Source organism: Salvia miltiorrhiza, chromosome 5 (genome assembly GCF_028751815.1).
Source record: "Salvia miltiorrhiza cultivar Shanhuang (shh) chromosome 5, IMPLAD_Smil_shh, whole genome shotgun sequence".
Classification (NCBI taxonomy): Eukaryota; Viridiplantae; Streptophyta; class Magnoliopsida; order Lamiales; family Lamiaceae; genus Salvia; species Salvia miltiorrhiza.
Genome location: NC_080391.1, coordinates 10,848,594 through 11,095,561, shown reverse-complemented (window position 1 = coordinate 11,095,561; position 246,968 = coordinate 10,848,594). Strand labels below are relative to the sequence as shown.

Sequence of the window (246,968 nt, the reverse complement as noted above, 5' to 3'; positions counted from 1 at the left end):
CCGTCGCCCACGACGAGGCCAGCAGCAGCGCCACTGACCCCGGCGGCGGCGCATCCGCCGTCTCTGTTTCTCCGATCTCAGCCGGCGCTGATTTCTCTCTCTTTCTCTCTCTCTTCGCCAAAATTCACAACTGCACATCTCTCTCTCTCCTTTCTTTTTCCGATCTCTCTCCATCTCCCTTCCTTCATCTCTACCGGCGGCGAATCGGAATACGACGGTGGCAGGAGGTGAGGGCGGCGGACGACGTAAGTGCTGGAGTCGACAACAAGGAGGTGAAGGTGCAGGTGTAGGCACCGCCGGCCAGGAGCAGTTCCGCGCCGTCACCTCTGCCTCGCTCTGCCTTCACCTCGCTCCGCCTCTGTCAATTGCTCTACTTCTAATTCAATTTGTCGATGCTCAAGGATATGTTTGGACAACCATCGCTGGAATTCAAGCTTTTTGCTTGAAATTGATGGATTGGTGTTAATAATTGCCTAGTAAATATGTTTCGAAATTCAGATGTTCATTGAATTTGAGATTTGATTGTGAGAGCATCTAAAATTGATTTGGTCAACAATTTAAATTTGGAGAATGTTTTTTATCTGATTTAGTGAATTTTTAAGATGAGGATTGCGTATTTGAGGATTTTTGTAATTGAGCATAGATGATCAGTAAAATTAGAGGAATTTTCAAAAATGTTAAGAGGTGAGATTTTGTTGTTAATGTTCTTGAATTCACAACTAGATTTATGAATTCACAACTTAATGTTTCTTGAATTCACAACTAGATTTATAAATTTACAACTAGATTTACCGACTTTGGTTTGAATTCACAACTTAAAATAATGTTGGTTGTGAATTCAAGTTTTGTTGTTGTGAATTCATAACTAGAAATAGTGTTGGTTGTGAATTCAAGTTTTGTTTGTTGTGAATTCATAACTAGAAATAGTGTTGGTTGTGAATTTACGTTAATTCACAACTATACTATTTATAGTTGTGAATTCAAACTTTAAAACTTGAATTCATAACCAATATTTATTATTCAGTTGTGAATTCGAGTTTTAAAGCTTGAATTCACAACCAAAATAAATTTTGGTTGTGAATTCACTGGTTGTGAATTCGTGGGTATTTGTAAAAAAATTATATGCAAGGGTAAAATGGTAAATGTGGGTATTTTTTTAAGTTTTTATATTAGTGGGTAAATTTATTTTTACTATAAAAGTGGCTATTTTCAAAATCCACTCTATTTTCTATGTGTTGTGTATGAATATAAATAAAATTTATTGATCAGTGGAATACTAATAAAAGATTTTTAGGTATTATTAATAGTTTTTAGATATATAATGATTTTTAGATATTTAATGGTTTTTGGATATGGAAATTGATTAAAAATAAAAAATAAAAAATAAAAAGTAAAAAATAAAATGAATGAGAATTGAGGAAAATTAGAATTGAAGTGATTGCACGACGCCACGTAGGAGAGAATATTTTGTTGGAATATTTATATAATGATTTGTTAGATATTTTGTTTTTATATATCATTATTTTTTTAAATTTTTAATGGCTTTTAGATATAGAAATTGCATTTAAAATTTAGAAAAAAATAAGAATGAATGAGAATGGAGGAAAATTAGAATTGAGTGATTTAATATAATATATATCTATATATATATATAGATATATATATAGTATATATATATATATATATAGATCTTTTGCCCCTTAATTATTTCTCTTCCATTAAGTTCAATCGTTCGTATACCTTTTAGGTAGGGATACCGCTTTTCATTATCTGAATTGCAGATGATAAAGATATGATTGCCAGCATTGCAAACTACTAGTATCAAACATATCGTCAAGTCATATCCCTATATCCAGTTTTCCCTTAACATGGTTTTAATTAGTTTTTAATTACCACCACCAAAATTAGCACAAGAATATTAAATATTAAAGTTTTTATTTTATATGTATTTCTCTATTTTTAATAGTACACTTTGATCAATGTCGTATAAAATTAAATGTTTAAAAATTTATACCTATTTTTTGTGTCATACTTAATTTTATTTTTTAATTTAGCTATGTCTATCAATATTTATTTACTTGAGCTATAATTATTATAGTGCATCGCACGGGCACGGGAACAAGTCTAGTTGCAATTTAAAAGAAACTTAGATTTGTAACCATATGATTTTCTACAAAACTTACAAACACAATCGAAATTATAGTCATAATAATAATTAGAATTTCATTAAATTCAACTAATTACAAATAATTAAGCTTAAAAAATCAAATCGTATAAAATAGAAAATTACTCCCCAACGTCAAAGTTTTTGAACCCTTAAAACAATTAGTATACATATAAATCATATTAAAGATTTTTGTTTTAATTTAGAAAATTAAGGAAATGGAATGTTTGAATTCTAAATCTCTTTAGTTACAGAGAAGGGTCTTCATTGCTTGGATGTGATCGATTGATTTGAAAAATTTATGTTTAGTTATTTAGACGTATACAAAATTTATGTTTAGTTATTTAGACGTTTACTTTGTATGATTGATAAAATATATAATTGAGTATTTTTATCTTTTAGATTATGATTTTCTCAATCTCATTCTTTTAATGAGATATGAAGCAAACAAAACTGACTGCGTTTACTTTGATGGATAAATTTATCTATGGAAAAAGATGGATAACAAAAATTTATGCATTTAAATGTCTACCTTCTCTTTCAATATTTGACACAAAAATATTTTTCCTTCCTTAGTTTCACTTCAAGGATGAATAATATTAAAAAAAAAATAGATATTTAAAGGCATAAATTTTTGTTATCCATTCTTTTCCATGGATAAATTTATCCATAAAAGTAAATGCAGCCTTAATTTAAATGATAGTAAAAATTATCAAAGACCTTGGACATCCTAAAATTTCAATTCATTTTAATAACTAAATTAGAAATTAACCTTATTATTTATATCTATTTAAATTAAGGGTAAGTATCATGAAAACCCCTAAACTATACCACTCTATCAAAAATACCCTAAAACTTTTGAAATGTTCTCTAAACCCTCAAACTATCAGGTTTTTATCAAATATATCCCGCATCTATTTTTCGGTTACCAGAAATGTGATGTGACTCGCCGAATGTCACAATGTAACTTATATTCTATTTTTTTAAAATGACATGGAAAAAACGACTTCATTTCGTACCATATTCTATCGTGTTTATCCCTAATTCTAAAATATTAGGGTGAATTTCAAACACGATAGGAGTGAATTTTAAATTTCAAAATGATTTTTTTTAAAATGATATGGTACAAAACGACGTCGTTTTTGTCATTGCATTTTTAAAAAATAAAATATAAATTACATTGTGACATCCGACGAGCCACATCACATTTTTGGTGGCCGAAAAATAGATGCAGGATATATTTGATAAAAATCTAATAGTTTGAGGGTTTAAAGAACATTTTAAAAGTTTCAAAGTATTTTTGATAAAGTGAGTATATTTGAGAGGTTTTTATGATATTTACCCTTAAATTAATCGTGGTATAACTAAACCCATCCTTAAAAAATCAATTACTTGGATTATATCTGTTAATTTAAGTAGATTGTCATTTAAGGAAAATCAATTACTTGGATTATATCTGTTAATTTAAGTAGATTGTCATTTTGCTGGGAACAGGATTCCATAAAATAAATATAATACACATATACATATTGGTGTTAAAGGTTGAAGCTGTGAGTGGGAAACACTAGGCAGTGGAGCACTACTAATGAACAACTCATATTGCTGTCCTGTCCTAGCTTTCCTATTTGTCCTTAGCAATGGATCTTCCCAGTTTTGGACCAATCTCTAATATTGACACCTACTCTAAAAAGTAAATTTTAAAACGTAAATATGAACTATAAGTATCGAAACTTCAAAGGATAACATTTAATATTTCAAAAAGAAGTAGATTCGTTTGGTAGCAATGACAAAAACAACGGAAAGAATTTCCTCGAGGAAATTCTTGTATCAAATGGTTCAATAAATCAAGATCCATGATATGATACACATAGGATGCCAATGCAGCCCGAAACCCGTGGGCCGACCCGAATAACCCAACAAAATTAGAGGGTTAGGGTTGAAAAATCGCAACCCGAAAAAACCTCCAGCCCGATTAGCTCGCACCCGACTAACCCGGAACCCAATAGGGCTAGCCCGAAAACCCGATGGGCTAGCCCGGTGGGCTGACGGAATTGTGACTGATGCATCCAATTACAACTTCTGCTATGTTTAGATCTATGGTATTTGCTTAAATATATATATGTAGCCTCATTAAAAAAAGTGAAATTAATTAGTTAGAATATATGTGTGTGTGCGCGCGCAATCTCATTAAAAAAAGTGAAATTAATTACAGATTTTTTGTAGAAATTGATTATTAGTATCTCATTTTAAAGGGATACCAATTTTTTTTTTTTTCTGTCAATGAGACGTGCATGACAAATCCACTAATTATTCAGTAATAATCCAGATTGATTCTAGTGCATTGATACATGTTAAATTTTTACTATCTCATTTTAATATAATTTTGTTTATGTAATCTTGAATAGTATCTTATATTTTTGCATTTCATGTTTTGCTATATAATTTATATCTTTAATATCTATGTATATTTTATACATTATACATTAGATCATTAATTATGAATAATAAAATACAAATGATAATTTTATTTTTACGCCTTTAACCTGATTAGCCCGATGGGCTAGCCCGAAACCCGAAAGTTTAAGGTTAGGGTTGAAGATTTACAACCCGAAAAAATCTCCAATCCGATTAGCCCGCACCCGACTAACCCGGAACCCGATAGGGCTAACCCGAAAACCCGATGGACTGGCCTGATTGACATCCCTAGATACACATACACAAGATCTAATACAACAGCCAATTTATCAACAAAATACAAATATATCATCAAATAAAGTTTTGGAATAAGAATCCCACATATTTTATTAAAAATAAAAATTTAAAATGTGGGATATTCAAACGAAGGAAAAATGAATACTATAAATTGGGACAGAGGGAGTAACACATGGAACAATTACGAAAAGTAAAAAACACATATGAATTGATTACTCGAGCTGTCAAGCTAAGAATCTTTTTTCACTAAAGAATTTCTTACAAAAATATTGTGCACTCTATAGTTACAATGAGGACTATTTATAGAAAGAGAAAACCATCTAATAATCAAAATTCTAATATGAATCCTTCTAGGTTTTCACGGCTAATTCCAATCTAATCAATCTCCCACCTGGAAAATGATCTCATATATAATCATCAATTCTAAATTTGTTTCCTACATCTCTGCACAGCAGCGCCAAGCCTTCACCTTTATATTTCTCGAAAGTCACCATTTTAGTAAACATGGATACTAAAAAATCCATTTTATTTAGGGGTTATGGTCAAAAAATACACGAACTTTGAAAAAAGTTATAATTTTTGTTGGAAATATGGTTTTTAGACCATTTCTGGAATTAATTATTTAATTAAATATTTATTATTTAATTGAAATAATTATTGGATGTTAATCTACGTCTCGAGTAGATGAACGTGGTATACTTGAAGTCTCAAATCGATTTCCGGTGAGTGAGATATTGTATATCAAAGTTTGGATGTTGAGAAGGGAAATAACACTTGTGAAGTGTTATTGTCCCACATTGAAAAACAAGGGAAGAATACTCTTGTATAAGAATAGCAATGCTCATGGAGCTAATAACTTGTGGGCTTGCTAGTGGGCTTGGATGAAGGCCTCGCGCCGCCGACGATCGATCGGACGGACGCCGCCGCCGGACGGGTGGTACGGGTACGGGCCGCGTCCAAGTACTTGAATCTTGGCAATTGGTGCTTTGGGTGGTGTTTGGGTCCAAACTATATAATTTTTTGGACAAACTATAATTGTATTTGTTTTTCAGCCCAACAGAAGCCCATTCGTTCAGCCCGCCCAAGCTTTTGAAGAGCTGCAGCAGTTTTCGAAACTGCTCATCCTTTTGAATTCTGGAATTGTTCTGAATTCAAATTGTTGTAACATCCAGACAGTTACATGGTGGATTAATTTCCCATTATGCAGATTGAATTCCCCTCATGGTGAATGGCTTATAAATAGAGGTCTTAGTGCATAAGCATGAACACACGAAAATCTGCACTTGCTCGCTCACTCTCACTGCATATTGCTCAGTTCTTGATCCTATTCCGTTCGCCGGAGCTCGCCGGATTGTGGTGCTACATCCAACGAGACGTCGTCGTTTTACCTTTGGGGAAGATTCGCCAACACCGTGAGCACTACCGGGGCGATAATCTTCTTGCGGGAAGAGTTCCATCTCAACTCGACGCTTTCTCACGTTTGTTTTATTTCCATTGTATTTCCATTATAGTTTCCTTGTTACTTCTAAACTGTTTATTTTCTTAGTTCAGTTTTTCTAGCTTCGATCGTTTAGTTTGAGTTGTAAAAGTTCACTCGACCGTGTACCCAATTGTAACAATTTTTACCTAGCTAAACTTTCAACTATGCCATAAAACACATAAATTTTGTATGTTTGTTGTAATTTTCACCTAAGTTTGACTTTCAACAAAATCTATATAATATATAAAAGAGGAGTTTTCTCTCTCCATCTTTTCTCTCCATTTTTTCTCTCCCTTCTCCTATCAATTTTTTACTATTTTGTTCTCTTTTTTATTTATAATTTTAATTCTTTTCTAAACATCGTCAAATTTATTTTATGAAAAAACATTCAATGTGCATCTTAATTTAAGTTCGGCAGAAGATCTTTAATTCTTTAATATGGTATAAAAAATCATTAAAAATGAATTTAAAACGAATAGGTTATTAAAATTTTAAAATACTTTATTTTCTTTTTCTTTGTTAAAATTTTACAACTTTTTGTTTATGTTTATGTATGAAAATATTTATTTATTTATTATTATTATGTGAAATTCTCTATAATAATAACATGTAATATTAATATTCATTATCAAATTATTTTAAATAATTTAATAACTATAACTATCATTACACTTTATACATTATTGAAAATTACATTTATAAATGTAAACTTTATTTTGCATTTGTTATATTTTATTTTTATTTAATATTTATATTTATTTATTTATTTAAATATATTCACACGGATGGACGTACTAGTTAGAGCTTAATTGACAGTCGAAATTAAGTCAAATATATTATTTTTTGCATTCTTAGACCTCCGAGCTTTTGAATACTCCCCAACATAAGAAGTTAGACCAACATCAGGTGAACTTTCGACTGTCAACTAAGCTCTAATTTCACGAAATTCAAACTCGGATGAAAATTGCAATAAAATATAACTTCATGTATTTTTTTGGCTTAATTAAAAGTTGAAGTAAAAATTACAATTTTTTTCAAAGCTCGTGTATTTTTTTGCTATAATCCCTTTTGTTTATTGCAAGTTTTCACTTGCTCTCGTCCTGCACCTGCCTCGTCTATTCTTTGACATGCGTAAGTAGTGGTTTCCCTGGTTCTTCAGCAATGAGATGTTGATTCTAAATCCTATTGCCATCACCCATGTCAGAAATATGTAACTCAATAACTTGCCTACGTGCACTGTGAGAATCCTGTGCACCCGATTCCTACTGCTATATATTTAGCTCACGTTTGGTTGGGTGTTTTTAGAGGTTGGAAAGGGAATCAAGTAATTGAATCCATTACTTGTTGTTTGGTTTGGGTAATGAGATAATCATTACCCTTACTTAAGGGTAACCCAATCACCCAATTTGTTACCCCTCAAAATAGAGGGGAAACAAAAGAAAGGGATTCCCTTACTAATGATTCATTTCCATTGTTAAACCAAACACTCAATAAAAGTAATGGTTATTGTTACCATTCCACTCCTTTATTTGATTCCATTCTCTTTCCATTCCTCTACTTGAACCAAACGAGCACGGTAGCAATGCAATCTTTTGTATTGATCGCCGTATACAACACTCGTAATTTTAATGCGCTACTCAAGCTTAGGATCAGTGTGTCTGATGTGTTTGTTGAACTTTAGTCCTGATTCGTGCTTTCTCACAATATTCCTAGCATCTTCTTCGCGGTCTTGACTTTTGTTGTGTGGAAAACGATAAACACACCACGCCCATCATCTTTCTGTCCAATAACTTCCACGCATCTTCTTTCATATTTTTGTATTAGTGCCAAGAGATGATTCATATCTTTACCATAAAGATAATCCTCGATTTGCATCTTTTATAACCCATAACTTGTTCCATCAAATTTCTCAACTGGTATCCATCAACCATTGTATCTGCTCCCCTCGAATTTGACACTCTTGATACCACTTGTTAGGTAATAACTCACATTAAAATTGCAAAAAGCTAGAAAAATACATGAAAATTGGCTACTCAATTCAACAATTCGTCTCTACAAGATTGGGTCTCTGACGCTGCCAAATAATTGATCTTTCCATTAAAGAAGTTTTTATGAAAATATTGTGCACTCTATAATTAGGATGTGAGACTATAAAGAGAAATTTCCTAAAAAGTAAGCTTCTTATGTAACTAGAATTCCCCCAAATCTATAAACTCCAATTTTAGGGGGGTGTATTAGTTCATAACTTTAATAGATTTCTACAGACTTTTAAAATCTGGGTGTATTTAAAAATCTACGGATTTTAACATTGGACTGATTTCCATGGATTTCATTCAAAAAATAGGCATGAACAAATCCGAGAAACTGGAGGGCGCGCAAATTGATATCAGCAAATCAAACACATATTCAAATAACTATACAAACCATAGAATTAGAAAACGAATTAGCCAGACATAATCAAACTAACAGAAGACATAATTAATAGAAAAGCAATTGAATAAATAAAACTGATAGAATCCAAAAAGAATTCAGGATTAACAAGATTTGAATCTTCAATCTTGCAGAAAATAAATCTAAACTCTAAAACTGAGAAAATAATAAATTCTAACAGTAGGATATGAAAAGGGTGTCTAATAGGTCAATAAAATTATCTATACATAGGCAAAATGGAAAAATACAGTAGAAAACCCAAAAAAATACAGTTAAAAATCGATATGGACTGAAGATTGGATAAAAAGGACGATCAGGTCCGTCGGTCACCATTTTTGCATAGAAAAGCCATCTTGAAGATCGTCGTTTTTGCCCTACTGCACGAAATTTTTGTTTTGGTCGTATCTCTCTCGTTTGAACTCTTATTTGCGATGTATTTGCGCTCACAAACTCGTATCGAGATCTACAAATCTTATTCGGACCATGTTTCCTATTCAGATTCAATATTTTTGTAAATTTCACCAAACTACGAGTAAAGTATCATATTTAACTAGATAAAACAATTTAAGCACAAAAAAATTATCAAACACTCAATTCCCTATAAAATTAACATCCTAAGAATATTAAAAATCATAAAAAAAAAAATAGTGCTGTCAAATGCATGCGCCAAGCACTTGCTTAGGTATGAGTACCAACACTCACCAGCCACCACCTAACCCTAAGAACTAAACAGAGAAACTCTAAAAGGTTTTAAACCGACAAATTATAACTCGACTACGAACAGAAGAGTGAATCTATCTTTTACAAGCACAATGTATGCATGTGAGACAACAAATAAAACAAGGACTCAAAAATCGCAGCTTCGACTTCAAGTCAGCATAGTATATACTTATGGTTGTTTGGAGAAACCTTAAATATATTTATGCATGGATCGTTTTTTTTTAGTCATGGCCTCAGATGTAGGTGTTTTATCATTGCGTTGGGTAATAATTTAATTTTGTACGTGTTGTTCTTAATTAGTACACTTCTCATATGACTTGTATCATCAGAGAAAATTTTTAACGAGGCCGGTTTTAGACGGATACTCTTTTTCCTATATAAGGTTTTCCCGCGAGGGTTTTCTTATATAGGTTTTAACGAAGTTCGGCCCTTAGTTAGCTGTTTGTGCTCTCAAGGGTTCTAGGTTCTCCTTTTTTTTTCTTCCTTTTTTATATACTACCTATCTATAATTTTGTAGGTGTTTTAAGAAAATTTGTGTGAGAGAAAGAGATCCACAAACGAAGAAAAGTGGAAAAAGTTAATGAGTGGAGAATGGGGCCCATATTTTAGTGAGTGGAGAAAAAACTCATAAATTTACTAAAAATAGATTTGATAACTTTTTGTGAATAAATCAAAATGATAAATTAAGAAAATATTTATTACAACACGGCTCATCACATATTCCATGAATTAGGGGGTGCTTCCAATATGATCTGACGTTAACAGAGAATCTTGTGTAATAAAATTTTATTCTGAGTAGTATCTATCACTATCGGAACCCTACCCAAAAATTTATATTCAAACCACTTAAATAATTAGTGACATAAATGAGCTGATCAAGACCATCTCTCTTCCTGTAACTAAACAAAAAAGATGTGTCTATCTTCCTTCCTCGTGTTCTACTCGTGTCACATTTTTTCATTCGGATGAATCTTAAATCATATTTTCATAAATTCTGCAAATCTTCTTTAATATAATTAATTATGAAAATTTTAGAATGTAAAAAAAAATAAAGCATCTATATATATAGGAAATTCTGAATCATACTGTATTTTGTTTATTTCAGCAGCAAACACACTATGTTTAAAAAACAGCAATGAGCAACAACAACTACCCTAGCACATAAATACTCCATTGTGCATTCAATGGATTCCCCTCTACACACCCACACACCCACACTCTCACCCTCACCCTCCTCCTCAATTAATTCCCAAATCAGATGACGGATCCGCACCCACTTCTCTCCCACACGGCGCCGCCGGAAAAGGGAGCGCCGCCGCAGTACCAGCGCAGCTCCTCCCTCGACGACACCATCGAGCACTGCATCGGCGACTTAGGCTGGAAACACATACTCCAAGCCACCCTCGTCTCCTTCGCCTGGTTCTTCGATGCGCAGCAGACATTCATCAGCGTCTTCACCGACGCCGAGCCCCAATGGAGCTGCGTCGAATCATGCGCCGGCGCCGACCTCTGCCAGCTCCCCGCCGCTGCCTGGGCCTGGGTCACGCCTGCGGACGCCTCCATCATCTCGGATTGGTCCCTCCAGTGCGCCGGCTCCATCGTCAAGGGCCTCCCGGCTTCCTCCTTCTTCTTCGGCTGCCTCGTCGGCGGCTTCGCGCTCGCCACCCTGGCGGACTCCTCGCTGGGGCGGAAGAAGATGCTGGTTTTGTCGAGCCTGCTCATGTCCCTCACCGGCGTCCTCACGGCGCTCTCCACCGGAATCTGGATGTATACGGCTTTGCGATTCGTCAGCGGCTTCGGCCGCGCCACCATCGGCACGTGCGCTCTGGTTCTGTCGACGGAGTTAGTCGGAAAGAAGTGGAGAGAAAACATTGGGATCATCGGATTCATATGCTTCACTCTAGGGTTTCTGTCTCTACCGGTGATCGCATATTGGTCGCGAGATTCTTCATGGCGACTCATGTATCTGTGGACCTGCGTTCCCTCCGTTATTTATTCAATATCGCTCATGTTCATCGTCCCGGAATCACCGAGATGGCTGTTCATCAAGGGCCGCAAGGAAGAATTTGAGGAAACGCTGAGAAGCATGGCCGCGCCGACCAACAGGAGCAGCCTGACACAGAGCTTCTTCAGCCGCTGCGGCGACGACTGGGTGGAGACATCGCAGGAGACCGATATGTTCTCGGCGGCGAAAATCTTGGTAAAGAAAGGATGGTCGTGCCGGCGGCTGGTGTCGATGATGGTGGTGGGGTTCGGCATCGGGATGGTGTACTACGGCATGCCGTTGGGCCTGGGGAACCTATCAGTGAATCTGTACGTTAGCGTGACGCTGAACGCGGTTTCGGAGTTCCCGGCGTCGCTCTTCACGTTCCTGCTCATCGGGAAGCTCAACAGGAAGGGGGCGGTTTTGGGATTGTGTGTGATGAGTGGGATATGCAGCGTGTGCTGCGTGGTGGTGAGCTGGCAGGGAATGCAGATCGTGCTGGAGCTGCTCTCCTTCTTCTGCGCATGCACGGCCTTCGATATCGTCTTGATCTACACGCTCGAGCTCTTCCCCACCTCCGTCAGGAACTCCGCCGTCTCCATGGTGCGCCAGGCGCTCGTCTTCGGCGGCGTGCTCAGCCCGGTCTTGGTGGCGGCTGGGAGGAAGAACAGCTTCCTATCTTACGGCGTGTTTGGGATCGCCATTTCGGTGTGTGCGCTGTTTGTTGTGTGTTTGCCGGAGACGAGGGGGAGGCTGCTGTGTGATACCATTGAGGAAGAGGAGCGCCGCTATGCCACCGCCAACGATGACGGAGTCTATTGTATTTGAAAATTCACTCCCCATTTTTGGGTTTTTCTTTTTTGTTTACTTATTATTATTATTATAAGTGACAAGTCGCGTTTATAGATGTAAACACGTTTGTTTGCTTTACACCGCCGTTTCCCTCTTGTTATTTATTTGTGTTAAATATAGTGTGCTAGTTTTTTTAAAACGAATCACTCCATTAAACAAATGCGGGGATTTGATGAAAAAGAAATTGAGGATCTCATTTCGAGGTCTGCTGAATCCTATTTAAAATACACCGTGCCAGACGGCCACAATTATTAATTGGGAAAAGCTGTTTGGCCATATTATGGCCGGCCATAATAGGGTAAAAATGCCCTCCCCTCATGTATTTAATGCCCTCCCCTCATGTATTTAATGCATTGAGTTTATAAATGCATTGAGTTTAAAGCTATTATGGCCAGCCATATTATGGCCAAATAGCATTACTCTTATTAATTAGTGCTTATTAATTAGTGCTATTTGGTCATATTATGGCCAAATAGCATTACTCTAGATTTTATTGATTCTATTTAAAATTTGTTAGACTACCCCCATCAGTGACTTTCTCTCAACCCAACTTCCAATTAAAATATTCATTTCTCTCTCTTTCACATACACAACCCAACCTTTATCTTAAATCTACTCCCATTAGTGACACTCACATGACCTAAATATTTATTTTTTTATTTTATTTTTATTCTTATTTAGTCACAATAATTTTTAAATATATTTTCAAAATTCAAAAAAATAAAAAATAATAATAAAATCTAAAATTTACTTAATTATACAACAAAAATTACAAGAGTTAAATAAAATTAAAAATACATAAAGTAAATTACAAATACATATAGAAAATTTAAATTACATGTACAATAAATGCAAATTACATATTCAATTAATATTTAAGTTTTTTCAGAATTTTTAATTTATTTATATTACAAATAACTATTACAAATAATATTTAAAATTATATATATAATTAAGTGGCACCCAATGAAAGGGTGCCACGTGGCATTGACACTCCCTTGCCTCAAGGGCGGTGAGCCGCCCAGTGTCATGCAATTGACCTCAATTTCTATTTAATTTATTTAGTTTCATGCTTTGTCTTATATGGTGACACTCCCGTGAGTGTCACCGGTGGGGATAGTCTTAGTCTTAATCAATACGTCATTTAAGTTTATTAATTAAATATTGTTCAAAAAAATTACTCCCTCGGTCCCGCGAAGCGTGACCCACTTTCTTTTTTGGGTTGTCCCACGAAGCTTGACCTGTTTCTAAAAATAGCAAAAAATTTACCATTTATTCACCTTTTCACTTTTTCACCTACCACACTTAACACACAAAATATCAATTTCTTAATTTTCGTGCCGAAAAGAAATGAGTCACGCTTCATGGGACGGAGGGAGTATTAATTAAATACAATTTAATATTTTAATATTAATACAATTAAAATTTCAAATATTAATTACTCCATCCGTCCGCCAAAATTATGTCAAATTGCTTGGGCACGGGATTTAATAAAATTGATGATGATTTTGATGTGGTGGAGAAAGGGTCCCACCACTATATGAGATGTGTGGTTGAAATTGAATTTTGGGTGAATTTTTTTGTAAATAAAGAGTGTTAATAAGGATAAAATATTAAAGAGTATGGTGGGACCATTGCCTTAAAAAGAAAGTGACATAATTTTAGCGGACACCCGATATAGTAATTGTGACTTAATCTTGGAGGACGGAGGGAGTATTAAATTAAATATTTAAATATATTAAAGATAGTGGAGCCCGGCTCCAAGATAAACCAAGACCACTTCTTTAAAAATATTGGTCCCGAAGTATGAAAATTGAATTATTTCAATTAGTTAATGCATTTACGTGCAACAAATTATTGGAGCATATGTAACATGAAATATATTTTAATATTTAAAATATATTTAACCTGCAAAACGCGTGCAATTAACAATTCACAGAGATTGGAATTCTTCATAATATCAAGTTGGATCGACCATTTGTTGCAACCAATGACGACCGGAAAAACTTTCATTGGAGATGCTATATAAATATTGTTTAAAATTTAACTACAGTTCGAACTTCTCCCAAAAAAACTACGTACAGTTCGAACTTTGTGACAAATTAAGTTTTAATAATTATGGTATTCGTGTATAGAAGATAAACTGTTTTGTGAAAATTCTTATTACATTATTATCCTCCAAATCTTACTAATTTTTAATTTTGCACAATTACATTTAATCTTGTAATTATATATACTTTGTGACCCTAAACTCACGAATGAGATTCAGTGTACCACACTTTATGTCCTAACTTTGTATTTTTCTATAAATAAATGCATTTAGTCCTCACAATAATATGGCTCCTGCAGATTTTTATTTTCTATTATTCTCTTCTTCTCTCTACTTTATAACACGTTATAGATGTGATTGTTCTACAACACAAGAGTTCTACCTTTCTTCATTATTATTTGGTTAGACTATTTCAAGGTAATACTTTATTTTCTAATAATTTATTTTCGTTTGATATTAAATTGTTTGAAGTTTAGATGGATATAGCATATTCTTGATTCTTAAATTATTGATTAATTAATTTTGCCCCATTATGATTTCAAATACATCTTTTTGTATTTCAAGTTTTTGGCCGAAACTTTGAAATGATTAAATACGTTTAGAATATTAATTATAGTAAATTGTGATTTTATTCAAAAAAGAATGAAAAAATCAAAAGAAAACTCCTGAAAACCTAAAAACACAGACAATGGGTTGAACCTCATTAAAACGAAAAAGATTTTCAGCAAAATCAAAGAAAAGATAGCGAATATGAGCTTCAGATTAGCCATAACTTTTATCAGTAGTACGTAGAATCTACATGATTTCGATCATATTTAAAATAATACTTATACTTCACTAACAATTTTATTTATATTTTATTAGAATTCGTGTTGTTGACGCATAAATATTTTGTGAATGGAGGTATTATTAATATTACAAATTAGTTTGTTATGTAGTATAATTTTTTTAATTCAGTTGTGGCTGGGGCTGTCTGGAGGTGGTTGATGTCGTGTCGTTGCCGGATCCTTGGGCGGGCTTTTTTGTTTGTTTTGTGTCTTCTTCGTTTTTGTTTGGTCGTTTTTGTTGGTTTGTTTTGCTGTGTCCGGGAACCGAGCTGCTTAGGGGTGATGGTTCGACCGGAATCTCTGAAGCTGTCTCACTTCCGTTCCCCACAGCTTCTTTTCCTAGAAGAGTACTCTTTTTCCCTTTGAAGGTTTTTTCCTTACAGGTTTTGCCTTAAAAGGGTTTTAACGAGGCTCGGCCCTTAGTTTGCTCTCTGTGCTCTCAAGGGTTTTAGGTCTTTTTTCCTTCTTTTTTAATAAAACTTTATTTTAATAATAATTTTTTTAATTCATCAGTTCGATGAGATATGTTCATTTTCTTTGGTCTTAATTTTCATTCGAATTATAAAGTCAACAGTAAATATAAGTTCAAGTTATATTTATATATTTGTATTTGGTTAAAAAGTAGTAGTAACTATTTTTTAATCTATACTATATTAAAAAGGGAGTTTCCAATTTGAAATTGATTTAGGTGGCAATTTTGTGAATAACAGAAAAATTAAAGTCAAAAGTTCAAACTCAAATTAATATTTGTAAATTTTCACATGCACATTTAATTATGTGTAGATAACTGCCATTAACTTCTTTTTTTAAGAAACAACCATTAATTTTTTCATTTTTTTAAAATTGTAAAATTCGATTAATTGTAAAATATTTAATATGCATATCAAATTAAAGATCACGATAAGAGCTTTAATTTAATATATTTTATGTAAATATATGATTTAAAATGTACAAATTAAATTTGTTTAAATATTAATTTTTTTTATAAATTTCTCTCTCCTCTCTCATCTTTTTGAAAAAAAATGTATTTTTAATTCTTTTCTATTAGTATTTTTTTATTTATTTTTAACTTATTTTTTTTGGCTTTTCATATATAATATCAAATTTTATAATTTTAAATTCTTTTTAATTTTTTAATATTCAATTCTAATATATTTATAGTTAAAAATAAATTTTATTATATTTATGAGTATGATAATTAAATTAATATTATTTTTTCCGATTTTACTGGCTACCGATGTACACAGTTTTTGACTTCTTGCTGCAAATTAAAATCTCGAGATGACTTTGTCCTCGTTTTGCTAAAACTCTATATAATTTGCATTTAAGTTCTATACCAGCATTCACTTTAACAGGCTGACCATGCCTTAATTACAAAATTAATTTTCATTTCACCCAATCAATCGACACCAACTACGACCTCGAGATGACGAGTGGATCATTTAGATCCCTTTTTAGATAGTACTATATAAATTTAGATTTAGACCATATGTGTTCACGTGGACATCCAAGGTGCCAACTTCTGTCTATAAACATTAAACAATGAAATTTAGAGTTCAAACCTCGTCACTTTTCCTCCTTCAAATCCAAAAATTAAAAAAAATATAAAAAACACGTCATGTGACAGAAGTTTTTAAAGATAAAAATATATGAAGGAGTATATTATTGTCGCTTAAAATTTTGATGATTTAGGATTTTTCATATTTTTTAAGTTCTTTAATGTATTTTTAATATGCATAAGGGTTGAACATAAATATACATAATGTTGCACACAAATATGCATAGATAATATTTAACCTATTACCTATAATGTTGCACACAAATATGCATAGATAATATTTAACCTATTACCTTAATTTATTATTCATCTTCTCTTTTCCCTACAATCTGTTCATCTATTATGGGTGTTGTTGTCGTTACGTCTGAGTGTAGAGGATATATGACGACGATGGCGGCGTGATGGGTGGTGCTGTTGATGTCGACCAAGCAGGGAATTGGGGTGATGATGACGACAATAATGGCGTTAGGCTATTGTTGGTTGTGAGTTGAAGGTGGGGCAGGCGGCGGCTAAGTTTGCCATTGATGCGAGTTGTTTGGCGGATAATAGAGACGAGTAGTAGGCGATGGCGACTGCATCGGTGACAGGCGCTTGACTCGCACTCCTCGAGTGGGTGGCCATTTTTTTGTGAGTAACAAGAATAATGAATAAATTAATAAAATTTATGAATAAAACATACAAATAGTTATATTTAATTAATATAGTGAAATTTTTGTCTCCTCCAAGATTTAAACTCATGTGAAAATGATTATTCAATTATTCGCGTAAATATCAAGATTCAATTATAAAAATAAAATGTTCATATTAAGACATGACACTTTACTAATCGCAGCTAAACAAACAACAAATTCTCTTTAAAAACAACGAGAGAAGCCATTTATAAAACTCTGGACTTGCCCGCAAAAATTACAAAGGAAAAAAAAAAAGATACGTTAGCACAAAATTATCTTAATTCTTCCATATCCTTACAAGTATAAATTAAAAGAGCAAACCAAAAAAAATGAAATATATATGTAATTAAAGAACCCCACCCCAATCTCATTCGTCTGTAAATTTGAAAACATTACAAAGTGTAAGCTAATTCGATCCTGCATAATTGTCGTGTGTAGAGCACACGGCATAAATCTCATCTAGAGTTGCAATGCCGTTGAGACATCTGTCGGAAGCCACGTGATCGCCGCTCAGATGATCTATTTGTGGGAAGTCGTCCACCCCCAGCGCCGGATACCACGATTCGTAGAATATACCTGTATAGTCCTGCACATTTTTCATTTATTATTATTTCGATTTAATTGGAAAGACATTTTAGGCAGTCAAAAGAATTTATGGGAAATGGTGAGGATAAAAGCGATTGGATTCATGAGTTTCGGAGTTATTTTGCAGGCGTGCTTTAGGGAAAGATATGTTGAGTTCATCGCTCTCTACTTTTCCTCACTTTTATAATCGAAACAGATCCATCAATATTCCTGGGACCATCACCATCATCTAGCTAATTACCTGAATATTGAAATCTGATATGTTTTGGGTGGCATCGTAATAAAATTGGTCGACGATGGAGCTGTTGACTTCATCTGATGCGATCTGAGGCGTGGAGGAGACTACGGCAACGCCAGGTGTGGTTTGTGTGACGTCGGAGGAGGATCCCTCGGTTTGTTTGGCGGATGTTTCCGGCGTGCTGTCGTCGTCCCATATAACGCCTGATTCTTGTTTGCTCGTCTTTGTTATGACTATGTTTTTCTTCAACACCCGACAGAGTGCATAAGAATCCTGTAATAAATGTAAAATTGCTTCTTCACAATGAGTATAAATTAAAGGAATGGAATTTCAAAAAGGAAAGATCGTCATGTCATATATACCCTACATTACACGCACTTTAACTAGCTCACATCTTTCCTTTTCATTTTTTTGCCTGGCTTATCTTTCAAAGTTGTTAATTATGTAACTAAGGTTGTTCCAATTTTATCATGCGAATTCATACACAATTAATTAAGTAAGAATGTAGCAACCTTGAGAGTAGATGTGGAAACAGAGTCGATGAGGCGATACTCGTGCATTACCCAGTCAGTTCTAACGCCATGAGGCGCTCTCCCTCTGTAATACACCAATGTCTTCTTCATGCCCACCGCCCGTTTTTGCGAGTGCACCGTCCGGTCTTTCCCCGTCGCCTTCCAGTACCCTGAACGCGTCGCGCGATTTGTTCGCGACCCGTTCGGGTACTTCCTGTCCCGTGGCCCGTAGAAGTACCACTCCATGTCTTTGCTAGGCAAGAAGGATTTATCTACCAAATCAAACATTGCATGTTTTAGTATGCAATAATTTGCACACCGCATTAAAATATATAATTCTTGTTACCTGGTAAATCCCAGGGTTCACATTTGTAGAGATCAACCTCAGGGATGACTTCAAGCTCGATGGTTCCGCCGTTGATCTTCCGATCAAGATAGTAGGCCACGAGCTCCTCGTCCGTCGGATGGAACCGGAATCCTGGAGGAAGTGTCATTGGCCCCATTATTATTGTTACGTAGTAGTATTTATATAGATATGAGAGTTTTAAAATTATTTTGGTGAAGGGAGAAAATGTGAAGTGGTGAAGACAAATCTGAGCTCTGGGGTTGGACGACAATGGAGTTGTGTTATATATCTATATGTATATATAGTATAGCCCACTATTGAGGATCAAAAGCCATTAAAGTGGTCCTCGTCATCCTATGTCTTTTTTGCATCAACCATATAGTTTTTTAGTCTCTTTCCATTTTTTTATTTTTCCACACTATCCAACTGTTTAGTTTAGGTTCACACTGCAAAAATAAGGCATCAATGTTGCTTGTATGTATAAACCAATATTAACAATTATACATATGTGCTGTATTCTTAACTCTACACACAACACACACACATTGTAAGAAGATTAATTTTAAGGTAGACAAAATGAATTAGAAGTTACACTGCAGAATCACTAATTCTACATATATATAACTCTTTATTTAATTTTTACCTTATCAGATGTATTTTACATAAGATCAGATAAAGTGATGAGAAGATGATATAGGTATTGGGATGAGAGAGAGTGGGTAGCTTTACAAGATTCTGGGGAGGTATGATTGGGTGAGGTGTGTGAAAGCAGAGATGGAGAAGAAGAAGCTTTCAGTGCTTTTGTCTGCTCACAAACTAACAAAAATGAGGGGGCCCGCAGAAAGGCTGCATGGGCCACCCCCCTTCCCCACAAGCACGCAATACCCCACCCCAACCCACCCCCCTTCCTTTTTCTCTCAATCTCAGATCACTTGTAAAATGTGAACATTACACCTCGCGTATTCCATGAGTATTCTACACTATACAATATTTTACTGCTCTATACATACTGTTAATTCAGCTTATGTACGGACAACTATACACTTCTGCGCAAATTATTAGAAACTGCAGATGCTAGGCTTGAAGATATGCATCTATTTTGCGGCGTCTCTCATGTGCAGGAGCAGGACCCATCTCTCTTCACTGTGTGAAACATATGACAAGAGACATTACTAATGTTTTATTGATATATAGATATAGCTTCAAGTTTAATGGATTTTCTTCTTATACGCCTTAATTATGGCTCCACTCAATTTTCGTAGCTTCAACTACAAATTAAGGGAATGGTATCTTTTAAATTTCATCACTACAAGAAAATGCGGCCCAAACGACCGAATTTTCGATCGCAAAACACTAAAAAACAACCGTTAACCGTCGCAACGACTAAATTAACGATCGAAGGAAGGACTCATTGTTTGTATCATCGTTTGCTCCGTTAACGACCGTTTTTATTTAGCCATTAAAATTAACGGTCGTTTTTTAAAAACAACGACCGTTTTTCGATCTTTAAATATTGAATTTTGTCGGATATTTACGACACTTTAAAGGAAAAACAACCGAATGAACGGTCGTTAACTAATAATCGTTACATTTCGGTCGTTAACTGTCTGCAAATAATAACGACCGCTTCTCGTTCGGCCGTTAACTAATTTTTTTATTACGATATATTTTACAGTAGCAACCGAAATTTTCGTATCGTTAATTAATTTTTATTTATTATATTTTATTTTCCTGTTTTGTATAACAAAATAAGTAACACAAAATTAAATTATAACAAATATAGCACTCGTAATCCAAAATGCATAAAGGTAGCAATATGTCCACAAGTTTTAAAATCCATAATTAAAGGATTCAAAGTATGTATCTAGTAATGTCTAAATAAAACGAGCTAATCAGAGATTAGGGTGAGACTGATCGAAGGCATCAAAGGAGGAATGTCGATATATATGCATGAGCTGCGCGATCCGCACCTGCATTTCCTCCATCTTACAGTTCATGTCCTCCTCTTTTTGTTTCCTTTGCTCTAGCTCCTCCTTCAACGTGGCGAGCTGAGCTTGAAGAGCAGATGAGGGAGAAACCTAGAAGGTGCTAGTGGACTGTGTGCTAGATCTGCCAAGGGAAGATATGATCTTCAACATCATCATACCTATAACCCCATATACACACCCCCTCGAGTTAGGAGTGACGACCTCGCGATTCTTTTTATCCACGTCCTGTGTAGCATGTAACTCCGGCCAACCGTCTCTCGGCGTCCTCCTACAATATAAACACAGTTAGAATAGTTGTAAAATATTTAATCAATTTTTCCTTTTTATTTTAATTAAAACCTCTACAAGAAAAGTAAAAATGATACTACATCCTCCGTTCACGATAACTATATATGGTTTTTTTGTCATTTTCGTTCGTTCACGATAAGTATGGTCTTTAAATTTATTTTTGCTGTCATTTACGTACACATAATATTTACAAAAAAATCATCTCACAAATAATTTCTTAATTACTTTACAAATGAACTTTAGTGATTTTATTTTTCTACGTCATACACATCTTACAATATTTTCTTAAAACTTTTGCGTCATCTAATTCATATTAAATTTAATGTGGATGGAGGGAGTATTATGTTTGGACCAACAGAGCCGATAAAATGGGATATGGAATTTTTTATTATATTTTAGTATTATATCTCATGTTTCAGTACTATGGATGCATGTATACATTGCCATGCATAAAGTAATAAGTACACCGATAATGTGTATTGGTGTAGTGAAATATGAAATGTGACACGAAACTATTGAGTAGAACCAAACTGTCAATAGTGGGAGATTTGGCTCGTTTAACTTTTGTGAGAGGTTTAACTCATTTAACTGTCTATTGAGATAGTGGTTAGAAATCAGGAGTACAAACATCACCAACGCAATATATTTAGTGGGAATTATTACATATAACCATTTCCCATAAAAACATAAGTTTTATAGCCCCACTTTATAATACATAAGTTAAACAACCATTTTAAGCTTAAAAGACTATAATACCCTTTGATTTTTTATATTTTTATTTCATATTTATATTTATTTAAATTTTACATTTTATAACACATTTTTTATATTTTTATTTTTACATTTTATATATTATTTTTATACACATTTCTTTTCTTCTTCATGTTTCTTCTTCACATTGCCGCCATCCGTCGGCGGCCCGTTGCCATTCGCCCCCCGGCCCCCGCTGCCGCCAGCTCGCCGCAATCCACCCATGCTGCCGCCGGCCCGTCGCCGTCCGCCCTTGCTGCCGCCGATCCGTCGTCGTTCGGCCCCACTGTTTCCTTTAAAATTGGCCATGGCTGATTTTCGAGCTCTACCATGGCTGCCAAACCCATGAATCACGCCTCTCTCTCTCTCTCTAGCCTAGAATCAAGTCCAAAATCTCTCCAAATCACATCTCTCTTTCTCTCTACCTTAGAATCACGTCCCAAGCTCCAACCCACGTTTCCCAAGCTCTAATCGAAGTTGCATTGTTCAAACCCTCGCGTCCAGTACTCGATCGAGTACTCGATGGAGTACTCGATCGTCCATCGAGTACTCAATCGAGTACTCGATCGAGTATTCCATCGAGTACTCGTCAGATTTTTTTTCCTCTTCTCTTTTTTTATTATTGTTTTTGGGAAGTTGGTGTTAAATATGTATTTTGTAATGTATAGGTCATTACAATTTGCAATATTGGTGGATGTCATTGAGTATCTATACGCATAGTCATGAATGACTGGAAGATTGAGTTATATAACTATACGTTTTGTTTGAAAACTAAACTATTTTGATTTTAATTTGAATTTATTTGTGGTGGATTATAATATTTGATGATTGGATGATAATTTTATATGATTATCATATTTAATGGTGCGATCAAAATTAGCGCAGGCGTATAATAGTTAATAATTATATGTAAAATAAGTGTATAATTAATTAATAATTACATGTTTTATAATGACAATACTTAAAAAACGAACAATCTTTAATCTTAGTGAAAAAAAATATATAACATATATTATAATCACAATAATAACTGGAAAAAAAATCATCATTGTTTTTCAGTACTCGATGGTGTTGACCATCGAGTAGTGAAGAACAATCTTCAATTTTGTCACATGTGTCACATGTTGAAATGAAAAATGTAATACCGATAATAATTATCATCCATCGTGTTTTATAATAGCCAAATACACTCTCGTTGGTGTTACAAACAAGCAACATGAACTGAAAACAAAATAATTGAAAGAAAACCATCATTGTTCTTCACTACTCGATGGTTTACTCGATGACGTTCATCATCGAGTACTCCATCGTGTAGTGAAGAACAGTCTTTAATTTTGCCCATTTTCTCGAGATTTGTAATTATATGAAGCGTTTCGCCGGTCTCACTGATGTTACAAACAAGAAACGTGGATTGAAAGCACAATAATTGAAAGAAAATCATCATTGTTCTTCACTATTCGATGGTGTACTCGATTGTGAATACCATCGAGTACTCCATCGTGTTGTGAAGAACAATCTTCAATAACGTGATTGTGCAAAATTCAATGAAAAATGAATTGAAATGTAGTATATATACTACATAAGAGATAGTGTGGACTTTTATTTTGAAAATCAAAATATGCGTCACATGCTCAAATGAAACATGTATACCGACAATGATCATCATCTATTGTGTTTCATAATTGCCAAATATATTCACGTTGATGTTACAAATAAGAAACCTGGATTGAAATCTCAATAATTGAAAAAAAACCATCAATGTTCTTCACTACTCGATAGTGAACGCCATCGAGTAGTGAAGAACAATCTTAATTTTGCTCTTTTTTCGATATTTATAATGATATGAAGCGTTCCGTTGATCTTAAGTAACGTGTTTATGCTAAATTTCATGAAAATAAACATATCAAGTGTATTTAGCTAACTTGAGTAAATGATTGAAGTGTAGTATATCTACTACATAAGAGATAGTGTAGACTTTTATTTTGAAAATCAAATTATGTGTCACATGTTCAAATGAAACATGTAATACTGATAATGATTATCATTTATCATGTTTTATAATAGGCAAATATATTCACATTGATGTTACAATCAAGAAACGTGGATTGAAATCATAATAATTGAAAAAGACCATCATTGTTCTTCACTACTCGATGGAGTACTCGATGGTGAACACCACTGAGTACTCCATCGAGTAGTGAAGAACAATCTTTAATTTTGCTCTTTTTCTCGAGATTTGTAATGATACGAAGCGTTCCGTCGGTCTTAAATAATATGTTTATGCTAAATTCAACGAAAAATAAACATATTAAGTGTATTTAGCTATTACACTTGAGTAAATGATTGAAGTATAGTATATCTACTACATAAGAGATAGTGTGAACTTTTATTTTGAAATTCAAAATATGTGTCACATGTTCAATTGAAACATGTAATACCGGCAATGATTATCACACCTCGTGTTATATAATAGTCAAATATACTCTTATAGACGTAACAAATGAGAAACGTGTGTTGAAATTACAATAATTGATAAAAAAAAATCCATCATTGTTCTTCACTACTCGATCGAGTACTCGATGGTGAACACCATCGAGTACTCCATCGAGTAGTGAAGAACAATCTTCAATTTTGTTATTTTCTCTTTTTTTTTAATGATATGAAGCATTCCGTCGATCTTAAGTAACGTGCTTATGCTAAATCCAATGTAAAATAAACATATTGAGTATATTTAACTATTGCAATAGAGTAAATGATTGAAATGTAGTATATCTACTTCATAAGACATAGTATGGACTTTTATTTTCAAACTTAGAATATGTGTCACGTGTTCAATTGAAACATAGATTTCCGACAATGATTATCACACACCGTGTTATATAATAGTCAAATATTATTTCGTTAACGTTACAAACAAGAAACGTGGGTTGAAATCACAATAATTGATTAAAAAATCATCATTGTTCTTCACTACTCGATCGACTACTCCATCAAGTAGTGAAAAACAATATTCAATTTAGCTATTTCTCTCATTATTTTTAATGATATGAAGTGTTCTGTCGATCATTGTTTTTCACTACTCAATGAAGTACTGGATGGAGAACGCCATCGAGTAGTCGGTCATCGTGTAATCGAGTAGTCGGTCTACTCGATGGACTACCGAGTACCGTATCGAATAATGATTTTTTTTCATTGTTTAGAGTACAAACGATGTAACATTTTATTTGTTAATTAATCCAAAAAAATAATACAAAAAATATTATTATTTTTCATTACTCGGTGGTGTACTCGATGGAACCATCGAGTACTCAGTGTACTCGATGGCACCATCGAGTACACGATCGAGTACTCGGTGTATATCTTGCACAATTTTCAATTTTACTTATTTTCTCGAGATTTATAATCAAAATTATGTTGCATTTAATTATTAACGAATTATACGCTTGTGCAAATTATAATCGAACAATCAAATATAATAATCAACTAAATTATTATCCAATCATCAAATATTATAGCCAACCTTCTACGCACTCAAATCAATGCATATAGTTACACAATGAAATCCAACATTACAAATTGCAATAATCTACACATTACAAAACATATATTTGGCGAAGGAAAAAAGAGAAGAGAATAATTTCTGGCGAGTACTCGATGGAGTACTCGATCGTGTACTCGATGGAGTACTCGATCACGATCGATCGAGTACTCCATCGTGTACTCGCGATAGACAACAGCTGGGCGGCGGATTGCAGCAGCAGGGGCTGGACTTTAAGCCCTAGTTTGGCGGTGGAGAATGGGGCTTCAGCGGCGGACAAGGGTCGGCGACAGGTTGGACGACAAGGGCTGGACCATGAGCCCTAGTTTGGCGGCGGAAAATGGGGGCTTCGGCAGCGGCAGACGTTGACGGGGGAGTTTGTGCGTGAGCTGGGCTTCGATGACGACGGAGCGACAGTGCGAAGCGTGGCTGCGCTTCGACGGCGGCGACGGGTCGGACGACGGAGTTGGGCAAGCGAATTTTTTTCTGGCGAGCTATGACTGTCAATTTCAATTTTGAGAAAGAGAGAGAGAGATGAAGAGATTGTTTGAAATTCTATTTTGTGGAAAGAAAAAGGAAGGGTATAATAGTATTTTCAGCAAAAAAAGGTTATGTAACTTGTGTATTGAAAAGTAGGGCTATATAACTTATATATATATAAAACATGGCTATAAAAAGATTTGCCTCATATATTTAAGTCCATAATATATTCAGCTAACGATTTTCGATTTCCCTCGTCACAAAATATTAAATATTTTTAATAATTCCTTTTCGTATTTAATTGTGTATTATGCTATGGATAAATAATGAAACTATATATATACACGCATGATTGTATTTTTAATAGATAGATTACGACATTGATTTATGATTTTTTTTTTTGACGGAATCTATTGTATTCTAAGTAACAGCTCTAATTAAAAGTTTTTTAAAACCGGATACAATTTATATTTGAATTCTATAAAATCTTATGGACAGATGATGTCTATTTCACAATTTTGGCGATAACATCATAAATAAACATAATACTACCATTCCATCAAAAAAGAAAAAAAGAAAGAAAGAAAAAAAAATAATACTATGATTGGTAGAGTTGTTACTTCGATGATGGGAGTGTAAATTTTTTGACGACAAGTGAGATTGAATTGAACATTGCTTGTTTTTTATCAGCTAAATCAGACTCTTTGGCCACTAAATCGCCTACATGGAGGCCCCTCTTTGGCCCCTCTTTCAAACTGCTCATTCTATTTAATTAAATGGCACATTGGAGAATACACATTAATTATGTTCTTGTAAACGAGGTGGAGATACTCTTTTGCCATTGATCCACCTAGTAATTCGAGAAATACAATTCGATTCTTTTATAGTATTTAAATTATAAAATATTGAAGGTGGAGTCGAAGGGGATGCATAAATTTTAAACACACCTTTAATTTTTTTTCCTATTATTAATTTTATTTCTTTCTCTATATTTTTAATTACTTAGTTTTATTTTCTAAAGAAAAAATAAGTAGATACACGGTTTTGTATTTTATATGATTTTCAATTATAATAGTGCAATTACGATGAATAAAAATATATTGATTCATATTACAACAAAAATTTTAAAAGTTAAATTTGTAAATGAATAATTAGTTATATATATTAAAAGTATAATGTTTTTATAATTTTTATTTATATATGTGTATGAAAATATTTATTACGACGCCTACTACTCTATAATATTAATGTGTATTGTTAATTGTCATTATCAAACAATTTAAATATTTTATAGATAATAATAAATACTATATATATACACATATTCAAAATTATATTCAATTAACTCTTACAAAACTTTAAATTAGATGTTTTTAAGGAAAATTAAAATTATATATGAATTTAAATAAGTACGTTTGAAGGAGAAATTTAGGCAAAATAATATTTATTAAAAATACACGGTGGCAGCCGAAATTGACACCTAAACACATTTATGGCATGTGAAAAAAAAAAACAAAAATTCCCCCCCCCCATCGTCTTGCCCCTTCCCCCACCCCCCAAACCCTAATTTTCCCTCCCCCATCCGTCGGCGCTGGCGCTGCTTGCCGCCACCACCTATCATTCTCATATTCACGATACTCAGCGATGTAAAGGCGTGTATGATAATCTACACCCCAAGCAAATCGAGGCCGAGATCTGGCCCCAAAACGCCGACCAAGTCCACCGGATAATCGACATCTACAAGTCCAAGGCCAAGGTTCTCGGAAACAAGAACTTCGGTATCCCCGATTTCTTCCACGAAAGGAAAAGGAAAATCGAGGAGGAGGTCGCCAAACTGCGCAGGAAGATCTTGGAGGTCAAGTATTCCACGGTGCCCGCGCTGCTCAACGTTGCCACAGAAACTCAACTCACACATTTCTCTCTTCTCCTTGCCGATAAGGCTAAATATGTCAAATCTCGACTTCAAATGTTGAGGAATAGCAAGCAGGCTGCAGCCGGTGGTTGCGGCAGGGGGTGGCACCGGCAGGTGGAAGAGGGGAAATTAGGGTTTGGGGATGGGGGAAGACGATGGGGGGAGTGGATTTTTTTTTCACGTGTCATAAATGTGCCTAGATATCAATTCTGGTTGCCACCGTGTCAGCATCGGCGTAAAAAAAAATCGGTCACCGGACTAAAATCAGACAAAAACAAGAGGTTATGGATATAAAAGTCAATTTTTCAGATCTGGTGCAATATCCAATTTCTTGAACAACGTGGCAATTAGCCATTTTTAGTAATAGCTTTCCATTAATTTAGTTTAAGGTCTTCATAATTGATGTTAATTCAATCAAAATACTATTGTTATACATAATTTACTTCTTTCTTCTATAAAAAAAATTATCATAATTTTATTTTAGATTCATTCACAAAAAAATTACCACGTCCATTTATAGTAATAGGGTCCATACATTTCACATTAACAAAAAATATGTTATTAATGAAACTCTTACTCTATTTTATAATTATTTAATTAAAAATTATATTTATAATGAGCCTTTTTACTCCCTACAATATTAGTAACTATTATATTAAAATTTGTTTTATTATGGTAAATTTTTTTAATGAAAGGAGGAAGTAATTAACGAATGAAAATAGGAGATGGGGTCCATTTATTATCAAAACTTTACAATATCCCAAAGTAGTAAAAAACACTTTGATGATTCAACAGTTGAAACTACCTGGCAACCCATCACCCCCTTGCTTTTGATTTTTTCCTGTCCACTAATCTCTACTTTTTCTTTTATGTTTTTAACTTCTTTTAGTTCCCTTTCTTTAAAATATCATTTTCACAACCCCTAAAGGATAGTATACTAACAAACTCTATAATCATTACATTACCCTATCTTTGACTGGTCCCACCCCTTCTCTATCCGCTCTTTCCTTTTTCTTTTTTCCCCACAGTACTTCTACTGTACACATATGTATTATCACAGACATATTTATGCATCATCTTTCATCTAAGTTTATCTCACCAAAAGATATGAAGGAAATATTTCCCAAAACGTCACATTATTTTATGTTTTATAATAATATCATGTTCCGTTTGAACGACGTGGAACATATGTTATACTTATTGCCACATCCTCATGTAAGATGTAACATTGATATTGTTCGTGAATATATATAGAAGCAAATGTAGTCAAATGATCATAATGATGATTGAAAATTAATTTTTGGTTCTTAATCTTAAAACATCAAAATATGACAATTAATTAGGTGGTATGCCTAATTTGCCCTATTTACTCAGCCGCTGAGGTGATTGCGCGACCGTTGGATGATTGCGCGGCCGCTGGAAGCTTATAGGTGGGTTGCGCGCCCGCTGCGCGTATGGCACTTATGGCACTAATAGTGCCATAAGTGCCATACGAATCATTTCATTACTTGATTTTATTTTAGATTTCCGTTGGCATAGTGCCATAAGTGCCAAAAGAACAATTTTAAACATTTCCCCGTATGGTTTAAATGTTCCATTTAGGGTTTAGATTATCCATTTAGGGTTTAGATGTTCGATTTAGGGTTTAGATTATCCATTTAGGGTTTAAATGATCCATTAATTTATGATTTCTAAATTCTATTACTGTTGTTTCTGTTGCACGTATGACACTTATGGCACTATTAGTGCCATAAGTGCCAAAAGGACCATTTTACTTGTTTTTATTTTGGATTTTCGTTGGCACTTATGGCACTCTTAGTGCCATAAGTGCCAACGGAAATCCAAAATAAAACCAAAGTAAAATATTGACACTTATGACACTAATAGTGCCATAAGTGTCTAACCCGATCCGGCACGCGACCTGCGTGTCTGATCCTATCCGGTCCGCCTCATTAAGGGTAAAAACGTTCAAATTAATAAAAATGGTCAAATTTTATATTTTTTTAATGTGTGGCCATAAATTGTGTTTTATGCTTCATTTTGGCTATTTCAAAATTTTACTCATATATATATATATATGCAAGAGCATAAGAGTTTTATATCCAAACGGTCTTGTTGAAATTCTGACGTTGAAATATAAACTTGTGATATTATTAAAAAAATGTTTGAAATGTTATGCATGAGTTATGATATTAAAAAAAAAAGATGTTGTATCAATTGGATAAAAATTAAAAAAAACATGACATTACATTAATGAAAAAACAATTAAACATTGTGGCATTAATTTTCTGGTATTCCAAAAAAAATTGGAGGCTAATTAAAGAAAGAGGTAATTGCTCCTAAATACATTTTTTTTTTTTTTGCAATTAAATTCAAATTTTCAGAATATAGAATTAAGGCATTAATTTTCCAAATCCCCAATTTTCCCCTAAATCCCCTAGTTTTACAATTTCCCCATTCGCAACAAATTATCGAACGGACGGATCTTTATCGGCTTGCGCTAAACCCGATCGTTGGCCTCCTGACATCATTGATCGCAACCTTCCCTCACTAGATCCCACGAAAACAGCAATTTCCCATCGCCCCTGCAGTTCTACCATAATCAACAACACGACAACAATAAATGCACTTAAACCAGCCAAAAAAGGATTATATCAACTAAGTTTTCAGCACAGTAGGCCATGGATAAAGAAAGCAACCCACGCCAAATGCATAATGAATAATTCAAATTGCCGGCTTGTTCACTTTAATTGAGTTTGTGAAATCTATGCAAATTAGCAGTTGATGTTAGAGGAAAGATCGCAATCTAAGTTAAATCAACGACGACACGTTCGTCTCCCTGCCTGATTAATTTGTTTCGTGCGCTAAATCCTTGGTCGCCGGTTCGTCGCGTGCGCTGGAGCCTTCGTCGCTGGTTCGTGTTGGTGTAATCGCTAGAGCAAGTGTAATCGCCGGAGCTGGAGCCTTTCTTGGTGTTGGTGTAATTGCTGGAGTTAGGGCAATGTGGAGCATATCGAAATTCAAGTCTGGACGCTAGGGCAATTGTAAAAAGTGGGAAATTGTAAAACTAGGGAATTTAGGGGAAAATTGGAGATTTAAGAAATTAATGCCTTAATTCTATATTCCGGAAATTCGAATTTAATAGCAAAAAAAAATTATAATTTCCTACATAGCTGCCACATCAATTAATTTTTTTTTCGGCGTGTATATGTGGCGTTTCCGGCATCCACATAATTTTTCGGTTGGTGGTTGGCTGACCATGTGCAATTCCAGAAGAAAAAGAAAGGTTATGTATTATGAGGCGAATTTTAAAGGTGATGTGCAATTCCAGAAAATGGGGAAATGTAATGTATTTAGAGGCAACTACATCTTAAAGAAATGTGGTAACCATCGTCTATAATCAATTATTTTATATAAATTTTCATCTAATTTATGAAAATACTTTTCTAAAATTCATCTTTATATTTTATTTTTGACAGCTATACTCTTTTGAGTCCGGGCTAGTTTTAATTGATGCACTTAATTAGTATAAACTGGTATAAGAGAGTATGTACATGTACCGTCTCACTTATAATGGCTCAAAACTTTTCGGCATAAAAATTAAGGAGAATATAAAGTGGTGGGACCTATTATTATTTTTTTTAAGAGGTGAGACCTATACTTTTTAAATAGTTAAATTTTTCCATTTATAGAAACGAGTCATTTATAATGGAACGGACCAAAATGAGATGCATATCACTTTTAATGGGACAGAATGAGTAATTATTTAAAATGAAAAGTAAACTCAATGAAATTATATGTCCTGATGATAGTCGTATAGTGTTACAATATGATTTATATTGTTAGAAAATTGAGTTAAAAACTATAATAAAAAGTAACGAACATCGAAATAAAATACAAACAAAATAAAATAAGGCACTCTCCCGTGCAACCGATTGCACGGTGCAACTGGTTTCCAAATGACATTACTTCAACATACAAATAATACTTATAGATCGAAAAAATGTTCAAGTGTTATTTCACGAATGAAGTAGTGTTATTCTGAAAAACAGTTGCACATAAGTATTTGTGAAATAAAATTAGAGAATTGGAAATATCTGATTTAGCGCTAATTGTCGTGGAAACAATTAGGATTAACGAGTATATATATGCGCATGTCTCATATATATATATACTATAACTTATATAGAGTTTAATTTCGATAAGGGTCGGCTGAGTGATACTTGTGTTCGTAATACGCATGATATTCCACAAAAAATCGAAAGCACCACTAAAATTTATGGTTGAATAATTGTATATAAATACATATTCATTATTCACGTTGGCAAGTGGTAATATATTAAAAAGTAGAGGGGTGAATTCAAAGTACTCAAGGTCTACATTTAAATCCGTCGTGTCTCTTCTTATCGACGGAAGTTTGGATTTTACCGATGAATTTTTTCGTGCATAATTCACTCAAATTGGTGTAGTGTTTGTCATATTAAGTTTTGAAATCTCTCTTGGAGTATATGTTTTCATTCGACGCGTACAATCAATCAAATACTAATCAAAATGATCATTTCATGGTTCAAATTCCACTGTACTTTTTAAATCGACACACTCACTCTAATTAATTACGTTTAATTGTGTGGATCTTCATCAAAAAAGAATAAAGAAAGACAATTCTTTCAATTTCATGGTTCAAGGTCATATATATGGGTTCAGTTCTACTATTCAAGCCACTTTCGCTCCTCATTCCTTGACTTATTTTTTTTTTTTGAGGGCATTCCTTGACTTATTTTGTTATACAATTAAAATGTTTGTCTGGGTTTTATTTTTTTTTTTTGAAAAAAAATTCGGTCTAGTGTCGAATTCGATCTAATTCTTTTTAAGTCCATGTATGTTTATTTTTTTTTTTTGATGAAATTACATTATAAATAAATAATACAAACCACACACACACCACCTAGTGGTTATTGTGGCCGAGAGTATTCAAACCTGTGACCTCTTGGACAACAGGCAACCACCCCAACCACTAGGCCATCCCAAGGGGACGTCCATGTATGTTTATTGTTATTACGTTCGGAAGCACTAAATCTTTGGTACATAAGTACAAATTAGATATACATGTACATGTATATATAGTATATATATTTTCTCCTAGTGAAGGGTTAGGCTTTTAAAATACTACTATATATAATTAAATTAGAAATTCATGAATTCACTGTGAAAAAATATATAAATTCAAAAGTTAATATTTTTGCTTCATATAAAAGTCGAATCTAAGGCCATGAATTCATCCAACAAAATGGCATATCGTAGATTTTCATAAGCACTTAAAATTCCAATAGTAGTTGATCCCGTCTCAACTCTCAAGACCCGTCTCTGACTTAATAGCCTAGCCTCCTAATTTATAGTACTTAATTTAAAATTGATTTTTATTTAAGTACCTGTCCATTTTCTCTGATATATATACAAGAAGAACTTACAGACACAAAATATATATATGGAGAGACTCTCCCCCCCCCCCCCCCCCCCTCTCTCATTCTTTACCGAGCATCTTATTTTATTAAGCATCAAGCACACAATGATGAAATTAAATTACAAAAAAACAAAACTGTATGTATTATAATCAAATTTGGGTAAAAGTAAAGAATCTAAACTGCTAATAAAAGTTGGCCCTTGTCATCAACTGAGAATTAAGCAAACCAACAAAAATAGGTCTTTCATTTGAAAAAGGTATTAATGGGATAATGATTTTAAAATGGGCATTAATAGTGAATAATTCGTAGCTTAACTCTTTTCCTTTGCCGAAAGACCCTTTCTTTCATCCTTTGCCCACCGCCCTCCCCCAATTCGTCAACATTTATTATATATCCCAAAACCTCTCTACATTAACCTTAAATAAAAGACTATATATGTTTTTATGCTTTATTTTAAATTTATCAATGCATATTATGTGTGGAAAAATAACTTGTGAGTACCGTCTCATTCCAAAACTGGAAGCTACAGGCACAAGCCTACATCGAACAGAAAAAGGTGATAAACGGTTTTAAGAGAAAAGAAATCTGAATAGTTCATGCAAGTGTGAAGTATTTTACAAGTGTTTGTTGTTCACCATTAGAGCATCCACAATGGTGGTGTCTTAGAGGGGTGTCTTAGGAGTGGGCCCCACCTAAGACACACCCCTCTCCAATGCATTGTGTCTTAGGTGGGTGCTTAGATCCCCATTTCCACAAAATTCATATTTCTACACTTTTATTTTTAAAATTCAAATTTCATTAAAATTAAAATTCTACATTACAATAATTTAAATAAAATTAAAAACATAATTAAAATATGCTAATAAAATAAAAAAAACATAATTTCCTAATTTAAATAAGCCCTCGACGCTTGAGCACTTCTTGGACTAGGTGGTTGTGCAAAGCCAATTGTGCATCCGTCATACCCGTCGTATCCTTGTTCAAGAGCTTCATATCCATCTCCTCCCGTTTCATCTCGGCTTGCATTTTTTTGGCATGGGCGATTTGCCCCGTTTTGAGAGCATGCTCCTTCATGCTTTCGGCCACCTTCTTGAGGGCGTCGGAGAACGCCGATCCTCCTCCCGAAGACCCTTCTCCCTTCTTCGCCTTGCCCTTGTCTCGCTTTGCCGCTTTTTAGCCTTGGGGTCTCGCCGTGACACTCGGCTCCGAAGAAGTAGTGGTTGCTCCACCATCGGAGCCCTTCGACTTTTTGGCGGAGTGGACATCCCCGGCTTGCGACGTGAATCTTTGGCAGTCACGAAGCACTTTCCAAGCTTTGACGTAGGAGAATTGCTTCTTGAAATTCGCCTCGAACATCGTCTGGGCTTGTTGGAAGATTTGATCGTCGCTCATACCACTCCCCCAATTCTCCTTGCACGTGTTGTAGAAGCCCTCGAAGAATTTTGTCTCCTTTTGGACACGGGCGAAGTGGGACTTGAGATGCTCCGACTTTCGCGGCGGCGCTCCCGAAGTATTGAGCGCGTTGAACTTCTCGGCGATTGCTCCCCAATATTGGAGCAACTTTTGGGAGGTCCCCAAAATAGGATTGTGGGTTGCCTCCGCCCACAATATTGCCACGAGCTCGGTCTCCTCGCTAGAATATGCAGCGCGAGTGCCCTTGGCTTTCGGCTTCACCTCCTCCGGCTCTTCTTGAACGTTGGCGTTCGCCGCCGGCGTAGGAACATTTCCTGTAGCCAAGACATTCGAGGCTGCTGAAAATGGAGCGAACCCCATCATTGGAACCCTCGATCCGCCTTGTTGCTCCATGTATTCATCGAATTCACGATCCATCTTTGGAAATGTAGAAGAGAGAATTTTTTTTGGGAGAGAATTGTAGTTGAAGGTGTTGGTGAATTTGAAAGAATGGAAGGAAGAGTAGTATTTATAGAAGGGGAAAAAAGAAAAAAAAAATCAAAATAACAGTTGAAAATTTGCAACGGTCGTTTTTTTTTTTTTTTTTAAAAAAAAGAAAATTTGGAAACGGTCGAATTTTTGGATATTTTTTTTTTTAAATTAGGCGCGTCCGCAGGACGCGCCATCTCATCTCCTCTCTCGCCTCGTGCCGTAGCCTCGACCCCGCCTCGCATCTGGGCGCCCCTCCAGCGCGCGGCCGCCTCCTTCGCCCCGGGTCGACACCGCCCTCGACATGGTCGCTGCTCTTAGTGCCAAATAAAATTGGACATTATTCATTTAAAACAAATTTCAAAAAATAGGTCTACTCCTAACATTTTTTTTTCTTAAATACTGTATTAAAAATGTTCATAATAATTTAAAAATACGTGAACTGGAATGAAAAAAGAGCAACATAGAAAGCCTTTACATGTCAATGGCATAATTACTCTTGCGGAAAAGAGAGTCAAGTCTTTAGCACTAAACGCATTCACACGAGCTTACGTTAGCACAACGGAGTTATGTTGGGCCCATTAACAAGCTTTTAGCCCAATAATTCACAGAGAATTCGAGGCTTTGAAAATGGCCTTTTTCTCTCCCCCGACATTCAAATATTTAAACCAATAAATTATTTTTAACAAATACCTATTTATATTATAAAAAATGAATGATTCTATTCCTAGTCTCAATTTTACTCACCATAACCCCTTATCTAAAATAATAATAATAATAATAAATAAATAAATAAATAAATAAATAATTACGCCATCAATCCCATCGATCTTGTCCAGTTCTTTTTTTTTTCTTGTTCCATTAATCTTGTCATGTTTTTATATTTGGTAATGATTTTACACTACAAACAATATGATCTCACACACTTACACACTTTTATTATACTCCCTCTGTCCATGAAAAAGTGCCCCATTTGGGTGCCGGCACTAGTGCTGCCACGGTTCAACCGGGACCGGCGGGCCAACCCTGAACCGGCCCGAAAGTCAACGGTCCGGGCCCGGACCGTTGACCACGGGCCGGTTTCGGGACCGGCCCGCCAAGGAGCTCGGTCCGGTTACGGTTCAAGGGGAGAGCGGCCCACGGCCCGCCGGGCCGGCCCGCCGGTTCGGCCCTGAACCGCCGGGCCCGGCCAATTTTTTATTTTTTTTTAATTTTATATTCAAATCCTAATAATTTTAACTAAATGTAGTTTCACTATTTATAGTGTACTACACATGGTAGAGAATCCTACATTTTTCAATGTGGGATAATGTAGCTTCACTATTTATAATGTACTACACATGGTAGAGAATCCTACACTATTTATAATTTATAATGTACTACACATGGTAGAGAATCCTACATTTTTCAATGTGGGATAATGTAGCTTCACTATTTATAGTGTACTACACATGGTGTAGAATCCTACAATTTTCAATGTGGGATAATGTAGCTTCACTATTTATAGTGTACTACACATGGTAGAGAATCCTACATTTTTCAATGTGGGATAATGTAGCTTCACTATCTATAATGTACTACGCATTATAAAGAATCCTACATTTTTCAATGTGGGATCACTCAACCTAACTTATAAATATATAACTTATATTCATGTAATAACTTATAACTTCTAAATATATAACTTATAAATATGTAACTTATAACTTATAAGGTCGATGGATCAATTAGTTAGTTTACTTATTCAATTTTAAAGATTATGTAATTTGTATCCTTGTAATATTTTTTTGGTACATAGAATAAATTCAATAAAAATATCTATTTTTATGAATTCATTTGAATTTTTGGTTCTCAATGTGTTAATTATTTTTCCTTTACTTTATTTCAATTCAATTGTCATTTGAAAAAAAAGATGACATAAAAAATATTATTATATTATTAAGATTTTTAAGTTGAGTAAATTTGAAAAATATTTTACTTGGTAACTTGAGTAATTTCAAGCTTTAAAAAACAAAACATATATTTAAAAATTATATATTTATATGACAATAGTATATAAGTTATTAAGTAATTTAAGACTTTAAGTTGAGTAATTTTAACATTTTAAGTTTTTAACATCATAATTTATAAAACTATATAGTATAAGTTGAGTAATTTTAATATTTTTTTCAACATTTGTAAAGTAAAAACTATTACATGAATATAAGTTATAAGTTACAAGTTATATTTTTATAAGTTATAAGTTATATATTACATGAATATAAATTATATATTTGTAAGTTAGGTTGAGTGATCCCACATTGAAAAATGTTGTATTCTTTACAATGTGTAGTACACTATAGATAGTGAAGCTACATTAAGTTAAAATTATCCCACATTGAAAAATGTAGGATTCTCTACCATGTGTAGTACACTATAAATAGTGAAGCTACATTATCCCACATTGAAAAATGTAGGATTCTCTACCATGTGTAGTACACTATAAATAGTGAAGCTATAAGTTAGGTTGAGTGATCCCACATTGAAAAATGTTGTATTCTTTACAATGTGTAGTACAATGTTGTATTATTTACAATGTGTAGTACACTATAGATAGTGAAGCTACATTAAGTTAAAATTATCCCACATTGAAAAATGTAGGATTCTCTACCATGTGTAGTACACTATAAATAGTGAAGCTACATTATCCCACATTGAAAAATGTAGGAATTGTGAAAAACCAGGAACCGCCGGTTTTCGGCCCGGCCCGGAACGGCCGGTTCAGGGTCCGAAAACCGGCCCTTTATATTTCATCCAGGTCGGTTTCGGTTTGCCGGATTCTCGACCCTGAACCGCCGGTTCGGGCCCGGAACCGGCGGCAACACTAGCCGGCACGGGTACTAAAAAAGCTGATAAAGTTGTTTTGAGTGGGGTAAAAATTACAATAGGGGTAGTTCTAATGATATTGATTAGTTTGTTAATATTTTCTTGTCTTTTAGTTGTTGAGAGTTTAAACAATCCTACTCTTTATTGAGTTCGATTTTAATGTTAAAGACTAGTATTTAATTTTATGCCTATTTTAATTCTTGTGTTTTTTTTTTAACATATTCATTCTTTTTTTTTATGCCTATTTTAATGTTAAAGACTATTTAATTTTTATTTTATTGTATAATTGTAGAGAAATCAATTGATTAGTTGACACTAATATATAAAAATAAAATTAAATTTACTTAATTTGTCAAAATATAAATATAAAAATTATTATCCACACATATATTATGTGTGGTTTAAAAAAATTAATAGAGGTGCACACCAAATATAAAAATAAACTTCATTAAATAAAATAAAACTTAAAAAAGAATTACCGCTATATAATAAATGTTACAAATAAATTTTCTGCTACACAATTTAAATGTCAATAACTAATTGAAAGTTTCAAATTGTTTCACCTACACATTTTTCAAAATATGTGTGGGTAATGGGTAAAACATCAATTAAGATTTGCATAAATAATTAATTAAAGCCAAAATATAAATGTAGCTAAAAATATTTTCCCCCGTTTCTTACATGTCAAGAATAAATAATGATAAAAATTCATTACCCACACATAGATAATTTAGAATTATGTGTGGTTAATAACTTTTATTAGTTTGCCACGTTGGCGCAACAAATTTAAAAATAAATTTTATTATACACAAATAAAACTTAAAAATAACCGTAAAATATAAATGTCACGAAAATATTTTTGCCACATATTTTAAATGTCAATAATTAATGAAATTTTTTTGTGTGAATTACCTACACATTTTGAAATTATGTGTGGGTAAAAACTCAATTTCTTGTAGTGCGGAATTCACACGTGAAGTGGAGTTAATTTTCAGAACATATTTATTATTTCATTGAGCTAATCAACAAACACACATAGCCTAAAAGCCATTAAATCGAGTTGTAGATACAATTTGGAGGGTTTGTGTGTATTTCTTCCACTTGTTTGAGTTCAGAGAAAGAGTAATTTAATTTTGGGGGAAATGAGATTGATTAGGCGTGGGGGAGTTGGTTTCGTAGTTTTAATTAGTGAGTTAATTGTGTGGGTTAATTGCATAGATTAAATAAAAGTGTGGATTTATTAATGATATAAGTTGTAAATAAATTAAAAAGTGAAGGGTATGAATGTACAAAAAGGTGAACAGGACACTTTTTCGTGGACAAAAAAAAGGGGTAAGTAGGACACTTTTTCGTGGACAGAAGGAGTACTAATTATACTCTTTTTAATAACCGTGCCCAAGAAAAATGAGACAAACCTAATGAGACGGAGAGAGTATAAATTTACAATTTTACCATGTATAGCCAAAATTAAAGATACTCTTTACATTCATTTCTTTCCATTACACACAAAAATCTACTTGGTCATCTTCATCCATCTAACTGTCTCCTAAATTCATTCCATCAATAGGACTTTTTTCTCATTGGTGGGGGCATGGCTTGTAACGCCGAGTACAACAACTTGAGTGGATTATTATGAACCCTTAAAATTTGCTATATCAAATGTATTTTTAAAGAGTATCATATAATAAGTTGTTAAGACTGGACGAATTTGAATCGACAATACTTCAGGATAACTATAAGGCGACACTGTATAAACTGAGCTACGGCGGATAGAGGTTTGAGGAGTTGGCGAAAGGAGGGAGAGTGTGATGGTGGTGGTGAGAGATCGGAGAAGAGGGGGAGCGATCATGTGAAGAGAATTATAGGAGGATTTTAGAGGTGATGAAATTATAAGGAATTGTTGAATTTCAATGATGATGTTAGTTGGTCATCAGAATTTTGAGGCTAAAGTCATAAAGAAAATAGGGGCTAAAGGGTAAAATAGTCTACAAATAAATATTTATTACTCCATTTTATTAAGGGTTAAGGTGCATATAGGCCCCTCAAGTGAAGGCCCTTAGAGCATTTCAGTCCTCTTACTAACTGTGTGTGCAGATTGGCCCTCGAACTCAAAAAAATGGTGCAGATCGCCCCCTCTGACTTAACACCGTTATGGGCCGTTAGTCATAGGGGGCGATCTGCACCGTTTTTCTGGAGTTCAGGGGCTAATCTGCACATTTTCCTTTTTTGGAGTTCGGGGGCTAATCTGCACACAGTTCATTAAAAAAAATCACATCTCGAATTCTCCCTCGAACGTCACCGCCCCCAATTGCAGAATCACCCCCAACGAATCGAACTTCGTCTCGCCGTAGGCGGTGATCGTGACCCCAATCGAGATCGAGATCATGTTGGCCATGGTCTTTGATTTGAAAACGTCCTTCTTCAACAGCACGCCGATAGTGTAGATGGCGACGGGCATCGTCGGCCTTTATCACCGGATTTCGCCGGATTTGAGTGAAAGAGGCGACTCCTTATCGAGAAAAGCTAGGCGACTCCTCATCGAGAAAAGCCAGGCGGCGGGTTCACCGGATATTGCGACGGCGATTTCCGACAGAATGGAAGAATTAGGGCTCGTCCTTGACGCTAAGCGTGTGCAGTCGAGCGAGCTCTGAGGTTTAGGGCCCAAGAGAGAAAGAAAGGGGTGGCGCCCTCCGCCGGCCTCGCCGGAGCTTGAATCAGCGACAAAGACGATCAAATTTTGAGCGAGAGAGATGAATTAATTAAAAAGTTAAAAGGTGCAGATTAGCCCCTAAACTCCGAAAAAACGGTGCAGATCGCCCCCTTGACTAACGGCCCATAACGGTGTTAAGTCAGAGGGGTCGATCTGCACCGTTTTTTTGAGTTCGGGGGCCAATTTGCACACACAGTTAGTAAGGGGACTGAAACGCTCTAAGGGCCTCCACTTGAGGGGCCTATATGCACATTAACCCTTTTATTAAATAAGGAATTATAGAAAATAAAATGAGGATTATGAATAGAATAGGATTAAAAGAATAAAGTAGAAGAAGAAATGGGCCTGTTGGTTCAGGGCTGGGTGGGCTGCAAGCGTTCATCCCGCTATCAAGTTTTGATAAATCAAGTCATTTTCTGCACGAATCTAACTAGCTAGAATAATGTCGTTTCTATGGGAGAAGAGCCAGACATGGAGATGGCTGGTGACGAAGACGAGGGATTCGAAGCCCTTCTTTCTCACCTTCGCCACCGTGTGCGGCGTCATTCCAGGGATTATTGGCTACTGTGTCATGCAGGTCACCAGTTCCGGCAACCCTGAGCTCGAAGCCAAGCTTCGCCAATCCGCCCGCCCCGAATTAACGGTAATCCGTCTCTCTCTCTCTTCCACTTTCTCTCAAATCTTTGTGTTTAATATTTGTGGATTTGAATTTGGAATCGCGATATTCAATTGAGATATTTCATCGAGAGTCCTTCAATGCATACTGATGACCTGATTGATTGACTGCGTTTAGATATCCGGTGTATTTCAGGGTAGATAGTGTATCTCAGCGCGATTTGGTCTTAGGTTTAGGGTTACTTAGTTCATTTTGGTATGAACTATTCTAATTAGTTTAGGGTTCTTTTAGAATTTAGGATTTGCTTCGATAGATTAAAAGAATGTATAGACTAATATATTGTTTACCAAGATGGATTGAAAATTTTGGGATATCATACAACCCTTGATTATCTCTTCAATTTGAGATAATTTGCTCGATTCATACCCAAATGAAAGGGCTAGGATTGCTCAATCATGTATATTGTCAATCTTGGATAGTATACGTGCTGATATCTACAATTGGCCCATGTTAAATCATGTTTCTGGACAAGGAGAACCATTTTGTAAAGATAATAGTTGTGCGAAAAAAAAGACCATGCATGAGAGGTATTTCTTGATTTTGTAACTGGGATACTTCTATACCATATCCCTGGCTGTTGTCAAACTTCTACTTTACTAGATTGTTAATCGACATAGTTCGTTGTATATGTTAGGGCCGCTCAAGAACTTCCTGGTTCAACCAAATCAAACCTATCCGACCAAACCACAGAATCATTGTTTGTACATCTGTTTGATTAGTTTTGGTAAGTAGAATTAAGCTAAAATAATCCAAAACCATTTGTTTCACCTACTGTACATATGATTATGCCTTCAATTTTTCTTAACTGATGGTTTGGTTTGATTTGGCATATGCCTTAAAAAACATCCAAACCAAACACATATATATTGCCTTTTTATCATGATAAGTAGATCGTGCATCAAATATTTTTACTTGTGCTTGTTATTTCTTATATTAAGTTATTAAATAGCGCAGAGTGCGTGTTTTCTCTAAAAAATCATTGTATCAGTCAGAGGTGGACCTAGGGGGAAGGGGGCATTGGACCGCACTGGGATTTACAAAAAATTAGGGGTATATATGTCTTTTCATATTTAATATTCCATCCGTCCCAAAAGAGTATGCTCACTTTCTTTTTGTGTCCGTTCCACGAGAGTATGCACAACCCATTTTTGAACATGACCCCCCCACTAACCCCTTATTTTTAATCCTCACTTTCAACACTTATATACAACTTTACCAATTTGGCCCACCATTATTTCTCGACTCCACTCATAACAGTGGACCCTTTTTATCACTTACAACACACTCACCTAATATTTATTAAAACCCATAGTGAACAAACTAAGTATACTCTTCCGGGACGGAGGGAGTAATTTTGAAAAATCATATTTTTTTAATACTAGTTAAATTGGTTTTCCTTTTGCTATTATTGGTATTAAATTTTCTAGTAAAATGATCTAGTTTGCCAACAAAATTATATTTGGAGCTAATTTTCAATCATGTGTCATTCATGTATGAGCAATACGACTTTCACTTGAATGCAAGCTATAATTTTTTTATTCTCTAAACATGAGAAACCTGATATCCTAAAGTAATATGTATGATTGAATCTTTGTTTACTATTATGTTACTCTTGCATTTGATCATTGTTTATTTTGTGGTGTATGTTATGAATTAAAAAGATATTTTTGTTCTATATTATTGCACTATGAGGAACTAAAGTTCAAATTTAGCAAAGCAAAGGTTCACAGATCGTTCCTCCAAATTTAGAAGATTGAAAATTACGGCACATTTTGAATTTTTTGTTATTATTTTTTAGATAAATAGAACGATTTATACAAAGTATCTTGTATTGTGGATATTTCATCTTCATTATTAATGAATCCCGCCTTGTCCAACCTCAAAGAAGATAAAGTAAAATACTACTAGGCAATCACATGTATCTATTTTTTAAAATAAATTTATATGTAATTTGAAGATGATGTGACTATATTATGTCATTGTTTATTTCTAAGTATAATTTGAAAAAAATCTTATGAATTTATAAACTATGATTAGTTGGACTCCACTGACTAAAAAGTCTGTGTCCACCACTGGTATCAGTAGAGACAAAGAAGAGAAGTATGACAATCTGCAGAGGATTGGAAATGAGATCCATTGTTCTCCTTGACTTTCTAGCCTACTAATGCATGAAAACTACATATTTTGCTTCAAGTTTGCCATTAGAAGATACCTATGATCTAGCCATTGATTTGATCATTATCAATAATTACACTGTGTTGGGGTAGAATGAAAATTTTATGTTGTGGTGACGATCAGATGATGAGTAAAGTTAATCAAGAGAGGCTGGCAGAGTACCTGGGGGAGCTGAAGAGGAAAGAAAATACAAATGACAGATATGTTGCTGCTTTAAGAGGAGAGACACTGACTAGAAAGCCCTATGTCAGAATTCAGCCAGTCCCAGAGCCAAGTAGCCCTGAAGTCCAGGAGAAAAACAAGTGAATGTTGAGACACCATTTGCTTCTCAGATGATAAAGACAACTCGTTTGTGTTTACCAACTTGTGTTTATCCTATGGAATACCAGTTTTTCCTTGTCTGCTGACTTATTAGTGTAGCAGTGGAATTATATAATGCTCAGTCATTGTAATATGATACTATTATATTTGAACAAAAGCCAGAGAATGGCTCCATTTGATTTGGCTGAGCTTATAAGTTTCTTAAAACATTGTATAAAGTGTTCAGGAGTTATTGAGAAGTTTTTAGCATAAATAGCTTATTAGGTGTGAAAATTTCAATAGTTCATAAGTTCCAAAGGAAAAAAATTCTTTTAACTTTCAATTTTTCTTTATGATCTTATAATCAACACAATTCACAAAATAAAATGATAGTTAATTCTATTACATAGTTTCCTTTTAATTTCATCTCTCTTCAATTGTCTCTTCCTAACTTATATAAAGCTTAATTATTCAAACATAGTAATTAAGATGAAATACTTGGAATAATCCTACACATTCACAATCCTGAGGTTTACACCATTGCAGGATACAATCTTGAAGGCAAGAAACATAGCTGCCATATTTACATATCATGGTTCATATATACAAATTCACGCCTCACACAACACCGAGTTAGCTATTAGCACCTGATCGGTTGATTAACACCACTGCAATCACACATAACATCGATCACACACCGAACGAAGAAGAAAAAGAAAATGAGAGCAAAGCCGAAAACAAATTCTTCCACCCCACATGTGTGCTTCTGCAGAAACTGGATGTATATGTAGTTACTACCACTTCTCACGCTGGAGATGATCAAGAATACAGCCTGAGACGACTTGTGATGCGTTTCCGGCAAATGGGACACTCTGATAATCTTGTGCTGCACTCTCTACAAGTCTGGAATCAACAGTGATTGCCTGAGATTATTGTACTAATCCGGTTATGACAGATATTTTACTATTGGATCTTACCAGGTGCCCGCAATTGAAGGCCATGTTCTTCGTATTGGTTAAGCAAACGGGGCAAACCTTCAATCAGATATATAGAAGGATCACGTCAGACAACACTAGTATACCACTTTTCTTTCTCTGTAAGCACTAAATTATTTAGAAGCTATTGTTGGATTGGATCAGCAGATTTAACATCGGAAATGAAAGTGAAATTGGACATGGTACGTATGCTCTTACCTGATTTTGTTCATCTTGCATAGAAGCTGAGCTGTTGCTGGGTTCTCGTGACAATCCACTTCGGCCATTGTGTGATACTGGTGGTGTGTATGGCACCGGTGGAGGCCTAGGAACTATTTTCTTAGCTTTGCCAGTCACTCGCCTTTGTTACAAGTTGAGAGAGAGAGAGAGAGTATGTATCAATACAAAATCTAAATGTACCATGCTGCTCTTCACTATCTTCTAAAGCATATGATGATCAAGCTTTTGGTTCATCAGCTTCTTTTAAAACATATCACAAACATGGAGTTTCAAAACAGAACGATAAGTCAATTGAACTATGTTCTGTTGTTGAGATCACCTTAAGAAGGTTCATTACGCATAGACTTGCATGGCTTTATGAAGGCAACACTCGGTTAGATAAAATCAAAGCACACTTGTAACAGAGAGAAGACATACCCTAATAAACCGAATTCTCGGGCTGCTTTATACTGGAGAGGAATTTCCATCAATGCAGCAAGAGCAAAAGCCGTCTCTTTTTCAGCAGATGATGTGTACTTTGACATGATCTCAGTAAAATTAACAAACTGAAAATTCAGGAGATAACAAAAAAAAAAACATTACTAACAACTTGGTTGGTTATATGAGGTTATATATGAAGTCCGAAAAGAGTAATACCTGAAAATTATCGAACTCGCGAGCAGGGATTTTGTCATCAAATTTCTTCATATCATCCCATGGTCCATCACCAACACCAACAAGAACAATTGAGAGAGGATAGAGACTGATAACAAAATTTTCACAAAAGTATATATTAGTCCTCTTTCTAACTTAATGTGTTTCCAGCGTGCATGGAAAACTAGATGCTGAAAGGAGGTCTCTTGTAAATTCTTGTAAGAGCAAATTGGCAATCTGCCGAGGGAAAAAGTGTCTCACTGAAGCATGATATAGTTCTCCACTATTTAATTCTGAATTGTACAAGAATAGACATTGAGAGCAGCTACTAAGGATCAAGCTCAGTAAACCTTTTTATTCAGGAAGCCATACAAGCATGAAAAAGTTATATGATAAAATTCAAATCAACTGCCATTTCCCCAGAGAAGATATTAACGATTCCGAACATTACTAATCATATTAACCTCGAAGCCAGCCTGAAGTTCCTTTCTTAAGTAATAGACAAGTAAAATTTTGAAGGACAAAGAAAAAGGAAGGCATTGTAACAAACTCAAACAACCAAAACTTAATTTGGAAACGAATTATAATGAACCGTGTATATTCTTAATGTCATAAGTTATAGGAAACCAGCTAGAATTTCAAGTTATGATATTCATAATCAAGAAGGTTGTTTAGCACTCAAACACACAATAATTTTTCTTATTCTTCTTTTCTTTTTTTGGATAGGAAACACACAGTTGGAAATTTAAGCCGTTAATCTCCTCAAAGGAAGGAAGCATGCATGTTCTGGTTCACTTCTAAGATTTTTCTCTCAGCTTCAAGCAAAAATAATTTTCTTTGACAATTTTTTTGTTTCATTTTTTGAAGGTTCGAGAAGGTGGCAATCTGTACCAGTTCTTAATTGTATAATTAGCAGAAGAGATATCCATTGAAAATCGGATAACATGAAACAAATTTTTACCTTGCATTCACTATGGAGTTTATGGTTCTCTCTTCTTGTGGGCTGAGTTCATCATCTGCCATATTGACACTTCTGGTGACCTTCATCAGATAAGGTAGTTCATTAATGAAGTGAGTGCATCTACAAAGGCATATGACTATTTCATCATTCCCCATCATGTTTTTGTGCATACCTGCCCATCAGCAATGATCACCAAAACATGGTATTGTCCACCATTTTTCTCCACTATATCTACTGCAGCATCCACAACAGGTCCATAAGATGTTGGCCCTTAAGAACAGAGAGAGTGAGAGAGAGAGAGTTTCAGAGATATAAATATAATTTATAGAAGTATGTAACCAAAGGCTCCCTGTTAATGACAACTTGAAAGACAGTCATTAGGTTACAACTTATAAAGAACCTTACCAGATAATCGTAAATTTGGGACTATTCTTCTGTAGCAGGCCATAACTTCTTCAAACCCATGGCAAGAAGAGTGATCGCTGTGAAAGCTAAATACTTCCTGATCATGCGTGGTTGCTACATGAAAAAGGTGGACGGGGGATTGAGTTGGCTTCTCGAACCAGAAAGAGTGATGCTAGGAAGAATCCACAACCATCTTAAAAATAGCTACTGGAAAGAAATCAACAATGACAGACATAAATAAGTTAAATAACAATGATGATGCAAAATAAACTAACCATCACCAAACCCGAAACAAGGAATCAAATTGTCTTCATCAAACGGGGCCAAAGTCTTCCCAATGATGGATATAGCTTTTTCGTATGGATTTGACGTATCACCAATAGCATGCAGGCTACGGTTATTGAATGAAACTTTGCCTTCAGATATATAAATGCATTAGCTACCAATACACAAATTCATACAAGATAAACACCAGAGAAGAAATGAATCTTTAGGTTTTTGATCTGACTATTCAATGTAAGATAAAGGTAAAAGACTAGCTACATAAGCATGTCGTTCAAAGATCAGTTGCTCTCAATTGTTCCGTAAAATACTTGCTAGTTACCTGTCCATTCATTGCTTTTAGTAAAATCAATTCCAAGAATTAGATTTGATGATTCCAGTCCAGCTTCTCTTAATGCCGCTGTCACCTGCAAATGCCAATCGATGGTTACAAAACTAAAGTTTTTCATAATATTTAAATGAAACAAAAATGAAATAAAAATATATTTAGAGCTAGTGTTCTGGTGTAATGTTGTTTCTTGTAGATTAAGTTAGTATTTTCTTTATCATTGTTGGTGTAGAGTTTTTCAATAAATCATTTAGTACGTCAATTAAAATGTATTTAGAGCTATGTTTTATGATGTTCAAGTATGAGAAATATAACTTTCACTTATATGTAAAAGTTGTAACTTTTATTCTCCAATGAGAAACCTGTTATGTTGAGATAATATGCATATGATTGAATCCCATTCGAATTCTGTGTCCTGTTATATTACTCTTGCACTGGATCATTATTTATTATGGTATATTATGAATTAAAAAGATATTTTAGTTTTATATTATTTACACAACGAGCAATTGAAGATCAAATTTGCAAAGCCACATGTTCACAATTCTCCTCGTATTTAGAAGATTGGAACGATTTAAAAGTATCATATATTGTGAATGTCACATCTTTCATTAATGAATTAGTCTTGTTCAAACTCAAAGAAGAGAAGATAAATCGTTATGAGGTGGTCGTGTTTGATTTTTTTAATAACATTGTAAAGCAATTAAAACGGTGTTACGATTGTAATAAATTGTCATTTATTTTAAATTTTAATTTATAAATTATTTTTATTGATTTATTAAAATATAATTAGTTGAACCCTAATGAATAAAAACTCTGGATCCGCCGCTACTGTATATGACATTAAGGCTGTATACGAACTGAGACGAGCCGAATACTTTCATGCTCGGTTCGTGAAATTTTTATTCGAGCCTTAAATTGGGCTCGACAAATAGATATTGAGCTCGAGCTTGGTTTGAATTCGGTTCAATAATTATTTGATTGAGCGAGCTCGAGATCTCGGCTCGTGTTTGGCTCGACAATTTTTCGCGAATTGTTACTTGAGCTTGAATTCGAGTTCAGCTCGTGAATAAAATATAAAACCTGTTATTCGAGTTTGAACACAAGCTTGATTGACAACTATTTTCATCGATTATTATATTTTAATTTTTATATATATAATAGTAAAAATATACTATATGGATATTCTTATCTTATAGTATAAGTATAATATATATGCATCTTATTTCAAAATTATAACAACAAATTGTTAATTTTTATGTTTTTCATTTTAATATATATGAAAATATATAATTGAATTCATTGTTGATAATTAAGTATTGATGATATTATTTGAGGATTGATTAAAAAAATACATACACAATTACAAAAATTTATAGAATAGGTTTTGATAATTAAATAGTAAAATAAATACACTAATTGATATATACAAAATTATTTACATGAACATACTTGTGAACACGTTCGCGAATCACAAACAGGTTCGAACCGAACATGTTCGCGAGCTGAATATATGTAGGCTCGAGTTCGACTCGATAATTTTATCGAGCTCGGTTTTAGGCTTGAGTTCAACTCATTTAGGAGACTAACAAATTTCAAATTATTTTTTTTCCAGTCGAGCTCCGAATAATTTGCAAACGGCTCACTTCGTTTACAGCCTTATACAGTAACACACATTGTAGACAAGGTATAAACAAGAGGGAAACTATCAAACAAGTGATTAATTTAAGATTATCCTTTCAAGTTTAAAATTGACTGGACTTGACTTGTGCGGTTAGTGCTTTGGATATAAAAATTCTAAGTAGCAACTTGCAATGTAGTATATGACAAGACAACTATAATGATGCTTTGTTCGAGCAGCAAGATAAAGTCCACTACAATTTAATTAGTCATTTAAGAGGGCACAAGAAATAGGTGGGGCTAAAGCCAACTTTGATAAAGAATAGACGACCTTGACTTATTGTTCCAACCTCCAACCCAAATGATACTCATACGCCAAGTTCTCAACTACTAAAGAGTTTCAAGATCAGTGGATGCAATGCTTCCCAAAGCAAATTGTGAGGGTGTTTAATTTTAATCGAAACATGAAAGTAGTAAGAAATTGAAAAGGCAAGAAGCGTAACGAAAAGCGGGGAAGGAATTCAATAACGCAGTAGGAGAAGAAACCTGGTCGAAGGAGGTGAAGTAATCGGGAATGTAACCATACTTTTTCTTCCTGTCGACGCCGGAGCTCATGCCAGCTGCTGCACTGCCTCTGGTTTGTTTGATATTTACAGAAGTGGAAGCAGAAAAGGAACGATCAAGGTCTCTCTCCGGATTGCCAGCAAACGAAGATGAACGCGAGCTCCTCGACCGACCGCGGGAAATCGGACGGGAGCGAGTCCTTAGAACGGCAGTGGCGCTGCGGTTGCCGGCGCGCTTCCGAGACCGGAACAACAGATTACCCATCGCATCTTCTTCGGCTCCGTTGAGAAACTGGCTACGAGTTTATAAATTACGAGAATCCCTCGCTTTACGCAGGCTGCAACTACGAGGAAACTAGCACAGATTCTGGAGCACCTTTTTTTCTTCGAATTTTATATGTGAATTAAAGCGGAGTAGCTTCGAGAGTGTATGGTGATGCAGGGGAAAAGATAGCGTATGAATGAGTAGATTGAATGGAATCAATTCTTGCCTCTCTCACACGATATAACTTATAAGCATCAATCTCATAACACCCAGAATTTATGAGCAGTGGCATACGTTTGTAGAATGGGGCCATGGGTGTGTTACGTGTAAATTAAGGGGTGTATTCGTTTAGGACTTTAATAGATTTCTCCATACTTTTAAAATTTGAGTGTATTCATTCAAAACTTTTAAAAGTCTATGAAAATCTAGAGATATTTGTTTAAGACTTTTAAAATTCTATAAAAATCTAGAGGTATTCATTTTAGACTTTTAAAAATCCACGAAGAGGTATTTAAAAATCTATGAATTTTAAAATTGGACTGATTTTCATTAATTTCATTCAAAAAATACACATGAACAAATCCGACCTCCGACCACAAGAATTTGAAAGATTTCATATTTCAGCACCGCAAGAATTTGAAAGATTTCATATTTCAGCACCACGCCGCCGGCTGGATTCCAGCGGCCATGGCGCGAAGAAGCCAGCTTGGCCGCGAAGAAGCCAGCGGCCGCTAGCACCCAGCAATTGCTGGGCCTGTTTAAATCTAGAGTTTTTTTTTTTTTTTTGATGAAATTACATTATAAATGATACAAACCTCACACACACACACACCCCACCTAGTGGTTATTGTGGCCGAGAGTACTCGAACCTGTGACCTCTTGGACAACAGGCAACCACCCCAACCACTAGGCCATCCCAAGGGGACTTAAATCTAGAGTTCTTGATTGTATTTGTCGAGGAGTGAGAATCTAGTAAAGGCAAAGGAGCGAGAATGGAGCTTTACTTTAGCAACTTTGCTGCAATTAGTCTTCCATTGAATCCACAACACAACTACCCCATTCTAACCTCCTCCCATCATCATTAATCCATCTTTCCGGTCTCTTCTATAATCCTAAAACCCAAGAAACAACCGCTATTTGCCAAGATGCCCTTTTTCGATTTCTTCAAGAGATTCAAATTCTTGAAACCTCCGGATTTCACGCTCGGCTGCTTCTCTTTCGGCCTCTGCTTGATTCTTTGCTTCTTCCTGCTTAACTACAGCGTTGTCGAGAATTTTCACGAGAATTTTCGAGATTTGTTAGCGCCGCACGAAGCCAGCGATCGCTGGGAGCTGTTCTAACGCGTAATTAACTCCAACGAGCGTTGGGATGGTAGATTTCAAATCCGTAAAAATCACATCAAATTCTTGTTAAAATTCGTCCAAAATCCGTTCAAAATCTGTACAGATTCTGTTTAGAATTCCAAAATACATGAAAAATCTGTGTGAAATCTGTAGATTATTAAAATCTCTGGATTTTAAAAATCTACAAAATTCCTGAACGAATACACCCCTCTAAGAATATTTCATCATACTATCTTCATCGACCACTTATATCAATATCTTCTTTATAATAGCAAAATCATTTTTTTTTTTGGAATTTTGGGTGAGGGGGAACGGTGAGGTTTGATCCCTGGACCTCACTATTCGTAGACAGAAGTTCGCACCGCTTGGTGTCCCCTTGGGGACAATATCAAAACCACTTATTGTGGCAGAATTGCCTCACTTCAAAATTCTTCGATACTCATGCATCTACAATAATTTACTATATATATATATAGAACTACATTATTTGTGAGAACGTGAGAACCATCAAATCTAATGCATTCACTCTAAAAATTAATGCATTCGCTGTTAAAATTAATGCACTCAAAAAAATAAAAAAATTGCTCCCTTCAGGATTCGAACCCAGGATCTGCATTCATCCAACAAGATGATACATCCATCGTAGATCTTGATAATCGAATGACTGAAAATGGTTCTCCGTTCTTTTTTTATTTATGGTTATTTCTTGAACCTCTCCCTATATATATATATATATATATTCTTCATTATATATTAATTAGTTAACTATTACATTCCATATAAAGTTGATTCATTAATCTTAATAAACATATAATTAATAGTAAATGTGTATATATATAATATTAACTTCACATATAATCTAAATTAATAATTTTTTATTATTTATTTTATCTCGATAAAGATTAGATTTACATGTCTGACAATAAAAAAATTATAATTTATACTCCATCCGTCCCACTCCAATAGGCTCACTTCTTTTGGGCACGGAGATTAAGAGAACTTACTCCAATAGTAATTAGATGTGTATTTATTATTAATTTTATATTTCTCAAAAACGTACATATTATAGAGTTAATATATAGATATGGCCACTTTTATATAGTAAAATTAAAATTTGGCCTATAAAATAAAAACATTAAAATATGGCCATTTTTTGTATAAAAAGTCAAAATTACCCCTAACAGTAAAAATTTTAAAAATAGCCATTTTTTCTCCACCTTTTTCAACTCTCTCTCTCTCTCTCTCTCTCTCTCTCTCTCTCTCTGTCTCTCTCTCTCTCATGTACGATCTCTCACTTTCTCTTAGGGTTGTAAATGAACAGAGCTACTCGCAAGCTATTCGAGGTTCGGCTCGAAAAAAGCTCGTTCGGAGCTCGATTCGATAATAAATGAGCCGAGCTCGAGCCCAATTTTGAGCTCGAAATTTTTATCGAGCCAAGCTCGAGCCTGACAGTGTTCGGCTCGTTGAGCTCGCGAACATGTTCGAATTCTATTGTTCGCGGACATGTCCGCGAGCCTGTTCACGAACCTTCAGTCGAGCCTTCAATCGAGTTAGTACACGAGCCTTAAACGAGTCGAACTCGAACTCGAACTCGTGTAACATATTAATTAAGAAGATTTTCTTAAATTTATAACAATTCGAGCTTGAACACCATATATACGAACATCTAACGAGTCGAGCTCGAGCTCAAGCTCGAATTCGATATTATCGAACATCACCCGAGCCGAACTCGAACCGAGCCCGAGCTTAGTAAGTGGATGACGAGTCGAGCTCGATCATCAAGATAAAAGCTCGAATCGAGCTCGAACACCCGAATATTTAAACGAGCCGAGCTCGAGCCTACTAGTATTCGGCTCGGCTCGGCTCGTTTACAGCCCTACTTTCTCTCGTTTTTTTTTCTCTCTCTCTCTCTTCTATTTTGTGATTTCTGGTGTCGATCGGCACCGGCGGGTAGAGCCTAATCGCCTCCGACATCGCCGCTTGTAGGTAGTGTATCCGCCATAGCTTGTCGTAGCTGTAAACGTGTCCGATCTGATATTTGATTGGCGAATTCGTGAGATGTCGCGCTCACTTCTTGAAAGCTTCTTCTTCGATCTGATTATATGGTCCTGGATCGTCTCGATGCATTTGAAATCGAAGATTATCGCCGAACACAGAATATCGTCAGAGGTGCTGAAAATTGGGCATGTCAAACAGAGAATGTCGTCGGAGGTGAAATTGGGCGTAGATCCCTCTGTCTGCACATAAGATTTCCTACTAATTAATTAATACACTCTATAAATGGTGATGCGGTGGAGGTAATTAACTCAAAATGGAGGTAATTGTTTATATATGTAGTGATGCGGTGGATATGGTGATGTTGTGGAGCTAATTGGGCGGTGGAGGTTTTTGCATTTGTAAAGCTTTACCTTTCCAATAGCTTTGATTGCCTACGGGATGTATTTGGTTCGAATGAATGGAGAAAGGTATAGAATAAATGAAGAAATTTTTCGTCGGAATTAGGGAAGGTAATTGTTTATATATGGTGATGCGGTGAAATTCAGCGTCTCTCTCTTTCTCAATAATGAAAGTATAGGTATAATTAGTTGAATGTGTAGGTATAATTAGTTGAATTTGTATTAGTTGTCTTCTAATACCGATTGTTTTTTTAATATTCTTGAATTCACAACAAGATTTATAAATTCACAACTGAATGTTCTTGAATTAACAATCAAATCTATGAATTCACAACTTAATGTTTTTAAATTCACAACTAGATCTATAAATTCACAACTTAATGTTCTTGAATTCACAACCAACTCGATAAAATTCACAACCAGATTTATGAATTCACAACTAAAACTCAAATTCACAACCAAAATAAATCATAGTGTTAGTTGTGAATTCAAACTTTAAAAACTTAAATTCACAACTAAAATAAATTCTGGTTGTGAATTAAATCTCGGTTGTGATCGAATTCGACTGGTTGTTAATTCACAACCAAAAAATTCTGATTGTGAATTAAATTGTAGGGTTTAGGGTTTAGGGTTCACAACTAGGGTTTACGGTTTCAGTTCAGTTCAGTTGTGAATTTACTGTTTCAGTTCAGTTGTGAATTCACAATCGTAATAATTCACAACTAGGGTTTAGGTTTAGGGTTTCAGTTAAGTTCAGTTGTGAATTTACTGTTTCAATTCAGTTGTGAATTCACAACTAGGGTTTAGGTTTAGGGTTTAGTGTTTCAGTTCAGTTCAGTTGTGAATTCACAATCGTAATAATTCACAACTAGGGTTTAGGTTTAGGGTTTAGAGTTTAGGGTTTCAGTTCAGTTCAGTTGTGAATGTACTGATTAAGTTCATTTGTGAATTTACTGTTTCAGTTCAGTTGTGAATTCACAATCGTAATAATTCACAACTAGGGTTTAGGTTTAGGGTTTCAGTTCAGTTCAATTGTGAATTTGCTGTTTCAGTTCAGTTGTAAATTCACGACTAGGGTTTAGGTTTAGGGTTTAGTGTTCCAGTTCAGTTCAGTTGTGAATTTACTGTTTCAGTTCAGTTGTGAATTCACAACTAGGGTTTAGGTTTAGGGTTTAGTGTTTCAGTTTAGTTCAGTTGTGAATTCACAATCGTAATAATTCACAACTAGGGTTTAGAGTTTCAGTTCAGTTTAGTCGTGAATTCAAAACCAAAAAAATCTGGTTGTGAATTAATTTTTGATTGTGAATTCGACTGGTTGTGAATTCACAAACAAAAAATTCTGGTTGTGAATTCACAACCAAAAATTTTTGGTTGTGAATTCACACTGGTTGTGAATTGCGGGATTTTTTAAAAGGGTGATGTAAAGTGTACATTTTTTTAATTTTTAATGTGAATGGTATTTTGGTAACACTGGCCATTTTTTAATATTTTTATCTTAGTGGACAATTTTTAATTTTACAATATGAAAGTGGCCATTTTAAAAATCCACTCCATATTATATGTATATTTTACAATATATTATACTGCATGAATTATTTATCTTCTTAATTTTCAATAAAATCAATTTTAAATTGGGTTTGAATTAGACATGAACGTGTATGTAACGGGTCCGGTCATTGATTTGCATGTTTGCATAATAAGGTACAAATTCTATAAACTGATTATATATAGATATAGTTTATCAATACAGTAGTATACTGAAGTATTAAATTTAATGAGTACCGTATAGTGCGTAATGATTAAATTATAAAGATAAAGTAGAATATATTTCATTTTTAATGTATATAAATGTCAATCCAAAATCAAATTTAATTGAAAAATATAATAGAAAATATATTTATATAAATAATAAATAATTTATAGACAAACATAACTACCAAAAATTAGATTTAAACCAAATAATAAATTTTGTTTGTTAGATATATAACTAATTATTCATCTATATATTTATATTAAAATTAATATAATTTCTACCTTTTTAAATTTAATCTTACTTTTCTTAGTTGCATTAAATATTATTATATTTAAAAAATATATAAATAAAAAATAAAAAATTTGATATATAACAAAAATATAGAAATTGAAATAAAATTTATATAAAAAAAGAAAATAAAATGAAAAAAATCGTATGCTGATCAAAATTAACAGGAATGTGAGAAAAGATAAATAAAAAGTTAAATTTTAATGAAGGGATAGAAATAAAATATTTTAAATTTTAATTTTTGTCATAACTTATTCGTTTTAAATTCATTTTCGATAATTTTTATACCATATAAAGGATCTTGTCGTGAACATAAATTGAAGATGTATGTTGAATACTTTTTTCATGAATCATATTTGAAATGTGAATTAAAAAAAATAAGAAGAACAAAAGAGAGAGAAAATTAGTGCAAGAAGAGAGAAAAAAAATAGGGAAAAAAAGGGGAAGGAAAAAAGTGTTCTTTTATATATTACTAGTACGCTCATTCATGCAATGCACGGTGAATATCCATTTTTTTTTTTTTTATCGGACAAAGTCATGTTAGAAGTTAGCAATTAGTTCCCCCCATCCACTCCAAGAACCACCTTATCTCTCCATTCACCAAAATTCACCTTATATCTCTAATCTCCAATTCGCTCCCAAGAGGGATCGAACCCGGGTCACTTCACTTAAGTGAGGATCCAAATTAAATGACACATTTAAATAAATAAGTATAAATATTAAATAGAATTGAAATATAAATAAATACTACAACATATGTTTTAAAAATAAAATAATCCACGTCAATTACTCAATAAAATATCGAATTTAAAAACGAAAATTTTCAACTCTGTACAAAGTATAATGATAGTTATAGTTATTAAATAATTTCAAATCATTTTATAATGAAAATTAATACACTACACATTATTATTATAGAGTATTACATGTCATAATAAATAAATAAATAAATACTTTCATACACAAACATAAAGAAAAGTTGTAATGAAGAGAGAAAAATAAAATATTTTAAAGTTTACAAAACTTATTCGTTTTAAATTCATTTTTGATGATTTTTATACCATATTAAACATTTTGTTGCAAACCTTCATTAATCAAATTTGAAAATATTTTGAAAATAATTAAATTATATAAAAAAAATATAGTGAAAAGGTTTGTGGGAGTAGCGAGAGAAAAAAAAAGGGGGGGGCTGGGGGATTGGTTTCATTATCTTCATAATAATCACATACTAGTACGACCTCTCGTGCGATGCACGGACCACGATATATTTATTTATTTTTTAAAATTATAATTATGTAAAAATATCAAAATATCAATATTTATGAATTAGATTAATTGATAACAAAAAAAATATATGTTAATTTGATATATTAGTATTTGACTTGAAATAGTTTATAATAACAATATTATCAACTTAATGAGTATAATATTAAAATTAGTGAGTATTGTAAAATAATAATTAAATATGTAGTACAATAATAATAACTAATTTTTTATTTACATACTTGTTCCTTAATTGTATTTAATTTAAATTTAAAATAATTATAATTAAGCAATCATGTAAACTTTTTTTGGCCCAAAAAAAATGACATCAACTTATTTTTTCATTAACAAATAATTTTTTTTAAAAGAGTGTTAGTTAAAAATGAGAGAGAATAAAAATTATTTTTTACACTTTAAATGATCATAACTTATTCAATTCAAATTTAATTTGTATAATTTTTACATCGAATTAAATATCTTTTCACGATCTTTAATTTAACATCCATATTGAATATTTTTTTACTAATCGAAGTTATCATAAAGATTTACCCTCTGACTGCGTCAGCTTGGCGGGAGGTGTCTTTTAAGGTTTGACGGATGAGTCTTGTAACTTCGTTAATCTAGGTTGTCAATAGCCATTGGGCCGGATGTGATATATTCAGCTTGGTTGTCACTTCAAACTAATCTATAGCTTTTCGGGCTGGATGGGCTAGTCTGTTTGACTATTTGGACTTTTTAGGGTCGTGCCAGATTGCCGAACTAGCTTGTCGGACTAGTTCGATGGGCTCAGGCTGAATGCAAATTATTCTGTCTGACTGTTTAGACAAGTTGGACTTGAGTGGGATAGTCAACCTGGATCCGTCCAGGTTGGTCTTGCAATAAGTATAACTTGACTTTATCGGGCTAGACGAACAAGTTTTTTTAAATGATTGGGCTAACTTCGTTATCGATCCAAGTTGGTTCGAAGTTTGTCGGGCTGGACTGACTGGGTTGTTTAGCTCATTGGGCCAACTTAGAATGCTGATTGAATATGAGTCAAGTTGACAGATTTTATCCACTACAATTAAATAAATTAAAACTCGTTATGTTAAAAATCAATTCTTTTCTGGAAACACTATACCCTAGAAATTTTATAGAATTATTTTGTTATTTTCACCTCTTTCACACCAGAAAACCCTTTTCCTCTTTGTTTCTGTCTCGTTCTTTCCGCCTCTCCCTCACTTTCTGCGTTTCTCGTAGCCTTGCATCTCTCTCACCTCTCACTCGGCACTGCACAGATCTTCCCACCTTGACTTCTCTAGTAGCAACTGTAGCACAGAACGTCCCCCTTTTTCGTCGCTTCCTCCGCCTCGCCTCTCATGCGCCACCGCAAGGACCGATCGGTCCCGTCTTCTCCGCCAACAGTTGCAAAATGGAAAATCAGCAGTAGTGCCGCAAGCCTCGAGAAGTTCACCTCTACAGTTGCATCAGTTCGCCTCGAAAATAATGTATTTAAATTATAATAGGTATATAATGTAGATAATTTAGAAAATGAGTATTTTTGATAGATAATTATAGAAACTTGAGTAATACTACAAAATTAAATCCCTCAAATGTTGGGGGTATTTTTTAGACTTTAGTGTAAAGTTGGAATATATTAGACTATTAACTCCTTTTATTTAAAAAATATTAAAAAATATATCCATGGAAAAGAAAAAGGTGATGCTAAAAATTTAAAATGAAAGTGTTATTATTAAGGGGTTATTGCCAGAAAATACATATACTTTGTCAATTTTCTGGTTTATATCATGACTTTATAATTTGGCCAAAAAATACATCAATTTTCAATTTAATTGCAATTATAACATGACTTTATAGTCTGGCCAGAAAATACACCAAATTTCAGTTTATTCTCAATTATAACATGACCTTATTTAAATTATTTTTCATCATAGATGTATTAATATTTATTGTATTTATATTAAATTTTTATGTATAAAATATTTTTAATTGATTGATTAATTTTTATAAAAATTAAGTTAGATGATTAATTATTTCATAATATATATATATATATATGTATATATATATGTATGTATTTTTGAGCCATCAATATAATATCTTGTTATATATATATATATATATATATATATATATATATATATATATTTCTACATTTTCAACACACAAATGCATATATATATATATATATATATATATATAAATTTGATTTTAATATTCTATTAATATATTACATATATAATAAGTATTTATTTATTTAAATTCTGAAATTATAAAATATTAGGACCAATTAAAAAATTTACGTACATATAATAGAAACTATGTTAAAAAGTAAATAATATTATATATTATTTACATATAGATGTATATTTATCAAATATATATGTATTTATATATAGTATATTGTGAGATGAAAAGAAAATTAAAAATATTTAATGTATTAAACTTGATATTATTATACTAAATTAATTACAAGGTCATGTTATAATTGAGAATAAATTGAAACTTGGTGTATTTTTTGCCAAACTATAAAGTCATGTTATAATTGCAATTAAATTGAAAATTGATGTATTTTTTGGCCAAATTATAAAGTCATGATATAAACCAGAAAATTGACAAAGTATATGTATTTTCTGGCAATAACCCCTATTATTAATTTGAATAAAAGAAGAAAAGAAAGTGAGCAAGTGGTAGGGTGGCGTGCCTCGCACGTGGGGTGGAGGCGGGAGTGACTGCGGCCGTGTCTGTGTGCGCGCATAACTAAGCAGGCGTCCGTCAAATTTGGAACGTGGAGAGTCACGCACACCCACCCACCCACCCTCACCGAGAGAGCGCCAAACCCAAACGGAAATCCCCCTCTACTTTTTTATTCCTTTTGCCGCTCTCTCTCTCTCCCCTGAAAATTCACCTCACCTCACCCCAACCAAACCCTCATATTAACGTACCTTCAGTTTTTCAAAATCGAATCCAATTTCCTCCTAATTCTCACCACTTCACTCATCACTCAATCCTTTCCCATCTCCACCAATCCACAATTTCTCCCTAGCTGCATCTCTCCATGGGGCAGCCCTCGTTGCCGCCTCCGCCAATTGCCCCTCCACCGCCACCGCCGCTCCCGCCGCCGGCTCAGCTCGGTGCCGGCCCCGCCGCTGGGTGCCAGGTGCGCTGCGCCGGTTGCAAGATGGTGCTTACCGTGATGCCTGGCCTGACCGAGTTCGTCTGCCCTACGTGCCAGCTACCGCAGATGCTGCCGCCCGAGTTGATGCGGTCCAACCAGGCCCAGGCCCAGGCCCAGCAGCAACGGACTGCCCCGGCCCACGGCATCGATCCGACTAAGATCCAGCTGCCATGCGCCAACTGCAAGGCCATACTCAATGTGCCGCATGGCTTGTCTCGCTTCAATTGCCCTCAGTGCCAGATTAGTCTCGCCGTCGATCTCTCCAAGATATCGCAAGTGTTGCCTCCTCCAGTCCGCCCTCCTCTGCCTCTGCCACCGGCCGAAGAAGTCAATGAGGTTTTCCTTTTGTTGAATTTCTCATTTCGATTTTCGCCTTCTATTTGGTTACTGTCGATGATCAGATTTTGAGTCGTTATAGGCTGACAAGTGTAATGCTGGTGTGGTGTGGTGTCAATTCGAGTTAGATACTGCAAGGCTAATTATGGGATGCAATTCATCCCTTTGAATGACATTTAATCTTTTGAATTGTAGCATGCCATGCATAGACGCTTGACATGTTTTTGGGTCTCAATGGATGTAGCTTTGGTGGATAAGTTGTTTTGAGACAAAGACCTTAAAAAGTGAAATTTCCTATCGTGCTTGTCTGCTTGACTATCTGACCAAGGATATTAATATTTAAGTTGTTCTCGGCGGAACAGAGTTCAGTATAGTCTGAGTTGTTTCTGAATAATTTGCTATCATAAATGATATGATCCTGTCCTAGCAATGAAGGGATTTGTTATTAGCTTCACATAAATGTTCTTACATTATGATAACCACGTTAAGACCTGATGATCAATATCAGGTCTTCTTTTTTATATTTTCAGTTGCGAATCCGCTGATCTCTAATATCTAATCTTTAGAAGATGGAGAAATGGATTTATAAGATTTTCAGCGTGTATACAAATTTGCTTCTAATCTTGCCTTCGAATGCTAGATTATAATGGAAGCTAGTGTTATTTTTCAGAGCTGAAACTGTACCTTAGGATATCTTACCTTCATTCATTTGTATTATGTGAATAAGGCTCATCCATTTGCTTCAAACATGCAACTCAAAAAAGCATTTCTTCAAACTAATCAATTATTGACCAATTAGTTTCTTGAATACCTGTCTTCCAAGGGCTCAAAGGTCCACAAGTAGATAGTTTAGCTTAAGTTACCAATAACTTACATAAGTAACTAGTAACTCATGTAAGCTACCAGTAACTTATCGTAAGTTACCAACAATGTTTCAAAATACGCTTTCTGAGGCAGTCCGAGGCACAAAACCAATGTGTAAATCATAAAAAACACATAAAACTATACCTAATATCATAAAACACATAAAAACATAGTAAATATTCCAAAACATATAAAAACATAAGTTCTTAATTACTCATAAGTCTTTACAATCCTAAATTGAAGTCTGATACTAATATTTATTAGTCTTAGACTTCAATGGAGATTCGGAGAAGAACGCAATGTGCTGTGTGGGAGAAGACAGAGAGATGGAGAGGGCGAGAGAGGGTGAAAGAGGGAGCGACAACAGCAGAATATCTCTGTGCGTCTGTGGCTAGGTTTTTAATTTTTAGAAGTTATTTTTTTAATTTTAATATGTATATTAAACCTAAATCTTAAAAGCCCATGTAATTAGGGTTCAATTTAACTAACCCATCTAATTTCGCACGCTAAAGCCCATTAAATTGCGCTGAAAAATCTGAAATTACACACATATCGCGAGGCACACGCCTCTGACCGCCTCACTGCGCCTTGGACCTCCTCAGCCACGAACTCAGGACATTTCCGATGAAGTGCTGCCTCACACATGTGCAAGGGCCGAATTGCCCCGATATGCGTCTCTTGACCGTTTTTTAAACATTGGTTACTAGTAACTTATCGTAATTCGTAAGTTAGCTGTAATTTGTCTTAGTTATAAGGTACCAGTAGTATATTAGCTTGAGCTACCAGTAACTTACTGTACTAGCTGTCTAGCTCACTCGCCCCTCATTCCTCCGATGCCTCTCTCCTGAATCACTGCCTCTCTCTGAATCACCCAAAAACTCCATTTATCTGGATTTATGTAGACCCCTTGGTGTCTAATTTAATTAAACTTAAGAGTATGTAGCTAGACAGGTCTCCTTTCCGAAATCTTATTTCTGGAAACATTTATGAAAAGCGAGACTGTAAATATTGATACCTTGAGGTTTCTAACAACTATATATATATATTGTGTTATCTCCAATGATTCTGAATAGAACATAAATACTATATTATTTTATTTCACATTTGCCTCCAAAGTTTTTAGAACTAATATTTTCTCTTTTTCTGTCAGCCTGTGCTTGCACCTTCTAGATCTGCCTATTATTTCCTTCTCTTGTATACTCAGAGAACACATTAAAGAGATGCATGGGGTATATGGATTATATCTTGGACTAGTAGTATGTAGCTTTCTAAATGTTGTTTTTGTTTCTTAGACCGTATCTATTTGCGGTGAGATTGCGTTTATGGTCGATTTTTTGATTGGAAAGGTAGATTACAATGTTCCGTAGAAACTATAATATGTTCTATCATTTTTATGTAGAGATTGACTTGTGTTAGGTTACTAATTGAGTTGCACAGCGAAACGTGGTTTCTTAATGTTCAGGCACGCTGGCTATTAGATATAAATACATTGTCTTATATAGTTCCTTTTCCCTTATGGACCCTACTTTTTAAAGCTTGAATGCACATTTGCTCTTCCCACCATCAGAACTGAAGTGCTCAGCCAATAATAAAAATAATAAAGAATGCAAATTTGGACCAGCTAGAAGAAATCAAATTGATCATGTAGAAGAAAGACCATCAAATTCACCAGCTCGAAGTACATTCATGATTCATGTAAACATGTTCAAATTGTTTCAAGCTTTATCAGATTGAGATGCAAGGTACTGGCTGCCTCACCTTAAATGGAGACATGTTGTGAAGCTTAAAACTCATGCTATACCTTGACATCAACTCTTGCAAAAACAAATTAAATAACAAGATTAGTATGAAGGAAACTGCTATTTGTTGAATTAGGTGAAGGTAGCTTGCTGTCCGTTGACCCAATTAGGTGGCTTTGGATAGAAATGGAGATCTGGGCCTATATATGCTTAAAAATATACTACCTCCGTCCCCAAAAAGTCTGCCCCAGTTTCCTTTTTTGGGTGTCCCCCAAAAGTTTGCCCCAATCTTCTTACTTTCTATTTTTGTACATGGCCCCACCATCAACTTTACAATTGCAACCCTTTAAACACTATTTTTGTACATGACCCCACCATCAAACAACTTTTTACCAGCTTTTATTAAAACCCGTGCCGCTCCCCTTGGAGCAAACTTTTGAGGGGCGGAGGGAGTAATATACAAGTGTGTTAAAGGGCATATCTGTGAGAAGATATCTCTTTTCAGGTACAATAGTGTAACTTGTCAAGCTACTATTACTGGCCCATATTTTTGGGTTGGGTTTTCCAGGGGTGGGCTTCTGATTCTTCTTCTTCAGTCAAGTTCAGCAAACCAGATCTCACACCACCTATAGAGTAAATTGCAAAAAAACCAATTGCTTGATTAGGTTTATAATTTTATCTATCAAGTATCAAGGCGTATCAAGCAATCCAAATGTGCCCCAGCTTGCTGTTTATCTATTTTGAATATGTAATGCATCCCTTACCCATTTTGCTAGAGGATCGTCTATTACTGAATAAAATCTGGGGTTTTGAGTAAGAAAATATCATTAAAAATTTGCCCAATGAAGTTGCCATATATGAGTTGGTTAACTCTAATGCTGATGTCTCATCCTGTTACTGAAAAGCAATTACTGAGTTCGACCTTAAACTGATTATATCGAGTTTCCTATTTTTGGTGCATGAATACATTGTGTTCATGAAATCTTGTCTTCTCTAGAGATGCCTTCTTTGGTATCCTTTTAACACAAGTGTTCATTGTTAAGAATCTTGTCGATTATTGATGCTTTCCCTCACACATACCAGGTGGCCATTGAAGTGGAGCGGGAAGAAGATGAAGGTGGATTGGCTGGAGAAACATTTACGGATTATGTATTCTCTCCAACCGTTCTTTGTCCTTTTTAATTTGCAGGCTTCCAAAAGATCTGGACTAATTCAGATAATGTTTTCTTCTGTTTGTTCAGCGACCTCCCAAGCTATCTATTGGTCCTCCTCATCCAGATCCTGTTGTGGAGACATCATCCTTGTCTGCTGTACAACCTCCTGAACCTACTTATGATCTCAGGATTAAGGATAAGTTAGAGAGTTCAAAAGCATTGTCATGCTTACAGATTGAAACACTGGTCTATGCTTGTCAGGTTGCTTCAAAGAACTGACACGCAGCTTCTTCTGTGCATCTCCAACATAACTTATCGTAAAATTACCTTTTTGTGACAGAGACATCTCCAGCACCTCCCTGGTGGTGATAGAGCTGGCTTTTTTCTTGGAGATGGTGCTGGTGTGGGTAAAGGAAGGACCATTGCTGGGTTAATATGGGAGAACTGGCACCATGGGAGACGAAAAGCATTGTAAATATTCAGCATTAACCAATGTTCCGTTATCGTGCATTAAAAATGGCTAGTTATGAGACATCAATGAGCTGATCGCTGAATGCTGAGTTCATTATGATTTTTTTGGATTGTACTTTACTAATGACCTATGCAGGTGGATATCTGTAGGTTCTGACTTGAAATTTGACGCTAGAAGAGACTTGGATGATGTTGGTGCAACATGTATTCAAGGTTGGTTTGGACTATAATCCTGGGTTTATCTATAATCTGCTGGGAAGTGGATTTTCTTGGTAATTTTTGTTTAGCGACTTTTTACTAGTTCAATGTTGATGAAAATAAGAGAGCATTCAGATGCTGCCTTGCCCATTGATTTTTATTACTGAATAGGTTTAAATATCAAATTGGTTTCTGTTATGATATATTCATATGCTCGGATCAATTCAGCTGCATCACAGAAAGAGCCATAATGTTTAGATTACGCCTTTCATTGTTATGTTATTTTACATTTGGGGGATGACATACAATCTCTACATGTCAACAATTTAAATGATCTGAATGGAAAGTTAGTGTTCCATAAATGAACTAATAGTGAATACAGGTAGAAGAACACTTCTCATAGTTCATTCTATTTATTATTCTGACTGTTATATATATCTTATTTGCTTGGCTATGCTGTTCCATACTTTTTGTATTAGAAAATGAACCATTTGTTGATTTCATTAACCTACTTTTCTAACATTTCAGTTACATTTGTCATAATTTTCCTTTGTAGTTCATGCTCTGAACAAGCTGTCTTACTCTAAGCTCGATTCCAAGGCTGTTGGCGTTAAGGAGGGAGTTATTTTCTCGACTTATAGCAGCCTCATTGCATCCTCTGAGAGAGGACGTTCACGTTTGCATCAGCTTGTGCAATGGTTTGGTGATTTGGATGGACTTATTGTATTTGACGAGGTAGGTTGTTTTAAAAGGCATCCTTTTGACTTCTATTGGCTTGTAATAATATGATCAATGATGTAATGGACTCTTTTGTTAATATAAATCTATTATTTTAGTGTCATAAAGCAAAAAATCTGGTCCCTGAAGCTGGGGGGCAGCCAACAAAGACGGGCGAAGCTGTTCTTGATATCCAGGTGGCACTCCACTACTTTTGCTATAGAATAAAATGTTATAAATGTTATTCTCAAGGTGTGTGTGTGATACTTAATAGTTTTATTTATTTTTGCTCCAAAAAGTAGAGCACTTGCTGCTATCGTCTTCCCTCTGTCTTTTCTTCCTTTGCTTCTACTGATTCATATACTATGGGTTAGACAACAAATTTGGATCAATTAACCCATAACATATTTCAGTTTGAGCTTTTAGAACATTATATGGACTAATGGAAGTTTCTGCTAACATAATACATCACTGCCAGAAGAAAGCAACCAGATAATGTTATCAAAGCATTTATGTACTTAATAGGTATGAAGAAGCTTATGTTGCAATAACGTGCCTGTCTCATACAGCATCCTGAATTTTATTTTTAATTCTTGTTATCTAAATGATTATATTTTAAATTTTGTGGTGCTGTATTAATTGTATTTCTCCTAATGCTGGTTGTTTGCCATAGCATTTGGTTGCTATTGGTTCACATATGTGCTGCAGTCTTTACTTCTAGTGAACCTATGTAATTCAAGACCTTCACACGCTCGTGTGAAGGTCTGTAATGTAGCATATACGTGCATGATTTAACGGATATTTTCTTTTGCTTCTGAATTTCTGTAATGTAGGCCAGACTTCCTGAAGCTCGTGTCATCTATTGCTCAGCAACTGGTGCTTCTGAACCACGCAATTTGGGTTATATGGTTCGCCTCGGTCTTTGGGGATCTGGAACATCTTTTCTCAACTTTCGTGATTTTTTAGGTGCAATTTTCATTCGACATGTGCCTATCCGATTAATATGCTCTTAGTATTGGGTTGAACATTAATACACACTATTTCAACATATTCATGTAATCTGAACATTCGAATTGTTTGCTTAGCAAACTTCTTTTCCCAGATCCAAGGGCAAATTCGTGTTCTCGAAATTCCACTTGCTATATTTCATTCAAGAAATTCTATCTGGGAACTCTTCCACATATTTGGAAAGAATATAATGCTTGATGTAGTGAGTTGTTTAACAATGGAAAGAACTAATGCGAGAAGGAACACAATTATGTGAGGAATTGCTCATCATTGGTTAATGTGCTTTGTTCATTTATAATGTCCTTGATGGATTTTGAATTTGTGGTCTATCTTTCAGTTGAATTCTGCTCATGCTCTTTTTCTCTCTCCACTTGCATACTTTTTTGGCCCCTCAAATAAGATGTGGCATGGAGTGGGCAATCAGAAATGTTCCAAGTTTGTATAAAGTTTTGAGATTGATATTATATTATGTCGAGTTTATTTGTCTTGTTTTCCAGCATCTACTTCTTATCATATAAAGTAGTTCTGTAAATGATCATTAATAGTTATTTGTTGGTTCTTGCAGTTGCAATGGAAAAAGGGGGTGTTGGAGCTTTGGAACTTGTTGCCATGGATATGAAAGCAAGGTTAGAACATTTTTCTGGATATCTTGCAAACTCCTAGATTTTAAATTGAAAACGTCTTCAATTTTAGGGGGATGTATGTTTGTCGCACGCTGAGCTACAAAGGCGTGGAATTTGAAGTTGTTGAAGTTCCACTGGAGGCCAAAATGACGGTTTGTTCAATATCACTTTGTTTTACTGCCAGAAATAAGGATCTAAAATGATGTTGATTTGTTTTTGTAAGATCTATACTGTTTCCCTATGAAGCACAAATATGTTATTCTGCCCATCATCTGCGTTTTAATACGCAAAAAATACGAGTACGCGAATATAAATACGTATTATTTTTATTTTATTTTATTTTTAATTTTAGGGTTTGAGAATACGTAGTGTAAAACGTTTTTCCGACGTGAAATACGTTTTGACCAAACCTGAAATGGAGAAAACTTACGCGGTGCAACATCTTCTTTTCATTCTATTTCAATTCTTACTTCCCTAAACCCTACTCGAGATCTAAATCGCTGCCGGCTGGACTGTCGCCTTTAACGCTGCCACTCGCTTCCTCACGCCGTCTACCCTACTCGCTTCGTGTTGCCATCTGCCCTAATTCCTTCTTTTGTGCTTCTTCACTTCATCGAGGTGTACTGGAAACCCTAATATGTGTGGGATAAGGGAGTGGCTGTGTGGGTTTGTAAATTAAGCTAGGGTTTGTTAGTGGGCTTGTGGGCTTCATTATTTTGGGCTAAATTTAACTAGTTAATTAGGCTAGGATTTGATAGTGGGCTTGTGGGCTTCATTATTTTGGGCTAATTCTAACTACTTATTTACTCTATTTGTTATGAATGTGCTTATATGATTAATTTTATTATTTATAAAATTATTTAGAAAATATAAACATATTTTCGATGTATTCGTATTGTGATTTATTTGGAAATGGACCTATTTTTGTCCCCGTATTGTATTGTATTGTATTGTATTGTATTCATGCTTCTTAGCTGTTTCCTATTCAATATTAACATTTTTGATTTATATGTATAGGAATGGGATTAAATAAAAACAAATCTTAACCTATAAAATAAGAACCTTTTGTAGCCCTTAGATTGAAAATTTACGGTGAATTCATCAATGTTTAGAAGAAGTTCGTGGTATTGGGTTCGAAACCCCATGGGAGGCTAAAATTCACTTAATATGAATTCATCATTTTTCACAATGAATTATCATATTTCACAACGAATTCATTAGTTCATTGGTTATACTATAAAGGATGTTTGTACAAGAACCCATCCATTTATATATATATATATATATCTATATAGGGTGTGGTTCTAGAGAGAACTACATTATTTGTGAAAATGTGAGAACCATCAAATCTAATGCATCTACTGTAAAAATTAATGCATTCGCTGTTAAAATTAATGCACTCAAAAAAATAAAAAAATTGCTCATTTCAGGATTCGAACCCAGGATTTGCATTCATCCAACAAGATTATGCATCCACCGTAGATCTTGATGATCGAATGGCTGAAAATGGTTCTCCGTTCTTTTATTTAGTGGTTCTTTCTTTAACCACTCCCTATATATATATATATATATATATATATATATATATATATATGAGAACTATTTTTAGTCATCTGATCACGAAGATCTATGGTGAATGCATCACTTGTGTTCGAATCGCAGGAGGGGTAGAAATCCATTTTTTTAGTGCAGTTAATTTCACAGTGAATGCAGTGACTTTATACGTTCAGTCCATTGCTCTCATGTTTTCTTGCAATGTAGTTCTCACGAGAACCAACCTCTATATATATCTAATCAAAATACCCTCACAACCTTGTGGTCGTGGGTTTGAGCCTCACCATGGACAACAATACAATTAATATGAATTCGTCATTTTTCACAATGAATTCACCATGCTATAATAGTACTTATTTTATATTCTAGGGTGGGGGTTGGGGGGTGAGGGATTGTAGTATAACTGTACTCAACGTATAGTCGTATATATATATATATATACATACATACATACAACATTATACATGCATTTTTCAATTTCCCATCTATTATTAGATCTGTACGTGTTCACAACCAATATTGTTTAGGATGACATTTCCTTGATGAAATAACCCAATAAAATGTGAGTTTGACGACAAGAATAAGTAAGCTGATAATAAGTGATCCTCTGTCAGAAAAGTCGAGTAAGTTGCTTTATGATTTCACATCCCTCCCTTGACATATAGAAAGCATAATCACTGTGGGAAATAACCCATTGCTCAACATAAAGGGACTAATATTCTGTAGTACTAAATTGAAGTATCCTAGCCTTAGATAATGTTGTACTATTTCAGTACTAAACATAGGGTAAGAAAGTTGAAATAAGATAAGATTGCTTTATTTTTTCTTTAGATAGTGCTGTACTATTTCTGTAATCGATATATTACTGATATTATTAGTTTATTATTTGAATTTAATGAGTATGTCAGTATGTGTACTCCCTGTTCCTTCCTTTTGTAGTTGGATATTTCTCATCTTGTATCCTATGTGGCTATCTTTACTAGTTTTTTTTGCTGGTTTCAGGAAATGTATGAAAAAGCAGCAGCGTTCTGGGCTCAGTTAAGAATGGAGTTGATAACGGCTAGCACATTTCTTGCAAATGAGAGGCCTAATTCGAGTCAAGTGTGGAGATTGTACTGGGCAAGTCATCAGGTACTATAGTAAAAAAAATTAGCTTCGAACATCTAACCTTTTCATATACCTCACTTTTCATTATGGTTATGTGTGTGTGTGTTTTTTGTTCTTTTTTTGGTGTTCTATGCAGCGCTTCTTTAGGCATGTATGTATGTCAGCTAAAGTTCCTGCAGTGGTTAGACTTTCTAAACAAGCATTGCTGGAAAATAAGTGTGTGGTTATAGGCCTCCAGAGTACTGGGGAGGCAAGGACTGAGGAAGCTATTACTAAATATGTAAGATTGTTCTCCACTTTGTGTTTTTGTGCAAGTCAAATTATAACTTGAACTTAAACATCCAATGTTGATTTTCATCTTTATGATAGATATTTCTGATGGATTTCATTGATATATTCTCTAAATAACTTCTTGAAACTTTTCACTGCATTGTATAGGGTCTGGAGCTTGACGATTTTATATCTGGGCCTCGTGAGTTGTTATTGAAATTTGTTGAGGAAAATTATCCGCTTCCAGATAAGCCTGAACCACTTGCAGGTATCTTCTTGTAATATGATAATTCTTTTTATAACTTCTCTTTTGTCTGGCCTGTTGTAGACTTGTAGTAACTTCATTTTGCGATATTTGCAGAAGAAAGTGTAAAAGAGCTTCAAAGAAAGAGGCATTCAGCTACACCTGGTGTTTCATTTGCAGGGAGGGTAAGGAAAGTTGCTAAACGGGAGGCTGAAAGTGAAGAAGAAAGCGAGTGGCAATCTGAAAGTAATTTATCTGATAACTTCTTTCAGCAAAATCAACAATCTATTTTGATACCCTGAATCCAGCTTTTCACAATTTCGACATTTTGTCACTGCAGAAATTAATGGCTGTATGCGTACATTGCCCATCAACTTAGTTTTTTCCATTAACTAATTTATACATCTCCCTTTTTGAGTAGTTAGACTTCAGATTGTTTCTCTGGGAATCTTATTGAGGCAGTAAGTCCTTGTGCTTAAATAGTCTTCAGTTTCATTATTTATTTCACGTGTCACTGCTTAAATCTGAGAAATTTTAGAGTAGAAGAATAAAGACGAGCTATTTTGCTTTTGATTAGGTTGTCCTATAAACCCCTGAACTCCCTGTATCTGAGAATATGAAGCTCTCTACCTGTATCAGACCTGTAAAATGTGAACCATGTGATCTTTAATTTGCTACTTGCTTTTGAATTATTATGATTTTCTTTCATCACAGAATGATCTTTCTGTAAAATGCAGCTGACACTGAACCTGAAACTGAATCTGATGATGAGTTCCAGATCTGCAACATTTGCAATTCTGAAGGGGTATATGTCCTATCCCTTGTCCTTTGTGATAGATATGGCACGGATGATTTAGATAGCTGTTTTCTCATTATTCTTTTGTTTCTCATTGTATATATTTCCATGAATATAGGAAAGGAAGAAATTGCTTCAATGTTCATGTTGCAGCCAGCTTGTTCACCCTGCTTGTCTGGTTCCACCTGTTGTTGAAGTAACATCTGGGGATTGGTGTTGTTACTCGTGCAAGGAGAAAACAGAGGAGTTCCTCCGAGCTAGACAAGCCTACTATGAAGAACTGCTGAAAAGGTACCCTTGTTGAAAATAATTCATGCTTTCCTTTAAAGTATTTGGATTATCTCTTATTTGTCCTTATGTGTGTTTTTTTTTTTGACATTTTTGTTAATGAAAACATCTAATTAGATATGAAGGAGCCCTTGAACGTAAGATGCAAATTCTAGAAATTATACGCTCGTTGGATCTTCCTAACAATCCATTAGATGATATTGTTGATCAGGTAATTTCAGTATTCATACAGTACAAACAGAATTTCTTATCCAGGCACCTTATTCTATTGGCTGTGTGATATTGGTGCAGCTTGGAGGCCCTGATAAAGTAGCAGAAATCACAGGACGAAGAGGCATGTTAGTCAGGGCTTCAGGTGGAAAAGGTGTTACTTATCAGGCACGGAACACGTGAGTTAGGACACGTCCCTATGTCATTATTTTGAGTTGTGTTTGTGGTTTCTAACTCGTATGATGTATACTTTAGGAAAGATGTGACCATGGAAATGGTCAATATGCATGAAAAACAGCTCTTCATGGGTGGTAAAAAACTAGTAGCTATTATATCTGAGGCTGGATCTGCTGGTGTTTCATTACAAGCAGATAGAAGAGCCGTTAATCAGGTATTGTAGTTGGAATGTTTTCTTTCTAGTGGTTTTTGTGGCTGTGCCTTTGGATCATGCTTTTTTGGTTTGATGTCATTTTCTTGTTCATTTAAGTTGAATCATTTTGTTCTGGATACAGAGAAGAAGAGTTCATTTAACTCTTGAACTCCCTTGGAGTGCTGATAGAGCAATTCAACAATTTGGAAGAACTCACAGATCAAATCAAGCTTCTGCACCGGAGTACAGGTGGTTATGAATCAGAATTTCTGGTTTGATAAAAATCCTTTATGATAATTGTTGCAGCAATATGTGCAAACTGACTCTCACACTTGAATAGAAAAACTGGCAATAATGAGTTCTATGTACTTTGAAATATCCACATGTTTGAAAACATATAAAATCTACCTGCTTTGAATCCTAATATGTTCTTCCTCAAAACTTCATTTTATTGCAAGATTCTTTCTAGCTTCATTTCATGCCAAATTTTAATGCAAACTACATACCAAAATAATGTTATATCAACCTTTTTTGTGTCCTTGTGGGTTATATTGATGCTTTTCATAGTAATATTGTTAAAAGAAGTCTGAGAATTCTGTTTTTTGCTTTTTGTTTATGTTTGCACATCCAAATCTGAATTGCCTGCATGAAATATAATCATTGCATGATTGTGTAGAAACACGAAGCGATTTCTTCGTGCAGACGTGCAGTAGAGGAGTTTTCTCTACTGCACGACGTCCTATGAATTGTCTTCGCACAAAAGAAGAATTTAGTCTACACAACCCGTGATGAATAAGGGCACATTCGTTAATTTGGGTAGCTTTTACATATTTTGAAAGAAGTGGGTAACCTTTTACTTCAACAAACTGAGTGTGTATTTACAATTTTGACTCCAAAAAGAAGTGCCATTTCTCCATCTTCCTTTTGTACTCGAAGGCAACAAATTTTGTGCTAAAGTGATTGGATTTTGTTTAATATGCTGATTGAAGCGAATTCTCATGATTGCTGTACACAATGGTTGTGCTTATGATCTAATATAATCTCCCCAGCCCCATAACCATTGCATATTAGTACTTATCAACGAAAAAGGATAAAAAGAAAGTTTGTAGTGTTTATTTGAGAACTATGTTTACATTGTCAGTTATGAAAGTGCCTTTTTACTTGGAGTTTGTAAGTGAAGATTGTGAGACCCTCAATGTTGAAAACACTAAAATAGAACAATTGTGTTGTGATATTAAGACTAGGCATCATTGACAATTAGGTAGAAGATGTGGAATTCTGCATGAAATTTTTATATGGAAGACCTAACATAAACTGAAATTAGCAAATCTAGTGTCAAAATTGTACTTCACTTGTGTCACAAATGAGCTTGGAGTTTGGTGTATTGATAAAATTATTTGGCATAGTAGCATACTATGAATTGCTTACTGTCTTACAGTCCACAAAGTTTTAACACAATGTGGATCTCAATCTGATAGATGTAAGTACATTATTTATTATTCTTATAGGCTGCTTTTTACAAATCTTGGTGGCGAAAGACGTTTTGCTTCCATTGTTGCAAAGAGACTTGAATCTCTTGGAGCTTTGACACAGGGAGACCGTAGGTAATACCAATGTTGTAGTCAATAAGATACACTTGAGTTTCTTATGACCTGTCCCGCACTAGTTGGCTTACATCACCTTATATTGCAGAGCGGGACCATCTCTCAGTGCTTATAATTATGATAGTGCATTTGGAAAGAAGGCCTTAATGTTGTTGTATAAGGGACTCAATGACCAGGTGCCAACCTGGGTGTTTTTTTTTAATGTTGCAATGAAACTACCGAAACAAAAATTTATCTTTTGTGAAGTTCTAATTGTTATATTGTTTTGAATCATCAGGAACCTTTGGCCATCGTTCCACCAGGATGTTCATCTGAAAAGCCTGAAACAATAGAAGACTTCATGGTGAAGGGAAAAGCTGCTCTTGTATCTGTTGGGATAGTTAGAGAGTCTGGCCGTATAGTTGATTCAGACATGCAGGATGTTGGGCGTTTCCTGAACCGACTTTTAGGGCTCCCTCCAGTGATCCAAAATAGGTATGGCAGTGTATTTGACCAGTTCTAACATGTCAGGCTGTTTGATGATCATCAATAATAGTTGATGCTATTATGCTAATGGTATTTCAGGCTGTTCGAGTTTTTTGTTGGCATCCTTGATCTTCTTATTCAGAGGGCACGTGTTGAAGGGCATTTGGATTCTGGTATTGTTGATGTGAAGGCTAACACAATCGAGTTGCAGGGAGCACCAAAGGTTAGAAATTAGAATAGTCTTTACTGAATTTGTGGGTTTAACATTATAACCAGTTCTTAACATACTAAATTTTTTTCTCTATAAAAACAAAAACATACTAATTTTTTCAGACTGTTCATGTTGACAATATGTCTGGGGCATCTACTGTGTTGTTTACTTTCACATTGGATCGAGGAATGACATGGGAGGTATTCTATTTTACATTTTTCTTAAAACCAAGCAGATAAAATATACTGGTTTCTAAAAGATCATGTGTGTTTACTTTTGTTTTATGTAGGCTGCTTCCTCATTGCTTGAGGAAAAGCACAAAGATGATGCTGGATCAAGTAACAGTGGATTCTATGAATCAAGGAGAGAATGGATGGGAAAACGGCATTATGTTTTAGCATTTGAAGAGTATGTTTCTTCTTGAAATACATTTGCGTAACCATTATTATGATTATATAGTACATGGCTAAAGAATTTCTGTGACTAAATGTGCTTGGTTAAAGTGAGGCATACCCTAAATGTTATAATGCCTCAAACTGTTATCATAACCCTCAATGTCGCCATTGCTCATTGGTTGATGCATCTTGTTGGTGCTGGCCTTCGGCAATTACTCAGGTTGTCCATTCTATCATTTGAACTGGAGAATTGCATTGGTCACTGAGATCAAGTATCAAAGTACTGTTTAATTTAGATAATCTTTTATTAATTTTATTATAAATTTAATTATATTTAAAAAATAATTTATTGAAATAAGTTCAAGCTATCCAGACTTATTGTTGTTTAGTAAAAAATAATTTAAACAAATAATCTTTTAAACGAGCTCTTATTTACATCCTACTTTCTTTGTGATGTAAATAAGAGCTCGTTTATTGCCAGTCTCTCTCTCTCTCTCTCTTTCTCTATGTACTGCCAGTCCAGCAGCCTATCTCTTTTCTTACGGAGGTAGGTACCTATGTTAACAGGTATAATTTTGTGGCATAAATTGTACGAATTCCACTCATTCCTCCATCCTTTCAGTTCCATAGCCTCAATTATCTATCTTATCCAAGTGAAAAAGTAAAAAGGAATAGGTACTAAGCTCAGAACTAGGTTGTCTGGCAGGTTTTATGGTTTCCTAGGGTTTTGGGTGGTTCATGTGGGTCTATCGCAATCCATTTTCAATGGATGTTGGTAATTGGGCGAGCCTTTCTGCCCGTCTCTGATTAAAACGGATGGTCTAACTGAAGGTTATTTTTCTTAAGGGAGATCTGAAGTTTAAACATTTTATTTTATCAGTGTATTGTAACTATAGTGGCATGTCAATAATGGTTACTGTGCTAGATTGTGGAGGCACGGTTAGCTTTTTCAACATTGTTTATAGATATCAAAGTATTGTTTTTGCTTGTTAGTAGCTAGCTAATCTGATTAAATGCATCATTGTAAATATAAGTATATGCATAATGTGGAGAAAGAATGTCCACTTTTAGGATCCTGCAAGTAGCAGAAATGTGTTTTCATATACGGACGACATTATATTTCTTATTCCAACTTTTTTCCAGTTCCTGAACTTTTTTATCTTTTTTTTTGTGTGCCATCCTTACTATTTTATTTTGCTCTGGTGTAATTTTGCTAATATATGGAATAAACCTATAAGTATTCGTAGATTTTCCAGTTGTATGTCTAAATTTTATTATCCTCATTTCAGCTCTGATTCTGGAGCCTACAAAATTTTCCGGCCAAACCTTGGGGAGTCTATCAGGTGCATAGACATTCCGATCCAGAATTTCACATGATTTTCTTATTAGTTTCTCCGATAGGCTTCTGATATCACTTACAATATCCAGGGAGATGACTCTAGCAGAACTAAAAGAAAAATATAGAAAACTTTCAGCTCTTGAGAAAGCTCGTAGTGGCTGGAAAGGTGAATATGAAGTTTCATCCAAGCAGGTAACTATGATCACGTATAAGTTATTGAACTAAGTTTCCTTAAGGGGGCGTTTACTTTGAGTGATAGGATTGATTGATTAAATATAGGATTGAGTATTTGTAGGATAAGATGGTCAAACAAGTGCAAAATTAATCAATCCTTAAAAGTAAATGGTAGATTAGCTTGGATTATTTTTATCAATCTATCCTATCACTCAAAGTAAAAGCTCCCGAAGTGTATGATAACTATCCACAATGACTTTGGTATGAACTTAATAAAATGTGAAAAGCTTTGATGTCTTAACCTTTTCTTTTATGGTTGAGGCATGTGCTCGTCTATTACAGCATGGTTATATACAAATAAAACTAAGGAAGTCTTCATTTAGAAATACAGAGTGCATATTCTTTCTAGAATGAAACTACGTTTGATGCGACCTAAATGGGATCTATTGCCGGTAGAAAATAAGAGTAGGTGAGATAAATGGAACTTCCAGGGGTTCCAAGCTCCTGTCATCTTATGAGTTGTTTAAATTGCACAATAGGAAGGTTTCCATCCATATGAAAGCAGCATTTAGGAGTCTGGTAGTTCTTGTGTTAATAATTTCATCCTATGTACAGCACGTGAATGACATGGCATTCAAAACCACCAATTCCTTTTGTGATTCTCACCTATGGAAACTGTTGTACTTGAGCTTTTCATTATGCTGCTCTTAAATTAAAGGAAACATAATGCAAACTAGAAGATATGGAGGCATTCAGTCAAAACAGTTGTGTAGCAAAGAATGATGAGATGCGAACTGAGGATGTTCTGGCCTAGTTATACATAGAGATCAGAGAAATAAAATATAGGTGTCTTAACATAGTGCATTTATATTGATTGTGTTCTCTATGGACTTCTGATATGTCTGAGCATAACATTGATGATTGCTGCTGTAATTTATCTTAGTAAGTTTATCATTGCTATTAAACCACTCCACTCCACATCTCATATTTATTTTATATTCCTCCCCCAACCCAAATATTCTGGCAGTATTTGCAAACAAAAGCTGTTATACAAAAATGTTTTAACACAAAAGAGCAAGGCTTCATTTACAATTTTTTTATGGCTTTATGATATCTGTTATGATGTTGTATTTTTACATTTAAGTTGCAACACCTTATTGAGGTTTCACATGCAGTGCATGCACGGTCCCAACTGTAAACTGGGCAGCTTCTGCACTACAGGCAGAAGGTTACAGGAAGTGAACGTTTTGGGTGGCCTCATTCTTCCTGTTTGGGGCACTGTTGAGAAAGCACTATCCAAGCAGGTTTGTTGATTTTTTGCTTTATTTAATGTATGATTCATGGTATACATGCATAGGTTAATAATATAATCTAGCAACATATGAAATGATTGAAATAATTGTAAGTAAAGACATGTTTCCTTGTGGTGATTCTTTACGCCCTCTAGACACAGAATCCTAGTTTACATAGGTCCTCGACATCTGTGATCCCTACAGACCAAAGTTAATTTTTTTGATCATTTATGCCTGCTGCTTTGGAAATGTTCTGTTAAATTAGCTATCTATTTAATTGACACATCGATTCATTTTTACAGGCTCGTCAAAGCCATAAAAGAATCCGGGTTGTGCGTATAGAGACCACTTCTGACAATCAACGAATTGTTGGATTGCTCATCCCAAATGCTGCTGTTCCAACAGTTTTGCAAGGTTTCTCTCTCTCTCTCTATATGTGGTTGTGGCCTTCTAGGTTTTGGAGAATAGAGTAATATTTATAAAATAAAATTGATATTTTGGCAGAACTGGCATGGGTTCATGAAATTGACGAGGAGTGAGAGTTGGGAGGGCTCAAACTTGTTTTGCCACTTTTTTGGGAGGAACGGTCTCCTAGACCTTTTGGGTTTGTGCTGCCAAGATGCGGCAGAATTAGGATGACTTCTAACGTGCTTTGGCGAAGCCAGCAACGCCCACATTTTTGGTGCCCATTTGTTCATATTCCAATTTTTAGGCCCCATTGGATATCTGTTTTTTGTATATTACTATTATAGCATTCATGTAATATAGGCAAACATATGAAGATTGTAACTTTCACAAACTCATCTTAAATACAAATTCCTTTTGCTCCTCTAACAAGTTCAATCACAATACTGCAATCGTGTTGACAGCTTATTCGGCCATTCAAACTCACAAAACAAGCAGCAAAAACAACACAAGCACACTTACATAGTCACTCTGAAAATATCACAATAATGGATTATTCAGCCGCCAACATGTGCCATCATCAGCAAACAAAAGGAGCATCAACGTGGTGATCGCTGCAGTATAATCCGGGACGCTGGGTGTAGCCCTGTTTCTGCAAAAGCTGCCTTGCCTTGGTCACCAGCTCTTGGTTACTCACTCTGCCATCGGATTCAGCAAGAATAGTCTGAATGGCGTTACTCAGAGCGCCATAAGCTTTACTGGCGTCGCCTGCAGGGGTGGCGTCCGCTGATGTTTGATCGGTCTGGCAGCCGCTGATGAGAATGCCGGTATCCGCTAGCCCTTTCTTGCCTGCTCCGGCATAGGCTTCCTCCTTGCTTCCAACATGGGTTGCCAATGCAGGTTCCGCGTAGCTCTCGTCGTTTTCTTGGAGCTTTTGCTGCATAAACTGCTGAGCTAGGCCTCCAACCATTCCCAAAAACCCCCCACCATCCCCTGCCCCCCCTTCACCTTTTATTTTGCCAAATATGAAATTCATGAACTTCTTGACCTTGGGGCTGGCATCTTCTCCGAAGACGTCGAAGAGGGTGGGCCGCAGCTTGCCCACATCGATATCTTCCTTGCCAGTTTTTTGCTTGAGCAACTCTATGAGAGTTGAGAGCGGTAGAGATTTGTTTTTTATGCCTTCACTTTCTTCACTTTCTTCAATTGCTTCTTCTTGGTCGTCTTTGCGTCGGCCGAATCGCGACTCAATTGCATCTCCGACGCTCCTGCGCAGGAAGTTCCTGAATCCTCCGGAGTCCTTCTCCTCCTCCTCTTCTTCTTCCCCGCTCTTTCTATGGCTCTCTCCAATCTGCTCCTTGGCCTCATCAATCAGTCCTCCGCTGTGACACGAATCCGACACGATCGTGATCTGGCACCCGCTCGGCACTTTGTCAACCAAATCTCTGAAATCATCATCTGATCACACAAATTAATCAATCATTCCAGCATCCACCAGATTCATATGACCGAAAAAGTAAAAATAAAAATGGTGGATCTAGAGAAAATGAACAACACCGGTTATAAGGTTCATGTCGGTGGGGACAATGCACTCATCGTAGCCGGTGTCGTCTTCCTCGCCGGTCTCGGCGGGAAGGCGGGTGCCGTGGCCACTGTAGTGGACGAAGAGGAAGTCACCGGGGCGGGCGGAATCGACGAGATCGGAGAGCGCGGCGCGTATGTTGTGGCCAGTGGGCTGCTTGTAGGAATCGTCGGTGTCGATGAGGACGGTGATGTCATCCTCCGAGAAGCCGTAACGGTCGATGAGGCAATCGTGCATCCGCCGCACGTCGTTGATGCATCCCTTGAGCTCCGCCTTGGTCCCAGGGTAGTTGCAGCCGATCAGAACAGCCTTCTTCGCCATGGTTAAGGTTGAAAAAAGCTTGATTGGATCAAGATGGTGAGAGTATATACTCCAATTTTAAATAAGGAAGGATGAGAAAGTCTTTTCCACATACAGTTGATTGGAGAGAGAGAGAGAGAGTTGAGAAGAGGATTGCAATTTGCACAGTGTCGGCACGCGCACGCGTAGGGGCCATTTCATTTACTATTATTGCTCCATTTTTCTATGCTACGTTATTACTCCTTTTCGTATTATTTTCTACTCTAATTTTTTTTACACCTTATATATATGATGAATTTATGATAAGTGCCCAATTAAGTTTACTTCACAAAAGCAGCCTTTGATTTATTTAAGGAACAGCCTTACGTTGATACGTTCAACCCACAATCCGTTTTGTGTTACTGTTAAGGGTTATCTGAGTTGCACGCACATCATTTTAGTTTTGGACCATCGAAAAATTGCAACTTCACATCTAGTTGTCGTCTTATTATAAATGCAAACTTCGCGTTGCCAATTTATTTATTATTTTCTACGGATATTTTAAATTAATTCATGTTACGGTAGTGTTTCCAACTACTTTTCAATAACAATAACAATAAAATACAGAATAATTTAAGTTCGAAATAATTTTGTGCAAGATGGTAAGATCTTTCAAATGGGTCGTGATCGAATTTATTTGCAATAAGTCAGAATTCAATCATTAATTTTTTTTCAATTATACACACACACATATATAATGTTATTATAAACTTTGAATAATAAAATAATTATACTCTATACACTAATACAAATGTAAAGATAAATAATCCAAAACTGACTCAAAAGAATATACTCCCTCCGTCCCAGCTTTTTGTATCCACTTTTAAGTGGATACAAAAAGCTGGGACGGAGGGAGTATTAATTATAAGATCCAACCTACTTAATTAGATACCAAAACATTACATTAATAATCGAGGATGCAAAATTTTAATATGTATAATAAATTTTATTGCACAAGATTTTTAATAATTTATGCAAATAAATGAAAGAAATAAACCAAAAGGAAATAAAGAACATTAATTAAAATTATCGAAAGAAAAAATAATACTAAAAGAAGAAAATAGGTTAAATAAGATAGAGAATAGATTTCTAGTTATAAAGAAAAGATGGGATAGATAAAATAATTTGAAACTTCAAACATCTAAGTTTTCATCATAAATTGATTACTATAAGGTGTGGTTTCATGAAGAATGCTATATATTAAGAGAATGAAGAATGACAATAAATCAAGAAATTTTATGAATAAATTTATATAACACATGAATAGACATATTAATTTAATATGGTGAAAATCTTGTCATTTCCAGAATTTGAACCCAGGCGAAATGTCTATTCATACGTATCAATTTAATGTAGTATATTTGTATTAATTGCAATGTATGCATATTTATGTTTAAGCATATGCATATTTACATTTAACAATAATATGCTTTTTTAGTCACATAACCCCGCGTCCAAGGGCAAACCGCATCAGGTGGTGGTATTCAACATTATGCATATTTACGTTAAATATCATGTACGTTAAAAAAAATTAAAAAAATGCGAAAAACTCCAAACTACCAAACTTTTAAAGGACAATAATATCCCTTTGCGTTTTTTGTGCTTAAAGGCCTATGCCATGTCTCGCATGTTTATGTGTCTACGTAAATAAAATGTATGGTCTAAATTCATTACTACATACTCCATCTGTCGCAATTCAATAGGCCACATTTTCTTATTTGGATGTCGCAATTCAGTAGTCCATTTCCTCAAATGAAAAATCAATACATAACACACTCGCTCAACTGATTATTTACACCAAATATTATTGGTGCCCACAAATAATTATTTCTCTTTTTACTTAAAAAAGAATATCTTCATTCTCTCTTCTGGTTTTTTTTTAAATAAATATTACCCTAAAAAAGTTATTTTTCCGCATATTTTATTATAAACTATTCATTTCTTAATATTCGTATCCAAACCATGTGCCTTATTGAATTAGAATGAAGAGAGTACTATCTAAGACTCGAGTATCGTATAATCTCATTCCTATAGTACTCCCTCTATTTTTTTCAAGTGTCCCATGGAAAAAAAAGTACATATATCAAGGAAGTTGGAGTATTACCTTTGTGCCCATATTTATTATTTTCAAAGTGTAATAAATTTATTCTCAAATTTTGAAATAAGACACTTAAAAAAAGGTAAAGTAGGAACTTTGTCATTTTTTTATTCTGAAATTTTGAAATAGGACACTTAAAAAAGAACAATAAATTTATCTTAATAGGATACTTAAAAAAAACGGAGGGAGTATATATTTCACTACTTGTAAGTAGGGCTGTCTAAATGGATAACGGGTTTTGGATAATCCAATAACCGAACCGAAATTCTCGGGTTTGGATACCCGATAACCGAAATTTTCGGTTATCGGGTCGATTTCGGTTAGTGATTTTTTAAAATTTTCGGGTATCGGTTAACCCGATAACCGATTCGGGTTAACCGAATACCCGAAAATTATTTTATTAATTATTTAATATATGTATTATATATAATATATTTGTAAATTAAAATTAGAACTTTAGAAATTAGAAATGAACCAGAGGCCAGAACCCCAAGCTCCTCTTCAGCCCGCCTACTCCCAGCTCCCTGAATCCCGTCGGCCGTCGCTTTGTCCGCCTCCTTCACCCTCTTCAACGTCCAACGTCGTCCACCACCCTCCGTCGGCTCCTTCCCTAAGCGCGACCTGCCCTAAGCGCGAGTCCAGTCCAGGCCGCTCCAGCCTCCAGTGCAGGCCCTTCCGCCACGCCGCCGAGCTCCGGCAACCGGCAGTCCGGCAAGTATGGTTTGTTGAAGGGTTTCAAATTAATCCTATTCCAATTTTAGCTGCATCTGAAATTAGATTCATTTTTTTTGGAATTTCTTTGAAATTTTAGATGCATATGAAATTAGATTCATAGGGGTGGCATTCATTTTCTAGCGTGATGTAGCGTGAAATTAGATTCGAACTAATTGCTTTGAATTGTTTTGGATTTGTTTTGCTTTGAATTTACTTATGAGCTGGATTTCTTTGAATTTTCTACCCGATTTGTTTTGCTTTGGATTTACTTATGAGCTTTGAATTTTATTTTTTAATGGGTATTTCGGATACCCAAATAATCCAATCGGTTAACCGAAACGGTTATTGGATAACCGAACACCTAAAACGGTTCGGGAACGATTATTGAAATTTGGCAATTTTGGGTTCGAGTAATCGAAAATTCGGGTACGAGTAACCGAACTCGAACCGATCGACACCCCTACTTGTAAGATTGTCACGTACAAAATTTCTCCTTAACAAAAATATATGTTTCGGAAAGTGCATATGGTGATTGGAAAGGTACCCTCAAATCTTTGAAGTAATCAATTTGAATAAATTAGAATTAAAATCAAGATTTTTCTTGAAATGCAATTTCTATAATTTAATAACTAAATTTACAATTCCAAAATTTCGAAACGCAAATACGAGCACGTACGAGTTAAGGCGATCATCATAATTGGCGTATGAATAATAAATTAAGCAAAAGAGTTAACTTCTCATCCATCATTTTGACAAATTATGCAAAATGTATTCTAGAAAAGTTTAAATATCTATTACTACAATTTGGGGACATTATATCCATGTAAGGTTCAATGCTAAAAGTCTCCCTTTCTTCAATTCAAAGAAAAAAAGAAGAAGTAAAATTTGAATAATTGTAACTTTTTCTCAGCAATCATCCGATAAAAGAAGTTGCAACACTAGAGATACGAATAAAACAAATCATAGAAAAAAAATCAGCAAAACAAATATACAGCAAGCAGTCACCAAAAAGATAAGAAAGAAAAAGAAAAACCCGAAATATTGGTATAAACTCATAACTTATTAGAAGCAGGAATATTAATTCAATAAGAATTGAGAGAGCTACATTTGAATCTGACTTCACCCTCCTTCCGCGTCAGCACATTAGCATTCCCTAACTTCACCATCGACGCCGCAAACTGCGTCGTAAAGAGCTCCGGCTGCGACCCCATCAAGCTCGCCACGCTGCCCGTTCTCATGTCCGAGTGCAGCAGCTGATCCGTCGACAGCAACCCCATCTTCTTCTCCAGATTCCGGTAATAAGCCGTGTCGAACTTCCGAGGAGTCCAGAAGTCCAGATTCACGTAGCTGCCGTCGGAGCGGCACTGCTTCTTCAAAACATTGACGTAGTTGGCGTTCATGGAGGGGTCGGCCATGCCGCTGCCGGTGAAGTTGTAGAGGCGCTGCTTGATGGCGTGGCAGCTGCATCTCCCGATGGTGTGGGACCCCGACAGCACCACAAGGTCCACGAAGGTGAGCCCCAGTTTGTCGAAGAGGCCCAGTAGTTGGGTGATGTTCTCGTGGCCTTGCGGAACGGAGTTGGCTTCTCTGGCCAGGGAGATGCGCCCGTCCCTCCGCCCGAATGGGACCTCCCAGAAGGGCCCGCCGGCCAGGACGGTGGCGTCGCGGGCGGCGGCAGTCAGGATGTCGGCGCAGGAGACGGTTTTGGGGCATTGTTTCTCGACCTCGGCCTTGATCTCGTCGATGAGGCTGAAGCCCCGCAGGGTTTTGCTCGCCTCGGCGGCTCTCTCGCTGCCGGGGTGGTTTAGCAGCACCGAAGCGTCGCAACCCTGACAACAGATATGTGTTTCAATATTTATAACAATTCTGCCGACACATATATTTTTGTAGGGGTAATTGCTAAAAATTTCACCAACTTAATTTAACCAAATTTCAGTTTTCGACGCCTTCTATAATTTTTTGCACTAATAACATCACTTTTAAATTGTAGCAAAATCGACACATGGCATTTCATTTTTTTGATTCTTTTATCTTCCATTCTCCAATTTCAATTTAATTTTGTGATTATTAACAGGGATTTATTTCATCAAATTAGGCCATATAATTATTTATATTATTAAATTTTACTTTTTATTAGTTAATAATTCATTATTAGGGAATATAATTTTTAAAATATAAATTAAGTATATCCATTTTCTTGAATGTATAGATTGATCTATTAATAACATAATCCAATACGGACAATTTGCAGCAAATTAACGTGTGATATGGTTTTATTTTTATAGTGCTGTATATCAGAATATAATTTGTAATGCATGCATATATGTTGGTTGCATTGAATTTGTAAATAGCGAAGAAAGTAAATGGGAATACCCTGACGGCGCAGTCGTGGAAGTGGAGGCGAATGATGCTAGCAGCCATAGTGTAATCTCTTTTAAGCCAAGCCCTCATTTTTTGATCGATTATGGATTCAAGATTCGGACATGATTTGTGATAATAAGCTGGTGACAGAAAAGCAGCGGCGGGAAGCACAGCGCCGCCTCTCACCACCGTAGGAGAGACATGGTGAATGCTGATAACCAAAAATATAGCTGCAAAAAGCCACCTCATTATTCTGGATATCGATCAGTTTCTTCATTTGTCTTTAATATTTATATGAATCGGCCGAGAAGAAAACGTGAGCAGCACTAGATGAGATAATGAGACGCTCCCATGTTCCAAATTTAGTTTAATCAGTCCAAAGATGTGATAATGCTCTATTTAAATATATATAGTTTGAGTTGCATCTGAGAACGCCAGCATATTCAATCATGGATATTGAATTAAATCAGTGAGTTAGCTACAAATCCTTGATTCTGGTGGAAAAACTAACTGTCCATCTCCTAAATAAATTAATCATTATCAGACAGATCTCAGACTTTGAATAGATCGTATAACTGTTTTGGAGCTAAGGAAAACCATGAAATAGCTGGTTGAATTATGTTACATTAAAACTTAAATTTTCATTAAACATAAAATTACTTTTCGAATTCTCCAGAGATAACAAAGATTTTTTAATTTTATCAGAACTTTGATTCCTAATCAAGATGGTTAAAGTGATAATTTATCTACTGTTGAGTGTTGACATTTGTTCTCTACATATAAGGTCACATTTTTCGTTGACTTATGTCACGACGCGTGTATGGCTTATGCTAGATGAAATCATATATTCAATTGGTGGGAATGAGCACATATAGCCATCTTTCATAAAAATATAAGTTTTATAGCCTTAATTTATAATAGATAAGTTATATAGTCATTTTAGACTTAAAAGACTATAACATTCTTTGACTTTTTTGTACTAGATGGTGTACTCGATGGCACCATCGAGTATACTATCGAGTACTCGATGGTGTACACGGTGGTGTCATCGAGTACACAATCGAGCAATGAAAAAACTGAAGATTTTCTATAACACCATCGAGTAATCGAAGTACTTGATGGTGTACATGATGGCACCATCGTGTACACCATCGAGTACAAAAAAGTCAAATGGTGTTATAATCTTTTAAACTTAAAATGGCTATATAACTTATCTATTATAAACTAGAGCTATAAAACTTATGTTTTTATGAAAGATGACTATAATAAGATTTCCCTCCACAATTGTATATAACATTTTGATACCATATTTATGTTAAAATATGAGGTATTTAATAAAGGGCACAATATGTATTACCAACTTATAAGTTAGATACATAATACAAATCTGAATTGTATCATTTATTAAACATTACTTTTTGTCGTAATTTTCTTTTTGGTCGATCCACAAAAATATCGTCACTTTCCATTTATAATAGTAGGGTCCACATAATTTTATTATTGATATGACATTTACTCCACTTTATAACCATAATTTATATATATATTAATTAATTTAAAATTATATTTTTAGTGAGGCCTTTACTCTACTATCAATCATTTTATTAAAATTCGTATTATTCACAATGTGTTAATTTTTTTGTGGACGGAGGCGAAAGTAATAGATTAAACTATCTCAATTTCACCCTCCTACCATAAATTAATATACTCCCTTCATCCCCCAAATAATTTCCTAGGTGGGAGGGGCACAAGTTTTAAGATAAAAATGTGAAAATTAAGAATAAATAGGGTATTGAGAGTTTTGAAAAGGTGATAAATAAGAATAAATAAGTTATTACTAGTGGCAGGGTATAGTCCAAAAATAGAAAGATAAGTTCTTTTAGGGACGAACAAAAAAAACAGTTAGGAAGTTATTTGGGAGATGGACAAAATTTTACTCTGCTACCATAACTAATTTATAAAGCAGATAATTTAATACATTTAATTAAATATAATATTAATACTTTATACAATATAACACATCCTAATGAAATATATCAAACCTTATCCCATATTCTCAAGCAAACAAGACCTTAACTTATCGTTCCGTGATTGTGGAATATTTAGCTCACCGTGAATATTGCTTTTGTAACACCCTATTCTAGTTAGTGTGTTAAATTAAAGTTTAAATGAATACTTCATGCAAAGATCGCAAGTAATTAGGCTGTGATTTTAGTGAGAACCACATTTTCCCTCAGAACGTGAAAATCATTATATATAATTAATGCATTTGCTGAAAAAGTTAATGCATCTAATGTTAAATTTTATACTCAAGAAAAATAAATTTTTTCGCCCCCTTCCAGATTTGAACCCAAGTGTTGCATTCATCCATCAAGATGTTGCATTCATTATAGATCTTAATGGTTGAATGACTGAAAATGGTTCCCCATTCTTATTTTATCCAGTAGTTCTTTTGGAGAGCTGAAATTTCTCTGATGATAAGTCTGAACCTCATTTCCATAAATTCGAGGTTTTCTCATTTTAGCATTGTGAAGTCATTGAGCTTCTGAGAGGCTATGGTGACTTGGTGAGCTTTTCTTCTTTGATATCTTTTGAACCGACGTTTATCGATTCGAGAGTATCATATAACTATGTGCCAGTTTCACACCATGAGGTTTTGACAGCGCGGGCATCACTGAGAGTGCCTTCCATGGCGACGTTGTTTAAGTTCACCAACTTTTTTTTCTTCAGCAGTGTAATCAGCTGGATTATTTGGCTCATAGACTACTTGGTTGTCTCAAACTAGACCTTCGATTCTGAGTACGTTGAATTGGAAGACAATGAGACCTATAGTAAGAACTTCTCACATCCTCCTATGTTGAGCTAGTAGATGTCTCTTTATCTTAAGTTTTCATAGCTTATAGTTTTCCACTGTAACATAGGAAGAGAACATGCATAATGGTCATGATAGGTATGCACTAAGAATGATATGAATATGAAAATATTTTTAATGATCGCTTCAGGTTGACCTGATGCAGAGGTCAAAAGAACCTCTTATTTTAATACTAATTGTTGGTCTCGAGCGAGTATGTACTGGCGTATGAGAAGGGGGATACACCAGTTTCTATTTCTCTTTTTTTTTTACAGAGATAATTATGTTCTGAACAGGTTCAACTACTAATGAGTCGACGGAGATGATTCAGATCAGCTAATTGAAATTAGGTTGATCGATACATAAATTGTTCTAACATAAAGTTTAGTTAACATAAAGTTTAGTTAGCAATCCTACTGACTGCTCGTATGTTGATCAGTTGGACTAATAACTGATGTGCATAATGCATGTGGTGGTTGGTTGACTCGCTTTTAGAAAATCCTTTTAAGTTATCTTTTCGACTTAATCAAACTTCAGTTTATGATCAGTGACTTGACTGAATCTAATCAGTCTGCACATGTTCAGTTTACAATGCCTGTGTTGATTGTGATGCTAGAGGTCAGTTTGCAAAACAGTTAAGCAAATAAAGCAATACCAATGTAAAATGCAGAAAGTAAGAACACAATTAGTTATATGTGGTTCAGAGAACAGTCTCATGTCCACGGTCTGATATACAGGATAATTCACTAACTTTGAAATCTTTGTATTAAAGTTGCTAGTCAGCTAATCAGTCAATTACATTTAGATTGATCCACGGGTTACGTGGTAACGCGGGCGTTACCGTTAAAGCAATTTCATCGGTTGCTCCTGAATACAATATTTTAATTTTCAGATTACGAATTTATTGCTTACTTGTTGATTTCATTATAACACTAACACCTAACCTTTATTTGCTCTTAAAAAAAATGCTATAAAAATATGCACAGTTTTCCATTTTGTTCGCTTTTAGTGATGAAAAAAAGAAAAATAGATATCATATTTTTCCTTCTAAAAAAAGAGCGTACTACTAATTGGACATGAGATCATAATAAGTTGATAGCTAGGCTCAAGTTTCAATTACGTACAATAATATGCTATGCACACGATATTCTCATCTCAATCTGATCAGTACCTAAAATATCAAACCTTGCAAAACTTCGCTCAAAAAGAAAAGGGGGAAGAAAACACCCCGGAACCTTAATACTATGTACAAAGACATCCAAATTAAACAGTTTGAGACTCGTAATAAATGAGTCGACCCATTTACAATAGAAAAAAGCCACACACAAATGAAGAACGAAAAGATAGGAATTAGTCAAGCTCTGCAACAGACAAACCGTGAGAGCCCTTTGGCAGCAACGGAATCATCTCCTTCACCTTCACCACCACCAATCTCAACAGCATACTTATTTGAATGTCTCCTCTTCTTCTTGCTCAGATCCTTAGCCACCCTCACCACCAACACCCCGTCGCTCATCGATGCTTTTATCTCATCCACAATAGCATTTTCCGGCAACCTAAATTCCCGGACAAAATTCCGGCCATCAACGCGCTCTCTACAGTGCCATTTGTTTTGGGCACCATCTTCTTCGCCTGGACCGGCAACAGCGCTGACGTGCAACACTCTGTCGTCGTGAACTTGGAGCTTCACGTCCTCCTTGGTGAGGCCCGGAAGGTCGAACTTGAAGATGTGGGCTTCAGGAGTCTCCTTCCAGTCCATAGCCGGCCCCACCCCGACATCGGATCGCACCACGAAACCTGACATTATTTGTTGCTTGATTACTTGTTATGCTGATTAGTGTTTCAGTCTAAGGCGAAGCTAATTAACATTTTAGGTATTTATAATTAGGTGTTTTGGTGCGTAATAGATTTGGAAATCGAGCACGTTCTTGAAAATTCTGGAAGGCGCATGAATTTTTAGATGCGACATTGCTGCTTTTGAAAAGGCTACGGAAGATGATGTAATGTTGGAGAAGAATACTTGATTCTCTTCTGCTTCTGGCGTGAGTAATTCTGATGGGCCGATGATAGCTCAACAACTCCAGCAGGAAAAGTCCCCAAAGCCCAGGCTTCATGGGCTCATATAACAAATTATGGGAAGCCCAATCTGATTCCCGAGGATATTAAAGAGTTTGGAAGAGTCAAACTGTAAAACAAGTTCATCTTATCTTTGATGTTTGATCTCTATTTAAACATACAAATACAATCCAGCCTTCATTGGGTGCTAAAGCTATTTTAGAAATGAATTCAGATTTTCTCTTTGAATCTGCAAATTAAGGATTACATTGACGGTGATGTTTAATTTGTTGTTCGTAATTTATCATTTATGTTCTTCTCCATACTTCATGCAATTATATAAATAAAAATAATTCAAGCTCATAATTGATGTAATATTTAAAATTAATTTTAATTTAAATATTTGTCACTAAAATCCTAGTGATATATTACGGCGACTAACATCTACACAATTTAATTAATTTTAATTTAAATAAAAGACTGATCATATGAAATGTAATTATGTCAATTAAATCTACATAATAAATCTATTAAATTGATTATCAGTTTAATTTAGTCATGATGATGAAATATCACACAATTCTACAAATTTAAAGATGTGTAAATTCTATAAATGTTTAACCACTAATGTTTCAAGGTTCAACTCGCAGTGATCGAACATATTAAAGTATTAGTAAATTTATCACTAACGTTCGACTTGCATTGATCGAATATACCAAGCAAAATTCGCGATTCAAATGAAATAGACCAATGATATAAAATTTCAAAATCTATTTAGTAAGCACAATTTTATACTTTCAAGCTCAAAATGAGTAGTTTGTATAATTTTCAATCACACTGAGTATTTTTTTTTTTTTAAAGAAGAACTAAACTTTGAAAGAGGGTAAAAGATATGATATCATAAATCAAAATATAAATTGTACAATTATTTCCAATCACAGAAAAACGAAGATTACAATAATACTTCTATTTCATCATTAATTCAAATATAAATTGAACAATTATTTCCAATGGCAAGAAAACGAAGAGTACAATAACACATTATTTCATCATTTGCAACAAAGTAAACGTCAAAATTCGCACCGATATTTAAAATGGCGTATTAGGTAGCAATCTGATAGCGGAAAATGTGGCGTGATTTTCGAACAGCGAAACTCCCAAGTCTTACCTGATCATATAATCATTCATATCCTAATTGATTAATTCATCACATCATCATAATTAATAACACTATAAATTTTCGGCAGTATGTTCCGAGCCCATCAGTCCATCAGTATTTTGGAATAATACATTAAACTTATAAGAGATCCAGATTTAAAAAAAAAAAAAAAAAAATCAGCGAAAGGGAAGCATTAGGACCCACTCACACGCTGAGAAATTTCCATTTACATTATACAGCGTAAGTACTATTTGAAAAGATTTTATTTAAATTGTGGTTGAGAAGGGTAGCATGCTCGTGTTATGGCAATGCATCATATCAACATATCTAAGCTCTAAACTATGCTTTGTCATTCGTGTTTCCAATAGTAGATGCAATTATATATGTTGTCTTAATAGTGTTCCTAAATATTACCATACTCAGATTTTGTGTCGGCATCAAACTAGTTTCATTATTGTCATCATGAGTTGTTAGATCAATACTAATTGGAACTAATTAAGGTAATTAATTCTGATTCGAAAATGGGACCAGAAAGGACGAGAAACCACTCCTAATTCCGTCACTGATTTGAGCAAAAAATCCCAAAAACTACACGAAATCCTCAAACAATTATGATTTCCTTGAATGTATGTATACAAATTTGAATGAGAAAGGGGATGTGACTTACAATGCAGAATGATTAGTGCTTTATCAACACGAACATGAACACAAATGAGGCCAAAAGTCTAAACACAGGAGGAGGTAGCGAAACCCAATCTACTCTTCCCAATATCAAACTCCCAGAAATGATTCTGCTGCAAAATATTCCCAACAACAGACGCTCCCGGCCACGCCCCCTCCGCAAATCCCAGACATTTCACCCCCGGAGCAGCATCAATCACGTAGCTCTTCACCGGCGGCTCGAACCTCGCCCCATCCACGAAATGCAGTCCCAACCTCGGCACCGTCGCCGCATCAAACCCGGTGGAGTTGAAGCAGTAGTCAAGCGGCCCGATATCCAAATGCAGCTGCTTGAAATCGAGCAGCGAGCGCTGCAGCGCGGCCATGAGGGGCTTATAAGCCGGCCGCGTGAGCACCGTGAGGCTGGTGCCGGAATCAACGATGGCGCCGCCGACACCCTTCAAATCCCAAACCTCGGCGGGAATGTCGAGCATGACGCCCCCGACGGAGATGCCTTTGACGTTGACGGCGTAGAAGGGATTGATGACGCCCAGCACCAGCTGCGTGTACCGCATTCTGACCACGGAGATGTTGACGTCTTTGTGGGAGCCGAAGATGAGATAACTGGACACATTCTTGGGGCTCAAGTGATCCACCAGGCAGTAGGAGAACTTGCCCCCGAATCTCTCCGCCGCCTTCACCGCAACCGAGTAGTTGCTGTATCCCAATCCCATGACGCCGTCCGCGGCCACGAAGCTCTGGCCGCGGGCGGACTCGCTGCACCCAACGAGCACGTCGTGGAGCCTCGCCTTCCGGCCGTTGCTCAGCCTCAATGTGACGCTCTCGTTGCCGAATACGCCCACCGTGGCTGACCCATCCGAGTACCTAATCGCGTTGCCAATATTCAATTAAACACCACAAATCTACTTGGCGTTTTTGCCATTATTGCGATGTTGGATTTAGGTAAGAGCTGTAATGACTACACCGGCAAGAATTTGCAGGCTTGCTCACACAAAATTGTACTAGTAAGCATTTATGGGGACGGATATTTAATTGTAAAGGTCCACTTTTTTTGTTGCATATAGCTCTTAGTCTTAATAGGGGAAAAACGTTGAAACCTAGGCTCATTTACCTTATTATTTAGTGAAGTGGAATAAATGAAATTTCCGATTCCATGATTAAAAGAAATGTAACAGTAGTAGAAGAATAAATAAAATTTTGTGATGGCTTTGTTTAATTAACCACGTGGTGCTCTTGTCAGAAGGAGTGACCTAACAAACATTGGATGGACAGACATTGCTGAATCTGAGAGGAAATCTAAGATGGGTGCTGCTTGCTGTCAATTCAGATAAAGAAAAAAGAAACATCATCATTATCATAATATCCATGTCATTAATTACTAAAGCTCTTAATTTTGATTTCATACTAATTAACACTGCGTTTAGTCAGATGATTAACTCAATCTCTCACATATTTGACCAATACTTAATTAGCTAATCATAAATTGATAAAGACAGTAAAAACCATGGGCCTCTCTACTTTTGCAGTCACATGTATGCATCCGTGATGAATTGGGGTTGGAAAACTTGCACATTACTCAGTATCCGAAGAAAATCCAACATTTATGAGAGAGAGAGAGATACCATACCTGTAATCATAGGAGCAGGGGTCGAGTGGGGAAGGGCAGCTGGAAAGGGAGAAGAGATTAGCAAGATCAGTCTTGCAGATGGTGGAAGAGCAGGGCACAGTCCTGAAGGAGGAGGAGAGATCGGCGCGGAAGACGCGGCGGCGTTGTCTGGCGCATCTGCCGCCGGGGCACTTGTACCTGCAATTGCTCCAAGTCAGGTCGCTCCCCGTATCGGCGATCAGCACCAGTTTCTGCGACGGCGATCCCACTCTCAACTTCACCAGGTACTGCCCCACGCCGTTGTCCGCGCCGGAATGCATCGGCAGCTCTCCGGAAGCATGCTGGTCCTTGCCGCGGCTCCCATTGTTGCAGGCCGGCTCGTACACATTCTCTCGGATTTGGCGCCTAACGTTAACTCTCCTTGATATCCCGCGCACGCGAGCCGTGTCGCTGCGGACTAACTGCCGCAGCCGCTCCACCCCTCTGGGAAGCAGATCGCGGCGGCGAATCAGCTGAAATTTTACCCCGCCCTCGGCCTCGGCAGAATTAGCAATAACGAAGGAGAGAAATAAGATGAAAAGGAGTGGGTGCGTGTGGCACGTAACCATGTTATCTCATATCAAGAGGTTACACGAATGTAGAAGAGGAGAAGTTATGTAAGTAGAAATGTGATGATGAAGCAATGAAGGGAAGAGTAAAGGGGGCCGGGGGCGGGGTATCAATTTTGGAGGGGAAACGACAGAGATATATACGAATAAAAATTAAACAGTGTGGGGGCAAGCAATCATAGCGGCTTTAGAGTGCAATTTTAATAAAATATGATATGATACCATTGGAGTCTCCATTTATTTTTCTAAAGCCTTTCTTGGTTTTCCTATCGCTCTGTCATACATGCATATTTATCAGTTTTATTTAAAGCCTTTATTTATTGTGGGCTGTCTTCGAGCATGGTTGATTTATCACACAGTACGTCCTTGTCTTGGCTCTGCCTTTCTCTCTCTATTCTTTTTCTCCATCATATCAATTATTCTATCTCTCTCTTCACATGATCGTTGGGATCTAATGTTCGACCCTTTGCTGTTACGTACACATTTACGCATCTAACACCAGAACAAGCCTCTTGTTTCTTTTCTTCTAGTATTTCTGAGCTCATATACTACACGTGTGCTCATATAATACAAATGGCGTTCTCTAATATAGTTGAATTTAATGATAATTAAATAAGTAGATGTTCCATTTGAGACAGGACGGGCTAACCACGGAATTTCAAAATTAATTAAAATAAGTAGATGATCAATATCCTTTTAACAATTTCATAGATTTAATACGACGATTATCAAAACTGAGCAACTCTTATTAAAGAACAACAGGCCATCAGTCAAATCTGATGGGAAGTTATAAAAAGATTTGAGATAGATGAAATAGAGAGGTCTGAAAAGTAAGAAATAAAAAATTAAACAGACATAAAAAAGACGAAAGACATATCCGATAAATGGAAGAGCATGCTATTTGAATTGTATTTACATTATCTTTTGTGCTAATGGCCCAATGTGCTTCAATATTAGATTTAGACAATCACTACAAAAAAACGCGTTTTTACCGGCGAAAACTACCGGCGGCTATTTTGCCGTCGGTAGCTAACGGCGGCACGGCGGCGGCAGTCGAGGCGACCCGAACTTTCGAATTTACCGGCCATCTACCGACGGCAAATTCCCCGCCGTTAGCTAGCGGCGGCGACGCCGCCGTTAATATTAAAATACGCAATAAATAATTTATTTTATAGCATTAACGGCGGTAAAATTGCCGCCGCTATCTAGCGGCGGCATTTGCCGTCGGTAACCGTTTAAATATAGGGCAGCGGGTTCCTTCTTTTTCAGTTTCTGCGCCGCACACACACACACGAAAATCCACCCCCCCCCCCGTCCCCTGCCTGCTGCTGCTGCTTCCGCCGCTGCTGCCGACCGCCGCCGCCCTAGCAGGTATCTCTCTCTCTCTCTCTCTCTAGATCTATATATATATATATATATATATATATATCTCATTAATTTTAATTATATATATATAATTATATAATTTTCACTTATATTATTTATTGTAGTTCGACGACCTCGTTTCACCGCCTTCTTCACGACACCCACCGGAAACCACCACCGTACGCTCTCTTATTTATTTATTTATTTATTTATTTAATTATGAATTTATTTATGTATTTAATTATATATTAATTAAATAGATTTATTTGTTATATATAGTTAATTAATTTATAATTGATTTTGTTTATAACTAAATTATATGAAGCATGATTAATTTTAAATTATATTAATCTATTTAATATATGTTGTTAGTTTAATTTTAAATTATGAAGCATGATTAATTTTAAATTATATTAATTTTAATCAATTAGTTTAAGAATTGTTTGTTAGAATAATTTATATATGTTGGATAATTTTGTTAAATTAAATGTTATGTGCTATGTGTTTATGAAATGTTATATTATTATTATTATTATTATATATATATATATATATATATATATATATATATATATATATATATTGTGGGATAGATTTAATCAATTTCTTAAGGATCTTCTCCCTTTGGGATAGAAATTGATTATTTCTTAAGGATCTTCTCCCTACAAATGATTGTTTTTAATTTAATTACCATGATTTTTATTGCTTTTATTTGTATTGTATTATTGCTTCGACATTGGGGGGTCGGGTAGACCTAGTATAGGCTTAGTAAATTAGGACCACTATGGTCACTATAGTTGCTGGTAGAGTCGAGCACTTGGTAGTTAGGATAGTGGGGTTATGCTGTCGAAATTTTGTTAGATTTCAAGTAATTTATTATGTTTTATTTGTTTTTTTCAATTAGAATTTGCAAGAATGAGTGATAATCGTACGTGGATGTACGCGAGATACAATGATCGTACCGCATTTGAAACGGGGCTTGAGTTTTTCCTTGAGTGGGCGTTCAATCAAACGGCGTACACAGATGGACAAGGTAACATTAGGTGCCCGTGTAAGAAGTGCAAGAATCAAGCGTATTTAGATGTACCTACGGTCAGAGAACATGTTAGTAGGCGTGGATTTGTCCTGAATTACAAAGTTTGGGTTTATCACGGGGAAGCACCGCTGTCTATGCCGAGAGAACATGCTATAATGAATGAGGATGATGGATTATACAATAACTACGAAAGGATGGTGCATGACCATGCTGGACCTAGTAATTATCAAGATCCTCCAAATCTGGAACAGCCGCCCAATAATGACGCTCAACAGATTTATAACATGTTGGATGCAGCGGATACTCCATTGTACGCAGGATGTGACACGTACACACAATTAAGTTGGATGACTCAATTCATGAGCATAAAGACTGAAAGCCACATGTCAGAGAGGACTTACAATCAGATGTCTTCGATGATGAAAGCTGCTTTACCAGAGGGTAACAACTGTCCAGAAGACTTCTATAGTACGAAAAGAAATCTACGTGGTTTGGGTTTGCCAGTAGAGAAGATCGATTGCTGTGTTAATAACTGCATGTTGTATTGGGGGGAAACTAGTGAGCTACATAGTTGTATGTTCTGTGACCAATCACGATATAAGGACAGCTTGCGTGCATCTGGGAGTCGCAGAAAGAAACAAGTGCCCGCTAAACAGATGCACTATTTTCCCTTGACGCCCCGATTGCAGAGATTGTTTGCATCTCCTGCAACTGCTGAACATATGCGGTGGCATGCGACCTCCACAGACGATGGGATAATGCGCCACCCGGCCGACTCTCCGGCATGGAAACATTTGAATTCAGTCTTTCCTGGATTTGCCGATGAGATTAGAAATGTGAGATTGGGCCTCTCTACAGATGGTTTTGCCCCATTTGCACAATCAGGGCGTCAATATTCTTCTTGGCCAGTTATTGTCACGCCGTATAACCTGCCTCCGTGGTTGTGCATGAAAGAACAATTCATGTTCCTCACAGTCCTCGTGCCTGGCCCATCAAACCCAAAGATGAAGTTGGACGTATTCTTACAGCCATTGATACACGAGTTAAAATCTCTGTGGGAGGTTGGTGTGAACACTTACGACATATCGTTGAAGCAAAATTTCCAGATGCGAGCAGCTCTGATATGGACTATCAGTGATTTTCCAGCGTACGCTATGTTGTCTGGGTGGGGTACAGCTGGGAAATTGGCATGTCCACATTGCATGGAGAATACAGAAGCATTCACTTTGCCGATGAGTGGAAAACAATCGTGGTTTGATAATCATCGGAAGTTCTTACCTCCTAACCATGTGTTTAGGAGAAACAAAACTTCATTCTTGAGGAATAAGACATGCAATGTTGGTCCACCAGAACAAAGATCAGGAATACAAATCTTGAATCAAATCGAGGGGTTAGGCTTCGTGAAGGTTACCGAAGACTTCGATGGCAGGAACGCTCAACTCGCCAAATATCAAGATGTAGGGTGGAAAAAGAAAAGCATATTTTGGGATCTACCCTATTGGAGATATCTTTTGATTCGACATAATCTGGATGTCATGCACATTGAGAAAAATGTGTTTGATAACATGTTTAATACTGTCCTGAATGTGAAGGGGAAGACAAAAGATACAGAAAAATCTAGAGAAGAATTGAACACCTTCTGCAAGCGGAAAGAGTTGAAGAAAGTGGATGGAACTCGAGGGTATCCGAAAGCATGTTATACGCTTGACAGGGAAGAGAAGAAGATCTTACTCCAATGGATCAAGAGTCTTAAGTTTCCCGATGGGTACGTGTCAAATATTAGTAGATGCGTTGACATGAACGCCCTGAAGATGCACAACATGAAAAGTCACGACTGTCACGTGTTCATGCAAATCCTTCTGCCTGTTGCATTTAAAGAACTTCTTCCTAAGAATGTTTGGGAGGCAATTACAGAGTTAAGTTTCTTCTTCAGAGAATTAACATCCCGCAACGTGGCCATATATGACATGAGAATACTGAGTGAGAAGATAGCTGTTACTCTTTGCAAACTTGAGCGTATCTTCCCGCCTAGTTTATTTGATTCAATTGAGCACCTACCAGTTCATTTGGCAGATGAGGCACGATTGGCTGGTCCAGTGCAATATCGGTGGATGTATCCTTTTGAAAGATATTTGAGGACATTAAAAAATCATATAAAAAACAAAGCCAAGGTTGAGGCGTCCATCGCCAATGCATACTTACTTGCAGAAATGTCAACCTTCTCTTCGTTTTACTTTGAAGATCAAATATCTACAAAGTGGACAACTTTGCCTCGCAATATTGAGATGCCCGTTGCTGAAAATGATGATCCTCTTTGTCTCGCCATATTCAAACCTATTGGGCGTTCACTTGGCCGAGGGACGAAGAGATACATGGATGAGCGCGAATGGCATGCTGCACACATGTGTATTTTGAGCAATTGTGCAGAGGTTGCAGAGACATATAGCAAGTGAGTATTCTCGTTCAATTTACGTATAAGAAGTGTTCATCATATATAGGTGTTAACATATTTATTTGATTCTTTGTATCCAAGGATCTTCAAGGAGGAAAAACGATATGCAAATCCTTACATGACTGATGCAGAGTTTGAAGTCGCGTTTCACAACGAGTTTATTCTGTGGTTTAACCATTACGTAAGAGACGATAAATTTATGTTAAATATACATTTACTTACTCTAAAATTGGCTAGCAAACTTAAATGATATTTGTGTGAAACAGGTTTGTCGTCCTTGTAACGACGAGTTGAACCCTTATATTAGGTCGCTTGCAGCTGGACCATTAAGGGAGATTGAAACATACTCCGGCTATTTCGTGAATGGCTACAGGTTTCACACAACTGATCATGATAGAGAGAGTGCGACTGTGAACAGTGGCATTTGCATAAAAGGTTCGGTCTATGGTAGTGATAGAGATGTGCTAGACTTTTATGGGCGTCTGCAAGAGGTTTGCGTGCTGGAGTATCCGGGGTATCCAATTAAGCAGACAGTCTTGTTCAACTGTGAATGGTTTGACTTGTCGGCTCAGGGAACTTCTATTGATACAGACTTCAAGTTAGTTTCACTGAACCACACACGAAGATATAAGAAGTATGATCCCTTTGTTTTGGCGAGTCAAGTAGTTCAAGTGTTTTACTGTCCCTATCCCAGTACGAACCAATCAAAGAAAAATTGGTGGTCAGCATGCAAAGTCAACGCAAGATCTAAGGTTGAAGTGTCTACTGCAGCATCTACATCAACATTAGATCAACCATTTCAAGAAGAAGTGGTTACTATTATGCCTACTCACACAAGTGTAGGCATTGAACAACCACTTCTCCTACATCCCCTCGGTGGAGTCGTTGAGATTGAAGATGACGATGAAGCAGAAGACGATGATTCCCCGTTGACATCTAACGATAGTGATGATGATAGTAGTGATGCTTATGAATAAATGTAAATGCACATTTTGGTTGAATTTGATTGCAAATTTGTTATGTTTGTTAGTTACTGTTAATGTTACGTTTCGCTATATATTTGTTAATTTAATTGTATGCAACAGGCATCATGTCTACCTCTCGAGGTTTCTTGGGATTTGGGAGGCGATCTGGCGTTAATGCGCCAGAAGCTACAGCAGATACATCTGATGGGTCTGGGACGCATATTTCTGGGACTCCCGAGACTCCCAATGCTTCTAGTAGTTCACGGGCTAGAAGGCCTAGGGGCCCTACAGCTGCCGCTATCAGAGAGAGAGAGAGGTTAAGGCACCTGATGGGAGGACGGTATTTCAGAGGCATCCTACGACTGGGTAAGTACATTAGTTAAAATTACTGTTTCTCGTACACCATGATTAAGTGACAAAATTACTTGTACACAGTGTTTTGTTGGAGCCCACTGGCCTGTCCAAAGCTTGCACGTGCACATTTAAGATGTTTGAAAACCCAGGCGGGTACACATGGAAGTTGACGCCCCCGGCGATGAAGGATAAATTTTTTGATGAATTACAGGTACAATTAAATTTATAATACATATAAATATATCATATTAAATTGTTAAAATGTTTGATATTAAATTAATTCTCTTTCTTTCAACAGAAAGAGTTTACGTGGCAGCCCGATGATGAGCATGACGTGAGGAAAATGTGGGAGACAAAAGCCCGCAAAAGGTACTCCGACATGATGAGCGACTACAAGACAGCTCTCAAGCAGTGTATCAGCCAAGGGAGAGAGATGTCTAGGCCCGTCTGGATGACTCCCGATTTTTGGACTGGACTCCGGGATTACTGGCATCAGCCCGAGGTTGAGGCTGTTTCAACTCGAGCTCGTGCCAACCGGATGTCCGAGCCCGATGGGGAGGGTATAGGGATCAGTAGGCACGTGGGCGGGTCCCAGTCGACTCGTATCCTGCAGCAGTATATGGTATGTAATTAACAAATAATTAAGTATATAAATTAAATTAATATATTGACTAATATAACTTATTTATCTTATATAAATGCATCTACAGAGCTTGGATCCTGGTACTCCCCAGGATGCACCGAACTATGCCACCTTCCTCCGCCTCCACACGTACGCCGACGGAAGTTATACGTCGGAGAGAGATGCTAGAATTGACGTAAGTGTTTAAGTTTATTCAAATATTTAGTGAATGTATTTATTTTCTAACAATTATGCATTGTTATGTATGTATTAGGCCGAGGTTCATCGACTGGCCGCTGCCACAGGACGACAGGAGCGGCTAGACGAGGTGTATTTGGAGGTGGTGCAAATTGATAGGTCACGGATCTACGGCGTCGGGAGTGCCGGGCAGAGTCAGGCTAGTAGGGGGTCTATCCGCAGCACGGGCAGTTCTGCGGTGTCTCAGCAGCTTTATGAGACACGGATCTCCACGCTGGAGGAGCGATTGGCGGCAGAGCAAGCACAACGCCAACAGATAGAGGAGCGCATGGCGGCAGAGCAAGCAGAACGCCAACAGATGCAGGACCGCGTGGCTCAATTGGAGGCGTTTATGAGGATGTATAATGCTCAGCCACCTCCACACCCTGATGCCGATGATGATGATGATGATGATGATGCTTAGACTTATGTTTATGTTTTCAAACAAAATTACATTTGCACTTTCTTTTCAAATTTATGTTTTATTGAACTATATATTTCAAGTGCTTTAATTATTAAAACTATAAATGTTTTATATATTTATGGCAATGATGATGATGATTGCATTTAACATAAACAAATAAATTCAAATCACATTATAATAACCAAATTAAAACACTTTTGGTGTATTAATGTTAAAAAAAAAAATTAATTAATTAATTAATTAATTATTAAATATTAATTAAATATTTTACCGACGATAAAAATAAGGACCGAAACGAACTCGCTCACTAATTAACAACATATTTAAGGTATTATCTCCACATATTCAAAGATTATAATTATATGAGTGAGTATATAGCATTTAAATGAATTAATAGATGTAGATATATCAATAATACGAGTGTTCTGTACTGGTGATCACTCGAAAAGAATTTCAAAGTTAAGCGTGTTTGACACAGAGCACAAGCAAGATGGGTGACCCACTGGGAAGTCGGGTCGCCGACTGGGAAGTTCGTCTAAAGTATGCAATACCGTATAAATACGGAAATAAATTGTGGATATACAATATACAATAAAATAAATAAATAAATAAATAAATAAATAAAATAAAATAAAAAAATAAAATAAAAAACATTACCGTGGGCAAAACGCCGTCGCTAGTTACCGACGGCAATTTCCCCTCGGTAAATACCCGGCCATCCTCCGGCATGACCCACCGGCCGGCGGTAGCTTGTTACCGACGGCGATTCGCCGCCGCTAGTTAGCGGCGGTAATCGCCGTCGGTAGTTTTCCGGCAGGGTCAGCCGGACTCCGGTGGCTCTCTACCGACGGCAAAATAGCCCTCGGTAACTAGCGGCGGTGTCTGCCGCCGCTAATTCTCCGGCTAGGCTCCGCCGTTTAACGGCGACAATTCCGGCGGCATCGCCGCCGTTAACTGCCGACGGCGGATGTTCGCCGCCGTTATTGTCGTTGCCGACGAACCGTTTAGCGGCGGGAGTTTGCCGCCGTTATCGCCGCCGGTAACACTATTTACCGGCGGCCGTCTTTTTTTACCGACGGCATTTAGCCGTCGGTAATCAACGCTTTTTTTGTAGTGAATAACCTATAAAATAGAAGTAAATATTTAAATATAAAGATATTAAATTCATTCATTTTTAAAAAAATTACAAAGAAGAAATTTCTTTCTTATTATACAAGCTTTTATAACTTCTATCATATTCTTGGCTCGATTTCTTCCCCGACTCATCACTGTATTTTAGTGTCGATACGTCTTATAGCTAGTTTATCTTTCTCATTTCGTAAGTAAAAATTAATCACGGATAATTATCCCGAGATTTTCATTAATTTCCTTGTGTGTTCTAATTTGATTTGGTTGTTGTTAATTAAGTTTGTTATATCCAATAGTATATAACTATTTTTTAGCATTTAGTTTCAAAATCTTCAATTATTAATATATTCATTATTAAGATTGATTACTTCGTAACTACGATATATACTTTAAAAAAATATGTTTTAATAATAAGTCTATTAGTTAGGGTTTCTTATATTATAGTAATATAATACTTTTCACTTTTATGATAAATAATATTAAAATAATAATTTTTGATAGTGAAATACAAATGAGACACGAAAATGTTCGGATTGTTTGTTTGTTAATTTGAGATGATCTACAATAAAATGAATACTGTTAACGGTGCGAAATGCGCAAAATGGATTGTGGAAATCAAATATTGATCATTATTTTACTAGCAATAAAAATTGTAATTAATACAGTGTAATTATAGCATATATAACAAGCGAGTATCGTATCTACATGGACTGAAAAATCGAAAACACAATAAGTAATTCTAACAAGTACTAAATCAATATCTAAGCAACTATTAAAGAAATATGGAGAAGAACTAAACTCAAAACATAACAAATAAAATCAGATAGACAAATCAAATAAACAAAAGACTGATCGTAAGAACGTAATTTCGTTAATTAAATCTACATAATTAACATATTAATCCTAATTACCAATTTAATCCAGTTCCGATGAGAGATCACAAAATTAACCATATTTTCCCGCTAGAGCAATCTAGGACAGCAGATTAATATACTCTCTATTACCCTTAAGTATCAAGAAGAAATATATTAACTCCCAAAAGCACATAAGAATAGCTCCTATAATCCACCTATATATCTCCGCCAGATCTCAAAGTTAAAATTATATGACACATTCCTGAATCCGCTAAACATAAATTATTAACCAGATAATACACAAGAAATAAGCACCAGAAATTATAAACCATAAATTGGAAGGCAAAAAGGTATCAACAAGTCAATCACATAAATTCAATCAACTATGTACAAGCGCTTCAACCATATAAAGAACTAGTCAGACATCATAAAAGAAAATAAAAACATAATTAAAAAGAAAGCATTAAAAAAAAACTAAAATAAATAAAACCCGAAAATAATCCTGAATGAACAACTTGAATCTCAAAGTCTTGCAAAAAATAAATCTAATCTATGAAAGCTTTAAAGTTATAAGACTTAAATAGAAAAATATGAAAAGATGGAGAAAAGTGGTGTAGATTGGTGTCTAATAGGTCAACAAAATGACCTATATAGACACAATGGATAAATATAAATCAAATAAAACTTCAAAATACTGATAAAATCTCGAAAATTCGCATAATCCCATAAATTTCGTCGGCCACTACTCACGACTACACGCGAATTTCTTGTTTCGGCCATATTTTCCTCGTTCGAATTCTGATTTGTGATCCTTGCGCTCACAAATTCATATAGAAATTATCTACAACTTTCATTTAGACTATATTTCCAAATTTAGCTTCAATATTTCTATAGATTTCACCAAAGTACGAGCAAGTATCATATTTTACAAGATAAAACAATTTAAGCACAAAATAATCATCAAACATTCAATTTCCTATAAAATTGACATCATAAGAACATTATAAACCATGAAAAAGTGAGTGTTATCAAATATTAATCATCAACTTAATTTCAATAACTTTTAGCCAATTTTGACGTGAAGAGATTTAAATGCCCTTACTTTAAGTGCGTACAATTATCTATCGATTATAAATATACCGGTATACCTAGTACGAATACATGCATACAATTGTGATGTGCAATATCCTGGTACACCTGGTACGAATTGAGATCATTTGTGGCAATCGTACGACGTTGCATGCCATAACCGATACGAATAGTCCTCATTCATATTGAACCAATGACTGGTGATACTAGTAACAACGATTGATATGAATCATCTGTTGGAAATATGGTTTTAATGCCATATCTGGAAATTATTATTTAATTAAATATTTATTATTTAATTAAAATAATGATTGGATGTTAATCTACATCTCGAGTAGATCAACGTGATATACTTGAAGTCTCAAAACCGATTTCCGATGAGTGAGATATTGTATGTCAAAGTTTGGATGTTGAAGAGGGAAAATAACATTTATGCTATGTTATCCCACATTGGAAAACATAGAGATGTTTTTCATGTATAAGAATAGCAAAGCACATGGAGTTGATAAATTGACTTGTGGACTTGCTAGTGGGCTTGATCTAAGTACTAGCCTCGCGCGCACACACACACGCGCGCCGCCGCCGACGATCGGACGGACGGACGGACGACGACGTCGCCGCCGCCGCCGGACGGGCGGGTCGGGTACGGGCCGCGGCCAAGGACTTGGATCTTGGCAATTGGTGCTTTGGGGTGGTGTTTGGGGCCCAAACTATTTTTTGGACCAACTCCACTGGGCTTTTTATTTATTGGCCCAACAGAATTTAATTCCCAAGCCCAGCCCACTTCAGCAGCAGCCCAGCCCACTTCAGCAGCAGCAGAAGAAGCAGCAGCAGAAGCACGCCTGCTACGACTTCTGCATGGCAACTTCGTTTTTGCAGCTGAGTTTCTTCAATGGCTGCGCCCACCGGCCATCATCTTCAACATTTACGGCTTCCAGCCGTTGGAGTGGAATTCAATGTATTGAATTCATACTTACCACATGTCTATAAATAGACTTGTGGAGAGCATGCAGAAAGGACGAACAACACCAAGAAATACTGCATTCTGCCAATTCTACACCCTCTGCACAACACTCTGTTCTTGATCCTATTAAGTTCGCCGGAGCTCGCCGGATTGTGGTGCTACATCCGACGAGACGTAGTCGTTTTACCTTTGGGGAAGATACGCCAAACCGAAGAGCACTACCGGGGCGATAATCTTCTTGCGGGAAGAGATTCATCTCGACTCGACTTTGTTTATACGTATAATTTATTTATACAGTGTATTTCAGTTGTATCAAATTATTTGAGTTGTAATTTCTCAAATTATTTACTTTGTAATATTTCAATTATTTTGAGTTGTAATATCTCAAAATATTTATTTTGTAATATCTCGATCGTGTACCCGGTTATAACAATCGCAAGAAGATTATTTCTCTGCCGTTGATACACGTTCGAGAAATGGCTCACACCGACGTCAATATGGACGGCTCCACCACCTCTGCAACCATCGGTTCAACCACGTCGTCAATATTTTCCTCGTTTGCATCAACGGGGGCTTCTTCGTCAACATCTAGAACTATTGGTCTTGCCGAGAAACCATCAACGTTCTCAGGCAAGAACTTCAAATATTGGCAAGAGAAGATGCTATTCTACCTCACAACCGTGGGGTTTGCCGGATTCTTAATGGAGGATAAACCTCCAACCCCGAGTGAAGGGGAAGGGGAGACAAGCCAAGAAATTCGTGCCGGATATTTGAACTGGTGTCGCGGCGACTACTTGTGCCGTAACACCGTTCTCATGTCTCTGGACGAACGGCTCTACCGTGTTTTCAAGGTTCATGAAACCGCGAAACAATTGTGGGAGGCCCTTGATCTAAAGTATCAAGTGGACAAGGCGAATACTACCAAGTATGTCGTTGCCAAATGGTTGGAATATAAAATGGTTGACTCCCGACCATTGATGGACCAAGTGGAAGAGTTCCAAAATCTTTCACATGAGGTTCAAGCCGAAGGGATGCCCTTGGCGGATGCATTGCTCGTTGCAATCATCATAGAGAAATTACCTCCTAGTTGGAGGAAATTTCAAAACCTTTTGAAGCATGAGCGCTCGGAGATGTCCGTGCCGATATTGTTATCCAAGCTTCAAATGGAGGATCACGTGAGAAGTCGTGATCAAAAGGGAAAAGCTCCGATGGAGGCAAAGGCCAATCTCGCCGAGAAAGGCGGTCCCTACAACAAACGTGGTCGCCCTAACCCTAATAATAAGGGTAAAGGGAAGCAAGGCGGACATCAACCATCAAAGTTTGATGGTGTGTGTTTTAATTGTGACAAACAAGGTCACATGGCTAAGGATTGCCGCAAGCCAAAGCGGAAGAAGGCAAAGAGCAACGTGAACAACGTCGAGAAGGACTTCGACGATTGGAACCACGATGACTTTGCTGCCATGATCTCCGAGGTGAATCATGTGGACAACCCGAACGCTTGGTTCGTGGATACCGGCGCTACCGTCCATATATGCATAAATCGTGAGTTGTTCCACAACTACAAGGAAGTGGAAAACAAAACGATAATGGAGGCTAGCGAGCGGACATCCCAAGTCCTTGGCATGGGAGATGTGATTCTTCAACTCACGTCGGGCGTGGAGATCACATTAAAAGACGTATTACACGTTCCAACTGTCCGAAAGAATTTAATTTCGGGCTTTAGGCTTACGAATAAGGATTTTGAATTGTTTTTCAAATCTGACTATGTTGTAATACGCAAGTGGGGAAAGTTCCTAGGGAAAGGCTATGCCTCCGAAGGACTTTTCAAACTTGGAGTAAGAGCTTGTAAGCCTGCCAAGGCTAAGATCAATAAAGATGCATCAACTTCTTCTGCTTACTTGATTGAGTGTTCTGATTTATGGCATTGTAGACTTGGACATGTTAATCTAAATGCTATAAAGAGATTAGTAAAAATGAATTTACTAAAAGTTGATGAATACAACTCACAAGAAAAATGTGAAGTTTGTGTTGAAGCCAAAATGGCTAAGTTACCGTTTAAATCGGTAAAAAGGAGCACTCAACCTTTGGAACTTATTCACACCGATGTTTGTGATTTAAAGTTCGTGCAAACTAGAGGTGGCAAGAAGTACTTTATCACCTTTATAGACGATTGCACAAAGTATTGTTACCTTTACTTATTGAAAAGTAAAGATGAGGCTATTGAAGCTTTTAGAAACTTCAAAAATGAAGCCGAGAATCAACTTGGATGTCGAATTAAGATGGTTCGAAGTGATAGAGGTGGAGAATATGTAGCTCCGTTTGCTGAATTATGCAACGAAAGTGGTATAATCCATCAAACGACGGCTCCTTATTCACCACAATCTAACGGCGTTGCTGAACGCAAGAATCGAACTCTTAAGGAGATGATGAATGCCTTGTTGATTAGTTCAGGATTACCCCAGAACATGTGGGGGGAAGCTGTCTTAACGGCCAACTATATCTTGAACAAGATTCCACTCAAAGGGAAAGATGTAACTCCCTATGAGCTATGGAAATGAAGGAAACCTTCGTATAAATACCTCAAAGTGTGGGGGTGTTTAGCCAAGGTAGAAGTGCCTTTACCAAAGCAAGTTACAATAGGACCTAAAACGGTGGATTGTATCTTCATTGGTCATGCACTTAATAGCAGTGCCTATCGTTTTATAGTGCACAGATCGGAGATACCTGATATACATGTTGGGACAACGATAGAATCAAGGAATGCTATATTCTTTGAAAATATATATCCTAACAAGGATAAAGGTACATCGAACTCTAATGATGGAGTTGATGGTGATGCTACAGGTTCTAAACCTATGGAAGTAGCTAGTAATTCTACTCAAGTAGATGATGCCACGGGTTCTAATCATGTACCACCTAATAGGAAAAGACCAAGGTCTAAACCTATGGATGTAGAACCGAGACGTGGGGAACGAGTTAGAAAAGCTAATGTCTATGGACCGGATTATGTTGTCTTGATGCTAGATGGCGAACCGGTGACGATTAAAGAAGCTATGTCTGGCTCAGATGCAGCTCTCTGGAAAGAAGCCATCGATATTGAGATTGATTCCATTATGCAGAATCATACTTGGGTGTTAGTGGATCTACCACCTGGAAGTAAAGCTTTAGGATGCAAATGGATCCTAAATAAGAAGTACAAATCTGATGGTACTATAGATAAGTACAAAGCCCGACTTGTCGTTCAAGGTTTCAGGCAGAAAGAAGGGTACGATTTCTTCGATACCTATTCACCTGTGACCAGACTAACATCTATTCGGATGCTTCTCGCTATTGCTGCCTTGCACAATCTCGAGATTCACCAAATGGATGTGAAAACTGCATTCTTGTATGGCGAGTTGGAAGATGAAATATATATGAAGCAACCTGAAGGGTTTGTAGTACCTGGGCAAGAGCACAAAGTATGCAAACTTCAAAGGTCTTTATATGGGTTGAAGCAAGCACCGCTTCAATGGCATTTAAAATTTGACAGTGTAATGTTGTCAAATGGATTCAGAATCAATGAGTGCGATAAATGTGTCTACATTAAGAATTCTAATAACGGATATGTTATTGTTTGTCTTTATGTAGATGACATGCTCATCATGGGAAGTAATTCCCGAGTGATTCAAGAAACCAAAGGCATGCTAAGTAAAAATTTTAGCATGAAAGATATGGGCTTAGCTGATGTTATCCTTGGAATTAAAATTCTAAGAAGACCTGATGGTATTACTATAACACAATCTCACTACGTTGAGAAAGTGTTAAAGAAATTCAACGCTTTTGACAAGCCAATAGCTAAGACACCATGGGAACCTAGTGTGCATTTGAGTGTACACAAGGGAGAACCTGTTGACGCGATAGAATATGCGAAGATTATTGGGAGCTTGTTGTATCTAACAAATTGCACTCGTCCCGATATAGCATGCTCGGTCAACAAGTTAGGCAGCTTTACAGCTAACCCTAGTAATGAACATTGGAAAGCTCTTGAAAGGGTTTTGAGATATTTGAAATATACTCAAAACTATGCGATTCATTATACTAGGGAACCCTCTGTACTTGAAGGGTACTGTGATGCAAATTGGATATCTGATGCCAAAGACTCGTTTTCAACGAGCGGTTATGTATTCACTGTGGGGGGTGGTGCTGTGTCTTGGAAATCCAAGAAGCAAACATGTATTGCTAGATCGACCATGGAATCAGAATTCATAGCTTTGGATAAAGCTGGTGAAGAAGCCGAGTGGCTTAGAAATTTCCTCGAGGATATTCCATGTTGGTCGAAACCTGTGTCGTCCGTGATAATTCATTGTGATAATCAAGCTGCTATCGGACGAGCACAAAACCATTTGTATAACGGTAAGTCGAGACATATTCGTCGACGTCATAATACCGTGAGACATCTGATCACTAGTGGAGTTATCACAATTGATTATATAAGATCAATTGATAACATAGCGGATCCTTTGACAAAAAGTATCCATCGAGATCAGATGTATAAACTGTTAGGGGGAATGGGTTTGAAGTCCACAAATTAAGGATAATCATAGTGGTAACCCAACCATGATGACTGGAGGATCTCAAGAACTTGGTTCAATGGGACAACTAAGCTATGAAAATCCGTGTGTTGAACACTCGAATTGCCTATTCCTTGTAGAACAGTGAGTGTTCGGAAACCTGCACGTGGTGAGGTTAAGTCTTTGACTTTTAATGACTCTAGAACTCCTCGAAGAGGACAAGTATAGCAGGATACTTGAGTTAAGAGTCACCTATGTAAGTGTGAAGTGGGGCCGCTTCGATTGAAACACTTATGAATCCAAAGAGGTGTTCCAAGGCCTGTAATGGACACAAACGTGAGAACGAATAAGGATTGAAGCAATATTGTGTCAATATTGTTGACTCAGTATACACCGAGGAGGACTAGTTCAAGGAACACAATCCACTAGGCCGCCGGTATACTCGATAATATTGACTATGGCAGGTTCAAAGCCACAAGCTACCTTTCCAAATGCAATGTTGTATCTTAAGAGGACTGAGCTAAGTGTTTGCATACTTTCGCATACTGTTTTCTCACTCATGTGGGGGATTGTTGGAAATATGGTTTTAATGCCATATCTGGAAATTATTATTTAATTAAATATTTATTATTTAATTAAAATAATGATTGGATGTTAATCTACATCTCGAGTAGATCAACGTGATATACTTGAAGTCTCAAAACCGATTTCCGATGAGTGAGATATTGTATGTCAAAGTTTGGATGTTGAAGAGGGAAAATAACATTTATGCTATGTTATCCCACATTGGAAAACATAGAGATGTTTTTCATGTATAAGAATAGCAAAGCACATGGAGTTGATAAATTGACTTGTGGGCTTGCTAGTGGGCTTGATCTAAGTACTAGCCTCGCGCGCACACACACACGCGCGCCGCCGCCGACGATCGATCGGACGGACGGACGACGACGTCGTCGTCGCCGCCGCCGCCGCCGCCGGACGGGCGGGTCGGGTACGGGCCGCGGCCAAGGACTTGGATCTTGGCAATTGGTGCTTTGGGGTGGTGTTTGGGGCCCAAACTATTTTTTGGACCAACTCCACTGGGCTTTTTATTTATTGGCCCAACAGAATTTAATTCCCAAGCCCAGCCCACTTCAGCAGCAGCCCAGCCCACTTCAGCAGCAGCAGAAGAAGCAGCAGCAGAAGCACGCCTGCTACGACTTCTGCATGGCAACTTCGTTTTTGCAGCTGAGTTTCTTCAATGGCTGCGCCCACCGGCCATCATCTTCAACATTTACGGCTTCCAGCCGTTGGAGTGGAATTCAATGTATTGAATTCATACTTACCACATGTCTATAAATAGACTTGTGGAGAGCATGCAGAAAGGACGAACAACACCAAGAAATACTGCATTCTGCCAATTCTACACCCTCTGCACAACACTCTGTTCTTGATCCTATTAAGTTCGCCGGAGCTCGCCGGATTGTGGTGCTACATCCGACGAGACGTAGTCGTTTTACCTTTGGGGAAGATACGCCAAACCGAAGAGCACTACCGGGGCGATAATCTTCTTGCGGGAAGAGATTCATCTCGACTCGACTTTGTTTATACGTATAATTTATTTATACAGTGTATTTCAGTTGTATCGAATTATTTGAGTTGTAATTTCTCAAATTATTTACTTTGTAATATTTCAATTATTTTGAGTTGTAATATCTCAAAATATTTATTTTGTAATATCTCGATCGTGTACCCGGTTATAACATCATCACATTCGTATAAGTATGACTATAGTTTTATTTGCATTTACTCTAGAGACAATATATTTTGTTTAGATTTCTACAATTTATTAAAATTAAATTGATATCCCTTAATTTTTAATTTTTGATATCTATAAATTATATTCTCAAATTTTGGCTCATTTAAGATTCTGTCGCCGTGTAGTTAAAATGTATCTGTAGTAAAATATACTCGATTAGATATTAAAAAAAAAAACTCGATTAGGGTTTTTTTATTTTGGGCAAAAAGTATGTCCTAATAACGGAAACCAAAGTGCTAACTACTTTATGGAAATTGATTTTGAAGTGTTTACATATTAAGAAGATAACTCATGCAGCTTCTTCTATATATGGAAGAATTTCTTTATATCACACCTCATTGTTGCAGCCTTGCAGGTGCCAAATATCTAATTTAACTCAGCTCGAGATTGGAGTTGCTCCCAAAGAGAAGAGACCATGTACGCTTTCCTAAACTAATTATAATAACTGATTTTTTTAAAATAATTTTAAATTGTTTATAAACTTATAAGTTTTCTCATAATATTTTACTATAAAATAAGTTTATTAAACAACTTATAAGTTGTAAAAATAAATTTCAAGAGCATATAAGTTCTCTAAAAAATAAGTTCTTCTACCTTATAAACTTATTTTTCTTTTATAATTTTATATGCAAAGATTTATAAATTAAATTAATCTCTTTTCAATTTTCTCTCTCGAACAAATATTTTTTCTCTCTCTAGCTTATAAATTAAATTATTCAAACACTTTAACAACTTATAAACTCTTTAAAAAAAATCATATTTTATAAATTATGAATGATTATAAACTGTTTAAAATAAACTTAATCAAACACCCTCTTAACCTTTTTTAATAACAGTGCAGGCGGTTGATTACTTCTGGGAAACTCAATTGGTTTTCATTAACATTTTGTTCAAAGCCTGACTTTTGTAAAATTTACCAGCTGGCCGACTGCAAAAGGTTGATTTAGCTAAAAAAATCAGCTTTCTTCAAATTCAGCACGGAATCTCTAATTATACTCATTAATCGAATACATCCTGAAATTTATGTCCCATTCCCATTTAATTAAACTTTAAGTTGTTCCAAAAAATTAACGAATAATCAAATAAATAAAATATTTAGTACGCGTGGCCGTCGGTTGAAGTTGATTTTTTTGGGGGGTTGATAATACAGATTTTTTTTTTTTTTTTTTTTTTTTTTTTTTTTTTTTTTTTTTTACAAATGAGCTAAGATCACACGTAATGAAAGAGGCTGAAGATCTTATTCAATATTAAGATAATAAAATGGTGATTTACTGATCGATGATGATGTGAGGGTACAAGTGGGATTATTTAATAAGGATAAAAATATGTTTGAAAAACGTAAAAGGTCAAAGACATTTGGTTAAAAATTAAGCTGGCAAGCTGCAGAGGTCGGATATCACATGTGCAAATCTCACTCATCGCCTAGCTGTCTTTCATATTTTCACATTTTTGACCTAATCAATTTCATGTATTTATTGAACAAACCAACCAATATTCCATTTACTATTTTTTCACCCTTTAATATGTGAGGATTAGGTGTAAATACTATGTTTCGAGAGTTAAATTGAACTTATGATTTTGTCAATAATAGAACTCGATTTTCTTATGTCGATCATAGTGTATGTCATATGTAGCCATAAATTTCCATTTTTCCACCGTAATTAAGTACAGTTAAAGTTTGCAAACTGTGATTTGGCAGTACCACATAATAAAGAGTTTTTTTTTTTTTAATTACAAAAAAGTGGGAAAACTGCCCACACGTAGGGGTGTAAACGAACCAAGCCGCTCGCAAACTATTCGGGGCTCGACTCGAAAAAAGTTCGTTCGAAATTCGTTCGTTTTCTAAACGAGCCGAACTCGAGCCCGAATCCGAGCTCGATAAAATTATCGAGCCGAACTCGAGCCTGTGCATGTTCGGCTCGTGAGCTAACGAACATGTTCGGCTCGAACATATTCGCGAGCCTATTTGCGAATAGGCTCGCGAATATGTTTGCGAATAGGCTCACGAATAGGTTCACGAATATTTTCGCGAATAAGTTCATCAAATAATAATTTTATATATTTTATTTGTTAAATATTTTTTAAATAATAAAAATAATACTCATAATTAAAAAAAATACTACTAACTTGATAAATTATCTATTTGTTAAAAATAAATTATAAATTATGATTCATAAATAGTCTAGTAATATATGAACAAATATATTTTTTTATTTTAATGAAACCTTAATATATAAATAATTCGAACCGAGCTCGAATTCGAGCTTGAAATTCGAGCCGAGCTCGAGATAAACGAATAATTAACGAGCCGAGCTCAAGCTCGAGATAAACGAATAATTAACGAGCCGAATTCGAACCAAACTCGAGCTTGGTATTATATAAGCGAGCCGAGCTCGAGCTCATTTTTAGGCTCGAATTCGAGCTCGAGCCGAACCAAATCTTCACGAACCGATCGAGCCCGAGCCTGGAGGTATTCGGCTCGGCTCGGTTCGTATACACGTACCCATACAAAAGTGGAAAAATTACCCACACACAGGGGAATTGAACCCAAGACCTCTCATAAAGGAGAGTTTTTGGATGCCTCAACTTTACCACTTGAGCTAAGCCCCACCGACAATAATAAAGAGTTTTTAATTCTTCTTCTTTTCGGTGATGTATAATTTATAGCTTTTACTTAAAATAGGATTCATTATTTTATCATTGGAAGTTTTAGTTCATTTTAATTTTTATTAATGATTGTATTACAAGGATTGATCATCTTGGTAGTAGCCTATTAGACTTAATTAAGTCTCTAATCAACAAGTTATTAGGATTTATTTTAGTTTTTTAGTATTTAAAAGTATTTGGGTTATATAGTTTATATTTTATTATATTCAGTTACGTGTTTTAATTTTTAGTTTTATCTAGTATTTTTAAAAAATAATTATGTGCCTTTGCAACATGTGGGTGTATTAAGCTTTGCTTAGGGTGGTGTGTAAGTGAATACTTACCTTTTCCGTGAATAAAAAACTTTTATCCCTCTTTCAATTACAATGAAAGTTTTGTCAAAGAATAAATATTTAATTTAATTTAATGAGATATTAGATCAAAAAGGGTAACCTACAAACAAATGTACATAATGCACCTAATATTCAAATTAATAGCTTTGGGATTGTGAAAATTTATCAATTTAAATGGATATTAATATATCAAAAAATAAATATTTTATTTATTATTCCCTCCGTCCCACTCTAATAGGCCCATTTTTCTTTTTGGGATGTCCCACTCCAATAGACTCATTTTTCTTTTTGGGTAAAAAAATTGTACTTCATTGGTGTGGACCACACCACTTTCCTACTAAAAAGTAAGTTTTCTTAATCTCTGTGTCCAAAAGAAGTGAGCCTATTCGAGTGAGATGAAGGGAGTATAAAGAGTGTTATCTCGATTTCAAAAAGTATAGTTTATATAAAGTTGATGTACAAACAAATTGTAAACAAAATATTGATTTGATTTGAATGAAAGTTTTCTTTTCCCCCCTAAAAAAAAATTTGTTCTAAATACAAAAACTAATTAAATAAATTCAATACTACTGAAAAATTCAGTAACATTCTTAACAATTTTTTTTATTGTTGCTATATCTCGACAGAAAGTTAAATGAAATCCACATGAATTTAAATTTCAACAAAAAAGACAACTCTATTCATTTGTTCGTAGGTTAACATATACACCTTAAAAAACATGTTTACACACAATTCATAGAACCTATTTTTCTATGTAGGCTTTCTCTAAATTTCTATAACTGATAATTTGTCCTCCCCCTCTTCCTCTTCCCCTCCCTCACTCTCTTTATCTACCTTGAGTTAATGGGTCCAATATTATATTGGTTTAATTTGTTTTAAATTCACAAATTTTAGGCAATTTTCATTTTTTTTAAATAAATAAAAATCTGTTTCAAATACACAAACTTTCACATTTTTCGAAATTCTTCACAAAAGTCAATTTTGATTAAATTGAATTTGACGTCTCGTCGGATTTTGCTGACATAGAATATCTTGAAGATTTAATTTGATACTCCTTCCGTCCAATTATAAATGTCTCACTTTCCATAATGGGATATCCTATTACAAATGTCTCATTCATTTTTTGACAAAATATTATCTCTTTATATATAATATTTAAATAATTTTCATCAACCCACTTTATCTACTAATTATAGTATTATACATTTCTTAATCTTCGTGCCCAAAAGTAATGGGACATTTGTAATGGGACGGAGGGAGTATAATTTATTTCACAATAATTGAACTATCCAAATTTTAGAGTCCGTCCGCCAAAAGTATTCCACTTTGGCCGGGCACGGAGTTTAATAAAATGTGTGATGATATTGATGTAGTGGAGAAAGGGTCCCACCACTTTATGAGATGTGTGGTTGAGATTGAATTTGGGGTGAGTTTTTTGTAAATAAAGAGTGTTTGTAAGGATAAAATATAAATGTGGATGATGGCACCATGGCTTAAAAAGGAAAGTGGAATAATTTTTGCGGACGCCAAATATAATAATTGTGGAATACTTTTGGCGGACGGAGGGAGTATTAGGGTTAATGGCCGAAAAATACACGGACTTTCACCGAATTTGCATTTTACACATGACCTTAATAAATAGATGCACAATACATAATCTTTTGATTTAATTGAAATTTGCACACAACGAAACTTTCGATTAGGATTAATTTTGACCGGCCATGACGTGGACAACATTTAATATTACATGGCATGACGCATGGCCTCTTTTACACGCTGGCAAGACACATAGGCAAAACGACGTCGTTTTGGATATAGATTAAGGTTGTCTTTTCTTTTGATATTTTTCCTTCTCCACCACAACTACTATCACCGTTTTCCCACCATCACCATTTTCCCTCATCTCCACCACCACCACCAGCACAAAAATCTCCACCACCATCGTTCGTTTTCTCAAAGAAAATCAAAGACCAAAACTCCCCAATCGTTGGGCAAAGTTTCAGAGGGTGGTGTACCCCTTTCTTCACATTTTATTGTTGTTGGTGAAGCTATGCCTCATGGCAGTGGTTCGCCGGCCCTGGAGGAAGACAGCGGCAGAGATTTGGAGAAGAAGGGGGGTGTTTTTTCTGTTTCGAGAAAGAGGGAGAGAAAGATCGGCTAAGGACAAGTCGAGGTTCCGATTCTGATTTTGCCTCAGAACAGGTCCAAGTCGATGGAGATAAAAAATCGATTGGGGAGTTTTGGTCTTTGATTTTCGATTGGAGCAGATCAATCGATTGGTTTGAAACAAGAAGGTGGCGATTCTAGGGTTCGCATTCAAGAAGGACACGGGGGACACGAGGGAGACAACGACGATCGACGTGTGCACGGGGCTTATAGGGGACAAGGAGCGGCTGAGCCTCTACGATCCGCAGGTGAGCGAGGAGCAGATCCAGAAGGACTTGGCGATGAACAAGTTCGAGTGGGACCGCCTGGCACACTTGCAGCCGGCAGTTGGGACGGGGGTGGGGGAGGGGCGTGAAGCAACAGGTGAGCTTGGTTGGGGACGTGTACTCAGCAGCGGAAGGAGCGCACACACTATGCGTGCTAATGGAGTGGGATGAATTCAAAGGGATGGACTATGAGAGGATATACGGGAGGATGCAGAAGCCGACGTTCGTGTTTGATTGCCGGAGATCGATTCATATTTGGTTTGCAAATCTAGGTTTCGTTTTTGCTCTGGCGGCAGCCCTAATTGTGGTGGCCGTGGATTCCTGACTGAAGAGAGGAGATAACGTTTTTTTTTTTTTTTTTTTTAAAAAAATTTGACAAAACGGCATCGTTTTACATGACCGTCGGTGCATCCACATCTGCAAATTTCGGGAGACACGTCATCTAGGATTTATGTAATGGTCAATGCATGAGCAAATTTCAATTAAATCAAAAGATGATGTATTGTGGAGTTAATTTTTAAGGTCATGTGCAAAATGCAAATTCGGTGAAACTTCATGTATTTTTCGGCCAACCCTTAATATCATATATATCTTCTACATCAGCAGAACTCGGTACCACATCAAATTTAATTTCATCTGAGTTGACTTTTGTGGAAATTTATAAAAAGTGTGAAAGTTTTTGTATTTAGAACAATTTTTTAATTGTTTTGGAAAAAATAAAAAATTGTTTAAAGTTTGTGGATTTAAACAAATTAACCCTATTTTATTTTAATTTCTTTACAATAATATTACTTATTCTAAAAAGAGATATTGAAAATAGGGGTGTAATCGAATCGAGTCGAACCGAATAGTGGTGTGCTGAAGTTCAGTTTGTTTAGTATCAAGTCGAATCCCGAACTTTGTTTATCGAATACTTTGAGGCTCACGATCTTAATCAAACCCATACGAACTTCCTAAATTTATATTTATATTCAAAATATTGATTATTTTCTTTTAAAAATAAAATATTTCATTCAGAATAGTAATAAATATATTAATTATTTTTTATAACAAATAGAGTTAAATTAATATTTAATACAATTATTATTAATTTTAGTAAATAAGTATAAGTTGACTTACTAATAATTTATATTTTTTCAAGCTAAAATCACTTAACGAACGTGTTCACGAGCTAACGAGTCGAATACTATCAAGCTCAAGTTTGGTTTATTTATTTATTAAACTTTTTAAAATAAATTTGAATGAACTTTTTTCGAATCGAGTTTTGAATAGTTTAATGAACGTGTTTACGAGCTAGCAAGTCGAATAGTTTGATTTGATTTGTTTACAATCTTAATTGGAAAAGATGTATGTATATGCGGTGGTGAAGTAGGTGGTGAGTAATTGTTGGGCTGGGCAGTTTGACCCCTTATTTTGCGCCATGTTAGGAGTGAGATTTCTATTTGAGGAATGTCATTATTTTGCCTTTTTCTATAACTTTAGTTTGCACTGCCTCATTTTGCAAGCTAAGTCTTCATGCACTCATCAACCCCTTCTACAAGCTAGTGACCTATTACTATATGTCCAAATAATTGTATGTAACATAAACTATTGCACTTCCTGTTTCAAAGGACAATGATAGTACCACACTAGTTATTGAATTATTTATATTCAATTGAGTATATCTTAATTATCATTTCCAATTTTACATTGTCCATTGTTGTCTTACTCTATTTTGGCTTTATTAATCTATCCATGCATATTATGTATAAATACGATACTAGTATATTTTAGTAGATCATGATTAAGTGAAATATAAGTTTACATATTTAATCTTAGATAATTTTTGTCTGGAATTAATTTCAAATTTCAAAATACATCAATATTCTTAATAATTAAAGTTTTTTCTTATATATATATATATATATATATATATGTGGTTCTAGAGAAAACTACATTATTTGTGAGAACGGGAGAACCATCAAATCTAATGCATTCACTGTAAAAATTAATGCATTCGCTGTTAAAATTAATGCACTAAAAAAAATGCTCCCTTCAGGATTCGAACCCAGGATCTGCATTCATCCAACAAGATGATGCATCCACCGTAGATCTTGATGATCGAATGACTGAAAATGGTTCTCCGGTCTTCTTTTATTTATGGTTCTTTCTTGAACCTCTCCCTATATATATATATATATATATATATATATATATATATAGGGTTAGGCTATATTAAGAAGCTCAAATGTGTTGAGAAGTTGAGAAGCAATCTAATAGATGAACATGCCAATTAGTTTTTATGAACACGAGTTTGATCTGGGGTTCGATCCTTGGCGGTGACGTATTTTTTAACAAATTAAATAGATTCGTATGTTCGTCAGTTATATTTGGTATGTTCAAAGAATTTATTGATCTAGGGTCTAATTACCATGTTCATCAAAATGTACTAACATGTTCATCTATTACATTGCTTCTCAACTTCTCAACACATTTGAGCTTCTCAATTGAACCACTCCCTATATATATATATATATATATATATATATATATATGAGCGCGCTCCAGTGAGACACCCTCTATTTTTCGTGAGACACTGAGTACAATGAATAAGACGTATATACTGATGAACAAGGGCAGTATATACTGATGAATAATAAAATTTAAAAAAATGGTAATGAATAAGACATGTAAACTGATGAACAAGGCAGTATATATCGATGAACAATGCAGCATATACTGATGAATAACGAAATTTAAAATATTTTGACCCCCTACAGGATTCGAACCCTGAGAAAAAAATTATCCCTCTAGATACAATATCAATCATATGATTGATGAAATAAACGCACGATATCGTGTCTCATGTCTCACTAAAAATAGGGGATCTCATTGGAGCGCTCCCCTATATATATAATGAGATGTTCCATTACAAATGTCACACTTTTCATAATGTGATGTTCCATTATAAGTGTCTCATTCTTTTTTGGTAAATAATTAAAAGATTAATTAACTAATGAACTCACCACTTACTCTCTCTCTCTCCACCTACTTTTACAAATCTCAATATATTTTTCTTTTTTCACTAACTCATTTTATCTACTAATTACACATTTCTCCGTGTCCAAAAGCAATGAGACATTTGTAATGGTACGGAGGGAGTATAGCGCAATATCCTATGAAACTGAACAGATTACAAACTACTCCCTCCGTCCCACTTCAAATGTCTCATTTTCTATTTTGGGTTGTCCCACTTTAAATGTCTCATTTCTTTTTTGGCAATACACTATACTTAATATTTAAACAATTTTCACCAACCTACTTTATCTACTTTATACCTATTTTATCTATTTTATACATATTTCTTAATCTTTGTGCCCAAAAGAAAGGAGATATTTGGAGGGGGACGGAGGGAGTACTATATTTAGATAGAACTGTGTATGCACATGTATAACAACTAGATATAACTAGAGCTTGAAATGACACCTATGACTAACTATTACTACCAATGGCAGTCGAATCAATCAATATATATTAAAAAGTAATCACAACAATATCAAGAAGAAAACGAAGCTAAGATGACATAGCATTTTACATGGTTTGATGACGAAGAATTACGTTAACGTGACAGAGGAAATCAAAGGTAATATTCAACTGATTAATTTCAGGAGCTACAACAAGAAGAGATGAAAGAAAAGAACACTACATTGATCATCTAACTAACTGATGTATCTAGAAGCGTGATCTAATAACAGAAATTACAACTAGATCCTCAGTGCATTTTGCATATATACAAGCAAGCTTCTGCATCTGCACCTTAACAAACAATCCAACTGAATCAGCACAATTCCCCCTTTGAACTGCCCACGAGGGGCTTAGCTAGATGTTATCTCATTTAAGAGACACTAACCAAACTTACAAATGGTAATACCTTAGTTTGCATATCAGTTGCATGCTCATAGGTTGATATCTTCTCCATTTGCTCACAATATCTCGAACAAAATGAAGTCTAACATCTATATGTTTAGTGTTTAGACCTTTCGTAAAATACTCGATGCTTTGTCAAATGGAGAGCACTTTTACTATCATAGTTGAGCTTCACAGTATCTTGATTAATCCCAAATTCAACTTCCTTTATTGCTATTGTTAGAGCCATATCTTGATTGTCTCTGAAAAAAAATCTCTTTATTTGAGCTTCCCTTTAGATGTCTGAGCATCCACTTTAATGGCTTATGTTCATCACTCATCAGATAACTTGAAGAGGCCCAACACATGTAGATGATCCCGATTGTTGTTGATGCTCAACAGCTTACTGAGACGAAGGCCGCAGTCGAGTTGGAAACTTCCAAGGCAATCACAACTTGATGAGCTCACAGCTAAGATCGAGGTAGCAGCTCAAGACCTCAATCTATCAGCTCAAGGAGTCTTCAACAGTTCACCAATCCTTTGTGTTGAACTAAGCGTCTGCTATGATCGAGTCGAGCAGAACAAGAGAGAGAGAGAGAGAGAGAGGTGGACTACTCTCCACCTGAGCGAGCTGCCTATTTTGCCTTTGAAGCGCACAAAATAAACATCTTCTGGCTAAGATGCAGAATCTAGCTACTGAGAATAGCACGCAAATTTCCAACCTCTCCTTCAACACAACTTCCCATCAACTTCAAACTTCGATTCTTTGCAATAATAATAGTAGTAATAAAGGATTTGGTAAGCTAACACTTCACTAGAACATATTAAGTGTAACTTCTATATACGCACCTAAACGTTATCATATATGTCAAAAAATGAAACAAGTTTTTATGTTAAAGATGCTTGTTATCAACGAAATATAGATAATTAAGTAGTCCTAAAGGATATATCATAAAAGCTAGTAGTATTTTCAATTTATCAAGGAGCTAAAATCGTCACAAGCATGATTTATATTGTCTAGTGTTCTGATCATTAAAAAAAAAAAAAAATAAGCAACTATTAATGAAATTTACCCAAATGATAAGGGAAAAAAAAATGGTAAAGGACTCTAAAATTAATGAAGCGAAAAGAGAATGAGAAGAATGATTTCCCACCACAATTTCGGAGTTTCAAGAGGCGATTCTCCCGTATCCCTCAATCTTGGTTGGCGCCCTCCCTCTCTCTCTCAAAATTTATACAACTTTTTTCAGTTCAGATATAAATGGATATTTCATTTTTAATCTCTCTTAATTCCTCCTTTTTTCAAGTCCTCGGATTGTTCTCAACAACAACCGTTTTAATGGTGAAAACCAAAATCCATCACAATTAGATAAAACAACATCCAATCCGATTGAGAATGGCCGAAGCTTGTCGAATGATCGTTGCGCGGGATTTTTAATGCGGCGAGATTGATTCATTGATTGGCGCAAGTTATTGAAGAGGTATCTAACATTACGTTTGATTGAATTGTCGACGATGTTGCAATTTGTAGTTCATACAATTGCATGAAATGAGGATCATAATCTGCGCACTTTTGACCAATCAGAATAACATCCACTTTTTTCATCTCTCTCTTTTTTTTTTTTTACCAGAAAAAGTTTGATTTTAGAATTTTGTCCGTGCAAAGCTGCAGTATCCCTTGATCCAAGGGCGGAAACATGAATGAGGTAAGTATATACACAATACAAGCATTTGATCCGATTACAATAGTAGCTATGATGAAATTTTAGATTTGAAAAGAGATGGATGTATTTGATCCTTGTACTATTTTAAATCATTGTCTGAGAAAGCAGAATTGAAGGTGGCATAGCAGTAGAACATACATGAGAAAATATGTTATTATTCTTGTGAGTTATCGTAAAACGACATCCTATCCTAGTGTAGATGTGAATGTTTTGTTGTTGAAACGCAGACGAGGGCGTCGGAAGAAAAGACAGAGCATAATGCAATTTGTGATCCAACTGAGGGCGTGAAGATAAATTCAGAGCACAAGGCGAAGAAAGGCGGTCATGGCGGGCGCGTTGCGCCGTGTGAATCCCTAAGTGTACATCCGAGCTCTCATGGGATTCCAATGGCAGCGCCGAGCCCTAGAAACCAGTCGAGTACAATGGCGATGTCGCCTAGTTCAAAGTCGAGTATGAGTCAGGGATGGAACTGTAGTGGTCGGAGCGACAGCCTAGATTGTTCCAGTGCACCTCTGAGGCCCCACACCGGTGGCGATGTTCGATGGGATGCCATCACTTCGTCTTCCTCGAAAGACAGCCCGCTTGGTCTGACCAATTTTCGGCTGCTCAAGAGGCTCGGCTATGGAGACATAGGGAGTGTTTACCTTGTTGAACTGCGAGGGACTGCTACCTTCTTTGCCATGAAAGTTATGGATAAAAGCTCTCTAGCAAGCAGAAACAAGCTGCTTCGAGCTCAAACAGAGAGGGAGATTCTTGGCCTACTTGACCACCCGTTTCTACCCACCTTGTATACATATTTCGAGACCGAGAAGTTCTATTGCTTGGTCATGGAGTTCTGCAGTGGAGGCAACCTTCATTCTCTCAGGCAGAAGCAGCCCACCAAGCATTTCACAGAGGAAGCTGCTAGGTTGTTTTACCTTGCTCGCTCTTTAAATTGTTGTATCGTCATAATGTGTAAGTTTGTGCAGATTTTATGCATCAGAGGTGCTGCTGGCGCTGGAGTATCTGCATATGCTAGGAATCGTCTACAGGGACCTAAAGCCAGAGAATGTGCTAGTGAGAGGAGAGGGGCACATCATGCTCTCCGACTTCGACCTCTCACTCCGCTGCTCCGTCAACCCCACACTGGTCAAGTCCTCATCCACCCATGATGGGAACACGGGAGATGCTGCAGCTGCCGCTGCTGCTGCCGCTGCTACTGCTGGCAGCCTCTTGAATGATGAGAACGCGGTGCGTGGTTGTATGCAGCCGTCATCTTTCTTCCCGCGCCTCCTGCCTAAGAAGAACCGCAAATCAAAATCCGACTTTGGGCTGGGGAACAACCTGAACGCGCTCCCTGAGCTGATGGCGGAGCCAACCAACGTACGCTCCATGTCTTTTGTGGGGACGCACGAGTACCTAGCCCCGGAGATTATCCGGGGAGAGGGCCACGGCAGTGCAGTGGATTGGTGGACTTTCGGCATATTCTTGTATGAGCTGCTGCACGGAACAACGCCTTTCAAGGGGGATGGGAATCGCGCTACGCTCTTCAATGTGGTGGGGCAGCCCTTGAAGTTTCCGGATAGTTCGCAGGCGAGTGCTACTGCAAAGGACCTCATAAAAGGGCTCTTGGTGAAGGAGCCGCACAAGAGGATTGCATACAAGAGGGGCGCCACCGAGATCAAACAGCATCCTTTCTTTGAAGGCGTCAATTGGGCTCTAGTCAGAAGCGGAGCGCCGCCCTACGTGCCCGAACCCGTTGATTTTGCCCAATTTCTCACTAAGGATTCTAAGCAATCTACAGACAAGAAGGCACCGGAGATCGGACCAGACAAGAACAAAACAAGCTCTTCTGATTCTTCTTATGTTGAGTTTGAGTACTTCTAGGACTCGGATTCTTCATTGTTTTTTTCTTTTTCATACATATACATACATATATATATATGTGATTCTTACCAGTTTCAACTATGCTATTTATCTCAAGTTACTGGATAATATAGCATTGTAACAATAGGAGATACGAGATAAATAGAGTTTGATTATTGATGAAGGTTGCGTTCAATTTGTGAGGTGGATAGGGAAATAGAGAGTCTCTCCTCTCCTCAAAATGACTTGCTTCAGTTTTGCTGGTTCATTAGTCGGGTACTGTTCCCAACTTTTTACTTGCTTATACTACCATTTTTGCACTAAACTTACTGTAGAGTTCTAACACAACAAAAATCCAAACTAAGCGAAGAATATTTTTTGTTATGTGGTTTGACAAAATAAACAAGTTTGGCAAAATGAAAAATAAATTAAAATACGCTAGAAGTATAAAGTAATAAAACAATGTATAGAACAGATAAATATAAAACAAATTGCAAATAATTTTAAAATGAAAAAATAAAATACTCTAAAAGTATAAAATTATAAACAATATATAGAACTAGAAGAGATAAATATAAAATAAATTGCAAGTAATTTAAAAATGAAAAAATAAAATACGCTAGAAGTATAAAATAATAAACAAAATATAAAAAAGATAAATATAAAACAAAATATAAAATAAATCGCATATAATTTTAAAATGAAAAATTAAAATAATCTAAAAATATAAAACAAAATATAGAAAAGATAAATATGAAATAAATGGCATATAATTTTAAAATAAAAAAATTAAAATACGCTAAAAGTATAAAATAATAAACTAAAATAATATAAAAATGAAAAAATAAAATATACGCTAATAAACAATATATAGAAAAGATAAATATAAAACAAATCGGATAAAATAATAAAGAAAATATGGAAAAGATAAATATAAAAAAAATATAAAATAAATCGCATATAATTTTAAAATAAAAAAATTAAAATACGCTAAAAGTATAAAATAATAAACAAAAATAATATGAAAATGAAAAAATAAAATATACGCTAGAAGGAGGGCTTGAACCTCCGACCTTGTGGTTAACAGCCACACGCTCTAACCAACTGAGCTATTCCAGCTTTTAATAAATAAATTTGTAATATTTTATTAAATAATTATATTTTAGGAAAATAAAATTAAGCAGACAGTCTTTCGTTCTACGGTAAGTATACGTAGATTAATACGACTGTGGCTACAGCAGCCTGCACGTATCAATTTAAAAAATTAGTCGACCCAATTTTAATATATAAAATTTGTACTTTAAGTACATTATATTGTGTAGTTATATATACAGATATATATTGTATATTGTGCTCCTTCTGTCACATTAGTTAGTAACGTTACACTACTTTTGGACACGAAAATTGAAAGAAAGTATGATTAATGTATAAATTAAATTGGTGGAAGATATTTAGGAATTATTTTAAGTGAATTAATATATAAAATGAGTTAAATCCATCATTAATACTCCATCCGTCCCACTCGGACACGGATGCACATTTCCCAGTATGGACACGTTCCCCCACAACTTTTTTTTAATTAGTACTAATTATATATGTATATTTATGTAAGTATTATTATATCACAATCCTAAATCCCAAATCAATGTGCCCCTAGTTATTTATCGTTTTTACTAATTTAATATGTATATTTTTATATGATTATATCTCAATTCTCCTAATTTTTATTACTCGCTCCGTTCCATAGTAAGTGTATACATTTTCTTTTATTTCATAATAAGTGTCTATTTTCTAAAAAAAGAAAGTGAGCTCCATAACTTACTTATCTTGTTAACCTTTAATCATATTCATCTAAATTACATTCATCTCACAAAATAAAAGTGGGCTCTACCATTTCTTTATATTCTACTCTTTAATCATCCTCATCTAAATTCTCGTGCAAAAGAAAAAGAATTAGACACTTATTATGGAACGAAGGTAGTATATCATATTATTTCTCTTGTGCTCAAAATAACACATTTGTAACAAAAAGTAATAAGAACACGGAAAAGATGGAAACATTGAACGTTATATTGCTTTAGCGTAAGGCTTTGAAAATTAGTAAACAATGATAGTCGATGATTTTACACTAGGATTTCACACATATTTATAAGTGAATAACTATGAATTCTAGTAGGAAAATGACTCATATTTGAGTTATAATCGAACTATGCTTCTTCATGTTGATCTCCACATATTCGTTGTAATCTTGATTTCGGACTTGGTTGATTGTGGACATTGAACTCTTTTGAGATAAGGTCTTCTCCGTGAAATCAGGCTCATTCTGTTGTTCACAACGCTGTTTGGGGTCTAGCAGCACTGTTTTAGGCTAAACAGCGCTAGCTGTCTTCCCGGAATCTCTCTCTTTCTTTGTTGTTTTCCTCCGATATTTCTGGAATGCATATGTTTATCCTCATCAATTTCCAACCCGAAATCCAAATCAACGTAATTTTTTTGAACGTATTTTATATGTATAGTTTTGTGCCCCATAACAAAAAATTTATGGATCCATCCGTGGTTCTACTCTAATAGTCTTGTTTTCCTTTTTGGGACGTCCCATTAGAATAATCACATTCTTATTTTAAAAGTGTAGTTAAATAGCTAAAATAAAGTGGACCACACCACTTTTCTCCCAAAAAGAAATTTTTTTCATCTTCGTGCTGAAAAGAGACAAGAATATTATTCATATTTCGATTATAACTCAAATAGCTAAAATAAAGTGGACCACACCACTTTTGTTCTAGATAAGTACAACTTTTGTTTAGAAAACTAAAGTACACTCCACTGCCATCTGAAATAAGAACATCATCGTCAAACTTAGAAGTATATAGTTCGATAACTAATTAAGGTCAATAAGGTCATACCTAACTTATTTTGTAAAATGATTATTATTTATAAAATTATAAAAATATAAATTAAGCTTAGAAAATCTATTTTTTGAAAACCAAATGAATTGTTATATTTTTATAGTTTTTAAATTATTTAGAAGCTAATAAACTCATATGAAAGTTTAAAAACAGTGAATTTGATTGGACTAAAATCTTTCTCATTATTTAGAAGCTATTTGATTAGGTTTATAATTAAGCTCCTTGAAATAGACGAGAAATGTTTTGATGTCAGTCCATTTATTTTTATAGTCAATAAAATACAATTAATTACTCCCTCCGTTTCAAATGAATGTCTTATTTATAATTAAAAAAATATTTTATCTATCTTCTTTATTTCTGGACTTATTTACTTTATCTCTTTTTTATTTTATCTATATTTTCTTAATTTATGTGTTTTTTATTTTATCTATATTTTCTTAATTTATGTGTCCCGTTTTCTTGAAATGTTATTATTGGGTCAGGGGAGTATATTTTTATAATTTCATAAGAAGACTTTTAAATTAAAATTCAAATAAGTAACAGTATAATACATTAAAAAAACAATTGAACAAGAGCACCACCTCATTAATGTATTTTTCTGATCTTGTTTAGACAAGGGGTAGTGGAAAGCTTGGGCTGCAGACACGTAGGGTGCCACGTGCATGCATGAGATTTGAAAGTTGGGAGTTGATAAAGATCCACCGATTATATTCCTTCACAAATATATACATCTAATTAAACGTGGATATATGTGTGTGTGTGTATAAAGAGAAGAGAAGACGATGTCAGGGGCACAAGGAGCACAGCCGCCGGAATCATTCACGGCGACGACCTACGAGTCGGTGAAAGGTGGGCAGAACAAGACCCGGTTCGACCCCCGGTCCAAGGAGGACGAGGGCGGAATCCAAATCGACAAAATTCAGGACAAAGTTGACGATGCCGCCGGTTTAGGGGGCCCTGTTTTTGGAGCCGGCAAGGACGACGACGCCGCCGACCACCACAAAGATGATTTAGGCGTTACGGGCACCGCCTAGGCCTAATCATTACCTGCTGCTTTCATATATATGCTCTATGTATCATACTACTTTGATAAATAAACCCACGGATCTATGTATTGTGATCATATATGTTTTACGGCAAAATATCAATCTTTCCAGTGGTTTTAGCTGTCCATAAGATTTAATATCATAAATTCATATATATACAAGTCGCTGCAATTGATTCTATGCAAATTTTGTCTTTCTATTTATCAATTTTACTCGTGATAAATCCAGCTATAGTATGCATCCATTGATTTGTACCTTTTCTCCTATAGAAATTGTCAAAAGCTTTATTTATATTATCATCATCACATAGACATTTATAAAAATCAAATACTATTATACTAATATCTTAATAATTTATACTACTTTGATGCATTTTATTTATTTTAACTTATTTGTAACTACATACAAAAATTACATAAGAGATAAATCTTTGATTTTCGGGACGATTACAGTAATGTTTGTCGGTTGGTTCGGTCATTTTTGTGCACAATCTCATAAAAAGGAAATATATGTTTACTAAATTATAATATACCCCCCTCCCCCAGTTCCCACAAAAAAGAAAAAGAAAAAAAAGAATTAGATATCTATAAATATCTTGGGGTTATTGATCTTCAAGAGAAATTACTAGTAAGTACGTATTCTCACCCTTTCTTTTTCGGATTGGGCCGTAAATGAGATTTTCGTTAGCTGTTGGGCCTAATCAGAATCAGGTAATTGAGTACAGCTTGGGTAGGAGTTGGGACCATAAATATGACTTTGATGAACTTTGGACATAACCTATAAAATTGGTGAAGTCTATAAGACACGCGCAAGTTAACTATGGTAAATGTCTACATTATTTAAATGAGCATATATAGTTGTGTAAATATCTATATTTATATAATTTATAATACAAGGATGTCAATGGGGCCAACCCATCGGGTTTCGGGCTAGTCCTATCGGATTACGGGCTAGTCAGCTGTTGGTTAATTGGATTGAAAAAAAATTCGGATTAAAAACTTTCAACCCTAACCCTAAATGTTCGGGTTTCGGGCAGGCCCATGGGGTTAGTCGAACTAAAAATTTTATTTTTTAAAAAATTAACTAATATATTTCTCTTGACAATATTATATTTATAATAAATAAATACACGCATATATAAGTAAAATTTCAACATCGACTTACATAATAAAGATATAAAGATGCAACATTAATTTTGGGCAACGTCATGTATGAGATACTAGTTGATTTGATTTATTTACTGGTTGAGGGTCTACTTAACCCCTCACCCTTGGGTGCTTTATTATTATTTTTAAATATATATATATATATATATATAATAAGTATCATTTTTAAATTTTCATATCTAAATATTTTATCCTAAGTATTGTATTAAAAATACAGAGAAGTGAAATGATGAGACTTTATAATATTTTATTATTTTTTAATTTTTATATCTAAATATTTTATGTTAAGTATTCGGGTTTCGGGCTAGCCCATCGGGTTAGTCAGACCGATCCTATCGGGTGTCGGACTAGCTATTCAGTTACGGGTTTATGTTAAGTATTCGGGTTTCGGGCTAGCCCATCGGGTTAGCCAGACCGATCCTATCGGGTGTCGGACTAGCTATTCAGTTACGGGCTAATGGGGTTGTAATTTTTATCAGGTAGAAATTTTCAACCCTAATTCTCTCATATTGATGGGTTAATAGGGACAACCCACATGTTTCGGATTGGTTTGGCATCCCTACTTACGGATTGTCGGTAATAGTAATCTCAATTTTATGTTCAGTATATCTTTCCTTTTTTTTGGGGGGGGGGGGATTCACATAGGGATTCATATATTGAATTACTTTTTATTTATTTTCTATTTAAATAATACTCCATCTATCCTACGAAACACGAGTCGTATTCCTTTTAAGGCCGTCCCAAGAAACTTCTTATGTTTTCTTATATGATAAAAGTTATTTTCTTTATTCACCTTTTCATTTTTCACCTATCACATTAAATACTATTTTCTTAAATTTCATGCTCAATTTAAAAAAAGGATTTATGTTTTGCAGGAATAGAGAGAAATAGTTTAGATTTCAATAATAATTAAGGTTATACATATAGGATGCTTAAATTATGGATTACATTATGAAAATATTATCCTAGCTTTCAATCACGGAATCACTACTTATTAAATAACTTCCTATTTATACCTTCCATTTAATTTCAAAATTTATTCATTATATATGCGTTGCCAATACATGCAATGCAACACAACACGTCTATACTATCCTTTTCTTTTATATATAGGATTATTGGCGCCTAAATATATCAATTTTAGGAGTAGTTTAATTTTGCACATAAACTTTGAAATGTGTAAAAAAATATATGAACTTTAATGTTATAGCAATTTTATCACAAATTTAAATATTAGAAATTCAAACTCTATAAAAATCTTACGATTTACGGGTTTAGAGATGTCTTATACGATATCTTTTAGAGATGTCCTATACGATGTCATTTTTTAAAACGTCCGATTAATATACGTCGATATTTCGACTTGCTACGTCAGCTTTAATTTGAGCAAAAATTTAATTTGTGACATCGTATATGACATCTTTATAAGGTATCGTATAAGACATCTCTAAACCCGTAAATCGTAAGATTTTTATGGGGTTCGAATATCTTATATTTGGACTTGTGATAAAATTGTTGCAACATTAAAGTTCATGTAATTTTTTACACCTTTTAAAATTTATGTACAAAATCAAATTACCCCCTAAGTTAGTATATTTAAGTGCTAATAACCATTTTTTATATCGTGGTTTACTGTTTTTTTTCACTATACACGCAAATATGACCCTTTTTTCACAGCTTGATAAAACATATTCAAACACCAGCGAAATTAGGGCTAATATGGCCCTTTTTGAATATTATTGTGATGTTTCTATTAATACAGCTAAAAGACGACAATTTATTTAGCGATGTACTACCTTCTTGTTGTTATTTTTGGTAGTGATCATAAATCTAGATTCGGAATAAATTAGTTGTTGGTCCGTTGTTAACCATCACTTGTGACGGAATTTTTATATTAGCGATGTGAAAATTCGAAAAATTTCATCGTTGATTGGCTTATATTTTTTAAAGTGTAATGTTAACGATTTGTTGTTAAAATAATTTTACCCAAAAGTTTTGATTTCATGGGCCATATCTACATATTATCACAAAATTATTTGGTAAAAAAGAAAGATAGAATTGAGGTTTTATTATCTTTAATTTTCTGTATGATTAATTAATCTATATACTACTCCTAATAGAAAAAGAGCCTAAGACAGACTAAGACACAATTTGTGGATTGTCTATTTTACGCTTGTTATATATTTATTATTATATTTATAAAATATAAATCTATTTTGATATATATTTATTTGTCACCCAAATTTATAAAAAATACTTTATATATATAGTTATTGATAAAGCTTATAAATAAATATATCCATCCAATAAATTTTTCTAATAAAAGTAGTGAATTAATAGATTTTTTTTAAATAATAGATTATCAATTAAAATAATATTAATTACACGTACAACTTACGTTCTTTTTGGTAGTTATAAAAATAGAAGGAAGAAATTATAAGCATGTGCATGATTGGGCGGGCATGAGGAAGATTAATTAGGGCCCTTGTGGCTGGCTACAAATACAATCCCCCGTCTAATAAATAAATAAATTAAAACTAAAATTTTGTATAATAGTTCCATGGATAGGGATGATGAGGTCCAAAGACACTTGATAAAATACTGGAAATGTGGAACTAACATGCATCTTTAGAACATAGGAGAAGGAACAAATCCTACTTGGAGAAATCGTGATACGGAAAGGGAAAGCGCTGGGTCGGCGGAAGCAAATCAGGCACGTGCGGAAATTGTTGGCATTTGGTAATGTGATCCATGGTGTGCTGAGTGGCGAGCAGCTTGTCGAGAAACGACCAGTCGCCGGAGAGCTTGTCGTGGTGGATAAAGGAAGGCCCCGCCATTGGAATGAACGAAGCCGCTTGTTCGGGACTGAGTAGTTGGGGGAGATGCATGGAATTGAACGTGTCTTGCTGCAAGGCGTGGAAAGATATCGGCGGCTCTTCTTGCTCGACGTCGGCGTGGAAGCCTCGGCTCAGGTTTTTCTTCTTGAAAACCCTACAGATCACCCATCCATCCTCCTGTTTGTTTGATTACTTATTAGAGGGTGCGTTTACTTTGATGGATAAATTTATGACGATGGATGGTACCTGGATTTCATTGGGAGGAGCGGTGTCGTCGTCGAGGCGGTACTCGTGCATGATCCAATCGGTCTTCTGGCCGTGGGGGGCCCGGCCCGTGTAGAAAACTAGGGTTTTCCTCATCCCTATTCTCCTTGAGTTGCTCATCTGGATGGCCTTGTCTCTCCCGGTCGCCTTCCAGAAACCGGCTGCCGTCGCCCGGTTCGTTCGGGTCCCCGTCGGGTACTTTTTGTCCTTGTGGCTGAAGAAGTACCATTCGTTTTGGGGACCCGACCCGATTCTACATTTCTCTGTCATTCCATTCCATTTATTATTTCCTCATAGGATAATTAATATACCTACTTTGGGTTTTCTTGTAATATGGAGTTTATTTCTTTGCATGTATGTATGTATGTATATATCTCTATCGATAAGGATATTCAGAAATGGAAACTCAAATTTCCCCCACCTCAAAACATGATCTTCATCACAAGCTATATTATCTCTATACACATATCACGTCAGCATTATTGAAGGGGAACTATACATGCATGCAAGGTTAGTAAACTGACATATGAAAAGCTCTATGCTCCCCCTACAAAAATTAATACTTCCAACTACTTATTTCAAAATTCAAAGTTTAATCAATTTTAGTTAGAATCATCTTGTTGCCATGTAATTAAAGAATATATATATATATACGGCTAATTAGCTTAATTACTAGTTCTGAATGTATTCACACCATACTAAATTATTTCGGCTGAAACTTCTGAATGGTGCTTGTTTGAAATTATGCATTTCAAACATAATCAAACTACTATATATAAAGATCATATACTATATGTGTGCGTGTGTGCGCATTGTACGTATATCTTCCCATTAAATTAACGTTCTTATATATATATCTTATGGCTACTGTAATTAAGATATTAGCAAACAAAATATAGAGATTAATGACTGCTTAATTACTGGAATTCATTGTTCTTATATGCATCACAGTTTATCATAGGATGCTTTTGAGAAATTTGCAGTCAACATTTTCTCGATGGATTCAAAATATTAATCACATTGATCTTAATTAGTTTTAAATGTGATTAGTACTACGAGCTCCATGGGGAAATAAAATAATTGTGAGTTTATGGGATCCAGTGACATATTACATGACTTCCACTTTAATTTGCCATGAAAGTCATAAATGGATTTTGCACCCGGCCAGTTTATACTTTATAAATTCTAGGAGTCAATATCAAGATCGTTTATTAATTAATTAACCTGGCAAACTTTCTCCACCTATCACTTAATTATTCTTGCTAATATTCTTATTCTCCCAACATGATTTATTAAAGCAATAAATATTTGAAATAATTCCATTTTCAAGTTTTAGTATTCTTATTCATTTACATATGTCATATGCATATCATTTAAAACATCTTCTATCAGAGAATGCATGGCAATAATATCCAATAGCAAATATACTACCAAAATTAAAGAAGTAAATTTATATAGGAAAGAGTAGATCTTGGTTAAACATATATATGCAGAGAGGTAATCAATGCTAACCTTTGAGATCCCATGGCTCGAGTTTGTTGAGATCCACTTCTCTAATAACATCAAAGTCGATAGGTTCATAGGAAACCTTCTTCTTGAGGTAATAATACAGTAATTCCTCGTCTGTTGGATGGAATCGGAATCCTGGTGGAACTGATAGCGCTCCATTATTTCCACCTCCCATCATATTCTGCTATATATATATTTATTATCTGCATATCAAATAAACATATATACCAAAATTACTTCACCGCAGATGTAATTGTCAGAACGTATAGGATATAATACATGAAATCATCCACTTCTTTTTGGATGAACTCGAAAATCAATATTCTCTCAGGTTTTGAATTCAAGATCTACATATTCTTTTGCAACTTTTCTTTCCTTTTATCTCTTTTTGTGCGAGTGAAAAGTAGATCTCCTCACCTTAATTTCCAAAACCAGGTGAAAACAGAGAAGCCTAGTTAATTGAGGATGCATGTACCTTAAAATTACTCTACAAACAAGCATGATCATATAGATATCATGTTCCCAATAAAGAAAAACCCTAGAAATTGCAAATATGAAAGTAGTATGCAACTTCACAAAGACATGGCTAAGAGAAATTAAACTGATATATGCTTTTTTAAGGCAACCCTAATGAAAAGGCACCAATCTTTCATGAGCAAAGTGAAAATTTACATCCCCCTTCTCCCTGAAGTTATGCGAGCAACTTGGAGGAGGTGAACATAAACACGAGACGAAACAAAAGAAGATCGAATGCACGCGATAACAACAAGAAGAAGAAGAAGAGAAGAGGAAGCAAACCTTGTTTAGGGTTAGGGAATTGTGTTGAGTGTTTGCAAAGAAAAAAGAAGACAAATAGATGGAGGCAAAGGGAGAAGCAGGTGGAAAGTTTTGCCCAATTTCTGCGTTGAGAGCACACAAATCGAGTGTCGTTAAAAAGAGTGGCACACGGACTCAAATGTATAGGCCAAGATAAGATCAATATTATTGAAAATATATACTCATATCTCTAAAAAGAAAAGAAAAAAAAATAGGAGAAATTGAAAATTCTGCCTACCCTATATTGCCAGGACCTGGAATACTGGGCTAGGATTGAAAATTAATTTCTACAAATATATATATATATATATATATATATATATATATATATATATATAGGGAGAGGTTCAAGAAAGAACTATAAATAAAAGAAGACCGGAGAACCATTTTCAGCCATTCGATCATCAAGATCTACGGTGGATGCATCATCTTGTTGGATGAATGCAGATCCTGGGTTCGAATCCTGAAGGGAGCATTTTTTTTTAATTTTTTTAGTGCATTAATTTTAACAGCGAATGCATTAATTTTTACAGTGGATGCATTAGATTTGATGGTTCTCCCGTTCTCACAAATAATGTAGTTCTCTCTAGAACCACACCCTATATATATGAATTATACCGAGAATGCTATTTTTCATGAGAAATGAGAATGATTACATAAGCCAGCATATAGTGTTGCATAAGCTGCAGTATAATACTGCATAAAATTTTTACCTGTGTTCGAATCTTGGAGGGAACGGAAATTTTATCTAATTAATTGAATTTTGTTATGCAATCATTACAACTAGCTTATTCAATCATTCTCCATTCTCGCCACATTTTATTCATTCTCACCACATTTGTTCATTCTCATTTGATCTTCTTCCTATATATATATTGAAAAGGTAATTAGTTAAACTGCAAAATTTGTAGGAGGTATAAATTATGTGCGTGCATGCAAAGAGGATTTGTGAACGTGTAAATCTCATGCAAAAATCAGTGAAAAGGGGATATAAGAGTTAGGAAAATGTCGTTGAACGGGAAACCTTATCCCGCATTTAATTGATTAAAATCTGCGTTACTGTCAATTATTTCTTTTTCTCAGTCAAAACTATCATCTTCTGTCACTTTCATTTTATTATTGCTAATTATTTTGTATGAATGCAGTATGTCCACATTATTCGCTTTGCTTTAATTTTATGCGTGGAGCCATCGAGTCAAAATAAGAATGAATGAATTCCTCTATTTACATTAGCCTCCAAAATTATACATGCGCGTGTACAATTTAATTGCAACTATATATGTCTGAAAATTTGGCATGTGTTTTGTTCCTTTCTGGTCAAGAGAATCGAAATTCTGTTTGGTGTCGCTTTTATGTGTATATTAAAAAGTTAAACCACTACATATGTTAAAAGGGCCGAAAAGTCTTCACATTGATCGCCGACTAAGTTGTTATAATATTAATAACATAGAATAACAAAAGATCATCATCGGAACTTTTAATATTTACACTTAGCAAGTGTGTTATTAATTATTTAAAAATTATGTGGGTTAATACAACAAAAACATGAATCAATTATTGTTTTAGAGATCAAGGATATCTTTTGATTCCTGAGATAATCCCGTTTTCTTTATAGAAATGAAATTTGAGAACAATTGAAATAGGGTAGCAAAATAGCATTTTTTTTATAAAAAAAAAAAAGAAAAAAAAAAGGATCAATAATAATTTTCATTTCTCATATAATGACTTGAACCCGATCTAATGGCTGGAGAAAAACGTCTTACCAACTGACTGCACTTAGTTGAAATTTGAATTAATTTATCACATCATAATCCCACAAAATGCACGTGAAATATGCAATTAAAATGTTGAACTGATATTAAAAAAAAAAAAAAAAAAAGAATCTGGCTGACTTCAATCAAGTTTCCAAGCGCTTGTTGCGTACATAATTAAAATGTAGAATATAAAGATAAGGGTAAATATCACTATAAACCTCAAACTATTTTCGCACTATCAATTTTATCTTGAACTATTGAAAATGATTTTTTAAAGTTTGAACTATCAATTTTGTATCAATTGTACCCTTTATCTATTTTTCATCATTTGAATTTTTAATTTATAAGGCATATAATCACATCTTTTTATATAATGTAGGTAAAAAAAGAATAATTTTAAATACATTGTGGCATTCAGTGAGCCACGTTAAATTTTTTAGGCTAAAAAAATGGACGAATGGTACAATTGATACAAAATTGATAGTTCAAAGTTTAAATAATTATTGTCGATAGTTCAGAATATAAATGATAATGCGAAAATATTTTGAGATTTTATTTACCCCAAAGATAATTATACAGTAATATTTCTTTAGTACTCCAAACAAGTCCTAAAAGTTACTAATTAGAGTACTAGAAACTGTTACTTTAAAATATTTAGAACCTTATTAGAGTTTTAGAGAAAGTCATTTCATTACGCATCAAATATTGAGAACCCACATGTTTTGAATGCGATTGTTTTGGCGTATTTTTCTTCACATATTTTAGTCGTGTTGCTAAGTTACTTTAGTTTTCTTATTATGGTCTGCATGAACTTAATCTTTTAAACAATTTTAAAGCAATAAAATTTATTTAAGCATACAAAAAAGAAGGGGTTATGGCCAAAAAATACACGAACTTTGAAAAAAGTTGTAATTTTCATCTGAACTTTCAATTAAGCCAAAATATACATGAATTTATATTTTTGTTGTAATTTTCACCTAAGTTTGACTTTCAACGAAATTAGAGCTTAATTGACAGTCGGAACTTCACCTGATCTTGGTCTAATACTAATGATGATGAGTATTTAGAAGCTCGGAGGTCTAAGAAAGTAAAATTTAATAAATTTGACTTAATTTCAACTGTCAATTAAGCTTCAATTTTGTTGAAAGTCAAACTTAGGTGAAAATTGCAACAAAAATATAAATTCATGTATTTTTTGGCTTAATTGAAAGTTCAGGTGAAAATTGCAACTTTTTTCAAAGTTCATGTATTTTTTTGCCTTAACCCCCCAAAAAAGAACCTAGAATGTTCACACAAGTAAATACATAGTATATTTTTTTGCCAATGAAGCCTTGCTCTAGTGGCAAAGCTGAGCACCCAAAAATTCTCCTTTGTGAGAAGTCTTGGGTTCAATGTTTCTCGCCTCCGTGCGGTGATGTTTTCCCACCGTTTGGGTGGTGGTGAAATCCTGCCTGCATGCGGATTGTATAATTGATTATATTGAGATACCTCTTGTAATTTTTTAAAAAAAATAAATACATATATTTTTAACAAAACCAAGTTTTATAAATATTTGATGTAAATTTGTCGATGTAATTTACGGGGGATCAAATATTTGATGAAACTTGTGGGTGTAATATCAACAATATCATGTTTTATAAGAAGAAAAAAAAATCATTTCCATGTTGTTTTGTCATTGATGAACCAACGCTATCCCAGCTTCATGATTTCTCTGAATATATGTGTGTATACAGAAATGCTTACATAAGTTGGTAACATAAGAAGAAAATGGTATGATAATGTATTTAAAATGAATTTGAGCGTTTGCATATGTGGAATTAGAAAGAAAGAAAAAAAAGGAAGTAGAGTTGCAAGAATCGAAGCAGGATCCAGTTAATGACAGCCTACGGCACGTGAGAGAAGCATGAAAATAGGAAAGCAAATTCCTCAAACTCCGTGGACTTATACACAGCTATTATTTCTGGGCCAAACCCATTCCTACGTTACCCCATCAAACATCATTTATTTATTTCCACTTAAATTACGCCACGGTACCTGGTCAAACACGGACACTAATTAACCCACAATTACTATCATTTTACAGACTCCCAAAATCAACTTTTTCACATTCTTTCAACCACAAAAATCCTATTTTCTTTCAAATTTTGTATACAACCAAACACAACATCTTTTAAATAAATTTCCTTTGATACATATATCATAGAGTAGTCATCCTTTGAAATTTAAATGGATTTTAGCAAATCAAGAAATTAATATACTTCATCAAAGCAAATAGTAGTACATGGCCTGGTGCCGTCGCCTTCACGAACACTTAAATGATAATGAACAATGAATGTAACTAATAAATTGCATGAGAATCAGTGCATGGATTATATTTTCGGGGAGATCCCATAATTAAGTTTCACGGGATGAGTGAAAGTCCAGGTAATGAGAAACTTCTATTCTTCAACAAAACAATATACAAATACGAAGGTACACATATTTTAATAGGTACACATAACATAGTACACATGCATGGATCATTTCCCCCTACAGCTTTTAATGCTACTCTAGGTAAACATATCTACTTCTTTTTTCAAGAATCTGGATATGATTTCTATGGGGGCATGAATATGGATACTCATCAAATTATGCAGCCTGCTACGTTTATGTTATTATACCAATTATATCATCAAATATGGATCATAATTCACCAACACTACTGCACACAGGCATAACTGGAATGCAAGCTCCCCATTTTAAAAGATAGAAAGAGGTCTGAATTGTTTACTTGAGTCCTTTGATTGTTATTCCTGATTAGACCATCCAACGGGAAGCAGTGAGGGCCATTATATATCAGACTTGGTTGAGCTTCGTTTTACTTTTTGGACAGACTGTACTGTGAATCCTTATTCAGGGGCTCAAAACGCCAGTTGGGTCCACTATCTGTTGGTTCCAATGGGGATATATGTAACACATTCTTATGGTGTTCATACAGCGTCCTTCTGTGGCCAACGCTTACGAAAGTGATCCCTGAAGCTGCAATCAGCTGATACAAATGTGCCTGAAAACACAAGTTGCGTATATAAGATAACAGCTATAGACACGGTTGATGTCCCAATCAATCATAAATCTAGACTATCTAGAATATAGAAAATCATATCAAGCTGTATTGAGATGATACGTGTTCCAGCTAATAAACAGCAGTCCCAAACACAAAAAACTGCACTCTTAAGGAAAGAGAACATGAAAAGTACTTGAAAATCATTGCATGTAAATGAGTTAGCAAGACTCTAAACAATAATATATACATATATATGCAGCAAGAAATGAATGTGCTTGGGATTTAAGCAGAGACAATATTGCTTAAGTGATTGCTTTTAGAGACGAGACTTCCCCTACAACATATAATTCCTTTATTAAAGAAAGAGTTATTAGTGATTCCTAATTATTTTGTTGTGGTGCATAGATTATTTAAAATGGAACAATATGACATGGTTATTCTTTTGGTTAATAAGACCTCAATTTAGAAGAATGAGTTCATATTTTATGAATTAGATTGTTGAAGCTAATGAATTTTATTTAATTTTGTCTATATTGTACATCCATTTCACAAATTAGTAATTTATTAACTTAATCAATAAATGAATATCTCTTTTAGTTGATAGATTTTGTGCATTCCCATGATTATAAATTTAATGGAGATTATTCTATAGAGAACCTTGTAATGTTTGAAAAGGAGTACAAAAAAATGACGATAGCCCTCCCAAAATTTCAAATGGATCTAGCATTAGAGGAAATCCAACAAGTATGCTATTTAGATATATTAAGTACATCTGAAGGAGACCAAAGAAGGAAACCGTTAGGTACCTCATTGGCTTCATCTAGAGCACTAGTTGATTCATCCAATAAAACCAAATTTGGCTTTGAAAGCAACAAGCGAGCATATGCCAGGCGTTGCTGCTCACCAATGGAGAGAACACTAGACCACTCATATGTACTGTCCAGACTAAATCGTGACAATATATAGCCAAGTCGAACATCTTCAAGAACTTGGATTAGATCATCAGTTGAAGGCATCTCTACCCTTGCATCCATATCTTGGGCAAGCATCAGGAAAGGCGGCGAACCTGAAACAATGTATCAGTAATGTTGCAAGAGAGCAAGTGCAAACATGTTGAATTATTCTGGCTTTAGCATCACTTGTTAAATATGCAAAGCACATTTTGATATATGCATATAATACTGGTCAATTCCTGCTACTGTCCACACAAAATATAAACCACTTCACCCCCAAAAGATAATATATTGGAGAACTTTGACCCCTCGAGAGATAGTCTCAAACAAGAAAACTGAACCCCTGTACTCTTAAAGTACATGTTTTTTCATCAGATACGGACCTTCTGACAGTAGTTTTTTATGTTACATTAGAAATAATGTGTTCTTATACAGTAAACTCACATGAGAAAAGACCCCTTGATCTTACACATTCATCATTTTATTGGAAACAGAACTTATAATCACCTAATTGACCTTTTAATTTAGCTGACTAAGTATAAATACTAAAAATGGCATTGGTAGATGAAATTAATGCTTTGATTGTACACAGAATTAAATTCATTTGAACAACCAGATTTGTATTAATGTGAGCCTATGTTTATTATCCTTAGTGTTTGCAACTGACCATTTTATTTCGACCAATAATCTGAAACCTGACTGAATGCGGACATTGCCAGTGATCAACATATACATAATCCATGCTCTCACCCCCCCCCCCCCTTACCCACGCACACCCACCCCACCCCAACCCCTCAAAACTAAGTTATTTCCTTCGAGTAACAGATTCAAGTGAGACGATTAGGTCATTTGAGAAAAAATTCAATCTTCATGACTTCATCACAAACCCTTAATCCAAGCATTGATACTGTCATGATAGACTAATGAGTATACTCAAACAGGATCTGACAGTAGGTTGAGCTCAAAAATGCTTCACCAGAGGTTCAATTTCTAGTAAGAAACTTCATGCACAGAACAGGGTCTGGTTGTTTATTCGAAACATTTCAAGGGGATAGACTGCTCCATTATTATTAACTTTGGTTGATAAGGTTTAAAGTGGAGTATCTAATAGGTTTTTATGTGAAAGAACAAATAATTTTAAAGATCGCGTGACAGTGGACTCGAACCTAAGACCTTTGGCCTCATATATTAACCATTCTACCACTAGACCAATACACAGGTTTATGTCCTAAAACTTCTGTTTAGAGGGAATGATGTGCTATTTAACCCAATATCATACATATGTATAGTTTCGTCACGTACTCACTACTCACATAATTGAGTAAAATGATTTGTTCTAATTCAAAATAGTAAACAAAAGTAATTTATATAGCTATGAATATTATTTGTAGGGTCAATATAAGAAGTTTTTCTATTATATATATTAATAAAACATTGGTGACATTGTATATAAAGTAAAATATAATTAAATAAAATACATATTAATAAGTTTATTCATATTGTGCACCTACATATTTATATACTAGCAATATAATACATGTGTTCGCACATAAAAGAATGACTTAAATAAATCAATTTCAATAGTGCATTTTACGTCTAAATAGTAAACTATTTATTATTTTTAATATGTCTTGTTGTAATCAATCCTTGGCAATTCCTCAAATGAATCATATATGATTACTAATAATTGTACAACATAAAGAATAACCAATATATTAAATTGTCAAGAGCATTCTTAAGTGTTTGATCTTCCAAAAAGTACAATAAATATAAGTAAACTTTACATCTTAATCAATTATTTTTTACGTATCATTATTATAGTATAGACTCATAAACTTATATATACCTATGATCATAACAGCCACCCCACCCCCATTGTACAATGCACGACGCTCTACAACGTCCTCGTGCAATCGTTTCTCTGGCACAACTACACGATGAGCACTCACTCACACAGAGTACATCCTCGTGCAACGTCCGCCGCCGTCTACAAATTTATTGTTTTGGGAAGAGAAGAGATGAGAAGAAGGGTAATTTTTTAACATTTTGAGTAGTTTTTGGTATGTTAAAAGGGAAGTGGATATTTTTTCTCTTTCGAAATGGAAAGCTGGTTAAAAAAATTCTGCCTCATTAATATATTATGTGTACTTTAATCACTAGTACTATAATAATTAACTAGAACTGCAAAAAAAAGTTAACAATAGATATATTAGTTGTATTCATACACATATATGCATAATTTATAAAATAGTATACATATACCCCCTCCTGGGAGCCCAACGGTGGAGTGGGTGAGCTTGTAGCCATAAAATCACGAGACACCATCTAGGTCAAGGTCATCGCACAAGTTTTCCTACTACAACTTATCTCTTCTGTCTAGTTTGCAAACTATTGCATAGAATTAAGGATTACTAGAGCGCACCATCGTGTAGCAGTTGAGGATTTCCCTCTTATGTATATTATTTGGATGAAAGCTTCAAATTATCTTAAAATTTAAGTGGCAGTTATGTCCATCAGTTTTACATGGATTAGACATTATTTTCACATATTAATGAAAGTCTTACTAAGCAGTTTACAAGATTATGAGCATATATTATTTAGATGAGGTTTTGAAATTTTATCTAAATGCAACACGCGATTTTGTCTATTAAAGCACTAATATAATTGGACCATTATTAGGTATAATTAATCCCATTTCATGGGCAGATCCATAATATAGGAAGCTCGAAATACCATGCCACATGCCTACCTTGAAACAAGAAACTAGATTATTAATAAGATATTTCTCTTATCATGCTTAGCCAACACGCCCTTAATGTATTCACCTCGGACATTTCAGACAAGCAATTATCATGGAGTGGTGGCATAAAAGAAATGTCATACCATTTGGATTAGCAGTGTCTGAATTGGGTCTTGTAGCATCACTCCAGGTAGGATAAAGCAATTGTTGACGAAGTGTTCCCAAGACCATATATGGCTTCTGAGGAAGGAAAAATACACCTCTTGCATTTCTCTTTTCAAGTATACTGCACTCAGGCTTCATCTTATCCACTATAGATATTTCAGAAGAAGCCACATCGTTAGAAAGGCATGGCGCAGAATCTTTTGCATTTCTATCATAGAATTTTATTGTTCCCTTCCCAAAGCTCCACAGACCAGCAATAGCTCTTAGTAACGAGGTTTTACCACTTCCACTAGGCCCTGAAATCTGTTAGTGCAGCTATGCGCCAGCAATCAGACCACCCTCTAATTCTCCATCTTAAAACTGCAGTATTAATGACGAAATAACAAATACTTACCAGAAGATGTTCCTTCTCAAAGATCTTCACAGACAAGTCCCTAATAAGGGTAGCCTTACTTGGAGCCAAAAGAGTCAAATTCTCAAGCACTAACAACTCCTGACCTCTTCCAGGGAGGATAGATCCATTAGACGCACTAGAATCATTTATATTGCAAAACTCACGAACAATTTCTTCAGTAGAGTCAGCCTCACTTCTAGTCTCGCTCTTACTTAAAAGATCATCGAATTCACCTGAAACGTGAATATATCAAAAGAATTTAGCATAAATTTACAGGCATAAATGCCAGCAACAGTTGACAAGAATATGCACCACAAATAACAGTTTTCCAATATGCTGAAGAGGAGATGCTAATTTAGCACTAACAATTTCTAAACCTGTATAGGGTTGATGATTGGAGTTCAATTAATCACGATACTTCTTATATGATGGTAGGTTGTTTCAATCGCACCTGACATTATAAGTGCTAACATTTTATCTCGCTTCAAGATAATATAATGCATTATTTCATATATGGCTAAACGAATCTGTACCTAGTCGATCTATGACAGCAGAAAAGGCACTGATAGCCTGAAATTGGTAAATAATAAGAGAAACATCTCCAAGTATGTGATTGAAGGCAGAGACGGACTGATTAATGACTCCAAATTCGATTTTTCCAGAAAAATACATAGGTGCAACAACTGCTGCTGGAAGAATCTGGATCAGGTACCGGTAACCACTAGTGAAGAAGTCCAGATTTCTGGAAGATAACAATAATTTCTGTAAATTTAAAAAAGAGGAAGAAATCAAATAACTTGTAGAATGGTAACCAAGTATGACATGCATCAAAGATGGGAAAGAAATGAAATCATCAGTCTCTTAATGGCCAGCTTGACAGTGCATTAGCAATACTGATGCATAATCTCATTCTAGTGTACTTTCTTCCCTCAGTGGCAACATCCATTTGCTTCTTTCCTACTCTCTCAAGAGCCAGACAAACATTAGCAACTTGAAACACTAATTTGTCTTATCTAATCAATATAAATAGGAATTTATTGTGCGAATTGGGAGGAGCTTTTGGAATTAAAATGTGCTTTTGAAAGATTTCTAAAGCACTTGTTGGCAATGATATGTCAAACCCGGTTGAATCCAGAGGTCAACATATGGAATGATCTAAGTCCAATGGTATACCAAATTTGAAATTTGTTGCATTTGCATATTCAGGATTATCTGTTTACTTTGTTTTCTATTGAAGACTATGCTAGAATACAAGTCACCAGATTTTGATGGAGTAGTCTGTGCTTAACCCTCAAGTAGAAAATTAATACTACCACAAACAATCTACATTCCAACAAGTGAGAAGGAAGAAGAAGCTACAAGGGTAATAGCCCAAAAGAATTTCTAAGCTTATGTTTAGAAGAATTAATTGAAAGCTTTCCATACACTTAGATTTTCAAATGCACTGCTGAATCGCTGCAGCAGTAGTTGGATCTCGTTTTCCTCGCCACCATAAAATGCAATGGATTCAGCATTTTCTCTAACCCGGACTAGTCCGTATCGAAAATCTGCTTCTTTCTTCTCTTGCAGGAAGTTCAGAGTCACCAAGTCCTAAGGAAAGACAGTTCTTATTGTTAAAAATAAAATTAATGTATGAAACTAAAAGGGTATAGGAATTATAAAGATGCAAGATCAACAAATCAGTTCTAATAACTACATGCAATTGCAGAAGAAGAGAAAAATTACCCTCCCAAGGAAGATACTGATAGCTGTTCCACCAAGTGAGTATGCAAGGAGTACAACAAAAAGCGGTGGATAAATGCCGTACAAAATATTACTGAAAGATATCAAGTCCACAGAAGCATTGAAGAGCGTCAAGGAAAATGCAAGAGCTGTCCCGGTGAAAGCACTTAAATCATCAACAATCCGCTGATCAGGATTATCAATTATTGACTGAGATTGTATTTTGTAAAACGTCTGATTCTTCAGATAGCGATCCATATAAAAACTTGTCATCCAAGATCTCCATCTTAAGGAAAGAGTATCTTTTGCATAATCTCTCAAAACAAAAACCTGAAAAGGTAGAAAATTTAATAGGGATGATACAAACTACAACAGACTCCTTTAGTATTCATTGTTTGTGAAGGAAATGGAAGCAAACACCAGAGAAATACGCTGCCTTGCTTGTAGATAAATGGTAGATTGTGTAGCACAGCAAGAGAAAAATATGCAAACAAAACTGAACATGAGGAGAATATCTGCCAATACAGAAAAGACTTAAGAATGATCAATACCTAAAAAAAGAGGAGCAGTGTGCTCACCGGAATTCCACCAGCAAAAGCCGCCAGGTAGTACACTAACTGCTTGGTAAACTGTTCTTGGTCCTTGTCTTCCACAAATCGGAAAGTGTCACTCTCATTACCAAATCAAGCTATAATAAAAAAATAAAAACAAAAAATAGCGGAAAATCATACTGGCAAGCGCGTTAAAGAAGTCTCGACCAAGGAAATTGAAGCCGACGCTTATCCCAGTAGTTCCTAAGGTGAGAGCAAAAACGGTGGCAAGCCGCCACCTGGCCGTGGCTTTATCATCTGAGAACCAATACGGTGCAGCCACTTTCCAAAACCTCTTAGCTAAAGTCTGCACATCTGGAGGATTCCTCTGGGGATCCTCCTAAATAGGATAATAATTCAGCCAAACTAATAGCAACAATAATAGAGTGAAATAATGTAATAGCAACCTGATTAGATTGGGGCCCGGGCGGTTGCTCCGGCGGAACCAAAGATGACCTCGCGACGGAAACTGAAAATGACGTGCGGTTGCGCTTTCTCCTTCTCAAAGCGACGAGCATTGAAGTGTTAGGCTTTAATGTGAAATGGTACAACTTCTTCTTGTGCTTCAATTGGTATCCATAGCAGCCGCTAGGAAGGAAGCTGCTTTTACCGTGGAAATTTTGCACCGGCAGGTAGGTCGGGAACTCAAGTCCGATCATTTTTCCCGACGTTGAGACTATTTCCGCTGCATCTCAGTTTTGGTATTCGTGGTGTATAAATTTCTGCTATTATTCAACCTCCGTTGAGAAAAAATTGGCGGAAACAAAATTATCTGAAAATTCGCAGCTCTCAATACGCCACGTCGGCTAATAAGACAACACTTTTTTTTTTGAGGGATAACACTTTTTTTTTGAAGAACACTTTGACTGGTTTTTCTTTTTTTCAAACAAATAATTTTAAAAAATCGCGTGGACCTGCTTTTGGGCAAAGCAGGCCCAAATTAAATCAGATTCATATCAGTTCTTGGCACCCACATCAAAGTTGTAATTTTCCATGAAAAAAATCGATATGTAGGGTTTTATCATGCTACATCTAGCAAAATACATTTTAATACTGTACTAGACAAAAACAAAACAAGGCACAAAAATATTGGAAAAAGGCCCGAGTCTCATCACACATTCAAACGAGCCTATATAATCAAAATTACAAAGAAGGAAAATATTAGAGGTTTAATCAATAAAAGAATTTAGGTCTTTCAAATATAAGAAAATAAACAAGGTTCTGATCAAATAAATCAAGTTGACATAGCCAAAATAACAATTTAGGAAAAAGTGGGCAGATAAGAGAACTATGACTAGTGATTTACACATCTCCATTGTCTTTGACTTCACCAAGTGCAGAAGATGTTGTCATGGCCGCCATCACCTCTCCAGGAGGTGGGTGGTCAAACTTGCATGTTGCCCCATACTTGCATGTTCCAGTCTTCATATAATATGGGCAATTGATAGCACCCTGCATATACGATCACTTCAATAGTTGCTTCTTTCACAATCAACATAAGGGAAACATAACAAATTAACAACTACAATAAAATTTTACGAATTAAGCTGTAATATGGATGCTAAAAACTAATGAATGAAGGAGAACTGAGAGGTGGAGTTAAAAACAACTCAAGACGCCAACTTTCGACCTTCTTCAAAGAGTACCTAGCATCTTATTCGGGAGCAAATAAGATATACTCCCTCCGTCTCAGTTTTTAGTATCCATTGTGAAGGGAATAAGGGTCCCACCTTTTATGTGAGTATTAAAGTAATTAAGTAGAGTAAGGGTCCCATCTACTTTTACTAAAAATAGAAATGAATACCAAAATGTGGACGGACTAAAATGAAAATATGGATACTTAAAGCTGGGACGGAGGGAGTAGTATTTACGGAAATAACTGTCGAACGCTTGTAACCCCTAGCCAAACAACCCCTTCCAAGTCTAATTTTATTTTATGTATTAGATCTTGTCAAAATTGCTGGCTTATGTTTTCTTGTAAGTCATTTTTGCAAAAAGAAGACAGTAATTCAAAAACTATAAGCTAACTTATCATATAAAGAATATGTTAATCACACCACAATCAAAGCCTGAAGGACCGCACTCCTGCCGGAACTTCTTCCTTGAGCAACACACACTAGGCATGCAAAAGGAATCAATGTCAACCTAAACCGCTAAACGAACTAGAAGGTTGAACCATTTGGGATTTGCTATAAGCTATGGCTTCAGAAATGATCCTTCAATGTCATCGTATGACCATCCCACGCAATAAGAAAATTAATAAGCAACTTTAGCCTCCAGCAAAAATATTACCTAAAGTGGCCTAGTTATGACTTTCCCAAAAACTGAAGGAAAACTAACCAGTATTTCCAAAATAATATGATGAAGTGGAATCAAGGTCTTTATGTCAAAAAATACCTCTCTTCTTGGCAGGCCAGCAAGAGTTAGTTTCACATTTTGCTGTGGAGACTCTGTAGCTGATGCAGTGGGTGCTGACCAATCGACGGGATGGTGAAATCTGCAGTTATTCCCAAACTTGCATATCCCAGTTTTCATGTAATACTTGGAACAGAAAGAACAAAATTAGTAAAACATTGCAAAAAAGAGAATAATACAACTTCAGAACAAATGCATGGTAAGAGAAAACTATGCATTCAATTATGAGAGATGTAAAAAACATAACAGCAAAAATAAACAGTTTAAAAAGCTATTGGTGCAATCCATCGGTGCAATCCATCAAGAACTTTTGCAAGTGACTAATTATATGGTCTGATTTTATAATTGGTCCTTCATAATTAAGTGAAAGGCAAAATAGAACACCAAGGTTCATATCAAATAATAGAACATTACAGGGTCTCTTAAAGTCAAGTAAATAAGTAATGGAAATAGAGCAATACGTACGTCACATTCCTGCTGTCCAGGTCGTTGAGGGTAAATAGTTGTAGTCAAACCAACCTGCAACCAGCAAAATTAAGGCATACTATAAGAACATCATATATGAAATCAGTTACAAAATTAACAGTAATAATAAACTCAGTGCCAGCAACAGGCACCAGTTATATAGCTTTTCAGTAGACCCTCTAACCACTTCACCAATAAACTAAGAAAGACAAATTGTGTGTGTGTGTGTTGGCCAAGCGGTAGAGTGGTTAATGCCTAAGGCCAAAGGTCTTGGGATCGAGTCCACCGTGGCGCGGCCTTTAAATTTCTTTATTTAATACTGTTATTCTATCAAAAAAAAAAAAGACACAAATAATAGAGAGCCAAGTATTGACAAGCTCGAGATTGAACTGCTAGTATACCAAGCTCAAAGTTCAGTGAGGAAAAGCTCTAGCTGCTACATAATAGTTATGTAACATCTAGAATATAGTTAAATTATAATTTATAAATAATAAGAAAATTGACCTCTTTTATAATTTTTAATTAAAAAAGAACAAGTAAATATCAAGTTTGAAGCTACTAGTATAATCTTCTATAAGTTGCCGGCGAGCTTATAACGAGTTGACAAACGAGCTTGTGGGGCAAGTACTACAAAGATTGATATTGCTCATTAGCCTACGAGTTTTGGGTCAAATTTTTAGTAGCTCACTGTCGGCTCAGCTTGCTTACACCCCTAGATGCAATACATAATCTGAGAATTCCAAATATGTTATGCAACATGATGTACAAAAGTTCAACTTTACCGTTGTTTGAGTGATCCTTGGATCAAAATTTGGCAACAGAGATACTGTCGGAGCAACAACACCAAGATTGTAATGGGCTGAGGGTGAGGTAAGAAGAGAAGAAGCAATAGCAGCTTGTGGATTGATCACTGCAGAACATCAAGCTCATAAATAAAATGTGATTAAGCGGAAAAAAGTGGCATAATATAGAAATATCTCCATACCATATCTGTCTGGATGGCTGTAGCGGCATGTGGCTCCATACTTACAGCTGATTGAATGGAATGAAATATATTAGTAAGCTGTCATTCTTGCTATGTACACTAAAGCTACATTACAAGCCCTTCAATGATATAATAGTAATTAAATAATGACCTGCCAGTTTTCAAATAGAATGGGCAATCTTCTTCACCCTGTCAAATGAAACATAAAAGGATGTCATAGGGGTTTAGACAGTCACCAAGCAACAATACAAGTTTATCAGCCTCAAGCTTTCAACTTTAAATAGCTTTCTGGAAATTGGATTGGAAATTCAAATCTTTCTAGTTGAGAACTTCATTTCATAGCAGACCAGAAAACGGTAGGCTACATGAGATATGAGATGACCAGGAGGAAGTTTACGTCATGGGTAATAAGCAGGAGCAAACCAGAAACCATGACAACTACATCAAGCATTTCATTTATTGAACATAACAATTTGAAAACAATGGAGAAAATGTTTTCAGCACATGATAAGCAAAATATTTTCTCCAAAGCCAAATTAAATGAGAACTATAGAACATTTCAGCACAAGTGAAATGACAACTATCAAATTATAAATATCTTTAAATAAGCATACCGGTCTGATGGGAAGGCCCTTGGTATTGTGCAACAGAGCAGGGGCAAAAGGTGTTTGCATTGCCTTGTTGTCTCCAAGCATGTTACTCTGCAGCCCATTAAGATTCTCTTCCCCAATTGATTGAATCTGAACTCCTTTGGGGTGGTGAAATTTGCAGGTTGAACCAAATTTACATTTCCCAGTCTTCACATAGAACTGCTTAAATTACAGAGAATTGGGTTGCTTAAAGATTCAAGAAAAAACTAATGCCCTCATTGGAAAGCATCTTACAGCACATGGAGGCTCTGACGGTCTCTCGGGTAAGGCAGAGATGTCACCTTCCTCAGGAGCACCCTGAAATTGAATGAACAAGAAAACAGTTGGAAATTTAGACAGCATAAATATTCTCATCAAACAAAATAACAGACCATTCCAGGAGGACTTACTGGAGGCAGGATGCTATCTTTAGGGTGGTTGAATTTGCACCTAACACCAAACTTGCATCTTTGAGTCTTCAAGAAGTACTGAAACATTTTTTAACAGAGAAATACAAAGTTAAGTCTAGAAAATCCATGCTATAGTAGGGAAAAATTATTTTCAATCAATCTTACAGGACAATCTGGCTCGCCAGGTCTCTCAGGAAGGGCTTCACTAGGCACCAGTGGGACCTGTATTGCAAATGAAAGATCGTGTGAAATATTTCATTATGATAAAAGCATGCCAAGAAACATGTACAGTATTACCCCCCACAGAAAAAGTAGTGCAATAATTTAAATGGAGAAACAATAGCATAAGTACTTGTACTTCTACAAAAAGGTAACGGTAAGCCTATAATTTGATCTAAACTCCTGCTAATGACATACATGACAAACATTCTAATATGCAATTATGAATAAAACTGTGTTTCGCACAACAAACTTTCTTTCACTTACAATAATTTTGTGTAAATTCTGGAAGTTAGCTCATTAAAAATGAAACCACAGAGTGATGGGGTGTCATTTGAGTGTAACTCTTAAACATTTCAGATAAGTACATGCATTGTCTAAAGAACTTAATATAGCTGGCAAGAAATAGTACATGAGTACCCGTATTGATATGCTTTCTCCAGAGAAACTCTAATCTTTCAGCAACACCCACCTCACCTAGTTTCCCAACGGGATGCAATCTCAGCACACAACAATGATAATGCATTCATGCAACATGACTACACGAGGAATACTTTCACCGTCCATCTTAGAAGCATCAGCCTAGTGAAATTAGTGAACATAAAGGACATATCTATACAGTACACAGCAGCCAAAATTCCAATTTTTTTCATGGGAAGCTACCACCTTAAGCACTACTTGTTTTTCCATCATCTATGCTGCATGTAAGAAAATACATGCATATTTTCACCCCTGAAAGAAATAATTTAAAAATAGCATTACCAGAGGACCAGCCACAAAAGATACTGTGAATTCAACGTCCCTAATATCAGAAATAAAGAAAGGTAACATAGACAGGTACAAGATATGCACCACTCAATGTGGTATCATATCGCATTATTTGATTGCCCAAACTAAATAGGCATAATAGAGCTCACACAAGGTATGAAGCAAAAACGAGACAATATGATTGAAACCTTGTTGCCAATGAGCCAACTGAAGATTTTATTAGGAAGGGAGCAATATACCCGGGTTGTACTGTTAACAAGGTAGACATTCTAATGTATCAATAGCATAACCATTGACAACTACATTATCTAAGACGTAGAATGGTGAAATGTAACATTTCCCATCAGATCACAATATTATATGTGACCATAAAAAGATAATATAGATTCTCAGAGTAAGACCAATTTTGCACTATTTAAGAAATAGAACTTAATATTAGAGCCTCTCATTATGAAAGCAAAATAATTAACTAGTAACAACTTAAACCATTTAGAATGTAAAAATGTGATATCAGTGCACATATCATGATAAAAAATACGATTCTTGTCAACGTTGCTCAAAATATTAAGATAATATTGTCATGGACACAGTGCCAGATCACGTGATGTATTACATATAAGAAGTAGGATTAGATAATAATTGATTACTAATCATAATACAATAAACTAATTGTACGACAACCAAATAAACCAACTTGAATGTAGGGATATGATATAAGTAGAAAATAATTTAAGTAACTGAACTAATGAAGTATTACTAAATAATAGAATAGCAAAAAGGATCACCTCTTTCCAATCAGGGATTCCCCCTTCTGGGACCCAAACAGGATGGTCAAACTTGCAGCTCTCTCCAAACTTACAGGTTCTTGTTTGCATATAAAAGGCACAGTCCTTCTCTCCAGGCCTCTGGGGGTATATGGGCAAATGGCTCGTACTCTCATATCTAGTGCGCTTGACTAAAGGGTTTGATGAATACCAAGCATCAGTTTGCCCAATCTTGTTATGGGCACCCAAAAGAGTCTGGTGATAGAGTGCTAGACGGATAGTAGACACGTATTACATGAAAACCCGTAATATAAGTTATTACATAAATAGGATTTTTTCTTATATATCTTGAAAGAAGTCAAGGAAAATTGTATTAACTGCTTAATATTGTTAATATCAGACCAGTAAAGACCGAAAATCAAATAAGCTTGGAATAACAGTTATATATATACCCATATGACTTCAGATTTTTCATAAATAAGTACTATTCATTCTGTAAATAAAGTTTATAGCCAATATAGTGCCACCATATCACTGATGATGACACATATAATGAATAGTGGATTAGATCAAAATTAAAAAGAATATAACTTTATGAAACACAGCAAATATACCAGAGAATTACATGGTTATTCTATTAGTATGGATTAATGCTTCTTCAAATTACTTTCTTCACAAGCACCCATCACATATTCAAGTTATGGTAGCCTTTCTACGGAAAGTTTTTCAAACGCAGCTCCAAAACATATTCTCCTCTCACCAAAGGACCTACTTTTAATGCTGTTGATGATGTAAAGCAATATATTTCATCGAGAGGGACAGAGACCAATTACTTTAAGTACGGTTAAATGATACCAAAGCCACATCACTTTTAAGAAGAAAGTTTCAAATGAGTTCACAGGATTGAATAGTATATTACAGTATAACATCCAAACTCACTAAATGAATGAATAAAATATATCATATTATCAGCTGTGAAATTCATCAATAGATATTCGCTTCGACTTCAGATAAGCAGGAAAATTTTCAGTGCATACTGATTAAAAGAGAATAGTCGGCTCTAGGAGAATTCTCCACAGTCTATAGCAGCAATTGCAGACACATCAATCTGCCACTTCCAACTTAGAAGAAAAGCTCAGGCGATCTTACAATACTCTAAAAACGGTAACATTTTTTTCACTCAGTTGCTCAAAGAACTCCTGAATTACAAATCTAATCGACCCATGCCAGTAACTCACATTTTGCGCTCGGCATTGTCATAAATTTACCATAGCATAAATCAAGTTCAATCTCATATAACCACTACCAAGATCCTTCCTACAACAATTAGCAAAAACTAGGCCATTGCGACCAAATAGAGGAAGGAATTAGGTCAGAAATAACACGAGAAATGGTGAAGATTCCTTACATTCAGATGAAGTACGCTTCAAACCAGCATAAAGCGGGTCGGTGGGGACACTAGCCGCCACATCGACACCAGGTGGGCCGTAGGAGCGCGTGGGAATGGTGGCGGAGAGGCCGGGGATCCTAGAGTAGCTCTCGGGATTGTAGAGCAGTGAAGAGGAGAGGGCGGAAGAAGAGGAGAGTAGGTCAGCGCTCAAGTACCTAGAAGAAGTGCCGAGCAATGAGGAGTCGGACGGGATGTAGGCGTCGGCGGCGGATCTCGAGTTGAATATACTGCCGCCGGAGCCGGAGCCGGCGCCTCCGCCGTAAGTGGTGGAGGTGTAGCCGTAGAGCTGGTTCGACATGAAGATGAAGTGTTATGATTAGTGAAGAAGCCCTAACTGCTAAGTAGGTCCGGGCTAGAGGAGAATGATGTAGTGCTACTAAACTAGTTCAGAATTCAATTTGCGTGAGTTAAATCAAATATCCTCAATTCCTTCCTAATACGGGTCAACCGTCAAACGGGAAATAAACCCGTTTTCCTCTATGCAGTTACTCCGTTTATTGTCCCGATTCGATTTCATTGCAACTCTAGATTAAAGCTGCCAGATTTTGATACAATACCAAAGGAAAGGACTATACATAAATACCTACGAAAATTAATAATTTCTGTTGGGTTAAGTAGTAGTGTTTACAGAAAAAAGTAAATACTCCCTCCGTCCCAATAAAAGTGGCCACATTTTCTTTTTGGGTGTCCCATTAAAAGTGGCTACTTTCTAAAAATGGCAAAAGTTTACTTTAATTAAGACAACAATTACTCACTAATTTGGTCAACAATTGTAGGCCACTTTCTAAAAATGTCAAAATTACTCACTAATTTGGTCAACAAATGTAGGTCACTTTCTAAAAGTTACTCACTAATTTTGGTGGGTCGCACTCAATTAAAACATAACAATCTCCTTCTTAATTTCCGTGCCCAAAAAAAAGTGGCCACTTTTATTGGGACGGAGGGAGTACAAAAAACTAAATAAGTCGATATTTTATGTAATTAATTTTCTAAAAGCATCCATTATGGTTATCATAGGGCGTGTTTGCTGCTATGTATTATACTTATTTGCATGTTAATACAGCCTATCATTGGAGTTTTGTGTCTTTGCAATTGTATATTATAAATAGCGTCTTCACCTATAAGCCAGGACGGATTCTCTCTCTTATCAGGAGCTAAAACTTGTAAATGTAAATTCTCTCAAATATAATGGAAGCTTCGGCAATCTCCCATAAAGATAGATCTCATGATCGAACCATGTAAATCTTTGTGTTCTTAATTGTTTTACTTATCCCGTTAATTTTTGTTTCGTCAATAGTAATGTTATTTTAATCTATTAATAATTTTTACACATAAAAAATAGAAATACATATATATAATAAATCAAAATGTTAGAAAAAAAATGAGAAAATAAGGAAAAAAATAAAACTTAAAGAAAAACGTTTAAACATGTCCGATCTAATGGACATGATAGTCAATCTAGAAAAACTTTTCCTATATCTATTTAATATAGCAGTGAATGTAGTATCATTGGCCACATAGATCAAGTTGAAGCACCAGCAAACATATATCATTGTACTGTTGTTAGGTGACGAGTCACTGGAACGAGGCTCGCAGCTTAGGCACAGATTTGACGACTCACCGAGCTGGCCTTCTAAGGAAGCGAGGAGAATTGGTTGTTGCTGAACAGCTTGCAGCACATCTAATCGAGGATATTGATGCACATCAAGTCCCATCGGTGAACTACAAAATCAAATAGTACTAGAGACTGCACGAGTTCAAACCACCAGAGAAAGACTCATTGTTGTGCTTCAAAATCTGAAGCAAAACTCAATCATCAAATTGGTGGATGTTGGAGACATGGTGGCCCTTGAAGAGCTCAGGGGCGCCGGGGAACTTATGTATTCGGTTTCAGCTGGCAAGCACCGGAGATCGTCGAAGCGGTAGCAGAGTTGTTGAAAGTGTTATCACCGGGTACACGATCGAGTAAACTTTTACAACTCAAATGAACGTTTACAACTTAAAACTGAACTAAGAAAATAGAAAAAATTAGAGGTAACAAGGATAAACTAAAACAGATTACAATGAAGTAAAACAAACGTGAAAGACGCCGAGTCGAGATGGAACTCTTCCCGCAAGAAGATTATTGCCCCGGTAGTGCTCGCGGTGTTTGGCGAATCTTCCCCAAAGGTAAAACGGTGACGCCTTGTTGGATGTAACACCACAATCCAGCGAACAGAATAGGATTGAAAACAAAGCTAGAACAGAGTGCAGGATGCATGAGAATTTATGCATAATTTTTTGTGTGTCAATGTCATGCCTCTAGACCTCTATTTATAGGCAACTCTCATTCATGGGGAGGATTAAATCACATTAAACAGCATGGAGCATTTTGGACGTTTCTGTAGTTTAAGAATTTGAAAAAATTCGAACTGCTCTTGGTTGCAGCATGCGGGCTTGGGCTATGAGGCATTGGGCTTGAAAACTAATTAACAGTTGGGCCAAAAAGAAATAAAGCCCAAAAGTATTTTGTCCAAAAAATTATATAGTTTGGACCCAAATACCACCCAAAGCACCAATTGCCAAGATCCAAGTCCTTGGCCAGTACCCGTACCCGCCGGTTCGATCGATCGGCGGCGGCGGCGTGCGCGTGTGTGTGCGCGAGGCCATGGCCTTCATCCAAGCCCTCTAGCAAGCCACACAAGTTATTAGTTCCATGTGCTTTGCTATTCTTATACATGATAGAACATCACTCATTTTCCAATGTGGGACAAGTGTTATTTCCCTACACAACATCCAATCTTTGATATACAATATCTCACTCACCGGAAATCGGTTTTGAGACTTCTAGTATACCGTGTTCATCTACTCGAGATGTATATTAACATCCAATAATTATTTCAATTAAATAATAAATATTTAATTAAATAATTAATTTCAGATATGGTCTTAAAACCATATTTCCAACAATCCCCCACATGAGTGAGAAAGCCATATGCAAATGTATGTAGACACTTAGCTCAGTCCTCTTAAGAAACAACATTGCATTTGGAAAGGTAGCTTGTGGCTTTGAACCTACCATAGTCAATATTATCGAGTCTACTGGCGGCCTAGTGGATATTGTTCCTTGAACTAGTCATCATTGGTGTATACTAAGTCAACAATATTGGCACAATATTGCTTCAATCCTTGCTTCAATCCTTATTCGTTCACACGTTTGTGCCCATTACAGGCCTTAGAACACCCCTTTGGATTCATAAGTGCGTCTATCGAAGCGGCCACACTTCACACTTATATAAGTGACTCTTAATCTCAAGTATCATGCTATACTTGACCTCATTGAGGTATTCTAGAGTCATTAAAAGTCAAAGACTTAACCTCACCACATGCAGGTTTCCGAACACTCACTGTTCTACAAGGAATAGGTAATTCGAGTGTTCAACACACAGATTGTCATAGCTTAGTTGTCTCATTGAACCAAGTTCTTGAGATCCTCCAGTCACCATAGTTGGGTTTCTACTATGATCATTCTTATGAAGTGGATTTCAAACTCATTCCCCCTAACAGCTTATACATCTGATCTCGATGGATACTTTTAGTCAAGGGATTTGCTATATTATCAATTGATCTAATATAGTCAATTGTAATAACTCCACACGTAATCAGATGTCTCACGGTATTATGACGTTGACGTATATGTCTAGACTTACCGTTATATAAATTATTTTGTGCTCGTCCGATAGCTGCTTGACTATCACAATGAATTATTACGGACGACATAGGTTTCGACCAACATGGAATATCCTCGAGAAAATTTTTAAGTCACTCGGCTTCTTCACCAGCTTTATCCAAATCTATAAATTCAGATTCCATGGTCGATCTAGCAATACAAGTTTGCTTCTTGGATTTCCAAGACACAACACCACCACCACAGTGAATACATAACCGCTCGTTGAGAACGAGTCTTTTGCATCAGATATCCAATTTACATCATAGTACCCTTCAAGTACAGGGGGCTCCCTAGTATAATGAATTGCATAGTTCTGAGTATATTTCAAATATCTCAAAACTCTTTCAAGAGCTTTCCAATGTTCATTACTAGGATTGGCTGTAAAGCTACTTAACTTGTTGATCGAACATGTTATATCGGGACGAGTGCAATTTGTTAGATACATCAGGCTCACAATAATCTTAGCATATTCTATTGCATCAACAGGTTCTCCCTTATGCACACTCAAGTGTACACTAGGTTCCCATGGTGTCTTAACTATTGGCTTGTCAAAAGCATTGAACTTCTTTAACACTTTCTCAACATAGTGAGATTGTGTTATAGCAATACCATCAAGTCTTCTTAGAATCTTAATTTCAAAAATAACATCAGCTAAACTCATATCTTTCATGCTAAAGTTTTTACTTAGCATACTTTTCGTTTCTTGAATCACACGGGAATTGCTTCCCATGATGAGCATATCATCTACATAAAGACAAGCAATAACATAGTCGTTATCATAATTTTTAATGTAGACACACTTGTCACATTCATTGATTCTAAAACCATTTGACAACATTACACCGTCAAATTTCAAGTGCCATTGAGCGGTACTTGCTTCAATCCATACAAAGACCGTTGGAGTTTGCATACTTTGTGCTCTTGCCCAGGTACTACAAAATCCTTTAGGTTGCTTCCTATAAATTTCATCTTCCAACTCGTCGTACAAGAACGCAGTTTTCACATCCATTTGGTAAATCTCGAGATTGTGCAAGGTAGCAATAGCGAGAAGCATCCTAATAGATGTCAACCTAGTCACATGCGAGTAGGTATCGAAGAAATCATACCCTTTTTTCTGCCTAAAACCTTGAACGACAAGTCGGACTTTGTACTTATCTATAGTACCATCAGATTTGTACTTCTTCCTTAGGATCCATTTGCATCCTAAAGCTTTACAACTAGGTGGTAGGTCTACTAACACCCAAGTGTGATTCTGCATAATGAAATCATTCTCAATATCGATGGCTTCTTTCCAAAGAGCTGCACCGGAGCTAGACAATGCTTCTTTGTTCATCATCGGTTCACCGTCTAGCATTAAGACAACGTAATTAATCCGGTCCATAGACTTTAGCCTTTCTAACTCGTTCCCCACGTCTCGGTTCTACAACCACGGGTTTAGACCTTGGTCTTTTCCTATTATATGGTACAGGATTAGAACTCGTGGCATCATCTACTTGTGTAGACTTGCTAGCTACGTCTATAGGTTTAGAACTCGTAGCTAAACATTCAACTCCATCGTTAGAGTTTGACTCTATCTTACCCTTATTAGGATAGATATTTTCAAAGAATATAGCATTCCTTGATTCTATCGTTGTCCCTACATGTATATCGGGTATCTCCGATTTATGCACTAGGAAACGATAGGCACTGCTATTAAGTGCATATCCAATGAAGATACAATCCACCATTTTTGGTCCAATTGTAACTTGCTTTTTGGTAGAGGCACTTCCACCTTAGCTAAACACCCCACACTTTGAGGTATTTATACGAAGGTTTTCTTTCTTTCCACAGCTCATACGGAGTTATGTCTTTCCCTTCGAGTGGAATCTTGTTCAAGATATAATTAACCGTTAGAACAGCTTCCCCCCACATGTTCTGGGGTAATCCTGAACTTATCAACAAGGCATTCATCATCTCCTAAAGAGTTCGATTTTTTCGTTCAACAACGTCGTTAGATTGTGGTGAATAAGGAGCCGTCGTTTGATGGATTATACCACTTTCGTTGCATAATTCAGCAAACGGAGCTACATATTCTCCACCTCTATCACTTCAAACCATCTTAATTCGACAACCAAGTTGATTCTGGGCTTCATTTTTTAAGTTTCTAAAAAATTCAATAGCATCATCTTTACTTTTTAAATATAACAATATTTTGTGCAATCATCAATAAAGATAATAAAGTACTTCTTACCACCTCTAGTTTGCACAAACTTTAAATCACATACATCGGTATGAATTAATTCTAGAGGTTTAGTGCTCCTTTCAACCGATTTAAACGGTAACTTAGTCATTTTGGCTTCAACACAAACTTCACATTTTTCTTGTGAGTTAAATTCATCAACTTTTAGTAAATTTATTTTTACTAATCTTTTTATAGCATTTAGATTAACATCTCCAAGTCTATAATGCCATAAATCGGAACACTCAAGCAAGTAAGCAGAATAAGTAGATTCATTCTTATCAGCAATTGCCTTGGCAGACTTACAAGCTCTCATGCCAAGTTTGAAAAGTCCTTCGGAGGCATAGCCTTTCCCAATGAACTTTCCCACTTGCGAATTACAACATAATCAGATTTGAAAAATAGTTCAAAATCCTTCTTAGTAAGCTTAATGCCTGAAATTAGATTCTTTCGGACAGTGGGAACATGCAACACATCCTTCAAAGTGATCTTCATGCCAGAGGTAAGTTGAAGGGTCATGTCTTCCATGCCAACGACTTGAGAAGTCTGCTCGCTAGCCTCCATGATTGTCTTGCTCTCCACTTCTTTGTAGTTGTCGAACAAGTCACGGTTGATGCATATGTGGACGGTAGCGTCGGTGTCCACGAACCAAGCATTTGGGCTATCAACATGATTCACCTCAGAAATCATAGCCGCGAAGTCATCTTGGTTCCAATCGTCAAAGTCCTTCTCGACGCTGTTGACGTTGTTCTTCACTTTCTTCCGCTTTTGCTTTCTACAATCTTTCGCATGTGACCATACTTGTCAAAATTGAAACAAACACCATCAAACTTTAATGACTGACCACCACCTTGCTTCCATTTGCCCTTCGTGTTGGGGTTCGGGCGACCGCGCTTGTTGGAAGGACCGCCTTTCTCGGTGACATCTTTGCATCCATCAGCGCTTTGCCCTTTTGATCACGACTCCGCACGTGATCCTCCATTTGAAGCTTTGACACCAATATTTGCACGAACATTTCCGAGCGCTCGTGCTTCAAAAGGTTTTGGAAGCTCTTCCAACTTGGGGGCAACTTCTCGATCAAGATCGCCACAAGTAGCGCATCCGCCAAAGGCCTTCCTTTAGCTTGAATGTCATGTGAAAGAGTTTGGAACTCTTTCACTTGATCCATCACGGGACGGGAGTCTACCATCTTGTAGTCCAACCACTTGACGACGACATACTTTTTGGTATTCGCCTCGTCCACTTGATATTTGAGAGCAAGTGCCTCCCATACCTCTTTCGAGGTCTTGTGTACTTTGAACACATTGTAGAGCCGTTCGTCCAAGGACATGAGAACGGTGTTGCGGCACAAGTAGTCGCTTTGACACCAATTGTCATACCCAGCCCGAACTTCAAAGCTCGTCTCCCCTTCACTCGGGGTTGGTGGCCTATCCTCCTTCAAGAACCCGGCAAACCCCACGGTTGTGAGGTAGAATAACATCTTTTCTTGCCAATACTTGAAGTTCTTGCCCGAGAAAATAGTGGGTTTCTTGGCAAGACCCAACGTCCTCGACGTTTGCAACGGAGCCATGGTGGAAATGGAACCACCCATTGAACCAAATGAGGAAGTCACGATGATAGGAGTGGTGGAACCAATGGTGGCGGAGGTGGTGGAGCCAATGGTAGCGGATGAGGTGGAGTCGTTGGTGGTGAAGCCGAAGATAGGAGTGGTGGACGCCATTTCTCCAAGCAAAGGTTTAAGTTTCGAAAGTTTTAGTACAAATTAAAAGTTCAAACTCGAACGTGCGACCACAACGTTTAATCTTCTTGCGATTGTTCTCACCAGGTACACGATCGAGTAAACTTTTACAATTCAAATGAACTTTTAGAACTTAAAACTGAACTAAGAAAATAGGAAAAATTAGAGGTAACAAGGATAAACTAAAACAGATTACAATGAAGTAAAACATACGTGAAAGACGCCGAGTCGAGATGGAACTCTTCCCACAAGAAAATTATCGCCCCGGTAATGCTCACGGTGTTTGGCGAATCTTCCCCAAAGATAAAACGGCGACGTCTCATTGGATGTGACACCACAATCCAGCGAGCTCTGGCGAACGGAATAGGATTGAAAACAAAGCTAGAACATAGTGCAGGATGCGTGAGAGTTTATGCATAATTTTTTATGTGTCAATGTCATGCCTCTAGACCTCTATTTATAGGCAACTCTCATGCATGAAGAGGATTAAATCACATTAAACAGCAAGGAGCTGTTATTGGATGTTACAGAAATAAAGATGATTGAATTCTGTTGTTACAGAATTGAAAAAATTCATTTTGGACGTTTCTGCAGTTTCAGAATTTGAAAAAACTCGAACTGCTCTTGGCTGCAGCAAAAGAAATAAAGCCCAAAAGTATTTTGTCCAAAAAATTATATAGTTTGGACCCAAACACCACCCAAAGCACCAATTGCCAATATATAAGTCCTTGGCCGCGGCCCGTACTCGACCTGACCCGACCCGACCGTCCGATCTATCGTTGGTAGCGGCGCGCGTGTGTGTGTGCGCGAGGTCATGGCCTTCATCCAAGCCCACTAGCAAGCCACAAGTTATTAGCTCCATGTGCTTTGCTATTCTTATACATGATAGAACATCTCTCATTTTCTAATGTGTGACAATAACACTTCCCAAGTGTTATTTCCCTACACAACATCCAATCTTTGATATACAATATCTCACTCACCGAAAATCGATTTTCAGACTTCAAGTATACCACGTTCATCTACTCAAGACGTAGATTAACATCCAATAATTATTTTAATTAAATAATAAATATTTGATTAAATAATTAATTTCAGATATGGTCTTAAAACCATATTTCCAACAGAAAGAATGAATTTGCTATCGGATGGACAAATTGCACAAATGAGGCCTGACCAAATGTACCGATTGAACGAAGATCAGACATTTGAGCTACTTGAAGGGCTGGTATGACTTAGTACTAGAATGGAAGTATGTTTTTGTACCGTTGACAAATTGATCGGTTACAGTATCAATTTCAGTAACTCATAAGACTTACAAATATCTGAACTTCTTAAATGCGGGTACAATGTGCATTACGTCAATTTCGGGCCAAATTGGCCCGTAGTATAAGGGCTGAAGATAGGCTATTTTTCAATAAAAATAAGTTTAGTAATTAGGATTTAAATCATCATTTTGAATTATATATTCCTTAATCAATGTTAAATTCATTTCTAATTTAAGTATCTACCTAATTAAGCATAAAAAATGAATAAAAGAAACAAAATCCTACCTCCCATTCCAATAACCCAACTACCACCGCCACCCAACTACCTAATTATGTTTGTAGATTTGAGATAATTTCTTTTTGAGTTTTGATATTTTATAGTGTTTGAAGACTTCTTGTTGTTTTCGTTATTTTAGTTGTATTTATATGTTAATATTAGGCTATTAGCATGGTTAATAAAGTAGAATATTTACGATAAATTTGTTCAGTTTTTGGCCCGTTTTGGCCCAACCCGCCCGACGACCCATGTAGGGCTGGGATGGGCTTCAATTTTGTCTATTTTTCTCCAAGTGTCCTTTGATCCTTTACTTTCGTCCATTTGTAACTGATTTTTTAGGATCTTGCACACTAATACTAAATTCGGAGGATGCCTCAACATGTTCACCTTCATTTGGCTGATTTTTTAGGATCTTGCACACTAATACTAAATTCGGAGGATGCCTCAACATGTTCACCTTCATTTGGCTCTGACATTGCACTCTTCAATTCTTCAAGTGCTGCTATTCTTATAGATTCTAACCCATCTTCTACAATTCTTCTTGCATTCTCATTTTCTTGGACTTGTAGAGCTAGATTCAAGCATTTTCTCACAATTTGATGCCTCCAAGGTTGAACACTTTTACTTAATTTGCTGCTCAAAAGTTTTATCCCACAATGCTTCTTTTGCAACTTTTGTCCACCTCCTTTTTATATAACATTCTGGTATTTTGACTATTGAATGGGTGAGTAATATTCTCAAACAATGACTACATAACAACCCACACTCCTCAAACATGTTGCAGGTGCAACTCACTAAAGGATTCATCCCCAAATAAAAACTTACCCTGTAAGTATTCTCACCATCTTTAACTTGGTATAATCATCACTTAAAAGTGAAAACTGGGTAGAAAGACCTTTGAAGAATTGCTTCTCAAAGTCTTTATAGACAGTATGAATATACCTCAAAAGCTTGCTTAACAATTCCACCCATGTGTAATGATGACATTGGTTGAGCTTTTGTACATTGGAATTCATCATTCAATTCAGTCGATCTCCATCAATGGATTGTCTGCTTGAAGAGTTCATAAAACTCAGTCAAATTTGTTGTCTTTCTTGCCTTGAAGCCTAACGCATGGTTAGTGCTTTCACTTCTTTGAGATGAAAGAATTCCTGCATAAAATAATTCTTTGTTGAAAGCATTAGACCACTTTTCCCTTAACTCATACAACCTTTGAATCAAAGAATGGTTTTTCAAGTCATACTTTGCAACCATCACTTTCCAACACTCCTTATAATCATATGCATCAATGCATATGACTTGTATGTGGAAATACTTTCTCAATTGCTTTAGTCATTTGCTAAATCCTGATATGTGAACAATGATATATGACTTCGACCCCCCCATGCACTTCTTAAAAGTTTCAAACAACCATACAAATGTAGCAATATTCTCATTTGATAACAATGCACAACCAAACATAACATTTTTCTTATGATTATTCACTCCAACAAATGATGTACAAATCAAGTTATATTTGTTGGTTCTGTATATAGTATCAAATACCATAACATCACCAAAGATTATGAAGTTATCTTTCATCATAGAAACCCTAAAAAACACATGAAATAATCTGCCATCATCATCTAATCTTACTCTGAAAAAGAAGTCATCATGTTCAGCAGATTGATCTTCTAAAATATTCAAAAGTGTTTGTGCATCACCCCCTTCTATTGCTAAAATTTTCAGCTTATTGACAAAATTTGTATGGTCTCTCTTTGTATAGCCAATCATATCCTTAGCCCATGCTTCTTGTGCCATATATCAGTTGACCGTCACACTTGATGGTTTAGTACCTACCAAAACAGAGAAAATACCATTTGATCAAAAGATCATTTGCCAACAAAGCTAACACGTAAATCAAATTTCAGCAATTAAGATGAATGGATTATAGTTAAAAGAACCAAAAATATATATATAAAAAAAAATCCCTTAAAACAATCCATCATGCATTTGCTATTAATATAGTCTGTATTGAATTATATGTACAATTTTCGCCAACAAGTTCTACAAATGAACATTCCCGCAATTAGGGCGCGGGTTAAATCGATCTATTTGTTAATATCAAAATCAAAATCATCCCTCACAAAAGGATTAAGCCACGGACACTCTGCAAATTTGTCATATATAATGCCCTACTTCGTTTGAGTGAAAAAGGGGGAGAATCGAATGTGAAATTGAGTACAAATGCAACAATGGAATTTGTTGATTTCGATTCAAAACAACATCTCATCACGCAAATTTGTGATGTTAATTGTCAATACTGTAATAAAGATTTATATACAGTTTTCGAACTAAACCTAATACTCACAATCGATTTATCTGATGTCACAAATTCAAATACAAATCAAAAACAGATTGAAGAACAAAATCGATTTACGCATATACCGTATTACGATTCCGATAAATATTTCATCTTGGTCTTGCACAACAGATCTTGCGTCGAGCTCTTCCTGGGCGAGCACAGCAGATTTGCGTCGAGAATGGTGATTGTAGAAGAAGCGAGTGCCCTTACTTTGGTCTGATAATATTTGAAATTTGAGGACAAAAATAAGAATTGGATTCAAGATTAAAATGATGGTTTGCGTATCTGAGGGGGGTGGAGGATGCGTAATTGGTAGTAATCTCTGTATTGTGGTCCGGACCTTTGCATAATCAAGGGTCGTCTGTGTTACCTACGATTACAATATTCAGTTACATGTTTATAATAAAATATCTAATGACATATTTTTGTCTAAAATGATCATAAAATATTCAGTTAATGTATATACGATATTTAGTAAACCTAAATAAAATTACTCCCTCCGTCCGCCAAGATTATGTCAAATTGCTTGGACACAAGATTTAATAAAATTGGTGATGATTTTAATGTAGTGGAGAAATGGTCACACCACTGTATGAGATGTGTGATTGAGATTGAATTTTGGGTGGGTTTTTTTGTAAATAAAGAGTGTTAGTAAGGATAAAATATTAAAGAGGATGGTGGGACCATTGCCTTAAAAGGAAAATGACATAATCTTGGCGGACGCCCGATAATTGTGACATAATCTTGGCGGACGGAGGGAGTATTAAAATATTAACATTGATCAAAATTTATGATTTTCTAAGGACTTTTAACAAAATTATATATTTATTTATTAATTTATTATTTATTTCTTTCATGAACATTCAGTTAGCAAGTATAAAATAAATGAACATTTAAGATTAATCAAGCCACTATAGTTGTGTATCAATTATAATCGCACCAAATTAATTATAATATAATCATGACACTATAATTTATAGTATTAATTAATTTTATCTCTTAAATATGACTTATAATCGCACAATTTTTTTTTTGACAAAATCACTTATAATTTCGGTTGGAAAGTTTAATTGTTTGTTGGTCGAATTTGATTGAATTAATTTATTCATTTAATGCATAGAAAATATTTAAAATGTCATGATCCTTGATCATCTATTGTAGGATAATTGTTCCTAGATTGTATTTGTCATTATTTTATCAAAATATAAATTTTAAAATTAAACTATATATTCATTAAATATAAAAAATATATATAGATATAATATATTATAACACACACACACACACACACAGATATATATATATATATATGTGTGTGTGTGTGTATACATATGTATATATTTCAGTATAAATTTTGTATAAATTATTTTAATATAATGTGTATATATTATATCATCTTTAATATAGTGGAGTAATATGATTTTTTAGCATTTTTTTAAAAATAATTTTGCCTATCACTTCTTTCATTCGTTTTTAGTGCGACGTGTAAGGAACAGGGCCGGTCTTGACAAATATAGGGCCCAAGGCGAACTAGAAAAAATGGGCCCTTTACTTATTATAATAAAAATACAATATAACAATTATATATATAAAAAGAAATTATTTTTTTAATTATACAAAATAATTTCTTCGAGATTTTTGACTTGCAAAGTCATTTATAATCTCATTTGAATCTAGCATCTCTAAAACATCTTTTTCAATAGCCAAAATTGCTAAACCATTTAATCTTTCTTGCGACATTGACGATCTCAAATATGTCTTCAATAATTTCAACTTCGAAAAACTCCGCTCAGTTGATGCTACAGTAACGGGCATAGTCAACATGATTTTATAAGCAATTGCAACATTTGGATAACAATCTGCATTTTTCACAAATTCAAGAATTTCAATTGCTGAGAACTCATTTGGCAAAGTCATTTGAAATATTTTTAATTCCATAAATAAATCGTCTAAATCAATATCAGATGAATCATCATGAGTAAAAGTAGATTTCAAAGTAACACAATGATTTCTTAATTTATCATTATCCAATGCTTTCAAAAGTTTTAAATCAAACATAAAACCAAATATATGTTCAAAATATTTCATTTGTTCAAATCTAGATTTTTAAAGAAGCGATTGCCATGTCCACGACAACTACAAAATATTCAATTCTAAATGACTCTTCAGGTGATAAAGAAATTTCAACACTTTCTCCCTCATCAAATTGTTTTTTTCTAGTAATACGACGCTTTGCTGGAAAAATTGGCTCTATATTCATATTAGAAGCAAGACTTTTGCCAATAACAATACTTGTATCAAAACCATCATTCCTATATTTTTCAAAATATGATATTAAACCTTCTATTTGTTTCATGACAGAGTCAATGCACATAGATTTTGATTGTAACTTCTTACTCACCTTATTTATTGCAAATAAAATGTCATACCAAATAACCATACCGAGTAAAAATTCAAAAATTTCCATTGATGCTACTAAACTTTCAGCTTCACTTTTTGACTTTGCATCATCACAAATATCACATAATTTCAATAAAGCATCTCTTAGTTCAACAGATTGAAATCTAATTGCTTGAACACTTTTAATACGACTTTCCCAACGTGTATTTGACAAAGATTTCACAGTCAATCCATTTACATTATCAAGTAAAATACTCCATCTTTTTGTAGAACTTGAGAATAATGTATATATACGTTGTACCACTCCAAAAAAAGAAATTGCCTTAACACAAGAATGTGTCATATCACAAAGTGTAAGATTAAGACTATGACAAGCACATGGCATATATAAAGCCCTATGATTAATTTCAAGCAATCTTTTTTGAACTCCTTGGTGTTTTCCTTTCATATTAGAACCATTATCATAACCTTGACCTCTTACATCTTCAATATTAAGATCAAGCGATTTTAGCACATTTTGTAATTCTGTAAAAAGTCCTAGTCCAGATGTATCATCCACTTTCAAAAATTCTAGGAAATATTCTTCAATTTTCACTTTGTTATCGGACATATCAACACATCGTATTATCAAAGTCATTTGTTCTTTGTGGCTTATATCTGGCGTACAATCAAGAATGACCGAAAAGTATTTTGCATCCTTGATTTTTTTAATAATGATACTTCTAACATTACGAGCCAATAGAGAAATTAACTCATTTTGAATTTTATGACCAAGATAGTGATAATGAATTTCACTATTTTGTATGCGTCTAATATGATCTTGCATCACAACATCAAATTCTCCAATCATTTCATTCAACCCTAAAAAATTGTCGTTGTTATTTTGATAAAGTTTCTCATTAGAACCACGAAAAGCTAAACAATATTTAGAAAGATATTTTATGCTTGCTATTATTCTAGTTAAAACTTGTCTCCAACGATATTTTTCTTTAGCGATCTCTCGTTGTAAGTCTTTATCAATTGTTTCATTTTTATCTAATCTCATTTTTAATTCATTCCAAGTGTTCATATTAGTAATATGTTATATAGAATTTTCATGTTCTTGAAGACGTTTACTAATATGCTTCCAATCACTATATCCGTCAGTTGCTAAAGAACTTGTATTGTTGACATTTTTAAATAACTTACAGCAAATGCAATATATTCTATCTACATGTTTACTATACACTAACCACTTTCGATCTTGCACTTCACCATTGCTCAACTTTTTACTATAATGAGCATAAGAAAAATGTCTAGATAAGTTGTCCAAAGGAAATACAAGATTCATTTATCTTATAGGCCCATTTTCGATCAAAATGTCACGCATATGATTATCAAGATTATCCCAATTTCTTAGATCATATATATCAAATGGAGGGATAAAATGTTCACTATTGTCTCTATGTTCCTCATTTGGCATATTAACAATATTATCACGCTCGTTCATATCATCTCTATTTTCAGTAATAACAATATTTTCATGTTCATTCAACACTTCAACACTTCATTGCTGCGTGATTGAAGGAGTCGTGCAACGTAAAGAGATTTTGCTTCGTCCGGCAGCCCAATGAAGATCTTAAGACGCTGCACTTGATCTGCCAAAAATCTCACAAATATCAAACTTCTCGTTCACATCAAGGCCAGGAATCTTACCAAGTTGTTCAAAGACGGTCTGCTTTGCCATGCCAAGGTCCCACTCATAGCCAACGTATGTCGCGAGGTTGTCCAGACGGGCATTAGCCTCCCTACCAAATTCATGAAGAAACTCGAAGACACCCCTCATGTCATCATTGGCCTTGCGCTTTTTCCTTGAATTCTTTGCAGCCAGCTCATTTTTTTCCAATTGGCAAACGATATCCTTGGCATCGTTTGTGGCTGTGTCTTCTTCACCGGCATGAGGCATTGTGTCGTCTACACCTCCTTGTGCAAGGTTGTCAGCTTGGTACATCTTGTGCATGGCCTCCATAACGTCCTCAACATTAGCGCCTGTTGCACGATCCTTCTCGAACACATCTTTCCAGCTATCAAGCAGTGGCCAACTCTTAAAATGCATGAGACGAGCGTTACGATCCTTCTGCGTAGAGTACTAAAATACAAAATGTAACTAACTCATTAGTCTAGAACAGCAGGGCATAGTTATGGACACGCAAGGGTCATATATATAAAATAATGGAACAGCAGGGCATAGCAATGCAAAGGCAAGACATAGATGAACAATAATGGAAAAGCAAGGCATAGCAAACCTTAACGATCTGCTCCCATTGATCGTTATCGCAGTCTATCATGAACGTCCCCTTCGCGTTAAACCCCAAGCCACTAATATCAAGCATAGATAACAGCGAGTTGTAACTCTTTTTCCATGCTGCTAATTTGCTATTGATATGCTGCATCCTCTTTATATCAGTGCTCGGAAATTCTTTGCGCATTGACTCCTCGAGCTTAACTAGATAGCCTGCTCGGAACCCGTTGTCCGCCTTCCAACCTTGGGCAACGAGTTCTTTGAGTGAAGCCATCAAGATTTCCTCCTCCCTTGCTGTCCAGCTGTGCCGAGTCTTGTCGGACTTCGAGGCCACACCCTTTCCACATTCGCTACTGCCTGTATCTCCACATTATAGCAAATAAATATTCTCTACGTAAGCAACAATTTATACGAGATGGTAATACATAGCTTCATATGAGGCAAATCCAAACATCCAACAATACACATCTACGAAATCACTGCTTTCCATAATACACAATCTATATATAACATGTCATATTTTCACATAACTAGAATCAACATATAAGCATCAGTTAATTTTGTAAAAAAATCTCAACAATCGCGTCGCTATGTCAAAGGTAACAATACTCGCAAAAGTACAAATCTAAGAAAACATCTTTCAAATTTAAGCAAAATAGTGAACAAAGAGAGCACACCAACAACGGCGTAAGCCATAAGTAACAAAGCAGGGGATCAAACAAGATATTAGGAGAATTGAAGATAAATCGACATATAGTTCGTCTATACCTTGCTGCTGCGACTCACTCATGGTGCGATGCGCAGAAGTGAAATACAACGATTTATCACGTGTTTCGGAAGCCCGAATACAACCACCGATGGTACACCTCCAATTTGGGTCCAACAAGTGAATCACCCAATATCTGCTCAAACTCCCTCCAAAATGTTATACCCTAGTTCAGTATTTCCCGCCCCTATTTCTTCTGAAAACGCAAGGATGCGCTAGTAATTATCCATTAAAAATTAGGGACATTATCGTAATTTCAGCTGGTTATCGTAGGGCAAACTAAAGCCTACCAAACATGTCAGAGCCTATTCTGTTTTATTTTAGTGACCACCAAACACATGGAGGTATGATATTACTCAGGATTGGGCCAATGAAACGTGACCCAATTATAGCAATATGGAATAAATCAAGCTTGTCTACAAAACAGGCCCTAACTGGTTTAAATAATTTAGTGGACCACTTTGAGATTAAAAAGGAAACGAGGAGTTGAATTAAAATAAAGGTTTAAATTAAAAAAGAAATAAGGAGTTAAACTAAATAAAAGTTTCCCCCTCAAAAAAATAAAGAACTAAATAAAAGTTATATATGCTTCAAACCCGAAATAAGGGACAATATGAGATATGCAGATATCACCCTAACATTAGTTTTATGAGCGGATCCAATCCTAGATATTATTTCGGTATGAAATACATTTAAATCGACCTATAAATAGTGCATTTTAACATTTTGCAATGCGTGTAAAAATAGTTGATTATATTTTGTTTTGTTTTCTTTTTCAAATAAAATAAATTGCTTGTTGATACAAATTACATTAGTCGATTCTTAGAATCGCGATCAAACTTTTCTTGACGTTTATTATAAAATTCAATCAAATTCAAAGTTAGATATTGAATTGGTGCTGATATTTGACATTCATTGTACATGGTTCGTGGAATTATTGTGTCAAGATCAAAGATAGTAAATTTTTATTAAAATGCTTTTTTCGGATAAGAAAATGGAAATTTATAAAATTTTGTTTTATTAAGACTACGCGAGAGAAAGAGGTCAAAAAAAATAACAACAGTTTTTGGATGTATTTTGGTAAAAATAATATTTAGAATTAAATGTGGTGATTTGCAAAAAAAAGGACCATAAAAAAGAAAGCCGTAAAATTGCAGGAGACAATACTGTGAAAGTGTGAAGTAGAGGTGGCCACGGTTCGGTTCCCGGTTCGAACCGTTAGAACCGTCCGTTTTTTTTTATGTAATTTTTATTATTTTATGTATTGTTGTGTAAAATTTAATGAAATTTGCTTTAATAAAATAAATGACACAAGAAAATATAAAGTTCATATACATTATTTTCTAAATTGAACTTATAATTCAAAGTTATACCTTACAACTCTTGTAAATAAAATTTACAAATTACAACATTTGAATGCTAAAATAAAATTAAGACAATTTAGTTTACAACTTTTAATTGGGGAAAAAAAGAAATAAAGGAAATAGAACTTGAGCTTAATTATAACATTTAAGTTATAATTGAGTTGCCTACGTATCCCGAAGGAATCAAAGTCCACGTAGTTCTCTTACCTTCGTCTTACCTTTGGTGACACCGCATAATCATGAAGTCTTCTACATGTCGAAGTCGAAGTCGTTGTCGAAGTCTTCGCCTTCGGTGCATTGAGATGACTCGCTCGCATCGGTGGTATCGCCTTCGGTGGTGGATATGGGGTACTCCACGAACAAATCATCTCATTTATTTTCTTGCTCTCTTGCTTCGGCTAATGCATGATCTTTGAGCAATAGTTGAGTTTCAAGATTATGCGGTGCCATTTGGGATCTTCGTTCGTCGAGCATGTATTTTCTTTATTTTATTTTAGTAAATGATTTTCTTTATTTTTTTGGCTAATTTTTTATTTTCACATTTTTTATTTATTTTTCTTTTTTTTCCAATTATTTCATCTTTTCTAAAAATATTACATTTATTCATATCAATTGTTATTTTTTTCTTACGACAATATTTATTTGACCAAATAACTAAAATTAAAAGGCGGTTCTAGGCACGGTTCCACGGTTCCCGGTTCTAACCGTGGAACCTTCGGTTCACGGTTCCAAGGCGGTTCTGGCACGGTTCCAACCCGGTTCCCGGTTCCGGTTTGGAACCGAGAACCGGCGGTTTGAGAAATCGGAACCGTAATCGAACCGGCCGAGCACGGTTTCGGTTCCGGTTCGGAACCGTGATACACGGTTCCGGTTCCAGAGCCGTCCCGGATGGTCCGGTTTTCCGGTTCGGTTCCCGGTTCCGGTTTTTTTGGCCACCTCTAGTACTGTGAAGCATAATCAAAGTTCCAGTTGTTGAAAACCACTGAAAAGTCTAAACTAGAAAGCTCTTAAATCATCACGACTCAACAGTGATAGAGAAGAAATTCATCTCGTGATTGCCGATTCGATCGACCTAAATTCATTGGATAAAGAGCAAATTACAAGTAGAAAAATCCCGAGGAATCGGCATGGAAGAATTGCGCATATCTCCGGCCGATCCGAGGGGAAGTCCGGCGAAAGAGCAGCAGGCCGCCGGCGTTGGAATTCTTCTTCAGATAATGATGCTCGTCTTATCGTTTGTTCTCGGCCACGTTCTCCGCCGCCATCGCTTTTATTACCTTCCCGAAGCTAGTGCTTCCCTTTTGATCGGTAATTTAGTTTGTACTGTAGTTTTCAATTCGAGCTTTACATGCCCTAACTATTTGGGCCGACGATCACTTTGTAATGTGTTGCGTTTTACTGTATGTGCAATTTAATTGGAACTTGAATGTGGATGCAGGTTTGATCGTGGGTGGACTGGCCAATGTTTCCAATACGGAGAATAGCATCAGGTCTCATGCTAACAATTATTCATCATTTGCGATTTTTCTTGATTAAACGCTTGTTTAATTCATGATGGGTTTAACCTATTGAAATCTTCGTTTGGCAGGTCATGGTTCAATTTCCATGAGGAGTTCTTTTTCTTGTTCCTGTTGCCCCCAATTATATTATATCCTTTTGCTGCGGACCTTACCCAATCCGAATATCTAAGTTTATGTTTTACAGCTTCTGTGTAGATTTTAAAGTAAGTGTGTTTCCTTAACTTGGTTTCGTGTTTACTCAGTCAGGGTTCAGTCTTCAACCTGTAAGTTTCTCCATCTTTAATTTTTGCCTATAAAGTTCTTTTAAATGAGTCAAAGAAAGAGTTGGAGTAGGGAAGAAGATTCAGATGCCTGAAGCGGTGTCCACCAGGCATTCCACCTAGTTCAGTTATAGAAATCAGTGGAAGAAACTTGTTATTACATTTATTCATCTTGCTTCTTATTATTTTGCTGTTGACAAGGCAATCTCTTGCTATGTTCGGTAGTAAGATTAGATCTTAGCTAGACCTCACGGCTTCTGTGAACTTAGTAGATGAGTTGAGAAACTTGCTCGGTTCTTGTGATCTAGGCTCCAGGGGTGGAATAGCAACTTCTCTCAATAAATAAGTCAAAATATGAAAGCTGAGAATACGAACCTTTTGTTTATATCCTCTTGCCTAACTTAGGTTGGCTCCCAAGACCCAAAAAAACCTACTATTACCTGAAATAATTGATTCAACTTTAACTTTAATTTTGATTTCCTTTTTATTACTATTCTGTATAAGGTGACCTCATCTGTTATGAATTTGATTTTGCAGAAACCATTCTTTTCTAACTTTGGCGCCATAGTCACATTTGCAATTTTTGGAACTTTTGTTGCTTCCATGGTCACTGGCATTTTGGTGTGAGTCTCAATCCATCGATAGTTCAGGGTTTTGTATAAATGCTAGCATTCATAATTTATTATTAAATATATTTTTCATCATTAATGTCATAATGTGCTTGGTTTTGATCCCTTGTTTTCCTGTTTCAGATACCTTGCCGGAGTATCATATCTCATCTACAGACTTCCTTTTGTTGAATGTCTGATGTTTGGTGCACTTATCTCAGCTACGGATCCTGTCACTGTTCTGTCTATATTTCAGGTGATGTGATGTTCCAGGTTTGTGATAATGATAATTTCTGTCATGTTGGCAATACTCAAGGAATAGTTGAAAATTTATGTGTGACAGAAACTCCCAGGTCTGCAAAATTTAGGTGATATTTAGTCTGCACAGTCTATACAAGAGCATTTGTTCTGACCCAAATTATGTGCATGTTTGATGTTTCTGCATGAATCAGTAAATAAACAAAAAATTAACTATTGATATATATAATAGTAAAGTGACCTTTTCAACTGTTTGCTCTGAAACTGGATTTTAGGTCTTCTCCTTACCAAGTTCCAATTTTCATTTTGTGACTTGTCAAATGCCATCATGTTGTAGACTAGTTTAAATCGACTATTATAACTTCTAGTTCTTTGACCAGAGATCTTTCATAATCTCTTTTACTATCAAATGGCATTGTGTTGCAACATAATAAATTGTAAGTTGCAATCTCTTGATATGAAATTTGTAGGAGCTTGGTACAGATGTGAATCTCTATGCTTTGGTCTTTGGAGAATCTGTGCTAAATGATGCAGTAAGTTCTGCTGTTCTTTATTTGTTTCTTCCTCTAGCTGGAGATAATTTTTTGGTAAAACTTGGAGAATCTATATAGAATGAGTTGCTAATTTGCTGTTGGTTTCTTCACTTGTGTCTCCCGCTCTTTGAAGATGGCAATTTCTTTGTATAGGTAAGCGAAACTTTAGCTATCCTGTGTAATGAGTATATTGTTTCCAGTAGTCCTAACAACCTGATTAATACAACTTTTGTAGAACAATGTCATTGGTGAGGAGTCACATGTCATCAGATCAAAACTTTTTCATGGTAGTGGTCAGATTTCTTGAGACTTTTGTTGGCTCGATGTCAGCAGGTTTGTCTTTAGCACCCTGTAGGAATTTAATCAGTCTATGTTTTATAATCATAGTTTATGGTTATATTATAATTCCTTTTGGTCACAGTAGGCCATCAAGACCTTCTTGATTTCCGAAATTGCATATTCTTATATATATACAGGGTTTGGTTATAGTGAGAAATGAGAATAACGAATAAGCCAGTATAAAGGGTTGCATAAGCTGTTTGTAATGCACGAATACCCGTAATTCAGTTAATTGGTGAAATTTTCGCCCCTTCTAGGATTCGAACCTAGGTTTGAATGATTATTGGTGCAATACAAGCAACTTATTCAACCTTATATACCGACTTATTCATATCGGTTCTCATTCTCACGAAAGATAGCATTCTCACCGGATCCTCTCTCTCTCTCTCTCTCTCTCTCTCTCTCTCTCTTTCTCTCTCTCTATATATATATACAAGTTCCAATTTGTGTTTTCTGTAATTGGATGTTTTAACAGCTTCTAATGAGAGATGCATTATTTTTACGAAATTAGCCTCCTTGGCTGCACAACTTGCACTATAATGCTTGTTCAATTGTTGGGAACGCCTATGTGGTCATGGGCAGGATTACGGTGGGTGGGTGACAGATTGCTCTCCATGATAAATCTTTTTTCCTTATTTGGTTGGGTTAATCTCGAGCTATATATTTCATAACTTAATTTCACAATTCTGTTAACATTTTGCTTAGGAAGTCAAAGGTCATACTTCCTCAGAAGTTGGACTTTAGATGAAGAAGCCAAAAATTATTTGCATATTTAAATGTGTAACTCAGTAATTGTACTGAGGACTAAAAGAACAAGTATTTCCCTTATCTTGTGCCTTTTAAAGTTTGAAGTATGCTTAACTTGTTTTGTGTATCAATGATGACCAATGTGCTAAATTGTATACTACTACTTGGCTTACCAGAACTGAGACAACTGAAAGCCCTTACATTCCCTAATAATAAGTAAATTAATTATCCTTTCGTACATAGTACACTTCAATTTAACTTTAGGTTGCTTACTTCCAAAGAAAAGAAATTTAGGCATTTATATCCAATAACAAATAATACAATTATTTGAATTAATGAATTTAATTTCTTTCTGAATTTGCAGGGGTTGGAGTTGGATTTACTTCTGCTTTAATATCCTTTCTTTATATTCTTTTTTATCATTCTTGCCAAAGTATTCTTTTAATGAGTTTATAGCTTATAACACACTTTGTGGAGCCTTAACACCCAGCACCTTTTCAAATATGCTGGTCTGGATATTGATAAGTAAGTGTATTTGAATATAGTACTAATATTCACCATTAAGATCTAATTTGTTAGAATAACTTATCACTTTTCTTCTTATAACTTGTACAGTCTTCAGAACTTGGAGTGCTGCTTATTTGTTCTTTTCCCATATTTCTCGTAAGAACTTTTGTGCTGTTTTCTTTTGTTATATGAAACCTTTATTTTTATTTTCTGGGAGTCTTTGACACAGCTTGTGCTTTGTAATCTTCAATTTTATCTAGATACATGCTAGCCGAAGGGCTTGGTCTCTCGGGTATCGTGTCAATATTATTCACAGGAATTGTAAGTAAGCTATGAAGTATTTTACATTTCATTTATTTTTCATTTGATGTTAGAATGCAGAAAAACATTGTGGTGTTATTTTCTGTGGTAGGTCATGAAGCACTACACTTTCTCAAACTTGTCAGACAAATCTCAGAAATTTGTATCTGCATTTTTCCATTTAATATCATCATTGGCCGAGACTTTCATGTGAGCAGTCATTCATTAATTTTATTTTCATGTTGTCTCTGCTGTATCTTCAGTCAAAGTTCCTAAATTTTGTCCGTCTTGCAGATTTATATATATGGGATTTGACATTGCCATGGAACAACACAGCTGGTCTCATATTGGATTCATCTTTTTTTCAATTGTATCCTTGAATTTATGAACTCTGAGTGGTTTCTTGTTTAGCTTCCCGAAATTAATTTATATTTTCCTTAACTTGCTTTAAATCAAACCAGTTATTCATTGGAATTGCAAGGTATGTCCAGGCTGCCTTTTTCTTTATGCAACATTTATCTGTTCGTTGAATATCTTATCTTATACACCACGATTCCTACCATTTATGGTGCATCCAGAATTTAGTTTATGTAGTATCTTGCAGTATGTTATTTTGATTATACAGAAAAGATATAATGGAACTGTTTAAACAATCATTAAACCTTTGTTTAACTTGGTCTGTGTAGGGCTGCAAATGTATTCTCATGTGCTTATTTGGTCAATATGGTTAGACCTGCGCATAGAAAAATATCAATGAAGCATCAGAAAGCACTTTGGTATAGTGGTAAGTGAATAAGAAATTTTTAGTTGTCTGACCCTCATTTTACTTATGGTCCACCATTCATTTGAACAGATGTAGACTCTTTGACAGCCCTAACTTACATAAAATATCAACAGGGCTCCGAGGGGCCATGGCATTTGCGCTGGCCCTGCAATCGGTTCATGATCTTCCAGAGGGTCACGGTCAGACGATATTCACTGCGACAACTGCAATTGTTGTTTTGACGGTGAGCAACCTTATCAGCTAGAATTCATAGTAGACCTCTGATTGTATGTGGAACTATAAGTGCGTACTTTTAGTATGTCACAGTACGATTGAATGTCAGCAGTGATTGTAGCTTTGTTCTGTGAATTCTTGGTTGCAAGATAATGTGAATAAATACTTAATGATTCTCTAATTTATCAACCAACTCGTAGTCATGTGATACATTTGATGCATTCTTTATACAATTTTTTTAGATTTACTTCATTGCATTTATCCCTTCCTTATCTTCTAGGGATCTTAAAGTTTTTATTATTTATTTCTCTAATGTTATCTTTCTAATTTTTAGTTTATAATGCACTTAATATGAGGCTTTAATTTGATTCTGATGATATGTTTTTGAATTTTTGTGGTGGTTGGCATCTTTTAGGTTTTGCTGATAGGAGGATCAACAGGAACCATGCTGGAAGCCTTGGAAGTTGTTGGTGATGCTCATGAGACCCCATTGGGTGAAGTAAGTCAATAATTGTTCACCACCTGCATCAGCATGCCTCTGGTGAAGAATAGTAACCTATTTTTTCAGTTCCTTGCAACTGTAAAATTTGGTGCGAGCTGATAAATTTTAAAATTGAAAATGAAGCATAAATTCTAGGATTAGTTTTCAGCACTATGTGTTGGTCTAGTTATCCACGATTATGCATAATGATGAACTAGATGAAAACATTAGTCGGCCCTAAGGATCAAAATGTTTTTGCATTAAATATGTACTTTTGGAAAGTCGCTTACATTTTCTTCCCTGATTGTTCTGTGTGTTCACTCAGCTCACTTTAATGAGAGCCATTAAATTGGTTGTCTCACTCATTGTCTCCCTGTCATAAGGTCTTAATTGGGTTATATGTGTTTTGCGCTAAGATGAAGATGGCATTCTTTGCAATATTAATATTCTAAAAACTGTTGCTAATAAAAAAATCTAAAAATTGCTTGCTTGACATTATGCCAATTTCTACAACAGCTTTCAAGTTCTGGGATTTTAATGTCTTTTTAAATTTTCAGAGCTTTGATGCAAACAATGGCTACATAGCTCCTACTTACGAGGGGGAATCATCATCTGGAAACCGGTTTAAGATGAGACTTAGTGAGTTCCGTAAAAGGTAAACGAGATACATATTTCAATTTTTGCAATTTTCACTTTCCAGATTTTCTTAATGTAAGTTTCATGATTGCTTCTTGCAGCACTGCATCTTTCACTGAACTTGACAGGAACTACCTTACCCCATTTTTTACAACTCAAAGTGGTGAAGAAGATGAGAACGGTAAGTTGACTGCTTAAAATCAGGTTTTATTGTTGATACCGTAGTACAATTAATTTAAATTGCTGATCAAACATTGGTTACCACTTCAGCATTGCTTCTTTTTGGCCACTGCAATTGCTTTCTTTCAGTGACAAGCAAATATACTATAGTTGTGTGCTACTATGCATGTTGAACATTTTACTGGTCTATATCACATAGAATTTTGTATCTTTTCATTCGAAACCAATGTTAATCCTGGCAACCATCCTTCACAACGCTATGGAGAGCATGATCAAGTTTGGTTCTTATCTAAATCAAGGATCGCCTCATTTATTTACCATAATCTTTTGTTCATAATCTACAGATGATATTTTCAGCGATAACGGGAGAGGAACTTATCATTGACAGACATGATGCTGATAATAGTTGGCAATTTTACTTATCCTCCATGACAGAATTGACTTCAACAGTGGTATATCAAGTTGTGGGTTGTGAAGATGGAGGGAGATAGGACTACTTAATGACGCATATAAACATTGTATACTGCCATATGATTGTAGATTAGGTCACAAATTAGGGGTAGCTAGGACGGCTCAGGTGCTGCATCATTCGACGCCTTCTAAAATCTGTAAATGGTATATGAGATGATTCACTGAGAGGATCTCATGGTTTCACTTGCCATCTAATTATTTTGTTTCTATCATCTTTTTGTTCCCTCCTACCAAGTACTAATGTTTTAAAGATATGTGTCAATTGGACCTAAATCTGAATAGCTTAGACAAAATGTCGGTGCATATATCTGCCCGACCCAAAAATCCATCACAGTAGTTCGGCCTAGGTCGCTAACCACTTTGGAAGCGTTTGGTTTGAATGATAAAGTATGATGGATAAAATAATTTTTTTTAATGAATTAATAATTCAGCTCGCACTTCAATTACTATAAAATTATTTGATTTGATCTATGTAGCGCAAAAAAATTATTATAAAAAACTAATATAGTGCACCACTTTCGTTTGGTATTTTGGTCATCGATTCAGAAAATGAATCAAAAGCACAAAAAATAGATCAGCGGAAGATGCTCTTTAAGGAGAGAAAAAATAATCATCCCAAATTAAAGGACGAATTTAATTTAGTAAAGGTGTTCTTGTCAAATTGACTAAAAAAATACATTCTTTTTTTGGAGATAACAAAAAAAGACGTTTAAGTTAGACATTTTTAGCATCCTAATTGACTAATAAAGAAAATACTACTAATACTACTATATTTTGTTGGGCTCGCTCATCAATCATCATCATTCATCAGTGAAAGAGGTTGCTTCGTATCCGTTTAGGCCGTCCAGTCGGGTCGGGTCTACACAACATTTTCAAAAAGATGAGAATCTGGGATCATGAATATTATATTATTGGCAAATAAGAAATAGAACCGTTACCCCGTGGCCGTGGTTATAGTTTATATTTTGCAACGGCTAGTTTTTTAATCATCTCTTTTCTCTTTACCATTTACAAAATCTTCTCTTTCTCGCCTGCAACATTCTTACAGTGGGATTATTCGTTTTCTCTCTTCAATCATTGCCGAATCCTTGCAATTGCAGGTTTTGAGGATTGGAAACAAATATTTCCTGTTTCTGCATCCCAGGGGAGATTAGAAAGGGGAAAAAAAAATAGAGAGAGAAAGATGGGCGACCAAACCGGTGGAGCTGCAGCCGACACGGCGTCGGCGCCACCAGCTCCGCCGCTTCCACACCGCCGTCCAAGAGTGAGAGAAGTCAGTTCTCGGTTCATGTCGCCTTTAGTCCAATCCAATTCAACCCCAGCCCCGACTCCTCACCCTTCCGATTTTCCACGCACCAAATCCGTACACCGCCGCCATCCCTCTAAAACCGACGAGAATTTTAACCCGGAGCCAAACCGCGGCAGCCTAGACAAACTGTCTGCGGCCATCTCAACGATACAGAGAAAACAGCATCAGCAACAGCAACGAGTGAATTCAAAAGATCACCATCAGTCTGAGGTAAGGGTTTCGTCGAGACCGGACACGCCGATAGCAACCGGCACGGATAGAATTGTTCCGTCCAGATTCAGGCAAAGCGTCCACCGTTCAAATTCGCTGAGTAGTAGCAATAACGGATGCTCCGCCGTTACTGCCGCCGCGAGGCTGCTGCAGGAGGCCACATCCGATGTAGAGAATAAGCTGTCTAGGATTTCGACATCCAGCGTCGATGATTCGGATTCCTGCAGTGCCACCACTTCGAATCAGGGGAGTTCCTCGTGCCCTAACTCGCCGCTCTGCGTGCCGGTTACCAAGCTGCGGAGCGCAACAGACGTGCGGTCTTCCATGCCGGATGTGGACAAATGGCTCACAGATAGGAATTTCGAGAATTCCGGCAAGGATTGTGCACGATCGCTGAACTTTTCGTCTTTCTCGAAGATCGGCGGCGGAGGTGTTTCACGGCCTCCGCATCCGTCGTCGTGTATTAGATCTGCAATAGATTCGAGGAAAGGAAGGAAGGCGTCTAATCATCAGGATGAAGTGCATTCTCTCAAGATGATGAGTAACCATTATCTGCAATGGCGACTTGCAAATGCAAAGGCCGAAGCTTCCATTCAAGCTCAGAAGCAGGAAACTGAGGTTTGTTGCCTTTTCATGTTCTTGATCAGCTTTTCATTCATTGATAGTATTTGTTGAATAGTACATTAATTGATTCTCTTTTCTTTCGTATGCAGAGAAAATTCTCTTCACTCCAAGGCAATATTTCGGATTTACGCGATATTGTAAAGAAGAAACGCATTCAACTTGCAGTACTGCGAGGAATTAAGACTTTGACTACAGTAGTTGAAGCTCAAGTAAGCCTTCTTTCTTGATTATTATCCTCAAACTTTTGATAAATATCCTTTTATTTTGTGCTACACATGAGTCTAAGCTCACATATATTTCTTTACATTAACACGATTCCTAGTTATTGATGGCTATTATACTCCAATAAATGCCTTCCCTGACTTTTGAGTTTTCCAGATTTAGTAGTTATGACCACTTGAAAAAGAAAAAGGGAAATCTTAGTCTAGCTAAGTCACATCCATGATTCTTTTCTCTTTTATTTATTGTATGCTTGTGTAACTTGTGATGTAGTGATAACATTTGTTTGTATTCACTCATATATGATCAACGAAAGTAGATGAGATTATACATCTTTTTCAAAGGATAATGAAGGTACCACATAGGCTCATCTTTGTGTTTACTTTCTCCTTGCATTCTTGTTAGTTTCTGTAGATAGTGGTAAATTATGTCGTATATATATACCTCAAATTAGGTGACTAGGCTAATATTTTTGACTTCCATTCCCCAATTCACTTTTATTTGCATTGGTAAACATTTTGCTTCAAATTATTGAAATATATATATTTCCTTTAGGTGCCATATCTAGAGGAGTGGTCTACTCTGGAAGAGGATTACTCGAGTTCTCTATCAGGTGCAGCAAATGCATTGCTGAGTTCCTCAGTTAGACTTCCAGTCAGTGGTGATGTGCGGGTGAGCTTTCGTCTGCCTACTATAAGTCTCAATTGATATATTCGACTATTTTGTGCATACATGTGATAAACTCACTCATGCAATAATACTTTCCAGGCTGATGTTGGGGAGCTAGAGGAAGCTCTAAGCTCAGCTTCCAAGGTGGTTGAGTCCATAGGTTCTCATATTCAGAGATTTATCCACAAGGTAAGATATTCAGATATGGTAAATGTCACATGATGTTTATTGCATTGATACGAACTTGCAAATTGAGACATCTCTGTTTGATGCAGGCTGAAGGAATTGATAATTTAGTTTCTGAAGTAGCTAGGATGGTAGGTGGAGAAAAAGCTCTAACTGAGGAGTGTGGATATCTGCTCTCCAAGACTTGCTCATCGCAGGTAGATAAAACTCTCCTGCATCACTTCTAGTTTTTCAACACTCAAAAGGTTTTTGAATGTGAATTTTACCTTTACTTTTCAAACAGGTGAATGAGTGCAGCCTAAGGGGAGCTCTGATGCAATTGAATGACTGCAAAAATCGTCGATCCCATAAGAGTGAAGAATTAGTTTCTTCATAAAAATTTCATCTTCTTCCATGAGGTCAGGAAAAATCACTCAATAATAGTATATTCTGTATTATTTTTTGTATTCTTTTACCCCTAGATAAGTCTGTGTAAATGTACTCACATCTTTATATGGAAGAATGAAATTTTGCACCCTTGCAAAATCATCACTTGTATACATCGTCTTTATTGTCAGATTTTTGGTTGAGAAAACTCAAATCTAGTGATTTTACATACCCTGAACAATGTTATTCCATTTTTTCTTTAAACCATGGAAGTTCAATAGATTTTTCCAACCGCACAAAGCGAAGGTGTCGAGCAAAATCAAAATTGATAAAATTTGAGATAATTTCTAAACCCGGAACATGAGTAGTAAATAAATTGTATTGGTTCTACAGTTTAGTTTTTCCATGAAAGAAAATATAATATAGTTTGATCCAATAAATGGGTTTGGATTCGATCATTCGAATGGCGATTTAGTTCGGGTTTGCATGCTTTCATAATAGAACTAGTATGTCTATTCGTGCGATGCACGACAAACATCAAAATTAAACGATATATTTAAATAAATATAAATATTAAACATAATCAAAATATAAATTTTCAACTTTGTGTAACGCATAATGATAATTATTTTTATTAAATAAATTTAAAAATTGTATGATAATAAAAATTAGCATTACACATTTTTATTATAGAGTATTACGCATCATAATAATTAAATAAATAAATATTTTCATATGCAAATATAAATAAAAAAAGTTGTAAACTTTTAATGATACAAGAGAAAGTAAAATATTTTAAAATTTTCATAATTAATTAATTATTAATGACTTTTAATGATAAAAGAATATTTTTTCATGAATCAAAACATTTAATAAAATATAAAAAACAAAAAGAAAAAAATAGTTGAAAAATTGGTGGAAGAAGAGAGAAAAAAAGAGAGGAAAAAAATAGATGGAAAAAACTCCTTTTTTATATATTATATATAGATAGATATTAAATCTTTCAACCAAATTATTTATTGCTAAATAGTTCCGTTCACGGGCACGCGTCGACGTGCCTACAGACTATATAGCTAATGTGGCAATTATTCCAAAGAAGAAATAGAATTAACCATGTTTAACTCTAACTAAAATTATTATTTTGTTTCATAGAAATTTATTATTTTTAATTTCATTACCATTAAAGGAGAGAATAACAAAAAGATTCTCCTTTAAATGCCTCCTCACCCCCCCCCCCCCCCCCTCATTTTCTATAAAAAGAGAATTTCATCATTTATTTTTTTCACTCTAATGAGTATCTACTTGAAGTAAAAATGATGAATGAGAAAATGTGAAATTTTATTTTGTAGGAAATGAGGGAAAAGAAAAAAGATATTTAAAGGGAGATTTTTTATTATCACTCATTTTCTATGATAAATTTATCAATCAAAGAGCACTAAGTGGAAAAACGAGTAAATATGAAGAGGGTTGAAGAAGAAGAAGAGAAATTAGTGTAGATAGTTTTATGCATAAACCAAGGTGTGACCTAAAAGAGAAGCATTGCCCCCTTCTGCCAATACAAAATCTATTTCTAACATGTACTCTTAATATGGTCGCACCTCTCCACAAGCCTATTGTCACCTGAATATCTTTCAAATAAAACTTTGCATATATTTCGATGGCATATTCATTTTAATTAAATTTAAGAGAAAGGTAAGAATTTAGTTCTTATCATAGACCACTATGGTATCTGGCATCCTATATTTAACATTCAATTAAGCAGGTCCCTTATGTTTCAAATTGAACGCAATCAAGCCCCTCATGTTGACGACAAATAGACGCCGTTTGTAAAAAAAAAAAATTACTACTTTGTGGATCTCACTCAATATTTAAGTGAGAGCTAGGGATGTAATTAATCATAACTCTAAAAACACCCTCTAATCTCGTTATTACTCCAAACGAAGACGACAGATAACTCTGCTCCATAACTTAAAGAGGAGATTTTTCTTGAAGAGGATATGCAATATGAATCGGGAGCAGCAATAACTCGTTTTCTTTACTCAATCAAAAGGCAAATAAAAGAAAGTAAAATCAGTCTAAAATGTTAGAATTTTTGTTAATTATAAAGCATGCAATTTTTTATTTTTGCGCAAAGATGTAATGATGAAATGGTGGATGAAGGAGATGATCACTTAGACTCCGCTGATGATTACACATAAGGTAATCATTTAGGTTACAACAGTGATAGTGCAGAAGATGATAATGATGCAAATAGTGATAATGAAGAGGATTCAGGGTCTGATGAGGAGTATCTAAGGAAAGAGGTTGTTTTAGCTAGACACAACTGAGGATCGAGAACAATGTAGTTTTTGGGTTGGGAATGAGATTTTGTAATCGTATGTAACGGAGTGTGCCCCATGAATTAAATAGCAAAAGCTTATGTACATACATCTACATATGTGGATAGATCATCCAACGTCCAAACCCGCCATGATCTGCGACTTATCAGATCTAACCAGCAATGAAATAAAAAGAGTCTCATTCAGTAATTCACAAAACTGTTTTCCCCATGGATTACATCCCGGCTGCACTCAAGAATATTTGGGTAAAATGCGTCCCCAATAAAGTGGCCTCCTTTATCTGGAAAGTGTTGTTAGAACCGGGTACACGATCGAGATATTACAAAATAAATATTTCAAAGTAAATAATTTGAGAAATTACAACTCAAATAATTTGATACAACTGAAATACACTGTATAAATAAATTATACGTATAAACAAAGTCGAGTCGAGATGAATCTCTTCCCGCAAGAAGATTATCGCCCCGGTAGTGCTCTTCGGTTTGGCGTATCTTCCCCAAAGATAAAACGACTTCGTCTCGTCGGATGTAGCACCACAATCCGGCGAGCTCCGGCGAACTGAATAGGATCAAGAACTGAGCACAAGTGTTGTGCAGAGGGTGTGTGTGTAGAATTGGCAGAATGCAGTATTTCTTGGTGTTTTTCTGCAAGCTCTCCAGAGGCCTATTTATAGGCATGTGGTAAGTATGAATTCAAGAACTTGAATTCTACTCCGACGGCTGGAAGCCGTAAATGTTGAAGATGATGGCCGGTGGGCGCAGTCATTGAAGAAACTAAGCTGCAAAATTGAAGTTGACATGCAGAAGTCGTACTGGCGTGCTTCTGCTACTGCTTCTTCTGCTGCTGCTGATGTGGGCTGGAGCTGTGGTGTGGGCTGGGCTTACAGTTGGGCCAATAATAAATTCTGTTGGGCCAATAAATAAAAAGCCCAGTGGAGTTGGTCCAAAAAATAGTTTGGGCCCCAAACACCACCCCAAAGCACCAATTGCCAAGATCCAAGATCCAAGTCCTTGGCCGCGGCCCGCCCGTCCGGCGGCGGCGGCGACGTCGTCGTCGTCCGTCCGTCCGTCCGTCCGATCGATCGTCGTCGTCGGCGGCGGCGCGCGTGTGTGTGTGCGCGCGAGGCTAGTACTTAGATCAAGCCCACTAGCAAGCCCACAAGTCAATTTATCAACTCCATGTGCTTTGCTATTCTTATACATGAAAAACATCTCTATGTTTTCCAATGTGGGATAACATAACAAATGTTATTTTCCCTCTTCAACATCCAAACTTTGACATACAATATCTCACTCATCGGAAATCGGTTTTGAGACTTCAAGTATATCACGTTGATCTACTCGAGATGTAGATTAACATACAATCATTATTTTAATTAAATAATAAATATTTAATTAAATAATAATTTTCAGATATGGCATAAAACCATATTTCCAACAATCCCCCACATGAGTGAGAAAACAGTATGCGAAAGTATGCAAACACTTAGCTCAGTCCTCTTAAGATACAACATTGCATTTGGAGAGGTAGCTTGTGGCTTTGAACCTGCCATAGTCAATATTATCGAGTATACCGGCGGCCTAGTGGATTGTGTTCCTTGAACTAGTCCTCCTCGGTGTATACTTAGTCAACAATATTGACACAATATTGCTTCAATCCTTATTCGTTCTCACGTTTGTGTCCATTACAGGCCTTGGAACACCTCTTTGGATTCATAAGTGTTTCAATCGAAGCGGCCCCACTTCACACTTACATAGGTGACTCTTAACTCAAGTATCCTGCTATACTTGTCCTCTTCGAGGAGTTCTAGAGTCATTAAAAGTCAAAGACTTAACCTCACCACGTGCAGGTTTCCGAACACTCACTGTTCTACAAGGAATAGGCAATTCGAGTGTTCAACACACGGATTTTCATAGCTTAGTTGTCCCATTGAACCAAGTTCTTGGGAGTTGGGATCCTCCAGTCATCATGGTTGGGTTTCCACTATGATTATCCTTAATTTGTGGACTTCAAACCCATTCCCCCTAACAGTTTATACATCTGATCTCGATGGATACTTTTTGTCAAAGGATCCGCTATGTTATCCATTGATCTTATATAATCAATTGAGATAACTCCACTAGTGATCAAATGTCTCACGGTATTATGACGTCGACGAATATGTCTCGACTTACCGTTATACAAATGGTTTTGTGCTCGTCCGATAGCAGCTTAACTATCACAATGAATTATTACGGACGACACAGGTTTCGACCAACATGGAATATCCTCGAGGAAATTTTTAAGCCACTCGGCTTCTTCACCAGCTTTATCCAAAGCTATGAATTCTGATTCCATGGTCGATTTAGCAATACATGTTTGCTTCTTGGATTTCCAAGACACAGCACCACCCCCCACAGTGAATACATAACCGCTCGTTGAAAACGAGTCTTTGGCATCAGATATCCAATTTGCATCACAGTACCCTTCAAGTACAGAGGGTTCCCTAGTATAATGAATCGCATAGTTTTGAGTATATTTCAAATATCTCAAAACCCTTTCAAGAGCTTTCCAATGTTCATTACTAGGGTTAGCTGTAAAGCTGCCCAACTTGTTGACCGAGCATGCTATATCGGGATGAGTGCAATTTGTTAGATACAACAAGCTCCCAATAATCTTCGCATATTCTATCGCGTCAACAGGTTCTCCCTTGTGTACACTCAAATGCACACTAGGTTCCCATGGTGTCTTAGCTATTGGCTTGTCAAAAGCGTTGAATTTCTTTAACACTTTCTCAACGTAGTGAGATTGTGTTATAGTAATACCATCAGGTCTTCTTAGAATTTTAATTACAATGATAACATCAGCTAAGCCCATATCTTTCATGCTAAAATTTTTACTTAGCATGCCTTTGGTTTCTTGAATCACTCGGGAATTACTTCCCATGATGAGCATGTCATCTACATAAAGACAAACAATAACATATCCGTTATTAGAATTCTTAATGTAGACACATTTATCGCACTCATTGATTCTGAATCCATTTGACAACATTACACTGTCAAATTTTAAATGCCATTGAAGCGGTGCTTGCTTCAACCCATATAAAGACCTTTGAAGTTTGCATACTTTGTGCTCTTGCCCAGGTACTACAAACCCTTCAGGTTGCTTCATATATATTTCATCTTCCAACTCGCCATACAAGAACGCAGTTTTCACATCCATTTGGTGAATCTCGAGATTGTGCAAGGCAGCAATAGCGAGAAGCATCCGAATAGATGTTAGTCTGGTCACAGGTGAATAGGTATCGAAGAAATCGTACCCTTCTTTCTGCCTGAAACCTTGAACGACAAGTCGGGCTTTGTACTTATCTATAGTACCATCAGATTTGTACTTCTTCTTTAGGATCCATTTGCATCCTAAAGCTTTACTTCCAGGTGGTAGATCCACTAACACCCAAGTATGATTCTGCATAATGGAATCAATCTCAATATCGATGGCTTCTTTCCAGAGAGCTGCATCTGAGCCAGACATAGCTTCTTTAATCGTCACCGGTTCGCCATCTAGCATCAAGACAACATAATCCGGTCCATAGACATTAGCTTTTCTAACTCGTTCCCCACGTCTCGGTTCTACATCCATAGGTTTAGACCTTGGTCTTTTCCTATTAGGCGGTACATGATTAGAACCCGTGGCATCATCTACTTGAGTAGAATTACTAGCTACTTCCATGGGTTTAGAACCTGTAGCATCACCATCAACTCCATCATTAGAGTTCGATGTACCTTTATCCTTGTTAGGATAGATATTTTCAAAGAATATAACATTCCTTGATTCTATCGTTGTCCCAACATGTATATCAGGTATCTCCGATCTGTGCACTATAAAACGATAGGCACTGCTATTAAGTGCATGACCAATGAAGATACAATCCACCGTTTTAGGTCCTATTGTAACTTGCTTTGGTAAAGGCACTTCTACCTTGGCTAAACACCCCCACACTTTGAGGTATTTATACGAAGGTTTCCTTCATTTCCATAGCTCATAGGGAGTTACATCTTTCCCTTTGAGTGGAATCTTGTTCAAGATATAGTTGGCCGTTAAGACAGCTTCCCCCCACATGTTCTGGGGTAATCCTGAACTAATCAACAAGGCATTCATCATCTCCTTAAGAGTTCGATTCTTGCGTTCAGCAACGCCGTTAGATTGTGGTGAATAAGGAGCCGTCGTTTGATGGATTATACCACTTTCGTTGCATAATTCAGCAAACGGAGCTACATATTCTCCACCTCTATCACTTCGAACCATCTTAATTCGACATCCAAGTTGATTCTCGGCTTCATTTTTGAAGTTTCTAAAAGCTTCAATAGCCTCATCTTTACTTTTCAATAAGTAAAGGTAACAATACTTTGTGCAATCGTCTATAAAGGTGATAAAGTACTTCTTGCCACCTCTAGTTTGCACGAACTTTAAATCACAAACATCGGTGTGAATAAGTTCCAATGGTTGAGTGCTCCTTTTTACCGATTTAAACGGTAACTTAGCCATTTTGGCTTCAACACAAACTTCACATTTTTCTTGTGAGTTGTATTCATCAACTTTTAGTAAATTCATTTTTACTAATCTTTTTATAGCATTTAGATTAACATGTCCAAGTCTACAATGCCATAAATCAGAACACTCAATCAAGTAAGCAGAAGAAGTTGATGCATCTTTATTGATTTTAGCCTTGGCAGGCTTACAATCTCTTACACCAAGTTTGAAAAGTCCTTCGGAGGCATAGCCTTTCCCTAGGAACTTTCCCCACTTGCGTATTACAACATAGTCAGATTTGAAAAACAATTCAAAATCCTTATTCGTAAGCCTAAAGTCCGAAATTAAATTCTTTCGGACAGTTGGAACGTGTAATACGTCTTTCAATGTGATCTCCACGCCCGACATGAGTTGAAGAATCACATCTCCCATGCCAAGGACTTGGGATGTCCGTTCGCTAGCCTCCATTATCGTTTTGTTTTCCACTTCTTTGTAGTTGTGGAACAACTCACGATTTATGCATATATGGACGGTAGCGCCGGTGTCCACGAACCAAGCGTTCGGGTTGTCCACATGATTCACCTCGGAGATCATGGCAGCAAAGTCATCGTGGTTCCAATCGTCGAAGTCCTTCTCGACGTTGTTCACGTTGCCATTTGCTTTCTTCCGCTTTGGCTTGCGGCAATCCTTAGCCATGTGACCTTTTTTGTCACAATTATAACATACACCATCAAACTTTGATGGTTGACTACCGCTTTGCTTCCCTTTACCCTTATTATTAGGGTTAGGGCGACCACGTTTGTTGGAGGGACCGCCTTTCTCGGCGAGATTGGCCTTTGCCTCCATCGGAGCTTTTCCCTTTTGATCACGACTTCTCACGTGATCCTCCATTTGAAGCTTGGATATTAATATCGGCACGGACATCTCCGAGCGCTCATGCTTCAAAAGGTTTTGAAATTTCCTCCAACTAGGAGGTAATTTCTCTATGATGATTGCAACGAGCAATGCATCCGCCAAGGGCATCCCTTCGGCTTGAACCTCATGTGAAAGATTTTGGAACTCTTCCACTTGGTCCATCAATGGCCGGGAGTCGACCATTTTATATTCCAACCATTTGGCGACAATATACTTGGTAGTATTTGCCTTGTCCACTTGATATTTCAGATCAAGGGCCTCCCACAATTGTTTCGCGGTTTCATGAACCTTGAAAACACGGTAGAGCCGTTCGTCCAGAGACATGAGAACGGTGTTACGGCACAAGTAGTCGCCGCGGCACCAGTTCAAATATCCGGCACGAATTTCTTGGCTTGTCTCCCCTTCCCCTTCACTCGGGGTTGGAGGTTTATCCTCCATTAAGAATCCGGCAAACCCCACGGTTGTGAGGTAGAATAGCATCTTCTCTTGTCAATATTTGAAGTTCTTGCCTGAGAACGTTGATGGTTTCTCGGCAAGACCAATAGTTCTAGATGTTGACGAAGAAGCCCCCGTTGATGCAAACGAGGAAAATATTGACGACGTGGTTGAACCGATGGTTGCAGAGGTGGTGGAGCCATCCATATTGACGTCGGTGTGAGCCATTTTTCGAACGTGTATCAACGGCAGAGAAAATAATATTCTTGCGATTGTTAGAACCGGGTACACGATCGAGATATTACAAAATAAATATTTCAAAGTAAATAATTTGAGAAATTACAACTCAAATAATTTGATACAACTGAAATACACTGTATAAATAAATTATACGTATAAACAAAGTCGAGTCGAGATGAATCTCTTCCCGCAAGAAGATTATCGCCCCGGTAGTGCTCTTCGGTTTGGCGTATCTTCCCCAAAGGTAAAACGACTTCGTCTCGTCGGATGTAGCACCACAATCCGGCGAGCTCCGGCGAACTGAATAGGATCAAGAACTGAGCACAAGTGTTGTGCAGAGGGTGTGTGTGTAGAATTGGCAGAATGCAGTATTTCTTGGTGTTTTTCTGCAAGCTCTCCAGAGGCCTATTTATAGGCATGTGGTAAGTATGAATTCAAGAACTTGAATTCTACTCCGACGGCTGGAAGCCGTAAATGTTGAAGATGATGGCCGGTGGGCGCAGTCATTGAAGAAACTAAGCTGCAAAATTGAAGTTGACATGCAGAAGTCGTACTGGCGTGCTTCTGCTACTGCTTCTTCTGCTGCTGCTGATGTGGGCTGGAGCTGTGGTGTGGGCTGGGCTTACAGTTGGGCCAATAATAAATTCTGTTGGGCCAATAAATAAAAAGCCCAGTGGAGTTGGTCCAAAAAATAGTTTGGGCCCCAAACACCACCCCAAAGCACCAATTGCCAAGATCCAAGTCCTTGGCCGCGGCCCGCCCGTCCGGCGGCGGCGACGTCGTCGTCCGTCCGTCCGATCGATCGTCGTCGTCGTCGGCGGCGCGCGTGTGTGTGTGCGCGCGAGGCTAGTACTTAGATCAAGCCCACTAGCAAGCCCACAAGTCAATTTATCAACTCCATGTGCTTTGCTATTCTTATACATGAAAAACATCTCTATGTTTTCCAATGTGGGATAACATAACAAATGTTATTTTCCCTCTTCAACATCCAAACTTTGACATACAATATCTCACTCATCGGAAATCGGTTTTGAGACTTCAAGTATATCACGTTGATCTACTCGAGATGTAGATTAACATACAATCATTATTTTAATTAAATAATAAATATTTAATTAAATAATAATTTTCAGATATGGCATAAAACCATATTTCCAACAAGTGTTTCAAGACAGGATCCCAACGAGAGATAATTTGCTAAAATGAGAATTTTTGCTTCAGAATGACGGATCACAACTGCCCCCTTTGTTCTTCCCACTTGGAGTCCATCAACCATTTACTAGTTGTGTGCCTATTCTCTGACCAGGTATGGAAGCTTATTTGTATGTGGCTGAAAATAGGGCCGTAAACGAGCCGAGTCGAGCCGAATACAAGCAAACTCGAGCTTGGCTCGTTTAAATATTCGGGTGTTCGAGCTCGATTCGAGCTTTTATCTTGTTGATCGAGCTCGGCTCGTAATCCACTTACCAAGCTCGAGCTCAGTTCGAACTCGACTCGGATGATGCTCGATAATGTCGAATTCGAGCTTGAGTTCGAGCTCGGCTCGTTAGATGTTTGTATATGTGATATTCGAGCTCGAATTCCTTTTAAATTTGGGAAAAGCTTCTTAATTAATGTTACTCGAGATCGAGTTCGATTCGTTTAAGGCTCGTACAATAGCTCGATTGAAGGCTCGACTGAAGGTTCGTGAACAGGCTCGCAAACATGTTCGCAAACAATCGAGTCCGAACATGTTCGCGAGCTCAACGAGCTGAGTACTATCAGGCTCGAGCTCGGCTCGATAAAAATTTCGAGCTCGAAATCAGGCTCGAGCTCGGCTCGTTTACTATCGAATCGAGCTCCGAACGAGCTTTTTTCAAGCCGAATCTCGAATAACTTGCGAGTAGCTCTGTTCATTTACAGCCCTAGCTGAAAATCTCTCCCATTTATTTCGAGACGACTTTGGTCCATTTCCATGAGGTTGTTGAGAAAGGTGAAAACAAGGTGGGAAAATTGGTGTGCAACACCATTTGGAAAGCTAGAAATGAGAAAGTGTTCAAAGATGGGAATCCTGACATCTCTAGAACGGTGGATGGTATTATCATTAGTACGCGGAGATGGTTTAAGGCTTTCTTTCCCAATAAATTTTGTTACTCGCCCCATGATTGGTTCTTGCATCAATCTAGCTATATTCTGTCGTTGATATCTTAGTTTTCTCTGTTGTTGGGTGACTGTTCTTTGTCTATTTTATACGGGCTTGAGGACCCCTCATTCTTTAATTTTAGTTGATTTTACCTTTCAAAAAAAGAGTCTAGTTTATTTATACAATTCTGATTTATTTTTTAAAAAGAAATTATTCGCCAATGTACTTATTGTGTTACTTGTTGTAAATAGAGACGTCTCGTTTGAAATTATTGAATTTTGTGTCACTTGTTATGAATAAAGCCCCATTTATTTTAAGCAAAATCTCGTTTATGAATAAATATCGAAATTGATATACTCCCTCCATCCCCCCAAATATCTTCTTAAGGGAAGGTAACACGAGTTTTAATAAAAGTTGTGTATTTGATGAATGGAGAATGAGTCCCAAAAAAAGTGAAGATTGTAAAAATAATAGTGAATGTAATTATTTCTAAAAGCAGATTAGAAAGATGTTTTGGAGACGACCCAAAATAAAAAGAGATGAAAATATTTGGAGTATAATATATTAGCGCATTCGTTGTATCAAATGATTTAAATAGGAATTTCATGTAATTTTAACAAAAGTCTAATTTGCTTTGAAAAGTGAAGTAGTAGTATAAAATTGACGTGCCTTCAAAAAAAAAAAAAAATTGATGTGCATGGTAGAAACCAAATGGAATCATCTGTCCCAAAATATAGTGTGTACCATCGTGTACCACTCTTATTATGTTATAATTTTTAATTATTTTTTATCTAATTTTAATTTATTATGCTTTTATATAATATAAAGATAATTAATAAGGGTTTATAATTAATTTTTTATATTTATTTGAATTAATAATAGATTATTTGGGTTCATTAATTCAAAGTTAGGGTATATAATCTTTAAAATTTTAATTTTTTTAATTATAAATATTAATTAAGGTTTATAATATAATAGTAATTTTTATTTTTATAAAAAATAATTTATAAAATAAAGAAATAAAGAGTGGTACACGTGGTACACAATATATTCTGGGATAGAGGATCCCATCTGGATAGAAACTATTATTGGTTTATTTATTATTTAAATAATATTGTATTAAATACTATTCTCCCCATTCCAATTAAATTGATTAATATTTATTTTTTGGTCGTCTCAATTAAATTGATCAATTATATAAAATAAGTATAAGCAACGAAACATTTAATTACATATTCACTTTATTACCAAGCACATTTAAAATATTAATTTCTTAAATTTTGTGTCTAAAATAAATTGATCAACTTGACTATACGGATATTTTTCCTTTTGCGCAAACATTATATTTTAAGTTATATTTATATATGCATTTTCCATTCCAATATCTTCCGAGATGCTATTTTCTCCTAAAAAAACATTATATAAGTAAGACATTCGAACCCGAGTAGGCTAAAGTTGAGTTGAAATCAAATTGGGTCCTCAGTTCTGTGCTCTCAAAAAATTCTGTGCTATCTAGCGAGGAATTCAGCAATCAGCCGCCGATTTCAGGTTTATAATCGGCATAACATCGAATAACGATGGCGCTCAAGTTTCTGAACAAGAAAGGATGGCATACGGGCAGCCTCCGCAACATCGAGAATGTGTGGAAAGCCGAGCAAAAGCACGAAGCCGAGCAGAGAAAGCTCGAGGAACTCCGCAAGCAGATCCACGAAGAGCGCGAGCGTGCCGAGTTCCGCCAGCTTCAGGAACAAGCTGGCCTTATTTCGTAATTTCCTCCTTTCCCCTTCATTGATTTCTGTTTTGGGGTTTTTTTTATCAGGGCTTAGGGTTTCTGCATTTTTTAATGAATATATCGTTAATATTATTGCATTGTGTTTTGGCAGGGGCCAGGAGCGTTTGGAATTTCTATACGATTCTGGATTAGCTGTGGGGAAGGGGTCTTCTGGATTCAAGGCTCTTGAATCATTACCCAAGGCAGAACCGGGGGCCGCAGCATCATCTTCTACTTCTGCCAAGGAGGTACTATATTTGATTAAAGATCAAGTCCCCCTCTTTTTGTGTTGAGATTTTAATTAGGATTTGGGTGCTACTGCTAACTGCTAAGGGTCCGTTTACTTTGATAGAAAAGAAGAGAAAATATATATTTAAATCCTTTTTCCACCATTTTCACATGTTTACTATGATAGAAAAATTTCTCCCGGCATAGTGAAATATTTTCTTGAGCAGCTCCTTTTCACTCATTTTTATCTTTGGGCAGTGGCGTGAAAATATTTTCCAACATTTTCTCATGTTTTCATCTCTAGGTATATGATAAAAAATTAGAAAAATGTAATATTTTCTCATCTTTTCTTATCCACCATTTTCCAATGAAAATTTTACAACCAAAGTAAACGGCTAAACGCACCCTAATAGTTTATGTGGATGGTGATTATTGTTGCAGCTGGAGCCACCCTCTCTGGGTGCTTTGTTTGAGGATAAACCACAGTCAGCCAATGATGCGTGGAGGAAGCTTACTTTCGATCCCCTGCTTTCTATCCGTCGGAGTGAACAGGAATCTCTTGCGCGCATCAAGAAGAACCCTATCCAGATGGACATGATCCGCAAATCAGTAAGTCTGCTAGAGCGTTGAAAATTAGAAGTAGATTGAAAAATTATGCATTTTGTTGAAGATCATTGCCATAGTTAGCAAAAGTGAATTTATCATGAGTTTTATAGTAGTAAACACAATCATCTTTTTAATTGCGGAGCGAACTGTGTGGTATTCTTGGATTAAAAACAATTAATGTTTTATCAAGCCCCATCTCTGTGTTTTAGCCAGTCAAGATGATTTCTTAAATATTTCATGTAGGTGGTTCTGTTAAAGACTGGTGATTTTTGTAGTTCTTTTTTTCTATCACCTCATTGTTTTTTCGTTTTATTTCTTTGCTCCCGTGTCCAAAGATTGTTGGATGTCTTGTCAGGATTTGTGTGAATATTCGCTGAAATACTAGCATCAATTTCATTTGTTTATTCTCTGTCAGTATTGTACAGGATGTCTCATGATTCATCTGGATTATTGTATATTACACGTGAATCTCATAAGATGGTATTTTTCTGATAAACTGCTGGTTTCATATCCTTTTGTTGATTCAACTAATAATATTTTTGCCAAGTTCTACACAATTATATGAAATTTATCATCCTTCATGCTGGTGTGACGACTATCCTGGATTCTCTTTCTGGGTGAGTATTTGTATTTTCTGGCCAAGATGGTATGTTTGTGAAATTACTACCTATAGGTTTTTCCAGGAGAGAAGGATGATAAATTTCACATAGGTATTTCAAAATAGGATGTGCGGGCCGGCATGTGCCTGCCTGCCAATGTGCTAAAAGTAACACCTGATCACAACATGTCTTATATTCAACTATTGTTTTGGCAATAGGAAAATTATTACCATATTGGTCCACATTAAGTCCTGCTCCCTCTAAAACAATTGTTCTTCCTTGGAATTGATTAAGCTCCTAACCTTGTTTCTGATTCAACATCACATTTAGGCCATATAGTATTTTTTATTTGGACATCATTCATCTGTTTTAACAAGTTCCTTGTATGATATATGTGTGTGTGTGTGTGTGGTGTGCAAGCATATTGAATGTTTGCTGTCTTGTACCCTTGAATTTAGTGGAACTGTGACTTATTTTAGCCAATTGTCAATTTCAGGTAGAAGCAAAGAAGAACAAAGACAAGGATGAGAAGAAACACAGGAAAAAGCATCACAAAAGGAAGTCCAAACACAAGATGGATTTGTCATCCGAAAATGACTCTGAGGATGCCTCTTTGACAGTGGAAAAACACAGAGAGAGTCATTACAAGAGCTCCAGATCTGAAAAGCATTCGAGTAAGAAAACTCATACTTCTGATGATGAATTGAGTGAAGGAGATCGAAGAAGAAAGAAATATTATGATGAGTACAAAGATCGGAGACCAAGTGACTCTGAGGATGCCTCTTTGACAGTGGAAAAAGAAAGAGAGAGTCGCCACAGGGGATCCAGGTCTGAAAAGCATTCGAGTAAGAGAACCCATACTTCTGATGATGGATCAAGGGAAGGAGATAGTAGAAGAAAGAAATATCATGATGAGTACGAAGATCGGAGGCCAAGTGGCAGTCCTAATCGCAAAATTGATGCCTCTTCGACAGTGGAAAGACACAGAGAGAGTCTCCACAAGGGCTCCAGATCTGAAAAGCATTTGAGTAAGAAAACACATACTTCTGATGATGAATTGAGTGAGGGAGATAGTAGAAGAAAGAAACGTCATGAGGAGTACAACAATCAGAGGCCAAGTGGCAGTCCTAATCGCAAAAACGACAGAGTTGATGACGAATATAGAAGTAAGAAGAGATATTATGAATCCAATAAGAAGGAATGTTCTTCAGAACGGCTGCTTGAACCTCGTCATGAGAAGAGAAGTTATTCAAGCAACTCTGTTAAGCCCCCAAGGCATGAGTCGAACAACAGGCACCGAAATGCTACTAAACTATCTGAAGAAGAGAGAGCTGCTAAGCTTAAGGAGATGGAAATGGATGCTCAACGGCATGAGGAACAAAGATGGAAACGTCTAAAGACAGCAGCAGATGCTGAAGCACAGGAAGCTATTCTTGATCGTGCATCTTCTGGTAGAAACTTCCTGGATGCTACTCAGAAAAGCGTTTATGGAGCTGAGAAGGGAGGAAGCTCAACCATTGAGGAGAGTGTGCGCCGCCGTACACATTATTCACAGCGGCAATCCGACAGTGAGAGCAATGCTTTCCGGAGGGCATAATTTGCCGACACAAATCCAGATTTTTTCTGGTAAAATTTGTAACCATAGATACAGAATTTATTGTACCTGGTTGTTTGTAGTTCAGTGTGGTGTTCGCTTAAATGTTTTCAGTTGAATTGGATTTATTTGATCTCAAGACATTAAATAACGGTGGGTAACTTCGAGCTACAAGTTCTCCATATGCGCAAATTAATATAAGAATATATTACTATAATTTTCTCAGTTGCTTTGATATGGAGAAGTCATGCAAGCAAAATGGATTTATGAGTGCAATTAATGTTGAAGCCAAAATTTCTCAAGAGGTACGTGACATATCAGCTAACACCTTGAATCTTTTTGTTAAGTTGCGTGATGAAGTAGAATTAGCTGGGGATCTGGATGAAGGGATGTGGGTTTATCATTTAGTTATTATTGGTGGTCGATTCTTGATTCCTCAATCAGCAGTCTTTCAAAAAGGAAAGGAAATGGGCCCCTAAATTAAGAGATAATAGATGCCTCAACCACATGCGGACTCATCTTGGTTGAGAAGGCCTCACGAGTCAGTTTAAGATGTCCCTTCGAACCTCACCCTCTTAATTGGTGGTTTAGTTATCTTAATGTTTATTTGCTATAAATCCCCAACTTGGAGGGTGAGAAGCCATTGCAGAAATGGAGCTGCTCTTCTCTCTTCTTTTCGCTCTCTTGCTCGTTGGAACATCTTCCATTAGAGGCATGTTTCCTTTTATAAACATGTCACTACACAATACACGCATTGCATAAATATATGTTGTCGATTTTACTGATATACTGACTCTTGCAGAAGTTGAGCGGCTGAAGCATCCCGCCCTTGAGCTGCCTCTGGATCACTTCCCCAGCTCACTTTCCTTCTCGGATGTCCTTGCTCTGGATAACGCCCGCGTCAAGTTTCTCAATTCAAGACTCCGACAGAACTTGACAGCAGCTGTCCCCGGTGGATTGATCGAGGGAACTTCCGTTAGCGTCCCTCTGAATCCAGGTGAGTCCCTCGGTGTGGGGAATTACTACACTAAAATCGGGGTAGGAAGTCCACCGACTTACTATCCCGTGGTTGTGGACACGGGGAGCTCCCTTTCATGGATTCAGTGCCAGCCCTGTTTGGCCTATTGCCATCCACAAGCCGCGCCTCTCTTCGACCCTTCATCTTCAAACACATACAAAATTCTGCCCTGTGAGGCAACCGAGTGCTCTTCCTTAAAAGATGCCACTCTCAACAGCCCTATGTGCTCTAATTCGGATAAATGTGTGTACACTGCAACATATGGTGATCAGTCTTTCTCTCAGGGCTACTTGAGCAAAGACTCGCTCACCTTTGGCGCTGAGACGCTCCCTGATTTCACGTTCGGATGTGGTCAGAACAACGATGGCCTCTTTGGGAAATCAGCCGGTCTGGTTGGCCTTGCAAAGAGCCCTCTGTCCATGCTATCCCAGTTGTCAACCAAGTACGGCAAGGCCTTCTCTTACTGCCTCCCAACAGCTTCCCCGCTGGGGAAATCCGGGTCTGGAGGCTATCTCTCCATCGGAACTCGTTCCACTTCTTCTGCATCCAGCTTCACCCCCTTGCTATCCGACTCTCACGATCCTTCCTTGTACTTTGTGAAGCTCACGGGCATAGCCGTCTCTGGCAAGGTGCTGGGCGTGGCAGCTTCCAGCTACAGTGTGCCGACCATCATAGACTCCGGCACCACCATAACACGGCTTTCATCGCCGGTATACACGGCCCTGAGGGAGGCGCTGGTGAAGATCATATCTCCAAAGTATAAGCAGGTTGAAGCGTTTTCCATTCTGGACGCTTGCTTCGCGGGGTCTGCTGCTGAGGTATCCGCCGTTGTTCCGGCAGTTGAGATGAGGTTTCAAGGAGGGGCGGCGCTGAAGCTGGCGCCGCACAATGTTGTGTTGGAAGTGGACAAGGGGACGACGTGCTTGTCGTTTGCTGCTAACTCGGATCTCGGCATCATCGGCAACCAGCAGCAGCAGACTACGGAGGTTGTGTATGACATAGCTGGTTCAAGAATTGGATTTGGTGCTGGTGGGTGTCGCTAGTTGCGCAGTTGGATGCATAAATGTTGGTGGTTATCTTGTGTTGTAAGATGTACATATCAATCACTATATTTATTCTACTTCAATTTGTATGTAATGCATCGTATCTTCCTTGTATTCAAATGTATTCAATTTATAAACTGTCTTTGTATTCCAGTGTTAAATGGAACTACAGTGTTCGATTGATTTTAATACTATTATTTCTCAAGTGAATCCGTAAATCCTTTTTTAATTAGCAATGCTCAACTTTCTTGTAATTATTTATTTATGAGTCAATAAAAAACACGGAATTATTCATGAAAGTTTGTGAACGACAGATTCTTCTACAGTAAAAACGTAAAGTCTGCGTTTGATTTGGGTGATAAGGCAGGATTATTAAATTATTTAATTTAATTGAGTGATTGGATTGCATAATTCGGTCCATAATAAATAATTAAGTTCATATTATTATCATTAAATTAAGTGATTATTTAATATCCTAAAGTTTGATGATTATTTAATCATCCTCCAATCATATCAATCTTATATATTTCATTCACCAAATTAAATGACCTTATAGGCTCATCATATTCGACTCAACCAATTACTTCCATGAAAACAAATTACTTATTACTATAATAATTGTTATTATCTCATTATTTAAGAATGTTAATTTTTTTCGCGGCCGCAGAGAGAAATGAAAATATCATGTGTGCATATAATGAGTTGTGTGTGGTTATTTGTTATGTATTGATTTTTCATTCTAAAAAGTAGCCTATAGAATTGAGACGTCCAAATAAGAAAATGTGACCTACATAATTGAGATAGAAAGAGTACAAATTATTAGTACATAATTTGCAGTCTGAATTCATTATAGAAAATGAATTACATTATACTAGAACCAGATTAAGAATCCCTCTTAATCAAGAAGACGAGATACAATAGGGGAGAAATTTCATTTGACCGTTCAATGTGCTATCAACAATTAAACTTTAATTGAAGATAAATTGGACCAACAAATGTCCACTCAACTATTCTATTAACTTATCAGAACCTGGGATTCACAAGTCTTGGACTCCAAGTAGTTCACAAGTCTTCAACTAAAGGTGAATTAGACTAATTGTCAATACAAAAATATTGGAACAAGCTTATCAACACTGCTATTCAACAATGACACTTTGCACTTGATGTATTGGTGTCAAATGCATTAGGCTCATCCTCTATTTATAGAGGTCTTGAAGCTTAGAGACCAATAATATAAATATTGAGAATGCGGTTGATCAAGTTTTATCTTTGAGCCTAAAGCAAAGTCCGAGCTTGAGCCCAAAGTAAACTTGGAGACCAAGTCCCAACCATTATTCCTATCTTCAAACTTTTGAGTCTTCCTTGTTATTTATTTTCAATTATAACTGTAATATTATGTTGTAACACAAACAACACATATTCTCCAAAATACAAACAAGAATGTACAGCGGATCAGGGAGATTTTGTCAGGCTCTTGATCCCAAAATTTAGGCAATTTTAATACCTAACCCTAACCCTGAGTTGCTAGTCAAGTATCTTAATATCCAACTCGATTACCCGAACTGATATTAGAGTACTCAAAGTACTTAATTCATAAGCAGACAAAAGAATAGCAAATTCATCAAATTGAGCACCTAAATTCCTAAGTTCATAAATAACATTCTCTCTGTCCATGAATTTTTTTCTATAATTTCTTTTTCAGTCCGTCCATAAAGATTATCACTTTTATTTATAGTAGTAGGGTCAATACCACTCCACTCACATTTAAAGTGAGACCCTTACTCCACTACCAACTACACTCATGTCGTCCATAATGTGACAATTTTTTTTTGATGGAGTAATTCAAGAACAAAAAAATTGAGCAGTTAAGTTCATCAAATTGGTAGAACCCAAATATATACAAATATAATTCATACTCAATTCAATTTATACACGCATAAATAGGAGTAATTTAAACACAATTCAAGCAATAAAACTCAAAACGACATTCGACAACGACAAGAGAGAACATGAGGCAGAGCATCTGAGGCGGTGCGACGCTTATGCAGGATGCAACTACGCAAGGAAAAGAGAGGCTGAATGTGTGTCGTGCGCGAGGGCCACATGCTTGTGGGCTGCACTGCGACATCAGCGCAACGTCGAAGAGAGAGAGAGAGAGAGAGAGAGAGAGGTTGGAGAGGGTTTGGCGTGGGGATTGGGGAGGGTGACGGGGGTCTAGGTCAGAGATTCAAGGCATGACTGATAGCATTAATAAAATGGTTATTCTTCCTTCCATTCCTAAACCTATGGCTGATATAATTTTTATAACGAGAATCATCATTGCCGATGGAATGCCTATTCTTATGAATATGTGATTACTCATTCATTTCCTCTCTCATGGTATTGTTTATTCCCACGATTATAAGATTAGTCAAAATAAAATTTATTTCTTTATTAATAAAATTGTTTTTATTTTGACATAATTAATCTCATATAATAATAATATATTAATAATAAAAATAAAATTAATAATAATAATAATAATAATAATAATAATAATAATAATAATAATAATTCCCTTCGTCCACCAATTCGTGTCCTACTTATTTTTAGTAACTATTTTCTTAATACTACCCTTATATTTTACATTTATTTATACATATGCCATTGAGGGACCCATCACTTTTAATCTTAAAAAATATCGTTAGTCAATTATACTTACTAATTGTGGGTTCCTTTCTCCACTCAACAAATAAACAATACACTTTTTCAACTATACTTGCTAATTGTGGGTCCCCTTCTCCACTCAACAAATAAACAATACACTTTTTCTTAGAGCATCAGCAGTGGAGATAACCTAGATAGTTGACCTGATACAGGGGGGCCACATGGGTCAGTGAGGCTGCAGTGGGATGACATGATAGCTGACCTGATCTTTTAGTTTTGATTATTGTATTTTTCATTTATTTTTAATTGCAGAAATTCAAATAACACAACTTACTTCAAATTTAAATTGCATTAATTTAAAAATCTTAAAAATTACATAAAAAAATTATTGTGTGTGTGAATCAAAAAAATGAGTGGTATTTATAAATAGAAATTAAAGCTAAATAATAGCCCTAAAAATAAAAGTCCAAAGCTAAATAAAAGCCCTAAAAATAAAAACCTAAAACTAAAACTAAATAAAGCTGCTGCGCTTCATCATCTTCGTCACTTCTTCCGCCGATTTTCAGGTATGCTTTTTTTTTTTCTATGCGTGTAAACACGCGCTCGGACTTTAAAGGATCAGGCCTCACCTAATAGATCGGGGTAGCCTCGTGTCGCCTTGCGCTGCAGTGGGCGACCCGATCTCGGGGGTGACTCGAGTCCCCCTTATCGGGTCGCCACTGCGGATGCTCTTAAAACCCGTGCCTGCTTCCTTTAGGACACGAATTGGTGGACGAAGGGAGTAACAAAATATGATATTAATAATAAATAAATATTAATTAATTAATAATAATAATGATGATGATGATGATGATGATGATGATGATGATTTTCTATAATTCTATAATATTGTTATTACCGTATTCATTCCATTTCATTCTTATCAATTCATTTCTCCTAGTATATTTTTCCATTCCAATCATTATTCCATTCACACACACACACATATATATATATATATATATATATATATATATATATATATATATCTTTCCAGCGACATCTAATTTCATTTATGCATACAAGCAATCATCTTAAAATTTATAATATTAGATTTTAATTTTAGGAATATGATAGGAATTTAAATTTTAGAAAAATAGAAATATAAAATTAATATTTAATTAAATTTAATTCAAGTACATCTGTTGGATCCGGAGGGTCACTGAACTGGTGTATGGGAGGGGGAGAGAATTAGGGGTGTAATCGAGCCGAGCCGAGCCGAGCCGAATAGTGTCTTGTTCAAGCTTGGCTCGTTTAGCTAATCTAGCTATTTGATTAATTATCGATCGAGCTTTAATCGAGTCGAATACAGTGCCGAGCCTAATCGAGCTTTTTAAATTTAAATATTTATTTAAAATTTTAGTTATTTTCCTAATACATAAGTTAATTTTTAAATATATAAGTTATTTTATTCACAAAAATATAATATATTTACTATTTTCTTGTAAATAAATGATATTAGTTATATACTTAATCCAAAATTACTACATATAGTATAAAATATAGTAAGACATTTAATGAATAATCTTATGTTTTTAAGATAAATCACTTTCACGAGCTTGTTCACGAGCTAACGAGCCGAGCATCGTCATTTTCAAGCTTGGCTTGTTTAGCTAAACGAGCTGTTCATTAAATTATCGAACAAGCTTTTATCGAGTCGAACGTCGAATAGCTCACGAGTAGCTTGGCTCGTTTACAGCCCTAGAAAGAATACACCAGTCAAAGAGTATCGACTGATACTGTAAAGTGTAGACTGAAGTCAACAGTCAAAGAGTTTTTCAGTTTAGAAAGAGGTTTAGACTGATACTGAATCAGTTTCAGTATTTTGATTTCAGTTAGGTACAAGACTTTAACTGATAATCCACGTAAAATTTCAGTCTAGATTTTGAAATTAGATGAGTGTTATAAATCTTACTAACTATCCAATGATTTGTCAGTTAGACTGATAACACTAGCAACGGAAATAAAACTTAGGAAATAGCCTTAGATTAACACTTAATCAGTTTTTATGTTTCTCTTTTCAGTTTATCAGTTTCAGTTAAATGAAGAGTTTGCACACATGTAAGAAATAGTAAATACTGAAAGCGATAAAAAACTCAAGATTTTTACGTGGTTCAGAAACAAGTTCCTACGTCCACGTTCAGTAGATCACACTGACAATCACTCTGGGCTTGTGCTTACGGGTGCACAACAAACCTTAAACTGAAACTATGTTTCAATGCCAAGACTCTGGATTGGACTTCTCGTCTCCTTCTCAGCTCGCAATTGCAATGACTACACCCGCCTTGCTTGCGGGAGCTAAGAATTCTTGAGTTCAGACAACAGTCTAGAACTCACACTTTCTCAAACTCTCTTTTCGCTCTTTTGGAAAGAGGTTCGAAATACCAATTGGATTACAGAGAATAGGCTCTCTGTAATCAAGAACTTAGGCTAGGGATTTACAATGAAATTGCCTAAGGGTGTAAGAGAATTTGGGTAATCAGTAAACTGATTTGGACTTTAGATATTCTCTTCTTCGATTCGTACTTTGGATAGCAGTGAATAGGCTGAGTCGTAATTTTGACAGAGGTTCAGCTTGAGTGTTTGAATCGGTGAAGATTGAAGATGATTCTCGAGCTCTATTTATAGGCAAAGTCTTGAATAGATCCGTTGGCAAGATGGTCTTCAAGAATTTGACCCTTTTGAGATAGATTTGAATTTTCGGCTGAGGCTTCAATCTTCGAGACTCCTGATTTGTTGAGGAATGAGCGTCTTTAGCAGTACGAGTATGGTGCTTCTAGAAAGTTAGCACGAAAAAGGAAAGATCTGCACAGGAAAGGACGATCTTCATATCTTTGCATTTAATGCGGCTGTACTTGATGTATACGTAGCTTCTTTTAAACTTAGACTTCAGTCCGATGAAGAATGTTAACTGATACTTGACTTATGTATCAGTCCGCTATTTCTACGTGGCCAGCATTAGTTATTAAGTCATAACTGAATCTTCAGTGAAGACTTCGTCCATTAAATACTTTAGTATTTGTCTTCAGCCAATTCAGTTGCGATCTTCAGTCATTCGATCTTCAGTCTAGCTAGTTAACTGAACTCTAACACTTGAGTTCAAAAAAATCTAGTATAGAAAAAGAAAATCTATGGGTTTTGGTATCATCAAAATTGAGACAAGTATATTTCATTAATTTTCCAACAATATCGATATACTCAATACCTGAAAATTTTTAATTTCAATACTCGACCCTGACTTGAGTGTCAAAACTATCGAGTGTCAGACACTCAATACCTAATCGGGTATCGAGCCGGATAGGATATTTTTCGATATCCTATTTAACAATTCCAAATATAAAGAATATTACTATATTTAACGAAAAAGATAAAATAAATTAAAAATCGAAATTTCTATGAAGATACCAATTGTTATAGAATCTAGATGGGTTGGAAAAATTCGAAACTGCCAACCATATAAACTATTGTTCAAACTAAACAAGGGAAAAAGATTGAAAAACGTTTTTTAACCTAGCATTGTTATTTCAACTAATATGACAAAATTATAAGAAACCTTTATATTTTAACCGTAGTATGTTATAATTATATTTAGTTGGACATTTGTAATTATTGAAGATACAAACCATTAAGCAATGAAAGCCATGTGCGTGGTGGGTAGTGATGGCGCTATATGCTAATTATTGCTGATTGCAATGGGGAGCGTCCATGTTTAGCATTATGATGTCACTATATAGTTGCCGATACTATTTAGAAAGTGTGAATGTTGGTTAGTACTTCGATATTTTAAATTATCGGAAATACTTTTTTAAACTTTGAACTGTTAATTTTATATATTAATTGAACCCTTCATTCATTCTTCATTCTTTGAATTTTTGATTAGTAATGCATATAATAAAGTCGTTTTATATAATATAGATTAAAAAATAATAATCTTAAATACATCATGGCATCCGGTAAACCACGTTAATTTTTTGAAGCAAAAAAAATTGATAAATAATAAAATTGATATAAAATTAATAGTTTAAGGTTTAAAATAATATTTTCAATAATTTAAGATATAATTGATAGCGCATAAATAATTTGAGGTTTAAAGTGATATTTACCCTTTATATTTTAAGTCACGGGAGCATTCAAATGCCTATTCAATTAGCAGCGGTTCCCTATTTTTATTTTTTATTACTATGAATTCTATATGATGAATATATTTGAAGTATAATTAATTGATTAATTATTTAACGGAGTTTTATATAGTATTAAATTTACAGGGTTGAATGAAATGTCAAGCTTTGAAAATTTTAAATCTTAAGAATTTTTCTTTTTCTTTTTTGACTTAAAATCTTAAGAATTTTTCCCAAAATTCTAAATCTGCCTAGATTACACCAAAATACACAATATCGCATCTTCAGCAATTACACCAGAATATACAATTCAATAGGGGGAATTGCTCTAATCTTCTCTAGCGACTCCAACTTCTATATAGCCTTGATGGCTTCATTAGAATTTTTAACCAACAAAGGCTCAAACTAGAAATGATTCGACCCCATCAAAAATGAAGATTCACAATCTAAAGAAAAGCCCAATAGTGCCTTCTTCATTTCTTGCAACCAACAAAGATTCAAACTAGCCTTCAGTTAATCTAAAGAAAAGCCCAATAAAATATCTAAGACCCATTTCGTTTATTAAAGATTCACTAACAGAATCCTCATCATCGACCCCCTTGCTCTCTCTCCCTTCTCTCGGCTGTCCGGCGAGAAATCGCCGTCACCGCCGCGTCTCCTCCACTCTCCTAACCCTCTCTCTTGTCTCCGGCCTCTCTCCCTCCAACGTAATTGAGCTTTTTTTCGTTCTTTGGAAAATTTTCAATCTAAAGGTGACTACTTTAGATCCATCTATTTTATTATTTCCGAGGGTTGAGTTCTTCTTGATGTTCTTACGCGCAGCAAATAGTTGTAATAGTTTGTAATTTTTATCTCCAGAACCTCTATAAGAATTGCCATAAATTAGAATTGCTTTAGATGAGTACTTTGGATATATCATGACACTGTCTTGCCGGGAAATGGCCAAACATGGATGCACTCAGCTTTTAGATATAGATATAGATATAGATATAGATGTGTCACCCACATTTCATCAGTCAAGCCTTAAATTTTGCTAAGCCTGGATTTACTGTTACATCTAACTTTGGGGTAGATTAGTTTGCTAGTAATTGTCTGCGACAAATTTACTGTGTGGTTCTCAAATGTGGTTCTGGAGTTCACTCTCTTTAAAAAATTGTTCTACTGTTTGGTATTGCAGGGACCGACCGTTGTGCCATCAATTCTCAAAAACTGGCCGTTCGCAGCTAAACCCTAACTTCACATTTCACAAAAAAATATCTGTAACTCGAGAACAGAGTGAGTGAAAGATGTCGGTTATGCTAGTAACGAGTTTGGGAGAGATTGTGATGGATTTGTTCACTGATCGTTGCCCCTTGACCTGCAAGAATTTTCTCAAGCTCTGCAAGTAAATTGCCTTCTTTTTATTTTTTAATTTAATTTCCATGTTTCATTACTTGTTGAAATTTTGGAGATCGCATTTATCATCTGGATGCCTAATTTATAATATATCCGAGATTTGCGTTAATGTATTTTGGGTTCAATGATTGTGCCCAAATTGATTGGAACTATTTTATTTGAAACTGCTGCGTCTTGTCACCGCGTTTAATGATTATGCCCAAATTGATTCAAATTCGTCCATAAAAAATTTGTCACATTGTGGATGAAGCGAGTTTTAATAAAATGTGAGTGAAGTTGTTAGTGGAGTAAGGGTCCCACTTTAAATGTCAGTGGAGTTGTGCGGACCCTACTACTATAAAAGAAAGTGACAATTTTTTTGTGGACGAACCAAAAACAAAATTGTGGCAAATTTTTCGTGGACGGAGGGAGTATTTATTTGAAATTGTTGCCTCTTGTAGCTGAGTTTATTGGCAATTTTCAGACATGGTTGATGAGGAGTTAATTTGTGTTTCTATTTAGTTATTGATGTATTTACATACCGTTGTTGTGGAGCTATTTATATGTAGTGCCTTCAGATAGTTGTAGAAACTTGCGTGAATCTGACGTAACTGAGTACCCTAGTTTCTTACCATTCAGAAGTCACCTGAAGACTTACACATTGATGCATTCTTCATACTGGGAGTGGGCTGGTCGGCCTGCGTACAAATTTTCCATTTCCTGTATTGCTTCTGTAGTTTTAGCAACGCCCTTTATTGTTGGAAAGTTATAGTTTTTACATTCAAAACTATCGTCTTAACTTTAGCCCTCACGTTTTTTTATATGTCCCTTGTTTGCTGGTATAAATATTTAGAAGGAATATTGAATGCCTATTGATCTTAACTTGTTTTTTCGGTTGCAGAATCAAGTACTATAATGGATGCCTCTTTCACACAATACAAAAAGATTTTACTGCACAGACAGGTGATCCGACAGGGACGGGATCTGGTGGTGATTCTGTGTACAAGTAAGTAATTTTGTTGGGTGAACATTAAAATCCTATAACTTTTAGTAACATCAAAAGTCAGTTTGCATTTTCTAATGGATGGCTGACACTAAGTTTTCATTGCTAATATAAGATTACTTTAAGTTGGGATCTTTTGAAAAATATGTTTTTCTTGCAATCATTTGCCTTCCAGCTTTCATTTACTTATGGGATCTTGATAGTTCAATGAGATCTCCATTTCTCATGCATGATCCTTTCGTAACATGTGATTTTAGATTCTTATACGGTGACCAAGCTCGGTTTTTTGGCGATGAAATACACCTGGATGTGAAACATTCGAAGATCGGAACTCTAGCCATGGCTAGTGCTGGGGAGAATCTTAATGCTTCTCAGGTGCGATTTCCTCAGCATATATTATTGTTTTTTTCAGTATGATCTCCTTGCCACGGTGTGTTTCCTTTTATTTGTTTGAATCATTTTTTTCCTTGTCAGTTCTACATCACATTGCGTGAAGATATTGATTACCTGGATGGCAAACATACTGTGAGTCCTCTCATCTACAACTATTTTGTTTTATACATATCTTTCAAAATCTTTAATCTCCGAGACGTATTATATATTTCAACTTATGGACTAGATGCAACTTCACCTCCATGGGGGGGTGGGGTGGGGGGGAACTGAAGTTGTTATGGTGCCTCCTATGGTAGGTGCAAAAGTTGGATTAAAAGTTGGAACTCTTTTAAACCCAACTTTTGCAACTCCAATGGTTAAATGTGAAAGTTGAAAGATGGAACCAAGTTTCATAAATGAAAGCCAACTTCGTTTCTTCTTTTTGATGCCCATATATAAAGTTGCGTGTAATATAGTGGGACCTATATGAAAATTGTGTAATAGTGGCATCCATATGAAAGTTGAATCTGTAGGTTTATTTTTGAAAGCCAACTTCTTTTCTACTTTTTGAGGCCCATATATAAAGTTGTGTGTAATATAGCTATATGAAAATTGTGTAATAGTGGGATCCATATGAAAGTTGAGTTTGTAGGTTTATTTTTGGAGCGAAAAGTAGAATAAAAACTTTCACATGGGATTATTAGACTTTAATATGGGATTTTAAAGTCTTATAACTAGTTATGAACTTATGATTTTTATGTTTTTCATATATTTGCTATGTTTTTATGTGTATTGTATTAGTTATGATTCATGTGTCCTTTATGATTTATGCCTCGGTCTTACGCCTTGGATCCCCTCAAGGCTTACAACTCACAGGGCCATTGGAAAATGCCACGAGGCTTAAAACGCATTTTTAAACCTTGATGTGACTCAACATTTTTGATTGGATGCTTTCAATAATAGACAAACCGCACTTCCCTTTATCATAAGAAATTTACATCATCGCTACTCTTATCGTTACTATCGTTGGTGAGATTGAAAGGTGTTTGGAGAGGTTGCTGAAGGGCTGGAGACACTTACTAGAATAAACGAAGCCTATGTCGATGAAAAAAACAGACCCTATAAAAACATCAGGTCAGACTAATTTTCTGCTGTTCTTTTTATATGACTATGAATTTGAGCAATTCCCCCTTTCTCCATCCTTTTCTCTTTTAACTATCTCAACTGTGCAGGATCAAACACACTTATATAATAGATGATCCTTTCGAAGATCCTCCCCTACTAGCTGAGTTGATCCCGGATACTTCGCCTGAAGGAAAGCCAAAAGATGAAGTAATGAATTACTTTACATTTTTTCTGTATCTATATGTTGTTGCAATTTATAAGCATCCAAAAAAAGCTGTTGGAATTTGGTGCAGTTGATTTTGCTGAAGGGCTTTGTTGTTGGTACTGAATTTAGGTTGAAGATGATGTGAGACTGGAAGATGATTGGATCCCTATGGATGAACAACTTAACCCACAAGAACTTCAGGAGGTCTTGCGTGAAAAGGCTGCTCATACCAGTGCAGTATTACTTGAAACTGTACGTTGTATCTCATCAATAATTTCACTGAGTACTGAAACATATCTACAGATATAGTAGTCCCTTTCTATGTAACTCACAGGCTAACTTATGTCATAGATAGGGGACATTCCTCAAGCTGAGATGAAGCCTCCTGAAAATGTGTTGTTTGTGTGCAAGTTGAATCCGGTAACTGAGGTAAATGGCAAGTGAAAGCCTAATGTTTTTATATACTCAGGAAATTATCTTTGTTGAAAGTAGGACCTGAACCACTTTAGATTGACCATTAATCAAATGTTTTTTGATATCTGCTTTCCTTTACCTGTAGGATGATGACTTGCATACAATATTTTCTCGTTTTGGAGTTGTAACATCGTGAGTTCCTTAATGGTTGGGTTGTTTAATCATCTTTTTACTATTTATTTATTTACTCCCTAGTGTTTCTTATCACTTAATTGACATTTGCAGTGCTGAAGTTATCCGAGATCACAAAACTGGTGACAGTTTGTGCTACGCTTTTATAGGTGAGTTTGTTCTTCTGATGGAGGCACTTTTAAGACCTTGATTGTTGTATCAGTATAGTTGAAACAAATTGTGCGACCTTATGATACATTATTCCTCAACTACTTGTAGCTGCACCTTGATTAATGAACTATCATGCCACGTTTTTTTTTTTTTTTTTTTTCCCTTTACTTACATGGAATTATGTTTTTGACTATTGTCTTATGGCTGCTTGATTTCATATGAACAGTAATATTGGGCATGCTGATATTGTTCACCTTAATTTTGTATAGAATCAACAATTACAGCATAAAAACAATGTAGCTTTAAGTTTAACCATTGGATTTTAGTAATATTAATCATAGTTTATCATTGTTATTGCTACTTATATTTAATCTTCTCTGGCTGCAGAATTTGAAGACAAAGATGCTTGTGAAGAAGCATATTTTAAGGTATATTTGGTGAATTCTAGAATCTGATGTTGGGATTTTCTGCCTGGATATTGAACTTAAGTTCCTATAATCTTAATTTGATCTGTCACTTTTACTTACATGTCACTTGGTCTTACTAGTCACATTTTCCTATTCTATACTGATTGTTGAGAATAGTCACATGACTCACATCATATCTGATTAGCTTTTCTCATATGCTTTATGGGATATGCACAAATATATCCTTCAGAAACTTGATATTTCATGCTGTCTCCGAGTGTCGCAAGAAATTCCACACAGATTAGCCATTTCAAACTCTCAAAAATAAAAAGAACAGCACTGTTGCAATTAAAAAAAAAAAGTACTATAGCTCATAGTTGTTTTTAATTTTCTCTACTGGTAGGAGTTTCATCTCAAAAACTGACTAGTTAGTCCTAGAAGATGATATTCCATCATCAGAAAGAATTCTGATATTTTCAAATGAATTGTATGCCTGTATTCAATATCTATTATCATTGAAGTTGGTTCATATCATTGAAGTTGGTTCATACAAGTTGCGGGTTTGCAGTACGGATATTTGTTTTCAAGCATTTACTTTAATTTTTTCTGTAAAATCTGTTCGGGTCTGGTCTCTTCCACACTTGACAAGAGTCTGTAATCTTATTCTCTACTGAGGGATATTCCCAAGTACTTAATCCTTTTTGTACTCAATTCATCTCTTGCATGCTCAATGTGCATGTCTTTATTTCCATTTCAGCATATGTTGTGTTCAATTGAATTATACTTTGCTTTCAATCAATCTTGCAGACATCATTTCATTACGGGATGATTGCTAATTAAATCACGACTCTTGTCCTATTTTGCAAAGTTCAAATGACTATTAAAACTTTTAAAACATTCAATAATATCACCACCTTTTGATTTGTGGAAAACTCAACATCCACAATTTTTTTAACATTAAAACTGCAGAATTTCAATGGAAAAAAGACGTCATTTATCAAACAATTTTTGCCAGAAGATTTGGTTATGCTGAATTTGCTAGAAATCAACAGGTGGCAGCCTTATTGAAATGTTGTAAAGGTCATGTCAAATTAGCAAAATAGGCAAAACTTGTGATTTATTTAGCAATTATCTTTTCTATTGTACTAGATTTGTGATGCCATCCTCCATTTCATCTAACCTATTTTAGTCATATGGACTGTATCTTCTCTTGACTGTCCCTGTTTTAATACCTTCCCTCTGAAATTTGATTCTATGTGTGTATCACTCTAGTAGCTTCAGATTTAAGCAGTCAGCAAAGATTAATTGCTGGAAAGTATGTGATTCTTTAAGTCAAGCACACATTTATAGTGAAGTTGTATTCTACTAAAGTGCTCTTTAATTGCTTCATATGATATGTTTAAGGCCAAATGTAATTCTCTTTTCCAGTTATTACCTTCAGTATTTGCTTAAGTGACATCACTTGACTTATTTCCAGGACTTCAATTTATGGCAACATTGACTTTATTTCTCTTGGTTGCGACTTAATTGCAGATGGACAATGCTCTTATTGATGACCGAAGGATACATGTTGACTTTAGTCAAAGTGTTGCAAAGCTATGGTTCCAATATAAAGGCAAAGGTCGGATAGGCGGAGGTAATTTGTCTACTCCCTTCAATTTTTGCTAGTGATGTGAACTTTTAGGGGCTTTTACTTTTCATGATTAATAAGATGCATGATTCAGTATTTTTATGATTTAATCCTCACTGCTAGGATATGAATCAAGCAAAACTAGCTCAAATGATAGAAATTATCAAGGGCCTTGGGTTATCTCAAAGGTGCAAGTCATCTTAGTAAACAAGGGCAGCCTTATTTTTTTTATCTATCAAAGCTAATCATCAAAAGTAAACGTCCCCTTATTGAACATTATTGTTTCTGTTTCCCTGATATGTGCAGTCGTGTGCAATGAAATGTTTGATTCACGAGTCTTTGTTTCTAGTCCCTTCTTTTTTTTTTTTTTTTCATGTTTGCTAATTTATTTTGCAGGTGCTGGGTGCTTCAAATGTGGTTCTCTTGATCACATTGCTAAGGACTGCGTTGGAGATCCCGCTACTGGACAACCACATTCAAATTACATGCTGAAAGATGATAATACTCAACGTGGAGGAGACAGAAGCACTAGGTAGTCTTGTGGAGTGCTACTGCGATTTTTCATCCAAAAATACCTCTAAAATCTCGTGTTTCATCCTTTTTATAGGTATGAAATGGTTTTTGATGAAGATGAAGAAGTACCAAGACATAGTAAGAGGAGAAGAGACCATAGAGACGAACAGAGTGAGAAGAGGCAAAATAACAAACAACAAGATGCATATAGACCTAGAAATGAGGATGAAAGAAGAAGCGACACACATGATCGGCAGAGACGACATGAAAAAAGTAAGAGCAGGGAAGATGAGGGTTATGCACGGCGTCAAATAAGTCCACACAGGAGAGGAACAAAAGACTCCTTGGACAGAAATGGCGGAGATGAGAGAGAACACAGAAGAAGGTATGGAAGTGGGGACCGTCAAAAGAAGGATGGAGATGATGCTGGCCATGGACACATGAGGGATGCAAGTAAGTATGAAAAGAAGCGTGGAGATGATGTCGGCCATGGAGACAGGAGAAATGAAAATGAGAGAAGAAAGAAAAATGGTAATGAAGATCCACGAGGGAGTCACAGGGATAGACATGAATCTGGAGATGATAAATACAGTCATAAACGTAGGGGTGAAGAGCGACACTCAGATAAGAGAAGCTCGAAAGGTGATGATTATCGAGATCGTGCTAGGAGGAACTGAGTTGAGAAAGTGCCTCCACCTCGAATGAGGCCATGGTTTTGTCGTAGAGAGTGAAATGAAGCAGTGGGATAATCGTTCATGTGCCTGTGATTCTTGTAAAAGTTGCAGCAGTTAGTAGTTTCAAAGGAAGTCTGCTTCAAGATATTGTTAAACATAGGTTAGAAAATTTTCATGCAAAAATTGTTAAACATTGGACAAATGCAAAATCAAGCAAAATTCAAAAGGGCGCCTGTTTAATGATTTAAGTAAAAATCCTTTTTATAATTTATAACTAGTACGCCCACTCGTGCGATGCACGATCGATATTAAAAGCGGATGATTTTTTAAATAAATAAATATACATATTAAATATAATTTAAATATAAATAAATGCGAAACATGGATCTCATTCAAAAATACTAAAGTATGAACGACATAATCTCAATAAACACATGAATCTGAAAATGTTTGAATTTTTAATTTTTGAAATACTTATTAATTATTTATAATTGATATTGTGTATAAATATATAAATAATCAAATATCAAAAGCAAGTGAATGATAATGAGTGTTATTATGTATCATATAATATTCTAAGATGTACAAAACTATTTATTTGCATATAGGTGAATATATTTTTGAATGAATATTTAAATCATATATATGGTCATTTTGTTTGAATATAAATTTTAAAATAAAGTTCCAATGCAATATCCAAATAATTGATTTTGCAGAAAAGATGAGATTTATTTTTACAAAGAAAACTAATTAATTTATTAAGCGAAAGAGTTCTAAATTAACAAATATAAGTTTAATCTTTTAGTTGCATAAATATTAAAAATTATATCTAATAAAAATATAAAAAATAAAATAAAATAAATATAGAAAAAGCAATCAAATAGAAAGAAGATATAACCGTGACATTAAAAAAAGAATGGATGTAGGAGAGAGGAGAGGATAGATGAGAGAGGAGAGAGAAGAAAAAAATAATTTTGTAACTATAAACAATAATAATTTATTTATTTTAGAATTAATTTTTATAATTTTTATATCAAATTAAAGATCTTTTCGTTATCTTTAATTTAACATCCATATTGAATATATTTTTATAAGTCAAAATTGATGATTTTTAAAAGAGAAACAAAATAGAAAAAGAAAAGTGAGGAGAGAGAATTTTGTTGGGAAAAAGTTTACGTTAAACTCATGTTTTATATATTATATAGATTATTGTTAAGGGAAATTATATGGAGCCATAATTATGGCTGCCATAATACCCTTGAAATTGTATGGAAACTATCTATGGCTAAAATGTCCTTGAAATATTTTGATATATATTTTACAATTGCCAAGCGTGTAGATTAACTCCTCTAATTTACAAACATAACAAAATCCTTGAAAAGAGAAAGAAGACTGAAAGCAGCATAATTACCTCCTTAAATTAATTCTTCAAATTGATATGGGTGATATTAAAATAGGACGTCTAATGTCATACGAAAAAAAGGACGTCTAATGTCAAATTTAAAGTTTTTTAAATTTATTATAATTTTTTTAATATATATTCCTAATTATAAAAGAATCTTTTTACATTACAAAAATTTTAATGTATTGAAATTTTATAATCCATGAAAATGTTATTCATTATTATTACTATTATCCTTGTCTTTAATAAAAACAATGAGAAATTAGTAAATTGGGATTGAATTGGAGAAATTATAATTTGAAGCCGATATATATATATATATATATATATTTGTGCAAATTTTAGATTATGTGTAGATTGTTATTTGTGCGAATTTGAGTGTTAACATGACTTCAAAAATTCATTATTAATATTTATAAAATTAATTAATAGGATAGTAGGCAAATTTATATTACAAATTAGATATTTGAACTTTAGGTACCCATTTACGTACCTACTAACAATATGATTGAAATTTTTAAAGAAATTGCGACGTTCTAAATTTGAGGATCGTTAGTAATATTTTCTGTTTCTCTCTTTATCTTTGGATTCCTATCTAATGATCAGGGGCGTAATCCTGGACGTGAAGAATAAAATAGAAAAGGTTTCTTGATTAATTTTTAAATTTTCTTAGTATTTTCTCTATTCACATGTTCCACTGAGATTTTCAAAAATTGAAAAAAAAAAGGAAATAAAAATAATAAAATAAGATATTAACATATAAATAAAATATAAATATAAATAAAATCTTAACCTCGGTTCGTTTCATATTGACTCAATCCACACACTTTAGGTACCCATTTACGTACCTACTAATAATATGATTGAAAATTTTAAAGAAATTATGGTGTTCTAAACTTGAGAGACCACCGAAGAAAACTTAGAAAAAAGAAGATATGTTAAAGAAGTTTCTTTTAAGAAAGAAACAAAAAAAAGTATAAATTCAGTTGATTTGGTGTGGTTTAAACAATATATATAATGCAAATTTTATTTGACAAAAAACAAAGTGAAGATGAAATTAATAATTATTAGATGAAAATAAAGCATAAATGCACCAAAGAGGGACTAATCCCTAGTCAAGACAAACTATGAGAAAGCCTTTACCACTATGTTGTTTAAACAATTCAATATTAAAAATGAGTTTTAATAATAATATACATATAATAATTATGTGGATCTATAAATTAATTTTCTAACTCTTTATAACAAAGAAAATTCGAAATGAATTGATTATGATCGTTTAAAATGTCAAAATTCTTTTATTCTATTATATAGATTTATTTAGTTATGTGTAGGAATTGGTATATTAAACAACTATTAACTTTGTTATATTGATGGTTTACCGTTATTTTTCTCAAAATGATATTTAACTTAATTATTTGCGTTACAATCAATAAATTTAACCATTATTATACAATACACATTAAATTTAATATTATACTCATTAAGATGATAATATTATTATTATAAAGTATTTTAAATCATATACTAATATTAACATTTTTTTTTGTTATCAATTAATCTAACTCATAAATCATACTAACATTTTGATATTTTTACATAATTTAAAATTTTGTAAATAAATATATCATAATTCGTGCATCGCACTCGAAGGAGTACTAGTGTTAACAAAACTCAAGTACGAAGGAAATTGGTCTCATAATCAACAATGATTAATTACATAGGTAATTTTTAAACTATATATTCTTAGATAAATTAATAAAAACTATCAACAAATTTTTGTTAGTATTTATTTTTTCCTAAAAAGGGTGGTGATACCTCTTTCTTTTTTTGGGGGGTGGGGAGGGGGAGGGGCGGGTGGCTCTCATGGGTATTGCTCCCTTTTTATGGACAGTAATTAGTCCACTATATATGTATAAGGAAATAATGGACAGTAATTAGTCCACTATATATATAAGGAAACAATTTTAAAGTAATCAAGGAAAGAAATAAATGTAAGGTTAATATTGTAAAATAATAAATCAATTATTAAATATAATTACACATATAATTATAACAAATATAAAATGACTAATTTGACCTATTATGGCTGCCATAATTATGGCCATTTAGCACTACCCTATTGTTAATGTGTTTTAGGAGAAAGAGTTTTGTGATATTAATTTCCAGCCGCTTGTGATTAGGACGATTTTATCTCTACGCCAATGAGTTGATTGAACAGAATATTGTAACTTTCTCATAAACATCTGCTCTCTTAATTGTGCAATAAACCGTTGGAAATTTGAAATTAGTTTCGTCTTTTTCATTGCGTTTCCATTTACTTGAAATTAGTTCTTTTCATTATTAATTAGTCATCGAGAGCGACGTGTTAGATGATTGTGACACCGAACTTATAATAATTAAGATTTGTTGCATAAGCGATAAGTTTTAATAATTCAAGATGCAATCATTTTTCTAAAAAAAATTGTTTACTTTTATTTTATCAAATTAAATAATAAATCAATAGATAACTTAATTATTGTTGAGTTACTATATATGAAGATGTAACAGTGCAAACTAACGTTTTATTTATTTGATCAGTTTTCCAACATTAGTTACCCAAAATGTCAATGATTGGAGAAAATACATTCTTACATAACTCCTAAGATATCTAACTTTTTCATTGCGGTTTTAATTCAATTGCATAGGGTTCGACCACAACAATAAAGTTTTAGCACTGAAGAAGCAAGCAATTTGTGGTGGAACCTGAATTGACAAATGCCGATCATTGCTAGATATACAACTTATATAATCGAAAGTGTAGCCAAAAATGCCCACTTTCATTCATTCTTTTATAAAATTAAGTATTCTATGCTCAAAATGACTAATTTACCCCCTAACATCTGAATTATTATTGTTACACATTCCTTACAGGTTTTATACTTTTCCAGCAAAATACTTGAGAAAAACAAATCGAGTAAAATAAAAGAAGTTTTTATTTTTATAAACTGTGATAAGGATGATAACTTATTTATTAAGCTCAAATCACTTAGCATACCCAATAAGTCCGATGGAAGGCCCACAAGCAAAAAGGCTTAATGGAAGATTACATAGCGGATGGTACACTCTTGGAAGGTACCGTAGTTGAAGTTGAAAAAGAAGGGCCCAAATCACATTTTTACTACTTTTTATTCGTTTAAATCATTTTTTTTAATAAAAGATCTCATTTTAAGAAATTGCATAGGGTCCATTTTATTTTATCCCCACCCTGCTCTCGATAAAAGTATTTTCAAAGTGGTCAAATCCAGATCCCAACCAAATTTTAGAATGCAATTTCTTGAATGCATGCAAGAATATATGATAAAAGTAGAAACTATTAAGAGATGCTATTTGATTCTGATCCAAAATTTTCACAAAAAATTGTGTTTGTTATTTTATGAACATGGACTGTGTGATGAGTATTGCGCCAACGTGGCGCCGGAACATATCAAAATCACTAAGATGGTCCACAAATTTAAACCTAACCCTCAATCAATCACGACTTTACAAGCATCCTAATTATTTAAATCTTGGCTGTTTTGGTGCATGCGATTGAATTATTAAATGTGAAATATTTTGAAGAGTCGACAACAACTCGCCAACAAACGGTATTTTGTACGCCAAGTTTTGAATGCAAAAATGTGCAAAACAAGTATTTATAACTAATTTATTATTCAACTTTGGTGTAATAATGGGTTAAGTGGAGCATTTGAATATTAAGTTAGAAGTACTAGTTTCCTCATTCTCAGCCACTGATATTGCATGGGTGAATACTATTGCATAAAGAATTCGTTATTTTATAATTTTGAAACTCGAGATATAAAATAATTCAGAAAAGTTGAAAAGTTGTGTATGACAATTCAAGATAGATAAATGGAGAGAGAAAGAAAAGTTGGAATAAGAAATAGTCCGTATTATATAAGGAAAGTCGAAAACACATGGTAATAGGGATAGGGTTAGTCAGCTCCTCCGCCTTCGCGCCTCTGCTCTGCAGCTTACAAATCTCAGGTATATGTGATAATCGATTCTCTCTCATTTAATCACACAATCATCGCATCGCCTTGTAAAACATACCTCAGTCTTTTAGAGTTCCGGTCATCATATTTTCATCTTAAGAAAAAATAATTGTCGAGGCCGAGGGAGTCTTTCGTTTTGTTTTCTTTTGTGATTTTGCCCTCGAAAATAATGTGTAGGTGTTTGGACATTTTATTAGCAGGCAATTTTATTAAGCAATAGAATATAATGAGTCCCATGTTTGAATATGATCTCGCCCTGTTTTTCTTAGCTAGCTCTCATTGTTAATTACTACTACTATTGTTTTGAGCAGAAAATGGGATGCATATACTCCAAGGCATCGGTGAGCATCAGAGAAGAGCTGAGACTGAGGCATAGCTTCCAAAGTAGATCCGCAGCATCAGCGTGGGAAGAATTACTAACATCATCACGCTCCAATGCACGAACTAGTCGGGATGGCAAGAGAAGCTTGAGCTTCCACACAGTGGAGGAATACGACGCCTTGATTCGCGCTCAACATAGCTTTGATGTGAAGATGCAAGAATCAAGGTGCGATGTGGCGGTGGAAATGGGGTCCAAACGCAAGGCGGTTGCAAGAGGCCTCAAAACGCTCGAGCTTGAATTTCCAGCCAATGCAACTCTCATTTACTCTCCGGGGACTTATGTTACCCCTAAATTTGGGGGCTACAATGCTCCTGTGCCACAAAATGCAGTCTTCAGTCCCGACCTGATTGCTGCTTTTGAAGATTGTATGCAACACCTACAGCTCGAAGAAGACACCATACTCGAACATATGTTTCACCATGACTATTCACTTGCAACCTCATCAAACATCTACAACCCAATTGACTTATAGTCACTCCTACATTTCTATTTTCACTTTACATACTCAAATTCCACATCAAATTCCAACTGTGTTACTCCCAAATTGCCTACTCCCTCCATCCCATTGCAACTGACATGCATTTCATTTTGGATTGTTCCATAAAAGTTAACTCTTGAAAAAGTGTAAACTCTCGTCACTTTTAATCAATTTACATTTCCTTAATTCTCGTTATACTCCCTTCATCCTACGAAACATGAATCGTTTACAAGATTTAAAAAAATAATATTTAGTGTATTAAGTGTGATATATAAAAAAATAAAAAAATGAACAGAGAGAAAAACTTTTGCCATATAAGAAAACATAACAAGTTTAGTGGATGACCTAAAGAAGAATACTGACTCATGTTTCGTGGGACAAAGGAACTGCCATTAATAATGAGACGAAGGACTAATGTTTAGTAAGATTTAAGGATATTACAAGAATGAGGGGCTTCAAATTCAAAATTCCAGCCAATACTAAGACACGAACAAAAAGAAGCTTCCCTATTATTTTCTTGCTAAATTTAACTGCACGAAATGTACAATAGTAATTTATCGACTAAAACAGCAGCTTCACCAAAACAAATGAGCAGCACACTCACTCTAATGCTTTCACCCTAATTAAGCCATAATTATCACTAATAGACCCTAATTGCGATTTAACCCCTAATTATGCTCTGTTAAGCAATGCATCGTCTGAGGCTTTTTTCCCAAAGGGATGACCCTTTATTGAGGCTTCACTTCCACGTAAGGTAACGGATAAAAACAATGAAAACTAATCGCAGGCAGTCAGCATTCTTTAACTCAAAAAAAAAAAAAGGAAAAAAAGAAAAGAAACAAGAGTTAAATGTTACAAATTGAATTTTTCATATACACATCACCAAATGACAAGGATAGCCTTGATTCAACTTAAGGCAGCGTCACAATGCATTCAAGGCACCTTATATTTACTGCTCCGTCACCGGTTGGTGTTATTTGATGACACAACAGTTGGTCCAAGATACAGCACACAGTGAGCCATCTTCAGACCTCTTCCGTGAATTAGTGGCCACAGAGATGCCACCTTTGTTTCTCCTCAACAATCGCCATTCGCCAGCGTAATTAAAGATTCACATTAAGCAGTCGAGGTACGAATGGTTTCTACATCGGTTGTACTGAAGGAGGCTACCATAAGTGCGATCCCACACCCCAATGAATAGGGATTCAGTATCAGGACTGAAAGAGACTCCAGATATCTCACCAAAAAAGTCAATCTCTTGCTCTTTCTCAAAACCATTTTGCACATCATACACGTGAACAAAGTCGGCTGGTTCCGCCATGGCCATGAACTGGCCATCAGATGTGAAACGGATTGATCGAATGGCACCCAGATTTCCTTTCAGTACAGCAACTGACTTTGATAGGTTCCGAGCATCCCAGACTCGGCAAGTCTTGTCCTGGTTCCCCGTAGCAAAGATGTAACCATTCGGATGCCAAGCAGAGGCAAAGGAGAAATCCAAATGTCCATGAAGAGACCCGACAGTCTACAAAGATAAAAAAAAAAAGTACAGCACCAAAATAATATTATTAGATCAAAGCAATACCTCATCCCTAAGCCAATAAACGGTTCACACATTCTACATTATGTTTCCCTATGTTGTTTGTGGCTAAAAGAAATTGATGCCAGAAATTAAATATGCTACCTTCCCAGTTTGTGAATCAACGAGCATCCCAACAGGATTGTCCCCAACAATAGCAATGACCTTGTTATCTGGACTTAGAGAAGTGTGCTGTAAAGAAAAGGGTCAATGAGTCATCGTTATGCAAATGCCACAGAAACATGTTCACATGCACAGAGAGAGGGAGGTGCAGACTCTAAACAAAAACAAAAGAGCATGTACATGCACAGGCAATACACCATTTCATGCATAGATCCCATGATTATAGCATTTTTGCCAGTTAATCAAGGTCCATCGTCACCATCCACAATATTCTACATGCTAAAACCTCTGGAATATATGTCCAAGGTAGAAACTTCATAAAATATTGTTGCTGAGGTTAAACAGCACATTAAAATAAGGCCATACAGCAACACACCACACTTAATGCGAGCTCAAACATAAAAACAGCATATCACAGCAGTTGCCCGTTGGGAGGTAACTTTACAGTCTCTAGAGACTTATGTTACATCCAATAGATATAAAATATAGAAGTAAACAATGAAGATATGCGAACCAACTTCTTCAAAAGTTGACCATTCGAACTTTCAGGAGTTTGATTTATTTAATATGAGAGCATACACAATACCATATATTTAAGCAACATAAGCAAACAGATTTGCCTAGACAATACAACTGAGTTTTTCCAACTATGGCAAATATTATGAAATCTTAAACATTAATACTTGTCAGTTTTCAGTTTTTACTTTATTATCCACAAAAGATATCACAAGTTTTAAAAATTTGAAAAATTAAAAGTCAATGTGTGGAACTATATACCATCTCTAACAGATTTATAAGTTATAACCAACTGGACTTACATTTACAGGCCACGGGTAAGAGAAATGTCTAACAAGCTGAAATTTTTCCAAATCAAAATCCCGCACTCCACAATCATTATTTGAAGCTGTGAAATGAACAGCGCCACTGGAAGCATTTCAAACAAATTAGTTCCAGAATATGGATTGGTGAATACAAAACGTTGTAGCATATATGAATTTCTGCTCCAGAGAGATAGGCTATTGAGGGTATTATGAAAGTTGGGAATGAAGCTGACCTTGGACCATCATAGATCTCGATTGCATTTGTGATAGCATTATCATCATAAGTTGTCCTTGTGCAAAAGCTAACACCAGGTCTATCTAGATACTGCATCAGAAAAGGATATCCATTCAACAATCAAAAGACAAAAGAAAGATTTAGTACGCTTCGTCAGTATTCTAGCATCTGAGCATTTATATGATCTGAAAGCCACTCAATATTCAGCTCCTGGCATACAGTGGAAGATTATTAATTAACACAAATTGAGAAGTGCCTCAAAATTTCCCTGACCGGAAGTAAGGTTTGAGAAAGAACAATAATCAAGGTTATATATAGCAGCCAAGAATACAACTATTAGTAGTAAATTGTATAATATGAAATTGAATCTGAAAAAAGGCAAAATAAAAAAGCTTTCACCGAGAGAGAATTACCTTGCAAATAAGCTCGCCCTGGAATCCCCCAGCAATCAACAAATTGTCACGGACAGCCAGAGTACTAACTTGAGTTTGAGTAAATCCTTCTAGCAGACTTCCAGGGTGTTTCTATAAAAGGAGATAATATCAGTCAGCGAAATTATATAAGTACAAAGGAAGCATAGAGCCCAAAACTTAAATTACTCAGCATATGATCATTTAGGAAGAGATGCACCTCTGCCGGAGCCACATGCCCAGAGACATTAAGAACTTCAGTCTTTTTGGAACTTAATGAAGACCAGTGAATAATTGAGTAATGCGACATGAGGTAAACATCATGCTTTGATGTTGACCAAACAAGGTTCCTCAACTGCGATCACAGTTACAGAGGGAAACTCAGAAACCATGTATTCAATATAACCAACAATGATGCTCAATATATCTCCAAAGAAAAACAATGATGCTCAATATACATTGAGAAAAATATTCAGCATGTTCTTATGCATCTCAATTAATCTCATTGTGAAACTGGATCTACAAGAAAAGTGAAGATATCACAGTACGGAGGGAATTCATTTAGTACATTTCACATTTAGACTTTGTCAATGTGCTGTAACAAAATCATGGACGCACATCCAAACACATCTAACATGAGAAACTCTCCATGGAAGCAAAATATCATTACATCATTCTACACTTTACAACAAACTTCATCCTAGCAGATGAGAACATTGCAATCCCTCAGTTAGTCTCATCCAAATAGAGAGAGCACACAAACAGAATCAAGTGAGCAAAAGAGGCTGGTACCCAGCACGTAGCAAATAAGAAAAATGGAGGACGACAAAAGGCCAGATAACTCCTGGTATTACACCAGAAACTTTTAATCTCAGGTTATGCGTCAGCCACATAATGACATACTTAATCTACCTAAGACTCCAAAATTAAAATAGGTCTAAAGTAATAGAAAACTAAACATATAAATTAGACTAAAAAAGTAAATCACAATTTGAATCATTCAAGATACCCGCCAATGCAAATTCATTCTTCTCTTTACTCTAAATTCAAGATGTATGCAATCAATTAGGCAGAACTGGACAATCTAAGTGCAGCATGATCTTGGAATGCATTCCTACAAGGAGCAGCAGGTTTCAAAACAACCATTGACCACACCAACTCTAATACTTATAAACCTTGGCAAAGTTTCAACTTACAGCCGTTAAAATGAACAACAGACATCAAAGAAGAATACAACCCATAATTACCTGAAAATGAAGAATGGTTGATTTTACTGATCTGGTGTTCTGCCAGAATTCATAATACGCTCCACCTTTCCTAGTTACTTTGCATTCCTAACAAATTCAGAACAGAACCAAACTTATACATGTTTTAGAATCAATAATACAATAGTTTATAACTTCTAGAATCACAAAAGCAAGCTAACTAACTCTGTTCAGCTATCATTAAAGACTGAACGTTACCTTTTCTGATTCCTCTCCTGAGTGGAGCACATTCTCATAATTCTTGTACTGTTCTAGTCTAGTCTGTCTATACTTCTCCCTAGATATGCTTAGCCTCTCCCATGGAATTCCTTGGATATCCTTCCCTCTTCGTGCCTCAGCAGCCGAAGTATCAGTGATCTTATTGTCCTAATCCCACATTCAAGTTATCTCATATCGCCAATAATGAAACCAACAAGAAAAACAATGAAAAAGATAAAGTGCAGTGATATCAATGAGTTTGTAATCATAAAATTTATGGGTGCTATTGAACTAACCAAATGGTCGTGTTCATCCTCATCCTCAGATTCTGTGTCTCCTCCCATTATTCGACCAGCAAAATACATATCTTCTTCTACTTCTCCCATCTCATAGTCAGCAGGCGCATAATCCATTTCTTCCACTTGATATGACATTTATTCAGCTTCAGGTACTTGTTAGCTGCAAGGAAAGTAACACAATAACATAATTAGATTGCATGTACAATCTCCGACCACAAGGAGCAAACCCCCAAATGTTAAGAGCGCACCAAGCACCCCAGGAACTGAAAGATACCTAGGAAACTATAAGTTTCCATAACCATCCCAAAAGAAAGCAGCAATTCAAACATAAAGTTCTTGACATATAGCTTTAAAGACCAAAAAAAAAAACATTTTTCGAATTGAAAAATTAAGCTCACCTGATATATAGTAGGAAATTGAAACCAATTAAAAATTAAGGTCACAACAAGACATTATAAAAACTACTGAGCAATGAGCATTCAGTACCGAACCCTAAGCAGCAACGAAAGTCAAAATATTGACAAATAAACCCATAATCTACAAATCAACATCACGACGCAGAAAAACAAAGTCTACCCACATCAAAAAGGGAAATTAAAACGAAATATTTAATCCTCACCTTCCAATTCCTCCAATTTCGGATTTATTCACGGACGAAAGATCGAATCCTCGAAGAAAACTAGGCAGGAGGAAGAGCCGGAGGGACTCCGATCGAGAGGATTACAGAGAGATCTCTGCGGCTCCGATCACAATTGAGCGCATGCGATCTGTGGATAGCTCAATTTTCCAAAAGCACTTAAATTATGATATACGACTCTGGGAGGCGGTTAAATTCTAATTTTGATCGCGGTAAAAGAGAAAAACGAAAAAGCACTTAAAATGAAGGTTCTGATTTGTGTCTGAAATCGATAATGGAGAAGGACTGAAAACCTATAAGGGCAAAAATTAACAGAAACGTAAAAAAGGGAAATTGGGAGGGTAATTTTGAGAGGAAACAAAATAGAAGTGGATTGCGACTTACGAGTTACTGGTTAGGGAGGTGATGGGGATTTGCTTCTCTTTCGCGTTGGAAATCAAAGTATTTGGCCCACTCGCCCACCACAAAGATAAGAAGCAATTAATTTTTTTAGCCCACACGTGGGATTATACCATTGGTAGACGCTCATACGCTTATTTAGGACTGGGAATTTCGGGATCGGGTAATCGGGTACCCGATACCCGACCCGAAAAAATTGGGTATAGGGTACCCTATACCCGATTTTTTCGGGATCGGGTATTTAGGGGTTGAAATATTCGGGTATCGGGTATACCCGAATTACCCGATATTTTTAATTACAGTAATAAATTTCAAACTATTTAATTAAATTAAATAATAAATATGAAATCTAAAACTCCCAGCCCCTAACCCTCCCGCCCCCTGTACTGTGTTTCACTTTCCCAAATCAATTCATCCCTCCCAATTCCCAAACTGAACTCTCAGCCCGCCGGCCCTCCTCTCGGCTCTCACTCCAGAGTCCAGCCCCGGCCGGCCGCCCCACTCGCCGTCGCCCCTCGCCAGCCCAGCGTCGGCGCGTCGCCGTCGTTCCCAGCCTCCCCAGTCCGCGACCCTCGCTCGCCCGCCGTTCCCGTCTCCGTGACGTCGCGACCCTCGCCAATCGCCCCCAGATCCGAGACCCTTGCTCAGTCGCCCAGCCGTTTCCGATACCCTCGACCCTCGCCAGCCGTTCCCGTCGTTCCACCGCCGCCTACGACTTCGCCCCGCAGCAGCCGCACCGCCTCCGAGCTCCAACAGGCGCTGCTGCTTCTTCTTCTTCCTCTTTTTTTTTTAAATAAACAAATATGCTTTTTTGTACAAAATGGAGAATTGCTACAGATCTGAAAGTTGCTACGACTTGGAGTTTGAGAATTGAGCAAAAAAAATGAAATTTTGTACAGATCTGAAAGTTGCTACAGATCGGGTAATTTAGGGTACCCGAATACCCGACTCGGGTACCCGAGTCGGATATTAGGGTACCCGATTTCAATTTCGGGGTCGGGGTCGGGTATAGGGTTTAGGGGATTTTCGGGTTCGGGTACCCGATTTTTTCGGGTAGGGTACCCGATTCCCAGCCCTACGCTTATTGGGCTTAGAGCTAGGTTTGGTCGATATTTTAGGGATTTTCGATATATTCCCTTCGTTTCATGAAGCATGACACACTTTTTTTCGGCATGAAAACTAAAAAATTGGTATTTTGTGTGTTAAGTATAGTAAGTGAAAATGTGAATATAGGATAATTTTTTTGTCATTTTTAAAAACGTGTCATACTTCTTGGGACAGACCAAAAAGAAAAACGTGTCATGCTTTATAGGACGGAGGGAGTAATAGTTTTTTTTTTTGCACAAGGGTAGTCCTAGACCTCGTTATTTAGATTTTAATATTTTAATTTCTTTTTTAAATCTACACTTGCAATAATCATGTTAGTAATCAAAATTTTGAGTGAAATAAAAGCTAAATAGCATCATTTTTTAATAACGTTGAATTAAAAAAAATCACATTCTGGCATAAAAAAGATCCATGCTCTTATTTTTAGTTGACTAATAATTTGAAATGATTTTTTTGAAGAATATTAAATATTATTAGAATTAATGATATGAAATATCTTTGTGTGTTAATGGACATTATAGTTGTCCACCAACTTAATTTCAATGAATTTTAGTCAATTTTGTGTTAAAGAGACAAAATTGTACTTAATTTTACATCGTACCCCTTTCCTTATCCTTTGGTCAATTTTTACAACCAAATCTTTCTCTTTTTTTTATTCTCTAGATATCAAACTATCTCTTTTTACTTTTTACTTTTTACTTTTCAAACCCAATTTCTCTTGACATAGATGATTTTCTCCGACGACAGCATTCATATTATCATGTGTTTATTTTGTTAAAAGTTATCTTTTCCTTATTTACTCTTTCGTTTATCTTTTTCTATGTACTTTTGAAACGACTTTGGTGCTTCACCTCATTCTTTGATTTAGAGTTCCGAATATAATTTTTAGATCGTATTTGGTGTGTAACTAGTCGAGTTTTATATTTCTTCATAAAAAAACTTAATTTTCAGATGTAGTCGTGATATTTCATTCAGCTGTACAAAAGGGAATTATTTGTACCAGACATACCAGAATGTTGTATGTCTGACTCGTGCCAAGTGTATCATTAATCCCAAGAGATCCTGCCAGTTTTTGGGATGATTAATGGTATGAAAAAACTCCATTCGTATCGATCATTCAAAGTGTTTGTGTGCTACCTCTTGGGGCGAATAATACGAAAAAACCTCACTTCGTACCAATTGTCCCAAGTGTTGCTGATGTGGAGCAGCTTGTCGTTGATTATTTGACGATTAAGGATTGCAAAAAGGGTCGTCGTCGGTAATATTTAAAACAGACGTAACTTTTGGTATGTAGCTCAGATTCCTAATACAATATATTTTCGGAAGAAAAATGATGAGAGTGAACTCTTAGTGCTTTGCGCGATGGCATAAGTGATCCTGAGCCTAAATTCCTTCGTTTTCAGACACTTTTGGGATGAATGGTACGAAATAACCACATTCATACTAGTTTTTTCCATTTAGAGGCCTTAAACAAACTCTTTTGACTCGAGCCTAAAATACCATCTCTTCGTTTTAAAAGAGTTTTCTGTGACTGTCTGAATCACCTTGATCATAGTTTTATAGCAAAAATTATAACAGTTATACGAAAATTGCGAGATAAATAATGGGTTCAGGGGCAATGTTGGTGGACAACTATTAATTTTCACTATTATCAATAACTACCTCAAAAATTGCCTCATGTTATTATCTTGTTTCGACTTAAATTTGAACAAAAAAACAAACTAAACATGATATATTTTTAAAATAAATAACTATCACGAAGTAAATGGGCTTCTAAATACGGTATTTAATTTTGTTAGTTTAAATTTGAAAGTTTGAACCTTGTCGCAAATTTCATTATTTTTCAAATTCGTTCTTGACCGTAAATGTAACTCCTATGTTGTATAAAAAAATATTGTGTGTTATGTCTTGTGTCAATAAATGTTGTGTGGTGTGAATTCAACACATGCAAAAGAGAAGTTAATACATCTCCGCATGCCTTTCCCTATCACGCAAAATCTTTTGATGATACCCTTCTGGTCTTAAATTTGTTGAGCGTGGCTCATAGAGATGTGTAATAATTTCTGATTCACATCACATTGATTCGTGAATTAATATTTTGTAAGAGTCTTGTTGTGATGCTCGGCTCGAAAATCATCGTGTAGACTTTATTGGATCTCTTCGGACGCCTGGAAGAATGGACATCGTCGCCGGTAAATGTGAATCTTTGAGATTCGCGTATAAAAAGCGTGGGGATATTTGAACAAATACCCCTGCTCGGATTGATACATTTTTAGCGTCGCTGTAGTGATTTGATCGTCGCTCTCCCACTTTAAACTATATTTTCACATTTTGTCTCCCAAACCTTTACATCCTTTTGGATTCGTTGGAAGTGTGACTCGATTTGCTTCACGTCGTGTGAAATTGTGTTGGGAGATCGTTGTTCGTTGCACTTCCTCACAATTCCCCCAATAGACGAGAGTCTTTTGATCGGCTTCGTTGAGGGCGTTCAGTGTTACCTCGGCCCACAAGGTGCATATGAGCTCCATTTTCGTCAGAGCGTGGCTGCCACGTTGCTTGGTCGTCGAATAGCGAGTATCTCGTAGAGGTGAAAAAAATAATGGAACCGAACCGTGAAACCGAACCGTGAAACCGGACCGTCCGGGACAATTCTAGAACCAGAACCGAAACTGTGTTCAACCAGTTCATTTACGATTCCTAATTTCTTAAATCGGCGGTTCCCGGTTCCGAATCGGAACCCAACTGGGGAACCGCCCGGAACCGCTCCTATAACCGTGGAACTAGGAACCGCCTGAACCACCTGGATTTGCGTGCTTGAATTTTAGCTCTAGCATTTTTATAAGTATTCTCTATATAGTCTATACTCTATACTACTTAAGCTCTCTCTACTACTCTTTCTCACACCAATTTTCCAACCTCACTACTACTACTCTTCCTTCTTCTATTTTCATCTCCAATTTTTCATCCTCACTACAAATGGCTTCTTCCGGTTCCGGCTATGGTCATAGTGGTAAGGGCAAAAACTCTATTGATTAAGATGCTACCATTGGAAATAGACCACGAGGCCCTCGTCGTCTATGTGGTGTTGTTATTTGAGAATATCCCGACGAATCAACCTACGTTAGAAGTGAGAATCCTACATCTCGAGTCTGAAGGGTGCCCAATCGTTGTGAACGTGAACAAATGGAGGAGGCACAAATCCAAGCCGATGCGGAAATGGCGGCACGCCTTGCTCAACAACTTGACGATGAAGAAATTTCATCCACGTACTAAGGGCAACAAGACGATGCTGAGGCCATTGATGTGGAGAACGAGATAAACGAGTAATAGTCAACCACAATTTTTCGAACTAGAAGAATACCTTAGGGAGCCAAAGGGAAGGGGGGAGAATTACTTAATGCAGCGCCAAATGACGTGGACGTATTAAATTGGTTGTCAATGAAGCAAAGACAATACTACATCCTTGCAATCATGGCGAAAGAGCTCTTTTCCGTCCCGACATCAACTGTAGCAGTCAAGCAAGCTTTTAGTGAAACGGGATACATGCTCGACGAACGAAGATCCCAAATGGCACTGCATAATCTTGAAGCCCAACTATTGTTCAAAGATCATACATTAGCCGAAGCAAGAGTGCAAGAAAATAGATTGAATGATTTGTTCATAGAGTACCCCATATCCATGACCGAAGACGACACCACCGATGCAAGCGAGTCATCTCAATGCATCGAAGGCGAAGACTTCGACGATGACTTCGACTTGGACATGTAGAAGACTTCATGATTATACGGTATCACCAAAGGTAAGACGAAGGTAAGAGAACTACGTGGACTTTGATTCCTTCGGGATACGTAGACAACTCAATTATAACTTAAATGTTATAATTAAGCTCAAGTCCTGTTTCCTTTATTTCATTTTTCCCCAATTACAAGTTGTAAAAAAAGTTGCCTTAATTTTATTTTAACATCCAAAAGTTGTAATTTGTAAATTGTATTTATAAGAGTTGTAAGGTGTAACTTTCAATTATAGGTTCGATTTTGAAATAAAGTAATTATTCAATTTATATTTTATTGTGTCTTTTATTTTATTAAAGCATATTTCATTAAATTTTGCACAAAAATACATAAAACAATACAAATTACATTAAAAAAAACACGAAAGGTTCACGGTTCGGAACCGGAACTGGAACCACCAGTTCACGGTTCGAACCGAAACGTGACACCCAATATCTGGTTCGGTTCCAATTCCAATTTTTGGAATCGAGAACCGACGGTTCGGTTTCGGTTCGAACCGAGAATCAGACCGTGGGCACCTCTAGTATCTTGACGACTTTATCGTCTTAAACAAAAGTTTTATTCAAGTTGAATCCTATAAGAATTTAGCGACGTTTGATTCTTGAGAGAATGGTGAAAAAGCATTGCCGAAGAATTTGGAAAGCCCGACACCTGCGCAAATTTTTGTGAGTTGTTGCTCCACCAATTTTTAAATTGACGCTCTAGTTTTTTCAAATGAAAAAAAGGAGAAGAAGATGAAGAAGAAATCATGTAAATTGAATGAAGGAGAATAAGGTATATATATATATGGGTCTCAAAGGGACGTGGAAACACATAAGAACTCTTGAATGGAAAGGGGATGTAACTCCAGTTCCTTCGGAATCGCTAGTCAATCCTATTTCCGATAGGGGCAGTTGACAATTTAATCCGATTTTGACCATTATTTTCATATCCGTAATAGTGCGAAAAGAAGACCCGGCTCTAACTTGTTCAAGAATAGTGGTGTTTAGTCTCTCGACCTTTTGACTTAGGATTCGTCAGTTCTATTTCTAGATGGGGGCAGGGAAGGGATATAACTCAGCGGTAGAGTGTCACCTTGACGTGGTGGAAGTCATCAGTTCGAGCCTGATTATCCCTAAACCCAATGTGAGTTTTTCTATTTGGATTTGCCCCTCGCCGTGATTCAATGAGAATGGATAAGTGGCTCGTGGAATTGACGAAAATTTAAAAAAGAGAGGAGAAAACTGTTCAAAACCAAACGACTGTTTTTTTTAAATGATGTCGTTTAATAATCTCTTTTTTAAATCCATGTCATTCTTTTATAGAAATTCATCCTGGAAATTAAACTCAAACTCTAATAAGTAAAATGAATGAATAAGTAAACTTATTCCTCAGATCCGCCGCCATCACCAAATTCTCATCCCTGTGCAACCCCCACACCCATTCCACCAGATTACTACTCCGTTCCTTCTCGATCGGTCGCCGCCCGCTCGCCACCTCCAGCACCATCGTGCCATAGCTGAAAATATTAGAAAACTATCAACTCTCAATCTCAACCTCAGTAAATATAATGAGAAGATTTTCATTCTAAAATAAGTTCAATTAATGAGAACTTTAGCCGCCGTGAAGTACTCCAGTGAGGGAATTATTTAGTTAATAGATGAGTAAGAGAATTGTTTAGTTAATAGATTAAACATAAAATTCCAGTGAGAACAGATAAGAAAATATCAATCTGCTAAGGATACTACCGTATTTTTCTTTTAGTTTTTGGGTTCCATTTCAAAAGAGATCACTCAAGGCAGTAATAATTTGATCCTATTCGTTTAGCAGCAAAATCACCACTTTAGCATCGAGAAGGAGTGGGCGGCGGCCGATCGAGAAGGAGCGGAGTAATAATTTGGTGGAATGGGTGTGGGGTTGCACAGGGATGGGAATTCGATGATGGCAGCGGGTCTGAAGCTTGGGAATGAGTTTACTTATTCGTTCATTTGACTTATATTAGAGTGTAAGTTTAATTTCCAGGATGGATTTTTATAAAAGAATGACATGGATTAAAAAAAGAGATTATTAAATGACATCATTTAAAAAAAAAATGGATTTTAAATTACACGGTGGCATCCGGCGAGCCACGTCACATTTCTGGTGGCCGGAAAAGAGATGCGTAATATATTTGATAAAACCCTGATACTTTGAGGGTTTATAGAGCATTTCGAAAGTTCCAAGGTATTTTTGACAAAGCGGGTATAGTTCAAGGTTTAATATGATATTTACACACACACACACACACACACACACACATATATATATATATATATATATATATATATATATATATATATATAGGGGCGTGCTCCAGTGAGATCCCCTATTTTTCGTGTAACATGAGTACAATGAATAAGACATATAATACTAATGAACAAAACGTATATCTAATGAACAAGATGTATATACTGATGAAAAATAAAATTTAAAAAATTCGTAATGAATAAGACATATATACTGATGAACATGACCGTATATACTGATGAACAACGCAGTATATACTGATGAATAATAAAATTTAAAATATTCCGCTCCCTCCAGGATTCGAACCCTACGAAAAAAAATCACCCTTCAGATACAATATCAGCCATAGGATTGATAAAATAAACGCACCAGATCGTGTCCTAGATCTCACTAAAATCAGGGGGTCTCATTGGAGCGGCCTCCTATATATATATATATATATATATATATATATATATATATGTGTGTGTGTGTGTGTGTGCGCGTGTGGATGTTATTATGTTTAATTCATGCTTATAAAAAAACACAATAAAGATTATAATTAATGTTTAAAATTTTCAATTGTTGTATGCATTAATTCAAAAATATTATTACTCTCAAATTTGCATATACTAATATAAAATATATAAAAATAGACTTGGAATGAATAAATTATGATTTTTTTTTTTGACTTGGGGGAGTTGGGGAGGGAGAGCAGTGGGGTTTGAACCCGGGACCTCACTGTTCAAACACAAGAGGTCGCACCGCTTGGTGTCCCCTTGAGGACATAAATTATGATTATTTAAATGACCTTATAAATTATGATTATTTAAAAGGTCATTTAATTTTGATATTCGCCGTGCAAATCATCGCACGGGCGGGCGTACTAGTTATACAAAAAGAGCAAAATATATGGTAATTTGAGATTTACCTTATGGCTATTCTGGAAAATTTAATCATGTGCACAAAATAGACACAAGCAACCCAACGACATACCTTAACAAATTAATGAGTTACCATTGTGCGCACGGAGCACCAATTCAGACTTTTGACATTATGCTACATACGACTAACCAAACAAGCGCTCTTTTTTTTTTTTTTCAAACAAATTAGAAACATGAAAAATTAAACCCATAGATAAATCATACTGAATATCATCTTAAAATTTGGTTAATCAAATTGATCAGTACATTTAATTTTTTGAAATAAAAAATTTGAGGGTTTAGAATTTTAGGTATTGAAAACAGACTATTTTCATTTTTTTCATGCTATGAAGTATGAATTACAAAAATCGAACAACTGACCTATCCAATTTTTAAGTTACCTGTTATAACGATTTTTAATACTCCCTCCGTCCACTAATTGTTGTCCTAGGTGAAGTGTAAATTTACACTTCACCTAGGACAACAATTAGTGGACGGAGGGAGTATTTATTTTGAAATTTCTAGCTATTTACTGGATCGGTTAAAACCATATGGATGCGGTCGATTATTTTGTATGGTACGTGATCGAATTAAATAAATCATGCTGACCCTAATGCCATTTTGACCTATCATGGAAAAGTAAAACAATAAAAATTTTACCCACAAAAAAAGGCCGCTTCTTCGATGGGCCAAGGGTGAAGTCGTGGAATTCCTAAATCCAATTAAGCCAATTTAACGAGAATAAGTCAACGATCTAAGCCCACAAAAATCGGTCTACATTATTTTTTACCGCCAGAAGTGTCGCACGCTCTTCGACTCATAGTCGCGCGGTCGTAGATAATTTTTTCTCTGGTAATCGAGATGGCGGAGGGTTAGAGCTCGGCGACGGCCACCGGGATCCGCCGCTCCTCTTCCTGTTTCTCCGCCGTCCACTGCTCAAGCTTCCTGAAGAAATCACTCTCTCTCAGACTCAGAGGCACTCGGTTAGTCGCTCATATTTATCAGTTTATTTTATTTCAGTGGTGCGTTGCTACGATTACACGAAGCAATGTGGAGAGAGATCGAGAGAGAGAATGTCAAAACCAATGCAAAGCGTTGTTCCTATAAATAGATCTGAAATGCATTCATAGAACTGGATGAACAAATGATCTCAGTTTTGCTTTCACTTTTTATTCATTGCGGCACATGGAAAATTGCAGAACCGTTGCTATTATAAACACTCGCATTTGCAGCAAAGTGACTTCTGTTGATTGAAACAATTTCTCTGCACTCAAAAAAATTTATTGCATCTTTATTACTCTGGTTTTGTATCTTGAGCACAAAGATGATTACTAAGCGCTAATCAATTTCTCCTCGTGGTAATGATATGCACCCTTTGGGTCGGTTTTAGGAATTTTAATCTCACGGCTATATGCTGTGGTGGAACCAGAAAAAAAACAAACGTTTGGGGACGAGCCTATATATGAATTCATATAGTAAAATTTACGCACCTCAAGTCCCGGCCGCCATTGGCAATCATCAATCCCAAAACCAATAGAAAAGATGAAAGAGCACGAGATTTTCCTGAAAATTTATGTTCTCTGGTGTTCTCTTGTGTTTTATTTTCCTCCATGAAACTGATACTTGCAATGGGAATAATTTATGTATGAGAAATAATGCATACTGTCATTGTACGTAGCTTGCTCACTCCCATCTTTCTTTTTTACATTGACTATGGGAGCCGCACCCAATGGAACATGATATAATATCTAATCCTCCGAACTTAGTAGCACCTAAATACTACATTGAAGCTGTTTTTTTGGAAGGAAGAGTAACTTTTTTTTCTTTTCTTTTCGAAAGGTGTTTCGAATAACCTAAAGAGTGGATATTTAGAGGAAACTCACGACTTGGTATTTAGGTACCCAAAAAGAAAAGCATATCATCATTCAAATAGAAAGAGTGATGATTCAGTTTCGAGCGTCTGAGTGTAATATGTTAGGAAATTAGACGCAACATTTTGGATATCGACCGATATGAAACGAGAAAAATAAATGACACCGATATTTTTAACGTGGTTCGGCCAAACTGCCTACGTCCACGGACCCACACCAATATATTAGAGAATCTCAAAAGGAGGAGTACAACAAAATTACCACACTGTATTTTGTATCTGCCTACGCAGAGGCTATCTCTCAACTCACTTTTATCACTCGTGTATAACTTCCACACTGAAGTTTTCTCTCACAAGATTTTTCTCTCTCTATTTCTCTCTCTATCTTTCTTAGCTGAAAGCTTTGTTTGATAGTTGTTTGGTGTGTTTTGTTGCTGCTGCGAGGAAGGATTTTATAGGGGATGAGAGGTGGTAGGTGGCAGATGGTGGTAGGTGGCAAAGAGTGGGAGGTGGTAGGTGGCTTACCTACTTCCATTTTTTACTAACAATCTCCCACTTGAAGACTGATTTCAATCTGTCTTCACACCTCGATCAACGCAACAGCCTTTCTGTCTTTGTCATTCTAGCAAACCAATTGAAGCTGAGCACAACTTCAATTTATCAATGGTTACTGCCTTTGTAAGCATGTCGGCTGGATTTTGAGCTCCTTGGATCTTTTCAAGTATTAACACCTCATCCTCCAACAGAGATCTGATGAAATGATAACGAAGTCCAATATGCTTCGTTCTAGAATGAAATGCTGAATTCTTTGCCAGATGTATCGCACTCTGACTATCGCTGTGCAAGACATTCTTCGTCTGATCAAAACCCAATTCTGCCAACAACCCTTGTAACCAGATCATTTCTTTGCTAGCCTCGGTGATTGCCACGTACTCTGCTTCTGTAGTGGATAAAGCAACAATCTTTTGTATCTGCGAGATCCAACTAACAGCAGTCGTGCCAACAGTAAAGACATAACCGGTAGTGCTTCTCCTGCGATCTACCTCACCGGCAAAATCTGCATCTACAAAACCTTGTAGTGCTACATCACCTCGTCGAAAGCATAAGCATCTATCAGTAGATCCACGTAGATATCTCAATATCCATTTTACTGCTTCCCAATGCTGCTTTCCTGGATTTGCCATAAATCTGCTCACAACTCCCACTGCATGAGCGATATCTGGTCTAGTACAGACCATGGCATACATCAGACTTCCAATGGCTGAGGCGTAAGGAATTTTAGCCATGAAGTCTCTTTCCTCCTTAGTCTTTGGAGAGTGCTCTTTGGATAGGCGGAAATGGTTAGCTAATGCTGAGCTAACCGGCTTAGCACTGCTCATGTTGAATCTTTGCAAGATTCGATTGACGTAGTTGGCCTGAGACAACTGCAAAACACCTTTTTGCTTGTCTCTGTAAATTCTCATCCCGAGAATTTGCTTTGCTTCTCCTAAGTCCTTCATCTCGAACTCCGCTGAAAGCTGTCTTTTCAACTTCTTGATTTCGTTCAAGTCTGAGCCGGCTACTAACATGTCATCAACATAAAGTAGCAAGATGATATAGCTGGACTCGAACCTCTTGAAGTAACAACAATGGTCAGCATTGCACTTCATGTAGCCATTTTTCTGCATGAATCCATCAAACTTCTTGTACCATTGCTTTGGAGCTTGCTTCAAGCCATACAGGCTCTTTTTCAACTTGCACACCAGCTTCTCCTTTCCTTTGACAGAGAATCCATCTGGTTGTTGCATGTATATTTCCTCCTCTAAGTCACCATTGAGGAAAGCAGTTTTCACATCTAACTGCTCTAGATGCAAGTCCTCCGTTGCGACAATACTCAGGACCGACCGGATTGTTGTCAACTTTACAATCGGAGCAAAGATATCTGTGTAGTCAATTCCTTCTTCCTGTTGGAAACCTTTGACTACCAATCTTGCCTTATATCGCTTTGAACCATCATGCTCTTCTTTGATTCTGTACACCCATTTGTTGTGTAGAGCTTTCTTTCCTTTGGGCAACTCAACTAGTTCCCACGTCATATTAGAGATAAGAGATTTTATCTCTTCTTTCATTGCAAGCTCCCACTTGACAGAATCTCCGACTTGACATGCTTCTTCATAGAATTCAGGTTCACCAGCATCGGTCAGTAACATTTGATTCATGTACTTCCTGTTTGGAACATGAGGTCGAGATGACCTCCTGGGTATAGGAGTTGGAGCTGGAACTGGAGACTGTGGTGGATCAGCCTCAGAGTTGGGCTCCTCCGTCTGCAAACCTTCATCTGTTTGCTTTGATGTACTGCACTCTGCAGTATCATCTGGATCAACGTATGTTGGATCGTCACTTGTTGTGTCGGTGGACTGCACTGCATTCCTGTCCTTGTACATCACATTTTCATTGAATATGACATTCCTGCTTCGAATGACCTTCCTGTTTTTGTCATCCCAAAAACGGTACCCGAACTCATCTCCACCATATCCAATGAAAGTACATTTTAGTGATTTGGAGTCGAGCTTACTCCTGGCATTATCACTAATGTGTACATACGCGACACAACCAAATACTTTCAAGTGAGAAAGTTTAATTTCTTTGCCGCTCCAAACTTCCTCAGGTATTCTGTACTCCAATGGTACAGATGGCCCATGGTTAACGAGATATGCCGCTGTGTTGACAGCTTCTGCCCAAAATTGTGTTGGCAGTCCTGCATGTATCCTCATGCTCCTAGCTCTTTCTGTCAACGTCCGGTTCATGCGTTCTGCAATTCCATTTTGTTGTGGTGTCCCTGGCAACGTCCTTTCTAACTTGATGCCATCCTGGTAACAAAATTTCTTGAACGCCATATCTTCGTATTCTCCACCATTATCGGATCTCAACTTCTTTATCCGTAAGCCAGTTTCATTTTCCACCATGGCCTTCCACTTCTTGAACGCCTCGAACACCTCTGACTTGTGTCTCAAGAAGTAAACCCACACCTTTCTCGAGTGGTCATCGATGAAAGTCACAAAGTAAGACTTTCCGCCATTGGATGAAACTGCTGCTGGGCCCCAAACATCTGTGTGGACTAACTCAAGCTTTACTTGCTTCGGAGTTCTACCACTGGTATTGAAACTCACCCTCTTCTGCTTCCCGTAGATACAACTTTCGCAAAAGTCTATATCAACAGACTGAAGCTCTGGTAGTTTCCCTTTCGAATGCATATACTTGAGCCCTTTCTGGCTCATGTGCCCAAGTCTTTGGTGCCACAAATTTGCATTCTTCTTGCTATCAGCAACTGCAATTGTCACACACGCATTCATCGTTGTGTATAGGCTTCCAGTATCCTTGCCACGTGCAAGAATCATTGCGCCCTTAGTGATTTTCCAATAATCACCTGAGAAGTGTGTATCACATCCTTCTCTTGACAATTGCTTGACGGAGATCAAGTTCTTCCTCAACTCTGGAATGTGTCTCACGTCTTTCAATTTCCATACAGATCCATTGAGTTTGATCTGTACTTCTCCTATGCCCACCACGCTGCATGGGTGATCATCTCCGAGATATACTTCTCCGAAATTTCCCGACATGTAATTTATGAAGGAATTTCGATTCGAGGTGGCATGGAAAGATGCTCCAGAGTCTATGACCCAATACTCGGCCCTTTTCTCCATGGAACATATCAAGGCATCGCCTTCTTCTTCAGCCACAACATTGGCTTCGGTCTTTGTCTCGTTTCCCTTTGAAGGTACTTTACACTGCGTTCTGTAGTGTCCGACCTGACCACAGTTCCAACATTCAACAGACTTTGATTTGTTGGAATTCTTGTGGATCCTGGAGCTCTGCCTGCCATTCCTTGACTTGCTCCGTCCACGCCCTTGACTTCTGTTTGAGTTTCTGCCTCTGCTTTCTGCATTTAAAGCGGCACCTGAAGTGGAGACTACATCTGACTGCCTCCGGATCTCCTCGGTTAAGATCATGCTCACGACATCATCGAACTTCATTTTGGACTTACCGGCAGAGCTGCTAATGGCCGTGACTGTGCCATTCCAGCTCTCAGGTAACTGCCCAAGAATTAACAAAGCCCGGACCTCATCATCGAATTTGATGTCCACCGTGGTAAGTTGGTCCGTCACTTCGTTGAACTCGTTCAAATGTTCTCCAAATCTTCCGCTCTCCGTCATTTTCATATTGAACAATTTCTTGATCAAATGAACTTTATTTGCTGCAGACGGCTGCTCGTACATGCTGGATAAAGCTTTCATGAGAGACGCTGTTGTCTTCTCATGCTTTATGTTGAAGGCGACTGACTTTGACAAGGTCAGTCTGATTGCGCCGAGTGCTTTTCGATCAAGCACCTCCCACTCGTCGTCCTTCATATCCACTGGCTTTTCCTTCAAGGGCTTATACAGGTCCTTCTGGTACAAGTAATCCTCCATTTGCATTTTCCAAAATCCAAAATTCACACCATTGAATTTCTCCATTTTGAAAATTTTATCGTCTGTCGACATTGCTCCCACTCGATCAAAAAACACGATAATTTTCTCAAAAAATTCGTTTCTGATGTGGAGGTTCAGTTTACACTGCAACCACAGAGCATACTAAGAATTTTAAAAGAATAATTACCGTTGCGCACGAAACACTGTTCGCAAAAATTTACTATTCACTAATTCACTATTCACGTGAATAGTACCAGCGCAAGAAAAAAAATTTCGCCACCAACGTGGCTCTGATACCAGTTGTTAGGAAATTAGACGCAACATTTTGGATATCGACCGATATGAAACGAGAAAAATAAATGACACCGATATTTTTAACGTGGTTCGGCCAAACTGCCTACGTCCACGGACCCACACCAATATATTAGAGAATCTCAAAAGGAGGAGTACAACAAAATTACCACACTGTATTTTGTATCTGCCTACGCAGAGGCTATCTCTCAACTCACTTTTATCACTCGTGTATAACTTCCACACTGAAGTTTTCTCTCACAAGATTTTTCTCTCTCTATTTCTCTCTCTATCTTTCTTAGCTGAAAGCTTTGTTTGATAGTTGTTTGGTGTGTTTTGTTGCTGCTGCGAGGAAGGATTTTATAGGGGATGAGAGGTGGTAGGTGGCAGATGGTGGTAGGTGGCAAAGAGTGGGAGGTGGTAGGTGGCTTACCTACTTCCATTTTTTACTAACATAATAAACCGTGCGTGCTTAATTTGGAGTTGTAGAATGACATGTATAGTTATATACTCCCTCCGTCCCAGCTGAAATGTCCTGTTTTCCTTTTTGGGTTGTCCCACTTGAAATGTCTTGTTTCCTTTTTTGGCAATACACTATCTCTCTGTACTTAATATTTAAATAATTTTCATCAACCCACTTTATCTATTTTATACACATTTCTTAATCTCCGTACCGAAAAGAAACAAGACATTTCAGCTGGGACGGAGGGAGTACATAAGATATATACTAACTAGTTATACTATGGGGTGTTTGACTAAGCTTATTTTAGAGAGCTTAAGGTATTAAGAGTTTATAGGATGTAAGGTCTCAAGAGTTTATAAATTGTTAAAGTGTTTGAATAATTGGACTAATAAGTGAGAGAGCAATTGTGAGTTAAAGAGAGAAAACTCAAGATGGATGAAATTGAAGTTATATGATGAAAATAACATACCATAGTAGAATTATCTTTATAAAATGATTGTTGCTTATAAGATTATGAAAAAATATAATTAGAATTGAAGAACTTATTTTTTGAGAAGCTTATAAGTTGTTCGAGTTTATTTTGTTAAACATTTTTCAAGAGCTTAAACTCCTAAACAACTTATAAATTATTTTAAGGAGCTTCGGAAGTACTCTCTATATATTAGTTTTGAAGCAAATGGAGAATGAGAATTGTAACCCATGCATCAATGCTAGCTGATCGTTTTAGCATTTTATGAAATTTGTTTGGACTTTAATTATTTAATGCTTCAATCATCATAGCACAACTTAGCATTTTGTGGACGATAGTGGAAAATTTGTTCATTTATCTAAAATTTAGTGTAGGATGGGATCATATTATGGAAGTTTGATGTATGTGTATGTGAAGTATTAATGAAGCCACCACACCACAGCTGTCCTTTATTTGCATGCAGGATTAGAGGCAGTAAACTCAGATTTTACTTTGTTGGAGGCATGCAGTACGTTTTCCTTATCTTGTATTTGGCCATTTTTTAGAGTAAACATTGTCAAATCAGTCTCTCCGTTCTTCATGTTTCTATCATCAATCATGCAGATGCAGTTGTAAAACTAAAATCTCGGACTTGCATGTTTGAGGCCAAACAATCATATGTCACCATGGCCACAGAGATCTAGGAAATTAAGCAAAACCCAGTTTTAAAATCAAATGAAAAAGAAAAAAAATAAAAGAAACGAAAAGCAATAGATAACATTAATTATTATGTGCAGAAATGAAATACTTGGGGCCTGCTCATCTGTCCCCTTCACTTCAGAAAAGGGTCAGTAAGTTGTGGTGTGGTCGCAATGGCTGCTCCCACTTATTTAGGCATTACAGATCACAATGAATTGACTTCGCAATCCCCACTTTGCTTTACGTGAAGGGAACTGCAATGCATGCCCCCTTTACTCCCCAGTCACTATTTTTCACAAATATATGGTATATAGTACTACCTAAAGTACGATGTAATTCTCATGTATATAAATACTTGGGATTTACTAAGAATATACATACACTTAAATTAACATTTCGTGCTGTTTAAACTTTAAAGTATGTTTGCCACTTTGTCTTTACTTTTGTTTTTACATGCTTAGCATCAAATGATTGGGGTCATTACAAAAATGTTAATTAATTAATAAATTAATAGGCATAAGGAATGACAATCGGTGACTGCATGTGGTGGTCATGGAAAGGATTCCTCTCGCCACTGGGAACAAATTATTTAAGACAATTAATGGAACTGGTTTGTTAGCTAGAGGGTGCTTTATTAATTAATGTGGTAATTAATTAACTTTAAATTTTAGGAGAAATAGTAATGCTGCATAAGCCCAAATATTTTAAGTTTGAATTCATTATCATATCATCTTTAAAAATATTTATTCAATAACAAAAAAAAAAAATAGCAATCATAAGGAAAGAGTTAGTTGTAACGTTAAAATCATATGTTTTGCTGTCTGGGAACATAATTACTCTTCACAGATTAGATGTCTTTTACTTTCGCTAATAATTTGCATAATTATTTGGGAGATAAATTAAAATAATATATCGCACATTTATTAATGCGAGGAGAGGAATGGGCAATAGGTAAATGCTACGTTGACCAACGTTGACACCAAAATTTAGGATTTGTCTTCAAATTTAAGTTTGGCAATTAAATTTGTTCGATCCCTTGTCTGCTAGCATCAGTCCTCATTTTATTTGGAAAATCTAGACGGTGGA

General features: G+C 35.8%; 23 protein-coding genes and 1 non-coding gene across 30 annotated transcripts in view; 13 read left to right on the top strand and 11 right to left on the bottom strand.

The window, feature by feature from the left end:
- The first annotated feature begins 10,363 nt into the window (after positions 1 to 10,363).
- On the top strand, positions 10,364 to 12,420 carry LOC130985992 (organic cation/carnitine transporter 3-like). Its single transcript, XM_057909246.1, has one exon. It carries the CDS (start codon positions 10,765 to 10,767, stop codon positions 12,316 to 12,318), a length of 1,554 nt encoding a protein of 517 aa, XP_057765229.1. The 5' UTR covers positions 10,364 to 10,764; the 3' UTR covers positions 12,319 to 12,420.
- Positions 12,421 to 17,630: 5,210 nt separating this feature from the next.
- On the bottom strand, positions 17,631 to 19,566 carry LOC130985991 (NAC domain-containing protein 54-like). The gene is made up of 4 exons (XM_057909245.1): positions 19,130 to 19,566; positions 18,784 to 19,055; positions 18,275 to 18,544; positions 17,631 to 18,034 (listed from the first exon to the last, which is right to left on the bottom strand). The coding sequence occupies exons 1-4, from the start codon at positions 19,284 to 19,286 to the stop codon at positions 17,855 to 17,857; spliced, it is 879 nt and encodes a 292-aa protein (XP_057765228.1). The 5' UTR covers positions 19,287 to 19,566; the 3' UTR covers positions 17,631 to 17,854.
- A 21,729-nt stretch (positions 19,567 to 41,295) lies between these two features.
- LOC130985990 (uncharacterized) lies at positions 41,296 to 44,428 on the top strand. The gene is made up of 2 exons (XM_057909243.1): positions 41,296 to 41,646; positions 43,978 to 44,428. Exons 1-2 carry the CDS (start codon positions 41,446 to 41,448, stop codon positions 44,158 to 44,160), a joined length of 384 nt encoding a protein of 127 aa, XP_057765226.1. The 5' UTR covers positions 41,296 to 41,445; the 3' UTR covers positions 44,161 to 44,428.
- A 210-nt stretch (positions 44,429 to 44,638) lies between these two features.
- On the bottom strand, positions 44,639 to 50,731 carry LOC130985989 (E3 ubiquitin-protein ligase RGLG4). 2 transcript variants are annotated; one of them, XR_009089130.1, is made up of 12 exons: positions 50,144 to 50,731; positions 47,972 to 48,056; positions 47,643 to 47,783; positions 47,368 to 47,481; positions 47,135 to 47,232; positions 46,963 to 47,042; positions 46,005 to 46,110; positions 45,786 to 45,913; positions 45,348 to 45,489; positions 45,132 to 45,188; positions 44,911 to 45,057; positions 44,639 to 44,822 (listed from the first exon to the last, which is right to left on the bottom strand). XR_009089130.1 is itself a non-coding variant. In XM_057909242.1 (11 exons), exons 1-11 carry the CDS (start codon positions 50,423 to 50,425, stop codon positions 44,974 to 44,976), a joined length of 1,317 nt encoding a protein of 438 aa, XP_057765225.1. In that variant the 5' UTR covers positions 50,426 to 50,731; the 3' UTR covers positions 44,639 to 44,973. The 2 variants fall into 2 exon arrangements, 1 of the variants encoding a protein (XP_057765225.1); XM_057909242.1 differs by having other exon boundaries at positions 44,639 to 45,057.
- Positions 50,732 to 60,261: 9,530 nt separating this feature from the next.
- On the top strand, positions 60,262 to 78,909 carry LOC130985982 (protein FORGETTER 1). Of its 2 annotated transcripts, XM_057909236.1 has the most exons (31): positions 60,262 to 60,982; positions 64,669 to 64,734; positions 64,827 to 65,000; positions 65,080 to 65,210; positions 65,347 to 65,423; positions 65,965 to 66,143; positions 66,245 to 66,322; positions 66,959 to 67,091; positions 67,699 to 67,759; positions 67,827 to 67,908; positions 70,313 to 70,441; positions 70,554 to 70,697; positions 70,856 to 70,955; positions 71,049 to 71,177; positions 71,669 to 71,736; positions 71,846 to 72,018; positions 72,133 to 72,226; positions 72,307 to 72,404; positions 72,481 to 72,616; positions 72,738 to 72,844; positions 74,104 to 74,199; positions 74,288 to 74,375; positions 74,477 to 74,673; positions 74,764 to 74,887; positions 74,998 to 75,075; positions 75,165 to 75,283; positions 76,560 to 76,613; positions 76,699 to 76,801; positions 77,959 to 78,087; positions 78,378 to 78,489; positions 78,580 to 78,909. In XM_057909236.1, the coding sequence occupies exons 1-31, from the start codon at positions 60,527 to 60,529 to the stop codon at positions 78,612 to 78,614; spliced, it is 3,750 nt and encodes a 1,249-aa protein (XP_057765219.1). In that variant the 5' UTR covers positions 60,262 to 60,526; the 3' UTR covers positions 78,615 to 78,909. The 2 variants fall into 2 exon arrangements, 1 of the variants encoding a protein (XP_057765219.1); XR_009089129.1 differs by lacking the exons at positions 76,560 to 76,613; positions 76,699 to 76,801; positions 77,959 to 78,087; positions 78,378 to 78,489; positions 78,580 to 78,909 and having other exon boundaries at positions 74,477 to 74,678; positions 75,165 to 75,226.
- Positions 78,853 to 80,560, bottom strand: LOC130985985 (metacaspase-4). Its single transcript, XM_057909239.1, has 2 exons — positions 80,038 to 80,560; positions 78,853 to 79,938 (listed from the first exon to the last, which is right to left on the bottom strand). Exons 1-2 carry the CDS (start codon positions 80,381 to 80,383, stop codon positions 79,061 to 79,063), a joined length of 1,224 nt encoding a protein of 407 aa, XP_057765222.1. The 5' UTR covers positions 80,384 to 80,560; the 3' UTR covers positions 78,853 to 79,060.
- A 3,694-nt stretch (positions 80,561 to 84,254) lies between these two features.
- LOC130985986 (peroxidase 7-like) lies at positions 84,255 to 85,947 on the bottom strand. Its single transcript, XM_057909240.1, has 2 exons — positions 85,587 to 85,947; positions 84,255 to 85,042 (listed from the first exon to the last, which is right to left on the bottom strand). The coding sequence occupies exons 1-2, from the start codon at positions 85,821 to 85,823 to the stop codon at positions 84,296 to 84,298; spliced, it is 984 nt and encodes a 327-aa protein (XP_057765223.1). The 5' UTR covers positions 85,824 to 85,947; the 3' UTR covers positions 84,255 to 84,295.
- A 3,673-nt stretch (positions 85,948 to 89,620) lies between these two features.
- Positions 89,621 to 92,190, bottom strand: LOC130985987 (18.1 kDa class I heat shock protein-like). The gene has a single exon (XM_057909241.1). It carries the CDS (start codon positions 90,227 to 90,229, stop codon positions 89,780 to 89,782), a length of 450 nt encoding a protein of 149 aa, XP_057765224.1. The 5' UTR covers positions 90,230 to 92,190; the 3' UTR covers positions 89,621 to 89,779.
- A 38-nt stretch (positions 92,191 to 92,228) lies between these two features.
- Positions 92,229 to 95,016, bottom strand: LOC130985984 (aspartic proteinase NANA, chloroplast). Its single transcript, XM_057909238.1, has 2 exons — positions 93,948 to 95,016; positions 92,229 to 93,184 (listed from the first exon to the last, which is right to left on the bottom strand). Exons 1-2 carry the CDS (start codon positions 94,532 to 94,534, stop codon positions 92,365 to 92,367), a joined length of 1,407 nt encoding a protein of 468 aa, XP_057765221.1. The 5' UTR covers positions 94,535 to 95,016; the 3' UTR covers positions 92,229 to 92,364.
- A 3,588-nt stretch (positions 95,017 to 98,604) lies between these two features.
- On the top strand, positions 98,605 to 100,377 carry LOC130985983 (uncharacterized). The gene is made up of 3 exons (XM_057909237.1): positions 98,605 to 99,384; positions 99,469 to 99,568; positions 99,654 to 100,377. The coding sequence occupies exons 1-3, from the start codon at positions 98,732 to 98,734 to the stop codon at positions 100,362 to 100,364; spliced, it is 1,464 nt and encodes a 487-aa protein (XP_057765220.1). The 5' UTR covers positions 98,605 to 98,731; the 3' UTR covers positions 100,365 to 100,377.
- Positions 100,378 to 121,606: 21,229 nt separating this feature from the next.
- Positions 121,607 to 125,579, top strand: LOC130985981 (serine/threonine-protein kinase RHS3-like). The gene is made up of 6 exons (XM_057909234.1): positions 121,607 to 121,706; positions 122,033 to 122,891; positions 122,996 to 123,169; positions 123,320 to 123,394; positions 123,640 to 124,319; positions 124,381 to 125,579. Exons 4-6 carry the CDS (start codon positions 123,386 to 123,388, stop codon positions 125,276 to 125,278), a joined length of 1,587 nt encoding a protein of 528 aa, XP_057765217.1. The 5' UTR covers positions 121,607 to 121,706; positions 122,033 to 122,891; positions 122,996 to 123,169; positions 123,320 to 123,385; the 3' UTR covers positions 125,279 to 125,579.
- Positions 125,580 to 126,302: 723 nt separating this feature from the next.
- Positions 126,303 to 126,376, bottom strand: TRNAN-GUU (transfer RNA asparagine (anticodon GUU)). The gene has a single exon. It is a non-coding gene; the product is annotated as a tRNA-Asn (tRNA).
- A 2,526-nt stretch (positions 126,377 to 128,902) lies between these two features.
- On the top strand, positions 128,903 to 129,395 carry LOC130985980 (uncharacterized). The gene has a single exon (XM_057909233.1). The coding sequence runs from the start codon at positions 128,946 to 128,948 to the stop codon at positions 129,195 to 129,197; it is 252 nt and encodes an 83-aa protein (XP_057765216.1). The 5' UTR covers positions 128,903 to 128,945; the 3' UTR covers positions 129,198 to 129,395.
- A 3,494-nt stretch (positions 129,396 to 132,889) lies between these two features.
- On the bottom strand, positions 132,890 to 136,073 carry LOC130985979 (protein SOMBRERO-like). Its single transcript, XM_057909232.1, has 4 exons — positions 135,784 to 136,073; positions 134,989 to 135,188; positions 133,459 to 133,739; positions 132,890 to 133,389 (listed from the first exon to the last, which is right to left on the bottom strand). The coding sequence occupies exons 2-4, from the start codon at positions 135,161 to 135,163 to the stop codon at positions 133,030 to 133,032; spliced, it is 816 nt and encodes a 271-aa protein (XP_057765215.1). The 5' UTR covers positions 135,164 to 135,188; positions 135,784 to 136,073; the 3' UTR covers positions 132,890 to 133,029.
- A 3,901-nt stretch (positions 136,074 to 139,974) lies between these two features.
- On the bottom strand, positions 139,975 to 148,110 carry LOC130985977 (ABC transporter D family member 2, chloroplastic). Of its 2 annotated transcripts, none has more exons than XM_057909228.1 (10): positions 147,570 to 148,110; positions 147,304 to 147,502; positions 147,151 to 147,218; positions 146,576 to 146,902; positions 146,276 to 146,440; positions 145,384 to 145,612; positions 144,851 to 145,083; positions 144,435 to 144,759; positions 141,405 to 141,664; positions 139,975 to 140,598 (listed from the first exon to the last, which is right to left on the bottom strand). In XM_057909228.1, the coding sequence occupies exons 1-10, from the start codon at positions 147,819 to 147,821 to the stop codon at positions 140,413 to 140,415; spliced, it is 2,244 nt and encodes a 747-aa protein (XP_057765211.1). In that variant the 5' UTR covers positions 147,822 to 148,110; the 3' UTR covers positions 139,975 to 140,412. The 2 variants fall into 2 exon arrangements, with proteins under 2 accessions (XP_057765211.1, XP_057765212.1); XM_057909229.1 differs by having other exon boundaries at positions 147,304 to 147,490; positions 147,570 to 147,925.
- A 220-nt stretch (positions 148,111 to 148,330) lies between these two features.
- On the bottom strand, positions 148,331 to 155,731 carry LOC130985978 (zinc finger CCCH domain-containing protein 37). 2 transcript variants are annotated; one of them, XM_057909230.1, is made up of 12 exons: positions 155,226 to 155,731; positions 153,839 to 154,086; positions 152,232 to 152,288; positions 152,067 to 152,144; positions 151,912 to 151,974; positions 151,642 to 151,836; positions 151,179 to 151,216; positions 151,028 to 151,074; positions 150,825 to 150,952; positions 150,043 to 150,096; positions 149,560 to 149,703; positions 148,331 to 148,614 (listed from the first exon to the last, which is right to left on the bottom strand). In XM_057909230.1, exons 1-12 carry the CDS (start codon positions 155,563 to 155,565, stop codon positions 148,465 to 148,467), a joined length of 1,542 nt encoding a protein of 513 aa, XP_057765213.1. In that variant the 5' UTR covers positions 155,566 to 155,731; the 3' UTR covers positions 148,331 to 148,464. The 2 variants fall into 2 exon arrangements, with proteins under 2 accessions (XP_057765213.1, XP_057765214.1); XM_057909231.1 differs by having other exon boundaries at positions 153,839 to 154,008; positions 155,226 to 155,730.
- An 18,852-nt stretch (positions 155,732 to 174,583) lies between these two features.
- LOC130985976 (sodium/hydrogen exchanger 6-like) lies at positions 174,584 to 181,681 on the top strand. 2 transcript variants are annotated; one of them, XM_057909226.1, is made up of 22 exons: positions 174,584 to 174,940; positions 175,071 to 175,122; positions 175,221 to 175,280; positions 175,391 to 175,415; positions 175,950 to 176,035; positions 176,165 to 176,276; positions 176,749 to 176,811; positions 176,945 to 176,964; positions 177,047 to 177,144; positions 178,262 to 178,290; positions 178,391 to 178,422; positions 178,513 to 178,560; positions 178,665 to 178,725; positions 178,817 to 178,914; positions 178,999 to 179,074; positions 179,166 to 179,185; positions 179,391 to 179,488; positions 179,602 to 179,711; positions 180,117 to 180,200; positions 180,740 to 180,837; positions 180,920 to 180,999; positions 181,343 to 181,681. In XM_057909226.1, the coding sequence occupies exons 1-22, from the start codon at positions 174,760 to 174,762 to the stop codon at positions 181,381 to 181,383; spliced, it is 1,572 nt and encodes a 523-aa protein (XP_057765209.1). In that variant the 5' UTR covers positions 174,584 to 174,759; the 3' UTR covers positions 181,384 to 181,681. The 2 variants fall into 2 exon arrangements, 1 of the variants encoding a protein (XP_057765209.1); XR_009089128.1 differs by lacking the exons at positions 180,920 to 180,999; positions 181,343 to 181,681 and having other exon boundaries at positions 179,558 to 179,711; positions 180,740 to 180,804.
- Positions 181,682 to 182,306: 625 nt separating this feature from the next.
- On the top strand, positions 182,307 to 185,214 carry LOC130985975 (protein ENDOSPERM DEFECTIVE 1-like). Its single transcript, XM_057909225.1, has 6 exons — positions 182,307 to 183,606; positions 183,702 to 183,821; positions 184,387 to 184,503; positions 184,600 to 184,689; positions 184,776 to 184,883; positions 184,970 to 185,214. Exons 1-6 carry the CDS (start codon positions 182,653 to 182,655, stop codon positions 185,060 to 185,062), a joined length of 1,482 nt encoding a protein of 493 aa, XP_057765208.1. The 5' UTR covers positions 182,307 to 182,652; the 3' UTR covers positions 185,063 to 185,214.
- An 11,745-nt stretch (positions 185,215 to 196,959) lies between these two features.
- LOC130985972 (uncharacterized) lies at positions 196,960 to 200,561 on the top strand. Its single transcript, XM_057909223.1, has 4 exons — positions 196,960 to 197,380; positions 197,499 to 197,634; positions 198,056 to 198,223; positions 199,316 to 200,561. The coding sequence occupies exons 1-4, from the start codon at positions 197,193 to 197,195 to the stop codon at positions 200,414 to 200,416; spliced, it is 1,593 nt and encodes a 530-aa protein (XP_057765206.1). The 5' UTR covers positions 196,960 to 197,192; the 3' UTR covers positions 200,417 to 200,561.
- Positions 200,562 to 200,786: 225 nt separating this feature from the next.
- On the top strand, positions 200,787 to 202,663 carry LOC130985974 (aspartyl protease family protein At5g10770-like). Its single transcript, XM_057909224.1, has 2 exons — positions 200,787 to 201,125; positions 201,216 to 202,663. Exons 1-2 carry the CDS (start codon positions 201,065 to 201,067, stop codon positions 202,472 to 202,474), a joined length of 1,320 nt encoding a protein of 439 aa, XP_057765207.1. The 5' UTR covers positions 200,787 to 201,064; the 3' UTR covers positions 202,475 to 202,663.
- A 6,936-nt stretch (positions 202,664 to 209,599) lies between these two features.
- On the top strand, positions 209,600 to 217,562 carry LOC130985971 (peptidyl-prolyl cis-trans isomerase CYP59). Its single transcript, XM_057909222.1, has 15 exons — positions 209,600 to 210,029; positions 210,455 to 210,661; positions 211,553 to 211,657; positions 211,912 to 212,029; positions 212,129 to 212,179; positions 213,069 to 213,160; positions 213,259 to 213,358; positions 213,486 to 213,608; positions 213,708 to 213,785; positions 213,916 to 213,962; positions 214,056 to 214,111; positions 214,500 to 214,540; positions 216,053 to 216,155; positions 216,546 to 216,681; positions 216,757 to 217,562. The coding sequence occupies exons 2-15, from the start codon at positions 210,564 to 210,566 to the stop codon at positions 217,337 to 217,339; spliced, it is 1,731 nt and encodes a 576-aa protein (XP_057765205.1). The 5' UTR covers positions 209,600 to 210,029; positions 210,455 to 210,563; the 3' UTR covers positions 217,340 to 217,562.
- Positions 217,563 to 222,402: 4,840 nt separating this feature from the next.
- Positions 222,403 to 223,825, top strand: LOC130985970 (uncharacterized). The gene is made up of 2 exons (XM_057909221.1): positions 222,403 to 222,764; positions 223,084 to 223,825. The coding sequence occupies exon 2, from the start codon at positions 223,087 to 223,089 to the stop codon at positions 223,624 to 223,626; it is 540 nt and encodes a 179-aa protein (XP_057765204.1). The 5' UTR covers positions 222,403 to 222,764; positions 223,084 to 223,086; the 3' UTR covers positions 223,627 to 223,825.
- Positions 223,826 to 224,337: 512 nt separating this feature from the next.
- LOC130985969 (uncharacterized WD repeat-containing protein C2A9.03-like) lies at positions 224,338 to 229,657 on the bottom strand. 2 transcript variants are annotated; one of them, XM_057909220.1, is made up of 10 exons: positions 229,182 to 229,657; positions 228,560 to 228,722; positions 228,264 to 228,431; positions 228,048 to 228,134; positions 227,021 to 227,155; positions 226,804 to 226,914; positions 226,389 to 226,480; positions 226,153 to 226,258; positions 225,317 to 225,403; positions 224,338 to 225,157 (listed from the first exon to the last, which is right to left on the bottom strand). In XM_057909220.1, exons 2-10 carry the CDS (start codon positions 228,695 to 228,697, stop codon positions 224,744 to 224,746), a joined length of 1,338 nt encoding a protein of 445 aa, XP_057765203.1. In that variant the 5' UTR covers positions 228,698 to 228,722; positions 229,182 to 229,657; the 3' UTR covers positions 224,338 to 224,743. The 2 variants fall into 2 exon arrangements, with proteins under 2 accessions (XP_057765203.1, XP_057765202.1); XM_057909219.1 differs by having other exon boundaries at positions 228,264 to 228,422; positions 229,182 to 229,646.
- An 8,810-nt stretch (positions 229,658 to 238,467) lies between these two features.
- The window catches only part of LOC130985965 (uncharacterized), a 16,536-nt gene continuing 8,035 nt past the window's right edge, over positions 238,468 to 246,968 (top strand). The window contains exon 1 of the mRNA XM_057909207.1: positions 238,468 to 238,646. The gene's annotated coding sequence lies outside the window, so the exon portion shown is untranslated. The remainder of the gene's footprint in view (positions 238,647 to 246,968) is intronic.

What these genes read in the sequence shown, in the direction of transcription:
- LOC130985992 (XM_057909246.1), top strand. Translation starts at nt 10,765, where the DNA reads ATGACGGATCCGCACCCACTTCTCTCCCACACGGCGCCGCCGGAAAAG.
- LOC130985991 (XM_057909245.1), bottom strand. Translation starts at nt 19,286, where the DNA reads ATGGGGCCAATGACACTTCCTCCAGGATTCCGGTTCCATCCGACGGAC. An exon ending in TGAACCCTGGGATTTACCAG is followed by an intron (nt 19,056 to 19,129) that starts GTAACAAGAATT and finishes TTGATTTGGTAG; the next exon opens with ATAAATCCTTCTTGCCTAGC. An exon ending in TATCAGATTTCAATATTCAG is followed by an intron (nt 18,035 to 18,274) that starts GTAATTAGCTAG and finishes AAAAATGTGCAG; the next exon opens with GACTATACAGGTATATTCTA.
- LOC130985990 (XM_057909243.1), top strand. Translation starts at nt 41,446, where the DNA reads ATGTCGTTTCTATGGGAGAAGAGCCAGACATGGAGATGGCTGGTGACG. An exon ending in CCGCCCGCCCCGAATTAACG is followed by an intron (nt 41,647 to 43,977) that starts GTAATCCGTCTC and finishes GGTGACGATCAG; the next exon opens with ATGATGAGTAAAGTTAATCA.
- LOC130985989 (XM_057909242.1), bottom strand. Translation starts at nt 50,425, where the DNA reads ATGGGTAATCTGTTGTTCCGGTCTCGGAAGCGCGCCGGCAACCGCAGC. An exon ending in CCCAAATTTACGATTATCTG is followed by an intron (nt 47,233 to 47,367) that starts GTAAGGTTCTTT and finishes TCTGTTCTTAAG; the next exon opens with GGCCAACATCTTATGGACCT. An exon ending in TGCAAGATGAACAAAATCAG is followed by an intron (nt 45,189 to 45,347) that starts GTAAGAGCATAC and finishes ATCTGATTGAAG; the next exon opens with GTTTGCCCCGTTTGCTTAAC.
- LOC130985982 (XM_057909236.1), top strand. Translation starts at nt 60,527, where the DNA reads ATGGGGCAGCCCTCGTTGCCGCCTCCGCCAATTGCCCCTCCACCGCCA. An exon ending in TATGAAGAACTGCTGAAAAG is followed by an intron (nt 72,019 to 72,132) that starts GTACCCTTGTTG and finishes ACATCTAATTAG; the next exon opens with ATATGAAGGAGCCCTTGAAC. An exon ending in GCTTCTGCACCGGAGTACAG is followed by an intron (nt 72,845 to 74,103) that starts GTGGTTATGAAT and finishes TTATTCTTATAG; the next exon opens with GCTGCTTTTTACAAATCTTG.
- LOC130985985 (XM_057909239.1), bottom strand. Translation starts at nt 80,383, where the DNA reads ATGGCGAAGAAGGCTGTTCTGATCGGCTGCAACTACCCTGGGACCAAG. An exon ending in CGACATGAACCTTATAACCG is followed by an intron (nt 79,939 to 80,037) that starts GTGTTGTTCATT and finishes TTGTGTGATCAG; the next exon opens with ATGATGATTTCAGAGATTTG.
- LOC130985986 (XM_057909240.1), bottom strand. Translation starts at nt 85,823, where the DNA reads ATGAGGTGGCTTTTTGCAGCTATATTTTTGGTTATCAGCATTCACCAT. An exon ending in TCCACGACTGCGCCGTCAGG is followed by an intron (nt 85,043 to 85,586) that starts GTATTCCCATTT and finishes ATCTGTTGTCAG; the next exon opens with GGTTGCGACGCTTCGGTGCT.
- LOC130985987 (XM_057909241.1), bottom strand. Translation starts at nt 90,229, where the DNA reads ATGTCAGGTTTCGTGGTGCGATCCGATGTCGGGGTGGGGCCGGCTATG.
- LOC130985984 (XM_057909238.1), bottom strand. Translation starts at nt 94,534, where the DNA reads ATGGTTACGTGCCACACGCACCCACTCCTTTTCATCTTATTTCTCTCC. An exon ending in CCCTGCTCCTATGATTACAG is followed by an intron (nt 93,185 to 93,947) that starts GTATGGTATCTC and finishes CAACGCGATTAG; the next exon opens with GTACTCGGATGGGTCAGCCA.
- LOC130985983 (XM_057909237.1), top strand. Translation starts at nt 98,732, where the DNA reads ATGAACGCCCTGAAGATGCACAACATGAAAAGTCACGACTGTCACGTG. An exon ending in GTTGCAGAGACATATAGCAA is followed by an intron (nt 99,385 to 99,468) that starts GTGAGTATTCTC and finishes TTTGTATCCAAG; the next exon opens with GATCTTCAAGGAGGAAAAAC. An exon ending in TTCTGTGGTTTAACCATTAC is followed by an intron (nt 99,569 to 99,653) that starts GTAAGAGACGAT and finishes TGTGTGAAACAG; the next exon opens with GTTTGTCGTCCTTGTAACGA.
- LOC130985981 (XM_057909234.1), top strand. An exon ending in TTCACAGAGGAAGCTGCTAG is followed by an intron (nt 124,320 to 124,380) that starts GTTGTTTTACCT and finishes AAGTTTGTGCAG; the next exon opens with ATTTTATGCATCAGAGGTGC.
- LOC130985980 (XM_057909233.1), top strand. Translation starts at nt 128,946, where the DNA reads ATGTCAGGGGCACAAGGAGCACAGCCGCCGGAATCATTCACGGCGACG.
- LOC130985979 (XM_057909232.1), bottom strand. Translation starts at nt 135,163, where the DNA reads ATGATGGGAGGTGGAAATAATGGAGCGCTATCAGTTCCACCAGGATTC. An exon ending in CGAGCCATGGGATCTCAAAG is followed by an intron (nt 133,740 to 134,988) that starts GTTAGCATTGAT and finishes ATGGAATGACAG; the next exon opens with AGAAATGTAGAATCGGGTCG. An exon ending in CTCCTCCCAATGAAATCCAG is followed by an intron (nt 133,390 to 133,458) that starts GTACCATCCATC and finishes TCAAACAAACAG; the next exon opens with GAGGATGGATGGGTGATCTG.
- LOC130985977 (XM_057909228.1), bottom strand. Translation starts at nt 147,821, where the DNA reads ATGATCGGACTTGAGTTCCCGACCTACCTGCCGGTGCAAAATTTCCAC. An exon ending in TTGAGAAGGAACATCTTCTG is followed by an intron (nt 144,760 to 144,850) that starts GTAAGTATTTGT and finishes CTGCACTAACAG; the next exon opens with ATTTCAGGGCCTAGTGGAAG. An exon ending in CTCTAGATGAAGCCAATGAG is followed by an intron (nt 140,599 to 141,404) that starts GTACCTAACGGT and finishes TTGTGTTTTCAG; the next exon opens with GCACATTTGTATCAGCTGAT.
- LOC130985978 (XM_057909230.1), bottom strand. Translation starts at nt 155,565, where the DNA reads ATGTCGAACCAGCTCTACGGCTACACCTCCACCACTTACGGCGGAGGC. An exon ending in GAATCCCTGATTGGAAAGAG is followed by an intron (nt 152,289 to 153,838) that starts GTGATCCTTTTT and finishes TTTGCAATACAG; the next exon opens with GTCCCACTGGTGCCTAGTGA. An exon ending in AGGGCCTTCCCATCAGACCG is followed by an intron (nt 151,217 to 151,641) that starts GTATGCTTATTT and finishes TTCATTTGACAG; the next exon opens with GGTGAAGAAGATTGCCCATT.
- LOC130985976 (XM_057909226.1), top strand. Translation starts at nt 174,760, where the DNA reads ATGGAAGAATTGCGCATATCTCCGGCCGATCCGAGGGGAAGTCCGGCG. An exon ending in TTGGATTTACTTCTGCTTTA is followed by an intron (nt 178,291 to 178,390) that starts ATATCCTTTCTT and finishes AACACCCAGCAC; the next exon opens with CTTTTCAAATATGCTGGTCT. An exon ending in CTGCAATTGTTGTTTTGACG is followed by an intron (nt 179,712 to 180,116) that starts GTGAGCAACCTT and finishes GGCATCTTTTAG; the next exon opens with GTTTTGCTGATAGGAGGATC.
- LOC130985975 (XM_057909225.1), top strand. Translation starts at nt 182,653, where the DNA reads ATGGGCGACCAAACCGGTGGAGCTGCAGCCGACACGGCGTCGGCGCCA. An exon ending in CAGTCAGTGGTGATGTGCGG is followed by an intron (nt 184,504 to 184,599) that starts GTGAGCTTTCGT and finishes AATACTTTCCAG; the next exon opens with GCTGATGTTGGGGAGCTAGA. An exon ending in TTCAGAGATTTATCCACAAG is followed by an intron (nt 184,690 to 184,775) that starts GTAAGATATTCA and finishes TGTTTGATGCAG; the next exon opens with GCTGAAGGAATTGATAATTT.
- LOC130985972 (XM_057909223.1), top strand. Translation starts at nt 197,193, where the DNA reads ATGGCGCTCAAGTTTCTGAACAAGAAAGGATGGCATACGGGCAGCCTC. An exon ending in GAACAAGCTGGCCTTATTTC is followed by an intron (nt 197,381 to 197,498) that starts GTAATTTCCTCC and finishes GTGTTTTGGCAG; the next exon opens with GGGCCAGGAGCGTTTGGAAT. An exon ending in TGGACATGATCCGCAAATCA is followed by an intron (nt 198,224 to 199,315) that starts GTAAGTCTGCTA and finishes TGTCAATTTCAG; the next exon opens with GTAGAAGCAAAGAAGAACAA.
- LOC130985974 (XM_057909224.1), top strand. Translation starts at nt 201,065, where the DNA reads ATGGAGCTGCTCTTCTCTCTTCTTTTCGCTCTCTTGCTCGTTGGAACA. An exon ending in TGGAACATCTTCCATTAGAG is followed by an intron (nt 201,126 to 201,215) that starts GCATGTTTCCTT and finishes TGACTCTTGCAG; the next exon opens with AAGTTGAGCGGCTGAAGCAT.
- LOC130985971 (XM_057909222.1), top strand. Translation starts at nt 210,564, where the DNA reads ATGTCGGTTATGCTAGTAACGAGTTTGGGAGAGATTGTGATGGATTTG. An exon ending in AGAATCTTAATGCTTCTCAG is followed by an intron (nt 212,030 to 212,128) that starts GTGCGATTTCCT and finishes TTTCCTTGTCAG; the next exon opens with TTCTACATCACATTGCGTGA. An exon ending in AGTTGAATCCGGTAACTGAG is followed by an intron (nt 213,786 to 213,915) that starts GTAAATGGCAAG and finishes CTTTACCTGTAG; the next exon opens with GATGATGACTTGCATACAAT.
- LOC130985970 (XM_057909221.1), top strand. Translation starts at nt 223,087, where the DNA reads ATGGGATGCATATACTCCAAGGCATCGGTGAGCATCAGAGAAGAGCTG.
- LOC130985969 (XM_057909220.1), bottom strand. Translation starts at nt 228,697, where the DNA reads ATGTCATATCAAGTGGAAGAAATGGATTATGCGCCTGCTGACTATGAG. An exon ending in AGGGCGAGCTTATTTGCAAG is followed by an intron (nt 226,481 to 226,803) that starts GTAATTCTCTCT and finishes TTTCTGATGCAG; the next exon opens with TATCTAGATAGACCTGGTGT. An exon ending in GAGATCTATGATGGTCCAAG is followed by an intron (nt 226,259 to 226,388) that starts GTCAGCTTCATT and finishes AAATGCTTCCAG; the next exon opens with TGGCGCTGTTCATTTCACAG.